Consider the following 243,793-nt stretch of genomic DNA (forward strand, 5'->3'; position numbering starts at 1 on the left):
GCCGCTTTAGCCTCAGCTGGAAAAGGACAAGGTAAGAAAAAAAGCATTTATTAGCAAATGTAGATCTGTAGCATCCTCATCTAAACCCTCGCTAGATGGTAATAAACACATACTATATGGATATGACTTCACTTTGTGGTTAAGTGTCATGTTTTTTTAAAAAGTCAATGTGTATTTTCGGGACGGAGAGACTCACCTGCAGCTGAAGAAGGGAGCCCAGGGTCCTGTGGGGGCTGCTGGCCCAGGGCAGATGAATATGGAGGTGGAGGCATGAAGGCTGCAGAGCCGTTGAAAGTTGAGTTGGGATAGAAGTCATCTGGATGGTGCACACAACGCAAGGTTAGAGGATACTCGGCTGGGGGAGGCGGGGTTTTGGGGGGCTGCTACCTGGAGGAGGCTGATTGGGGTAGACGTAGTCAGGCGGGGGTCCGACAGGGTATGCCCCGTGGGATGGGGGAGGGGGGTAAGCATACGCCCCGTTCACCATGAAAGGACAACCACCAAACCCAGCAGTTACTGGCTGACCTCTGGAAGCTGCATCATGAAAATTATTTTTTATTTTTTGTCATAAAAAAATACAATCATGTGTGCTTACGGACTGTATCCCTGCAGACTGTATTGATCTATATTGATATATAATGTAGGAACCAGAAATATTAATAACAGAAAGAAACAACCCTTTTGTACAAATGAGTGTAAACGGGGGAGGGAGGTATTTTGGGTTGGTGCACTAATTGTAAGTGTATCTTGTGTTTTTTATGTTGATTTAATTTTTTTTTTTTAAATATATATATATATTTTTTTTTTAAATTTTTTATTCTTGTGCGGCCCGGTACCAATCGATCCACGGACAGGTACCCGGCCGCGGCCCGGTGGTTGGGGACCACTGCCTTGAGGGACGCCTCAGCTCTGTAAATCATAAATTTGGACCGCAGTGTTCTATGTTTGCTAGCAATCTAGTGTTTTTAGAAATTTGCTGCAAAAATATTTGTCTACCAAGATTTAAACTGAACTCCATTTGGCCCTCAGGTCACCAGTTAGAAAGAGTGTTAAGGGGACTAAAGGGTGTTATTTCATGTCATGAGGGCTTTCATGGTGTTAAAATACATTTAGAAAGTTATAAACACAATTTTTTCTGTTTTAGCTATAAAAACATTTGATTTAAAATTAATGCTTCCTACTTAACGGCCTTAACAGCGATAAACGAGGGACGACTGTATTTAAGTGTTGCTTTTGTGACCTTACCTTGCGCAGCAACTTGCAGCATGTATTGCCCGAACTCTATGGCTCCTCCAGCAGCAAAGACAAGCTTAAAGATAGCGCTGCCCTCCCAGCCGCCTAGCAGAAATAACACCAACACACAACAGAATGCTTAACAACAATAACAATAGGTTGATATTTGTCTAATACAGGAGACCATACACTGACCTCCATGTTCCGCGTTGATGTTTCCCTTGATGTAGTTTGCGCCGAGTACCGGTTGTTTGACCTCACAGCCCTTCATCAAGTAGAAAGGCATCATAAAGGACCTGAGGGCATCTCGGCCTTTAGCAACAAAAATTACCTGTGGCCAGAAGAAAGCACACACATTGGACTCACACATCACGGTTTCTAACTTGAGCTTATAGTGGTCATTTTGAGCCGTACCCTATATGGAGTCAGAAAGATACTGCCCTTCTTGCTCTTCCTGAAGGCCTCAGGTAAACTGTCAGCATCATTGAAAACCAGCTCCACGTTGTCATGGTTCATTAAAACGCTGAGACAATACCACACATGAACACAAAATAGTCATCTTATTATTTTGATGAAGACAAATATCAAACTAACAAAGCTTTAGGTTGCTAACGTAGGCTGTAGTTATGCCAGACTAAAATTTCAGTAGATTACGTCATCTAATTTGCATAGATGGCCATGATGTTCCTGTCTTTTACAGCATCCTGTGGAATTACATGCGCATGTGTCGTTGCGGGGGGGACAAAACAGCAAGTGAAAAACATGAATATGTAGGGCTGCAACAATTAATCAATTAATTTGATTAGAAAAAGATTGATTTATATTCTGTTGCTTCGATTAATTGTTTAACGAGTGTAATTAATGAAAATTTATGAAATCCAGATCGCAATGAGTGCCTATACAACTTTAAATATGCTGACATAGTTTCCACACGACCGTTGCAATAGAGCGCACATAAAGCGGTGTTTTGTGAGAGCAGTGATCTATGAGGCGGAGAACAGCAGATTTGTTTATTTTTTTAAATGTAATTTTTACGAATGCACACATGTGAAATTGCAATTTCAATGTTGATGATGTGCATTTATTAGAAAAAAAAGAATGAAGGTTACTCTAAGCAGAACATTTTAAAGTTTATGTCAACTATTTTCCCTAAAACACATATTGAGGCTATAAAGTGTATTTTATCTGATCACTCGATTGATCGAACAAACTAATCAATAAATTACTCTGACTAAAATGATCAATAGCTGCAGCCATAGCTCTGGTTATGTCAGACTTTTTGAATCAGGGGCCACACTGGGTTTAAAAAATTGGAAGGTTTCAGTAGATTATGTCATCGCCTCATTTTCATAACTGGCCACGACACATGTGCATGAAATTCTAGGTAGAGAAGAATAAGCGAGAGAGACAAAAAAAAAAAAGAGTAAAAACATGAAAAGTAAAACAATTGTTTTTTCCTGCCGCTTTCTTTAGTTGTTTACTTTATATGTCACAAACAAGACGGAGGTTTTAGGTGGGGCAGCTTTGCATGACGATGCTGTCATGTCAGAATCTCTATGTTGCTAGATTTGTTGCTAGTAGCCTTTTTTGTAAAAAAAAATAAAAATAAAATTATATACAGTATATATAAACACTTCTTTACTTCCCAGACAACTTCCTTGAAATGTACTGCAAACAAGCAAAAACATGGCAAAAATGCAACAAACAACATGGCGAAATACAAAAACAAATTGTTAAAAGTCAAAAACAAATATAATTTCTTCATGACTTCTGTGTCCCTGTACATCACATTGGTTTGGGCTGTTCTGTAAACAAACACCCACTCTGCTTTGTAACAAAACCTTGTCGACATGGAGCTACCATAATAACCCTTATATTACTGGAAAAGGGAAGTATTTTAATAGTTCAAGACTTACGAAAATTTAAAAACAGCTTTTAAAATCCTATTGCCTGGTACAGCTTCTTTGTTAAATGCTTCAAAATGTAATTTGACAATGTTCCATGGGCTTAATTAAAAAACTTAACAGGGTCGCAAATTCCCGGTCGACTGTAGTTTACACATGTCTGGTTTAGACAATGAAAATGAAACGATTAGATAAGGTTTGTTGTGCAATTATTACGTGACACATTGCCCATCACTTACTGTACTTTAAATCAGTGGTACCCAACCACCGGTCTGTGACGCATTTGCTACCGGGCCGCACAGAGACATTAAATAATTTATAACCGACCGCATTTTCTCCTACTTAACTTTCGCCAGTCCCACCAGACACACCAATAAGCTTGTTCATAGATGTCTTATAAATCTCCTGATAGGAAGTCACCATTTGCTATACTTGTTACATCTTTGTTACATGGGACAATGCACATTAATAAACACATAAAATGTAAAGGTGCCAAATCATAGCCAAAAGCTAGATTCCATACGCAGTCCGCGGCAGGTTGATGACCTAAGATCAGGGCAGATCAGGAACAAAGTGTCTAAAATAGTTCAAGTGCATTAGGCAGATTAGAGAAGTGTTAAATTGTTGCATATAATAATTGTGCTGAAGGAAGAAAATACACATATCCTTTGGCCTAGTATAAGTGCAGGTATTATTGCACATAGTCCTATTACACAAGTAGTTAGCAATAACAGACGTATTTACGCATGGAATATCGGACCAAAAAAAGCTAACACTAGTGTATCTGCGTATGAAATATTGAACAAAATATGAACACATCACTTTTAGAATGGAAATAGGAATCCACATAAATCTATTGGAACTAATGGCAAGTATTTCTAGCTTTCTTATATATCCATGCTCTTGTCCTTGAATGGGATGTATCACCTATAAGCCAGCAGATACCAAAGCCAAAACAAAGCCTACTACTAGCAAAAATGAGTAAAGAACAAAAGTCTGTGGAGAGCTATTTTGCAAAGGGAAAAGAACAGGGGCTCCCACTAATTCAACGTTATGGTGAGTTTTTTCATGCACTGATTTGCTATATTTATCCGCCACACGTTGAAGGCCAGTCCGTGAAAATAATGCCGACATTAAACCGGTCCCTGGTGCAAAAAAGGTTGGGGACTCCTGCTTTAAATAGCTAGGATTAGGTTTACATTCCATATAGTGACAGTTTACTAATCTGGAATCTCGGTCAGACGCAAAGGAGTCATTCTGGCAGTTTCCAGCACAATCTGCTGTGGTTTAATTTACTTTGACAGAAAAACCCAAGCCTGCTGTAATACAGTCAACATTTCAATAGTAATTTTGTCGTTATAAGCTTCAATGTAGTCCTGCCTGTCTTTTCTTATTATTAATAGGTTATGTGTGTAGCTATTTACTTAATTTGACAGCACTCTTTAATTCGGCTTTATTTGTGCATGGGTCAGATAGTGTATAATTGCCATTGTAGTTGTTAAACATGATGCATTAGCTTGCTAGCAGGTTAGGTTCTACGCGGTGACGTTACCTCTCACTGTTGTTGATAATGACTCCGCCGGACTCCGAATGGTTCTGGTTTAGAGTCATGTCGACGGATTTCCACACTTCCCGACAGCAAAATGACAAATATGAGGGCTCCTCTATCAAAATTGTAATTTACAGGCCTGTCTAAATCCTGGGAACGTTTAAAACACTAATAGTTGGAAAGATGTTTTACGCTGCTAGCTTCAGCGATGCACCTGCACTTCCGGTAGTCAAGGGTAACGCCCACCAGTGACGTCAGCGCCATAACGCAATATAAATATTTGTACTTTTTGAGCGGTTAAAATTGTTTTATTTTTTTATTATATTAATTCAATTAAATTATTAGTGCAATTAATTCCAAATACAAGCAAAATTATGTTTGGATTCTAAAAATGTACGTATGGATGGAATGAATGGATGGATGGGTTCCAAGGTTTCTCATTGTATCCCTTTGGGTTGAGTTTTTCCTTGCCCTGATGTGGGATCTGAGCCGAGGATGTCGTTGTGGCTTGTGCAGCCCTTTGAGATACTTGTGATTTAGGGCTATGTAAGTGATTGATTGATTGATTGATTGATGGAACGTTATTGAAGGAAATGACATGTGTAACTTGTATACTAGTGAAACTGCTGTACAGTAGTCATTTTCATTGTGGTGTTACAGCATTTCACTCTGAAATAGCAACATGCTGTATCCCTAAATACCATATGCACATTTATATGTTGAGGATTAACCAATTGTTGCTGTAAATATGTTACACTTTTCTATTTTCAATGATAATGTATTTTTTCCTTATGAAGGCAGTATGCAGTATACAGTGCATCTGGAGAGCATTTACAACGCTGCACTTTTTCCACATTTTGTTATCTTACACTCTTAATCCAAATTTGAATACATTCATTTTTGTCCATAAAATTCTACACACTATACACCATAATGACAATGTGAATTTTTTTTATAAATATTACAAATGTATCTAAAAAATCACAGCCTTGGCTCAATACTTTGTTGATGTATCTTTGGCAGCACCTACAGCCTCTAGTCTTTTTGAATACTATGCCACAAGCTTGGAACACCTATCTTTGGACAATTTAGTCCATTCCTCTCTGCAGCACCTGTCAAGGTTGGATGGGAAGCGTTGGTTTTCATCCAGGATGTCTCTGTACATTAATTAATTCATATTTCCCTCCATTTTGACTAGGCTCCCCGTTCCTGCTGCTGAAAACCTTCCCAACAGCATGATACAGCCACCACCATGCTTCACTGTAGGGATGGTATTGGCCGGGTGATGAGCCTGGTTTCCTTCAAACATAACGCCTGGCATTCACACCAAAGACTTAAATCTTTGTCTCATCAGACCAGAAAATGTTATTTATCCTGATCTGAGAGGCTTTCAGGTGCATTTTGGCAAACTTTTTACCAAGAAATATCTTCCGTCTGGCCACGATACCATACAGGCCTGATTGGTGGATTGCTGCAGAGATGGTTGTCCTTCTGGAATGTTCTCCTCTCTCCACAGAGGAGTGCTGTATCTCTGACAAAGTGACCATCGGGTTCTTGGTCACCTCCCTGACTAGACTAAGATGAATGCAGTAATGTACAGAGACATCCTGGATGAAAACCAACACTTTTTTTTTTTTTTTTTTGGGGAGATGGCGGCGCATGGTGATGCTGCGGCTATGCTAACGCTCTTGGGAGTGTAGAGCGATTTGGCAAAAAACACCCGTCATTTCTGTCAATTTCATGGCTGGCACAAAGCGTGAACACTCTGTGATCACATACGACCGACAGACAATTCTGGATGTGGAGGGATCGGGTCGTTATAGACTGAAAGATGCATGTACGGTGGACCTCCTCGCTAGCATGGGAATACTTCGCGGGCTACATCGAGCGGCCTTTGTAGCAGCGGCGTCAAGTGCTAGCGGTGACCGCCAATGGAGACGACGTAAGCGGTGCGAGCGGAAGCAGAAGCGGGGTTGCCGAGCGGGGCTAACAACAAAGAGAAAAGCTAACCAAAGAAGCGTGGAGTCTCCGGGTAAGAAGCCATTTAAACTACAACTAGCCGGCGTCAGGCTGGATAATCCCTGCACACATAGCAATTCTCTTAGAATAAAACACAACTCACATAATGTTTTTTCTTTTGTGACCGTGTCAGAGGCAGACATACATTGTACTGAGGTAGCTAACTATGATGCGTTCAGTTTATCGCAACATCAAGCAAACAATCTGAATATCCCCGTCGTATCAATTCCTAGATATGGTCGAAACTATTTAAAGTGCAATACGCATAATAAACGCAACATTATTAATATTGCTACGTCGGATAATTTCAACAAACAATCCTCAAAACAGCCCACTACCTATAATATGGGCTTTTTAAACATAAGATCATTATCTTCCAAAACGTTATTAGTTAATGAAGTCATTAGAGACAACAAACTTGACGTCGTTGGTCTCGCCGAGACCTGGCTCAAACCAGACGATTTTTTTGCGCTAAATGAGGCATCTCCTCCTAACTAAACCAATACACATGTTGCCCGACCTCTTAAAAGGGGAGGGGGTGTCGCACTAATATACAATGAAAACTATAATCTTACACCTAACCTAAATAATAAATATAACTCGTTTGAGGTGCTCACTTTGAGGTTTGTCACACCGCTGCCTCTCCACCTGACTGTTATCTACCGCCCCCCTGGGCCCTATTCGGACTTCATCAGTAAATTCTCAGAGTTTGTTGCTGATCTAGTGACGCACGCCGACAATATAATCATAATGGGGGACTTTAATATCCATATGAATACCCCATCGGACCCTCCATGCGTGGCGCTCCAGACTATAATTGATAGCTGTGGTCTTACACAAATAATAAATGAACCCACGCATCGCAACGGTAATACGATAGATCTGGTGCTTGTCAGGGGTGTCACCACCTCTAAAGTTACGATACTCCCATACACTAAAGTAATGTCCGATCGTTACCTTATAAAATTCGAAGTTCTGACTCATTGTCAACAAACTAATAATAATAATAATAACTACTATAGCAGCCGCAACATTAATGCTGCCACAACGACGACTCTTACTGACCTACTGCCTTCGGTAATGGCACCATTCCCAAATTATGTGGGCTCTATTGATAACCTCACTAACAACTTTAATGACGCCCTGCGCGACACCATTGATAGTGTAACACCGCTAAAGCTAAAAAGGGCCCCTAAAAGGCGTACCCCATGGTTTACAGAAGAAACTAAAGCCCAGAAATTATCATGTAGAAAGCTGGAACGCAAATGGCGTGCGACTAAACTTGAGGTTTTCCATCAAGCATGGTGTGATAGTTTAATAACTTATTAATGCATGCTTACCTCAGCTAAAGCTAAATATTACTCAAATCTCATCCACCTCAACAAAAATGATCCTAAATTTTTGTTTAGTACAGTAGCATCGCTAACCCAACAAGGGACTCCTCCCAGTAGCTCCACCCACACAGCAGATGACTTTATGAATTTCTTTAATAAGAAAATTGAAGTCATTAGAAAAGAGATTAAAGACAATGCATTTCAGCTACAACTGGGTTCTATTAACACAGATACGACTGTATATACGACGGATACCACCCTCCAAAATAGTTTCTCTCTCTTTGATGAAATAACATTGGAGGAATTGTCAAAATGTGTAAATGGGACAAAACAAACAACAAGTTTACTTGACCCAATTCCTGGGAAACTTATCAAGGAGCTTTTTGTATTATTAGGTCCATCAGTGTTAAATATTATAAACTTATCACTTTCCTCTGGCACTGTTCCCCTAGCATTCAAAAAAGCGGTTATTCATCCTCTACTCAAAAGACCTAACCTCGATCCTGATCTCCTGGTAAACTACCGGCCGGTGTCCCACCTTCCGTTTATCTCGAAAATCCTCGAAAAAATTGTAGCACACCAGCTAAATGAACACTTAGCGTCTAACAATCTCTGTAAAACCTTTTCAGTCCGGTTTCAGGGCAAATCACTCTACGGAGACAGCCCTCGCAAAAATGACTAATGATCTATTGCTAACGATGGATTCTGATGCTTCATCTATGTTGCTGCTTCTTGATCTTAGCGCTGCTTTCGATACTGTTGATCATAATATTTTATTAGAGCGTATCAAAACGCGTATTGGGATGACAGACTTAGCCTTGTCTTGGTTTAACTCTTATCTTACTGACAGGATGCAGTGTGTCTCCCATAACAATGTGACCTCGGACTATGTTAAGGTAACGTGCGGAGTTCCCTAGGGTTCGGTTCTTGGCCCTGCACTCTTTAGTATTTACATGCTGCCGCTAGGTGACATCATACGCAAATACGGTGTTAGCTTTCACTGTTATGCTGATGACACCCAACTCTACATGCCCCTAAAGCTGACCAACACGCCGTATTGTAGTCAGCTGGAGGCGTGTCTTAATGAAATTAAACAATGGATGTCCGCTAACTTTTTGCAACTCAACGCTAAGAAAACGGAAATGCTGATTATCGGTCCTGCTCAGCACCGACATCTATTTAATAATACCACCTTAACATTTGACAACCAAACAATTAAACAAGGCGACTCGGTAAAGAATCTGGGTATTATCTTCGACCCAACTCTCTCGTTTGAGTCACACATTAAGAGTGTTACTAAAACGGCCTTCTTTCATCTCCGTAATATCGCTAAAATTCGTTCCATTTTGTCCACAAGCGATGCTGAGATCATTATCCATGCGTTCGTTACATCTCGTCTCGATTACTGTAACGTTTTGTTTTCGGGCCTCCCTATGTCTAGCATTAAAAGATTACAGATGGTACAAAATGCGGCTGCTAGACTTTTGACAAAAACAAGAAAGTTTGATCATATTACGCCTATACTGGCTCACTTGCACTGGCTTCCTGTGCACCTAAGATGCGACTTTAAGGTTTTACTACTTACGTATAAAATACTACACGGTCAAGCTCCTGCCTATCTTGATGATTGTATTGTACCATATGTCCCGGCAAGAAATCTGCGTTCAAAGAACTCCGGCTTATTAGTGATTCCCAGAGCCCAAAAAAAGTCTGCGGGCTATAGAGCGTTTTCTATTCGGGCTCCAATACTATGGAATGCCCTCCTGGTAAAAGTTAGAGATGCTACCTCAGTAGAAGCATTTAAGTCTCATCTTAAAACTCATTTGTATACTCTAGCCTTGAAATAGACTCCCTTTTTAGACTAGTTGATCTGCCGTTTCTTTTCTTTTCTTTTCTTTTCTACTCTGCTCCCAACCCGGGGTGGACCGCTAGCCTGTCCATCAGATGGGGACATCTCTACGCTGCTGACCCGTCTCCATCGGGATGGTTCCTGCTGGCCCCACCATGGACTGGACTTTCGCTGATGTGTTGGACTTTCACAATATTATGTCAGACCCACTCGACATCCATTGCTTTCGGTCTCCCCTAGAGGGGGGGTTACCCACATATGCGGTCCTCTCCAAGGTTTCTCATAGTCATTCACATTGACGTCCCACTGGGGTGAGTTTTCCTTGCCCGTATGTGGGCTCTGTACCGAGGATGTCGTTGTGGCTTGTACAGCCCTTTGAGACACTTGTGATTGAGGGCTATATAAATAAACATTGATTGATTGATTGATTGATTGATTGATTGATTGATTGATTGATTGACTTACCATCCAACCTGATGGAGCTTGAAAGGTGCTGCAAAGAGGAATGGGCAAAATTGTCCAAAGATACAGTAGGTGTGCCAAGCTTGTGACATCGTATTCAAACATTTTTGAGGCTGTCAAAGTTGCATCAACAAAGTATTGAGACTTCTGTATATGTGATTTTTAAATTTTTTATCTTTAATAAATTTGCAATATTTTATTTTTTAAAACCTATGATGCTGTCATAATGGAGTATTGTGTGTAGAATTTTGAGGACAAAAATGTATTTACTCCATTTTGGAATAAGGCTGTAACATAACAAAATGTGGAAAAAGTGAAGACTTTCTGGATGCACTGTATGTACTACAACTTCTAATTTGCAATGAGACAGATGTAGGTACAAAGTGTGGCTTTACTTTTAGAAAAGTCCTCGTCATTGAGGCTACCTCCTTTTTGGAGGAAGTGATGACTTCCTGTGTGGTAGTTATACCAAATATGACAGTTTATGCTCCTTGCTTCATACATGCAGTGCACGGCAGCTAATTAGACGACATTATGTCAGCTCAGAGGGAGGCCACCAGTTCAGAGGACCGTTTACTCAAAACACCTGAACAGGTAAGGACTGCGCTACACTCACATGGGTGTGATAATCATTACTATTTTAATTTGAATAGTTTTGTTTTTGGATAGATGCTGGATTTCAAAAGCTTTATTGTCATGTATCTATTGTACATCAATATCAACAAGACATACATACAATTAAAACCTTTATTTGTTCTGCCCATAAAAAGAACAGCTAATGTGAGTCATGATAGTTTCATAGGACTCTATTGAATGAAACTGATATTTCGAGCTACCGTCCATGACTGAGACTCATCATTATTTTAGGGTGTGAGCTTGTGACCAGATGATGCAGAGTAAAAAAAAAAATTCCAAGCAAAAATATAATTTCCCATTGGAACATTTCTAAAAGGAGCAAGCACGCCCCTCATGCTTTGAACCAGGATATTTACAGTACAAGTACATTTGCTTTACACTGAAAATACCATGATGAGCACAAAACACCAAATCAGCATTTCTCCAACAATGTCAGTCAAAACTCATCTTTGTTATGGTATTTGCGATCATTTACATGAGTTCCTTTGAACTGTAAGACACGGCAGAGATCACATCAACGTTGAATCCAAGCCGTTGCTGACTGAGCTCCTCTTGAATGGTCTCTAAGGTGTTTTAGGTACACCTTTCTTATTGCGTCCCACTGGGCACTATTCTTGATCCGCTACCCTTCTGCAGGTTTATGTGCTTCTTTAACACGCCGTCTTTCAAAAACACATATAGGCATATCGTAAAATGACTTCTCGACCTGGATGTGTTCAGTAAACATCTCAACTTTGGAGCGATTTTTGACTGATTTTGGCCAGATTTGTTTCAAAGGTCAAACAACCACTGTCATTTTCTGACTTCAAACGACTAGATAGCATTTAATTCTGGGCTTAACTCCTTTACCCTAGCCAGTTTAACCTTCTAAACTCTTGGTTTAAGAGGGTATTTTTTCTTTTAAAAAAAGACATCTGAAATGGATTGTGTCAATGCATTTGCAAGATCTACATCAGGGGTGTCAAACTCATTTTAGCTCAGGAGCCGCATGAAGGAAAATCTATTCCCAAGTGGGCCTTAATTGTAAAATCATGGCGTGATAACTTAAAAATAAAGACAACTCCAGGTTGTTTTCTTTGTTTTACTTTGGCCAAAAATAGAACAAGCACATAATGAAAACATACAAATCCCAAATAATCCTCTGGACAAAACACTTCAAGTTTGTTGACAATTCTGAGGAAATTGGTGCAGCTTCAAAAACACAATGAGCTTAGACTTTGTCTGTGTATCTACAAAAACCAGGATTAAACTTTAAGTCACAGTCTTTCTGGGATTGAACAAAATACACAACATGTAAACTCTTCTAGGTATCAAATACCTCCTTGGTCATGTCCACATATCAATCCAGTGCTAACTCAACAAACCGTAAGAAACGGATGTAAAAACTATTCAAAAGGGTTAAGTTCACTTTTCTTATGTCTGACAGAGACATTTTGGGGCAACGAGGGTGCTAAGTGACGATGTGTTCGAAGCAGAAGACATAAAACGGCAGGTTTTAAGTTTCATGTGGGTCGAGGAGGAGGAGCCACAGTCACCCTTTGCTGTGTACCTCTTGCTTGGTATAAACCGTTTGCTTGCCTAACAGAATTGCTATTGTGACATCCAAGGGACACATTTAGAACTGCAGTTTCTTTCGTTAAAAAAAACAAAACGCTCATTTTTATACTTGGCAAACTCATCACGCGGGCCGGAAAAAACCCGGGCCGTACGTTTGACACCCCTGTTCTACGTGGATGATCTTAGCATCAAAGTAAAGATGAGGCTTTGATTCCTTCTCAGTGGCCTAGTGGTTAGAGTGTCCGCCCTGAGGTCGGTAGGTTGTGAGTTCAAACCCCGGCCGAGTCATACCAAAGACTATAAAAATGGGAGCCATTACCTCCCTGCTTGGTACTCAGCATCAAGGGTTGGAATTGGAGGTTAAATCACCAAAAATGATTCCCGGGCGCGGCCACCGCGGCTGCCCACTGCTCCCCTCACCTCCCAGGGGGTGATCAAGGGTGATGGGTCAAATGCAGAGAATAATTTCGCCACACCTAGCGTGTGTGTGACAATCATTGGTACTTTAACTTCAGTACATGTACAAATGTACAACTAGTTAAGTGTAAGCACTGCTTGTTCCGTGAGCTTTAGCGGTAAATTAATCATACTACTGTTGCATGAAATTATGAAATTATTCATGACACGTGAAAACATATGAGCTTTTGCCTTCTAGAGACGTAGATGCACGGGGTGTGTACAGTCGTCCCTCATCACATCGCGCTTCAAATGTTGCAGTTCCCCCACATCGTAGATTTAGTTTTTTTGTTTTTTGTAAGCATATTCTACAACATTTTTGCCCTAAATTAAGCATTTTCAAGCATAAAAATGGCCACACGTACTTAAAATATCCATACTATGGTAGTATTGGCCACTAGAGGAGACCAAAACCAATCAGAACCACGCTGTTCAGTGTCATTACTATATTGGATTACAAGAGAGTAAATGTGACTAAAGGCTGTCATTTCATGTCTAGAGAGCTCTCACAATGTTGAGAAATATATTTAGAAGGTACCAAACTTGCTTTTATGCTCTAGCTATGGAAATACTTGATTTATTCATAATGATTTATACTTTGCAGATATTTTTGGTGTCATGTCTGGAACTAATTAACAGCGATTACTGTATGTTACAAAATTCATGTCGCAATTACTGCAGCAACACAGATGCAACCCAGCAGTACCGGGGGGATGCAGCAGATTTAAAGATTAAAGTACCAATGATTGTCACACACACACGAGATGTGGTGAAATTTGTCCTCTGCATTTGACCCATCCCCTTGTGGAGCAGTGGGCAGCAGCGGCGCCGCGCCCGGGAATCATTTTGGTGATTTAACCCCCAACTCCAACCCTTGATGCTGAGTGCCAAGCAGGGAGGGAAACGGGTCCCATTTTTATAGTCTTTGGTATGACTCGGCTGGGATTTGAACTCCAACCTACCGATCTCAGGGCGGACACTCTAACCACTAGCTTTATTCAATTTGTATTATTTGCTTTTAAATGGTTTGGCTACGGGGTGTCCAACTCATTTTAGCTCAGGTGACCATGGAGGAAATTCTATTCCCAAGTGGGCTGGTAAAAATATTGTGACGATGTTTCTGTTTGTGCTTCCTTGTTTTGTGTTTATTTCCTATCAGTGCCCTTATTTTGATTTCCATTTTCTGCATGTCTACGCTGAGTGCTGTTTTCCCCTCACCTGCTGTTGACAGGCAGTCGGGCCACACCTGGTGCTAATCAGCAAGCTTCTATTTTATGCCTGCCTCGCGTGCTCCTCAGGGCTCGAGGATTGATTTATGTTTGTGAACCGTTACATGCAAGACTGCTTCCCCTTCTGTTAATCATATTAAAATCATCTTATCTTCTTGCTGTCCTCCTGGTTCCTGCATCTTGGGGTCACAAATACCGCAGCCATGCGAGTTCCTGACAAATATGGCATGATAACTTAAAAATAAAGACAGCTTGAGATTGTTTTCTTTGTTTAAAAATAAAACAAGCACATTCTGAAAATGTGCAAGTCATAATGTTGTTGTTTTTTACATTTATATGTTTTGTAGATGTTTCCGACATCTACAAAACAATTAGCTATCGGCTGCCACCTACTGATATGGAAGAGTATTACACGGTTACTCTGCCGAGCTCTAGAGAGCACAGACACTCAACAACAACACATTAAAGTTCAAGTACCAATAATTGTCCCACACACACTAGGTGTGGCGAAATTATTCACTGCATTTGACCCATCACCCTTGATCACCCCCTGGGAGGTGAGGGGAGCAGTGAGCAGCAGCAATGGCCGCGCCCGGGAATAATTTTTGGTGATAATTTGCAGACTATTATTACTGTTTTGCAAAAAATGTTTTTAACCAAATTAGGGGAAATTAGATAATCTCCCACGGCACACCAGACTGTGTCTCACGGCATACTAGTGTGCCACGGCACAGTGGTTGAAAAACACTGATCTAGTGGACACATTTAGAACAGCAGATTCATTCAAAAATGTTTGCTCATTTTTATACAAACTCATCTCGCGGGCCGGAAAAAACCTGTTCGTGGGCCTGATTTGGTCCGCGGGACGTACGTTTGACACCCCTGAGCACGTTTGTATCGCACTGCTCTTTTAACCACCCTTATCAATAAACGCTTATAAATATTGTAGGTTTATCTTGAGTGTCTTGTAATTCTGCCATATACTGTTGCCTCAGTTTCACAACCACAATTTGAGGAAGTTTGCAACAAAAGTCAAAAGTTTCCTATGAGCCTTTATAGTTGTGGTTGTCTTTGGAAATGGGTTTGATTTCATTGCTATTACCATGTCAATTAATTGAGCAATCTTTGTCATTTAAGTACCAGGACCCCGGCTCAACGAGGCTCAGGCAGGTAAGTTGTTACAGGACGGCGTGGCGAAGTTGGTAGAGTGGCTGTGCCAGCAATCAGAGTGTTGCTGGTTACTGGGGTTCAATTCCCACCTTCTACCTTCCTAGTCACGTCCGTTGTGTCCTTGGGCAAGACACTTCACCCTTTGCCTCTGATGGCTGCTGGTTAGCGCCTTGCATGGCAGTGTGTGAATGTGTGTGTGAATGGGTAAATGTGGAAGTACTGTCAAAGCGCTTTGAGTACCTTGAAGGTAGAAAAGCGCTATACAAGTATAACCCATTTATTTATTTGTTGCACAAAATTTTGTGTAACTGCAACATTTGTGTCACCGTTATTTGTCTTTTCCTTGCAAGTTATCTCCGGGCCATGTACGTAAACTGGGCCAGACGAGGAAAATACGATACAGGAGGGTGGGCACATTTCTACATAAATATTTCAATATTAAATGATCTTAATTTGTCCACTGTGCTGATCAGCAACTATGATGTGCTGCTTCCGTCAGGATTTTAAAGACGAGGAAAGCCCGGAAGAGAAGGCACGTCGCCACAAAGAGGTGGAGGTAAAATATGTCACTAACTGTACATTTTGAATGTATGTTGCTTTATGTTATCATTTCCTCTGCTTCTATTAAAAGCTAAACCCTCTGTATAAGGAGTTGTTGTACACTATTACACATAAAATGGGCAAGTCGACATCAGCTGAGGTCTTCACAGATAACCAACTTCACCAGTACATTCAAGAGGTAAACATCTCACACAAGTTAACCAGCATTGGCAAATAAATGCTTAAATAAATGAAATACTGTAAACTGTGCTTCTTCCTACTCCTTTTCAGACATGTGCAAATATGTGATGTACTGCAATGTAAATAAACTTGTGCTGTCAAATGATAATTTAAAAAAAATCAATCTGATTAATTACTTGGTTACATATTTCAAATAACCTAAAAAAAAAACATGATATGCAATTTTATTTTCAGAATTTCATACACAAATATTTTTTTTTATGTTTTACTTGAGAGCACGTAATTTATTTGCTCAAAATTTGGTAATCGTTTTTTTTTAAGTTCAGTCAAAATGTATTTTGAAGTGAAATTTGCCAGTGAGCACACCAGTCAAAGTCTCCTCGTTCATCTTTGCACTGACGTATGCATTGACCTGATCACTGATCAAAATAAATGTGTTATTAATCTACATTTACGTATATATGGTTAATGCAATTTTTTTTGATTAATCGCATGAGTTAATGCACTAAGTTTGACTGCCCTAGACTAAACCAATACCATTGTCATTATCTACAGTTTATATTACAGTTGTCAAATTTAATGCATTAACTCAGGGGTCCCCAAACTTTTTGACTCGGGGGCCGCATTGGGTTAAAAAAATGTGGCCGGGGGCCTGGCGGTGTGTGTGTGTGTGTGTGTATATATATATATATATATATATATATATATATATATATATATATATATATATATATATATATATATATATATATATATATAGATAGATATAGATATATTTACAGTATATATATATATATATATATATATATATATATATATATATATATATATATATATATATATATATATATATATATATATGTTTACAGTATATATATATATATATATATATATATATATATATATATATATATATATATATATATATATATATATACAGTATGCATACATATACATACATATATATATATATATATACATATATATATATATATATATATATATATATATATATATGTATGTATACTGTATATTCCTCTAACATAGAAGTGGTCGGACAAATAAAAAAACTTGAGACTTCCGGCGGGCCGGATTTTGGAGGCTGGTGGGCCGTATTCGGCGCGCGGGCCGTAGTTTGGGGACCACTGCATTAACTCATGCAATTAATCACAGACAATGATTGCATTAATCATGTAAAAACGCATCATCCAATTTATTTTGGGCACACATGCTCCTTTACCTTAACTGTGGATAGTTACCTGAAGTGCAGAGTCAGGGATCAGGTCAATGCATACGTCAGGGCAAAGACTCCGGCTGGTGTGCTGCTTGACAAATTTCACTTTAAAATAGAAAAATTACCTACATTCAAGTAAAACATTTTTAAAAAAAGGCCCATTACATTTTGATACTAAAATTACATTTGGGGTCATTTTGAAATTAATTTAAATTATGCAAACGAGTAAAATAATGTCTGATTAATTGTGTTTAACCCCAATTCAAAAGTGTAAATAATCTGATTAAAAAATAATCGTTTAACTGCACTAGTTTATGCATGCCGCATGCTATTATTAATTATAAATAAATACAAATATCTTTAACTGACAATTTTGATCAGGCCCTCACCATGACAGAGTCAGAGCATGAAGCTCTGATGGAGAAAATGCAGAACGCAGAGGTAAGAAAAACACTAATATTTCAATATCAACATCAAGCATTTCATTTTCCACCGCAATATGTGATTTTCTAGTAGCCGTAAATAATTATTTTAGAAATTTCTAAATAGTTTGCACCTTACAGCCGCCTGTTTGCTGCCTAATGGTCACTGTAAAGGAAGCCAAAGGGATTCTGGGAAAAGATATCAGTGGTGAGTTCTTGTCAAGCCTCATATTCTTTCGTGTTGCATTGATCATTGTTGGTCAGCAATCAGCAGGGGTTGCAATATTTGGTATAGGTCTGATACCAAATACAGGGCTAGTAATGCTGATACCAATACTGATAAAAAGATTAGATTTTAGGAAAAAATATTAAAAACTATTAAAATGTTCTGTCCACGCAGTTAGTTCATTTTACTTGATTAGACATCCTAAATTAAGATTTGCACATCTACTAATTAAACAAGACTTTTGAGCTTGAAATAAGTATTTTATTCTGAAATTAAGAACTATTCAACTTGCAATTCTTAAATTAAGCATACAGGGATGGCCCAGAATCTTTAAACAAGATTTGTCATGTTGATAAAACCAAAATATCTTATTTTCTCAATTTTACACATTTTAAACTGGTCAAAATATAATTATATATGCTAACATTAAGATTATGATGTAAAGTCAATGACTAAAAATAAGTAAATAGCTCTTAAAACTAGGGAGATTTCTCAAAATAAAATGTTAAATCTTGGCAAGTGGCAAATTATTTGCAGTGCACCTGTTGTAATCTTTAGTTTGCCTGCATGGTTGTTGTTGCTGCTTAATTTGTGTGTAGCTCACACTCACACATGAGCACAAATACATCTGTTTGTAGCTGAGATAGGCTCCAGCGCCCCCCGCGACCCTGAAGGGAATAAGCGGTAGAAAATGGATGGATGGATGGACTATTGAACAGTAGAGTCAGAGCTTACAGGTCACAGGTCAAACATGGAAATTGATCTTGACTTTAAGGCCCACTTTTCTAATGATGAAGCTTACTCATAAGGTAAAACAAATGTACATTCAGTATTGAAACAGTTAGTCCTATTTAGGCAAGGCAAGGCAAGGCAACTTTATTTGTATAGCGCTTTTCATACACAAGGCAGACTCAAAGTGCTTCACAGACAACAAAGTGAAATGAAAGAAAATAAAAGCAAAATTAAAATGCAGACAATAAAAATAAAAACAGTGCAGACGTTAAAAGTTAAAAGATTAAAAGATTTAGCTGAAAGCTAAGGTGAACATAAAAGTCTTCAGTCTAGTTTTAAAAGTAGTGAGAGTTGGGGAGAGTCTGACATCTTCAGGAAGTTTATTCCAGCTATGTGTTGCATAGTGACTGAATGATGATCTCCCTTGATTTGAGTTTACTCTTGGAACCGCTAACAGATTGGTCTCAGAAGATCTTAGTGATCTAGAGGGCGTATATAGTGGGAGCATATCAGTGATATACTTGGGCCCTAGACCATGTAGTGATTTATATGTGAGCAGGAGGATTTTGAAATCTATTCTCTGATGTACAGGGAGCCAATGTAAGGATTTAAGAATTGGTGTAATGTGCTCACATTTTTTGGTCTTTGTTAGAACTCTAGCAGCAGCGTTCTGAACAAGCTGTAGCTGCCTGACAGTTTTTTTGGGAAGACCTGCAAGGAGACCATTACAATAGTCTAGCCTACTGGTAATAAAGGCATGTACAAGTTTTTCTAAGTCTTGAGCTGACATGAGCCCTCTAAGTCTTTTTACATTTTTGAGGTGATAGTAGGCCGATTTTGTTACTGATTTGATGTGACTGTCGAAATGTAAATCAGAATCTAAAATAACCCCAAGATTTCTGGCTTTATTTGAGGTTTTCAGGGACAGTGATTGAAGGTGTTGGATGACTTTAAACCTTTCTTTTTTAGCACCAAAAACAATTATCTCAGTTTTATCTTCATTTAGTTGTAGGAAATTTTGGCACATCCAGTGTTTGACTTGCTCAATGCACTGGCACAGAAGATCTATTGGGCGATAGTCATTTGGTGATAGCGCTACATAGATTTGGGTGTCATCGGCATAGCAATGATGGTCAATGTTATTATTTTGCATGATTTGTCCTAGTGGGAGCATATAGATGTTAAATAAAGTCGGCCCCAAGATTGAACCTTGGGGGACTCCACACGTTACGTTGGTTGGTTCTGATACAAAGTCACCAATGGAAACAAAATAGTTCCTATCTTGTAGATATGACTTGAACCAGCTTAAAACTGTGCCTGAGATCCCCACCCAGTTTTCCAACCTGTCCAAAAGTATTGAGTGGTCGACAGTGTCAAATGCAGCACTGAGGTCCAAAAGCATTAATACTGAAGTTTTGCCAGAGTCTGTGTTTAGACGGATGTCATTTATAACTTTAAGAAGGGCCGTCTCTGTGCTATGAAGAGGTCGAAATCCTGACTGGAAGTTGTTGTGGCAGCCAGTAGAAGCCAAGAAGTGATTTAGTTGTTGGAGGACAACTTTCTCAATTATTTTACTTATGAATGGTAGATTTGAAATTGGTCTGTAGTTGTTGATAACAGAGGCATCTAGGCTCTGCTTTTTTAGAAGACCTATTTGGAACATCCCAGCACAGTAATTGCATTCCTGCAACCTTATATTGCTTGCAAACTCTTGAAAAATAGTTTTAATGTCTAAATCTGGGGTGCCGAAAATGCTGCCCACAGCATTTTTTTTTAAAGCACCACGGCACATTCTAAAAATACAATATAAGAAAAAAGTAATGAAAAAAAATGTATGGCTTCTTTTTAACACTTTTATGAGTGGGGCTCTTTTAGATACCCAAGAAATTCAGTGGGATTTTGTTTTAAATGGTCATCTCTCAAAAATAATGAATTAAAATCAATAGTGTTATGAATTATTGACTTATTTAGGACTATACAATTACTTCACATTAAATATTCCACTTCAAAGAAATTTTGGGGGAAAATAATCCATATTTTATGATTTTGCCATAAAAAACAGGGTTCTCTTTGAAAAAAAAGGGCATACAACAAACCATTTTTTTTATATATTGATAGATCTTAAGTTGATCGAGAGATGTAATGTAAGTGTTGAAAAAATCTAACAAAATAATATATGCCATACCGTTTAAATTGTTTATTAAGATATTATGATTAATTGTGTCAAATGCTTTTGTTAAATCCATAAATACTGCTGCTGCACACTGTTTACCAGTTATTGCGTTGGTCATTTCTCCCGTTATTTCAATTAATGCCATTGATGTTGAAATGTTGGTTTTGCATCCATATTGGTTCTCCAAAACTATATTTGTTTATGAATTTGCCCAAGTTGTTGTTAAATAGTGTCATTAATTTTAGAAAATTGTAGAAGTAGGGAAACAGGTCTGTAGTTTGTAAACTGGTATTTGTCTCCAGTCTTATAAATTGGTACAACTTTTGTTATTTTCATTTTGTTTGTGAATTTGCCTGTTTGAAATGATAGGTTACTGATGTACGTCAATAGTTCTGAAATGTATTCAATAACCCTTTTTATCGTTTCCAATTCTATTACAATCAATAGAGTTCTTGGATTTGCATTTATTCACAATTTTAACTATTTCCTCTGGTGTCACGTCCGTGAAGAACATTGAGTTGGAATTTCTATCTATGGTGTCATTGAAGTCCTCAATTGACACTACGTCTAAAATCTTTTCCTCCAATTTTGGTCCAATATTTACAAAGTAGGTATTGAAGCTTTCAACTGCTTCCTTCATACGGTCATGTTTTACGTTTCTGAGAAGTATTGTGGGTAATCCCTCTTAGTGCCATTTTTAATGATGCTATTTAGGATGCTCCATGTTGTGCTAATGTTGTTTTTGTTCCTGTCTAATAATTTAATGTAATATTCTGTTTTACATGTTTGTAGTATGCTAGTTAGCTTGTTCTTATAATTTTCGTATACTTATTTTCTGCCTCTATGTATCTTTGTTTAATATATTTTCTATATAAAGTGTTATTTTTATTACAAGCATTTTTCAATCCCCTTCGCACATCCATGGTTGATTGTTCTTTTTCTGATGTCTACTGAGTTGTTTCCATGGACAATGTTTGTCACAAAGCATCATCAAAAGCTTCATCTATGTCAAATACTATCAGTATCCTACTGATACTAATCAAATCAACATCAAATCAAATCAACTTTATTTATAAAGCACATTTAAAATTTACCACAGGGGTAGCCAAAGTGCTGTACAATGGGCAGGTTAAAAGATAATACGAGAACCGAGCAAACACAACACAACACAAACAGAACACGATAAAAAATAAATAAATAAAATAAATAAAACATAAAAACAGGTTCACAGCAGGTGTATTATGGGGCGCCATTGCAATCTAATCACTAGAGTGATTAGATTTATATTTTTATTCTCTCAAAATATGTTTATCTTTTTTAGTTTTTGTTGACGTTACAAATTCAAGGAATAATTCCATGGACACACGAGGACCGAAGGATTTGAATGAGTAGTACATAGTAGTTTTTACATTTGTTTAATTATTGTGCACTCTTGACTTTGTTTTGCTCAAACAATTGTATGTAATGAAAGAAAAATAAGGAACTAGTTTAAATACTGTGTTGATATTATTAAACTGTCAATTGCACTCGACATAAATAAATTGAAATATTACAGTTTATGCAGTAATCAGCATTGGTATCAGCCAAGCTCACTCATGGATGATCAGTAATGGAATCGGCGGCATTAAATCCTGACCGGAACATCTCTTGTTCCAAGTAGTTTGTCAGTTTTAAGTAAAAGTTTGTGTGTTTTATAAGTTGCATTTGGGAACATAACATGGTTACATTTGCATAAATCATAATGTGAACTATAAAGTAGACTGTCTGACTGATTATGTTTTATTTGAAAATTACAATTTTGCAATGACATTTAGGGATTTAGTTGCTTTGTTTGATTTTGCTCTTATCCAACAATACAAAAATATACCAAAAAAAAGACAATAATAATTTCTCGTTGTTCAGGTTTTAGTGACCCATATTGCTTGCTGACAATACTGGAGGATGAAGAAGAAAAACGCACACGTCGATCTCGATCCAAAGCCTCCAAATATGTGGTGAAGGATGCCGTGTCTGATGATAAGATTTATCAGACAGACATAAAGATGCAGACTCTCAACCCCATTTGGAACGAGACGTTTATACTGTGAGCCCGAATGCTTTGAATGTGTGCTTAAAAAAACATCAGGCTTTGTGTAATCCTGCTTTGTGTTCAGGGAGTTTGACAACATCCTGGGCGCCAGCTTCCATCTTGAGATGTGGTAAAAAACAACAACAACAACAGCAGCTCAAAAACTTTCATAACTCTACTGTCTAGTGCCTTAAAATCACCTCATTGGGTCATTGTTGTTGTTCTAGGGATAAGGACGAGGAGGTCTCACTCGCTCAGAAACTGGAGGAGTTCAAAACCAACTTTACTAGTTTAAAAAGGCAACAAGCTTTACTTTGCCCTACTAGCAATTTAGACAGACAGTACATTATATATACACATATATACATTATATGTATATATGTATGTATATATATATATATATATATATATATATATATATATATATATATATATATATATATATATATATATATATATATATATATATATATATATATATATATATTATATATATATATATACAGAACAGGCCAAAAGTTTGGACACACCTTCTCATTCAATGGGTTTTCTTTATTTTCATGACTATTTACATTGTAGATTGTCACTGAAGGCATCAAAACTATGTGGAGTTATGTACTTAACAAAAAAGGTGAAATAACTGAAAACATGTGTAATATTCTAGTTTCTTCAAAATAGCCACTCTTTGCTCTGATTACTGTTTTGCACACTCTTGGCATTCTCTTGCATTCACTCTTGGCAGTCACTGACTATTTTCACTTCACAGGTGTCATAGTTGTAATGCCTTCAGTGACAATCTACAATGTAAATAGTCATGAAAATAAAGAGAACACATTGAAATGAGGAGAAGGTGTGTCCAAACTTTCGGCCTGTACTGTATGTATATATATATATATATATATATATATATATATATATATATATATATATATATATATATATATATATATATATATATATATATATATATATATATATATATATATATATATATATATATATATATATATATAATTATTTTTTATTTTATTTTTTTGCTCCTTCAGAATGATTAAGGAGGCCAAAAAGGAGAGCGGGACCGACGACTTTTTGGGGAAAATTGTCATAAAACTCCAGGTACAAAAAAATATTTTGTTGTATGACTGACTAGACTTTGGAATAATTGTCCTTCTCATTTGAGGACCTACACTGTACTGAAGACAACTGGTACCATCTAGAGCCCAGAACAGAGACGTACCCTGACCGTGGACATTGTCACCTCCAGCTCAAGTTTATCCATAAAAAGGTAAAACGCATCCCTCGAAAACTGACACGTTTGTACCCTGATTGTCCACTACAGTACTCACTTCACTTTTTTTTCCATTTAATTTGTATCTTTAGCAATCAAATGGACTGCTACTGTACCTCTTTTTTGGACTTTTTATGCATTGTGGTACTTAAAGAAAGGGAAAATGCAGTTCAGTACAGTGGAACCCGTTTGAGTCTGTGATGGATGACTAAATGAGCTAAATATATCAATAGGACCGTAGTATTGGCCACTAGATGAGACCAAACAATCAGAGTGCGCGGTTCAGTATCATGGCCACTGATTGGCTCGGCCTCAGGCAGCTTAAATATGTAGGAACAAACAAGTGTAAAGGTCCCTCTCTGGGTCTTTTTATGTCTAGAGGGTTACAACCTCTATTTTAAAAGGACGTAAACACGTTTTCAAGCTCGAGCTAAAAAATATATTGGATTTATAGTTAATTTTGACTACGCGTGAATTAATTTAACACGGTCAGGGTTGGAACCAATTAACAGCAATTAACGAGGGTTTACTGTGTGTGGACCAATTCATCATGTCCCAGTACACCATGTTACTGATATTACTTGAAAGTTTTCACTTAGACGGGTCATATTACGAATTTTATTTTCTACATTTTAACACTTCTTTGTGGTTACCATAACGTGTAACGGTTGTTCTTTGCTCAAAATGTTGCATAGATTACGTTTTACAGATCATCTTCGAGCCGCTTTCTGAGTATTTCTTCAGGATGCGCTGTCTTACTTACGTGCCTCCACTTCGACTGCGTCTTCTCCCCGTCAGCCATGTTGTAGTTATTAGCGCTTCCATATGGAGTCTACTGACAGATATAAGTTTGAACTATATGCTACTTTGTATTAGAAATGGCAACAATGGAAGATGCATGTGCAAGCACGAGAAAAATAAAACTGTGGTCAATATATCGGAGTAATTCCCACAGATAGAGTAATATTTCTCTGTACTGTTATTATAAAAAAAAGGTTACATTTTAGAACTTAGGTGTATTACAGTAAGTGCCTTTAGGCTTACATGACTATTGGTGTTACAATATTACAAGTTGAATCAAATTTGTCATGTATTTGGTGATTTTAAAGAAAAGTATGTATCATGTAACTGACAGAGAGACGGGACACTAAGCGCAGGTCGAAACGCTTACATCAACTACTGTGGGATCCTGCAGCAGTTTGTCCTATCTTACATTTCCAAACATAAGGTAAAAGGACCTTTTCAGCCTTTTGAAAAAATATTCCTCATCTTCACTTTACTCCCACATCTTGTTCCGTTGTTCAAAGAGTTGCGTTACGTGGAAAGGAGAACTGTGTGGTGAGGCTCAGACTCTACTGGAACAGTACGCTACGCAGAACGACCTCTCACCTTTTCTCCAGGATTTGGCGTGAGCAAACATCACCTGGAACAATATTTGATAAGAACCTACAAAACCTCCTGATAAAGTGTTTTTAAGCACGAAATTACAATGTTATGATAAGGCAAATACCTATTGAATAGCATATTATGTATGATGGTAATGCCTTTATATGGGCATAATGTTGTAGTGCGGGGGTGTCCAAACTTTTTCCACTGAGGGCCGCATACTGAAAAATCTAAGCATTCGGGGGCCATTTTGATATTTTCTATTTTCAAAACCAATACAATACGTACATTTTTTTATTAACCTTTAAGGCTTCCCTCAAGCTTGGTCCCGGGGACCCGCAAGGGTTCCAATCATTAAAATGTTAAAAATAAGTCACATATTATTTTTATTTTGTTGTGTTCAACTACGCTAGAATCTATAGATCAACTTGAATGGTAACTTCAGGTATATCTATTGATATAACGTGTATTTCTTTATGTCTTATGCTCTTTTTTTTACAAAACCCAGTTTTTTATTTCAAAAACACAACATTTCCTCCCAAAAATGTTCAAAGTGGAATATTTGATGCAAAGCAATTGGATTCTAAAATAGGTTAATAATTAATGACAACATTGCTTTGAAAACTTTTTAATACTTTAATACTTGTTTTAAAGTCCCACTCTAATTCCCGGGAATGCAAAAGGGCCCCACTCATAAAAGTTTGGTTTTTTTAATCTTTCAACGCTTAAGTCTATAGAGCAACTTCAGATCTATCCGTTGATTATCAGTTTTTAATCATTTTTTTCATGTTTTTTTTTGTTTGCTTGTTATATGCCCTTTTTGTCAAAAAATAACTTAGTTTTTTATACAGCAAACACAAAAAATATGTAATATTTTCGCCCAAAAAAATGTCAAAGTGGAATTTTTGATGTGAAGTAATAGGAGCCTTGAATATGTTAATAATTCATAACAACATTGATTTTGATTCACTATAATTTTTTGAGCAATGACTGCTATAAAGCATGGCAGCTTTGTGTTATTAGAGTCAACATTGCAACTTGTTCTCATTACATTGCACCTGTTTGCTTTTTATTCCACTTTTTTATGTATTTTTTTTAATAGTATTTTCATATTGTACCGCGGGCCATTGAAAAATTAGCTTCGGACCGCAAATGGCCCCTAGATTGCACTTTGGACACCCCTGAGGTAGTGTAATGTCAGCTTTAGCACGTCCATTTTTTCTTTATTGCTCCGACTTTAAGCAAACTATTATTTTCTTACTCCGGTTAAGGCATTTTATTCCTCAATATCTACACTTCTCTCACTAAATTCACTCACACTCACTTATGTTGGCTATGCTAATTAGGATTAGCTAGCATGTCATTAAGTGTGAACAGTTATTTAAGATCGTCATCGTTTAAAAAATCTTTGTGAGTGTCACTTTGATTACTTGGGAACTTTTTTCATTAACTATTTTATTTATTAAATTACTATTTTATTAAAAAAATAGAGTAAATAAGATCCAATGTTTTGGTTTTCATACATGAAGTGCTGTTATTAGCATCTAGCTTTAGCTTTAGCATCTCGCGCACTACTGGCATACCATAACATAATGAGCATACATTATAATGTTTATGCCAGTTTTTTGTAACTCCTGTATTTATTCATGCATACATATTTATTATCTTTATTATTTTCAAATTAAATCAAACTTTATTTATATTTTCCATACACAGGTCAGTGGAAAACACAAAGTGCTTTACAAACAAAAACAAAAAGAGAAGAAACACACACACACACACACACACACACACACACACACACACACACACACACACACACACACACACACACACACACACACACACACACACACACACACACACACACACCTTATTGTATTAGTTACCTTCTTGAGACCTCCAAAAAATGCATCGTGACCAAGTCTGTCACCCTTTCTAGATATATCAAGATTTGTATTTACAACATTAATAATATATACATACTATGCAAATATAAAAAAGGTAAGCTTTTAGTAATTTTTTATATTTGGTTTGTAATTGGTTTTTAATCTTCATTATTTATTCAAGTTATTACAGAATGTCTCTATATAAATATTTATTTAATTTTTTAAGGCCAAAGGGGGCTCATTTAATTATTTTTTTTACGCACACTTGTTATTACATATATTGGCCAGAGGGAGAGCACTTCAAATTTTTACACACACTTGTTATTTCATATGTTGACTAGAGGGGACCACTTTTAAAACCGACACCCGTAAGGGACAAGCGGTAGAAAATAGATGGGATGGATGGATGGTTTTTAATCTTCATTATTTACTTCAAGGTAGGACAGTATGTCTCTATATCAATATTTATTTAATGTTTGTAATTAATTTTGGCCAAAGGGGGTGCATTTAATTTAGTTTACACACACTTGTTATTACATATGATGGCCAGAGGGAGAGCACTTCAAATTTTTACACACACTTGTTATTTCATATGTTGACCAGAGAGGGAGCACTTTTAAAACCGACACCCGTACGGGTAAAACGGGAAAAAATGGATAGATGGACACAGTCAATTTGAAAAATCCCTCCTTTTTGGGACCACCCTAATTTGTATTAGATTTCACCAGCAGGGGCGCAAATGAGACATTCTCTATTAGATGCAATGGTTTTCCGTATTGGGACCAGGATTTCGGTCCTAACTTGTTCACCGATCCTCATATGGAAGGTACTTTTCCTTGTTGATGTCTCAAGAAGGGTAGAAATACAAGAACACACCCACACACACACACACACACACGCACGCACGCACACACACACACACACACACAGAATAACTCAAATTAACGGCATCTAAAAAATAGTATGAAACATAATAAAATATATGTAAATATAAATAATACATTAAAACTTTAATTAAAACATATCATTGAGAGAATAATAGAAGTAATAAAAGGAATAAATAAAATAGAAAAAAACACAATAAAAATGAAAATATGAATAAAAGCATAAGAGTTTAACATAACATTTTACATGATTTTTAAAAATTATTTTCCATCTATTTTTGAACACCTATTTTTTGTATTCTTTTTTTTCATCAGTGAGGAAGCTTGTTAGTTAGTATTACACATTATTTATTATTTTCTACACCTATTAGAATATGTTAACAGGTGAGAATTTAAACATGTAGTAAGTGAACAAACTAATTGCTGAGACATGGACAGGATTAAATCAGCTCTGCTCCTGCAGACCCCTTTTCGATGCTACTGTTCACATGTGATGTTTCTAAAGCATTTTTAAAGCATGTTCAAAACAAAACATTACCATTACTTCATACTGTATCTGCAGTGGGAGCCTACTCAAATAAGATAGATTTTGAAAATTATTCCTTCCTGTTACTTAGACTGCATTCTGCTGTTGCAGGAAGTGGGTGGCTTACAGTAAACTGTACCAAAGCTTGGAGGTGGACTCCTCTTTGCTGTTACAGCAGCTGACTAGCGTGGAGTACCACTGGCATCAACAGGAGCTACCACACCAACAGGTGGGAAAGACAAAGAATTGTCTCATAACCAATCATCACCCATGTCATGTCCTGTAACAAATATTGACAAACTGATTGATTGGCATTACAGAAAAAAGAACTTGGGGACTCTCTTCATGGCTTCCTGCAGTATGGACTGTATTTAGTGTCAAAATACAGAGATATCTTCTCCCCGACGCCAAGTACTACTCCAAAGTTGCACACACTGTTAAGGTACATTATTGTTGTCTACAACACATCCCGAAAGTAAGAAAGAACAACGCTTCACTCAATCTACATTTTGTTTAAAATTCTACCCACCGCACCCTGATGATATGATATGAATGTGTAAAAAATGATACAAATGAATGTACCCCAACTTAAGAGGGTTTTGATATAAAAGCTGTTTCTCTGCTAATTGCTATGCTTTAAGTTACAAGCAAACTTTTCAGTTACAAGCATCAGTTGGTGCAGCAAATGTCCCAGTGAACTCCATAAGATTTAACCCAGGGGTCCCCAAACGTTTTGACTCGGGGGCCGCATTGGGTTAAAACAATTTGGCCGGGGGCCGTGCTGTACATGTATATATATATATATATATATATATATATATATATATATATATATATATATATATATATATATATATATATATATATATATATATATATATACTACCGTTCAAAAGTTTGGGGTCACCCAAACAATTTTGTGGAATAGCCTTCATTTCTAGGAACAAGAATAGACTGTCGAGTTTCAGATGAAAGTTCTCTTTTTCTGGCCATTTTGAGCGTTTAATTGACCCTACAAATGTGATGCTCCAGAAACTCAATCTGCTCAAAGGAGGGTCAGTTTTGTAGCTTCTGTAACGAGCTAAACTGTTTTCAGATGTGTGAACATGATTGCACAAGGGTTTTCTAATCATCAATTAGCCTTCTGAGCCAATGAGCAAACACATTGTACCATTAGAACACTGGAGTGATAGTTGCTGGAAATGGGCCTCTATACACCTATGTAGACATTGCACCAAAAACCAGACATTTGCAGCTACAATAGTCATTTACCACATTAGCAATGTATAGAGTGTATTTCTTTAAAGTTAAGACTAGTTTAAAATTATCTTCATTGAAAAGTACAGTGCTTTTCCTTGAAAAATAAGGACATTTCAATGTGACCCCAAACTTTTGAACGGTAGTGTATATATATATATATATATATATATATATATATATATATATATATATATATATATATATATATATATATATATATATATATATATATATATATTACTCGGGCACTAATTGACTGAAAAAGCGCACACTTTCCGCGCTCTCGAGCCACAGTGTCGGGTGTCACGTTATCGATGGGAAAATGCATTTTTTTCGACAACGTGATTTGCCTGAGCGGCTAGGAGACACCGAGAGTAACAAGCGGTAGAAAATGGATTAGAAAGGACACATTTTAAAAAATAATAATAAAAAGTCCCCAAAAAAACTTGGGACTTCCCGCGTGTCGTAGTTTGAGGACACCTGATCCAACCAAAACATCTGATCTTACCCGCTAGCATTAGCTAGAGATCGACATAACTTTGTTTTTCGGACCAGGAAGAAAGAGAGTGCTGAGAAGAAGTGGATGCTATTCATTGAATTAAAAAAATATCCATCCATCCATTTTCTACCGCTTGTCCCTTTTGGGGTCGCGGGGGGTGCTGGTGCCTATCTCAGCTGCATTCGGGCGGAAGGCGGGGTGCACCCTGGACAAGTTGCCACCTCATCACAGGGCCAACAATCATCAAAGACATAAGCATGTAGTTGATTCGGTGAAGCATTTTGTATCACTGCAAGTCTGCTCCAAACTGAAGCAAAGTGAGTTTGGCGCCAGCCAAGAATATTAAAATGATATCGACATGGTGGACATTTATCCATGAAACTATGGAGAAGCTGCTGACGGTGTGTTTGACAAAGAAGCAGTTTGCAGTAGATACTGTAAAAGTCCACTCTCCAAGTTAAAATCCCCTACATTACTATTAGTTACTTCATAGACTGCTGTAGTACATTCTCTTCTATTGTTTTAGACAACATTTCTTACCTAAAAGGCATGTTCTATGTTAAAATTGTACAGTTTGGGGGGGAAAGCACCAATTAAATAGATTTTAATTCATTTCAATGGGCGGTGTTAATTTGAAATACAATGAGCTACAGCACCGAACCAAGTCCTCACAAGTTCTATTTTGGAATAAGGCATAAATGTGGAAAAAGTTAAGCATTGAGAATACTTAACGGATGTAGTGTATATATGTAAAATCATCACGTGTTGATTAATTATGAATGATTGGGTTCTTGTTATTTCACTCTGTTATTCAGAATCTTGGTTCAAATATGCAAGACACAAGCGTTCCAGAAAATGAACCCAGCTGAGTTTGAGCTCCAGGAGGAGGTCACTGATGCCATACAGGTCAGTAATAATAAGAATGATGTCATTGATACAACGGAACACTAATATTATGGTTCGTCCATTTGGAACAGACAGGTACACAGGAGTGGTTTACCAACAAAAAAGGTTTGCATCAGCCAATGACCAAGGTAAGAACTTACCACAAAGTTAAATATTTTACCTTTACGAATTGCTTTTTTGCATTTAATAGGTATGGAACTATAATGTTATTATTGTGGTTGCAATGTCCAGTGATGTAGAACTGTATTGAGCTGTTAGTAGTTGTGCTCATGTATTAGTATGATACATGACAATATCAACCACAATCATAAACATATTGTTTATAGGCACACCTTTTAACAGAGCTATTGTGTTGGATCACTTCAGACCATTGTTAGCCAACCTTTATTGAGACAAGGCACATATTTGACATGAGAACAAACGTATTCTGTTGTACAAATAAATGGCCACAGGTGGAAACACAGGTTAATTATGCATCTTTTGCCATCTCATCAAAGATAATATACATGTTCTGTCTGTCATGTATCCCCAACATAACTAGATGAATAGAGAATATATATTTTTTGTAGGAAATAATCATTTTTGGACCATCCATCCATCCATTTTCTACCGCTTATTCCCTTCGGGGTCGCGGGGGGCGCTGGAGCCTGTCATGTATCCCCAACATAACTAGATGAATAGAGAATTTTTTTTTTTTTGTAGGAAATAATCATTTTTGGACCAATTAAGTAAATTGTATAATTTTTCGTGGCACACTTATGTGCCGCGGCACAGTTGGTGGGAATCACAGATGAATAAAGTCTATCCCAGGAGTCGGCAACCCAAAATGTTGAAAGAGCCATATTGGACCAAAAATACAAAAAACTAATCGGTTTGGAGCCGCAAAAAACTAACCGCCTTATATAAGTGTTATAATGAAGACAACACATGATGTAAGTGTCTATATTAGCTATATTAGCCTACTATCAAAATGACTATTTGTCGCAGGCTGACGCAAATCTTCGTTGACAGAAATGTTGAAATGTAATATTTATTCTACACATTTTTACAAAATTGGAAAACATTAATAAAATGGAGGCTTCTCATAGGGGGAAAGAACTCCTGGAAGTTACTGGCTTAGAATGGCCAAAGTTATAGATGTTTGTTTCCAAGTTAAAGGAAACGGCAGGCTGTCTTCTTCTAATGGATTTATTACAATCTTTGCAAGCTATGTAACGTTTGCTGTGGTCTATAACTGCACACAAACAACTGTCAGAAATGCAGCCAATAGTACATACAGATAATGTGTCATGAGACATGCAAATATAAATTAAATTCACAGAGGAAATAAGTAAAATAAATTTAGAGCTCAAATATACCTACAAACAAGGCATAATGATGCTAGCCTAAATAGCATGCTAGCAATGATTAAGATTAGCACTCCAACAAGTCAATAACGTCAACAAAGCTCACTATTGTGCATTCACGCACAGCATAAAAAGTTTGGTGGACAAAATGCGTCAAAGAAGGGGTGACATAAAACACGTCTGTCTGTGGCAGCGTTGGAGAAAGTTGTACGTAAACAAACTATGGTGAGTTCAAGGACTGCCGTAATTAGTAGGACAAAACAGCGCTCGCCAAATACTCTCATCAGTGAAGCATGTTTAATATAAACAGTGGGATTTCTAACAATTAGGAAGGTTTGTGTCATGTTTGTCCTCCTCCAGGAACCATATTAAAACAAAAATATTATTTTTTCCCCATCTTTTTCCATTTTTGAAAAAGCTCCAGGGAGCCACTAGGGCGTCGCTAAAGAGCCACATGTGGGGTTGCCGACCCCTGGTCTATCCTATTGAATGTTTTTACACTTGTCTGACGTACAGGATCTATGCGAAATCTTGAGCGCTCTCTCCAGGTTGATTGAGGAAGTGCGGGATGACATAAAACTCAACAAAGACATCTGGAACCGAATATTTGTGAGGTAATAATATGGTGGGGAAAAAAGCATTATAATGATGTTAACACTGAAATAATTGTGTTGTATTTTGTAATCTTACAGCGCAGTGCAAGTGGACGTTTTCACAGAAGTCTACAAGAAGTTTGATTCTCTGGTGAGTACGCCTATCATTAACATCATTTTTATGTCACCTCATTTCTTTTATTGTCCTCCTCGCCATAGCTTGCTGCTGAAGTGAGAGAAACCTTATCACTGATGGAGGGTCGGACTGATCAGAGTCTAGCCAACAGCCTGTTTCCTGTTTATCTGAGCTTGCAAGCCATCCAGAAAGACAAGGCCTTCTTACAGAAAAGGTCAGACATCCTTCAAACACCTTGCAGCAACTTAATCATACAGTGCAGAGTTCCAGCCTAGTTTAGATAAAATGGAATCCATAAGAGAGTCCCCAAAAAGATAATGTTGGAGTTGGATTAAGTTTCGTCTGCAAGAACAGCCCATCACACGCCAAGTCTTCTCATACAAATGGCAGCCATTATAGTTGCAAAGGGTCAACAAGGTTTCTGTAGTTGGCCCAGTACTTTTTGTCTAAATCTGGGGTGTCCAAACTTTTTAGCTTATAGCAAAATTGTTTGCCTACAAAAAAGCACTTCAAGAATTAGGACATAATTTATGTGTACATAATAGTAGGGTTGCGAGGTATAGACAATATACGATATAAATGATTTAAAATTTGGCCGACGATAGAGCTTTTAAAACTAATGTTATATTTGACAGCGACAAGCCAACAAAGGTGTCCTCGATGCAATGTAGCATTCTCGCTAGCGGCTAATGTCCCTCTACAGTGCAGAGCCACTTCTAAGTCAGCAATCCTTGCCTCCATGGAGGCAAATAAGTATGTTGCTTATAAATATTGTCAGTAGTGGATGAGGACTCGCTAAACATGCTACGCTACACACTGTGGGAGGATATGCTAACTGCTAAGCTAGAGCTTTTGATCGTAAGCCAGGGGTGTCAAAGTCAAGGCCCGGGGGCATGAATTATCTATGGCCCCCGGGATGATATTTGATTAGTATTAGAACAGGCCCGCAGGCCACAGCCACCCGCTGCTGTTTTACACGCACCAATACTCCATCAGTGTTGGCGCTAGGAATTGTCAAAACGGGGTCCGAGGAACCCCATCAAGTCTTTAAAATTGGGTTCCACAGTCAATTTGTGGTTTCCCACTTTTTTGTAAGCGTTTTGAAAACAAATGATAAATGTATGCGTTATCCTGTTATATATCACATTTTATATTGTTTTTGGAAAAACGTTGTCATAAAGGTTACTTAATTCATTTTAAAAAAAATAATACAAAATAAAACACATTATATGTAAATGTATTCAGGTATAAACATTCATTCACTTTCTTCTTTCCTTCATGGATCTAAACTTTACCGCTGCGGGGTATTTTTTCTATATTTTTATTGTAATATTTTCAGAATGTGTTTGTGCTATTTTTGGCCAAAGTAAGACAAAGAAAACGATCTGAAGTTGTCTTTATTTTTTAGTTTTAATGCCATGATTTTAATAGTCCGGCCCGCGTGTGCACAGATTTTCCTCCATGTGGCCCCTCAGCTAAAATCAGTTTGACACCCCTGTCGTAAACAGAGGTGGTCGGATCGATACAAATATTGACAGTAACGATATCAGGATATGGTCAATACAACATTGGTTCGATAGATATTTTTCATTATCAATTAATCTTTTGTCTTTTTTTTTTGTTTTTGTTGTTTACAAACTCGGGGGGGGAAGTCTCTGCACAAAGCAGGGCTTTAAGGGCAAAAACCAAAAGAAGCACCAATAGTTTTTGTCTGATTTTAATTGTGATCGAACTTTAATTATTTAATATTCTTGATCATTTGAAGTATTAGCATTGGTATTACCAATATTCCCCTGTAACTACTGCACTTGGTATTGGCTCGATACCCAGATGTGTAATGTCGCCTCAAACTAATGTAAAGTATCCTAACAACAGAATAATAAGTGATGAGTGTAGATAGAACCACAGTACAACAGAAAGTAACCATTTATTAACAGTAAACTATCACATAGATTAATATTAGTTTTAACAAAATAATACAACAGGAAATGAGGCAATATGTCACTGCATACGTCGGCAGCCAATATGGGAGCCTTTGTAACTAGTTTTTAAATAATTATATCATTATTTACATATCAAATAATATATTGTGATATATATATATCGTTATCACAATAAAGATTTTATCCTCCTTCCCTACATTGTAGTTTTGTAATTGACTCACTCTTTCGTATTCAATATAAAACACATTAAGGGGAGACAGCAAAAGCACATTATTTAGTGGTATTATGGGATAAAGAAGGTGAACCCAAATCTAAAAACAAAACAAGTTCTGGTTAAGGACATTTCTAAGCACTTATTATTTTCTTCAAGAAACAAACAACACACTAAAGGCAATAAGTCACTAAAGTAGGAAAGAAAAAAAAAGCAAACATCTCAAGTGAGTGTGGAGTTTGTAAAACATCTAAACATATGCTTCTGTCCCTCTTTTATTTCAGAGGTCTACTTAAGCTAACAAATTTTCATGAGAACTTCAGAGAGGCTCAGCCTTACTGGCTCAACAAGGTCTTTCTCACCACCAAGGACAGAGTGGAGAGGGCTGTCAAGGTTGACCAGGTACTCCCCTCTTATGTTTTTCAAGGTGCGTGTATTTCTGCGGCGCCGCGTCATCTTTATAAACATGATTTGCAGCTGCAGCCCCTGCAGTGTGGGGGAGTGCCCATTAAACACAGCTCCTCAGCAGTGGACCTAGTGGCTTGTATCCAGCCAGTGTGTGACCTGTGGGAACAAATGTCCTGGCCTGACCCTGAGGAGGCTTTCATGCTCATGGTCAAAATCACTGAGGTACAGTATCTATGATGCATTGTATATATCTACAAAACAATCATTACAACCAATGCACAGTAAGCCATTACTAATTGTAAACTAATTATCATTAGTTGTGTTTATAACAATAACATTGTTATCAAATTCACATCTAAAAATAAACTACCTACCGAAATAAAGACAGTGGGGCTTGGTTGCTTTGTTGGGTCTGCTCCTGTCTCTGGCCATGCTCACCCCACCCCAGCAGACTATGGCGTGGAACATCGCAGAGGCCACCACAGTGAATGTTTTTTGGTTGTTTTTTTTTGTTTTACTTTAGTGGCTGTGTGTAGAAGTGGCTGGTTGCATCAGGTCTGCTCTTTTAATGTCCTTTGTGTTTTTTGATCTTCGCCTCTTACACACATGCTTATATGTGCTATGTTTTTTCCCCTTTGCCTCAGTCTGGACCCCCTATCTAGGGGCCCAGGCTTAGACTGAATTTTTTTTTCTCTCACCCCCTTTCTGTAATTGGCGCCGGAAGTTGTCAGACCCGTCAGCGATCCTGTTCTGTCTCCATGTAATGTTTGTGTGCTCTTGAATGGGATTGTACTGAAAATATTAATTTCCCCTCGGGGAATATTAAAGTATTTCTGATTCTGATTCTGATAACCTCAAACATCAAAACAGCATTTTTGCCCTTGATCGTTCATCATTTCCAAGAATAATGTGGAACCTAAACGGGATGTAGCCTTGCAATCTCCTTAGTTCATGTTATGAAACAGTTTTTTTCATTAGAAAATGTAATGACTGTAATCTCTTCCAGGGTCAAACCATCACCATTCTGAAAATGTGTCTTGCTATACAGCCAATGTTTTAATGAAGTAACAGCTGAACTTTTTTAAGTCATTATGGTTACTCTATTGCTCTGTGGTCTGTCAATACTGGATAAATGACTGCAATCGGGAATTACAATTTCTATTTAGATGGTATTTTCCCCCTGTGTTTGCAGGATATATGTAAGATTGTGGTGACCTACTGTCATAGTCTGAAGGACCGAGTCAGGATGCTCTCAGAGAACTCCGACCATGGGAGCGCAATCAATATGGTAGAGAAAGTCTTACTTTTGTTTTTTTAGAGTTATGTACTGTATGCAGTAGATTGCTGCTATTCAGTTTTTTGCCATTGGCCACACAAATTGACAAAAAAAAACAAAAAAAAATGTGGACACACCCATTAAAATCCCTAAAAATAAATGCATCTTGAATTTTTGTTTTACACATTAAGAAACAATTGCAGACATACAGTATACAGTATTGTACTTGACAAAACATCCCATCTTGTCTAAGCGTCTTCCTGCTGGAAAATGTTGAGGAACTTGACGTGTGACTCTTTTTCCCTGGGTATCACGCCATCAGACCACTTTTTTTTTCCGTCAGCATAAAAAAATGTTTACAATTTAAATCAGAGAAAAGAAATGATTGCAACGAGTGTTTACATCTCAAATGTTCTTCTTCTACAGCTGTGTGTAGTGGTGAACGACCTCGAATACTTGCGATCTGTCCTGGCACGGCTTCCTGTGCAGCTCAACTGGGCGGGGCTTCGAGGGCGCACCCTTCAGGTCATCGGGGAAAGTCAGTTCCAAAACACACTGCCATCACAGGTGCAGCAAACTCAGGGCATCCTCGACCGAGAGACCCGCTCAGCTTTGGACACTCTGGGTAAAAAGGTGTATCATCATGCACTTCTACGTAATAGAATCCAATAAGAGATTCTCTGGGTTTAATACTAATAATTAGGACTGGCTTCGACTAAAGAAATTCTTAGTCAAATCGGATTCGTTAGATTTTGCCCATTATCAAAGATCAGTCAAATCTCTGACGTTTATTTAATAGAAATAATCAGATGATTATATGTAGTAGTGTGTACTAATGGGTCACAAACACTTTTAGAGTGAATAGTTCAAAGTTAATTAAAGGTTCTCATGAACTGAACACATGCGTTCATTAAAGTGAAGAAAACAAAGGTCTTATTTGCTGCAACTTTTTCAAAACCACAAAAAGCGTTGTTGCAGAGAAGACATCAAACTTGACTAAATTGAGGCAGTAAAAGCCGTAACAAAATTTCAAATTTCTAATATCAACCTGCGAGGTTGATCAAATTGTGGAATATTTGTATTTTTAAGACAGCTGTACTAATGATGCTCAGTTTTAAGTGCTTCTCATTTATTTTCTGTTACGCCTCCCCCTAGGAAGAAGAAAACATATTGCGCGCCCCCCCCCCAAATTCTTATAATAGTAGTATCATTTTTCTGTAAAATTGTTACAAGTCTGCATAACATTGGATCCTTATTAATATAAAAAATAAATATGTTTATCAAAAAAGAAAGGAAAATAGATCAATTTACAACAAGGAAAAACTTTACTAACATTGTTTTTAATCTGTAAGAGAAAATATTAACTATTAATACATATAGTACATCAATTTGCCTGATATAAAAAAATATTCTTATTTAAACTATGGAAATGTTTTGACCTACTTGAACTATTTAAAAAAGCTTTAACCTACAAAATAAATATGAATGCAACAATTTGTGACGATGTACTTTTTTTTCATCAAAATGAGGAAGTCAGGATTAATGGCTACAATGAGCATGTTTTGTAGTTCACAGCGGGGCGTGAAGCGTGATACTGATAAAGCATGTTCCCCTAATTTGAGAAGGACTGACCTAGGTCAAGGTTCACTCGTAGCAAAGTCAGTTAGCATCAAGCCACACTAGGTATGATTATTACGTTTGAATACATTAGCTATTAATTCCATTAGCTAAAGGACATTTGTTAATATGATAGAGTGCAGCTCTACAACCAATAATAGCCTTATTGTTATAGGAGAGGTATTATTTTATCACATTCATCCCAATGTCTTTTCAGTTGAATACAGACATTGAAAGTCATGTCAGAGGCATGACAACCAGGTGGAGGACGGTGTCCAAATCCACAGAAGATGTAAGTGTGAATAACTAATATTTCACAACTACATCCTGTGTGTTGTCATTGTTTTATTTTCCTCCTCTAATTCAGGCCGCAGCCCCTCTCATGCGCTATCTGGAACAAGAGCTGCATTACATGAATGACAATTTGGTTGAAGAAAACTTCAACAGGTGAAGAGCCCGACGTGAATATTGTTCATAGAGTTAATGTCTAAACCAGGGGTGTCAAACTCATTTTCATTGAGGGCCACATCGCAGTAATGGCTGCTTTCAGAGGGCCGCGTTTTAAAAATTAATTTACATTATGCATGCGGGTAATAACCTGTGGATAATCATGATTAATCAAAATGCATATGCATTTGATTATTAGATTTTATTATGTATAACTTGCTTTAAAATCATAAATAAAGGTGACAAGCAGATATTTAACTATTTGTTTTTATCTCACAAAATAGTTTTACAATGCAGTATATAATAATATAATTGGCATGATCCGATATTAGAGTTTAAAATATGCATTTTTTTTTAAAGAATGAATGCAAAAAATAAATAAATAAGTATTTTATTGAAACCCATTTTTTCCAGGCTTTCGTGGGCCACATAAAATGATGTAGCGGGCCAGAACTGGCCCCCGGGCCTTGAGTTTGACACCTTTGGTCTAAACCATTGTTTCTCACGTGCAGTCTCCTCACTACACTGTGGAACAACTCAGTCAAGTTCCTCCACCAGATGGCAACAGAACATTTGCATCAAGAAAGGCTGATGGAGTTCTGTCAGAGGCTGCTGGACACACTTCAGGTTGGTGATTTTTAAGACACAACCAAGAAATTAGCTGTAGTTATTGCTTTTAAAAGCCATATCTTTCTGTTTAGCTACATAGAAATGAATGCTGTAAAAGAAAAGGTTTAAATAACTAGATCTGTAAAACGATTAAAACATAGATCGCGAATAATTGCAGTTTGTTCATATCCATCCATCCATCCATTTTCTACCGCTTGTCCCTTTTTGGGGTCGCGGGGGGTGCTGGAGCCTATCTCAGCTGCATTCGGGCGGAAGGCGGTGTACACCCTGGACAAGTAGCCACCTCATCACAGGGCCAACACAGATAGACAGACAACATTCACACTCACATTCACACACTAGGGCCCATTTAGTGTTGCCAATCAACCCATCCCCAGGTGCATGTCTTCGGAGGTGGGAGGAAGCCGGAGTACCCAGTTAACTCAAAATTCATCACGATTAATCCCAAATAAATATGACTTTTCATCATTGATAAGTGTGCCCGAGACGGATCATTTTCAGGTTGTTATTACCATGACTGGGCAATTTATTTGCTTTAATAAAAAAAAAATGTTTTAAACATGATGCTTTTTCAAACAGCTCAACACAAAAAGGAAATAAACAGGCTTTTAATGAAAATTTTTAAAAAGTGCGTTGGTGTCTTGCCAGAGTTGGTATTTTGTAGGAATACATCATTTGTATTCCTACTGTAGGAGCACTCGCATTCAGAGGAGAGGAGCTACACCATGTTTAGATACCAGTTTCACACATTAATAACACACAATGTGGATTGTTACGATCATGGTTTGATTGTCAAAGATGTTTGGTACAGTATTAATTTTGTTGACTAAAAATGTTTGTGTTAGTTATCGTCAATGACCTATTTTCTCCTGACTAAAGTAAGACAATAACGAATCACAACAAATGTACCTGGATGAAAACAATGACAAAATTAATTGACAATTTAGTTAATGAATAAAAACGAGACAAAAGTAATTGACAGAGACGAAATCCAATCATATTTAATTTTGTCAACCATTACTTTTGTACTACCCATAGGCAAGCAGGCCTGCCAATCTAGAATAAAACTAGTTTGTTTCTTTATGTGACCATTTTAGTCATGTTTTAAACATTTGAAAACAATGCTTAATTTCAGCTGAAACAATCCCACACAATAAGGTGAGTGAAAAAAGTTCTTATTAAAATATTCATGGTGTGCAGGTCTTTTTGTGAATTTGGTTTTTGAAATGCTCTGCAATAATTAATAATAAAAGTGCTTTCAAGACAACTTTAAAGATGCGTTGGCTGCTATACTTTATATTTTAGTCGACAACATTTTATGTAATTTTAGTCAACTAAAATGTTGAGGAATTTCGTCGACTAAAACTAAATTATTTTAGATGACTAAAATATGACTAAAAGTAATATATATATATATATATTCGTCAAAAGACTATGACTTAAACTAAATTAAAAATGGCTGTCAAAATTAACACTGGTTTGGTAATATAATCTGTAATATTTCTACCTGAATAAATGCTTCTGATATTCTATACATTACATGTTGTACAAGTTAATGGTAGTCGTATCTCTGCATGACAATGTTTTAACCTTCTCTATTTATTATTAAAATGTAATATTCAGCCTGCTTAACATTCTGTAATCAGAACAAGTTATAAAATAATACACACTTTATTTAAATCTGTCAGAAAACATGTATTTAAGTTGAAATATCACAGATTACATTACAAAACATCTGACAAAGCATGATCGTAATGTAAGACAATTTGTCATTTTGTTATAGTAGTTAGACCGGATGTGACGTGTAGCCCTATTTTTGTGAAGCCGCAAGTGTGTGATGTATGTTTTGATGACGTGAAAGTGACTCTAGACTTCTTGCTGATCGTCTTTCTTTTCTGTTAGGCTTTTATTCCATCTTACTAGTTGGAGTAACAATCTCCATTTTATGTTATTAATGCACTCAACTAAAATGTAAACACGCATGTGAAGCTCCTCCTTTCTGCAAGCGGCAAAGTGCTCCAGAACGCTTTCACTCCAGTGATGTCGTCTCATGGCGATCAAAGATAAAATAGTCTTGTCTTGTCTGTAGAACGACTTGGCATGGCTTTGGACCTGGGATTTCCATAATGTACTCTTTTCCTTCTTAATTTTTGCTCGCTATTTTCGAGCTTGTGGCTCAACAGTAACTGAACACTGTTACATTTCCCATGCTACAGAATGGACCGAGGGTCAAAAAGGAGTCAGGATGCACGTGCGTTACTCTTGCGGCCCTAGTATTAACATAACAAAGCTAGCATTATCTGAAAACGTTTCCACAGATTATAAATATGTCGGACTACTCTGCAAATTTTGACACCGATCTGATACCAAGTATAAACAGTAGGGGTGCTCAAAGAAATCGTTTAGAATTAAAAAAATCAATTCATTTGTATTCTGGTTGTAAATCAATCCATAATTTTCCATTTTTTTTAGAGTCAATTTTAACAAATCTTGGCGTTTACCTACTGTGCATATTCGTCGTATGTCAGCAGCCAACGGAAGTTTTTATAACCTGTAACCTGTTTTAAAAGGTTTTATTATCATTTCTATACCGAATCATTTATTGCAAACGTGTGTGTGCATGGACAATCGATTGTCTGAATTGAAACTGAATTGAATTTGTTGTTGAGGGATTCTCAATTCCCTAAAAAACAGATCATCGTTGAATAATTTTGTGCTTTTGGTTTTTAATTTGTTGATTATTATCACAATCAAAATGAAACATAGGACAAAGGAAAAACAAAACACTTTTTTTTTTAAATTAACAAACTTATTTGTGAACAATATATAAATACAACAATATATGAATTATATCAGCAAAATAATTTTAAATACTGATTTATAAACAATATAAAAAAGATACAACTATTTAAATATTATCTAAAAAGACTACTTTTGGCTCATACTTAAATATTTTGGCTTTTTGCCCCCAAAGCCTTCCTGACTTTGTGAACACAAAACAAAATGACATAATCAACAATGTCAAAACACAATGCAGAGAACTGAAAAATATCAATACAAACCTTCTAGAACAGGGGTGTCTAACGTACGGCACGCGGGCCGGATCAGTCCCGCGAACAGGTTTTATCCGGCCCGTGGGATGAGTTTGCTAAATATAAAAATGAGCCGAAATTTTTGAATAGAAGAAACCGCTGTTCTAAATGTCTCCACTGGATGTCGCAATAGCAATTCTTTGTATCTTTGTAGATGATGCTACATATGTATAAAAAAAACAAAAAACCACATGATGTTAGTACATCATTTGAGGAAAATGAGCAAACTACATAAATAACATCCTGCAATTTGATATTGTTATTATTTTTTTATCTTGATAGATTGAAAATGAACACCAGTGAGTTGACTGATGAACTTTATCACATCATTTATTTAAAGTATAAACAACGACAAATAAAGGTAGAATACTATTAACCGCAACATATAAGTGTAAAAAAAAAACACCCAACAACATTATGATTTGTACATTTTCAGAATGTGCTTGTTCTATTTTTAAACAAAGAAAACAATCTGAAGTTGTCTTTATTTTTAAGTTATCGGGCCGTGATTTTACCAGTCCGGCCCACTTGGGAGTACATTCTTCTCCATGTGGCCCCCCATCTAAAATGAGTTTGACACCCCTGTTCTACAACATGTTCCAAACTTGCTTGATGCTTGATTTCAGGGCCTCGAACAGTGCTTCCATGGCGAGGGTAACGGACTTCCATTCGAGATGCTCCATTCTGACGAGTACAAGGTGAGGCTTCTTCACATCGACAAGGTGATTGGACTGCCAAAACGACAATTTCTACGTTTCTTTGCGCTCCAGACTCTCAAAGCCTACCTGACTCATCACTCGCTGAACAGCCGCCAGCTCGAGGAAAAATTTCTCGAAAGAAAAATATGGGAGCAGGTGAGTTCTTTTATTTGGACAAGCGTCCTACTTTCTTCTCATCTTTTTTTTTTTTCCCCTTATCTGCAGAGAGTGATTGGCAGTGAGAAATATGGCGCGGTCACCCTTCTCACCTCCTACAGGAGATCTGACCAAAGACTCCGAGTGGAAGTTCTGAATGCAGTCAGCCTTCTACCAATGGACTCTAATGGTGATGTTACTTCCAAGTATGGTTGGACAAAAACTACAGAAGGATATAGAAATATTTTGTACCTTCCACAGGTTCAAGTGACCCTTATGTGCAGTTATGTCTGGAGCCTTATCACACCTTCCCTGAGGTGGAACCTTGTTGCACTCACATCAAGAGCTGCGATCTAAATCCACTTTTTGATGAGGCCTTTGAGTTGTAAGTTCTCACTTCTTCTCATCTGTAAATATTCAATAATGGCTTCTTTTGAGTCCACCTGTCTCTATTGTAGTTTGGTGGGACTGGATCAATGCCAGGCTCCAGGGGCCTGCCTGGTGGTGACGGTCCTGGACCACGACATCTGGATGACAGACGACTTTGAAGGTGAAGCCTTCCTGTCCCTCAAAGATATACCTGGAGTTGCAAGAGGAGGGGAACAGACGGACAGCCTGGGCTCTCATCCCGATGCCCCGCCTGCCCAAATACGCCTCCCTCTGACGCACCCAAAACCGAACGGTAGCATCTCTTTTGCTTTGTAATAATGCCCAAATGAGACATATCCATGCCATGAATCCATTTTATCACAAGGATTGAAATGTATAATTATACACGGCACTGCTGGATGTCTGTGCAGAATAAGAACAAAACAGTAGGGGTGTCAAATAGGAATGTAGTTAACAATAGCACTGGCACACAATGTTATTAAAAAAATAAAAAAATAAAGTACTGATTTTCTATCGAGAATCGAATTGTTACCCCCAACAATCGAATCTAATTATGTGATGCCCAAAGATTGACAGCCCTACAAGCAGAGAAACATTGTTCTTACTGATTCATTCGTCTCTTTAGGGAAGCTAAACAAAGACTTTCTCTCACACCTGAACAAACATTTTTTTCCGAGGCTTCCACGCTGTGCAAATGTGAGGGAGCAGGCCTTGAGTGTTTACATGGGCATGTCACGCAAATCCAATCAAACTTTATTAACATAGCACTTTTTATTCACAGGCAAGTGGCAAGCACAAAGTGCTGTACCAGACCAAACCAAACAAAACATTACAAAAATAGAAATAATAATAGAAGAGAAGAATACACACGCACGTGCACATACATACAGCGCTATTGACAATAGAACAAAAACAAAACATGGCATGGCACTGAGGATTTGAGGTAAAAGGTCACATTTTAGGCATCCACAATGGAGAATAACTCAAATGAACGCCAGACATGTATATATATTTTATCATTTGTTTTATATTATATGCACAAACACATATGTAGGCATATGTAGTATGTGTATATGTATATGTATATGTATATATATATGTGTATATATGTATATATATATATATATATATATGTATGTATATATATGTATATATACATATATATGTGTGTATATATATGTATATACAGTATGTGTATATATAGTATAAAACATAAGACATGACAAAACACGTAAAAATGTAAATATTAACAACACAATAAAATAGAAATAGAAAAAGCAGATGTTTAATGAAAAGCCTGATTAAAAAGGTGTTTATTTAGCCTATAAGTATAACTGACAATGCAGCTTTTTAAAAACACACATAAGAAAAAAAACTGTGCTAAACCGCTTGTAGGGCTCAATTTGACATGTATGAATCTCATTATTTGACTATCCAACACTGTAACAACATATATAGGTCAAAAAATACTGGTAATGTATTGCAGAAACATTGAGCTACCTGACTTTTTTGAGACTTCCATCCATCCATTTTCTACCGCTTATTCCCTTCGGGGTCTCGGGAGGCGCTGGAGCCTATCTCAGCTACAATCGGGCGGAAGGCGGGGTACACCCTAGACAAGTCGCCTTGATCCACAAAATATTGTTGCATTTAAATAAAACCTAATTTAATATTGAAATGATAACAAATGGATTAGAAGCCAAAAACGTACTGCTGATGAAGTATTTTCCAAAACAATGTGAATATTGCACATGAAAGTCAAAATGCGCATGATGTCCGGTTTAGTGGACATGTGAATATTGAGTCATTACAATTTCCCCATGTTGTATACCTGCAAGGGTCTCCTTTAAAAGGAATGCACTGCACTTCTGCTTGCCATCTTGTTTTTGAGGAATTGTTTTCTCCTTGGATTGCTGACCAATGGATAGCAAGACGTCCACTGGAACGAGTGTTGCACAACTTTAACATTAACACTCATGTATCTGGGAAAATCTGATTTTAATTAGCAGTTAAATACATTTAAACAAATATTTTGTTTTAACTTTTTTCTGTGTGTGATGTATTTAATTAATAAGACAGAATTTCCTTTTTTGTCTGTAAATATCACCCAAAATATTTACAAGATAATGTTGCAACAACTTCCTATTTTGGATTTGAAAGACAAAAATCCAGTGTTGTAAAGTCTGACATCAAACAGTACATAAATACTTGTTGACTTTAATTTATTATTCAATATACTGTACTAAAAATATTACCTCTAAATGTACAATAATCATTTCCCCTAAGCTATGGCTGAAAGGAAAAAGCATATTTATTTTGAAGGACACTAAACCCACAACGGGTCACATACTATAAAAATACCAAAAAAAATGGTTTTGTCAGTTAGTTAGAAACATTGCTAAAAGGTAAGGGTGGATTTTCAGGGGAATGTCCGAAATGGGATAAGGAGCATGTGATTAGATTTTGATTTTTTTTTTTTACTTTTGCAATTTATTCAAACATAAAAAAAGATGAAAACATCACATGTACAGTAAATATAAAATTTTACAGCCTTTGCTCAATACTTTGTTGATGCACCTTTGGCAGCAATTACAGCCTCAAGTCTTAAATACGATGCCACAAGCTTAATTGGCACACTTATTTTTGGGTAGTTTCGCCCATTCCTCTTTGCAGCACCTCTCAAGCTCCATCAGGTTGGATGGGAAGCATTGGTTTTCATCCAGGATGTCTCTGTACAGTGTTGCATTCATCTCTCCCTCTATCCTGACTGGTCTCCCAGTTCCTGCCGCTGGAAACCATCCCCACAGCATGATGCTGCCACCACCACGCTTCACTGTAAGGATGGTATTGGCCTGGTGATGAGCAGTGCCTGGTTTCCTCCAAACATAAAGCCTGGTATTCACGTCAAAGACTTCAATCTTTGTCTCATCAGACCAGATAATTTTGTTTCTCATGGTCTGAGAGTCTTTCAGGTGCATTTTGTCAAACTTTTACTAAGAACTATCTTCCGTCTGGCCACTATACCATACAGGCCTGATTGGTGGATTGTTGCAGAGATGGTTGTCCTTCTGGAAGGTTCTCCTCTCTCCACAGAGGAATACTGTATCTCTGACAGAGTGACCATCGGGTTCTTGGTCACCTCCCTGACTAGACTAAGATGAATGCAGCAATGTAAAGAGACATCCCAGATGAAAACCAACGCTTCCCATCCAACCTGATGGAGCTTCAGAGGTGCTGCAAAGTAGAATGGGCAAAATTGTCCAAAGATAGGTGTGCCAAGCTTGTGGCATCGTATTCAAAAAGACTTGAGGCTGTAATTCCTGCCAAAGGTGCATCAACAATGTATTGAGCAAAGGCTGTGAATACTTATGTACATGTGATTTTTTAGTTTGAATAAATTTACAAAATTAAAAAAGTTACTTTTCATACTGTCAATATAAGATATTGTTTGTAGAATTTTAATTTTGGAATAAGGCTTTAACATAAAATGTAGAAAATGTGAAGCGCTGCAAATAGTTTCCGGATTCACATGGAGTGCATATTATTAGTGGTCTACCTTCTGTCATACAATCCTGTTTATGTGTGTGCTTTTCCCATAAGACAACATCCTGAGGTTACTGGAGTCCAGGAAAGGTGAAAAAGAAACACAAGCTTTTGTGAAGAAACGAAGACAAAGAGAGAAACAGTCCAAGGAGGGAAGTCAACCATAACATACACACAATCACTTTATCTTCCAAAAATATACAATTTGCTTTAATGATCTTTACCAAAAAAAAACAACACAACTAAATCCATTGATAAGGAAAGACTGGTGTAGAATAAAATAACCTCTGTCCAGTTCACTTTTTGATGTTTTGTCTTACCAGTGCAATAGATTATGATGTAAATAATAAACTACAATGAAATGTCTGAAAGCATCACATGGTTCTCAACAAAGGCAGGTATAAAGAAACAAATGTGTACACAAGTCAACTGAGTATATTTACATTGATTGTGTTCATATGCATCCCTCTTCATGTTTCTACCTGAGTGCTTTACAGAGGATGCATGTTGTAGAGTTCAATCTAAATCTAAATAGTCACATTTTTATTTTGCTAAAAAACAAATTGAATAATCCTAGATGAGCACTACCTAATATGTTGGCCCCCTTTGGCTGTAGCAATTTACAATTTGTAACAGGATGGGACTATATATGAATTTTAAGGTGTGTTACATTATACCTGAAGACTACCTTTGATTATGTCAATAAATATGTACTAGTTTCTTCAGTCATTCATCCATTTACACATTTTGCCAAAAATGATGACACAGAAATGTATAAAAGTAGAAAAAGCAAATTAAATGAACATTTCTTACTCTTTGCGGAAATGTGGACAACTCTGAGACTATCCTTACAGACTACCACTTGATTAGGTACACTTGACCAATACAACGCACGTTATGAATTGTCATTTTACATAACGTGGGGCATTTTAGTGCACAAGTGTACCAGATAAAGTACACTTTCTTTCAGATATGGTCCACAGTTTGTGTGAAAGGAGCAACAAGTGCTGTTTGAGACGACAGTAAGTGGAGAAGATCAGTGTTGCTGGTCAATAATTAAATATATATATTGGTGTTCCCATTGTCAATACTGGAATGATTTGTCTTTCTTCCCACACAAAGAGCTTATTAATCACTCAAATTGCCAGGAATCAAGTGTGCTCATGTTACAAAGAGCAGGAAGGTTTGGGATGGTGGCAGAGATCCATGGCTGGTAGTTGTGGAATCAGGACGGGCTGACAGGTGTGCGGACTCTACGGTGGTCCCAGAGGTCAGGAGAGTTGTTGCTGCTTCTGCTGCTCCAGCGCTTGTTCGGGGCAGAGAGGACACTCCGTCGAGCTGGAGCACTTCTGGCACTGCAGTCCATGGCCGCATGACAAAGAGACCGAGCCCTGCTCGCCACAAGATATGCAACACTGCCTCTTTTTTTTGTACGCCACCTGGGGACAATGCAGAGGAACTGTCACTTTAACAAGGGAACGTTACACGTATAGCTCATTGACGCCTATTTTCAACTAATTTTTGGAAAAATATAAGACAATAGATATACATACTTATAAAATTGTGTTTTGAATATTAGTGAATTACCTCAAAATGACTCCTCTGCTGTTTGCTAACTTGCCCAAATTTAAAGCACCTTCAGCCACTTGTCAGTTTGCATGCATACTATAAAGCTCCCGATCCTGAATATACACATGAATTTGTCTAGGGATTGATAATGTACTCATATTGGGGTTACCTGCTCCACAGCGTGTAGGCAGCTGCACAGCTGTGCCTGCAGACTGAGCACAGACTCCAGGGGCAGTCTGTGTAACAGCTGGAGCTGGTGTAGTGCTCGATGGGGGTTTTCTCCGTTCCTTAGGGTCTCAAGCGCCTCCTCCAGGAGAGCAGCTTGTCTCTGTGCCTCCTCCTCCCCCTGCCTGCTTCTCTCCGCCTCCATGGCCAACCGCACTGCATGGGCGCGCGACTCCTCTGCGTCTGCTTTCAGTGTAGCCCAGGACTGCGTGACAAAAGGCAGGATATTATCCGTAACAGCCTAACATTCCACACAAAGCAACCAGCACAAACAAATTGTACAGTACATATGGTTGTACAAAATAAAATACACAAAGAGAGACGGAGAGAGATGCAACTGCAGTGGGACCCGTTAATGTTGGCGCCCCTCAGACTACGTGTCACGGTGACATGACCCAAACAACCATTGTTTGCACATTTACTTGTGACTTTGGTGAGAGACATAAAGAGAATGGGATTTTGAACCTTTTGAAAGCAATTCATAATTGTGCACTTTTTTTTTTATTCTTCTGTTGTCATATAAAAAATAAAATACAAATACAAATAAAAGATTTAGTACAAGGGCAAATGTTTCTGCCTGTGGCTAAAAACAAACAAACAAATAATCTAGCTTGCTTTGTAATGACCAGGAAGTTACGGTGTGCACATTGTACTTTGTAACTGGACACTAGTTATATTGTTTCATGATGTTTAGCGATCATAATCAAAGAGAGTTAAGACCAAAACCAAACCAAAAAATGTTGATATACAGATATAACCTATTTTGTTCTCCAATTTTTGATCTTGATGAAAGCAGTTAACCATGTATGTCAATGTCGACTTTTTTAAAATATTAAATTTTGCCCATCATTCACAATCATAAGAGACAAGAAAATACTTTTTTTTTTTTTGGATTCTAAAGATAAAAAAAAAACGCTTGTAAGGGATGATTCTCTGCATTTGACCCATCACCCTTAATCACCCCCTGGGAGGTGAGGGGAGCAGTACTTGATGCTGAGTGTCAAGCAGATATATATATACCGTATATATATATATATATGTATATATACTGTATAATGTAGTAACAGACACGTTTATAACAATATGTAATATCTTTAATACTTACCGTATATTTATTTCACTTTGTGCATTACCGGAACTTATTTCCTGGGCACATTGATTTCATTGCTCATAGCCACGCACTTCAACTTTACATGTGTGTTCTAATCATGGCAGATTTAGTAATAGACAACGAAGACGACTATTTTTGGACAAATGAGGATTCACAACCTTATCTTTTTGAAGCTGAATACACGCAGGATGAGCTACTGCCTCTAGAACCAAGCACAAAGAGAGGATGAAAGGTTGGAGCAGACGGAAGCTGAGAGTTAAGATCGACATGACTTGATGGTGTTACGTGGAGCTTGGAGCCAAACAATGCCAACAATGGAGTGCTCCTGCTGCACTGAGTGGCAGACAACGTTATTATGGATGAAAAAGTTTCTTGTATGTGGAGAGGAGGACACTGCTCGAAGAAACTGCATCACAACGAAAGACAAACTGTTCGTTCTAACAAACCCTGCAGTGGTAGAAACTTTTTTCCACCTACCAAAATCAACTGGAAACGTCCCACCGCTAGACCAAACGGATAACTGTCCATCGAGTGAGTCAATATAATATTGATCAGACCTGGGCAAAATACAGCCAGCGGGCAGTGTTTGCCTAGTAAGCTTTTCCACCAGGCCTGCCGTATATCTCCATATTATATTTTTAAACTTTTACCAGCTGCAAATATGATGTGCAGTGCAGTTTTTAAATTGCAGAAAGTCAAACTATACAGAGTATTCCAATGTTTGGAATCGGCGCTTTTGAGTGATAAACGGGTTATGTTTTACGGGTTACTTTTAATTTCAATCCGCCAGAAAACTTTTATTTAGGTAGAAATATTACATGACACAGAATAGCATGATCGTATTGTATAAACGATTTTTCATTGTCTTGTTGGTTAGACCAGATTTGAAGCTTAGCACTATTATTGTCAAGCCGCGAAACGGACGTGTGTGATTGGTATGAAAAAAGAGTTGACATGTTTTGACGAAAATCTCAGATAAAAGTGACTTTAGATTTCCTCTCTACCGTATTTGTTTCTGCTGATCTTGTATTCCTTCCTACTAAAGCAGTTTGAGAAACAATCTAATGCACTTAACTGTAATCCAAACACGGACGTGAAGGTTCTCCTCACTCTAAGCAGCAATGCTCGCTCAGCGTTCGCTCTAATAATGTCGTCTCACAGCGATTGAAGGTAAAATTGTCTTGTCCGGAGAACGACTTGGCTTTGGATCTGAGATTTCCATAAGGTCCCTCTTTCTTTGTGCAGTTCTGCAAGCTATTTTGAGCCTGCGGCTCAACAGTAACTGGATGCCATTACACATTTCCCCAACCTGCAGAACAGGCCGAGGGTCAAAAACGTTAGTCGCGTGTTAAAAAAAATTATCGCCGTTAAAGGAAATTACAGTTAACGCGTTATTATCGCGTTAACTTTGACAGTTCTAACAACTACATATACAGTCGAGCTACTTGTGTACAAACAAAACATGAAATGTGAGCTTATACTTAACACATACTGTAATATGATTGTTCATGTTTTTCAGTCAGTACAGATTGGTGTCCTATCGTATTGTCTTGTGGTAGACAAACTCAAAAGCCATTCAGATGCTGACGTAGAAAATAGCTTACCTTTTGCTTATGCCATAGCAGTGCGAGTGTCTCTGTGAGCAAGGCGATGTGTTACTACACTAGAAAAAATGTACTTCAGTGTTTGCTCTTACAATAACTATGTTGCTACAGCTTTGTTATTATACAGGTCACAGAACGAAAATCAAGTATTGTTGGTGGTTTTTGCAGTTGTCCCCAACCTTTTTGCAACTGCGGACTGGTCAACGCTTGAAAATTTGTCCCACAGCCCGGGGGGGATTTTTATTTATTTTTTTGTCATAAAAAAATACAATCATGTGTGCTTACGGATTGTATCCCTGCAGACTGTATTGATCTATATTGATATTTAATGTAGGAACCAGAAATATTAATAACGGAAAAAAACAACCCTTTTGTGCGAATGAGTGTGAATGAGTGTAAATGGGGGAGGGAGTTTTTTGGGGTTGCTGCACTAATTGTAAGTGTATCTTGTGTTTTTTATGATGATTTAATTTAAAAAAAATATATATATATATATATTTTTTTCTTTTGCGTCCCGGTACCAATCGATCCACGGACTGGTACCGAGCCGCGGCCCATTGGTTGGGGACCACTGGTTTTTGGATGCATTTTAGAGTGATTTAGAGGCAGAATGGATTGCGCCCATTAGCTGCATTGCTAGCCACTGTATTAGCGCACAGCCACATGGCTAATTACCGTATTTTTCGGACTATAAGTCGCAGTTTTTTTCATAGACTTATACTCAGGAGCAACTTATGTGTGAAATTATTAACACATTACCGTAAAATATCAAATAATATTATTTAGCTCATTCACGTAAGAGACTAGACGTATAAGATTTCATGGGATTTAGCGATTAGGAGTGACAGATTGTTTGGTAAACGTATAGCATATTCTATATGTTATAGTTATTTGAATGACTCTTACCATAATATGTTACGTTAACATACCAGGCACGTTCTCAGTTGGTTATTTATGCGTCATATAACGTACACTTATTCAGCCTGTTGTTCACTATTCTTTATTTATTTTAAATTGCCTTTCAAATGTCTATTCTTGATGTTGGGTTTTATCAAATACATTTCCCCAAAAAATGCGACTTATACTCCAGCGCAACTTATATATGTTTTTTTCCTTCTTTATTATGCATTTTCGGCCGGTGCGACTTATACTCCGGAGCGACTTATACTCCGAAAAATACGGTGTGTGTATATATATATATATATATATATACACACACAGTGTATATGCATGCTTTGGAGTCCCTGCCACGTAAGAAAATAACGTTTGCTTTGGTGCCCTTCTAACTTGCCTTGGTGCCCTAAAATATGAGCCCTCCTTTAAGGGAACACTTGCCTTGACCTTAAAAAGCTAAGATTCGAGCCCTGTCGCATTGAAGACGCCTTTGTTCGCTTGTCACTAGCAAATGACAACATGTGTTATCGCGATATAACCATAATATCAAAATCTCTATCGTCAACCAAATTTATATAATTGATAATGTTTATATTGCGCAACCCTGATACTATATATAGTATTGCAATATTTATAACCAATGTTGCTAAGCAATGCTCTCACTTCTATTTAATTTGACCTGATGGTTGCTGCTATTCATTGACATCCATTAATAGCTTGTTGTCTTCAAGTGGCACTACTACAAAATATCAGCTTGTTAATACCATTGATACTGTATAATTCCACTTAACAATAAATAAATGTTTCTACCTGAGCTGTGTGTCTCCAGCTGTGATCCCACTGCTTCAGCCCTCTGTGAGCCTCCTCCAGCTCCTGTTTGAGCCTGGTGGTCTCTGCACAGGGACCGGAGGGTAGCAAGGTAGGAGGGGTGCTGGGGGAGTCTTGGCCTGACGGAAAGTGCTCCCAGATGTTACTGCTCATGCCGTTAAGACCTATAATACAAATATCAGGTTCGATCCAATATTAAATCACATTGTCATTCACCTACAAACCTAAAGAGCTATGAGATGGTCCCAGGAAGGCGGTCTCCTGTTGACCAGGTTGTGACAGCTGAGTAGAGAAAAATGGAGAGGTGTGGGGTCTGATTGGCGGGGACGGTGAAGGTGAGCTAAAAGGAGCAGACGTGCTAAAGGATCCTGGGATGTTGACTGGGGCTGAGCTCCGAAGCTGGCTTCTTCCTGCGAAGGAAAACCATACCTTTCTGTAGTAATAAAACACGCTGCTAGGCGCAGTATTTGTGCTGTTAAGGTTTTCACACAATTACCTAGCATAACTCCCACACTCGGCAGAGAAGAGTTACTATCCAAACCTCTCTCCAATGCAGACACACCAAAATCATTCAGGTCAAGATCATCCAGTGCTGACTCTGAAACATGAAAAACCTTGGATTTTAATTTCTTATGCTATTTTGACACACAGATATGTACATCTTGACATACCAACAACTGACTCCACTGTCTCACTGGTGGGATAGAATGGCAATGCGTTGGCATTCATCCCTGATGCGATGCTGCTTCCCGGGGGTCCGGGAGGTGCAGGGCTGGGCGGAGTGGCAGCCAAACTGGAGGGGATGCTAGAGGATATACTTAAAGGGCTGCCCACTGGCAAACATACCAACAGATCCTGAAGGAGACACCATGCACAAATATATCACTTTATTCTTATCTTCACAAAATGTTTAAACTCACTTTTACACAACACTTACATTCACACCTATGGACAATTTAGGACTTCCAATTAACCTAACATGCAAGTTTTGGACACTGGGAGAAAGACGGTGCATCCTGCGTAAAAACATACAGGGAGATTGTGCAAACTCCACACAGAGAGGAGTTTAACACTATCTTTTGTCTGCGAGACTTACATGCTAACCACTGGGCCAATGTGCGACCCCCAAAAACGATTAATCCTAAGATTTTAACACGCCTAATGCGGCACAATTTTTAAAAACATGCCTCAAACTTGAAAAGCCCAACTGTCACTGGGGATGGGTATCGTTTACAATTTAACCGACACTAGGACAAAATTGGTACTAGAAAAACGGTGCCGGTGCTTAAACAGTGCCTGAACCGGTACTTTCAAAAAATGGAGAAAAAAACACAAAAAACTTTTTATTCCCATTGGATTTGGTGTAATTCAAGTTGAACAGACTAGTAATTGAAAAATAACTAAACAAAGAGAGCACGGTCTCCCAAGACAAAATTATTTGTGTTTTAGACATACTTGGCCAATAAAACTGATTCTGATTAAATGACATAATTATTGCAACAATACAGAGCGTAGGAAAGCAACTTGTGTGTTGTACTATTTATGCTCATAATTCCCGGGGTTTATGAATGCAACTTCGCTCACTGTAACTGTGATTGGTGCATAATAAGGAAGTGCTGTGCTGTTGTTGCTTACTGGCTAGCTTAGGTTGGCTGTGGTGCCAGCGGTGTTATGAGGGCTGCTGTTTCAGCGAGGTAAAGTTGGCATTAAAGTTTTAAAAAAGCGTCAGACTGTGTGCTCCTGTCAGGACGTTACATTACTTACTAGACGCTACTTGCACAATATAATCACCAGATTGCTGAGACTGCATTCACTTAGTACCAAAATGAAGCACCGGTAACCGGATATTTGGTAAATAAAAGAAATGCATAGTATATAATAACAATAATGAGAATGTATCAATCTGTACTGTTATTTGGCACCCTGTTTATACTTTTAGTTACACTTTCAGTTCCAACATACACTGCAGCTACTCTGAGTCGACCTTTGCGCCTGCCTTAGACACACCATTAGGATCATTTGAATGAATTAGACAAATAAACTTTATTGATCCACAAGGGAAATTGTTCAATTAGTATGCTCACAAACATGATAACTATGTTCTAACGTGATATTCTGCGTTTAACAGCGGATTCTGTTTTGTTGGCCAATTAAGTGACTCTGCCATAGTCGAAATTGAAATCACAATTTGATTAATTGTCCAACCCTACTGTCTAGATTATCAATACTTTTCATAGTTGTGTACTGACATACATGGATCAATCTGCACTTGGGTTGAAGAAGTGATTGGGATGTTATGGTTCAGTGTTTTCTCTACTCAGAGTCAGTGGCCTTCTCGAGCTTGCTTTACAAAACAAGACGACAAAAATAAGATAATCTGACTACTTTCTACAATATAAAAGAAAATGATGCACACTCATCAGGTCTCATCCTGGCAGAGATACACCTTGTCAGTTTTAGCAATTTTTAAGACCAATGCTCCCAAAACTGACCAAAACTCCCGACGGTTAGTATTACCGTTTTAAATTAAAATGATGGAAAAACTGTGATTGATAATTGCATTTTGATAAACTCCCAGACTGACTGGCGCCAGCTTGCTATCTTATATGCTAACATGAACACAAGAGACACATTTCTTGCCCCATTAAGAAACTTAAATAAACACATTGCTGTCTGAGGAACATAGATATTCAGTTGTGCACACCGAACATTAAAGCTGTGCTCTCTTAGTACAGTGTGATCATTCTATACTCAGAGGAATACGAGACAGAGGTGTTTTTACACTGCGTTCTAGGACAGCTGAACAGTCGGACGCCACAACGCCCGCCAGAAATTATAAATAATAATAGATTTTATTTGTGACACTCTTTTCTTTTAAATAAAGTGGTACAGTACAAACCAATATTTAAAAAAAGAAGACAAAGTCAATCAGTAAAGTAAAAGACATACAAAACATGCAAAATATTGGGTTTTCTAACAGTGTGTCTATTTATTTTAGTTAATCAAAAAATTGCTTGGTCAAAAGATTTCAGTCTGTTTACAAGTATTTTTGAGCACATTCAACAATACCGCTATAATAATGATAAGTGTGATAATTTCCGTCACGGCAACCATGATAAGACATTTTTACACAAGCAATACCAGCATTTATTAAAAAACACTATAACTGGAGTGCTGTCCCGTACCTTTCTACACCATTGTTTACCATTAATTAATTCACATTTGACTTGTTTGCTACATTATGTGCATGAGCTTAGTGTTCAGTGGGCGAGTAAAACATTGTTTTTGAATTGATTAATTATTTTCTTTCTTTTTATATTTTTTTCTTAACCAAGTCCTCCATCAACTGTACTTTCAGGACCTTCCATAAGGAACGGCAGATTTGAGGTTTTAAAACAAGACACTGAGAAGTCTAATAATAATGATTAAAATATTTGATAAAATGGTGTGATATTTTAAATTTTGAACTTAAGCACTTGGCCCTGCATGTGTGCAAAAATGGTTGCAGAGAATCACAAGTTCTATTTTAAGCAAGGAAATCATGATTCACATTTTTTGAAGACTCACACAAACCTAATTTTTATGTGCAAATTAAGAAGGTGGATGCGGCAAATGATTTAATTCTACCTGTTTGCTTTGTACTAGTGTCATCTCTCTGCTACGCTGTTCAAGAGCAAAACTCCTTTGCTTGGCCTGAAAATACAGCAAACAAACAAACCAGCATCAGATATAACAATTCCCAAGATGCGTTTTTTTTTTTTTTAAATTCACATCTCACCTGATCCTCCCTTTCAAATCCAGGTGCCCTGCCATAGCCTCCCTCTCTTGCCCAGGGCGACAAAGGCTCGCCGCCATCTCTTATGGCCTCACACAGAGTAAGCACGTTACCTAGCAGTCCTTGCTCAGCTCCACGTGACCCAGCCAAGGGTGAGAAGGGGTCAGCGACATGACCAAGCCCTAAATTGTGTGCACTTGTGTCCACCTCTTCTTCGAAACCAGGATCTGGAGGTCGTGGAGGTGGGGGGGAGCTGGGAGAGTTGAATGATGGTTTCTCGAGGACCATGGGCTCTAGAGTGTGTTTAAAAAAATAAAATAAACAGAAAGTTGTGTTTTGTGGTACCACTAGAGGATGTGTTACTTACTCTCAACATGTGCGAAAGCACAGAAAGGGCCTCTGGGACAGCTGCCGCACTGTTGCATGTCATTACACTTAGTGGACTGATAAATCTGTGAGAACAAATCAACACCACCGTTAAAGAGTGATGTGTCCATGTTTATACACCGTGTGTTTGAGATGTACCTCCGGGTGGAACTGTTGTTCCGTCCTCGTGTGGCAATACTGGCATCCCTCGGCACCCTCACATTTGCTAGGATCTCCCCACTCCTCACTCTGCTTCACAGCTGGACACGGCAACGCTCTGAGGGTGCAATGGCAAGCGACAACATTATAGAGCACAGTGGTAATCGACTAAGGATAGCTTCCTGCATTACTTTGGTTTTTTCACACCTGTATTTGTACTTGTGTGGGCTACGCCGCCTGTCTTTGCTGTTATGGTAATATGGACAGGCGTAACCTTGACGACACAGGCGGGGTGGCTTCTTACAGAGCTCCGTCTTGTAGTGGGACAGCACGTAGTTGTTATCTAAAGAGACACAAAGCAACAGAAAAAAGGAGAAGGCAAATAGTAAAATTAATATAACTCATATCAAAATAACACATGAAAAACAAATAATATATGTATTTTGTAATTTTTTTTTGTATTTGTTTGTTTGAAGGACAATGTGCAGTTACATTAAAAAGATGGCTGCACAAGATTTAGCACCATGTTAATTTCCATCTGTAGTCCTTTTATGGTGCATCTAACATCCACAATTAAATTACACAGGATTGAAAATACACAATATTAAAATTACATAATGATAAACACTTTAAAATATAAGTACAATACATACAGGGTATGTGAATTACAAATCAGTGGGCGGTCAAGTTACAGTATTTTAGCAGCTTCACTTAAAGTGCAGAAGTATATAAAGTGCAGCACTTTTTATCAAAGTGCACATACAGTGCAGTAGCCATCAGATGATACCCATACGGGTATCAAATACCCCATTGATATTGCATACATAAATATTGTGTGTGTAATATATATATATATACACAAACACACACACATACATATATATACACACACACACACACTTATATACAGTCATGGCCAAAAATATTGGCACCCCTGCATTTCTGTCAGATAATGCACCACTTCTCCCAGAAAATTGTTGAAATTACAAATGCTTTGGTATTCACATGTTTATTTCTCCAGCATGGCATTATAAAATCTGAGGACTACCAAATAATTTTGGGGCATAATGTAGGGCCCAGTGTCAGAAATCTGGGTCTCTGTCAGAGGTCATGGGTCTTCCAACAGGACAACGACCCAAAGCATACTTCAAAAAGCACACAAAAATGGCTTAAGACAAAGCGCAGGAGAGTTCTGAAGTGGCCATCAATGAAACTGGCTCTAAATCCTATAGAACATCTGTGGAGATATCTAAAAACAGCAGTTGGGAGAAAGCACCCTTCAAATCTGAGAGACCTGAAGCAGTTTGCAAAAGAAGAGTGGTCCAAAATTCCAGTAGCAAAGTGTAAGAAACTCATTGATGGTTACAGGAAGCGATTTATTTCAGTTATTTTTTTAAGGGTGTGCTACCAAATATTAAGTTGAGGGTGCCGATAATTTTGTTTAGGGATGTCCGATAATATCGGACTGACGATATTATCGGCCGATAAATGCTTTAAAAAGGTAATATCGGAAATTATCGGTATCGGTTTCAAAATTATCGGTATCGGTTTCAAAAAGTCAAATGTATGACTTTTTAAAACGCCGCTGTGTACACGGACATAGGAAGAGGTACAGAGCGCCAATAAACCTTAAAGGCACTTCCTTTGCGTGCCGGCCCAGTCACATTTTATCTACGGCTTTTCACACACACAAGTGAATGCAAGTATACTTGGTCAATAGCCATACAGGTCACACTGAGGGTGCCCGTATAAACAACTTTAACACTGTTATAAATATGCGCCACACTGTTAACCCACACCAAACAAGAATGACAAACACATTTCGGGAGAACATCCGCACCGTAACACAACAGAACAAATACCCAGAACCCCTTGCAGCACTAACTCTTCCGGGACGCTACAATATACACCCCGGCTACCCCCTACCCACCCCCACACAACTCAACCCCGCCCCACCCCATCCCCGCCCACCTCAACCTCCTCATACTCTCTTAGGGAGAGCATGTCCTAAATTCCAAGCTGCTGTTTTGAGGCATGTTAAAACAAATAATGCACTTTGTGAAAACCTTGTTACATTGTTTAATGCATCCAGCGGGGCATCACAACAAAATTAGGCATAATAATGTGTTAATTCCACGACTGTATATATCGGTATCTGTAATTAAGAGCTGGACAATATCGGAATATCGGCAAAAAAGCTATTATCGGACATCTGTAATTTTGTCCAGTCCATTTTTGGAGTTCTGTGTAAAATAATATCAGATTTGGCTTTTTTGTGTTGTTCCAATGCAAGCAAAAGAAATAAACATGTGAATACCAAAGCATTTGTAATTTCAACAATTTTCTGGGAGAAGTGGTGCATTATCTGAGAGAAATGCAGGGGTGTCAAAATAGTAACGACACATTTAACCTGAAACAAAAAAATAATTATTTATATATATATATATATATATATATATATATATATATATATATATATATATATATATATATATATATATATATATATATATATACACACTACCGTTCAAAAGTTTGGGGTGACCCAAACAATTTTGTGGAATAGTCTTCATTTCTAAGAACAAGAATAGACTGTCGAGTTTCAGATGAAAGTTTTCTTTTTCTGGGCATTTTGAGCGTTTAATTGACCCCACAAATGTGATGCTCCAGAAACTCAATCTGCTCAAAGGAAGGTCAGTTTTGTAGCTTCTGTAACGAGCTAAACTGTTTTCAGATGTGTGAACAGGATTGCACAAGGGTTTTCTAATCATCAATTAGCCTTCTGAGCCAATGAGCAAACATATTGTACCATTAGAACACTGGAGTGATAGTTGCTGGAAATGGGCCTCTATACACCTATGTAGATATTGCACCAAAAACCAGACATTTGCAGCTAGAATAGTCATTTACCACATTAGCAATGTATAGAGTGTATTTCTTTAAAGTTAAGACTAGTTTAAAGTTATCTTCATTGAAAAGTACAGTGCTTTTCCTTCAAAAATAAGGACATTTCAATGTGACCCCAAACTTTTGAACGGTAGTATATATATATATATATATATAGAGAGGGAGAGAGCGAAGGAGATCGAGAGATAGAGAGAGAGAGAAGTTCACTTTGCATGCAATGTTTTGTTGAAGCAAAATGGTAATTGTTTAATCAGCATGGCATATCTTGACTTAACAATATTTCCACACTCTTCTACACAACATTTGTTTGATTACACGACAGACATATTTTGTTAAATTAGAGGTTTTGCCAGTGTCATGCTGAAAATTCTCTTCAGCAGAGGTTTTGGGCTGAAATATACTGCTATTTACAAAATGTCATGCTGACTAATAGTGCAGATGAAGAAATGTTTGACATTGTTGTGAGATATACCTTGCCAGTTTGGTTCTTCACTTAGTATCTTCTCTATAAGGGCCGTACTTGCTGCCTGGCCTGACTGTGCATCTCCACCGGCTCCTTCTGTCGGTCCAGAGCCACCTTGAGACTCCATCATTTGAACTTCCCTGTAAAACAAGACACAATGTTAATACCTTCCTATCACCACATACATATTTATTTTGTAATATTGCTTATTTTGTACACCTGATATCATACACAGGGCTGCGCAAGTCGTGTGATCCATGTGCAAAGGCACAATGGGGGCCATTCTTGCTGCAGTGGCCTTTTGTATCTGTTTCATGGATACATGAGCCTGTCTTATAGTAGCGCAGGTGGTATCTTCGCTCTGTGTCCCCTGCTGTCCGATGTAGAAATGCACACCTGGGGGGATGCAGATGTAACAACAAAACAGTAATTTCATCTTCCGCCATACAAATTGTGAATTTTTCCTGTCGCTAATAGCAAAAGGTACAGTTGGGATTATTAGCACACTAAAACTTAATTAGCATGTTCAATGCATTGTTCTTTGAACCAGGATCCTTCACATTTGTATTTTCCCCTTTAATTGGGCTCCTTTTTGAAGACAACATAGTGCAAGACAGGCAACGTTCAGATGGTAATGTTATTCCAATGACACATCAGCCACTACTCTTCTTACAATTGCAAGGGGGGCCTTTCTTCAATCACTACTTTATCTACTGAATAGATCACTTATCTCAGCAATTGTGTGACACAATAGGTACATTTTTAGGATTAAATGTATCGTTTGCAGCGTCTAAAAACTGTGTCAGCTTTTACTCTCACACCAACACCACAAAAGAGTTACATTATCCCCATACACAATTTTAAATCCTTTTGAAACTACAAATGCGTGGTCGTCGACAACCACAATATCGAGGTGTGTTTTCAGGAGAAATCAAAATGTAATGCAGATTAAACTGAGTTGGCATTAATCTTCGAGTCTACTATGGGTGCTATGAGTCGCAAAGACTCTCAAACTACGTTAAGGTGGCAGTTTCCCCCTTACTCGTCTCCATCAGGACAGGTCCCCGATCCTTCGTCAAATTTGGTACAGTAAACATCTGGACTGTAGTTGAAGGTTCCGTCCCGTCTGCGCATGGGCCTGCGGCGCCGCTGGTTCAGGAAGTGCCAGTGAAAACAGGAAAAGGGTCTGTGTTGTGTACATTTGTGCTGTACAAACAGCGGGCACTGCTCTGTTCGGAACTCCTTCAAGTACCTGAGGGGGAAGAACCAACAAAACAAACATTACATAACCATATTACTTAATGAATGGATAAGACAGGGTGTGTAGCATTTAAACAAATATTACATACTTCCTACCTGTCTTGTACACTTTTTACGTTGCATTCCATCCTAATGTAAATTGTTTATTTTTGTTATATTGCTAATCTAGCAGTGTGTAACGTTAGACCCTATTTTAAGATGATCACTTAATAGTTTGTAGTCAAAACAGAGCCATTCGTAAGGACGCACATTCCATTACTGTCTACGCTATACTGTAAACTACGACACGTGTGTGCGCGTATGTATCAGGCTAGTTTATTTGGCTAAACTGGCTGTCTTCACGTACGTGTAGTGTTGAGGTTTCTCGGGCTGAATGTTCAACACAGTTGCGGGAGATGTCGAGCCCCCCACGGACGAAGACGAAGAGGACGACGAGTGTGCCCCGGAGGTCGTCGCTGCTGAAGATAATGGGAGCTGGGGCTGCGCTTTAGACATTTTAACCGTCGGAAGAGTCACAACAACTAGCTTGTTTTTAGCAAAAGAGGCTAGCTAGCCGAGTTAGCTTCGAAATCCGCATTCTGCAACGCTTTGAGTCTGCGCGAGGCAGCAGGAAGTAGTACGGGTGCTGCGTTCAGGTCATTTGGGGATTGTTGTAATTTTGAGGCCCAGTTAGATTACATCGTTTGTTAATGATACTTTACAACAGTGGTTCTTAACCTGGGTTCGATCGAACCCTAGGGCAGTGGTTCTCAACCTTTTTTCAGTGACGTACCCCTGTGAACATTTTTTAAATTCAAGTACCCCCTAATCAGAGCAAAGCATTTTTGGTTGAAAAAAAGAGATAAAGAAGTAAAATACAGCACTATGTCATCAGTTTCTGATTCATTAAATTGTATAACAGTGCAAAATATTGCTCATTTGTAGTGGTCTTTCTTGAACTATTTGGAAAAAAAGATATAAAAATAACTAAAAACTTGTTGAAAAATAAACAAGTGATTCAATTATAAATAAAGATTTCTAATCATAGAAGTAATCATCAACTTAAAGTGCCCTCTTTGGGGATTGTAATAGAGATCCATCTGGATTCATGAACTTAATTCTAAACATTTCTTCACAAAAAAAGAAATCTTTAACATCAATATTTATGGAAGATGTCCACAGAAAATCTAGCTGTCAACACTTGCATTGTTGCATTTCTTTTCACAGTTCTTTTTGACAGACATTTTAGTGAGGGCCAAACCATCATGGCATGGGGGAAACTCTGGGTTTATGGTAATAAACGGCGTGGCGAAGTTGGTAGCGTGGCCGTGTCAGCAATCGGAGGGTTGCTGGTTACTGGGGTTCAATCCCCCCCCCTTCTACCATCCTAGTCACGTCCGTTATGTCCTTGGGCAAGACACTTCACCCTTGCTCCTGATGGCTGCTGGTTAGCGCCTTGCATGGCAGCTCCCGCCATCAGTGTGTGAATGGGTGAATGTGGAAATACTGTCAAAGCGCTTTGAGTACCTTGAAGGTAGAAAAGCGCTATACAAGTATAACCCATTTATCATTTATTATTGAATGAATGGAATAGCCTACTTGATTTGATGTTCAGTTTATGAACTTACATTCATATTTTGTTGAAGTATTATTCAATAAATATATTTATAAAGGATTTTTGAATTGTTGCTATTTTTAGAATATTAAAAAAAAATCTCACATACCCCTTGGCATACCTTCAAGTACCCCCAGGGGTACGCATACCCCCATTTGAGAACCACTGCCCTAGGGGTTCGGTGAGTCGGCCTCAGGGGTTTGGCGGAGGTCAAAACACACCCAACTCATCGTGTAAATACAAACTTCTCCTTATCGGCATATTACGTATATACGGCAACAGCTGACAGGTTTGCAGGTGTGTAATTTGTTGTGAGTTTATGCACTGTGTTGGTTTTGTTGTTTGAACAAGGTGATGTTCATGCACGGTTCATTTTATGCACCAGTAAAAAAAACATGGTAACACTTTAGTATGGGGAACATCCATCCATCCATTTTCTACCGCTTGTCCCGTTTGGGGTCGCGGGGGTGCATGGAGCCTATCTCAGCTGCATTCGGGCGGAAGGCGGGGTACACCCTGGACAAGTCGCCACCTCATCACAGGGCCAACACAGATAGACAGAACATATTCACCATTAATTAGTTGCTTATTAACATGTAAATTAGTAACATATTGGCTCTTAACTAGTCATTATTAAGTACTTATTAATGCCTTATTCGGCATGGCCTTATTATAACCCTAACCAAATAACTCTAAATTAAGTCTTTATTACATAGAATATGTTCCCCTAGTGTCCAAATAACTGTAAATTAAATCTTTGTTACTTAGAATATGTTCCCCATACTAAAGTGTTACCAAAAAATATAACTTTGTCTTGAATTTGAATAAAAAAAAAAAAGTTTATTTTTCACTAAAGAAGGGTTCGGTGAATGCGCATATGAAACTGGTGGGGTTCGGTACCTCCAACAAGGTTAAGAACCATTGCTTTACAAGGTATATTCGTAGGTGAAATGATAATTTACATCAATTACACGTATGTGCGTTTTGTCTGAAATAATTTAAACGCCCACATCTTTGTGATACTATTCGGACATTGGATCGGGCCTTTATAATAAAATGTATGACCTTTTTTTTTTTTTTAATATTATAAACCTTTATTTATAATACGCCACATTAACATACAATCAAGAAATAATAATAAACAAACAAAGTACAGAAACAGTACAAAAACAGTACAAAACAGCACCAAGGGTGTTGTAAACTCAATAAAGTAACTAAAATAGAATGCAAAATATATATATGTAACAAAATGAAGCCATATAGGCTCACACAAGTTCCGTAAATAATCCAAATTTAGAACACAGCATCATAGTTTTCTCAGCTTTGTGGTTGTCAAATGTATGACTATAATGAAACATGAACATTTTATAAAAAAGACGAAACAATGCATTAAATTGTAAATCATTAAACATTCAAGGCCTATGTTGTGGACAGCTCATTTGGCATTACTGTAATATTAATTTTCAAATCTTAGTGTCAACTTTCAAGATACATTTTCAGGTAAAATGAAATAGAGCCATGATACATTTCGTATTTAATGGCAATTTGCAAGACGGATATATAATAACTATATCCGTCTTGGAAATTGCCATTAAATACGATATGTATCATGGCTCTATTTCATTATTTCCCCCGAAAATTTTGTTTTAATTTGATACTCTGTTATTATAACAGAGTAACACATACATTAAAGGTGATCATATTCGTCTTGTCGCAGTCATACGTACACAAACATCCATCCATCCATTTCCTACCGCTTGTCCCTTTAACATGACTACTATTAAATAAACACACACAAAAATAACAAAATAATAAGACATTTATTTTGAAAACGTGTACTGTAACCAGCGCACTTTGCGTTCATTTTGTCTGGGCGTATTTTATTGGTTGTACCACGTGATCACTCTGGTCAACGTACCAATGGGCGTGAAGTGGTTTTACCCTATGACGTCATGGAATACTATTAATACTTGGCCTCAATCTTCCATGCAGCATTGATCTTGTGTCGAGGTGACCAATACCTGCCAACCCAACAGAGCGCACTCCACAACGTCATAAAGGTAACTAATACTTTCTCTGCTCGTGTCGTCTTTCGAGTATGATTTCATCGCTTTTACTGCGCTGCATCGGTAGTTCGTGTTGCTGTGTTGTTAGACTGACGAATATTAGCGCCATGCTAGCCCCTACAAGAACAATGGGCTAGTTTTACTCTGCGTTTCTAGCTCAAAACCGCAACGACCATTCACCCGTTACTATTGGTGAGTTTAAATGCTGGTACCTATTACAGAGGTAGACGTTGAAATGTGTGACGCTAAATACCAGGAAAATCAAACCATTTGAGCTTATCTTTGGTGTCGAATATGGCGGGGGTGGGAAGTAGGTACGACGAGGCTTATTGCGGCCTGTTTAGCATCTCACAAAAAAAAGCCGGACATGCTGAAATAAGGTTTGAAATATAGGCTGTTTATTAACGGCATGGTGTAAAAGCAATTTTTTATCACGTTTCGCAGTACCGGATATTGTAAAAAGTTATAAAATAAGTCGTACTGTGCCTAAGATGAACTCGACACCTAGTTCGGCGGGAGGGGGAGGGGGGATGGGCAGACCGTTGTTGGCTAGGCTACCATGTTGACACTGTGGCGTTGAAACATGCGTCGCATGGTGTTTGCAGGATGAGTAGTTGGTGTTACCATTCATGATATCGGTCTTGTTGTAGGTGTTAATACGAGATGGCCCGTACCAAGCAGACTGCTCGTAAATCCACTGGAGGTAAGGCGCCAAGGAAGCAGCTTGCGACCAAGGCAGCCAGGAAGAGTGCGCCCTCTACTGGAGGAGTGAAGAAGCCCCATCGCTACAGGTGGGTTTATTTTTTTGCATGTGATATAAAAAGACGTCCCAAGTTCACTTAAGGATGCGTAGTCAACCTTTTTTCCCTCCCTTAGACCTGGAACTGTGGCTTTGAGGGAGATCCGTCGCTACCAGAAGTCAACAGAGTTGCTCATCCGCAAGTTGCCCTTCCAGCGTTTGGTGAGGGAAATTGCCCAGGACTTCAAGACTGATCTGCGTTTCCAGAGTGCTGCCATTGGCGCTCTTCAGGTAATTTATTGAAGTTGTTGCCATGTCACCTAGACTCTGCCTAACCATAGTATCTCATGCAACTGTGCATACTTGGTGCTAAAATGTCATTTACTTTAAACAGGAGGCCAGTGAGGCTTACCTAGTGGGTTTGTTTGAGGACACCAACTTGTGCGCCATCCATGCCAAGCGTGTCACCATCATGCCCAAAGACATCCAGCTGGCTCGCAGGATAAGGGGAGAACGGGCCTAATGACCTTGACAGCGTTGTCGAGATACTATCCTATTTATCGTACTTAACAATTTCTGTGGACTTTATTTCTTGGGTATTTTTTTTTTCTTTTTTGCATTGTATTTTAGACAACCATTCCACAAGCTAATGGGTAATTGTGTAGGATTATTTGTTTATGACTAGTTACAATTGAAGACATCACTGCCCCTTCCCAATCAAAACTTTTCTCCATCAAGATAGGCCCCCCACATACCACTTTTAGCACAAAATGCAGCTCCCCAAATACTTCATTCACTAGTACAATTGGTGCAGGCTGCATTTTTCTGGACTGCTTTTTACATATTTTCCAACATTGAACAAAAAACCTGGCAGCTACATTTTACTATTTATGAAATTGTCATGTCTTTCTATTAAAGGTCTATGAATAGATTCTTGTTTTATATTTTTATTGACAATACAGCCACATTTAAATGTCATACAAACCACTCTGTATGTTTGAAGCCAGTAGCTGGGGGTGGGAGGAAAGCATAGTTTAAATCTTGCCTTTCAATGCTGTAATTGAGCAACAAAAAAAAATGAGCTCACCTATTCGGCAGACTATTTCCTTGCACATTTCAAAGCTAGCTGCTTTGAGTACCACACAGCTGAAGTTGGGTTGGCTGCTTGGGGTGTTTCTGAGGATGTGGACATTACAGTTACAAATGTTTTCTAGCACCTCACCTGTCCTATTAAGTATTCCTGAACAACCTAATGAGTTGCGGTTTACTGTAAACATTTTGCATACTTGTAGATTCAAATGTTCACAAATGAAGTAAATTGCGGTGTTTAAATCAACACTGAAGTAATCCTTAACTACTGTTCAGCACAGCATGAAATGCATAGCAGTAAACTCAAAGATGTCTGGGGATGCGCCTCAAAATTCAGTTAAAAGCCAAAAACACATGCACGAGGGAAGTGTTGCAGCTAAAACGGTATGCTAGACGGAGGTGCCAAAACTGAGGATATCGGTCTTCAAAGACCTGAGATGTAATAATTTACAGTATTCCAGAGAAACCTAAACAACTTCCACCCACTTTTAGGAATCACGTCGATCCGGCTGTCCATTTGTCATTCTTTTTTTGGTTGCATTGTTGTTGATCCTGCAGTGTTTCATTCAGCTCATGTTTCACTCATTTCTGTATATGAAGCGTTTGGACATTGCTGTGTGTTTAGCCCTGTCTTTCACGAGATTAAAACTAGGGGCGATCCGATATTGCTATCGAATATCAGTCCGACATGAGCAAAAAACAAGTATTGTATTGGCTTGCATTTACAATTTCTGATATAAGCTCAAATAGAAGCAATTCTGCAGCCTGTTTACTTATGCAAAGTCTGACAACCAGTTATGATAAATGGGTTATATTTGTATAGCGCTTTTCTACCTTTAAAAAGTACTCGAAGCGCTTTGACACTATTTCCACATTAACACACTGATGGCGGGAGCTGCCATGCACGGTGCTAACCACGACAGATCAGGAGCAAGGGTGAAGTGTCTTGCTCAAGGACACAACAGATGTGGGTAGGATGGTAGAAGCTGGGGATTGAACCAGGAACCCTCAGGTTGCTGGCATGGCCACTCTGAGCCACGCCACGCCGTCCCCTAATACCAAAATGTTCTATAAACACAGGGTTGGTCTTGTATTTTAGTAATTAGCTTCCAACTACACAACAGGCAAGTACAGCATAACATACAAACTACCGTAATTTCCGGACTATAAGCCGCTACTTTTTCCCCTCGTTCTGGTCCCTGCGGCTTATACAAGGGTGCGGCTTATTTACGGCCTGTTCTTCTCCGACACCGACGAAGAGGATTTCGGTGGTTTTAGTACGCAGGAGGAAGACGATGACACAATGATTAAAGACTGACTTTTCATATACCGGTAGGCTGGTTATTTTGATAACGTACAGGTGAGCACTTTGTATTACTTTGCACCGTTGTATTATTTGTACTCTGCACGAATGCTGTTCGCCATGTCAAAGATGTGAAAGTTTGATTGAATGATTGAAAGATTTATTGTTAATAAATGGGACGCTTTGCGTTCCCAAACAGTCATCTCTGTCCCGACAATCCCCTCCATGGTAGCAGGAACCCCTATATACTACGGTAATTACACATCAAAACCCTGCGGCTTATAGTCGGGTGCGGCTTATATATGGAGCAATCTGTATTTTCCCCTAAATTTAGCTGGTGCGGCTTATAGTCAGGTGCGGCTTATAGTCCGGAAAATATGTAAGGTGTCCCTATTTGAACAACATTGCAGCCTAAAAAAATAGGTGTCACCAAAAAGGATACTGGGAAATTAGCTGTATCATCGTAATAAAAGGATGAACTACACCTCTTGTTTTTCTTCACTTTCGTAACTGCACAACATACAGTGTCCAATAATGTCACTTCTCAAAACTTTTATTTCTTCGATCTCCTGTCCAGTCATCTAAATTAGTGACACCTGTGAGTCTAAATATGTCACATCATAAAACTCCATGCAATAAATACAATGAATAAATCAACATAACAGTTATATTAACTGCAATTTAAATGAACTAAAGATATACAAAAATAAAGGTAACAACCACTCCAATTTAAATAGAGCATAAGTTCGCCAAAGTAGTGTTTTTCATACCTTCCACTGTTGAGTATCTTCACGTAATCAAACCTTTTTTAACATTACACACTACTGAATGTTACAAGCAAGTACTGGGGTTTGGGCTGATATCATATACTCAAGGCTCCACGATGCTATCAAATTGCAAGTAAAAAAAATGTATCGTAGGACCCCTTATTAAAACATTTTGTTCTGTTCCAGCTTTGAATTGAGAATTAATGTCATACTTACACCACACAAAAGGCCAACACGTTGTAATCCGGCTGACAGTACCTCCCAACGCATGATATGTCTGGATAGTGATGCTCACACAGTTTCTAGAAAAACAATTCCTTCAGTGATTATTGGCACAATGGATGCAGATACACACATATGCATACCCACCAGTTTACTGCTACTCTCCGTGCATGTTAAGTGCGTTTCCTGTAAATCTAAAAGCACTTCCTGTTGGACAAACGAGCGAGTGAATATTTTTGTTAACACTTAGGTGAGTAGTCCATGGCCGCAAGCAGGGGAGAGGTGTGATCACCTTGCTCGGCAGGTTTTTCTGCAAAACTTGCGGAATCACGTGCTGTAGCACATCCTTGCTTCCACACTAAAAAGAACAGATCATCAAAACCTGATAATACATAATCAGTAATAGGAACATTTTACCCCTCCGATGTTTGCTTTGCCCAAGAACTGAACAATGTAGACAATCCTGTCAAAGAGAGGCATGAACAGTTCTACTTATTCGGTTGGATCATTTTGAGAGTTTTTGCACTGACTTGCCTTCCATCTATGAGACACTGTGATGGTTGAGAAGCTCTCTGATCATTTGCAGCCGTCTGCTGGCAGGGAACAGGACCCAGCTGAAGCCAGGGGTTCTCCATCCTCAGAGTTCGCAGGAGTTTGACAAGAGGACGATACACTGCGCCGTCCCGGGCCTTCCATCGCACAATGCGGATAGACAGTGGGCAGCCCTTCAAGCGAGATAGGACCACACCTGCCTGGCAAAGATTTAGACACAATATATATAGCTTTTCTGAGTGTTCAATGACTATGAGACTCAGTTTGTCCAGACTGTCTGAAACCAAGTGGCATCAATTAAGAAGTGACTATTAATAACAGTAAATGGTACTCTGCGTAACATAGCAATTAGACATGGTCTACTGTTTGTTAAAAGCAATAATGTTATAATACTACTTCCAGCTCTTAATTATATTATCAGCAAACATCTGCTCAGAATTATACTTTGGCAAAATCACATCTTTAAAGAGCAAACTACATGCACATAGATGTTATTGGTGTCATGGGCATTTTGTCAATAAACTACCCCAATTAGGTGAGTGAGTTCATGGCTTAAAGTAAACATTGGAATTGGTTGTTTTATTATATTTTATTCTTTTCTACTAATTTATTGGAGGAATTTAGGTGAGCTTTTGATGCAACGACCTCTTTAATACATACAATCAATATTATTATACAATGCATTGGTCACAAAGTACACTTCCACAATACTGCAGAGTTTTCAATTTGTTTAGGATGAGTGCTATTGACCGTGCAACAATATAAACACAATATTTAAACCAGTTCCTTATTCTATTTTATTACCGTAATTTCCGGACTATAAGCCGCACCTGACTATAAGCCGCACCAGCTAAATTTAGGGGAAAATACAGATTGCTCCATATATAAGCCGCACCCGACTATAAGCCGCAGGGTTTTGATGTGTAATTAGCGTAGTATATAGGGGTTCCTGCTACCACGGAGGGGATTGTCGGGACAGAGATGACTGTTTGGGAACGCAAAGCGTCCCATTTATTAACAATAAATCTTTCAATCATTCAATCAAACTTTCACATCTTTGATATGGCGAACAGCATTCGTGCAGAGTACAAATAATACAACGCTGCAAAGTAATACAAAGTGCTCGCCTGTACGTTATCAAAATAACCAGCCTACCGCTATATGAAAAGTCAGTCTTTAATCATTGTGTCATCGTCTTCCTCCTGCGTACTAAAACCACCCAAATCCTCTTCGTCGGTGTCGGAGAAGAACAGGCCGTAAATAAGCCGCACCCTTGTATAAGCCGCAGGGACCAGAACGAGGGGGAAAAGTAGCGGCTTATAGTCCGGAAATTACGGTACATACAATTGTTTGAGCAAAACAGCGGTTAGCTTAGCTATTAGCATGCCTGCTCCTGGGTAGTTCTCGGTGTGTAACATGTTTAGCCTCACCCTCCAGTGAGAATGATGGCCAAGTAGGGCTGTTTGCAACCAGATCCAGTAAATAACAGGAACCGTATGGCATGGCACGCCATGTTTTTTCAGATATACAGGTATAGGATGTTATCCAACTGAGGGCTCTATTTATTGTGATGTTATTTTTTGTCAGTTATCATTATTTATGTATTTCTCCAATCATGTAGCTAAATACGGTCACAAAAATAGGAGTTAAAATTACATAAAAACTACAAGAGTAATTAACACCAAACTTTTTAGAGGGGTGACACGGGCCAAAGAACCTAATAGATTTTGATAAAATGCAATATAGTTTGCCTGCATTGGGGATAATTGCTGTACAGTGGTGACATACATGTGGCACTTTGTAATATGCATTACTGGACACCTACAGGATTGAAGTGGAACTGTACCGCACTCATGGCCGTAACTACCATTGAGGTCATGTCCTCTGTATTTTTTTAATGACAATAAGAAGATGATATGACTGACAGCAAATATACTTTGTGTAGGACATTATGTGCGCTGTACATCACCATGTGGTAGATCATCTTCTCTTAATATATGATCTTTGGTCATGCACAGCCCGCTACATATCTAGACAATGTTGGTTTCACTTGAATGAAATTGATGTGAAATGCTGTCGGTACTGATGCCGCCCTGCCCTAAACGCAGAACACGCGCTGTGCGTATAGGGCTTCGTTGTCCGTGGGGAGCCCCGTTTTGTGCAAAGAAGCACATGTCAAATGTAAATTATTAAATGATAAGGTGCATATAAAATGTTACCACAAACGTATTCCTGGTCACGTCGTGCTCGGTTACTGATTAGAATATGAAGAGAGATTTCCCTCTTTATCTTCTAGTTGCTCTCGTGGGGCGTGTCAATAGTACTGAAATTTTAAGCAGAAGGTCTTCGGTTCAAACCCATGACAGAGATAACATGTTGTAAAGTTTTAAAAGTTATAATTTAATGATATTAAAATAGTTTATTACGCAAAACTTCAGCATAGTAATTAAAAAATGGATTGTTCATTGTGTAGCTCAATGTATTATTAATTTAGTGTTGGGATTTCAGCCTATCAAAGCTCCTCTTGGACCACCAATTTTTGACCGTGGTATTTTTCAAATCCTGGATACGGCCCTGACTGCACTGTACCATTATTTCAAGATACAATTAGCATCTGCATTTTATTTCATTTATACGTCCTACGGTAGATGTCTGCATTTCATTGCGTGCCAGTGTCTACTGGGTGTCCCTTAAATCTGGACGCGAAGGCAAAAATGCACATATTATTCAATTATAAAAAAATATGTATATTTCAAAATATTTTGATTTACTGAAAATGATATGTGTGTACAGTATTCTATGCATGTTGAATTGGATGCTGGGATACCTAAAGTTGTGGCCAGTGATTGTTGCTCAGCAAAGTTAAGAAGAAACAACGCAAAAAAGCCACTTGCGTGTAGTCGTCCCTCGCGCTTCAAATCTCGCGACTTCACCACATCTCAGATTGAATTTTTTCAAAATATATTTTACAGGTTTTTGGCCTTAATTAAGCTACAGATGTGAAGTTCACCAACTTTGTGCAAAAAAATTTAAGCAATCGAACCCAATTCTAAATTTGAGGAATTATCTAGGATGTGGTAAAGTATTTCCACGTCATGGCCATGTGTTACTGACTGGGCGACAGCCATAGCAATGACGCTTGGAAGATCCTCCAGGCTACAGTAATCTCCAATAGAACACACTCAATGTTACTATTTTGGGTGAAACGAGTGTAAAAGTGACAAGTATATAGGTGTTATTTCATGTTTAGAGGGCTGTAATAATGTTTCATGCAATGACTATGAAAATCCATCCATCCATTTTTTACCGCTTGGCCCTAGGTTTAATAATAATAATTAAACTTAGCAAAATGCCTGGTGCCAATTAACTGCAACAAACAAGGGACAATGCCCAGAAATGTTGCTATTTAATAGGGCTGCAAATCTTTGGGCACCACACGATTCGATTCTAGGGGGTAACGATTAAATTCTCGATTCTAAATCTATACTTTTTTTAATAACATAGGGTACCAGTTTTATGATTAACTACATTCCTTCATAAAATATATAAACAGCTCTGATCAATGTCTTAATTACCTAAAAGAAAACTGGTTTTGTTTAATAAAATGCTTCCCAAATACTAATGAGGCAACAAGAGAAGTATCCAACACTTCTCTTTTCTAAATTAATCTGTACAGCACATTTGGGCATCTACATCAACCATATGATTTGCCTGAGTGGATAGACAGGACAAATTGAAAAATATATATATATATTTTTTTTACCGATTAATAATCGTAACAAATAAGAATTGTAATTAATCTGAAAATCTTTTTTTTTTTTTTTACACCGATACTACTTAATGATATTTATCACTGGTATTTTCTTACCTGTCCATGATTGGAGTTTCTCAGCGATGTGCCGTTGATCTCATCAATGATGTCACCCCGACAGATAAAGTTGTCAACATGGGCTTGTCTGCCAGGTATCATGTCGACAAGGAAGACACGCCCACCGAGGTAGCTACCAAAACCGATAGGGAGGCAATCAAACAATATTTTTTGTTGTGCTTTTAAATAGCGTGACGCAGATCGTTGCAGCTGAAAAAATATATACCAACCTCAAGACCATTCCCACCTCTCGACAGGGCACCACTTCGTACGTTTCACATACCTGGCAAACAAATACAAAAAAAGTGAGAGACTGATAAAAATCTAAAAAGGTATAAAGTGGTAGGAGTAGTATAGTTAGTACTATTACCGGTAGAAGCCAGCTTTCATCCAAAAAACTGCAATTCTATAGAGAGAAACATACCGGTAGTTTTGTTAAGCAAAGGGGACAAACGTGTCAATGTGTTTGAAAGCTTTCGCCTGACCTCCATATCCAAGTTAAACTCCATGTGAGAGAGGACCAGCAGCAGGGAAATGAAAGGTTCTAATAGTGGGGGAAAAAAGACAAAATTGAATCTTCTTGTTTTATTGTTTTCAACTGCATTATTTAAAAATTAAAAATAAATGATTCACCTAAAAATTCCTCGTTCCTTAGGATTGAGAAGGCTGGGCTGTACCACTGAAGGCGGAGACAAAGAGTATGATTGCATTGCAGTAATCTCAATAAACAGTCATCATTAGTCATAGACTACAACAATGTACAACAATCGGACATCTTTGTATTGGTGGAGAAGTCATGTGTGGTTTATTCAACTCAATTGGAATGTAGGAAGTTTCCCAAAAACAGTGTTTCAGTAAAATTATAATAAATTCAACTCAGTAAATTGGTATTTTTTACCTAAAACCAAAAACATAACATTTTAACACCTTGCCATGAAATCGACCTAATTAAAAACAAATATTAAAACAATTAATATATCTAACCTTCAGGATTTTCGGAGTGTGCAGGAGGTGTTTGATGAACTGCGGTAGCGTCTTGCGGCTAAGAGCCAACCTGAGCAGGTAGCGACCTCGACCCTGAGCTGAGAGCAGCTTCTTACAAGCTTTAGTTTGTTCCACAGCCAACGACAATGCACACAACCTACAATTACAAGACCAAAAGTGTTGGCAAGGTTTTTAAATTCCTGATTTTTATCTGGATGCTGTTACCTGCCACAGGTGTCTTGTTGGGGAAGCCGTTCAAAACACTGCCAGTAGTCTCTGTGGACCAGATTGAGAAGCGGCTCTAGGAAGAAAGTACACATACATCTAATGTTGTAATAGAGCTTAGTTATTACACAAAAGTGGTGTCCAAAATATGGCCCAGGGATCACTTTTGGCATGCAGACCCTTTTTTGGTTGTCTAAAAATAATTTTAAAAAATAAATAAATAATTGTTTAAGGGACTGTTTGCAACCTTTACGCAAAGCCTGAGAAATTCAATAAATATCTACTTTTTCTTATCAGCACTGTCCTTCACACTCACTTTCTTCCTTTATATGATTGGAAAACAAAGTTATGTTCATCTCTAGCTACAAGCTAATGCTAGCGAATAAGACCAGACATTTTGTGCGGATCTTAGGGGGTTCACTGTGACATTTGCTACACCCACTAATGGCGGGGATGCTTGTAACTCAAATTATTGCTTGCAACTTAAAACATAACATTTAGCTGAGAGACAGCTCTTATCTTAAAACACTCTTAAGTTGAGGTACCACTGTACTTCTTTGAAATGCAATAAACTTTAATTTTCATCTACATATATATATGTATATATAGTTAGTTATAATTGTTATTCCGTGTTGATTGACTCATCTTGCTCACTCATTTGAAGCCACAATATTCCCACACCGGACAATTGGCTTTGCAATCATCTTTTTTCTCCAAATGTTTGTTACATCGCAGTGCCTCTCACTAGCTAGTCGCGACTGGACTAGCGAGCGTGTTCTTGCATTCTTAGCGTGTAAGCTAGCGGTCTCGCCTTTACCCAACGAGACAAATATTGAGGATGACTGACAAGAGTATTCACTCCGTTCATTTAATTCTGTTATTGAATAAATGCGCTCAGGTGCTGATAGTGATTGACAAAGTGAACCCTCTTGTACCCTATTTGAAAGTGAGGGACAAAAAAAACAAACATCAACCTGGCAATTTATCAATGACGGCAAAGTTATCTAATTAATTTTCATTTATCCTTCCAAGAATTAGCTTTGTGTGTGGTCAGCAAATGATAGCGATTTAACAAAGTTGAACTATTAAGGTTAGCTATCATTAATTATATATACTATTACAAAAACAAAACAGAAAAATTGTTAGTTGATTCTCTGGGACTGCTTTTGTGCGTGTGTATGTGTGAATGAGACAATTAGTAATTGTGAACAAAATAGACACTTAAAAATATAGATGTTCTGTTAAACTAATAATAGAAACGTTTTTTTGGTTCAACCCTTTGGGACATTCCATTTTAGTTATCTTTAAAGCAGACCAGGACATAAAAGTCCTGACGTTTTTGAAAGGCATCTTGGAGATTTAATTTTGTTTTTTTACATTTTTTGCTCAAAAATTAAAGGGGGGGGCAACTTTTTGTGTGCCCTGTTTGGCTTTGGGGTATTGTTGAATAACTGCCAGTGTGTCATCCACCTGGGAAAGACTTGGGCATTGACATTTTAACATTTGTGAATTACATTTATATAGTGAAGTGAATTACATTTATATAGCGCTTTTTCTCAAGTGACTCAAAGCGCTTTACATAGTGAAACCCAATATCTAAGTTACATTCAAACCAGTGTGGGTGGCACTGGGAGCAGGTGGGTAAAGTGTCTTGCCCAAGGACACAACGGCAGTGACTAGGATGGCGGAAGCGGGGATCGAACCTGCAACCCTCAAGTTGCTGGCACGGCCGCTCTACCAACCGAGCTATACCGCCCCAAGATGAAAAAAAAAACATTCGAATGCATAATGAAAATCCATTCATCCATTTTCTACCGCTTGTCTCTTTTGGGGTCGCGGGGGGTGCTGGAGCCTATCTCAGCTGATATATGAAATAGCAACACACAATTATGACCAATACATAGCAACAACAACAAAAAGTCAACCTGTGCGCCCTGAGGGTTAAAATGTAACTTTGAGCAGGTTGCAAACAGCCTATTTTTAATGAGATATTACACAACATTACACTAGTTTGCATTACTAAGTAAGTACCAATGATTGTCACACACACACTAGGTGTGGTGAAATTAACCTCTGCATTTGACCCATCCCCTTGTTCACCCCCTGGGAGGTGAGAGGAGCAGTGAGCAGCAGCGGCGGCCACGCCTGGGAATCATTTTGGTGATTTAACCCCCAATGTGCCAATCAGGGAGGTAATGCTGACAAACAATACCCATTTTTCCCTCAAATAGAGCATTATTAAACAGCGGATTAAATATTTTTGTTTGTCTGCATGGATATTAGGATTGATGCCATGACTGCGAAATGGAATCTGACTAATTACAGGTACGTGTATTCTTATGTAGTGACTGTTTTCACTAATTTATTGATTTACAGCTACAAATCCACAGATACTTTGCAGTATTGCTAATAAATAATAAATACTAACGCTGGAGTCCTTTCCTGAGGAGCAGCTCAAGAAGCTCACAGCATGAGACCAGGTGAGGGCTGCTGTCCGTCACCGACTCCCCGTCAGACTGCAGGTTCAACACACACACTGAGGGGAAAAACGTGTGTATAAATAATCATGTTTAAGTCGTAGGACTGTGAGTCGTTGTTACCTTTGAGGGCGCTGAGCAGTGGATCTCTAGGTGCCATGTTGACGGCTTAGATGACTTTAAAGGCACACTTCCGCATAGCGACCTGTCCTGAAGGTATAATTACCGTCATGGCTGGCTATATAGAAAACGCAACCAAACAATTCAGTCCTATCTTCTCTACATTTGATTCCGTATTCAAACAACTTCAATTGAAAATATTGTATAGGTTGTGGTGGCGTGTCGTGTGCACCAAACATGACAGCTAGCTTGCGTTACGTTTACTGTTGACTGCAGTTTGGCTCACTTTTTTTTTCTTTCTTCTGCCATTTCCGGCGAATTATGCCCGTGGTGGTGCGTTGCTGCCCCCCAGAGGCAGTAAGGTGTCATAGGTCAGCGTATGTTTGGGGCGTTTAATTTTTGTTTCATGAATGGAAATTGAAAAACAAAGTGTTCTTTTTTTTGGTGTTGAAAAGCAAGCTAAATACTAAAGACGGTTTGGTTTTTATTTCATACCTTCCGTCCGAGTGCAGCTGGGATAGGCTCCAGCACCCCCTGCGACCCCGACATGGACAAGCAGTAGAAAATGGATGGATGGATTTCACAAAGGAAATATGAAAATTCAGTTTCAGTTTATTTCGAACATGCATACAATGTAATGCATCACATATTTCCAGTTGTTTCATTACAGCATGCCCGAAAAGGAGTAGGAATTAAGAAGATGAGTTTATTTAATCCTACCCCTTTTTCATACCATAGCAATTTTATCCCATAGAATATGCTTTAAAATAAATATGCAAATTCTAAGCGTGATGTGACAAGGGATGACTGTGTACACGTTTTATATTTATTTAATAAACTACAAAGATAAGGAAAACCTAAACAATCATTTTAAATAAATCACCACTAAAATGAAACGGAAAAACAACGGATGTTTTTTTCATATTCGGACATTGGAACACGTATTTTCAGAGTTAAAGCAGGGACCCGTGTGCCTGGCTAAAATGTATTTGCATGGAGCCCTACACGCATTGGCGAATTCTCATTTCTATTCAGACTTCCATATACTATATATTTAATTTCCTTAACGGCTTGCCATAATATATATATAAATATATTATATACAAGCCAAATTATCCCGATCCAGATATTACTTTAATTCAAGTAATTAAGTAATATTTCCAGGGCTTGAATTTACAACCATTTTAGTCACATATGTGCCCAAAATGTAATCTGTGCAACTTCAAAATATTTGGGAACAAACAATTATTGTATTGTGAGCGAAAGTCGTGGCATTAGCCTCTATGTTGTGAATGAATAACATGAGGCTAATGCCATGACTTTCATTGTGTTTCAGTGTATCTTGAAGGATCATGCAAGTAATTGTTTCTTGTTGATGCTGTAAACAAAATGTCACGGTGCAAACCCATGTTTGTTGTTGTACTGAACACAGATTGAAAATAAACCCACTGAAATAATAATAATAATAACAATGATTAATTTCGGCAGCACGGTGGCAGAGGGGTTAGTGCGTCTCCCTCACAATACGAAGGTCCTGAGTAGTCGTGAGTTCAATCCCGGCCTCGGGATCTTTCTGTGTGGAGTTTGCATGTTCTCCCCGTGACTGCGTGGGTTCCCTCCGGGTACTCCGGCTTCCTCCCACCTCCAAAGACATGCACCTGGGGATAGGTTGATTGGCAACACTAAATGGTCCCTAGTGTGTGAATGTGAGTGTGAATGTTGTCTGTCTATCTGTGTTGGCCCTGCGATGAGGTGGCGACTTGTCCAGGGTGTACCCCGCCTTCCGCCCGATTGTAGCTGAGATAGGCTGCCCCGCGACACCGAAGGGAATAAGCGGTAGAAAATGGATGGATGGATGGATGATTAATTTCTAAGTCTTTGTTAGCCGTTTGTGAAGTTTTGTGCTCGTGCGCTACGTTCGCTCGCATCCTGTGCATCTCCTGGGGGATAAGCCCGGCCCTGTCCTTAAAAGCTAGTGACGCCACTGCCTACACGTAAATGATTTTTAGACATGGCACAACGAGAATTTACATCTACATATATCTCTTAGCACATATCACACATAGGTGAAGGTAAAAGGGGATTTGATCACGCACCATACCAGCAGGGGCGCTGCTAGGAATTTTGGGCCCCATGAAAAGAATCTTTACAGGGCCCCCTGTATTATAATTTCATCATCATTAGGCGCCTCTCTGGGCCCCCCTCCATCATGGGCCCCTAGAATCCGTCTCCTTTACCCCCCCTTTTCGGTGCCCCTGCATACCAGGCCTGGCCCTAACCAATCTGGCGCCCTAGGCAAGATTTTAGGTGGCTCGTTTCGCCTCCTCTTCTTTTCTCTTTTTTCTTCCCTGGGCACCTGACAGTTTTGGCCGTTTTGACATCTTGTGTTGATTTTTTGATGTGGTAAGAGTCATGATACGGGAAGGGAGGGGGCGCACCGTGCGGGAGGGTGGGGGGTGTGGGGGGGGGGGGGGGTGTATGTTGTAACAAATAATATTTCTATTAAATAGGCTTTACTTTGCATTTTAATTAAAGTGGGATTATTTTTTGTATTTAGAAATAATAGTACCAACTTTTTTTTTTTCTTCTTCCTCCAACATTTGTGGCACTGGCGTGGCGCCCCCTGATGGACGGCGCCCTTAGCATTTGCCTATACGGCCTATGCCACGGGCCGGCCCTGCACCATACAACACTATAGTAAATACTTTCTTACACGCCTTTAAAATCGCTACTTCCGGTTTGTGTATCGGAAATTGGATTATGAAAATTAATCCGTTTTTGGTCAGCTTTCCAGTTTCGGCTAATATATGATTTATGTCAGTTCTCGTTGTGTCAAGTCTAACATAATTTATGTGCAGGGCTGGAAATACATTTTAGCCAGAACCACGAGCACACCGGTACCGTAGTAATATTAATTTGAAAAAACACCAAAAAAAAACCTTCAGTTCTCTGCAAATTAAAAAAACATCCATTCGGTCTGTTTTTCCGTTTCTTTTTACTGTGTAATTTTCAGAGGTGTGGACTCGAGTCACATGACTTGGACTCGAGTCAGACTCGAGTCATGAATTCGATGACTTTAGACTCGACTTGACAAAATGTAAAGAGACTTGCAACTCGACTTAGACTTTAACATCAATGACTTGTGACTTCACTTGGACTTGAGCCTTTTGACTTGACATGACTTGCCACTTTCCCCAAAACCCAAAGCTTAAGAAGTTATTTGGGAGCGCTCCGTATTTTTCATTTTCTACGTCTGTGTCTATAAGCGTGTGTGCTGCTTGTCAGCTGGTGTGCTCAGTGCTGTCAGTACAACAGCCAATCAAATTAGATCTACGTTGTTTTCATCCCACAGCATTCATCCAATCAAATTGCAAATTGTCAAACAACGCGGAAACAATTATGCCAAAGTTGGTTTCGTTCGGGTATAACAACTACGACTTGGTCAACAAAAAACGAATTGCCGTATGCAAATCACGCAGTTCGAATATTACAGGCGGAGACGCAACAACTTCCAACTTCGTTCGACATTTGAAGTTGCACAAAGAAGGGTAAGTTTTGAATGTAAGATAACGTTTATTGGCTAAGTAACATGACTTTTATTTGCTCTGTAGTTAAATCAGTGAGGCTGTAAACTCACTGCTAACGTCATAACCATATACATCTTATAAGGGTACGCAGCATTGAGCGCTACTGCCTACTGGCGCAGACGAGACGCGGGGCCGCCATCTTGGAGTGGTGATCCGCTCCACTCAGTGCAATTCATTTGGCAGGAGCATGGAACTGTCAGCGAATTTAAACCGCGTGAAAATCAGTGGTATTCAGTGAGGTAAAATATTTTACCTCACTGAATACCACTGATTTTCACACGTTTTTTTTGTCATACGTGTAGCTATGATAACGGACACATGTTTTGGCGTTTTTATTATTCATAGTTTGCTTAACAGTGATATAATATTCTTATACGCGATAAGTGACCAGACGTCCGAGATCAAAACTGGGAATATAATCCCAGAGAAAGGGGGAAAAAACGGTCAGCTATTTTTAAATTGAAGAAACCATATGATTAGGTTATATATACATGCGTATATCCTACATAAACAATGTATGAATACATTAGATATCTATATATCTTAGGGACCTATAGACCAGTGTTTTTCAACCTTTTTTGAGCCAAGGCACATTTTTTTCATTGAAAAAATCTGGAGGCACACCACCAGCAGAAATCATTAAAAAATGAAACTCAGCAGCCGATATTGACAGTAAAAAGTCGTTGTCGCAATTGTTGGGTATGACTTTAAACCATAACCAACCATGCATCAATATAGCTCTTGACTTAAAGTGCTGTCACCACTTTTTTGGCGTTTTTCTGTGTGTAGTGTTTTAGTTCTTGTCTTGCGCTCCAATTTTGGTGACTTTTCCTGTTTTGTTGGTATTTTCCTGTAGCAGTTTCACGTCTTCCTTGAGCGCTATTCCTCGCATCTGCTTTGGTTTAGCAATCAAGAATATTTAAGTTGTTGCTATCCTTCTTTTGTGGGGACATTGTTGATTGTCATGTCATGTTCGGATGTACTTTGTGGACAACATCTTTGCTCAACACGCTGTAAGTCTTTGCTGTCGTCCAGCATTCTGTTTTTGTTTACTTTGTAGCCAGTTCAGTTTTAGTTTTGTTCCCGAAGCTTCAATGCCTTTTTTAGGGGCACTCACCTTTTTGTTTATTTTTGGTTTTAGCATTAGATACCTTTTCACCTGCATGCTGCCTCGCACTGTCATCTGCATATTGTGATCACGACAAACCATGTTCCGACATCTACAAAGCAATTATCTACCTGCTGCCACCTACTGATATTGAAGAGTATAACATTGTTATGGTGCCGAGCCCTAGACAGCACCGACACTCAACAACGGCACATTATTTGCAGACTATAATTACTTATAATTAAAAAATATTTTTACCCCAAATAGGTGAAATTACATAATCTCCCACGGCACACCAGACTGTATCTCTAGTGTGCCGCGGCACAGTGGTTGAAAAACACTGCTATAGACGGTAACTCTGTTGCTGCAGCAGCAGAGAGTTTATTCTGTCTTGACACTTTGTATTGATATTTTCTATTACATTCTTCCCTTAAATGATAATGTTTACAGTCATTGTTATATATGTATTTTTTATGTATGTCGCTTTCGATAAAAGCGTCTGCCAAATACTTAAAAATATATATAAACACCTGAAAGTCTTTATATCAGCTAAAACCACCAATCTGTTTCACTGGTTTCAGAATAAAACCAAATTCTGTCTTACTCAACAATGTTAGTATTTGAATATTGTTACTTGAAGACGTATTCCTGGTTACAATTATACTGTTAAGAAATTATTGTCTTATACTTTGCCTAAAATGAGAATGCATCATAATCAGTGGTGGCTGGTGAATTTTGTTTTAGGTGGGGCTGAAAGTTTGTAAACCAAACCCCTGTAGGGGCGTCATCCTCCCCCGGAAGATTTCTTTGTGATTTTCACATACAAATATTGAAGATCTTTGCTCCTTCTCAACTCTGTGGTTATATTATTTTCATAAAATACAACCAATAGTATGTTAATGTTTGTTTTTGCAAATGTGTTTATTCTGTAAAGGAATGAATTAAATGTTTAAAAAATTTTAAACTATTAAAATTACTGGTTAATAGTGCTATTATGAATTGCAATGTCAGCACTATTTTTTTTCCTGCAATTTCAAATGCACTTGTTTTAATAAATAAATACAGCATTTTAAAAGCATACACAATCTGTGTAAAAATATTAGTATGTGGTTAAAAGGACTTGAAAGGACTCGAAACTCAAAATGCAGGACTTGGGACTTGACTTGAGACTTTCTAGTCTTGACTTTGGACTTGACTCGGGACTTGCCTGTCTTGACTCGGGACTTGACTCGAGACTTGAGACTTACTTGTGACTTGCAAAGCAATGACTTGGTCCCACCTCTGGTAATTTTCATTTTCTTATACCAAAAATAAAATCAAAGTAAAAACATGTTTTTAGATTGAGTTATTGTTTTTGTTAAGGTGTTTGAGCTTAATGGAGTTCATTTATGCGTGCACATGAACGACACTTTATTCAAGTTCGATCGTCAACGTCCTCTCTCCGAGGATACTTTATTTTCTTCTTCTTCTTCTGTTGAACACACAACTGCTGCGGTGTTAAACACTACACATCACCAGAGCGCCCCAAGTGGAGAACATGCGCTACAACATCCAACCTCTACAATAAACACACAGCGTAAGAGCGCAGATATATACAATCTTAACAGTTTTTCAACACCAAAACAACAAAGCAGTCGTTTTTTGTTTTCAATTCAGTGACCCAAACACACACTGACCCAAACGTTCTTACTTTTGTGGTGTCAAAGAGCAATAACATCTAAAAATCGGTTGGATTTTCATTTCATATTTCATTTCACAAACATTGAAACCTCCAGATAGACATTGCGACTTGTCCAGGGTGTACCCCGCCTTCCGCCCGAATGCAGGTGAGATAGGTTGCAGCACCCCCGCGACCCCAAAAGGGACAAGCGGTAGCAAATGGATGGATGGATGAAATCTCCAGAAAACAGAAACAGAAAAACAACAAAAAACATGTGTTTTTATATGTTCTGACAACCTGTATTTTCAAAGTAAAAGCGGGGATTGTGGACTGACTACGGTACCCGTGTACCTGCCTAAAAGGTCTTTGGAGCCCTACACAAAATGATTTAGACATGGCACAATGAAGACTGACACCAACAGAAATCTCTACGCACCTATCACATGAAAGTGGAGTACAGTCTAGTCCGTGGTACTGTCTTTAAATCGTTACTTCCGGTTCCATCCATCCATCCATCCATCTTCTTCCGCTTATCCGAAGTTGGGTCGTGGGGACAGGAGCCCAAGCAGAGAAGCCCAGACTGTCCTTTACCCAGCCACTTATTCTAGCTTCTCTCGAAGGATTCCGAGGCATTCCCAGGCCAGCTGGGAGTTATAGTCCCCTCAACATGTCCATGGTCTTCCCCGTCGCCTCCCACCAGTCGGATGTGCCCTAAACACCTCCCCAGGGAGGTGGTTGGGGGGCACCCTGACTAGATGCCTGAACCACTTCTCGATGTGGAGGAGCAGCGGCTTTACTTTGAGCTCCTCCCGGATGACAGAGCTTCTCACCCTATCTCTAAGGGAAAGCCCCTACGCCCGACGGAGGAAAATCAATACGGCCGCTTGTACCCGTGATCTTGTCCTTTTGGTCATAACCCAAAGCTCATGACCACAGGTGAAGGTAGGCACGTAGATCAACCGGTACCTCGAAAGCTTTGCCTTCCGACTCAGCTCTTTTTTCACCACAAAAGACCGATACAGTTTCCGCATCACTGCAGATGCCGCACCAATCCGCCTGTTGATCCCGCGATCCACTCTTCCCTCACTCGTGAACAAGACTCCAAGGTACTTGAACTCCTCCACTTGGGGAAAGATATCTCCTCCCCCCTCCACCTCAGACTTGTTGGTGCTCATTCTCATCCCAGTTGTTTCATACTCGGCTACAAACTGATCCAGTGAGAGCTGAAGATCCTGGTCAGATTAAGCCATCAGGACCACGTTATCTTCAAAAAGCCGAGACCTAATACTGCAGCCACCAAACCGGATCCCCTTAACACCCTGACTGCGCCCAGAAATTCTGTCCATAAAAGTCTTCAACAGAACTGATGACAAGGGACTGCCTTGGCGGAGTCCAACCCTCACTGGAAACGGGTCCTACTTACTGCCGGCAATGCGGACCAAGCTCTGACACTGATCATACAGGGAACAGACCGCCACAATCAGGCAGTCAGATACCCCGTACTCTCTGACCTACCGAGGCACACGGTCGAATGCCTTCTCCAAGTCAACAAAGCACATGTAGACTGGTTGGGCAAAATTCCCATGCACCCTCAAGAATCCTGCTGAGAGTATAGAGCTGCTCCACTGTTCCACAACCAGGACGAAAACCACACTGCTGCTCCTGAATCCGAGTTTCGACTATCCGGCGTAGCCTCTTCTCCAGTACACCTGAATAAACCTGCCGAGAAGGCTGAGAAGTGTAATCCCACTATAGTTGGAACACACCCTCCGGTTCCCCTTCTTGAAAAGAGGAACCACCACCCCAGTCTGCCAAACCAGAGGCACCACCCCCGATGTCCACGCAATGTTGCAGAATCTTGTTAACCGAGACAGCCCCACAGCATCCAGAGCCTTAAGGAACTCCGGGCGGGTCTCATGCACAAATAAACTTTTTAACTATCTCGGCAACTTCAGCTCCAGAAATAGGAGGCAACGCCAGATTGAAGGAGAGTCTAGCCCCTCTCGAGAGAACTGGTTCCAGAGCCTTTGCTGTGCGTCAAAGTGAGTCAGACTATATCTAGACGGAACTTCTCCACCTTGCACACCAGCTCAGGCTCCTTCCCACCCGGCGAGGTGACGTTCCACATCCGAAGAGCTAGCTTTGTAGCCAAGGATCGGACCGCCAAGGGCCTCGTCTTTGGCAGCCGCCCAGCTCACATTGAACCGCCCTCAGTGCTCCCTCCTATGGGGACAGGCCCGGCCACCAGGCGCTCGCCATCGAGCCCCACCTCCAGGCCTGGCTCCAGTGGGGTGCCCCTGTCTGGGCGAGGGAAATCTGGGTCCTTGATTTTGTTTTTTCACAGGGGTCTTTGAGCTTGATTGATTGATTGATTGAAACTTTTATTCGTAGATTGCACAGTACAGTACATATTCCGTACAATTGACCACTAAATGGTAACACCCGAATAAGTTTTTCAACTTGTTTAAGTCGGGGTACACGTTAATCAATTCATGGTAAAGCTGCTCTTTGTCTGGGCCTTCACCTAGGACCTGTTTGTCTTGGGAGAACCCTGCCAGGGGACATAGAAGTCCCCAAACAACATAACTCTTAGGATCATTGGAACACTCAAAATCCTCTAACACGATAAAGTGGCAGCTCAAGAGGGGAGTACTTCCGGTTACGGTATATGAAAAAACATACGTTTTGGTCTGTGATTCCGTTTCTGTTGATATGTGCGTAGAGATTTCTGTAGATGTCAGTCCTCGTGCCATGTCTAAAATAATTTTGATGCAGGGCTCCAAATATATTGTAGTCACAGTCACAATTATCCCCGCTTTACTCTGAAAATAAAATCTTTGGTGTCATCTTATAAAAACACATTTGTTTTATTCTGTTTAGCGGGAATTTAAATCAAAACTTTTATATAAAGTTATTGATTTTCAAGTTCAACACACAAAATAAACGCCTTATTTTTAAAAATGTTTTATGTATTTAAAAAAAAAAAAAAAAAAGTTTTTTAATTTCCATACATTAAAAATAAAGTCCAATGGCCAAAACATAAACTGGCACCCTCGCGATTGTCTTTGGATACAATGCAGTCATTTTTAAATAAATGTAAGATTTCCTTGGCTGTCTCGTTGAAGAGCTCCATCATACAACATCACTGAAAGATTGTGTTTCAGTTGTGTTTTATGGCGAGGAAGAAAAAGCAACCTAAGGAGATCCCATAACAATGGCACTATGGCGCCCTCTGTTGGCAATAGTATCAAACTGCTGAGGCAAGCAGATAAAGCGCTTTGGTTCAGTCGCGGGTGTCGCAGTCCACGTGAGAAGGAATTGCGGGAACCTGCACGCAGTAAATTACTACACGCTTGAAGAAAACACCAACAAAGGGGCGCTGTGATTTTTTTTTCTTGCCAAACAGAAAATTAATCCTCTCTCTCAAAGGTCAGTATTGAGCTTAAAATTGACCCTCGTCTAAATGAATGTTGTGCAGAAAATTCCCATAGTTGTTATCAATTATAGTACATTTTTCAAAAACCATGTCATCTGTGTATGTCAGTGTCTCGTGACAAAACTATTGGGTTTTGCATCATGCATATTTAAATGCAACTCCAACTATTGTGCATGTTGTTGTTGGGGTTTTTTGCAAAACAGAGGTGGGTTTTTTTTTACAGTATGAAGTACAGTTACTACTGTACCTGGACTTGCATGGCAATAACAGCAGTGGTAATCCTGGATTCCTTCTAATCTTCCACATCTCTGCTAACACACTCCTCGGACACCTATAAACCCTGCACAAATGTCTATAGATATAACAAATCATATCATGTATGTAGTATTTGAAATGGTGCACTATGATTGGTTTATTCCCATATACATACATATTACTTTAAAAATAATTACACGGTGTAATACTAATTTGAGTTGGAAAAAACAAGATCTATTAGAGTACACATGCAGTTTAAATAGATAATATACTTCCGAGGGCCGCTTAGAAAAATGTGAGAAGGTCTTCAATAGTCACCTTTTAAGTTAAATCAAAAAGTCACGATAAAATACACCTTCATCTCAGCTTTGTGTATTTCCAGCATTACTTTCAGGGGAGGTTGGGACTGCTGAATCAGCATTTATTGCACCAGCAATGCTGCTGTTTATATTTTATGCTGTGCCCACATTTTTCCTGCACATTTTTACTTCTCAACCATCATCTCCTCTTCTAATATGAACTCAGAGGCACGATATACAGTTGTGGTCAAAAGTTTACATACACTTATAAAGAACATAATATCATGGCTGTCTTGAGTTTCCAATAATTTCTACAACTCTTATGTTTTTTGTGATAGAGTGATTGGAGCACATTCATGAAGTTTGGTTCTTTTATGAATTGATTATGGGTCTACTGAAAATGTGACCAAATCTGCTGGGTCAAAAGTATACATACAGCAATGTTAATATTTGGTTACATGTCCCTTGGCAAGTTTCACTGCAATAAGGCGCTTTTGGTAGCCATCCACAAGCTTCTGGCAAGCTTGTGGTTGAATTTTTGACCACTCCTCTTGACAAAATTGGTGCAGTTCAGCTAAATGTGTTGGTTTTCTGACATGGACTTGTTTCTTCAGCAAAGTCAGGACTTTGGGAAGGCCATTCTAAAACCTTAATTCTAGCCTGATTTAGCCATTCCTTTACCACATTTGATGTGTGTTTGGGGTCATTGTCCTGTTGGAACACCCAAATGTGCCCAAGACCCAACCTCCGGTTGTCCTGAAGAATTTGGAGGTAATCCTCCTTTTTCATTGCCCCATTTACTCTCTGTAAAGCACCAGTTCCATTGGCAGCGAAACAGGCCCAGATCATAATACTACCACCACCATGCTTGACGGTAGGAATGGTGTTCCTGGGATTAAAGGCCTTATCTTTTCTCCTCCAAACATATTGCTGGGTATCGTGGCCAAACAGCTAAATTTTTGTTTCATCTGACATCACATGGACAAAGATGTTCCTGGGATTAAAGGCCTCATCTTTTCTCCTCCAAACATATTGCTGGGTATCGTGGCCAAACAGCTAAATTTTTGTTTCATCTGACATCACATGGACAAAGATGAGACTTTTTTGGAGGAAAGTTATGTGGTCAGATGAAACAAAATTGAGCTGTTTGGCCACAATACCCAGCAATATGTCAAGAGGAGTGGTCAAAAATTAAACCAGAAGCTTGCCAGAAGCTTGTGGATGGCTACCAAAAGCACCTTATTGCAGTGAAACTTGCCAAGGGACATGTAACCAAATATTAACATTGCTGTATGTATACTTTTGACCCAGCAGGTTTGGTCACTATTTCAGTAGACCCATAATAAATTAAAAAATAACCAAACTTCATGAATGTTTTTTGTGACCAATAAGTATGTGCTCCAATCACTCTATCACAAAAAAATAAGAGTTGTAGAAATTATTGGAAACTCAAGACAGCCATGACATTATGTTATTTACAAGTGTATGTAAACTTTTGACCACGACTGTAAGTCCTGCACTCTCACTCGCTTTCCTCTTCTAAGTTGCATTGATTTGCGTACGTGTATCTTCTCTCCACAGGGCACATCCCTTCTAAGGCTGTCCAGCATGATGAAAGAATGCCTGCAGTTTCTCATTGAACCGGCCAAAAAGCTCAAGAGCCGACTCAGAGTATGCTGTTCCATTTGTGCTGAATCAGAATTAGGCTTGTCTCCAAGATTCATTTCTACTGCGCTCTGTCTTGGCCCCAGGAGTCCCGTAAGCGAGTGAGGCTTGACAAGAAGGAGCCGCTGGTGGAAAGTCAGTTATTTATTATGGAGCTGGCCCGAGAACTCAACAAAATTTGCCAGGTAATCGCACTTTTTCCTCACTTTGCACCATCGGTAAATGATATTTGTGATACTGATTCCCTGTTCATGTATGGGCTGTTCTTGCAGAGGTCAGACGTTCTGCAGCACATATGGACCTGTGAGGACACCTGGCCTGCAGGCTTGTGTCGGGACTTTATTGTGGAGTGGGCTGCTGTGTTGGAGAAGAAAGTGCAGGTATAACTAAATCTAACTATTTTCAAGTTTACTGTTGTAGTACTAGTTGGCACATCTTAAATAAAGGACAGTTGGAATTAGGGTTGTCCCGATACCAATATTTTTTTACCGGTACCAACATTTATTTCGATACTTTTCTAAATAAAGGGACCACAAAAAATGGCGTTTTTGGATTTATTTGAACAAAAAATCTTACGGTACATTAAACATATGTTTCTTATTGCAATTGTGTCCTGAAATAAAATAGTGAACATACAAGACAACTTTTCTTTTATTAGTAAGAAAGCAAATAAAGGCTCCTAATTTAGCTGCTGACATATGCAGTAACATATTGTGTCTTTTTCCTTTATATTATGTTGAAAATTATGAGGGACAAGTGGTAGAAAATGAATTACTAATCTACTTGTTCATTTACTGTTAATATCTGCTTACTTTCTCTTTGAACATTTTCTCTCTACACTTCTGTTAAAATGTAATAATCACTTATTCTTCTGTTTTTTGGAGGTTTTACATCAGTTTTGGATGATACCACAAATTTGGGTATTGATCCGATACCAAGTAGTTACAGAATCATACAATGGTCATAATTTAAGTCTTAATGTGTCCAGGGACATATTTCCTGCATTTTCTAAACAAAATATAAATTAAAAAAAACCTAAAAAAGATTTTGTGATGCAAAAAATATATCGATGTAATCATAGTAGTATCGACTAGATACGCTCCTGTACTTGGTATCATTACAGTGGATGTCAGGTGTAGATCCACCCATGGCCTTTGTTTACATTTTGACGCCGGTGAGCTACGGTGTGTAGTGAAGCATGTTTAGCTATTCCTCGTCTTGCAGGGATGATACTTGTAAGAAACTTACTTTATTTGTCGCCATGGAGACAAGGATTAGTGATTTAGAAGTAGCTAAAACACTGCAGACTGCGGCTGGACGTTAGCCGCTAGCTGGCTAGTCATGTCTTAAAGCACCTCTTCCTGAGGGCGTTTCAGTGTTATAACTTCAACTTTATCGCTTTAAGCCAAAATGTGTCCATTCTACCTTTTCTGTCTACACACTGTGTCTGCTTGTAAGTACTCTGTGATTGTGCGTTGCCGAACATGCTCCTCTGCTCGCAAAACCAGCAATGTCACCATAGGTGGATTAATGACCGGGCCTACCGGGCCCAGGCCCAGGGGGCCAGAGGCCCCAAGGGGCCAGGCCAACTTGGCCCCGCGGCCGCGACCCAAGCAAAACTACTTTTGCAAAAATAATAATCTTAAGCCCCAAGGGGCCAGGCCAACTTGGCCCCGCGGCCATGATCCATAGAGGGTAAGAGGCCCCAAGGGGCCAGGTCAACTTGGCCCCGCGGCCGCGACCCACAGAGGGCCAGAGGCCCCAAGGGGCCAGGCCAACATGGCCCCGCGGCCATGATCCATAGACGGTCAGAGGCCCCAAGGGGCCAGGCCAACTTGGCCCCGCGGCCACAATCCATAGAGGGTCAGAGGCCCCAGGGGGCCAGGTCAACTTGGCCCCGCGGCCACGATCCATAGACGGTCAGAGGCCCCAAGGGGCCAGGCCAACTTGGCCCCGCGGCCACGACCCACAGAAGGCCAGAGGCCCCAAAGGGCCAGGCCAACTTGGCCCCGCGGCCGCGAGCCACAGAAGGCCAGAGGCCCCAAGGGGCCAGGTCAACTTGGCCCTGCGGCCACGATCCATAGAGGGTAAGAGGCCCCAAGGGGCCAGGTCAACTTGGCCCCGCGGCCGCGACCCACAGAGGGCCTGAGGTCCTAAGGGGTCAGGCCAACTTGGCCCCGCGGCCATGATCCATAGAGGGCCAGAGGCCCCGAGGGGTCAGGCCAACTTGGCCCCGATCCATAGAGGGTCAGAGGCCCCAAGGGGCCAGGCCAACTTGGCCCCGCGGCCACGACCCACAGAGGCCCCAAGGGGCCAGGCAAAATTGGCCCCGCGGCCATGATCCACAGAGGGCCAGAGGCTCTCAATCATTATTATCAAAGCTAATTCTCAAATTGGATGGATCACACAACCTCACTCACATATTCTTTATCAATTATTAAAGGTTGTTTCTGAATTTTGATCACAGAACTTAATGCAAATATTCTTGATTGATTGACAAAGCTCATTCTCAAATTTTGATTACACAACCTTACTCTGACAAATTATCATTATCAAAAAGCTCTATCTCGAATTTGGATCACAGAATCTCACTCAAGTATTCTTAGCTGTGCCCCTCCCCCATCAAGTCTTTCATAAACCGGTCTGTTCTTTTAGAATCTCCTCATTTGGTATTTTGAACTCGTGAGAGACTGCTCAAAATTTGGTTTCCTTTCCCTCAGTTCAGACTCAGAGATAATTTGAAATCATTCAGCAAGAAGTTTAACGCGCGCACACACACACACACACACACACTTGAGTTGAGCATTACTTGGAAATTCTTATATTTTCCATTTTGCTGTTATTATCAGCATCTTCCCATTTTGTCCTTTTCTTTCGAGAAAGTTTACAGTCTGACATTTGTCACTGCTGTCAGTTAATAACTTTTTGGTCTTTGACCCATTTTGTCATTTTCTCGATTCGATCGTCACTGACCACTCTCTCCTGTCTGGCAGACATCGTTGCTGCCATCATAGCTAGCAAGCTGCCTGCAGCGGGTCATCCCTATGTTCCCCGTCCCTATGTTACCCGGGTCCTATGTTCCCCTCTACCGGGGAACTAAGGACCCTTTTTAAAAAAAAGGGTTCTATGTTCCCCGCTGCGGGGAACGTACAACACTTTTTCCAGAAAAGGGTTCTATGTTCCCCGCTGCTTCCAATGCGCGACTAAGTAAGACGCACGCAGACACGCATGACAGAGACGCGTTTAAGTTGTCGAAGGAAGGAAGTTCGCGTTTGAGTTGCTCTATCTGCTGCCGCACGCCCTGTGACAGGTTAGGTTTAGGGATGGTTTTGGTCAGGGCACAATTTCGCCAAAAAAGTGCTCCACAACGCCCTGTGACAGGTTAGGTTTAGGGATAGTTTTGGTCAGGGCACAATTTCGCCAAAAAAAAGTGCTCCACAACGCCCTGTGACAGGTTAGGTTTAGGGATGGTTTTGGTCAGGGCACAATTTCGCAATTTCGCCAGATACAATGCAGGGAACATAGGACCCTTTTTTAGAAAAAGGGTCCTAAGTTCCCCGGTCGCATACAAAGACCCAGGAACAACCGGGGAACATAGGACCCGGGGAACATAGGACCCGGGGAACATAGGCACGCTCCCGCCTGCAGATAGCAACATTTTGGTGTCCTTTGGGAAAATATTTAGAAAGAAGACAAAAGTACACACAGTTGTACAACTATTATCTTTATGATCTTTTTTTTGTTAGTTTCTCTGTTACTGTGTGTGGCCAATTAAGCGACTTTTGGCCATACCTGGCTGGTGACATTTAGCGACTTTCTGGTTGATGTTAAGATTAATAATAGCAACAGTTCTCTTCATCTTAATGCAATTTATTGTGTCTGTCTCTCCACATTTTGCCATTAGGTACTTTGAGCTCTTGTTGGTCAGTCACTCTAAGGTACATTGTTGCTGCCATCATAGCTAGCAAGCTGCCTGCAGATAGCGACATTTTGGTGTCCTTTGAGAAATATTAAGAAAGAAGACAAAAGTACAAGACATTGTACGATTACTATCTTTTTAAAATTATTTGTTTCACTGTGTGATTGACCGACTTTGCCGCTAGATTTCGCGTCTTTTGGCCATACCTGGCTAGCGACTAAAAACATCATTTAGCGACTTTTTGGTTGTGAAGATAAGTGGTAAAAGCAGATCTTCCTGTTGGTCTTCCCACATTTTGCCATTTGGTACTTTGCACTCTTCTTGGTCACTCCAAGGCATTTGTCCCTGCCTTCAGCTAGTCACTTGGCTCTTTTGGAATATATTTCACTGTAATTGGCTCTCTCTCTCTCTTTCTCCTCAGTACAAATCAGCCTGTTCCCTTGCCATTCATCACTGACCACTCTGCTCTCCTGTCTGTCAGACATTATTGCTGCTTGCAGATAGCTTGGGGTTCTTAGAGAAAATATCAGAAGAGAAAAGTACACAATTATCTTAATTATCTTTTTTATTCAGTCAGTCCTTCAGTGAGTCCCAGTGTGTTGGCGATTAAGCAACGTTGGCATTCAATTAGCGACTTTTGGCCATACATGGCTGGCGACTCAAAAAACTAGAAAAAAAGTACAAAAAGTTGTACAATTAATATCTTTATTATCCTTAATTCCCCTGAATCCTAGAGTGTGTTGCAATTAAGCAACTTTGCTGCTAGGTTTAGCGACTCTTGTTTTGGGCATACCTGGCTAGCGACTACAAACATTATTCAGCAACTTTTTGGCTGTTAAGATTAACGTTAATAAATTAAATCCTAATACAATTTATTGTGTTGGTCTCGCCATCTTGCTATTAGGTACTTTGAATTCTTGTTGGTCTCTGCTAAGGTATCTGGCTGTTGTCTTTGCCTTCAGTTAGTCACTTGGCTCTGGAATATATTTAACTGTACTTGGCTCTCTCTTTCTCCTCAGTACAAATCAGTCTGTTCCCTTGCCATTTAGACATTTTCTTGATTGGATCATCACTGACCACTCTGCTCTCCTGCTGTCTATCAGACATTGTTGCTCCCATCATAGCTAGCAAGCTGCCTTGGTGTCCTTTGTGAAAATATTTAGATAGAAGACTAAAGTGCACAAAGGTGTACAATTATTATCTTTTCAAAATATTTGTTTCACTGTCAGTGTGATTGACCGACTTTGCCGCTAGATTTCGCGTCTTTTGGCCATACCTGGCTAGCGACTGAAAACATCATTTAGCAGCTTTTTGGTTGTGAAGATAAGAGGTAAAAGCAGATCTGCCTGTTGGTCTTTCCACATTTTGCCATTTGGTACTTTGCACTCTTGTTGGTCACTCCAAGGCATTTGTCCCTGCCTTCAGCTAGTCACTTGGCTCTTTTGGAATATATTTCACTGTAATTGTCTCTCTCTCTCTTTCTCCTCAGTACAAATCAGTCTGTTCCCTTGCCATTTAGACATTTTCTTGATTCGATCATCACTGACCACTCTGCTCTCCTGCTGTCTATCAGACGAATCAGTTGATTCTCTGCTCTCAATTGTCTATGCTAGTAAGCTGTTATTCTCTGCTTTGGAGTGTTGATGCTGGGTTGCTAGTTTTCTAAATCACCTCACACACTTGAAGGAAGCAGCACCGATCATAAACACACAAACAAACTCACACACACACACACACACACACACACACACACACACACACACACACACACACACACACACACACACACACACACACATAGTTGGTTTATCTGTTGTGATAGGCAAAGAGCCAATGTGCAAAGAAAGAAGGGAAATATGGATCATAAACGTTTAAGTGGAGGAGCTAGAAAAAAAAATCAGCAAGAAAAGAAAAAAAAGGAATCAGTTTTACTTGAGAGTGTTCCAAATATCTCCAGCTTCTTCAGTACAAAGACATCTGCTGAAAGCAATTCTATAAATGCTACTGCAAATTCAGCTAAGGTTAGCAATGCACCTGAGCTAGCATGTAGCTCCCAAGATCCTGAGACCACTACAAGTGTAGACACTGAACCAAATGCTTCTGATGCTTATGATTCAACCAATTCAGCAGTAGCCAGTTGCTCGGATGAATGTGAGGTCACTGCACCTCTGGACAGCATAGAAAATGAGCTGAATCTTTCTTCAACACCATCTACAGTGACAACTCTACCTAGTGATCCCGCTAAATGGGCTGAGACCCTCACTGAGTCAATGAAGGAAGTTCTTATTCAAAGAGGTGCAAAATCATTTCACAACCGTCACAGCCATTATCCAGCTTCTGTGAGGAACAGTGGGCTAGGAGGCAAAACCCGATGCCTAAACAATGAACATTTTACTTCACACTTGCCCAATGGACAACGAGTACAAAGAGAGTGGCTGATGTACTCTCCCTCTACTGGTAATGTTTACTGCTTTGCATGCAAACTGTTTTCCCCAAAAACGCATTCTTTTGTGACAGGCTATTGTGATTGGAAACACTCAGAAAGATTTGGTGAACATGAGCGAAGTGCTGAGCACATAACCTGCATGCAAGCAGTCTTGAACCGCGCCAAAGGTGCCACAGTTGATGCAGACCTGTTCAAACAGTTTCAGGCAGAGAGCAGCTATTGGAGGCAGGTGTTACAAAGAGTTGTTGCAGTCATTAAATTCCTTGCAGAAAGGGGCCTTGCATTTAGGGGTAAAAATGAATCGTTAGGGTCTCCTCTCAATGGGAACTACCTTGGTATTCTGGAGGTCCTGGCTGAATTTGATCCCTTTCTAAAGGATCACATCAGAAAGTTTGGGCAGATGGGTCGAGGTAATACCTCATATCTGTCCTCCACCATTTGTGAGGAATTCATTGAATTGATGGGTGCAAAAACCAAACAGGCTATAGCAGATGAACTGCAAGCAAGCAAATACTACTCTATCATTGTGGATTCAACCCCAGATTTATCTCATGTGGACCAATTGACATTCATATTCCGTTTTGTTAGCAAAGAGGGCAGTGTTGTTGAACGCTTTGTGGGTTTTGAGCCCATTACTAGCCATACAGGTGAAAGTTTGGCTAACTGTGTCATGTCTGTGTTGGAAAATCTAGGGTTAGAGCTGTCAAATTGCAGGGGGCAGGCTTATGATAATGCCAGCAACATGTCAGGGAGGTATAATGGGTTGCAGGCTCACTTAAAGAAAAGCAACCCATTAATACACTATATTCCATGTGCAGCTCACTCTTTGAATTTGGTGGGAGTCAACAGCATTGACAGATGTGGAAATGAAGTCTCTAAGTATTTTGACTTGATTCAGTCTATTTACAACTTCACAACTGCATCCACACACCGATGGGACAGGGTATTTGGCAATTCCAACATAGATCTCACACTTAAAGCTTTATCCAACACGCGTTGGAGTTGCCGTGCAGAATCTACCAAAGCACTGTGGCAGAACTACAGTAAAATAAAAGCAGCACTACAGGTTATTTCCACTGATGACACAGAGAAACGAGACACACGAACTGAAGCTGACAGTCTAGTGCGGAAGCTGGATTCACTTGAGATGGCCTTCATGGCAGGCTTTTGGGACACTGTTCTGTCCAGATTTCAGGCCACAAGTCTGCAACTTCAAAAAGCAGACATGGACCTTGGTACAGCAGTTAGATTGCTGGAATCTCTGCGCACCTTTGTTCTCTCCCAAAGAGATCTATTTGATCATTTTGAGCAGAAAGCCTTAAACATGTTGGGTGGCACCCCATCTTACAGGGCTGAACGGACGAGGAAACGTAAAAAGTTTGCTGATGAATCAGCATCCCCAGATGTTGTGCTTGAGGGAAGGCAACTGTTTCAAATAGAGACATTTATTGCCTCTATTGATCAACTGAGTTCAAGCCTTAATCACCGTCTGGAGGCCTACAAACATCTGAACAATTTGTTCAGTGTCCTTTTCTCTTTGGATACAGAGTCCAATGCTTCAGTCCTTCACAAGGCCAAGATTCTCACTGAATCATACCCATCTGACCTCAATGAAAGTCTTGGACAGGAGCTTATACAGTTCAAATCTTTTATACAGCTCAACAACACTGATGAGGAGAGGACCCCTTCAGGACTGCTCAAAACAATAATACATTTTGGACTACAGCCTACGTTTCCTAATACATACATTGCGCTACAGATTTTTCTCACTCTACCGGTCAGTAACTGTGAGGGAGAACGCTCATTCTCTCTTTTGTCAAGAGTAAAAAATGAGCTGCGCACAAGAATGACTCAGAAAAGATTAAATGCGTTATCTCTAATGGCAATTGAGAGTGAGCTGACAAGAGAGTTGGACTTCAATGATGTGGTGGATGATTTTGCAAAATTGAAAGCACGAAAGAAACCCCTTGCTTAAAGGTGCACTGTGTAAGATTTTTAGGTTATTTCCAGAATTCACCCATTCACTAATGTTAGGCTACCTGTTTTCATGAATACTTACCACCACCATAAAATTCTAAGTATCCATTATGACTTGGAGAATTGCACTTTTGCCATTTCTGGGAAGTGTCACCTGGATTGTGAAGATAGGATTGACTTTAGGCAGAAGCTTGGTGCTTTCTCTGGCAAACTGAACCTCAAGCTTCATTCTCTGCAGCTTTGCATTCTTGTGCAGACTTTCATCCACAAGGAACTTTTCAACTTCCCCACTATCGTGAAGGGGCCATCAAAAGATTTCAGTGTGTCCAGCATGTCTAGTCTCTTACTCTCCTTTCTTTGAGCCATCTCTTGTTTCTCATCTGCCCTACTCTCGAATTTTGCCTTCATGAATTTACTCCAGTTGAGTTCAACCTCCCTTTTTGCTTGTGCTGCTGCCTTGAAACCTCTGAAGCTCCTGGCTCTTCTGTAAAATTATTGACCTATTGACTGCGTTCAGTGTGCCCAACTTCTTCAGTTTGTAGTCCACCTTGCCACATTGTCTCTCCATCCCAATGTTGTGCACAGGGGTGCCATCAATGTTACTAGCCTGTTCACTGACAGGGTCCATTGGGAAGGTCTCCTCATCCATCCTCTGCCTGGCCAGGACAGTCTTCAGATGGGGCAGCATGAGATCTGTCAGCTGCTTCACTTCATCCAAGTATTCGGCAGCCACGTCTGACACTGAGTTCAGGACATGTCCAGTGCCTGTCCAGCCACTATAGCATTCTTGGAAATGGGCTATCTTGACCTGCATGCAGCCCTTGTACCATGAACTGGCCTACACCTTTCTTTGTGGTGCTCTCCGATGCATGTTATCATTTTACCTTTCTCCTTCTCCTCAAGCTTAACCACAAATAGATACAGACTTTGAGCCTCAATTTGCTGCACAGCTGCCGTTATGCCAATGTGTTTTCCTAAGATATTATTTTATTTTTAATGATAGAAGGGAGGAAAAGGGGGCAAAAATCATGTCCGATTTAGTTTTTTGGGTGGGTTGGGGGGTTTATTTCATGATAGCTACCAACTTCCAATACATAATATCTCTCAAATGACCCAATGCACCATCACTGAAGTGGGCGTAATCATTTTCAAAAATGTTTATTTTTAGGCCATTTATCCCCTCCCCCTGTGTCTGTGTGAAACCTGTGCTTGTCAGTGTCTGTGTGGTATACCTAATAGTGTGTGTGCAGTATGTGCACTCTTCTGTACAGTACAGTGTGCATGTCTGTTCACAGTATACAGTATTTCTTGCATAGTGCGTGCGTGTGTGTGCGCCCACACGCGCGGGGGGTTGAGGGGCCAAGACCATGTCAGGCCCAGGGGGCCAAAATTTCTTAATCCGCCCCTGAATGTCACGACGTGACGATGACGCGCCGTCATTCCCGTTTAAAAAAGAGGGGGCGGGGACAAGTACTTTTTAGAGGCGGTATGGTACCGAATATGATTCATTAGTATCGCGGTACTATACTAATAGCGGTATACCATACAACCCTAGTTGGAATATTACTCAGTAAAGTTGGACTGCTAACAAAAGTGCAAAAAAAAACCCAGAAACTAAGTGCAAAAAAGTGCCATCAATTACTTTGTCTCAATAGAAACACTGCAGTAGACTAGACAACAATGTTCTATTAAAATCCATTCTATCCTAAAATCTGGACACATAATATACACATTTAATATACATATACAGTAGAATTAAAAGTTACATTGAAATATTAATAAACACTTAAATGATTACCTAAATACTTAAAATGTGTATAAAAGTACATCACTTTTAAAATGTATACATAAACATTTATATTGTAACTAATACGTATATATTATGCACACATAACTATATAGTATAATATTGATATAATATACATATTCTGAGACTAGCTTTGTTTGTAAAATAAAGATACCATGTATTAAAATCAATAAATTACATACAAATGAAGACAGTATTATATATTTTATCATATTGCATATTATATATTATTGTAGAATATTTTCTAATTTGTATTTGTATAACAAATAAGTAGTATAAAAAATATAATAAAACATGTAATTTATAATATGTGTTAGATTAAAAATATTAAATATATATTAAAAACAAAATACAATTAAATGATTTTAATTTGTAGATAACATATTTAATGTAATAATATAGATACAAATGTATTAACATTGAAATTGTGTAATATAATTAAGAAGAAACATATCACATATCAAATATTAAAAATAAAAAAGTTTTAGGTTTTTATGCCAGTGATTCCAAAACTGTTGTATGGACTTTTTTGGTCGGGCTGCATCTAGTGGTACGCCAAAGAATCACTTAAATAAATATTCAAACACAGTGTTACTGTTCAAACTGTGGTTAATGTTACAGTGGCCAAAAATATTAAATATACTTGTTAAATAAAACCTCTGCCTTGTTTTTGACGAATACTTTGGCCTACTACGTTTCTTTATTATTATTGTTGGTCATTAGGGTGGCACTTGGACAGCTAGTGTTTTCTTGTACCTGGTGAAACATGTTTGAGAACCACTGCTATGCACTTTTGCCTGTGTGCCTATACTTTATGGACACTGTAGAGTAGAACAGCATAGAATAGAAAGGGATAGAATAGAATGGAACATCTTTATTGTCATTGGTCATTGTAAGATGCTTAGAATAACCCCCACCCCCACATTTTTGTGTATATATATATATATATATATATATATATATATATATATATATATATATATATATATATATATATATATATATATATATATATATATATATATATATATATATATATATATATATATATATATATAATGTGGTTAATGGGGTGAAGTGATATGGAGAGAGTGGCCATCCAGAAATGGTGACCACATAACTATTTAGATGAATGTTCAAACACACCTCCTGGCCCAAATGCAAGTGGATTATAACAGCGTAAAGAGAAAATAAGGCCATTCACATTTTTATTACAATGTTTTTCCCTCGCCTTGAATTGAAATAAACCTTCATTTTGGGTGTCTTTTTTCCCCATAAACCTGCATACCAATAAACAAAATAACTAATTTTGGAAGGGAATACTTTAGTATTGCAATGTGTGCTCTGCAGCAACATTTAAATATGTTAAATACTGTCTGTGTTGTGCAGTCAAAGGTCAGTGTATCAGACTGCCAGTCCCCCACCGCAGAGAAGAGGGACTGGAGGGGTCACCTTCTCTGCATCCTGGAGGCGGATGGAGAGTATGACATGGGTCCTCACAGGAGGGTCATCATGGAGTGGACACGGCAAATGAAAAGCAGACGTGAGGTGAGAGTACGGATGAAGTGTGACAGTGTTTGCTCTGTGATTAGACTGTGAGCCACTAATGCCTTGTAAAGATGATTATAATAAATCCTGTCCCTGATTGTCATCTCTGTCACATGTAGTGAATAATAAGCTGTTATTGTTTTCTTCCAGCCCACAGTATGGCCTGGCGAGCCTGTGCTGATGATGCTGGACGACTTGGAGTTCCAGTGGAAGAGAGGCAGTCTTCCCAACCTGCTGCCCGCTTTGGAACTTGTCATGCTGGCTGTGCTGAACACAGACAGTCCTGTCCAGGTCTGTAGTCAACTGTAACCCTAAACCATTTCTGGGAAATGCACAAAAGTGGAGTTACCCCTGAATATGGATCATTTACATACATATGTACATTCGTACATACATACACGCGTACCTATGCCTCGAGGTACATTCGTACATGCATGCACACATACATACAGTACATACATACATACGTTTATACGTACATACATACATACGTCTATACGTACATTCGTATATACATACATACATACGTAAATTTGTACATGCATGCATACAGACATGCACGCTTACATACAGTACATACATACATACAGTATGTTTATACGTACATTCGTATATACATAAATCTATACGTACATTCATACATGCATGCATACAGACATCTACGCATACTTACAGTACATACATACATACGTTTATACGCAGTGTTGGGACTAACGCGTTACTAAGTAACGCGTTACTGTAACGCCGTTAGTTTCGGCGGTAACTAGTAATCTAACGCGTTATTTTTTTATATACAGTAACTCAGTTACCGTTACTGCATGATGCGTTACTGCGTTATTTTACGTTATTTTTATGTAGTATCGGCTAGAAACTGAAGATCTGAGTGTGTTTTATTGGAGCGCTCCGGTGGAAAAGAAGAGGCGTGCTTTCCCCCACCCACAGAAAGCACGCCTCCCCGCAGGGGAGACGTTCCTCCAGAGCCGTACTTCGAGTCTAACAACCTTCACTTTACCCGGAAGAGGGTCTTTACAGCTGAGGGTGAATGACGAGCCCGGCGGTTTGTTGCATCTTTGTGACTTTATTGGACGCAGCCATCCAGCAAGCTAGAGCCAGGGGCGCCGAAAAGGGGGGGTAAAGGAGACGGATTCTAGGGGCCCATGATGGAGGGGGGCCCAGAGAGGCCCCTAATGATGATGAAATTATAATACAGAAAAAATAATGACACTAAGTTATTATCTAACATATAATCACACATGTTTTATTTTCCATGTCCTGGTAACAATACCTTTATTTGTTTTGGAAGCATCAACACCTGCAGGGCCCTCCCTTCCCCCCCTCTATTTACGTAAAATGGTTCAGTCCGACTGGACCAGCTGCAGGTAGAGCACCGGCTATTTGTCACAGACAGACAGCGCCACAGCGGGCAAAGCGGAGGAGACAGCAGTATGCCTCAAAAATCAGGCAGCCTAAAAAGAAAGGAAAGTAAAATAAGAGAGGAGAAGGAGATGAAGGGTCGACAATATGTCACCCAATATTTCAAAAAAAAAAAAAGGTGGGTTTGTTAGTTGTGGTGGAAAGTTATGCATATTAACTTTGTCCCTGTCTGTGGTATTAAGCTAGCTCACTTTTCTCACCATGTTAGCTCAAGAAAACTCTGGATTTTTACATTTTACTGCTATATTAGTTAAATAATCAATCCAGTCAAACATTTATCAAGCTGTTCTTATTAAATAATAGTTGATCTCCCCTCTGTCAAAATGATGCCTCATTCTGAACAGAGTCAAGTGCACCAGCAGCAGCAGCAGCTGTCTGTCAGCCCCCAACTTCCCCTGCCCCTGAATCAGCCCCAGTACCCCCACATGAGGAAAGAGGTGAGCAGCTGTGTGTGTTGAAATAACAATAATAATAATGATAATATAATACAAAATATAATACATTTAATACAGTCTCAAGAATCAGTGGTGCAGCAAATAAATGACTCAAAATGAATTCTATTGTATTCAGAGTGCTCAGTTCTTCCCCTACTGTACAAGTCAACTGTGATGCTGTTCTTCTTTCAAAAATATGGTAATGATAGTCAAAAATACAGTTAAAATGCATAATTGTATGTAAAATAGCATCAAAAAATGTTGCCACTGTGTTGGGGGCCCTGTAAAGATTCTTTTCATGGGGCCCAAAATCCCTAGCGGCGCCCCTGGCTAGAGCACCTACATGCACTCACTGTCGCCGCTCCCTCACCTCTCTCGCCCACTCACTCACTGACATCACTCACCTCTCATGCTGTCATATCTTAAAGGGCCACACACACACACACACACACACATACGCTACTCTCATAACAACTAACAAGACATCATGGCGAAGCCAGAAGTCGAGTTTTTTAACATGAAGACATTCTCAATACTTTTCTTTTGTCGAGCACAAAGAAAATAACATTTTAGTTAAATGTAAGTTGTGTCTTGGATCGAAGATCCTATCTACTTAGAGTTAAAGTTAAAGTGCCATTATGTTGCAGCTATTTAAAATAGTTTTGTCAATTTTTTCTGGCCTGAAATAAATTGGCCCTTTGAAACATATCTTTGTCTTTGTGTGTTGTATGTAGACCACATTGCTTTCTGACTTCAGTGATGCAAATGCATGTCAAGTTGATCAACAGATTGTATTATTCTCCAGTGCAATAACAGTACTGAAATGAAGGCTAAAAGGGCATTAATGGGAGCCTTAAAAAAAAGGGGAAAAAAGAAGTAACTAAATAGTTACTTTTCACAGTAACGCATTACTTTTTGGTGTAAGTAACTGAGTTAGTAACTGAGTTACTTTTAAAATAAAGTAACTAGTAATTGTAACTAGTTACTGGTTTTCAGTAACTAACCCAACACTGTTTATACGTACATTCATATATACGTAGATACGTACATACGTCTATACCACGGGTGTCCAAACTTTTTCCACTGAAGGCCGTACACGGAAAAATTTAAGCATGCCGGGGCCATTTTGATATTTTTCATTTTCAAACTTTAACCAAATATATGGATTTTTTTTTTAACCTTTAGGGCTCCCGGGGACCATAAAGGGTCTCAGTCATAAGTCAAATTATTATTATTTTTTTATTTAACGCTTACAGTAAATCTCTATATCAACTTCAGGTTGATATAAAGTAAAAAAAAAAAAAAAAGGTTTTATGCCTTTTCTGTCAAAGACAACTTTGTTTTTAATAGTAGAACTGAAATATGCAGTATTTAGTAATTAGAGCCCTAAAAGATCAATAATTCAGGACACCATTGATTTTAATTCTTTAATATTTTTGAGTAATCACAGTTTAATGTTAAATAAAATCCTACTAAATATATTTGGGATCCAAAAGGTCCCCCACTCATAAAGTGATACATTTTTATTAGGTTTTTTTTTTACTTTTACAAAATCAACTTCAGATATATCTGTTGATTTTACGTTTGAACTATTATTTTGTTTGTATTATGCTCTTTTGTCAAATAAAACTTTGATGTTTTTTTATGGCAAACACACAATATATGCAATATTTTTTCCACATAAAACATTTTAAAGTGATATTTTTTGAGTAATAATTTATTATAACATAGATTTTTAGTCTTTTTTTTTTTTAGCAATGGCAAAAAGAAAAATAAACAAAGACAAAAGAAAAAAAACAGCCTGCATGGCAGCTTTGTGTCAACATTGCAACTTTTTCTTGTTAGATTTCACCTCATTCCACTTTTTAAAAATGTTTTTTTAAATTTTTGCAATATTATCAATTTTGCAATTTTTGCAGAATGTGTGGCGGGCCGGTAAACAATTAGCTGCGGGCCGCAAATGGCCCCCGGGCCGCATTTTGGACACCCCTGGTCTATACGTACATGCATGCACACAGACATGCTCGCATACATACATACTGTACAAACAGTACATACATACATACATTTCTCGTACATACATACATACATACATACATTTTTCGTACATTCGTACATACATACAGTACATATATACAGTACATATATACATACGTAGATACATTCATACGTACATTCGTACATACATATGTCTATAGGTAAATTTTTACATGCATGCATATATGAATACGTACATACATTTATACGTACTTTTGTACATACATAAATACATAGATACCTCTAGGTACATATGTACATTCATACATGCATGCATACAGACATGCACGCATACATACATACATACATACAGGACATACATACATATTAGGTATGAAAGTCCCAACTAACTCACTCACCTTCTCTAATAAGGTAATAAAGGTATCAGGGGACTTACTAAATAGTCACCTAACTATGATGGTACAAAGAGGTAATATCTAACTAATGAAGGCAGTAAATAAGCATATAACTATATAACCAGTGTATGAAGATGCTATTTAAAGCTTGGATGTACTAACTACCTACTTAACTGACTGACTGACAAAGTTATAGATGTGCTAACCAATTAACTCACTAACTAATTAATCACAATTAAAAAGGTATTAACAAAAGCATAAATGTACTTACTAAATAATAAGCTAACTAGCGTAGTAAAGTACTAACTAACCAACCAACAAAACAACTAAAATACAGAGATACTATCCGACTAGTTCATATATTAAGTAAATACAGTAATTCATGTATAAAGGTGCTAACTAATTAATTCACAGACTCACTCAGTCATTAACTAACCCATGCAGGCACAAGGAGACCTAACGGGGGTTAATGTAGAACAATATTATCAATCAATCAATCAATGTTTATTTATATAGCCCTAAATCACAAGTGTCTCAAAGGGCTGCACAAGCCACAACGACATCCTCGGTACAGAGCCCACATAAGCAGGGGCGCCGAAAAGGGGGGGTAAAGGAGACGGATTCTAGGGGACCATGATGGAGGGGGGCTCAGAGAGGCCCCTAATTATAAGGAAATTAAAATGTTGCCACTGTGTTGGGGGCCCTGTAAAGATTCTTTTCATGGGGCCCAAAATCCCTAGCGGCGCCCCTGCACATAAGGGCAAGGAAAACTCACCCCAGTGGGACGTCGATGTGAATGACTATGAGAAACCTTGGAGAGGACCGCATATGTCGGTACCCCCCCCACATATATAATAACATTATATTGTAAGACGTATAATAACATTATACTTATTAGCATATGTCACGTATTTCATCAATATTAAGTTATTTTGAAGTAGTTTAAAATGTGTTTCCTCCTTCTTCTGTTTGCTTGGCTTCAGGAGGATGTGACCAAGCAATGGCTGGTCAGAAAGCAGAGAAACCAGAACATGGGTGAGGTGTCTTCTAAACTACTACTCATAAATCATATATCAATCATGGACATTCAATTACGTACATTATAGTCGACTTAACCCCCATGTGATTAATTACATATGTACATATGTATTTTATATACATATGTATACATACGCATATTAATCACGTAATTCATTTTGACCGCACATGCTCCTTTACCTTAACCCGTGGGTAGTTACCTAAAAGGCAGAGGGTTGTTATACAGTCAGTGATCAGGCCAATGCATACGTCAGTGCAAAGAGGACACTCCGACTGGTGTCTTTGCTGACAAATTTCACTCCAATATAAATCCGGACTGTACTTTAGTTTAAACTCTTTTGAGAAAATCAATGACGTGCATTCAATTAATACATATGAAAAATGCTCCTTGACATTCTAACTATAAAATTGCATTTGTTTCCTAACACCAGGCTCTTTTTTAAAGTTACTTTAAATTATACAAGTGAGTGATAACCTGTGATTAATCATGATTAATCCAAGTTCAAAAGTGATTCATCTGATTTATTTACATTTGTACACCCCTCACCTGACATTTCTGCAAACATTTGTTGATATATTTTCATGGGCTACACTGAAGAAATGACACTTTGACACAATGTAAAGTAGTCAGTGTACAGCTTGTATAGCACAGGAAATGTAAAAATATGTCGGCAACAAAAGTGAGTACAACCCAAAGTGAAAATGTCTAATTTATAGACGAATATTGAGACTTTGGGCACAACATAAACACGCGTAAAAAGTGTGAGCGTTTGTTGGGCATTCTGTATTATAGTCAACAAATCATACTTACATCAGGTTGTTTTTTTTCAGATGCTGTTCACTACATCCCCCACTGTGGTGAGCATGATGGTGTTTTACGCCAAACTCAAGATAAGCTATAAATAACCAGATCTCTTGACATGTTTTTGTTTCATTACAGTCTGGAATTGGATTTGTGACGCATCAGGTTTGAAAGTCTTTTTCCTTAAACACAAGGGGACCGGCATTTTTGAAAAATTTTGCCTATCATTCACAATCCTTTTGTGGGCCAATAACACATAAGACTTTAATTTTTATGCCTTCTAAATAGTAAATAAACACTAGCAAAAGTCAGCTAACAATGGAGTAATGGGATTTGCTTTATCCCGCCTATAATGCACTCTAAATAACATCCAAAAACCTCCATCAATATTTTATATACACACTGTATTTACAGGTACATTCATAAATATATGTAATATTTATGTATTTTGGTCATTTTAAACATACAACAGCATATTAATTTCACAGATGCATCACAACGTTCGCTTTTCCCTTCAACAACGCTACTAATCATGGCAGACTTTACGAGAGACAACAACCACTACTTTGGGAGCCTGAATATAAGGAGGATGAGCTACAAGTTTCAGAAACTGTGTGCTAAACAGACCCAGCTTTAGTGAACACTAAGCATTGAGTAGCAGTTTTGCTAAGTGCTAAACAAGAAATACAAACTACAAACATAATAACACAATCACTTACTGTACAATGTCTGCTCTCACTGGGATGCTGACTGATGGGATTTTGTCATATTCCCGTTTAGATGAAGAATGAATCATAATCCTCACGCAGGTTAAAAAAAAAGGGCCGCAAACAACTGTCTTTTCATGTCTTTCTCGCCATTTCTGGGTCTAAGTTGAATGTCAAAGTTGACCAACTTCTCGCTTTATGGCCACTTCCTTCTACTGTCCCGGTGAGAGGCATGCTTCATAATCCAGAATCAACTTTCACCAACTGAGAGGCAATGCAGCAGCTCAGTATGCCACTAGCTGCATAAGATAGTTCGGTGTTTTTCAACCACTGTGCCGCGGCACACTAGTGTGCCGTGAGCTACAGTCAGGTGTGCCGTGGGAGATGATCTAATTTCATCCGTAAATAATGTGCCGTTGTTGAGTGTCTGTGCTCTCTAGAGCTCGGCAGAGTGACCGTGTAATACTCTTCCATATCAGTAGGTGGCAGCAGGTAGCTAATTGCTTTGTAGATATAGGGAACATGGTTTGTGGTGATCACAATATGCAGGAGGCAGCGTGTAGGTAAAAAGGTATCTAACACTTGACTTAAACCAAAAATAAACAAAAGGCGAGTGCCGCTACGAAAAGGCATTGAAGCTTAGGCATGGCTATGCAAAACGAAACTAAAACTGAACTGGCTGCAAAGTAAACAAAAACAGAATGCTGGACGACAGCAAAGACTTACAGCGTGTGGAGCAAAGACGGCGTCCACAAAGTACATCCGTACATGACATGACAATCAACAATGTCCCCACAAAGAAGGAAAGCGTCTACACAACTTAAATAGTGTTGATTGCAAAAACAAAGCAGGTGCGGGGAGTAGCATTCAAGGAAGACATGAAACTGCAACAAGAAAATACCAACAAAAGAGGAAAAGGCACCAAAATAGGAGCGCAAGACAAGAACTAAAACACTACACACAGGAAAACAGCAAAAAACTCCAAATAAGTCACGGCGTGATGTGACAGGTGGTGGCAGTACACCTACTTTGAGAACAGGGGCCGTACTTACCAAGCTTCTTAGAATTACTCCTAAGAAGTCTGCTAAGAGTTGACTTAAGAGTAAATAAATTCTTCGCTGAAAGCTGCACTTAAAAGTTAGTTATCAAGCGTCTTACTCACACTTTCAGCGAAGTGTAGGACTGAATCTTAAGTGTCACACTCAGAGCTGAATTACGACATTACTATGTGCCGTAAACGGAATTTAAGGTGACGTCATTTCTGAGTCCATAGAAATGACCAATCACGGAAGGGAATCCGTTGTCTAAGAATAAAGAAATATCTTGGAAATATTTAAGTGGACAATGGGAGTGTATATTTTGACAATAAACTACAAAATAATACAAAACAAACTAGTCCCCGCTGGCACTCACGCTACCGCTCCCTCTCTTCTATCGCCCACACACTCACTGACGTCACTCACCTCACGGCCACACACATACGCTACTGTCATAACATTTTCTTTCCAATTCATTAATTAGGCAACTAATTTGAAACTGGTGTGGGTGGCTCTATATATACTAGCCCACTGCAGACACATGCAGAAATCAACAAGGACGAAAAGTATTAAATCTGTGACAAAAATAATATCCGCTCTGTCTAAACGATACCGTTTGATCAGCTGCTCGTCATCAAAAAAAACAACAACATTGTTCCGTTCCCTGAACGTTCGCGCACGTCTCTCTCGCCTCAGTGCCATCCCCTACTGGCAACTCCTAACCACTTAAGACACCTCTGAAGGTCTCTTAAATATCGTGGAGAGTAGGAGTGATTCTTAGACTTAAGAACGTTGATAAAAAGCTTTTATTCTTACGTTTGAGAGTAGGACTAAATTTCGCAAATTCTCAGGACTTAAGTGTAAAATGGCACTCTAAGAAGCTTGATAAGTACGGCCCCAGAGCTATAGCGATGCATGCTTGGTTATGGTTTAAATTCATATCCAACAATTGCAAGAACGACTTTTTATTGTCAACATCGGCTACTGAGTTTCATTTTTTTATGTTTTCTGCTGGTGGTGTGCCTCAGAATTTTTTCAATGAAAAAAATGTGCCTTACCATGAATTGATTTACGTGGACCCCGACTTAAACAAGTTGAAAAACTTATTGGGGTGTTACCATTTAGTGGTCAATTGTACGGAATATGTACTGTACTGTGCAATCTACTAATAAAAGTTTCCATCAATCAATCAAAAAGCTTTGGCTCAGAAAAGGTTGAAAAACACTGAGCTAGTTAGCTCTCTGTGGTCACGCCGCCGCTAAAAGTAGTTCCTTGGCATTAGCTCTTATGAAACAATATGGCTAATTGGTTATTAAGGTCGCGCGATGTAAATGGAGTATTGTTTTTTTTTTTTTCAAATGACTTGCATTGTTAGCCACCTCGCACTTGCCGTATATTACAAATTAGAATGCATCAAAAAAGAAAGGCATATGTGTTCTTGTATTACATAAAAATTGATTGATTGATTGATTGATTGAAACTTTTATTAGTAGATTGCACAGTACAGTACATATTCCGTACAATTGACCACTAAATGGTAACACCCGAATAAGTTTTTCAACTTGTTTAAGTCGGGGTCCACGTAAATCAGTTCATGGTACAAATATATACTATCATCATAATACAGTCATCACACAAGTTAATCATCAGAGTATATACATTGAATTATTTACAATTATTGTAAATGATAGGCAAAATAAAACAGAGTCTGTCGCCTCATTGTACCAGTACATCATGTACATGTATTAATATTTCCGGTCATGTGACCCCGACAGAGGACGTGATGCTGGACCCGGACTCGGCCAACCCGGACCTGCTCATCTCCGCCGATGAGAAGAGTATGCGATGCGGCCTGGAGCGCCGCGACGTTCCTTGCTGCAGCCGGCGCTTCGACGGCTGGTGGTGCGCAGCGGCCCGGACGGGCTTCCTGTCCGGGCGCCACTACTGGGAGGTGGAGGTGGGCCAACGGGACTGGCGGCTCGGTGTGGCCAAGGCGTCCGCTGTGAGGCGAGGCTTCGGCTCGCTCAACACGCACACGGGTTACCTGATGCTCCGTCTGGAGCGGGGCGCCGACCTGAAGGCCCTGACGGTTCCCGCCACCTCGCTGCCTTCGAGCTGGCGGCCCGGGAAAGTGGGCGTGTACCTGGACTACGAGCAGGGCCAGCTGTCCTTCTACGACGTGGACAGGCGCGCCCACCTTTACACCTTCAACGCCACGTTCACAGAGGAACTGTTCGCCATTTTTGGGACTGTGGAGGTGATGAAGGACCTGGTGATCAGGCCGATGGGTGTCAAACAACGGTGCCTCTGTCCCGGGCCGTGCCTCTGGAACTAAAACCACACCGCAAACGTCATTAGCGTATATCTTCAGGTGTGTAAGGAGGGTGTTTAAATCCAACCAATCAGAGGTCTGCATTGTCTACAACAGCCAATCATTGAGTGTAAACGACAAATAGCATATAAAAGGCTAGATCAGGGGTGTCAAACGTACGGCCCAAGGGCCGGATCAGGCCCGCGAACAGACTCAAACTCAAAACGGGGGTTTGAGTTTGCGGAATATAAAAATTTACCTGAAATTTTTGAATGAAAGAAACTGCTGTTCTAAATGTGTCCACCAGATGTCGCACTAGCAATTCTTTGTATCTTTGTACAAAATAAACCACATGATGTTAGTGCACCAATCGAAGAAAATGATCAAACTACATAAATAACATCCTGTAATTTGATTTTGATATATATTTTTTATCTTGATAGATTGAAAATTAATACTAATGAGTCGACTGATGAACATTATCACATAATGTATTCAGAAAGTATCAATAACTACAAATAAAGATAAAATACTATTAACCGCAACATGCAAGTGTAAAACAACAACATTATGATTTGTACATTTTCAGAATGTGCTTGTTATGATCCGCTGCCCGGATCATATTTCTGTTTACGTTTTCTAGTCACTTGTGTTTTTTCTGTTAGTCGTGATCTCTTTGTAGTTCCTGTTTAAGCACTTCTCAGTTTGGTTACCATAGTTACTGATTATTTTCACCTGCCGCGGGTGTTCCCGACGCGCACCTGTTTTTCATGATTGACATTATTATTTAAAGCTTGCCTCCCCAACCAGTCGGTCTGGCTTCGTAGTTTGTTTTCACACAACGGATGACGACGTATGTTTCCTGTGCTTTAGCTGCTAGTTTTTACGCTAGGCTAATTTTGCTTGCTAGCTCCCACGCTAGCCCTTTTGTTTTTGCCTTATGTGCCATGTGCACGTCTTTGTTTTTTCCTGCATGTTTAGTTCCTGAATAAATAATTTTCCTACCTGCAAGCTGTGTCCGAGCCCGTCTGCATTCCTGGGAGAACACCTCGCACCACGATGCGACCCCGTCGTCACAGTGCTTGTTCTATTCATAAACAAAGAAAACAATCTGAAGTCGTCTTTATTTTTAAGTTATCGTGCCGTATTTTACCAGTCCGGCCCACTTGGGAGTACATTTTCTCCATGTGGCCCCCCATCTAAAATGAGTTTGACACCCCTGGGCTAGACTCTCCACCTGCATGCTTTTGCTGTCTATTTCTACTTATTTTTTTAAGTAATTCATTATTTTTGCATACTTTATGAATACAGCTAAATGTTGTTTTTTTCAATACAGCCTTTTTTCACACTAGCAATTGTTGTGTGCAATCCCAGCTTTAAAAACAGCAATGTACAGAAGTGTAATTTTGGAAGAAAATGCGCAATAGTATGCTGAGTGTGCTTGTTTCTTACTTCAAGTCTATCAATAAACAATTGTCACACAGCGCTGCTTTGTTTCAAAATCTTTATTAAGTGCAACACATACAGAAAACATAAAATATATTGTAAGCGCGTTTGCTTTAATGTGATTACATTAATTTTCAAATATTTATCCATTTCACCACGTTTAGGTCTGAGGATGGCCCTTTTTTTCGTATATGACACAATACAGTACAGGTGCATCTCAATGAATTGTAATATATCTGCACAATTTATTTGACTTGGGCAGACTGTGAATCACCAACTGAAAGTTTTAGTTTTTGCAGTTTGTCTGCTGATTAGAGCCGTATAGTTTACAACAGTGGTTCTCAAACTTTTGTCCAAAAACCCTTGGCTCTCCAAGTACCACCATAATGACCAACATTAAAATACAGTAGCGCAGTAAGCCTAAATATTCATTAAAACAAGGCAGAGGTTGTATTTAACAAGTACATCGAATATTTTGGCCACTGTAACATAACACACACTTTGAACAGTAACACTGTGTTTAAATATTTAAGTGATTATTTGGCATACCACTAAATGGACAGTTTGAGAATCACCGGTTCATAATATTGAACTTTGTTGACAATTAAAAAAAAAAACAACATTTACATACTGATTCAGAAATACATTCTTATAAAAATATACCATTCTGTAAGAGTTTCATGTTCAAAGATATTCTAATTTATTGTGATGCACCTGGATGGGGTTCACATGCAGAGCAAATTGACTATATTTATAATACAATATTTTTTGTCATATGCAATTCCTGCAAAAATCAATTAATGCAACAGTTTTTTTTATTTATAGTAGTATGAGCATAAAGCATCTTATGAAATGTAAAACCAAGTAGTTGTTGAATTATTTCCAGCATGAGTAGCACAACAAAGCCTGATACATGAGTCAGCTATATTTGGCATGCATGTTGGTGTTACTTTTAAATCAGGGATCTCTTCATACTATCATACACATCTATGCACAAGATCCCCTTAAATTCACCATAACTCTTGTCAGTCAGTCAGTCCAAAAAAACAAAACAAAAACACGAGAGGCAAATAATGGAAGAATATAAACTAGAAATAAGTTGTTAATATGTGTGTGTTTGTGTGTGTGTGTGTGTTGTAATATCACACACAAACACAACAGATATACAAGATTAGCGTGGTAAGGGCGTTGTGTCATTTTGGATTAGGGAACAGGCGGGGGGATTACCTACCTGCTGTAAAAACACAACGCGTGTGTGCGCTCGTGTTGTTTACTCGACAGCAACATTTGTAACAGACAAACTAAAAATAGTTTTTTTTGGTACCGCAATCTCACACATGCACAATAACGAATGCACATCAGACTCTTAAAGAGCGTGAATTTGAATGAAGGTGACAACCAAGGTCAAGTAAAGGTTTTAGGAGTCATAAAACATGTTATTTGTGACGGAGGTTCCTCCCATGACGCTCCTCTGGACCACTTCCTTGGTGATTTGCTGCATCATCATGCCGCTGCTCTCTGTGTGCTGCGTGGTCATCATCATTCCATCTGGTAGAGAAGCACAGACATCATATTTGGTGACACAGTATTTATAAACATGGAAGGCAAAGTAACTCCAAAATATTATGGTGGACTTAAACACACAACATTTCTGACATGTTTTTTTTCTTTGAAAATACTGTAAATTAATGGCAAAGCTGTGTGACGTTACATAGGACACTGTCGCTCAAATTGTGGTAAGGATATTTTTGCAAATAGGATCCGAGCTCGCCTACATAGTTTTCTCTAGAGCACATATGTCAAACTCAAGGCCCGGGGCCAAATCTGGCCCGCCACATTATTTTATGTGGCCCGCGAAAGCCTAGAAATGATAAATGCTTAATCTTTTCTTACTAAATATATTTATTTCCATTTTGACGTTAAAAATCATGTACTGCATGCAATTGCATATCTTTTAAAATTCAATATTAACAAAATCTAAATATTATATATTCATGTATTGCAAAAATATCGTTTGTTAAGATAAAGATACTGTACTTAAATATCTGCTTGACTTATGATTTCAAAAACAAATTGTCAATCAAATTGTAGACTGTAAAATTGATAATAATTTTTACGGTTAAATTCCGCCGACTGAGTTTTTTTTTACTGTAGAATCAACTTTGGCACTGTTTTTTCCCATACGCAGTAAGACACTAAAACATTAAAAAACTAACAAAAAAAACATTGACACAAGATTTTAAAGGTAAAAAAAACTGGCAGGACTGTTTATTTTTAATTTTACAGCTAAAAACAGTGGTATTGTTTTTCCATTCCATTTATTAAATTTATTTTATATGCTATAAAAAAAAACCCCACTGCTTTTACTGTAAAATTCTGGTGATTAAGCTGCCAGTTTTTAAAGTAAAATGTAAAGATTTTTTTTGCAGCTTATGTAAAAAATATATATTGTTATTATATATATATATATATATATATATATATATATATATATATATATATATATATATATATATATATATATATATATATATATATATATATATATACATATATATATATATATATATATATATATATATATATATATATATATATATATATACATATATACACATCTATATTGATATATTACTCATTGTTTAACGCGGCCCTCTGAAGCCAACCATAACTGCGATGTGGCCCTCAATGAAAAGGAGTTTGACACCCCTGCTCTAGAGTAAGACACTAGAAGTGAGAGTATTTATTTTCAATTTTTTATGTCAAATAGTAAATATTCAGCTTCTCAATATTTGTCTTCTATAGCAGTGGTATTGTTTTTCCATTCCATTTATTAAATTTATTTTATATGCTATAAAAAAAAACCCCACTGCTTTTACTGTAAAATTCTGGTGATTAAGCTGCCAGTTTTTAAAGTAAAATGTAAAGATTTTTTTTGCAGCTTATGTAAAAAATATATATTGTTAATATTATATATATATATATATATATATATATATATATATATATATATATATATATATGTATATATATATATATATATATATATATATATATATATATATATATATATATATATATATATATATATATATATATATATATATATATATATATATATATATATACACATCTATATTGATATATTACTCATTGTTTAACGCGGCCCTCTGAAGCCAACCATAACTGCGATGTGGCCCTCAATGAAAAGGAGTTTGACACCCCTGCTCTAGAGTAAGACACTAGAAGTGAGAGTATTTATTTTAAATTTTTTATGTCAAATAGTAAATATTCAGCTTCTCAATATTTGTCTTCTATAGCAGTGGTGGTCAATTTTTTTTCCACCAAGTACCACCCCAGAAAACACTTGGCTCTTCAAGTACCACCATAATGACCAACATTAAACTACAGTAGCGTAGTAGGCCTAAGTATTCATTAAAAACAAAGCAAAGGTTTTATTTAATGATAATATTTAATATTTTTGGCCACCGTAACATTACACACAGTTTGAACAGTAACACTGTTTAAATATTTAATGAAGTGATTCTTTGGTGTACCACTAGTGGCAGAGTCGTGCACAGAGAGAGTAGGGCCAACTCGGTTCCTTTCTGATTGGTCAAAAGCCCCGCACGTTACTACAGGGCGCCATGTAAGGCACCAACTCTGAAAGTAAGGTGGCCTTACTTGACTGGCAGAGAATCACTGGTTTAGATGATTAGCTAGCTAACTAATTATTACATGGTTATTAGCGTTGATGCTAGCAAACAATTCCATCTGGGGTTGGTCATTTGGGCCAATGACGCCTCAGTGAGTGTATGGCACGCTCACTAGCTGTATCAACACCGCACTGACACCGTGTCAGTGTTTCATAGTCGCGCTATCGGCTGGATTAAAAAAGTCACTATATTTGACCTGCACATAAAATTAGTATTTATAACATTTAATTATTGTTTTGTTTTCAATGAATAGCTACGCTGAGAGGAATATGAAATGTACAATTCTGGTCACTGAGCCAAGTAGTAAAAAATAGGAAAGAATATTTACTTAATTTGGTGCTATAAGATAGAAATGACTACACACATATTATTATTATTTTCTTTGTTATTTATTTTTTCCTTAGTTATATTTAGATCAACGATGAAGTCGCCACTCCTTTGACTTCATGTAGTACGAGCTGCCACTTCCTGATACACGCAGCTTGGTGCTTCATAGTGAAATGGTACAGCCGCACTTTGGACACCCCTGACTTATAAATGGTTATGTTTCAGAGGTTTCAGTGTAATTCACTTTCAAGCCACTTGGAGTTAAAACAACACTTTGAAGGTGTTACTCTGAGGTCAGAAATTGCATAAGGTTTTTTTAAAACGTACCTGAAAAGTAGGGGTCATTCACCATGGTGCGGGAGATGTTGCTGACTGTGTTGACTTCTGTGGGCATGTTGAACACGTCTCTTCTCGTCATGGATTGATTGCTGTACTGAGACAAAGCTCCTACAGGAGGACGAGGCAAGAATCAATGTAGAAACTTTTTTTTTTTTTTAATGCTGTTGTAACAGTGTCCATACAGGCTGGTCCAAGAGGTGTGTTCTATATCGATACAGTGCCATAAAAAGGTGTACCTCCATCTTGAGACTCAATGGTGATGATGCCCTCCCTCTCGGGACCGAAGCCCTGAGTCGTCCGAGCCTGAACTTTGAACTTGTAGGGAATGTTCTCAGTCAGGTTTGGGACGGTCAGCTTGGTCTCAGCGGTGTCACCGCCCACCTGGAAGGAACGCATGTCACCTGGAAGACAGAAGAGATCATAAAAAACGTTTAAAAAAAAAAAAATATATATATATATATATATATATATATATATATATATAAATATATATTTACACACACACAGTATGTATAATATATACATACATTTCTATATAAAAAAATATAATATATACATGCAGCACAATATACACACAACACAGTATTATATATATATATATACATATACTTAAAAAAAATCTATACCACAGTAGTATTGGCCACTGGAGGTGACCAAAGCATTATCCAGTATCGCGGCCTCTAGTTGGCTGAACCACAGACAACATTTACTATATTGGGTTTAAAGAGTGTGAAGAAGACTAAAGGGTGTTATTTCATGTCTGGTAGGCTCTCATAATGTTGCAAAACGTATTAAGAGGGCCGTGAACAGGTTTTTTATGCTCTATCTACAAAAAGATTGGATTAATGATTTACAATTCCTACTGCGCGCAAATTCATTTTCTGCCGCTTGTCCCTTTTTGGGGTGGCGGGGGGTGCTGGAGCCTATCTCAGCTGCATTCGGGCGGTAGGCGGGGTACACCCTGGACAAGTCACCACCTCATCGCAGGGCCAACACAGATAGACAGACAACATTCACACTCACATTCACACACTAGGGCCAATTTAATGTTGCCAATCAACCTATCTCCAGGTGCATGTCTTCGGAGGTGGGAACATGCAAACTCCACTCAGAAAGACCCCGAGCCAAGGGATCGAACCCAGGACCTTCTTATTGTGAGGCACAAGCACTAAATTACTTTTAATTGTTTTTAAATCCCTAAATGGTCTGGCCCCACAATACTTGACCGAGCTGCTGCATCACCATACCTCGTCTAGAGCCTTGAGGTCAGCTGACCAAATGCTTTTGGCGGTCCCCAGATCCAGGCTAAAGACCAGAGGGGACAGTGCCTTTTCCGTTGCCGCCCCTAAGCTCTGGAACAGCCTTCCCCTCCACATTAGGTCAGCCCGGAGCCTGGGGGTCTTCAAAACCCTCCTTAAGACCTACCTCTTCTCGCTGGCCTTTGACCCGAGCTGAGTCCGCCCACTAGGCCACCATTTCTAGTCCCCCCCCTCCCACCCCTTCGCTTTAGTTGTATTTTTCAATTTGTAGCACTTTTATTATTATTATTTTTTTTTATTCTGCAAATTTTTTAAAACTTTTTATTCGACCCCTTTTACCGTATTGCATTTGCATTATCTTGTTTAGCACACTCATTGTTTATGTTCTTTGTTTGTTTTTTTTGTTTTGCTTAGTTGTTTGTTTTTTGTTGTTGTTGGTTTTTTTGTTGTTGTTTTTTGTTTGCTCCATGCTTTTTTAACCTGTAAAGCACTTTGGTGCAATCTAAAAAGTTGTTGAAAATGTGCTATATAAATAAAGTTGACTTGACTTGACTTGACTTGACTAAGCACTAACCACTGTTTCACCGTGCTGCCCCCATTGCGATAATGTCTGGAAGCAATTAACAACGATAAATGTGGGACGACTCTATTGTCATAATTATCACAGCAAAATCAAAGTAGTTACAGAACACAGTGACTGTGCAACATACAGTATATGTTCATGTGAGGTATTTTACTCAGACCCTCATTTTGTCAGGCAGAATTTAGCGTGCAGCGCTTTTATTGTGACGGCCTGAAGTGTACTGTTGGTCATTGTCCAAAAAACAGTTACAATTGTACCAGCCAGCTCACTTGTATTTATCTTCTGCACTCTGTGCCGTTAAAATTAAAGGGGTACGCCAATGAAAAGGATGTAGTCCTAAATAAAAAAACATTACTGCAACATCCATCCATCCATTTTCTACCGCTTGTCCCTTTCGGGGTCGTTTGTTTGGAGAAAATGATAAAACTATCTCACCTCCTCCATGCAGCTGCTCGCAGGTTACTACGTAACCGAGAATTTCTCCGTTTGGTTTCCGGGGCTTCTCCCAGCTGAGCTGCAGGGAGTCCGGGCTTAGGGCTGTGAAAACGAGGGGACCGGGAGCGCTGGGGGTGCTCAAGGTGAACGGTGAGCCTGTGAGGACAGGAAATGGAATATTAACTTGACTGTACATGGAGACGACAAAACAACAGCTTGTCCAAACGGACGGGCACCTGGCATGGGACTTAGGGGACTCCTGGGGTCTACGGCCGACTCAATGGTGATGACGCCCTCTCGTTCCGGACCCCAGCCCTCTTGGCTTTGAGCCTTCACCTTAAATAGGTATGAATGGTTTGGCAACAGGTCCTGGATGATCACAGAGTTCTCTGCTGGGTTGGTCACGTTGATGCGCTTAACTTCGCCTATGAGAGACAACACATGTTACACAACCGCATAAATACTCCATTATTAATAATGTCATATTTTAACCCTATTTTCTTAATATGCTAATACCTTACCTCCGTTGAGCTCCTGGTACAGCACACAGTAACCAAGGATGTCCTTCTCACAGTGGGGTTCCTGCCAGCTGACTTTTAGGGCAGTGGGACCCAGCGCAGAAAACACCAGTCTGCTGGGGGTGTCGGGGACTCCTGGGGAGAGTCTTGCATCTGATACGAGACCAGGCAGGAATATGAGGTGAGATGCATTTGTGAAAAAGTATGCTCGACACACATTTCATAAGGAACACCAGCAAAATCAAATGAGATCCAAAAACCATTCAATTCAATGTGGCAATCGTGTTTTTTAAAATATAATTGTAATGCTGAACTGCAGTGCATTGCAATTGTGTATTGGGACAAGTGGTGTCCACCAGATGGCACAGCTATTATTTCCTCTAATACAATAAAGGCCTGATCTACTAAGATTTAAAAAAACAAGTGCTAAATCAGTGGTTCTTAACCTGGTTTCGATCGAACCCTAGGGGTTCGGTGGAGGTCAAAACACACCCGACTCATCGTGTAAATACAAACTTCTCCCTATCGGCGTATTACGGATACGGCAACAGCTGACTGATTTGCAGGTGTGTAATTTGTTGTGAGTTTATGCACTGTGTTGGTTTTGTTGTTTGAACAAGGTGATGTTCATGCACGGTTCATTTTGTGCAAAAGTAAAAAAAACATGGTAATAATTTAGTATGGGGAACATATTCACCATTAATTAGTTGCTTATTAACATGCAAATTAGTAACACATTGGCTCTTAACTAGTCATTATTAAGTACTTATTAATGCCTTATTCTGCATGGCCTTATTATAACCCTAACCAAATAACTCTAAATTAAGTCTTTATTACTTAGAATATGTTCCCCTAGTGTCCAAATAACTCTAAATTAAGTCTTTGTTACTAAGAATATGTTCCCCATACTAAAGTGTTACCAAAAACATATAACTTTGTCTTGAATTTGAAAAAAAAATATATATATATATTTTTCACTAAAGAAGGGTTCGGTGAATGCGCATATGAAACTGCTGGGGTTCGGTACCTCCAACAAGGTTAAGAACCACTGTGCTAAATATAGCGTGTGCGAACTATACAATTGTATGTACTTTTAGTGGACGTGTTGCAGGTGATCTACTAAGACTGAAATTAATAAATAATAATAAGCTCCAGCAACCCCCGCGATTCCATAAGGGACAAACGGTAGAAAATGGATGGATGGATGGATAATAAATAATCAATAACAAGTACAAAAGTGGTGAAGACCACTCTATTTAAATTAGGATTTTGCGTGTAGTACGCGGCTACACCATAGAGACACTAATCTAGAGGAAAGTTCTGTGGTCAGATGAAACAAAAATTTAGCTGTTTGGCCACAATACCCAGCAATATGTTTGGAGGAGAAAAGGTGAGGCCCTTAATCCCAGCAACACCATCCCTACCGTCAAGCATGGTGGTGGTAGTATTATGCTCTGGGCCTGTTTTGCTGCTAATGGAACTGGTGCTTTAATTGGGACAATGAAAAAGGAGGATTACCTCCAAATTCTTCAGGACAACCTAAAATATCAGCCTGGAGGTTGGGGCTTAGGCGCAGTTGGGTGTTCCAACAGGACAATGACCCCAAACACACATCAAAAGTGGTAAAGGAATGGCTAAATCAGGCTAGAATTAAGGTTTTAGAATGACCTTGCCAAAGTCCTGACTTAAATGTGTGGACAATGCTAAAGAAACAAGTCCATGTCAGAAAACCAACAAATTTAGCTGAACTGCACCAATTTTGTCAAGGAGTAGTCAAAAATTCAACCAGAAGCTTGCCAGAAGCTTGTGGATGGCTACCAAAAGTGTCATATTGTAGTGAAACTTGCCAAGGGACATGTAACCAAATATAACATTGCTGTATGTATACTTTTGACACAGCAGATTTGGTTACATTTTCAGTAGACCCATAATAAATTTATAAAAGAACCAAACTTCATGAATGTTTTTTTGTGACCAACAAGTATGTGCTCCAATAACTCTATCACAAAAAAATAAAAGTTGTAGAAATTATTGGAAACTCAAGACAGCCATGACATTATGTTCTTTACAAGTTTATGTAAACTTTTGACCACGACTGTATGTATATATATATATGTCTATAAATATCTGACCGAAATATGTAGGTTGTCGACACAAGCACAGAAGATTCTCTCTGCATCGTCTGTTATATGGCGCTGATCACCTAATTCTAACCACGGTGCAGCTATTTGTGGACCCGATGGCACATTTTAAAAGTGCTAATTATCGATGCAAAACAGCGTTCGCAAAACAATTTAATGCTTGATAACTCACTTGGCGAGCACAAAATGATTATATTTGCAACTCCTCCTCCTGTTATTATGGGTGTTCTAATAATCAGCATATATTTGGCATATACATTAAGACTGACACGCTAAAATGGATTGCGCTCTCTATTTTGCTCATTTAAGAGACGTAATCTTCCGCGCACAAGATTCGTTGATCAGTTTGGCGGATGCTATCAAGTATTGCAAATGTTTTAATATACACAAACCTTTAGTAGATCAGGCCCTATATACTGTATAGTATTTCAAATTCACAGCATAGTGGTAATTCAATTGCAAAACGAATATACATATATAAACCTGTCCTATGAGTAACCCGTCTGTGTCTACCAACTCATCAAGCCCCGGTCGAGCGCTTTTTTTTTATACAGTAACAAGAACAAGAACAACAATGTTAACTTCTACATTATCGCTAAATAGCATTAATGACAACAGCAACTTAACTATTGTCTAGTCGCACACCATTACAAGACGCACAGAGCAGCTTCCTGTTAAATGCAAAATAAGCTTTAAAATAAAAGCGTGAACATTTGGCTTCTACCACAGCAACAAACAAAATTCTATCCATGTAATTATATATTTACATTGTTCAAGAAGAAGAAATGTCTGCGCTTGCACGAAAGCGTTATAGTCATTGTAGTCAAGACAGTCAAGGACCGCAGCAGCTCCGTTAGATAAGAAGAGTAAGATGGTACCTCAACTTAAGAGTGTTTTGAGATAAGAGCTGTCTTGGGTAACTGTTATGCGTTATGTTGCAAGGAAAAAATTGGAGTAATAAGCAATCCCGCCATTAGTTGGCATAGCAAATGTCACAGACAACCAACCAAAACATCTGATCTTACTCGCTAGCATTAGCTTATAGTGATATATGATATTCATTGAATTCAAGAAATAAATCATCAAAAACATGACCGAATGTGTCATCGACAAGGAGAAGCAGTATGAGCGTATCGCTGCCAGTCTGCACCATACTGAAGCAAAATGAGTCAATAACGCTAGCCAAGAATGTTAAAATAATATCTAAACGGCGGACATTAATCAAGCTGCTGATGGTGTGTTTGACGGAGAAGCAGCTGGAAAGGGATATTGTAGAAGTTCACTCGCGAAGGTAAATGCTGTACTTTTTTACTACATTATTACATAAAACTACTATAGTTGTTATTAGTACGCTCTGTTGCATTGTTTTTATGGAATATCTGTTATCTAAAAGTCTGTTGTAAAAATGCATGTTACATTGTGCTGTTTTTTGGTGGGGCCAAACACCAATTACATTGATTTCAGTTCCTTTCAATGGGAGATTTTGATTTGAGATACAACTGTTGTGAGTTAAGAGCTCCGCCACAGAACCAACTAAGCTCTTAAGTTGAGGTACTACTGTACATTAAATATCAAATGAAAACATCCATCCATCCATTTTCTACCGCTTGTCCCTTTTGGGGTCGCGGGGGGTGCTGGAAAACTAAAATATACACAAATAGAGGAAAACGATGGCGACAATCTTTCGCAAGTCCAAAAAGCCTTTAATATCGACCATCCCTTATGTCTCTGGCCAAATGCAATGGCTATTTTCAGTTATTTCGTCAACTGCTTATGTCAGCTGGTCCGAGGAGCCTCAACAGAAAAAAGTGGTTCCACTGCCATCAACTTAAAATAGCAAGGACTTGTGAGAGGTGAAATGTTAGAAACATATCTCAGTATAACAAAGTGCAATTCCTAATAATAATAAACACATATTTAATTCCACAAATAGCTTCAATCAAAACCAGCTAGTATTAACGTCTCAAGGCAGAATATTTATCATCAATTTCTACATGTCTTTGGATTCTTTAGGTGTACCTGATGATGTGGCCAGCACAGAAAACAACTGTGTTGAACATACAAGAGGAGGGCAGAAAGTAAACACCAGCCTTCATGCTCACATGCTTCAATGCTTACCCAAGAGCACCCTGTCCAGATCATACAGGGCTTCGCGGACCTCCGAAGACTCGGTCCTGGCCCTCGGACCCTGAGACCGGCTGTAGCTGAACTGGCTCTGAAAGGTGCTCTGCGACCCAGGGAAGCCGTAAACACCTGATGGCACATCTGGCCGAAAGAGGAGGATGCAAGGATTGTAGAGAACATGAAAGTAGATAGCGTAGTGTTGAAGCCAGGGGACAGTAAAAAAAAGAAAAAAGAGAGAGAAAGAGCGATAGTCAGCTCAGCTTTTGCAAAGTTTGTGCTTTTAAGCCTGCAGCCAACTATACCGAGCCTGTTAACGTACATCCAAGCCATTGGCCTCATGCACTTGCACAGCTTTCCCAAACGTTCTTAAGATCTGCTTAGAATTCAACCAGTGCTGCCGGCTTAATGTTACCTAGTCCTGGAAACTTGCTGGATAAATCTCCCATGACAATCGAGTCTCGGATGTTTTCATCTGTGTAACCCCTGTTCTCTGAGCGCTTCCTCATGATGACGTCTGACGAGTACACGCCACCCATTCCACCCATTCCACCCATTCCACCCATCATATCGGGTCTGCGAGGACTTCCTGAGGAGCAAACCTAGCGGTTACAGACAAGCATAGACCTTGTACAGGGCATCACCGGTGTTCATTTTACCTGCTCCAGACATGTAGGTGGTGGTTCCTGTGGTATAGGCGTCGCCTCGGTAGTTGGAGCTCACCGTGGACATTGGGGAGGATGATGTCGACAGGTTGCGTACACCAGAGCCGCCTGGGAAAAGGAAGTTTGTGTCCCACTTTCCGTTCATCATATAATCTGCGAAACAGCAAGACAAGAGCCACAGTTGTCAGCAGACAGATCAATGGATGTTAAACGCTTAGCATCCAAGCATGTAAATGAAAATGAGTCAGTCTTAGTAATATTCCTGAGCGGAAACCAGCAACATCAAAGTTTTGGTCTTGCTTGCTTACTTGCTAGCATCATTTATTGAACAACAGTTGTCAACCTGCAGCCCACACGTATCTCTTATATTTGACAGCCATCTACTTATCATTACACCATGTACCAAATAAAATTGGTTCGAGGTCAGTAAGCACAACCAGAATTAATATGTAAATAGAGTGCACTATGTTATAAGGCGCACTGTCAATTTTTAGAAAATGAAATAATTTTAAGTGCACCTTATAGTCCGAATAATACGGTACATCCAATTATGCTGACACTTTAAGTGACTAAAAATGTGTGAGCAAAATGCCTGGTTTAATTTGTCAAAATACAGTTTTTTAAAATTAAATTTTTTTAAATTCAGTGCAAAAATATTTGTGACCCGTGTCAGGTGAAAGCAAACTGGACACCTTATCGGCTGGTTCTGAGAAAGGATTGATAACTTCAGTCTGAATTTGAGGGTCTTGAGTTTTGAAGCAACACATATTTTTCAATTATAACTGGCAAGCGGTGTGGATTATGTAGATGCTGCTTGGAGAAACACCTTCTCTAACATCAAGCCGGGAAGACCCAGTGGCCTGAAGACCAGGCCAAAGGCTAGACCCTGGCTCCATACCCTTGACCATTTTTCATTAGTGGTGATACCTACTGTATACTTTTGATCATTTCACCTGGATTGTGCTTTTAGCTGGTTGACTTCCTTCGTCACTAGTGAATAATGGCAACTAAAGAGAGACGAGGAGGGTTTTGGAGCTGAATCTAATCTAATAATTACAACACTGACTATTATTGCAAATGTTGATCTGAAATTTTAGGGGAATGTCAACTTAAAGCAATAAGGAGGATTTGAAGGGTGAGGAGCGAGCCTTGTGTCAAAAATGGAAGTTTTCATGGTTTTCTCCATTATTTCCCCATTTGCGAGGGTCTTGGAACGTGACTCTCAGGGATAGCGGGAATTTATTGTATTCCAGAATACCTCTCTGACAATCTCAATTCAATATGCAGATTTTTTTTAAAATTAATACACTATTTTGATAAAGCTTGTGCATTTTATTTCATTAGACTTCAATGTTTTACAGGCCAAAGACCCCTAAACTTACTTGTATACCGTGTATACAATTGTGTTTTAAATTCAAATACTCCTAAAGGTACCTTGTTAAACTGGGGTTTCTAAGGTGGAGGGTTGGCTTATCTCTTTTATGCTTGCGTTTATTTTTGTCATGTTACATTCTCTGATCCTAATAAAGTAGTTGCTATGAGAATAAACTCTCAGCCAATCACAGGGAACCTGACAGAGCCTCGTGATTGGCATAGCAGCGATAGGGGCTGGTCCTACTTGCTGGGGGCGGGGACATATGAATAAACTGGGGCCATACTTAAAAGAGCTCCTCTGTGTTGCTAAAAGTCTGCACTTATGTGTTCTGTACCGTGTGTTGGATCAATGCTCATTTGTATTTTAAATACATTCACAATTGTGGAAACATTGCAGAGGGAATATTGGAAAAATATTTTTTTAAAGTCTAATCAACAAAAAATGTAAAGACTGTCGTCAATGAAAATTTAAAGACCCCCTGTTGAATACCACTGCATTTTTGGAATGAACATTTGAAATAATTCAGATCTATTCAGAGGTTAACAGTATTATATGCATATAATAACAGCTGGTAGTCCTATCATTTCAAGAAAAATACTCATAAAAATTGGTATGAGATGGTAACTCTACTAAAACTGTCGCATAATGTTCTTGTTTAACATCCATGATGGTTAGTTTGTTATAAAACACTGTTTTTTCTGGTGAAAATACACTTTAAAACTACGACATGGCTGTATGGGGTTTCATAGAACTGAAATTGCTAATTCACAAAAAATAAAATGTAAAAAGTCAAGAAAGAGTGACAGTAAAATGCGTAGTGGACAAAAATGCTCCGGTAAGTAAACCAGTTCTATGAGGTGTTTTGTGCATTTGATCGTCGCAAAAAAAGGGGTGTCGTTGTTGAAAATGATCTGCATACACTCCTATGTGTTATCAGGTCTCCATTACAGCACACGCACTTACTTTTACAGTATGTACACTTAGAAGCTGCCGCAAGACCACTACCTTCCCATTGGGACGTGAGAGGACAGCAGGGGCAGGTTATAGGGGTTCCACCTCTGATCATCAACTAACAGAGTTGCAGTCGATGCCAATGCTCCTCTCTCAGCACTAGCCAGCTTGGTAGCCATGGAACAAAAAGTGACGCTCAAACGAAGGGATTACGCAAAATCTCAGCTCGGATCAGTATGGCTAGATGGACATTTTGGCTTGTTGGCTGCCTGTTGCTGCTCGAATGGAGTGCTCTTCACCTGGCACGGCTGTTTGAGCGAAGCTTGGGAGAGGGGCCTCATCTGTGCTCGCCTCTGTGTCTGTGCTCTGCCGACTGTAGGGGAAGACGTCCACTCGCTTTTTCCATGACACCTTTCGGAGATCCAGGTTGGACCCCACCATCTTGATATAATTCCAGCCTTGCAAATTAGGGGTGGGGAGAAGCAAGCCAGTGGAGGATGGTAGGCACAGATGTTCAGTGGTTTGTGTCACTAATTCGTGTAAAAACACTTACAATTAGATTGTGGCTACGAGTGTTGGGCTTTTACAAATAAGTGGTGACGCGTTACAATGTGATAACACATTATTATGCATAGTCCATCATGGACCACGGCGATGACACCAGAGGACATACTAAATACTTATTTAGTCGATCACACATCTACTGGCCATATTCCTCTGTACAGAGCCACACAAGGACACCAAATACTTTGGTTTTATGGTTTGAGCTTGAATACCCACCTTCACCAGAGACGCTGGGTGTCTTGGAGCTTGCGGGAGACTTCGGTACCTCGTTGCTGTACATCAGATAGCTGTCATATTCATCTCCTGCCTCTGCATCAACGATGGGCACGTCGGGAATAATGGGGACTAGAAAAAAGGCATAAATTAGTCAAATTTTGGAACATAACCAAAAAAAAAAAAGGCTAAATTGTGTCAGATTGTGACTCACTGGACAGAGGTCTCACAGGTTGCGATGCTAAGTTAATGGTAGCGTCTCTGAAGGGGCCCCAACCAACACTGTTCTTGGCACGGACCTTGTACTGATAGGTCTGGGCACTCACAAGATTCTCAATCAAGAGCATTCGCTTCTTTGGGTTGTCAATCTTCACCTTCTTAGCTGCACCCACTTGTTCTACGAAGAGAGGATTGAGATAGGACATTAAGACAAAACAACTAAAGACACTACAGTATGCGGACAAAAGCATTGGGACACCTAACGGAACTATAAATGATGTTTTTTTGCAATCAGCTTCTACTCTTTTTGGAGTGGCTTTCTACACAGTTTGAAATAAGGCCTTTTTCCACCGCAGGAACCTTTACGGGAATTGTCATTTACCAAGGTAAATAAAGTGTTCCCACCAAAAACTACCCAGGTAGATTGAATTCTTCATAAACTATTTTTAATTCCTACTAGCAAGGTGGGACTTTTGGAAGTTCTCTGGGAACCTTAGCAGGGAGGGCTGTGCTGTCGACCACTGATTGGTTGAACACAACTGGGGATCTACATCAACCTCTGTGGCTGGACAAGAGAGATTAAAAAAAAAAGATTTTGATTAAGAATCGTTACATGTAAGAATCTCGATTCATTCGAAAATAAAAACATTTTGACACCCCTACGATATATTATGTTGTTGCGCTCAGTCAAGCACAAGAAGAGGGCGAGAAAACTCACAGGCATACAGAGAAAATAGCGTTAGAGATTAAAAATGAGATTAACACGATCAAAAAACATAACGTGCTAAAAGTTACTGTAATTAAAGAGGAACTGCACTTTTTGGGGGGAATTTTGCCTATCGTTCACAATCATTATGAAAGACATGACCGATGCATTTTTTTAATGCATTATAAATATTAAATAAACGTAAATAAAAGTCCACTTACAGCGGAGCCGATGAAAGCTCCACTATTCTGCCCACAAAATCCAATTAATAGATAGAACCATTCAAAAAGCGCCAACAATACTCTATTTACATTTCGTGACTTAAATATTAACCAAGTATTAGTGATATTGTTATTATAAGCGCTAACACAGACAAACTATTTATAGCGGCGCCGTGATCACTTCCATTTGATCCTATGTTTACATCATGGAGTGGTCTGCTGTTTCCTCGCTTCCCTGCTCCCTCTAAATTTATTCTAGATCATAAATTATGCCTCTCACATTAAAAGAATATGCTTGAGAATATAATCCAACAAGTTGGGACACTTTGATAGCCATTTCATGACCTGGAACGACACGAAAAGCAAACATTGTGATGCGTTTTTGAAATGAATGCGCCGCGTATGCTTAAAATGATCAAAATACATAAATATTAAATGTTATCAGAAATATGTCTGTTGCTGCAATACATATATACTTACATCATGTACTTTTGTATATTAAACCTTAGTGGAGGTGTTTCGATGTTTTTTTAGGGGGTTTATAGGCGCAATTGAACGGCCCCCATAGGCTCTATTGTAATTAAATGTATTTAATATTTAGAATGCATTAAAAACAAAATCCATCTGTTCCCCTTTAAATAATCGCTATGAACACAATATTTTGACACCCCTAACTGTAATACTATTTCTCCTCTACAGGTAGATTTGGGGCATGATTTACTCAGATCCAAATACCACGTGCTAGACAGCATGTGCAAAAAATAAAATATTGCGTGTGATCTACTAAGACTGCGTGTGCAATTGAAAAACAGTGCAGACCGCCTTATTTAAATGAGGATTTTGCATGAATGCGTGGCTTTTACCACAGCGACGATCAATTTCTGAACATTCATGTTATCGTGCTCCTACCTGTGTGCGATGTGTTGAACCTGTAGCACTCAACTGTCAACTGTAACACATTTTCTAACTCGCAATCTAGACAAAATAAATATACAGTATGTACACTGACACTTAATTCTGTGTGCGAGTCTGTAGATCGCATCACGAGCACATTCATGCTCCTGGAATGATTCAAACCCAAGGAAATGCGCGACGTATTTTAATGTTGGACATATATTATAGTAATATATTTCCTACATTAAAAAAAAACAACAACATTAAAACATAAAAAAACTTCCGCATACACCGAAACACTTTAATTAAATTCATTTTAATCAGCATTCACACAATTACTTGTGATCTGACAAGAAAATAGAAGTAAACTAAAACTAACCTAACCATGTTGGGTCTGCTATTATGGTAAAGGAAAAACCTTGTTTTTGAACCAATGAACCACAGATGTCTAACTCAAGGCCCAGGGGCCAAACCTGGCCTGCCACATCATTTCATGTGGCCTGCCACATCATTTCATGTGGCCTGCCACATCATTTCATGTGGCCTGCGAATGCGTGGTAATAATATGTGTCAATATAGTAACTTATATTTTCTTAATACAAGTTTTATTTTTTCCATTTTGACATAAAATATATGTGCTGCATGAAATTGCATACCTTTTAAACTTTAATTGTATCCAATATTGCAACAAATATTATATTATCATACTTACCAAACATTTTTTTGTCAAAATAAAAATAAATACTTAAATATTTGCTTTACTTATGATTTCAGATAAAAATTTATTCTGTAAAACTGTATTTTATCGTAACTTTTGAGGTGGCTTTTGCACTATATTACTGTAAATGGAAAATACTACCACTGCTTTTTACAATAAAACTGAGCTTCCAGTTTTTTACCGTAAAATCTACACTTGTTGTTTTTACGGAGTATCACTGTAAATGGAAAAACAGTACATTTTTTTTTGTGGTAAAAAAATATACTGGCAGTTCAGTTGCCAGTATTAAAAAACAGTGGTACTGTTTGTCCATGTTGTAAAAACCACTGTACAGTAAAAATCTGGCGAATAAGCTGATTTTTTTCCCGTGAAAAAACAGTCGTACTGGTTTTCAATTTATTGCAATGTGTTGTAAAAAGGAAACACTGCATATTTTACAGTAAAATCTTGGTGACAAAGTCGCCAGTTGTTTTTTTTACTGTAAAATCTACAGATTTTTTTTTACACAATACATAAAAAAATATATAATAACCATATGCATAGGCAAATTCATATATTATTCACTGTTACAAGCGTCCCTCTGATGGCAGCCATAACTGGGATGTGGCTCTCAATGAAAACAAGTTTGTCACGCCTGCAATAAACTGTAGAATTTGGCCCCAAAAAATATCTTGGCCCGAAGGCTTTAATCCATAAAATGTACTCGCAGTGCATGTTTCCTAAGGTGGTTCTCTTACTCAGCTCGTCATCGATGGGGGTGTAGATGACCTCGTAAGCCGTGATGTTACCATTTGTCTCTGCAGGCTCAGCCCAACTGAGCTGCGTGACGGTCGGGCTGATTACATTGAAGGCCAGACGACCTGGTTCCCCCGGCACTGCAGGACGACACGAATTAGCCCAAAGACGCTACAATAATACCCCTAAATCCAGAAGAGTTGAGTGAACATTTGTTACCATCTTCCAGAGTCTGACAGGTAACAATGTCTGTGTCATTGCCATCCCCCGTTGCATTGTAGGCGGACACTCGCATCTCATAGTCACAGTAGGGATACAGGTTGGTCAGTTCCGCTTGAGGAGTCTTCACATCAATAACCTGGGCATTTTTCTCTGGGTCACCGTAGATCCAATATTTCACCTAAAATATGAAAACCAACACATTTCAGACAAAAACATTCAAATTAAGGGTTAAAGCTTGACTTGTGTTAATTTTGTCGCACCTTGTACCCCATGGGGTTACCAGGTGGTGGGTCCCAGTTGAGACGGATGCTTCTTGGTCCAATTGCTTTGGCCCTAGGGTTTGGTGGAGCATGAAGGCGGCCACCGGGCAAGGTATTGGTTGGACTTGAAAAGCCTGATTGTTGCGTCTTGGACATCTCAGGAGACTTTGGACCTGCAGGAAGTAAAGAACCGTTCATACACATTTGAACTGTAAAACAAGACCAATTCCAGCTGGACCGTACCTCCTTCTATGACATTGACAATTGTGGTCTTCCTCTCTCCAATACTGCCATTGCTACTTGGGTCAAACAGCTCTAACTGGAAGGTCTCTGGTTGAACCAGACCAGGGTGAGCTCTTGGGTCGATTATTATGTTCTTCTCTGTTTCTCCGGGACTGAACTTCAGTGGGCCGGATAGCTCAAAGCGTTGGGCTTTTTTGGTGCGCCATTTAACTGTGGCAAGGCTGTCTGGGTTGCGAGTGCGGACCACAGGGATAGTGTAGGTTGGGTCGGACGTAGTGAAGTTCTGGGTGCCTCTCTTGAACATCATCACACTGGGCTCTGATTAATAGCAAGAAGACAAGGGAAAATAAGGAATAAGTGTCACGGCCAGGGCGCATTCCAATGCGTCCTCATCTGTGCCTCATGACGAGTGCACCGCGGGCCACGCCCAAATGCGCTCTCTCTCCGCTGACAGTGCGCTCGGACACGCCCCTGCTCGCGCTGAGAGCAGCACGCCCACGCAGCTACAAGCCTGCAGACGATTGCCAATCTACACACCTGGAATTGATGAGGGCGAGCTGCTTAAAGGACCAGTGGACCCAGGGATCCTTGTGGGAACTTAGTTCTCAAATGGTGTACCGTAAGAGACAAGCTTTATGCTCTATTCTTGTTTCCTCTCCGTGGCTTGATTTGTCCCTTGTCTTCTCCCGTGTCCCCGCAGTACCCTCCGTCGCCTGGAAAGTGAACTGTGCGTCTCACTTTTCCCTGGATCTCCCTCTGGACTCTGACTGCCTCCTTCGTTCCTCGACTCCTCGCGCGCCCCTGGATTCTGATGCCTCTCTCTCGCCCCGGATCATCTGCCTGTCCCATGGACTTCCGTGTTCTTTCGCTCTCACCAACATTTTGCGGTAAAACCCTCCAGTTAAATACTACACATAGTCTTACACCATACACACTCTTGGATCTAGTTCACACTCCATTTCCTTAGTTGATATTATTATTGTTTTATTATTATATGTATGGTATATACCTGTATATATATATATAATAAATTGTTGATCATTACTGCCCTCTGGTGTCAGTTGCCGTCATCTTCCCCTCAGTAACCATAACAGTAAGTTTCCGCCAAATTATATATAAGGACCTGACGGCAGTTTTCCTTAGCCTCGCCCCCAGTGACTTTAGCTCCGCCCCAGTAACATTTTTTTTTGTTTTTTTCCTCCTCTTTTTTTGCCCCTCTCAGAATGTCTTTTTCTTTTACCTCCACCCTGGACAATTTTTCTAGCCCTCCTCAACACTCCTTCAAGAGACTGTTTAACTCCAATATGGGGATGGAGGAATTTACCCGTCGCCTGGACACCCTCCTCCCACCCTTAGTGACTGTTCCTCAGCCAGCAAGAAGCGTCTGGCATCCGCTTTCGCAGGGGGGGATAGTACTGGTGGCTGTGCTGGTGTGGTGGTCTTCCGCTTTTCCCAGCCGCAGCCACCAGTCACCTGGCTAGCCTCCGAGCTAGCACCAGCCCCCTGGCTAGCCTTCGAGCTAGCACCAGTTTCCAAGATAGCCTCCGAGCAAGCACCACTTCCCAAGCTAGCCTCCGAGCTAGCACCATCCCCCAGGCTAGCCTCCGAGCTAGCACCAGTTCCCAAGCTAGCCTCTGAGCTAGCATCAGTTCCCAAGCTAGCCTCCGAGATAGCACCAGTCCCCAGACTAGCCTCCGAGCTAGCACTAGTCCCCGGGATAGCCCCCACATCTCCACCAGCTCCCAGGCTGGCCCCCGCGTCTCCATCAGCTCCCAGGCTGGCCCCGACCTCTACCCCTCGGCCAGCAGCGCCGACCTTTACCCCTCCGCCAGCAGCGCCGACCTTTGCCCCTCAGCCAGCAGCGCCGACCTTTGCCCCTCGGCCAGCAGCGCCGACGTTTGCCCCTCGGGCAGCAGCGCCAACCTCTGCCCCTCGGCCAGCAGCACTGGCTTCAGCACCTCGGCCAGCTCCTCAGCTGCCTTCCTTGTCTCCGGCTCCAATGATGTCTGCCGCTTCAACGCCGATGACGTCCGCTGCTTCCACGCCAATGACGTCCGCTGCTTCCACGCCGATGACGTCCGTTGTTTCTACGCCGCGGATGGCCGCTGCTTCCAAGCCGCGGATGTCCGCTGCTTCCACGCCGCCGATGTCCGCTGCTTCAACAACGGCGTCTTCCTGTTCCTCTTCGCCTCAGACGAAAATGTGCCCTCTTCTTCGTGTCCGGTGGGCCGTACCACGGCACCGCGCTCCTCTTCGTTTCCAGCGGGACGCACGACGGCGCCACTCGCGTCCGCCTTCCCGACGGTCAAGAAGTCGACCGTTTCTTGGTCGTCCACCTTGGTCTACTCGCCGCAGCCACCAGACTCGTCCCCGGTGGATTCGGGGACACTTGGGCCGGCGACCCACCACCAGTTCACCCCTCCGCCCTCCCTTGACTTTTGTTCTTGTTTTTTTGGGGGGTTCGACTTCTTGGACATCAGGAAGCTGTCCATAGGGGGGGATACTGTCACGGCCAGGGCGCATTCCAAAGCGTCCTCATCTGTGCCTCATGACGAGCGCACTGCGGGCCAAGCCCAAATGCGCTCTCTCTCCGCTGACAGTGCGCTTGGACACCCCCCTGCTCGCGCTGAGAGCAGCACACCCACGCAGCTACAAGCCTGCAGACGATTGCCAATCTACACACCGGGAATTGATGAGGGCAAGCTGCTTAAAGGACCAGTGGACCCAGGGATCCTTGCGGGAACTTAGTTCTCAAATGGTGTACCGTAAGCGACAAACTTCATGCTCTATTCTTGTTAACTCTTCGTGGCTTGATTTGTCCCTTATTTTCTCCCGTGTCCCCGCAGTACCCTCCGTTGCCTGGAAAGTGAGCTGTGCGTCTCACTTTTCCCTGGATCTCCCTCTGGACTCTGACTGCCTCCTTCGTCCCTCGACTCCTCGCTCGCCCATGGATTCTGACGCCTCTCTCCCACCCCGGATCATCTGCCTGCCCCATGGACTTCCGTGTTCTTTCGCTCTCACCAACATTTTGCGGTAAAACCCTCCAGTTAAATACTACACATAGTCTTACACCATACACACTCTTGGATCTAGTTCACACTCCATTTCCTTAGTTGATATTATTATTGTTTTATAAATATATATATATATATATATATATATATATATATATATATATATATATATATATATATATATATATATATATATATATATATATATATATATATATATATATATATATATATATATATATGTATATATATATATATATAATAAATTGTTGATCATTACCGCCCTCTGGTGTCAGTTGCCGTCATCTTCCCCTCAGTAACCATAACAATAAGGATAGGAAAGTGAGTAAAGTAAAAACAATATATGCATAAGAAAAAAAATTACAAAAATTAAAACAATACCATTTAAATGTAAATCAAAATTATATAAATAATAATAAATATAAGTAATTAGATGAAATGATAAAATATGTGTATATGAAAATGTAAAACAAATACATTTAGATAAGAATATTTAAATACAATTGTGAAATTAAAATATAGATAATTAGATAAAGCAATAAATTATATGTATAAAAAAAAATACAAATACAAATTTGAACACAAATAGCATTTAAAGGCCTACTGAAACCCACTACTACAGACTACGCAGTCTGATAGTTTATATATCAATGATGAAATCTTAACATTGCAACACATGCCAATACGGCCGGGTTAACTAATAAAGTGCAATTTGAAATTTCCTGGGGAACTTCCGGTTGAAAAAGTCTATGTATGATGACGTTTGCTCGTGACGTCAATTGTTGAAACGGGAGTATTCGGACACATTGTATCACAATACAAACAGCTCTGTTTTCATTGCAAAATTCCACAGTATTCTGGACATCTGTGTTGGTGAATCTTTTGCAATTTGTTTAATGAACAATGGAGACTGCGAAGAAGAAAGCTGTAGGTGGGAACGGTGTATTAGCGGCTGGCTGCAGCTACACAACCAGGAGGACTTTGAGGATGGCAGACGCACTATCCGACGCTAGCCGCCGACCGCATCGATGATCGGGTGAAGTCCTTCGTCGCGCCATCGATCGCTGGAACGCAGGTGAGCACGGGTGTTGATGAGCAGATGAGGGCTGGCGTAGGTGGAGCGCTAATGTTTTTATCATAGCTCTGACGAGGTCCCATAGCTAAGTTAGCTTCAATGGAGTCGTTAGCAACAGCATTGCTAGGCTTCGACAGGCGGCACAGCATTAACCGTGTAGTTACAGGTCCACTGTTTGGTTCGGCGTCTCCTGATAGTAGTATTGTTGATCTGCTGTCTATCCTTCCAGTCAGGGGCTTATTTCTTTTGTTTCTATCTGCATTTAAGCACGATGCTATCACGTTAGCTCCGTAGCTAAAGTGCTTCACCGATGTATTGTCGTGGAGATAAAAGTCACTGTGAATGCCCATTTCGCGTTCTCGACTCTCATTTTCAAGAGGATATAGTATCCGAGGTGGTTTAAAATACAAATCCGTGATCCACAATAGAAAAAGGAGAAGTGTGGAATCCAATGAGCCCTTTTACCTAAGTTACGGTCAGAGCGAAAAAAGATACGTCCTGCACTGCACTCTAGTCCTTCACTCTCACGTACCTCATCCACAAATCTTTCATCCTCGCTCAAATTAATAGGGTAATTGTCGCTTTCTCGGTCCGAATCGCTCTTGCTGCTGGTGTAAACAATGGGGAAATGTGAGAAGCCCTTCAACCTGCGACGTCACGCTACTTCCGGTACAGGCAAGGCTTTTTTTATCAGCGAGCAAAAGTTGCGAACTTTATCGTCGATGTTCTCTACTAAATCCTTTCAGCAAAAATATGGCAATATCGCGAAATGATCAAGTATGACACATAGAATGGATCTGCTATCCCCGTTTAAATAAAAAAAATTCATTTCAGAAGGCCTTTAAATTAAGAAGTACAATAAAAAAAATACAAGGCTCCTTTTTCTTACTTGGTAGGTCGGCGATTGTGACAGTAGTTCTGGGATAGCGTCCAAGCTTGGCTCCCTGACGTGGGTTACTGAGGTCCATGATGAACTGTTTAGTCTGTTTGTCATCCAAAAGGGCATCTTTCTCGCCCAGCTCCAGCAGACGAACAGGAACTATCTTCTGGGTCTCACCAGGACCATAGGTGAGGTCTCCATCCACAGACACATAGTCCTGAAATACATACAGGAGTTTTATGTTTTTGTCAAGTGGTATCTGCGTGCATTGTTCGAATATTTGAAACCAAAATAAGTGTTAGGAGGAGGGACAAAGCCGAAATTAGCAAAGAGGAGTCACCTTTTTATCCTTAGCTGTGTTATCTCGACTACGGTAGGAGACTTGCGTGCGTCCGTCCTCTATGATCTCCCTACTAATAGGGATGTTGGCCATACCATCTTGTCTGCTGTAGGTATATGCCGGCTGGAGGAAGGAGAACACACTGGTGGCTTTGGAGAGGACATAAAATAAATCAGTTAGTGCAATCAATTACGGCTGCAACAATCAATTCATTTGATTAGAAAATACATTTTGATTTATATTCTGATGCTTCAATTAATCGTTAATGAGCGAAACTAATAAAAATAGATAAAATCCAGACCTCACAGAGTGCCTGGAACTTTAAGTCAAAGACATAGTCTGTTTTGTGTGTATGTGTGTGTGTGTGTGTGTGTGTGTGTGTGTGTGTGTGTGTGTGTGTGTGTGTGTGTGTGTGTGTGTGTGTGTGTGTGTGTGTGTGTGTGTGTGTGTGTGTGTGTGTGTGTGTGTGTGTGGACCGTGATGTGTGGCTGCGAATAGCGGATATTTGTATTATTCTTTACAAGTTTTTAAGAATGCAGTGCACACATGTTAAACATGCAATTTCAACGATGCTGGTGTACGTTTGTTAGAAACAATAATGAAGGTTTTGCCAAGCAGAAAAGTCTTTGTTTATTTCCAACGACGCATTGAGGCTATAAAAGGTATTTTATCTGATTACTCGATCAATAGGAAAAACTAATCAATAGATTACTTGATTACTAAAAAAAATCAATAGCTGCTGCCCTACAATTGATTATTCTTTAAATTGTTTTGATTAATGCACTCATTAAAAATGAAATTTCATGTTAATGAAGGGGAAAAAAATAAAGGGTTGGGCAATAAAAATTGTTTATTTCAAAATACGTATTGAGGTTATAAAAAGGTGTTTTATCCGATTACTCGATTGATCAGACAGACTAATCAAAAAATTACTTAATTACTAAAATATTCAATAGCTGCAGCCTTACAATCAATACACTGTATAATTTAACGACACGCTTTCTATTATTTTTATTAGTGATGTACGATACCACTGATTTTCTTTCCAAAGTATCGATATCTTGATATGAGGATCAATATTGAAGCATAAAGATTTAGCGGTATCGATATTTCAGTATCGATCCGCACATCACTATTTTTTAATGTGTCACTTGTCTGGTTTCAGCTGCTTTCTCACCACGCTCTTTGATGATGGTGATGTTCACCAAGCGTTTCCCAATTTTGGCAATGCCCAGTGGTACGTCCGTCGCCTCAACCAGCAGCTGCTTCTTGTCATCGTCCTCCTCCTTCACAAAGAGTGGCACATAAACATCCACTGACTCCACACCTTCTTGGAACTCGATAGCTCCTGCAGCCTCTGTGAAGACAAAGTAACCACAAACACAAATCATTGACAACGTAAAACTACTATTGGCCCTAATCCTTTCTGTCCACTTATTCCCTGACTGTGTAAACAATATTACAATTTATAAATGTTACAATATCAACACCACACACCAATATGGACAACAAAACAAAAAACACCCTGTCTGCATTATAATGTTTTGTAATTGATCCAAAGCACGCAGGCTGTTTTACCAAATTACACAATTATTATTAAAGTAGGTGCTGTTACTGTAGGCTACAATCATAATGTGGCTATAAATAAAGTATGTTAAAGAAATCTAAATACAAACCTCTGTCTGTGGCTACTGTGTAGTAGCCAGGCAACACTTTGAGGTCCTGGAAGCGTCCAGACTGGACATTTTTTTCAGTGAGCCTGACAATATCAGGGTAGCTGCTGCGAGGAGCAGACAGGATGGTGTCCATGATGGTGTAGTCTTGCCTGTTGGACACCGGCGGGTCATGAGTTTGAGTTAGTGGTCCAGACCACAAAAATGTCATATATACAAAGCATCACATGTACAGTTTCTCATGCCACTTCATAAGGATCTGTATTAAAACGAACATTACCTTTTCCCAGCATTTCTCAGTGTTCTGTAATGAAAGTATATACAGGTGGTTTGTTATAGACACATGGCTTCATGAATGTGCATGTGCTTAGCAGTAATGCCTCTTACCTAAATGAGGTCTTCTGGATTTTCTGGGCCCCAGGAATTTGCTTGTAGACCTCATTAAGCTGAATTAAAACCAAACGTAGACCTCAGTGAGACTGTCATATGACAGAATGGGGAAAAAAATATGCGATCTCACGTTGTCTACTACTTCTTTACGAAGTTGTTCAGCATCTCTGGAGTCAGGACGAGACAAGTTTTCCGAAAACCTCCTGTTAAGCCGCAGGGAGACTGGATGCTGAACTGTGACGGAGAAAAGCATGATTAGAATCTCTTGATTTGACTTTTAAATGGTAAATGGGTTATACTTGCATAGCGCTTTTATACCTTTAAGGTACTGATTATCGGTCCTGCTAGACACCAACATCTATTTAATAATACCACCTTAACATTTGACAACCAAACAATTAAACAAGGAGACTCGGTAAAGAATCTGGGTATTATCTTCGACCCAACTCTCTCGTTTGAGTCACACATTAAGAGTGTTACTAAAACGGCCTTCTTTCATCTCCGTAATATCGCTAAAATTCGTTCCATCTTGTCCACTAGCGACGCTGAGATCATTATTCATGCGTTCGTTACGTCTCGTCTCGATTACTGTAACGTTTTATTTTCGGGCCTCCCTATGTCTAGCATTAAAAGATTACAGTTGGTACAAAATGCGGCTGCTAGACTTTTGACAAAAACAAGAAAGTTTGATCATATTACGCCTATACTGGCTCACTTGCACTGGCTTCCTGTGCACTTAAGATGCGACTTTAAGGTTTTACTACTTACGTATAAAATATTACCCGGTTTAGCTCCAGCCTATCTCGCCGATTGTATTGTACCATATGTCCCGACAAGAAATCTGCGTTCAAAGAACTCCGGCTTATTAGTGATTCCCAGAGCCAAAAAAAAGTCTGCGGGCTATAGAGCGTTTTCTATTCGGGCTCCAGTACTCTGGAATGCCCTCCCGGTAACAGTTAGAGATGCTACCTCAGTAGAAGCATTTAAGTCCCATCTTAAAACTCATTTGTATAATCTAGCCTTTAAATAGACCCCCCCTTTTTTTAGACCAGTTGATCTGCCGTTTCTTTTCTTCTCTCCTCTTCTCCCCTGTCCCTTGCGAGGGGGAGTTGCATAGGTCCGGTGGCCATGGATGAAGTGCTGGCTGTCCAGAGCCGGGACCCCGGGTGGACCACTAGCCTGTGCATCGGTTGGGGACATCTCTGCGCTGCTGACCCGTCTCCGCTCGGGATGGTTTCCTGTTGGCCCCGCTGTGGACTGGACTCCCGCTGATGTGTTGGATCCACTGTGGACTGGACTTTCACAATGTTATGTCAGACCCACTCGACATCCGTTGCTTTCGGTCTCCCCTAGAGGGGGGGAGTTACCCACATATGCGGTCCTCTCCAAGGTTTCTCATAGTCACTCACCGACGTCCCACTGGGGTGAGTTTTTCCTTGCCCGTATGTGGGCTCTGTACCGAGGATGTCGTTGTGGCTTGTACAGCCCTTTGAGACACTTGTGATTTAGGGCTATATAAATAAACATTGATTGATTGACATTGATTGATACTCAAAGCGCTTTGACACTATTTCCACATTCACCCATTCACACACACATTCACACACTGATGGCGGGAGCTGCTATGCAAGGCGCTAATTACGACCCATCAGGAGCAAGGGTGAAGTGTCTTGCTCAAGGACACAGCGGACGTGACTAGGTTGGTAGAAGCCAGGTAATCGAACCAGGAACCCTCAGGTTGCTGGCATGGCCACTCTCCCAACTGCGCCATGCCGTCCTCAAACCGTCCTTGAAGGGGATTGCACTATTTTTTGGGATGTTGCCATTCAATCACAATCCTTATGTGATACAAGAACACAAATGTCTTTCTTCTTTCTGTGTGTTCTAAATAGTACAAAAAACTGCTCGCACGAGGCGGCTAACAATGCAGGTAACAGGAAGTAATCTATTCCGCCTATAAAACCCTCTTTAAAAATATCCGAAAACCGCCACCAACGCTCAATGTACAAACGTACATGCCGTGACCTGCATATTAACTAAGCTATCGTGACATTGTTACTGTAAGAGCTAACAGCGAGGAACTACTTTTCTGGCATAGTAGCACTGCGGCACTACCGGCCACTGGTGAGAGTTAAGCTAGTTTGGAAAAGTTCATGCAAAATTATAAATTTTGCCTTGCACCTGTATAGAACAAAGTTGTGGCTATAGCCACAACTTTACACAGGCATACACATGCAGATAATTTGGGTAACATTACAAATGCACACTTTTACAACTACAATTTCGAACCTACTAAATCCGTGGACACCAGCTTTAACTTAGACCCAAAGACATCACCCCAAACACAAAGCAAAATGATAATTCATTCCCTGAGTGGACGTTGTCGATTAAACCTACAGCAAGGGATGGGTACTGAACTTAGTACTTTTATAGGCACCGACTGAATTCCGTCGGTACTCCCTGGTATCATTTAACGTAAAATCAAATGGTGCCATATTTCGATGCCTTTGTTGCACGTCACGATACGTCCGGTTGCAGACTTGTCATCTCCGGTTGCAGACTAAACACCGGCTCAAGGAAACAATCCCTCAAGCAGCACTCAGGGCGGAGTCAGCCAAACTCCCTCTCAGTAATGTTGCAATTTTCAACACCAACAAAGCAAGTATGATGGTAGAAACACTCAACGTACAGTAAGGCTCCACTCCTCCAAAAATGTGCTAGCTTGATGCAAATTTACATTGGATTTGCCATTAACAGGCTACTATTAGCATTAGCAATTTTACATGGGGATTTCAACACCTCCAAATTTGGCAATGAAAACTACAACCAAGGTGAATGTTACAATCAAATAGCTGGTGTGTAACAAGCACAATACTTACAGTATAAACACTTTGTAGGACGCAACATAACACATTAAGCTTAATGGAAAAAGCCACTTCCTATTTAGACAACATACCATAGATCGCCTACTGCCATCTAATGTTTTGGAAGTGTAACTGCACTGCAAATGAGACTCAAATGTAATATGAAAAAAATATAAAACTACTGGAACGGACAATTATCATTATTAGCTAATTTTTACATTTTACAATTAAAAAGCACAAGTATCGATTCCTAGGTACCCAATTGTTACCAAATCGGTTAAAATGTGAATGCTACTGCTAAATGCTAACGCTACGTCAATGACTTAGTGTTTCACTATAGCTGGATATTGAGGCCTCAAAAAGAGAAGGTTTTGCATCGTCATTTGTTCCAAAGTAGTTGTTGTTGCCGCTCATCAAAGTTTGGCAGCAAACACAGAAAGTGCTCAATATGTTGTTGTTGACAGAAGTAGTGTTTGTTGCTATACACTCTGTGAAATCAAATAAGTTACGGTAAGGTTTAAAATGACTAAAATACTGTAAATATTACATGTTATCATATATTTCTGATGTGCCTGTTACCACATTATATACATACTTACAGCATACTGTATATAACACGTTGCAGGTTTTTCAGAGGAGTTTATAGGCAGACTTGGTCAATCACCCTTACCTGCACTATTAGTAGTTTTAGTTTTTCCACAATTTAGAACGCACAGACAAGAGAAATACATAGTGTTGTTGTCTCACATAAGGATAGTGGATGATGGGTAAAATTCCCCAAAAGGTGCAGATTATCTATTATTCCATTAAAAGAGCCCTATTATGCAAAAATACACTATTGTTACCTATTAGTACCTGCTTATGTGCATTAGGGATGTGCATAAGTCCCGAAAATTTGAAATCCAACCGTGGAGGCATTGCAGAGATATTTCTAAAACAATCTTGCCTTCCTACTAACTTCCTCTAAACAGTCCATTTAGAATTTTTTTATGACTTGTGACGTTTTCTGACCTGTGACATCAGCAGATTACCCACAGATGGTAGAAATTTACCCAAACATCCATGTTTGAGTCAGCCCTTTTTCATTTATGCAACCACAACATCATGTCCAAGATGAAACCAAATGAAGGAAAACGCTCTGTTGTTTACCAGCACAAGTCAATAAACAAACTTTCAGCCTTATCTGAAGTAAAAAGTGCCTTACCTTTAATCTAATGATTTGTGGCAATGTGCCTACAACTGTAAAAAAAAGTCACTTCGAGTGTGTGCAAAGAAGAAACCTGCTTCATCCACAAACCTTTACAAAAAGATGGATTTTCCAAAAAAAACCTACTTTTTTGGGCTCAGTGACTACTATTCATGGCAATGGAGGAGACAATGAAACAGTACGTTAAAAATGTGTGAATGATACTCAAATGATTTGTTGTGTAGGTATATTATCCTTTTACTGTAAGACAATAGCGTCACCTTCCTCCGGAAAAATAAAGAATGATTTTCTTAAAAACTACTTTTAATTGGATTAGTACCTTGCCCGTATGTGGGCTCTGTACCGAGGATGTCGTTGTGGCTTGTACAGCCCTTTGAGACACTTGTGATTTAGGGCTATATAAATAAACATTGATTGATTGATTGATATTATGTTTGGCAAAGGACCAGTTAGTAATATACTCCGTTATTACGCTACCAATGTAGCTCGTAGCATAGCTAACTGCATAGTTTGAGGCTTGAGCCTCTATCTAAATAAACTTGCTCCCCTTCCCTTGATAGATTTTATTAATTAAAAAAATAGCAGTCAAGTAAACACCAGAGCAGTTACCAGAGGGGACTGCAACGTACAAAGGCGCAGGACTAAATATGGCCAAATGGTGGAGTCTATCAGAGGCATACATTCATGGAACAGGCTGCCAGCCCATGTCAGAAACTGTGACACCTATTTAACATTTAAAACTGCACTGAAACAGTGGTTGAAAACTAATCAGACATGCATGCACAATTAGATTATTCACTTGTTTTTTTTTTGTCCATGGTCTATGCTTATGGTATGCTTGTAATATGTAATGTCTTGTGATTTATGTATTCTTTTGTATCATGACTTGTTGAATGTTTACTGTATTAACCTGCCTTAGGACAACGGATGAAAATTAGCTATTGTGCTAACTCCGGCATATTTACATTTTTGCTCTATGTTGATGAATATGCATTGTCCTAATTCAAATAAATAGATAAATACATAATTAGTTTATAAGTGGTTAATGCAGTAGTGCAGTAAAAGTATTAACATGATATTGTCACATCGCGGTGAGGGATTTCTTGTCTGGGTTTTTTTTGTCTAGTGAATTTCATGTTTTAGTTAGAAAAGTAACTCTCCTCTCGTTTCAGGCCACTTGCCCTTCCTCTTGTCATCAGTCTGACGTCATCCCTGATCCCTGATTGTTTCCACCTGTTCCCCATAACCCCCATGGGTCTTATAAGCCCACACCTCCCTTTGTTCTGTGCCAGAATTTCTCATTGTCTCGTGCATCTCCAGCTTCATGCCAAAGCATTGTTTTGTTTTGTTCTGAGTTATCCAGATCCTGAATTTCCAAGTTGGTATTTTGAGTTTTCCTTTTCTCCTCTTAAGCAGAGTGAATTTTTGTTTGCAAAGTTTTCAAGTCGAAGTGGTGAGTTCAGTTTACTTTTACAGTCTCTTCTTTTCCTCATTTTTGAGTGACCTTCTGTTAATTATTTCTCTAGACCAGAAACAGAGTAGAAGCTTTATAGCCCATTCTTTTTCCCTCCTTTTGGAGCATCTTTTGTTGTTTGAATTTCATAGTTATATTCCTCGCTAGTAAAGTTAGAGATTTATATTTTTGTTTCTTCCTTTCGGAGTGAGTTGCGGTTTGTTCACTTTTTGTGAAACCTTTTCACCCAGTTGTTAAAGTTTATAGCCGTTGTTGTATTGCCCTGACTCAGGAGGTGAAAAGGAAACATTTCAAAATAAAAGCCTGTCGGATTGTTCTCCTCTCTGCATCTGAGTCCTATTTTTGACCAAGTCCTGACAGATATAGAATAGAAAAGCCTTTTTATTGTCAATATACACATGTATACGTCCAAGATTTAGCATTGTAAAGATTAAGATTCGGTAGAGGTTAACTTTAACCAAGGTATCGTACCAGTATGGCAGCCAGGCTTTCCTCCTCCTGCGCTCGCATCGTCTCCTCCTTGAGCCGACAACAAAAGCAGTGAGCTGCTGGTCTCGCTATATCATCTGGGATTTTGTGTTGTGGTGAAAGTCAAGTAAAAACTAGATGGCTGGTGGCGATCACCGGTGTTTATATCTCATATGGTCTTTGCAAAACAAAAAAAGCAGCCTGAGGGGGCGTGGTAAAGTGCGCTTCATTTGTATCTAACAACTTCGCCTCTCAAAACGAACCGTTTTTGAAGGCAGCCAAAAAGGGGCTGAAAGATAGGTTTTCACCACAAAATCAATGCAAATGTTGGACCAAAGAACCATCATTACATGTTATGTAGACTAAATTCAAGTGTTTAAAAATAGGAAAAAAAATCCCAATACGACACCTTTAAGATTTGCTTTTAAAACATATAGGCACTTACTAATTTCTTTGGGGTTGGGCTTGACGAGAACCTGAGGGTGGTTGGGACTTCGGTGGACATTATCGGTAACCTTCCAGCGAACCACATCAGTGCCTTTGAGAGGGCCCGTCCTCACCATGGGCGTTTCCAGTTCGTCAGAAGTGAGTAGCGATTGGCGGCGAAGATACTCATCCTCCTTGAATCCGACCATACGACCTGGGGAGGAGACCGAGATGTATCATTGATAACCTCACTGAGCCAAATGGGGAAATGTTTGAAGTCATTCCTTTGCAACATACCTTTATTACAGCATGGTAGCAGGGCAAGACAGTTCTTTGGAGAGACAATATGAAATAATTGTTAGTACAACTTACAAACACAATCATTGTCGTAGAATTCAGCTACTCAGTGATCCCCACTTGCATCATATTTTTTTTAAATATATGAAAAAAAACCTGTCTCAAGTGATTTTAGTATGACATTTATTCATCGGCTACCATATAAGGCAAACTTGTTTGAACACTGAGGGTGCGCTTTAAAGATTTAGGAGTAACGAAGGGGTCTAAAATAACCCGTGATCGATTCATCTATCACAGCCTTTAAGCTTTTCCATACCTGGCAGCAGCTTTTACAGCAGGCGCAATATTTCCAGCAGCAGAGCAGCAAAAGTGCCAGCAGTAACAAAAGGAACAGGAGGAGAGGGAGCAGCCAAAGGAGGCTGGCAGCGGGACAATCTAAAGACAAAGTAGAAAGGTCAGTAACACAACAATTACACACATACTGAGGCTTAAAAAAAATTGGCATCTATAATTAGATTTTATTATCAGTGCATAATGCTAAAAAAGCTGTTTTTTATGAAGTAAAGCTCACTTTATATCAGCTGAATCTATTAATAATTACACTGTAGTTTTTTGGTGTCTCGAGTGTCTTGAGTAGGTAATAAAAATACCCATTTCTTTCGGGAAGCTCTTGTTTGTTAATTTAAAGCAGGAATTCGTAACTTTTTTTTTTACCTCAGGGCCCACTCAAATATTAACACTGAATTTGATTTTTCACGTATTCAATAATTATATCTAACACTTACATTAACAGGATAAACCTTATCAAGTGATACGAAAGCATGCTTTCATCACAAAGATTATTATTAAGGCTTAGGTCAGGCTGATTACAAAATAAATAGTAATGAAATAAAATGCAAAACAAGGAACTCATGAAAACTGATGGCCTTTTTTCCAGACATAATTATGCAGCGCTAAAATGAATACATTCTAACTAAATTAATGATAAATAATAATAATTTACATGTTTCCTAACTAAACTGTCAATAAAATGTAAGTGCAAATAAAAATACAGCTTCACCACTTTCGATATAATTTTTGCGCGTAAGAAACTTCACTATGACTTTAGCTCCAGACTTCTGTTTGTTTGATATTGTCATTACTGCCACAAGTGGTGTAAAAGTGTATTACAACTGACTACCTCCACGGCCCATATGGACCACAGCTGAGAAACAGCTATTTTTTAGCAGCCCTCTAGGTGGTGTAAGGGGCGCTCGTGGCCCAACAATGGGTTCAGAAACACCTAGAACTAAAGCGCTTCAAAAGGTTGACTAATATTATCAGTGCAAAAATCCATCCATCTATTCATGTTCTACCGCTTATTCCCTTATATTTTTTAATATTGTTATTTTTATATTGTTAGTGAGGAAGGTAATGCAAAATGTACATTGACTCCTACATACAATTACTATAATGTCCTGTGCAACATTTTTTTCCGTTTGGATTTATTTAATTTTCAAAGCCAATACAATATAGATTTTGTGTTGTAGGTGGGTTAGAGTGAACAAAACAAGCGCTCCTTTTATACTACTCCTGTTGTAAACTTCCCCTTAAGCTCACTGTAAACAAAAATGCTATTGATCGTTTGGGACTTCTTCACTGTTTCAGAGGAAAATATTTTGCGCCCTATTTGCACTAAATGTTCTGCAAACATGCCGGGAATGTTATACGCCACCTGAAATTCCAGCATTGCTACAACAGTGTTTTCAAAGCCTACAGAGAGGCCTGCTGCTAAATAAGGGACCCCAAGCTAGCTGCAAAAATATATGCACATTTTAAATCTACTTTTAAAAACAATAGATATAGATTAATAATAATAAAGTATTTTTAGAATGTGCAGCGGACTAAACTTTGAACACCCCTGGATTAGTTTGTTTGATTAATCGAGTAACTTGATAAAACACAAAAGAGATATCATAACGTCAATGCGTAAATTTAGGGAGATTATTCGAAATAAACAACAATTTTTCAGCTTGCCATCACCATCATTCTTTTTTTTCCAATAAATGCACATCAACATTGAAATGACACTTTTAACAAGTGTGCATTAAAAACGCACACATAAATAAATACGTCTAAACTGAGAGCAGCCTCAGTTATCTGTAACTGTTTTACTTGATGCCCATCCTGTCATTTTTATGTGTAATGTGAATGTCATTTTATGTGTAACTTTGCTGCGTCTTGGCCAGGACTTCCTTGAAAAAGAGGTTTTTAATCTCAATGGGATGTTTTCCTGGTTAAACAAAGGTTAAAAAATGTTTTATTAAAAAAACGCACAGTTTAAGGGACCACCACTCTCATGTGTGTTCTATTGCAGCGGCCATGCGGAAACTACGTATTTAAGTTCCTAAGCGGTCTGAGTTTGATCACTTTTTATTAGTTACACTCTAGTGATTAATCAAAACATCAGAATATCAAATTAAACTTTTTTCCAAACAAATTAACCGATCACTTGTTGCAGACCTAGGGAGTGTCCATTTTTGTACAAACATTTTTCACTTTTAAAAATGCAGTAACACAATAAAGCCTACTGATTTGTCATATGCAGGAATTCAGTGATTTTTTCCCCACCACTGGAAATGGCTTTTAAAAAAAGCAACAAGCATCGTACATTTCACAATTAACAAAAAAAGCTTCAATAAATAAATAAAAATAACAACTGAAGTCGCTGTTGTGAGAGCACAAAGAATATTGAGATCACCTTTCTTCTTGAGAACCTGGACCTCCAAGTCTTTATCTGTCGGAATTTTGGGGTTTTCAACAGTGTAGTGGTACGTGCAGTCGTCATCCTCGTCGCGGAAACTACACTTTTCGAGCACCCGTTCCCCTGAAAAAACACACATATCGCTGGGTTTATGATGGCATTGCATACTTTAAAAAAAAAAAAGAACTATAAATGTATTTAAATTTCTAGCACCTTCTTTCAGTTCATCTACCATGACGACTCTGAAAGGACACTTGTCACACTCCTCTTTGTCCTTCTTCTCTCCTGTCTTCCAAGCTTGACACTGGACACAAGTTCGTGTGGCCTCACACACTCCTAGCTGGGCCTGCAGGGTACAACACACACACAAACACATGATTAGTCACTTGTTATTTTATTATCTTTAGGATGATTATGCTGTCACAAATGTTATTAATAATATACATTGAACATCCTGAGAGATTTTTCTGTTAATTTATGTTCAATGACGATAAGTGAACAAAAAAGGCACAATAGTCTGTCTTACTAGATACACACAGTTACACTGAAAAGAATAAAGCCATATTGACTTCTTTCACATGCAGTTATGATAGGCTCCAGCACCCCCCGCGACCCCGAAAGGGACAAGCGGTAGAAAATGGATGGATGGATGGATTTACACACCTGGAAATTTGGCTCACACGTGGAAGTCATTTCAAGACCAGAAGTTATACATTGGCAGCGGCCACATAAACATTTACCGCGTCCATTGCACACGCCCTGAAATAAGTAACAACAGTAAGATGTAATGGAAGGTGAAACAATGCATGAAATCAAATAGACCAGGGGTGTCCACACTTTTTCCACTGAGGACCGCACCCTGAAAAATTAAAGCATGCGGGGGTCATTTTGATATTTTTCATGATCAAAACCAAAACAATGTATTGATTGTTTTTAACCTTTATGGTGCCCCTCAAGTTTGGTCTTGGGGACACAAAAGTGTTTCAGTTATAACAAATTTTAAAAATCATATATTAATATCGTTACATATTTTTTTATTCAACGCTTACAGTAAATGTATTGATCAACTTCAGGTCTATTTCTGTCGATATAAAGTAAAAAAAATAAAAATGTTTGCTCTTTTGTCAAAAAAATTTTTTTTTCATGGCAAAAACACAAAATACGCAATATTTTCCCCCCATAAATATTTCAAAGTGGAATATTTGATTCATAACGACATTGATTTTAGTACATTATTTTTTCGTCAGCAATGACAGTTTTTAAGCAAATTTATTACATTCTTAGGGACCCAAAAGGTCCCCACTCATAAAAGTGTTAAGTCACTTAAGTCAGTAGAGAAACTTCAACTCTATCCGTCGATTACGAGTTTTTATTATTTTTCATAGGTTTTGTTGTTGGTTAGTTTTTATACGGCAAATATACAAGATATGCAATATTTTCCTCTAAATATATTTCAAAGTGGAATATTTGATGTGAATCATTTGGAGCCTTGAATAGGTCAATAATTCATAACAACATTGATTTATCATTTTTTGAGCAATCCCAAAAGAAAAAGAAAGAAAGAAAAAAAACTTTGTGGTATTAGAGTGAACATTGAGTTGAGTTGAGTTTGAGTTTATTTCGAAGATGCATGCATACAACATGATACATCACAATTTCCAGATTCTCTAATCAACATGTCCGAAAAAGGAGTAGGAAGAAGCAGAGCTTATTTAACCCTACCCCTTTTCCTTTACATAGCAGTTGCTAAAACTTTTGTTCAATTCCTGTTCATTAACATAACATTAAAAATAAATAAATAATAATTAGTGAAGTAAGTTATATTTCATATGGTGAGATAAGCAAGATTATCTAGAATTGTAACATTGTAACTTTTTCCCGTTACATTTAACCTATTTGCTCTTTTATTCCACTTTTTTAGTTTTTTTAAGTACTATTTTTAGAATGTGCCGCGGGCCATTAAAAAATTAGCTGCAGGCCGCACTTTGGACACCCCTGAAATAGACATTAAAAAAAAGAAGAAAAAAAAGAAATACTTTTTCTATACTGACCCCCTTACTGTCCAGGCAAGTCTGGTTGCTCCTGGGACATTCACAGGCGTTTCCCTCCCAGCCATCAGAACATACACAGCGCCCCATAATGCAGGAACCCCGGTCTGATTGAATTGGAGAAGGAATCATTAAAACTGTGATGTGTGGTCCAGAAAATGTTCTTGCAAAGTTTAAGGTCATCTCAGACTGGCTGACGTCGACATAGTCTGTTGTCGACAAAAACAAAACTCAAAACTAACCGTTGCTTGCACATTTACTTGTAACTGTGGACATAAACATAAGAATGGGTGAAAATTAATCTTTTTTTCTTTTGTTTTCATAGGATATTGTAGCGATGGGAGTATTGCTTGTGGTTTCTGAGCAGCAATTCAGGTGATGTTTGCTTGCTATCTGAGTGGTGTAGAAAGAGAATATAGCCAACAAAACAAGACGCGCCATTATTGCTACCAATGACGTGTGCGGCTGTACAACCATACAATTGCAGTCGTTCTGACTTTAGCTTTGCTGATGAAATCAACCAAAATAATATGTCTATATATAGTTCTAAACATACTCCAGCTCATAAACTTACAATAAAACATGCTTTTATTTCGTCAAAGTATAATTTTGCGTCCGTATTTGATGTACTGTGCTGCTACATTCATGCAGCGACCAACAGCACCCGACGGAGCAAAAACTTAAACAATATACACAGAATGACCATAATAATAACTTACTACCCTCTTTTTGCCAAAATCTTGATGAGCTTTGGTCCAACAATCACAGAGAAATGTTGACTTTTATGCATACTTGCCAACTCTCCGGTTTTACCGGGAGACTCCCGGAATTCAGTGCCTCTCCTGATAACCTCCCGGAATAAATTTTCTCCCGATAAACTCCCGGAATTCAGCCGGAGCTGGAGGCCATGCCCCCCTCCAGCTCCCCTGAGTGGGGACAGCGGCGACAGTCTGTTTTCACGTCCGCTTTCCCACGATATAAACAGCGTGCCTGCCCAATCACGTTATAACTGTAGAATGATCGAGGGCGAGTTCTTGGTTTCTTATGTGGGTTTATTGTTAGGCAGTTTCATTAACGTCCTCCCATCGCGGTAACAACACACAACAACAGCAGTCACGTTTTCGTCTACCGTAAAGCAGTTCGTCTGCCGTAAACAGCAATGTTGTGACACTCTTAAACAGGACAATACTGCCATCTACTGGATAGCCTCCGGGACACTGAAATTCAAGTATTTATTTTATTTATATGTATAATAAAATAAATATATATATATATATATATATATATATATATATAGCTAGAATTCACTGAAAGTCAAGTATTTCATACATACATACATACATACATACATATATATATATATATATATATATATATATATATATATATATATATATATATATATATATATATATATATATATATATATATATATATATATATATATATATATATATATGTATATGAAATACTCGAGTTGGTGAATTCTAGCTGTAAATATACTCCTCCCCTCTTAACCACGCCCCCAACCACGCCCCCCGCCCCCAACCACACCACCACCCCGCCCCCGCCATGCCCCACCCCACCCCCCGGAATCGGAGGTCTCAAGGTTGGCAAGTATGCTTTTATGTAAAGTATGTCAACTGTGGTGGCTTAATTCCAATGTAATGTTTGTAATCACTGTGCTTTGCCTGGGCTCTTAGACTTAGACACACTTTATTGATCCACTATCATCTATTATTTCACGCAAAATGTGGTTTCTTTTATTCTTTCAATGTCTCCTCCCGTGTATTCGTATTTGTGTTTGACTTTTTCTTCTGCTGTTACCGAATAGCATCATTTTAGTTTTACTGAGATTCAAGGATAGTCTGTTTTTGTCAAACCATCTTTTTAATTTGTTAATTTCTTCTGTTATTATTTGTATTTGCTTCTGTGTGTTCTGTAATGAACAATACACAGACGTGTGCTGTGTTTACCTGGCCCATGTGGGCCCATGTGGCTATCATGGTTGTTGGGAAGGCGATGTAAAAGCTTGCCACAATTCTCGCATTTTTACATGTTGAAAAACTATCGAGGAAGCGCCGCAGACACATAGTATCAGCTTAAAGTTGTAGCAGTCATGGTGCCCTGTGGTCACGTGAGCACCTTTTGACCGATCATTGAGGAGATCGCCTGAAACCAAGCTGGCTATACTCTCTTTATGCACCACTCTGCTTGCTATAATGTCAGAGTGGAAGAGTTTGAAGTGTGGAGTGTGTCTTGCTGTAAAATATACAGCGCTGTTTTGTAGAGTGGACGCCAATAAAAAGATGATTTGTGCTGCCACATTGTCATTCTGCAGACATTGCACCATTTTATATCGTATCAAACAGAGCTGCTGCAGTATTTTTATTGTATGTCTTTACTAAAATGACAATAAGGCTATTATAAATGCGCTAATCAGGTTAAATTTGGGCATTGAGCAGAATTTTATTTGAAGCACCCCGATCTCCATTACAAAACCTTTTCACACTGTCTTATTTACGTGAAACAATTGTTAAAGTTTTCAATCAAACTTGAATTTAATTTGATGCATGTTTTGTACTAAAACAAATTCAAGTCTTCAATAATAAAAACTTCCAGTGCAAAATAAAAATTTTGACATCATCAAAACCAAAATAAATTAGGGCAGTTACAAATACAGTGTTAATTAATGTGATTAATCATAAAAATGATCAGAATTAATCATGTATATTATATTATATACATGCGCTTACTCATGCAAAACCCCCACGGATCGTGAAACCCTACACACAGCTGGTGTTCGGCGTACAGGGCAGGTCGGCCCTGGCGCAAATCTTTCCACAGGTCACTAACAATCTAAAGAACATTGATTGGGTATAGAATCCACATTGATACTCCCATGCTTTTATTTTGAAGTCTCAAATTTTATGTCGAAAAAAGCATGTATTTTAATTTCAGCGTGGCTTTTTTAGTAATGCCAATAACACGGTGCACCTGTTGGCTGGTTCTGCTGTTATTAGGCAAAAAACTAGCAACTATGGGCCTGATGTAATAAGACCCAAATACCTCATGCTAAACAGCGTGTGCAATCTATAAACTAGCGTGTACTATTAGTGGGTGTGTTGCGTATGATCGACCAAGACTGTGTGTGCGCAATTGTAAAGGTAAAACCGCCTTATTGAAATTAAGCTTTTTCATGTACAATACGAGGCATCACCACGGAGACACTCTTATTTACTGCAAATTCATGTTATTATGCTCCTACCTGTGGCGTTTTGCTATGTTTTCAAACAAACAAGAGACATTTACCACTTTTTATGGGCATTTTAGAAGCAATCCTGCAGTGCATCTACATTGACTTCGTTTTTTTTAACCACTGAAGGTGCATGGGAGGGAGACTACAATACTGTGCTAAAAAAGCATATTTCAGGAAACTTTTATCATATAGGATATATGTCAGTAATATACATTCTATGTGAAAAAATAAATGTCATTAAAAAACATTAAATACCAAAACACATCAATTATGATTGTTTTAGTCAGCCCCTTAAGTCATTTAGCAGTTATGAAATTATGAAAGCATGTTGCTAAATAGACCATGTGTCTAACATTTTTTATTCATGACGTCCAAATATGATGAATCGTACACGTAGGACGGAGGATTCTCTGTTCGTGTGTCATTTCAGCACGAGAGCTCCTCTCTCACAGCCGTGTGTGGAACTGTCAGTTTGCGCGTCCTTTTCAAACGTTTCAAAATAGTGCTCCCAAAACGGTGATGAGATTTGATAAATCCCATTGCGTGTGCTGTATAATATATTTGCATTTTCTCCTCCCAGTATTGTGGCCGTTTTGAATGTCAGCATATATTCTGCATTAAGACAGAGACGCAAAATTGTACGCCTTATTCTACTCACAGAACAATCCCTTTTGCACACGTTTGTAGATCAACTTTGCGTGTGCTATCAAGTTTGCACATGTTTAATACATCCATCCATCCATCCATTTACTACCGCTTGTCCCTTTTGGGGTCGCGGCGGTGCTGGAGCCTATCTCAGCTGCATTTGGGCGGAAGGCGGGGTACACCCTGGACAAGTCGCCACCTCATCACAGGGCCAACACAGATAGACAGACAACATTCACACTCACATTCACACATTAGGGCCAATTTAGTGTTGCCAATCAAACTATCCCCAAGTGCATGTCTTTGGAGGTGGGAGGAAGCCGGAGTACCCGGAGGGAACCCACGCAGTCACGGGGAGAACATGCAAACTCCACACAGAAAGATCCCGAGCCCGGGATTGAACTCAGGACTACTCAGGACCTTCATATTGTGAGGCACATGTACTAATCCTGTGTTTAATACACTCAAGCCTTTAGTAAATCAGGCCCTATGTCTTAAAAACATCTAGAAGATCATAACAATTATGATTTCAATTAAGTCTAGGCAAAGAAAGACGTACCATTGCAGAGAAAGCCACCAAATCTCTGACACTGGGTTCTGTCATACTGGCAGTAGGGCCCTTCAAACTGGTCAGGGTTGTAACACACGCAGGTTCCACACTCCAGGCAATCCCCACGGCCGGAACAAGGTTCCGTCGAATCTGGACCGATACACTGATTGGTGTCAAGAGCTGAAGCACTTGCTGAGCAGTTACAGAATGTACTCAGCCTGTCGTAAAGAACAAAACAAAAATAATTTAGAAATTATTGCAGTTCCCGTAAAAATCTTTACCATTCGTAAGCACTTAAAAGTGAATCTCACCAGCCGTCAAAGCACTGACACTTCCCACACACAAGGTTACCGTTGCCATGGCATCTGGGTGCCTTGGGGATGGCAGACTAGAGGACAAAGAAACCAGATACATTGGGATGAAGTTTCACTTTCTGAACCATAGAAATATCTATTATTTTCTTTTACCTTCTCACAGTCACATGTTGGACACAGCACACTAGCTTTAACATTCACGGCAGAGTTGAAGGTTGTAGGTTTGACTCTCATGATGCCCTCTTTTTCGTCGCGATCCATGTTGCAGACTGGAGAGTCGTCGATCAGTCGCTGGGCTTTGAGGAGCATTTTGAATTTGCCCTAGAAAACATAAATCAACAAAATATAGTGTGGAGATTTAAATAAACTAATGATAAAAATACAATAGACATGTATTAAATACAGTGAGACCTCAAATTAAGAGTGTTTTGAGATAAGAGCTGTCACTCGGCTAATTGTTATGCTTTAAGTTGCAGGCAAACATTTTAGTTCATTATTTTTTATTTGCATCCCACTATTTGCATTGTACTTGCATTCCTTCACACCATGAACACTACATGTACTTCTATATGATGATATTTTTGTCATTTATTATTATAATTGATTTACTTTTCGTCTTATTTTGTGTTAAAAAAAAGAAGATTGGAATTTATTTAACAAAGCTTTTCTTGTGGAATGCCTGATGCACCCTAGCCTCTCCAGCAGCCTCCAGGTAAATTGAGTTTGAGACCCCTGATCTAAACAGTGGAAAAAATATGCTGATAGTGTGTTTGACTGAGAAGCCGTTGGAAGGAGATACTGTAAAAGTCCACTGTCCAAGGTAAATGCTGCACATTATTATTACATTACTTCATAAAACTACTGTAGTTGTTTATAATACATTGTGTTATATTGTTTTTATACAATATTTCTTATCTAAAAATATTCATTTTTCTTCTAAAAGGCATATAACATGTTGAAATGGTACTGTTTTGGAGCAAGTTGGGGCAGAAAGCACCATTTAAATGGATTTTAATTCATTTCAATAGGACACGTTGATTTCAGATACAAGCATTTTGAGTTAAGAGCTCCATCACAAAGTTTTGGTAGTACTGTACAACAAGACATTTATCAAAATTGCTTTTACGGTATTTGCCTTCCACCTTGATGATCACAATAATAGGTTACAGACTTTTATTTTGACATTCAAAGTAACTCAACAAAAAATGATACAATCCATTCTGGGTCTTCGTTTTGATAACCTTGCTCTTATTGTGTGTGTGTATATATATATATATATATATATATATATATACTATATATATATATATATATATATATATATATATATATATATATATATATATATATATATATATATATATATATAGTATATATATATATATATATATATATATATATAGTATATATATATATATATACATATAAGTGCATATATACAGTATATATATATATATATATATATATATATATATATATATATATATATATATATATATATATATACAAATATACAGTATATATATATATATATATATATATATATACAGTATATATATATATATATATATACAGTATATATATATATATATACATATATATATATATATATAAAATATGATAATTCTTGTTACACATTTATGTTATTCCAGTGTATTATATTTTAAAATAATATTAAAAAGTAGTCGTATATTATCCATATTATAAAGCATTATATTTTACATAATATACAGTAGTCCATAAATGAGAACACAGTGCAAAAGTTATTTGATTTCATAAGTTATATTCAGACTAAAAGATCAATTAAAAGCTTAGGAAGTTTTTGTAGTTCATTTGCTTATTAAAGCGCCAATAAGTCGTTCACCTAATTTAACTTTTTGACACTTTATCAAACTTGATGAGATACTGAATGTGGGTTATATCAGCTGTAGGTAGAGCTGCAACTATTAATTATTTTAATAGTCCACTAGTCAGCGATAATTTCTACAATTAGTCGACAAGTTAAACGATTATTGCTAATAATGTGCTGTACACAATTGAGATGAGTTTGACGTTGAGTCTGCAACTTGATTTTAACTATTTTTTTAAAAACATATTATAGTAGATTATGTTGTAACAGAATAAACATAAATGACTGAGAAAAAAAAAGTGTAACTGCCAAAAAAGCAGAGAACTTAAAGGGGCGCGTTGAGGAACGCCTCAGTTATGTAAATCACAAGTTTGGACCCCAGTGTTCTGTTTGTTAGCAAGGTTAAAATGTCAATGCAAGATTCTGTCAACATGTTTTCAGTGGTCTGAGTTTCTCCATACAACAGGAGCACTCTAGTGTTTTCAGGAATTTGCTCCAAAATGTTTGTCTCCCAAGTTTTAAACTGAACTGGTATGGTATCATTCTCGGGCCAAATTTGGCCCCTGGCCCGCCAGTTGAATAGCACTGCTATATTGTATGTGTATGGTATTAATAATGGCTGTTAGGTTGCTCGCTCAGTCACTTACTACTGCACCAGGCTTGAAATCGAAGTCTCCTTTTTCCGCAACCTTTCCACTGGTGGACAAGAACTGAGCCTCAAAGGCTTTGGGCCTGTCTTCTGCACGAATGCTCATCCTGGAACGGATATTCTAAAATAATACACAAGCAGTGACTTGTTAAGTTCACAGCAGATTGACTTGAGACATTCCAAAAAATGTTTTGTTTACATTAAAGGCAATCTCCATGACTTGAAGGATGTTGGATGAGTCCTCCTGCAGCAGGCCCACCTCAGCAATGGGGAAGTACTCTTGAAGTTTCTTAACAAAGAAGTGCACACAATAGATTATTTCCTACAAAACACTATGCTTTGTTACATACCGCATTGGTCGCCAAAATAACCACCAACCTTGTAGTACGTAAAGGAGTAGTTGGTGACGGCGAATACGGGAATGATGTTATTTTTGCCGAGCAGACGGACCAAGGTGGGTATGGAGGGGTAATCTTGCGTGATATCCTCTGTGTATCTGCCTTCGCCATCCAGGTGGCATAACTCATCGTTGCGTGGCAGGATGCCCGAAAGCACGTTGGCGCCGTCGGCCTCGTAGTGGAAAGCGGACTCAGTGGAGAAAACCAGCAGATGTGTACTTTGTTTTCGCCAACCGATCTTATCCTGAGGACAGGCAGACCAAAGCATACCATCATTACCTCATGTATACATTTTTAATATCAATATTTTTGTCACGTTGTTGCTTTTTTTTATTTGATTTTGTTTATCGAGACTTTTTCTCAAACAATTGTGTGTAGTAGTAGCCTACGTAATAAGGGAATTATTTTTTAAGTTATATACTATTACAATGTTTTAGATTATTGTATTATTTTTGCATAAAATAGGGTTATTGTGTTCTCATAATCATAAGACTGCGTGGGTTCCCTCCGGGTACTCCGGCTTCCTCCCACCTCCAAAGACCTGCACCTGGGGATAGGTTGATTGGCAACACTAAATTGGCCCTAGTGTGTGAATGTGAGTGTGAATGTTGTCTGTCTATCTGTGTTGGCCCTGCGATGAGGTGGCGACTTGTCCAGGGTGTACCCCGCCTTCCGCCCGATTGTAGCTGAGATAGGCTCCAGCGCCCCCCGCGACCCCGAAGGGAATAAGCGGTAGAAAATGGATGGATGGATAATCAGTTAACCAAAGACAATTCCACAAAATTATTAAATGATCAAAACATTTCAAGTCAAAAATATCGGTATCAGTAGCCCTGTATTTTGTTGTTATATTGTCGCCCATTCAACTAAAATTAAATGTATTTATTTCCCTGACAAAATCATTACTGCATCTTTCGAACTATAAGCAGCTACTTTTTTCCTTTGCTTTGAACCCTGCGGCTTATAAAACGGTGCGGCTAATTTATGGATTTTTCTTCGCTAACGGCCATATCGTTTTGTATTTAACAAATAGTTTTCAACACAGACAGAGACACTGAAAAGGTGTGTTATTGTTTGTGCTATGGTGCCATCTTTTGGACAAGTTCGCTCACTGCAGTTGTTGCGGGTTCAACATGTGCTTTCTGTTTCTTTGAACCGGAAGTATATGCCATTTTTGTCTACTATTAGTCAATAGCGGTTCTGCTCAAAAGGATTATTCATTCTTCACTCCTAGCAACGTTTGTAAGTTTTACAATACAACTAAAACAATTCATACTTACGAAACCGTCCCATATCTGATGTCTGTAGGAGTGCTTTCATGCATATTTGTATGAGCTATCGTAATGTAATCAAGCCAGTGTCGTTAGCATTAGCGAATATGCTCACATGTTTACAAGTGTCTGTGTTAGTTTTATTAACTTACAATGTCTTATTGTATTTTTTCAGTTTCATAAATTCACCAAAACGTCACCGTGGACTTATTGAGTCTGTTTAGCCGATTGGAGAGCTCGCTTCCGCAGCTAGTGGGTCCATGACGATGACTTCTGTTTTGCTTTGATGAACCGTTTTACTGCCATGTGACAGGCACAGTTTGGAAACAATTAAGGTATGTAAATTAACATTTATGAAATATTTTGTCCCAGTATATATCTGCAGCTTTTAGCCCGGTGTGGCTAATATATGTAAAAATAGTTTTTTCTCCTCAAATTTAAACACCGGTGCGCTCTATAGCCCGGAAAATAGGGTATATAATGGGAGTTGAATAATTTGGAATGCAACTGTATAATTGGTATTAATAGTAATAGCCAATATGATTACACAGTAGTCATTATATTATGTAGGAATATTTAAGGATGGATTTCCAGCTTCTGCTGTTTGTGTTGCCATGTCAACGTATTCTGCTGAGGTCAGAGGTGACCAAACTGTTTCCATTGAGGGCCGCACACTGAAAAATTAAATCATGCGGGGACCCTTCTGACATTTTTCATTTTCAAAACCAATACAATATGTATATATTTTTTTATCTTTAGGGCTCCCCTCAAGTTTGGTCTCAGGGACATGAAAGGGTCTCAGTCATTAAAATGTTAAATCAGTCATAAGTTGATTTTTTTCAATGCTTACATCTCCAAATCAACTTTAGGTATATCTGTCGTTATAAAGTTATTTATTTTTTCAAATTGTATATTTTTTTGTTAAATCCAAAAATACACAAAATAGCCAATCTTTTAATATTATATAATCAATATAACAACATTGATTTTGATTAATTTTTTTTTGGAGCAATGACAATTTTAAAAAAAAGGAAAAAAAGTCCCACAAAAATTCTTGGTGATCCATGAAAGTATTAAAAATTAGTCATACATTTTGTTTCCAATGCTTGAGTCTCTAGATCAACTTCAGACCTATCTGTTGATTATAAGTTTTCATTATTTTAGAAATTTGTTGGTTTGTTTGTTTGTTTTGTTTATTTTGTTTTTTATATGGAAAACACATAAAATAAGCAATATTTTCCCCAAAAAATGTTACATTTTTGATGTTAAGTAATTGGAGCTTTAAATAGGTCAATAATTCAAAACATTAAATTTGATTTATTATTATTTTTTGAGCAATGCCATTTTTAAATGAAATAAACACCTGCATGGCAGCTTTGTGTTATTAAAGACAAAATTGCAACTTTTTCTCGTCACATTCCACCTGTTTGCTGTTTTATTCCACATTTTTATTTTTCATTTTCATTCAGTAGTATTTTTAAAGGGTGCCGGTAAAAAAAATAGCTGAGGGCCACAATTGGTCCCAGGGCCGCACTTTGGACACCCCTGGCCGAGGGCTTTCAAAATCAGGAATGCAGTTTCCCATCTCACATCAACTATACCAGCCATGGGGCTGTTTCTTTTACTAATTTGATTTCAGCTGGTAAAATATTTTTTCATCAGGTTGTGCTGATGTCAGGTCTTATAATTCCAAAATCCCTTCGATTCATAAGTAGAATATTCTGGATGTGGTGAGGTGACTGCATGTTCTTACTCCACAGACTGCGGCCTGCAGTATGGCATCAAAGCCTCCTTCGGGAGCGTCCAGGTTGCCAGAGATCCTTTCCTTTTGCAGCTCACCATTAAAGAAGTCTAAGTCTTTTGTCAGCTTGATGACATTTTCGAAAGAGAACGGGGGGTCACTGTTGGGCCATGGTTCAGCAAGTCTGAAGAAAATACGAGAGAGAGGGTCGTCAGAAAGGGTGGATTTTCCTTAAAATGTTCATACCACAATTATCGTATTCTTACTTATCGGGTCTCATGTCAGTTTGGGGCTCAATCACTTTGTCCACAAACTTTCCAAATCCGATGGTGTAGTCATCCGACAGTCTCTCCACCAGCGTAGCTATAAAGACAGCATGTTTCAGCAGGACAGTGACAGCCGTCATCACAAAGCGATCACTTACCGAGCTCCTTGCCCATCTTCTTCAAGTTGTCCAAATCGTCTTCCATGGAGTTGGAGAAGTCCATAAGAATGTACAGATCTAGAGGGCCTTTGGTTGGAGCAAACACCTCCACGTCCACCATCTTTTCTTCCCCGGGCAGAAAAGACATGGTCATCTGCTGCGGGGACACCTGCGCTTGCTGCACTTGGACTTTGATCTGTTCTTTCTGTGCAAGGACGAAGCGAGAAAAGACGGAGAATGTTTTGCGAGTGAGAGAGTAATACATGATGGACAAAATAGACGATAGATGAGAGGACCTACTCTTTCAATGGACATTCTGCTCTGGGCGGTGATCACAGCACCAGCACTGCAGCCATGAGCCAGAATGTTTTCATACATGTCACAGCGAGGGCCATTGAAGGTCTAAACAAGAAGGATGTTTGATTAGTGAACAGTAAGGAACAAGCAACAATTCTGACAGCTGTCATTTATTGTAAAGCCACTATTACACATGTGTCAAACTCAAGGCCTCGGGGGGCCTTGGTTTTTTTTATTTTTTTTTATTTTTTTTAAATTTATTTGTCATACAAAAATACAATCATGTGTGCTTACGGACTGTATCCCTGCATACTGTATTGATCTATATTGATATATAATGTAGGAACCAGAAATATTAATAACAGAAAAAAACAACACTTTTGTGCGAATGAGTGTGAATGGGGCTGGGAAGTTTTTTGGGTTGGTGCACTAATTGTAAGTGTATCTTGTGTTTTTTATGTTGATTTAATTTTTTAAAAAAAATAAATAAATAAAAAAAAATTATATAAAAATGGCCCCGAAATACTTTGACTTTTTGGTATATGGTGAAAAATGTGGACACCCCAGTATTAACATATATTCAAAACAAATTTTGTTTGGATAAAATGCTAGTTCCCCTGCCTTATGATTTCAAAGGCAAGTAAATTATCCATCAATTTGTTCATTAAAAAAAAATCCAATGCACAGGGAACTGTAATAATGCAATAATAAATAATGTACATTAAAATTCATATATTGTATATTCAATCAGAGTCAGAGAGCGGCCCTAACTATGATGTGGCCCTCAATTAAAACCACTTTGCCACCGTTGCACTATTTGAAAATGGTCAATATTCATTTGGTAATTATAGTGCATGGGGAAGTTTGTACTGCACACAACTCTTAACATTAATGCTCACTGGACCAAATAAGTGACAACCACTCTATCGTCCCTTTTATGATCCAGTGTAACATTGTTTCAGGGTTGAATTATTACTTTTTGTTGCTTTAATATGTAGTTTATTAGGTTGAATTGGCAGTAGATGTAATATGCAACATCACCCACACCAGTGAAAATTATCATCTCCAAATTTTGTGATTTCTTTTTATCTGACGAACAAAAAATTATAATTTTTTTCGATAAGATTGAACATTTAAACATTATGTAGATGAATGGTTTTCATTGGGCAATGATAATATGTAAACATTTGTAAACTTGTAACTTGTAACATTTATATGTTACAAGCTTCACTCTAGACTCTGTCTTGCTATGCAAAGTACAGAGGTACCTCAACTTTTTTATTTATTTATTTAACCTTTATTTAACCAGGAAAAAAATCCCATTGAAATTAAAAACCTCTTTTTCAAGGGAGTCCTGGCCAAGAGGCAGCAAAGTTACACATACAATTACATTCACATTACACATTAAAATGACAGGATGGACATCAAGTAAAACAGTTACAGATAACTGAGGCTGCTTCAAATGCTCTCAGTTTAGATTTAAAAGCATTTAAGGATAAAAGTTCAGTCAGCTTTCCAGTCTCTTTGTAACATGTTTCAAACACAAGGAGCTGCATAGATTAAATCTTTTTTCTCCAGCTCAGTGCGAGCAAAAGAGACAGAGAGCAACAGCTGATTGTTGGATCTCAGTGCATAAGAGTCCGTACTTCTCTGTGTAATCAATGTACAAATGTAAGCGGGCAATATTCCCAGAAGAGCCTTGTAAATAAAAGTGTACCAATGACACTGTCTCCTAGTGGACAAAGAAGGCCATCCCACCCGAGAGTACAAGTTCACAGTGGTGTGTCATAGCTCTACAGTTTGTGACGAACCTCAAAGAAGCATGGTAAACAGAGTTGACCATCTGAAGACAGGAACGAGGAGCATTCTTATAAAAAAGATCCACATAATCTAGCACAGATAAAAATGTGGCATTGACAAGGCATTTTCTACACCATTTATTACGGAAGAAAAAACCCAGCTTAAGTTTGAGTTTATTCACCAGTTCATCAATAAAAGATTTAGAAGTGAGGGAGTCATACATTAAAACACCAAGGTATTTATATTCATGCACCACTTCTATGCTATTCCCTTCAAGAGTGGAGACTACCGGGGGAGTTTGAGGCACCTTCCTTTGATTGGAGAACAGCATAAGTTTTGTCTTGTCAGCATTTTAAGTAAATAAGTAAATTCTGCACAGCAACAAAAGCTTTCTGCAGGCAATCAACAGCCTTAACTTAAAGGGGAACTGCACTTTTTGAGGGAATTTTGCCTATCATTATCCTTATCAATCCTTATGTAAGACAAGAACACATATGTTTTTCTTTTTTCAATGCATTCCAGTTCGTAGATAAATGCGATCAAAAGCCCACTTACGATGGAGCCTATAAAGCCCTTAAAAAAACATCCAAACACCTCCATCAATGTTTTATATAGAGTACACACTGTAAGTATATATGTAATGTAGTAACAGGCACATTTATAATAATATTTAGTATTTATGTATTTTGCTAATTTTAAGCATATGACGGCACATTCATTTGAAAAATGCCTCACTATTTTCCAGTTTTCCTTCGACAACATCACTGATTACTATTCACTGCAGACTTCATGATCTAACATAATAAAACATCACTTACTGTACAATGTCTGCTGTCATTAGGATGCAGACTACTGGGATGTTCATAAGTTCTCAATTAGATGAAGAATGATTCATAATCCTCGTGAAGAAAAGCGGGTGGAACCAAGCTTCTTTTCATGTATTTCTCGGCATTGCCGGGTTTAAATTGGCTGTCAAATTGTTCCAACTTGTCGGATTATGTCCTCATCCTTCTATCAAGGTGAGAGGCCTGATTTATGATCTAGAATAAACTTACACGAGCTCCGAGGTGAGAAAACAGCTCACCAGCCGATGATGTCAACATAGCCACACGAGCTTGTTAGCTCTTTGTGACAATGCGCCGCTAAAAATACCATAGTTTGTCTGTGTTAACGCTTATAATAACAATATCACTAATATTTGGTAAAATGCAGATCACAAAATGTAAATGTAGTTTTGTTGGCGCAATTTTAGATGTTATTTTAGAGAGCTTTACAAGCGGAAAAGAGGACATACCATTGGCTCCATTATAAGCTGACTTTTATTTACGAGTTCGAATGCATGAGAAAAAATACATCTGTCTTCTTGTCGCTCACAATGATTGTGAACGAGGCAAAAAAAAAAAAAAAGTGCAGTTCCCCTTTAAGAGTGCCGCAACTTAAGACATGAGATAAGAGCTGTCTCTCAGCTAATTGTTATGCTTTAGGTTACAAGCAAAAATTTTACTTACAAGCATGCTCGCCATTAGATGCCATAGCAAATGTCAGAGTGAACCCCGTAAGATTTAAGAATATCTGGTCTTACTCTCTAGCATTAGCTTAAAGCTAGATATCAACATCATTTTGGTTTTTCAAGCACGGAAAGGAAGAAAGTGAGTGGGAAGGAACGTGCTGGGGGAAAAAAAGTAAATGATATTCATAGAATTAAAGAAGAAAAAAATCAAAAACATAACGTGGCGAAGCAATTAAAGCGAATCACTGCTAGTGTGCACCATAATGAAGCAGAATGAGCAAACCAATATGGTTGAAATAATATCTAAACTGCTGACATCAATCCATGAAAATATGGTAAAGCTGCTGATGGTGTGTTTGACCGAGAAGCAGCTGGAAAGAGATACAGAAGAAGTTCACTCTTAAGGTAAATGTTGCACATTAGTGTTATATTACTTCATAAAACTACTGTAGTACCTTTTATTGTATTGTTTTTCAAACATGTGTTATCTCTTCTTTTTAAAAATGCAGTTACATTGCAACATTTTGCTGTTTTGGGGGACCAAGCACCAATTAAATTGAGTTCAATTCATTTCAATGAAAGACGTTACTTTGAAATACAAGTGTTTTGAGTTAAGAGCTCTGTCACAGAATCAATAAGTTGATGTACAGCATTTTGTTCCTAATATTTTATTTAAAATTTCTTTAGCTTTTATTTTATAAAAACAAATTGTCGTCCACGTCCAATATTAAATATTGTCAGTCGTATCGGAAAAAGGGTTGCATTTGCTCACCATGACTCAGAATAGTGATCAACAGCATGTGAAAAAAAATGGAACATTTCAAGGAAGGGCAGAGATTTGGCTCAATACAAAGTTATTTGATGTTTTATGTGCTGACCTCATCAGGACAGTATGCACAGCCTTTCCCCGCCTGCAGACATTCTGAGCAGGTTTTAGACCTGGACGCAAAGCAGTAGTTCGCTGTGGGGGGAAAGAGATGGAAGTGAGAAAGAAATCCATGAAACATACACTTGACTTTATTTTGAACACATATTTTCTCAAAGTATACACATAAAGTGTACTTTCATCATGGAAATGTTAATGGAGGTTCATCGCTTATGAGGCAGAGACTTTTTTTTAAACATTAAATTATTGTGCGCTAATCAATGTTAACAGGATGGTCATTAAGAGGATGACATTAAAAAAAAAAAAATTCACTTTGAAAAAATATTTGACTTTCATTTTTTTTCCATGAAACTTAAAAACATTTGTGGTTAAATCTTTTATTTGTTTACCAAATCCATGTGCCGACCCTTTTGCAGGAAAAACGCCTTATCTCCTTTTATTTTGTCTTATAGTCTAGTTTATTTAAATGTTTGAACCTGGATTGAAAGTCGAATCCGATAATCTTATATAATAAACAATCCTCCGTCTTCTTTTGAGGTCCAGCATGGCATAAAAATACTGAAACCACTGTATTGCACTTGACTTGTTGCTGCCTCGAGCTTACGCATTTGTGCCAATTGACGTTGGCATATTATTAAATTCTTACTATTATTTATTTATTTATTTATTTTTATTGTGATTACTTATGGAGTTTATTGTGAAAAAATTGTGAACAGGAAGTGAACAAAAAGTTTTGCAACTGTTATGTAAAGAAAAGGGGTAGGATTAAATAAGCTCTGCTTCTTCCTACTCCTTTTCGAACATGTTGAAAAGAGAAACTGGAAATTGTGATGTATCATGTTGTAAGCTTGCATGTTCGAAATAAACTCAAACTCAAACTCAAACTCATATACCAGGGCTGTCAAACTCATTTGCATCAAGGGCCACACGGCAGTTTTGACTGCCATCCAAGGGCCGCTTGTAAAGGAATAGTATATTAATTTGCTTATTATATATAAAGTAGAAAAAAATCTGCAAATTTTATAGTAAAAAACTGGAAACACAGTCACCAGAATTTAACTGGAAAACATATAGTGTTTTTTTTTACAACATATTACGGTGAATGGAAAAACAGCACTACTGGTTTTTATGGGGAAAAAATGCAAGCTTAGTCGCCAGAATTTTACTGTAAAATTTACAGTGGTTTTTAGAGCAGATTATTTTAAATACAAAAACCGCACCACTGTTTTTCTTTTTTAATTCTGGCAACTAAACTGCCAGTTTTTATACCGTTAAAAAAATGTGGTACCGTTTTTCTATTTACAGTAATACACCATAAAAACAACAAAGATGTTACGGGAAAAAAACCTGGCAGCTAAGTTACCAGAATTTTACTGTAGAACATATTACTGTAAATGGTAAAACTGTACCACTGTTTTTTTAAATTCTAGTAACAGAACTGATCATTTTTTACAGTCAAAAAAAGTGATAGTTTTTTTCAACTTACAGCAATATGCTATACAAACCAACGTAAATTTGACTGTAAAATCTATTTTTAAAGTGTACAGTTTGATGGATAACTTGCTTTGAAATCATAGGTCAAGCAGATGTTTAAGTATTTACTTTTATTTTGACAACAAATTGTTTGGACAATATGATAATATATGTTGCAATATTGAATAATATTAAAATGTAAGCAATTTCATGCAGTACATACGTATTTTTCTGTCAAAATGGAAACAAACTAATATTTATTGACACATATTATTTCCATGTTATTGATGTGGCGAGCCAGATCTGGTCCCCGGGCCTTGAGTTTGACACATGTGGCATATACCATCAAGCCAAAATGTTCCTCCTACTATCTAGTGAAATAGTATTTACTTACTAGTTAGGCCTGTCACTACAGATGGATACATTATTTGTAGTAAATAAATACAAATTAAGAACAATTAAGTGAAAATGAACAATTTAGTGTGCCACGGCAGAGTGGTTGGGAATCACTGCATTGAATCCATTCACATGTACCGTCAGTGTATGAGAAGGTCATCAGCATGAGTAGAAGCCAAAGGCTCACTGAGAGATGTAAAGTCCATCTCCCCATCTCCTTCCTGCAACTGAAACACACACGCAGAAATACATGCAGAATGAGATGTTTACATATGCTATCAAACATGTAATACAAATATTCCTTCAACAAATGAGTTACGACTTGTAAATAAGACTTTATGCTTGATGATGCCCATGTTTTTCAACCAAGCTTGCTCAAGTTGTACAGACATGTGCTCGTCAGCCACAAAGGAGTGTATTCCATTTAGTGATTATTCTTGAACTTTCAAGTCAGTCCGACCTACACAGTAAGGGTGAGCATATTGCTAAATGTTCACTCTTTTGTGTGCAGTGGTTCAGGACACCATTCATGAGACTCTAAATAAACAACAAGGCTCAAAAATCCTGTAAAAATGAGTGAGATAAACTGAGAACGGTCCAATTTGAACCACCTGCACTTTGTCTGTTTCAAGGTCAGGCATAAGTCAATAGGAGATATGCAGACTGGCACTTCTACAGGACCTCATTATTATTGAACTATCCAAACTTGTTTTCTCACTGCCAAATAGACAATATGGAGGTTAGTGTTTGAGATTTCCAATTACGCACCAACACAACACAGGAAAACAACAAAAGCACCGTCAACAATTTAAGAATGGAACTGAATTTTAAATGGGAGTACTTGACGGCACTCCAGGGAATACTTGAGTGTTAAAATAATTTAAATAGACACACTTGATTGATTTAGGAAAGGGTAATTGCTTGTATTGGTGTTGCCTGTAATTTTTAATAAGATTAATCACACTTTTTAATTTGGATGAATCAAGATTAATCACGTTATTATTCGCTTGCGGTATTTAAATTCACTTCAAAAATAGAAACAAATGCAATTTTTTTGAGAGAATGTCATACTGGAACAATTTCACTTCAAGATACATCTTGACATGACTTTAGACAAAACTGCTACCAAGTTTTGAGCAAATAAATGGCGTGCATTCAAGCTAAATACTAAAAAATGTTCCTGAAAGACTACCTGAATATAAAACTGCATTTGGGTTCAAATATTTGGGACTTTTTTAAGCTGATTTTAATTACGCAGGCGAGTAATTAAAAACCTGTGATTAATCATGATAAATCCATATTCAAAAGTGTGATCGTTCCGATTAAAAAAGTATTCATTTGACAGCCCTAATATGTATACATGCTGTTTTACATTACTACAACATTCCACTGAATCTGAACCATATGCGTCCCAAGGAATTAAAATGTATAAATGCACCATGAAGTTGCTTAATATACATATAAATACATACATATATACATACAGTATATACATATATATATATATATACATCTACACATACATACATATACACATACATACATATATGTATATATATATATATATATATATATATATATATATACACATGTATATATATATATATATATATATATATATATATATATATATATATATATATATATATATATATATATATATATATATATACACATGTATATATATATATATATATATATATATATATATATATATATATATATATATATATATATATATATATATATATACACATGTATATATATATATATATATATATATATATATATATATATATATATATATATATATATATATATATATATATACATATACACATATATATACACAAATACATATATATATATATATATATATATACGTATATCTATATACTGTATATATAAATATATATATTACAGTTGTTGGATGTTTAATAAATACAATTTAAAATAGTATGTCAAGTACCTTGAACATTGCATTTGTTGCCTGTCCCCTCGTCCTAAAAGTAGACTTTACAAAGAAATAGATTGATATACATCCTTCAGAAATGTTATAATTGTACATATTTGTGTTATCCCTCATCTTAATTATAATTTAAGTTTATTTGCGTCAAAAACAAATTTCAAATTCACTCTTTAGTTGTGTCCTGTTACAACACAATACCCCATCTGACCTTGGAATAATCCACAAGTCACATGGTCCACAGGAAGTTGCATCATTCATTCCTCTGCATGCCATGGGAAAGTCAAAAGTATGTTCAACCACTTAATTGTCTATATATTTGATGATAGTTCAACTATGACTGCAGGCCCGGTCCTGTCTTTAAATACTTCTTAAAAAACATTGTTTTGTTGAACTACTGCAAGTGCTTAGTCAGCCTGCCAATTAGCATGAATGTCATGTGGTTATGATTAATGTATTTGCTAATTCACTCCGGATACTTTCAGTTCTTCTACTCAAATGAAGAGTCATCTTGACCCACGGAACCTTGTATTTTTTGTTTTGCCTTAGGTGGGCCAATACACATTTTAATATGCGTATGATTAACTTTGACTAGATGGCGAGAAAGATACGAAAAGACGCTGGTTTTGCACCCACCTTTATTTTATTAATTTATCGCAAAGATTATGAGTACTGTTAATTTATCTAAACGGGAAGATATGAACATCCCATCAGTATTGGGGCGGTTAGCTCGGTTGGTAGAGTGGCCGTGCCTGCAACTTGAGGGTTCCGGGTTCAATCCCCGCTTCCGCCATCCTAGTCACTGCTGTTGTGTCCTTGGGCAAGACACTTTACTCACATGCTCCCAGTGCCACCCACACTGGTTTAAATGTAACTTAGATATTGGGTTTCACTATGTAAAACGCTTTGAGTCACTAGAGAAAAGCGCTATATAAATATAATTCACTTCACTTCACTAATTCACTTCATCAGTCGGCATCCCAGTGAGAGCAGACATTGAACATTAAGTGATTGGTTTATTATGTTTGTTGTCTCTCATGAATTCTACTGAGAGTTGTAGTCAGTGTGATTGATGAAGGAAAAAGCGAACGTTATCATGCGTCCATTAAATTAATGTGCCGCGGTATGCTTAAAATAAGCAAAATGTGTGAATATTACATGTTATTATGAATGTTCCCATTAGTACATTACATATATACTTGCCATGTTAATATATAAAATCTTGACGGAGGTGTTTGGATGTTTTTTAGAGCACCTTTTAGGCGGAATAGAGTAAATCCTATTTACTCAATTGTTAGCTGACTTTTGCTCGCATTTATTTACTCATTAGAATGCATAAAAAATAGTGTGTGCTTGTCTTACACAAGGATTGTGAATGATAGGTAAAACTCCAAAAAAAAGTGCAGTTCTCCTTTAAAATACAAGCTGCGGGCCACAAAATTCCCCTAAGGCTGCAATTTGGGGACCCTTGTTTAGGGTAGGGGTGTTTAAAGTGCTGCACGGGGGCCTTTTTGCAGCCTGCAATTAATTTTTTAACAACCCGAGGTACTGTACATTTTAAAAATACTCTTCCGAAAAAAAAATAAACACAAAACATAAGTGAAACAAAAGAGCACATCGTTGTAATGTACAGAGAAAACGTTGAAATGTTTACGCTAATAACACAATTCTACATGCAGCCTTTTTTTTTTCTTTAAAAAAAAGATATCGACTTTGTATTGGTTTTGAAAGTAAAAAAAATATCAAAATGGCCCCAGCATTCTCTGATTTTTCAGAGTGCGGCCCTCAGGGGAAAAAAGTTGGACACCCTTGCTCTAGGGTATTCCCTCAGTAATGAAATGTTTCATGCACTTTTCTCTTAGTGTGATAGAAGCAAAAGGGCACAGGAAGACAAACACAGGGTGGATGCGTGGAACTATCCCATCATGATTTGCCAGGTAAACACTGACTGCAATCATAATTGAAGAAGTGAGCGCGAACAAAGGTTGCAATGTGGCCTGATATGTCACCACAGTCTTCTACAGCATCTGGGCAGATTACACACTGTGAGATAAACTCCAAAATACAATTTTTTTTAAAAATGTGTCCGCTGATGATTTACAACATAAAGAATTTCTCCTGGATGTGAGAGAACGGCTTGTTAAAAGTAAAAAACACATGGGAAAGACTATTCAACACGGCCTTGTGAATATGAACTCCCTACCACTACAGGTGTGTGTGTGTGTGTGTTCCATAAATCACTGTGCAAGACAGGTCTGGTCAGACAGACCTACAAAACATTACCATCCATCACAAAAATGTGCTGAGAAAGCATAAATGGTGCAAGAGTGATGTTTTAAAAAAAAAAAGTGGTTTAAATAATTTAATGAATTATGTCATAGGTAAAGAAGTTTAGGGTAAGACAGGTAAGACTCTGACCCCAACTTCACTGGCCTTTAATAACAAGTTCTTCTGCCTTTGACAGCAAGCTAAATTATGTGACAACACCTGAAACAAAAATGACTAGCCTGAAGCCATTGCTGCATGCCAGCTGGTAAAATGCAGGTCTTTGGGATTTACAATATAAACATTATTTCACCCTTTGTTTTGTATGATCCACAGTCTATGTTTAACAAAATATAACAACCACTGTATCCTTAGTAATCTCTCGTTTATAGCTGTAAATGGCTTCGGACATGACCGCGATAAATGAAGTGCCACTAAATACGAAGCATTAATTATAAATCAAATTTATAGCTAGAGCAAAAACAAAAACTGTTTACTACCTTCAATATTTATGTTTCAACATTATGAGGTCGCTCTAGACGGGAAATAACAAACTTTAGTCGCCTTTACACTCTTTGAATAACAATATAATAATGTTGCCTGAGGCTGAGCCAATCGGTGGCCACAATGCTGAACAGCGTGATCTGAATGTTTTGGCCAATACTACTGTAGTATTGATGTTTTTAGTTCATTCACTCCTTTTCATAATTAAAAATAATTAATTTAGTGCAAAAATGTTGTAGAATATGCTTAAAAAAAGCAAAAAATCTACAGTCAAATCCATGATGTAGTGAAGCGCAATGTTTGAAGCACGATGTGGTGAGGGACGACTGTACTCTCAAAAAGTGCTCCTTTTAAGATTATGCTGTTTTGGCTATGAGGTATTTTAGAATCCAATGATTGATGGTAAATTATAAATTGTACAGCTTGTACTTTGAGGGAAATTAACACTAATGGAAACTAAACTCTCTCGTGCATGCGTTCTGAAATTTAAGTCGTTAGACAACAGAAAAAAAAAATCTAAAAAGTTCAAGGGTCCTATTTTCCTAGCACGTCAGTGCTCATTACCGCATAAAGTTACACAAGAAACACTTTGCCGCCAGTCACCTTCCTCAGTGTTCACATACATTTATACTAACAAAAGGAGTGCAAAAATGGGACAATTTATGACAGAATATAAAAAAGGTCTCAAAGCAAACAAACCTGTTCCTGCTCCCACACCAGTCCAAGGTCAAAAGTCCAACAATAATTAAGAAAAAAACCTAAATCCTTTTAGGCTTGTGTGGCCCAGTTTTTTGTTTTTTTATCCAAATATCTTGTGTTTTGTTTTTGCGTCTTTCCTCTTGTACAATCCGTGCTGGCCAAATATTAATGACCCTAAAACCGAAGAGACAAGTGTGATACAGAGAAATAACAGCCAGAGGGTCCGAGAGCCGCTGACTGAATGTGACTTGTGTGCAGGGACTTGAGCCCTCCTTTAACCTCCGCTCACACACACCCCCTCCCAAACAACACACACTCCAACCAGGTGAGTAGCAATGACATAGAGGGGTTAACTCCCTTCCTGGACTGCTATCTCTTCCACACCCTGCTAGAAGGTAAAAGCGCCACACCTCTGCCACATTCCACCACAACAGCCGTTACCTGTGTGGACTTGAGTGTGGGGGAGCCCCTCCTTCTGTGGCCTGCTCCCAAACGCTTGGGCGTGGCACACAGAACCCAACACTGCCTGCGGGCCATGGGAAACACTGTGATTGCTGTCTTCACATATTCTGATAGCCTCATTTTCCTTTGGTCAAATACTTGATAAGGACCATAACGTTGTTCAAGAAACGTTGCCTTCGCACGTGCTCAACCGCCGTGGCAGCATGCCACTGAACGTGACATTCAATCCTCAAGTGCACAACATTTCCAAAGAAGCTTACAAAGCGCTGTGTACATGTACCTGAAGTCTAAGTTCACAGGTTTCTTTTAAACCAGTTGTTCATATCTTTTTGATGTCGGGGCCCAACTTTTCCACTACAGAGAGGCCTGGGATCCACTCAAATATTAACACTGAATTAGTAGTCTTACTCTTGATTTTAATCATAGTCAATATATATATCTAAACTACTTACAGTTTAAACTTGTCAAATGATATGAAACCTTGTGTTAATCACAAATATTTTTAACAAGGCCTAGGTCAGGCTGATTGTAAAAATGAATACTGATCAAATAAACTGCAAAAGAAGGGGCTCTAAAAACTGATGAAGAATAAATTTACATACAATTACGCAGTGCTAAAATAAATTAATTCTAACTCAATAAATACATATTAATAATGAATGTTTCTTAACTAAATTGCATATAAAATAAATGAACACACTCATATATACATATATATACAGTATATACATATACATACATATATATATACATACACATATATATATATATATATATATATATATATATATATATATATATATATATATATATATATATATATATATATATATATATATATATATATATATATATATATACAGTACAGACCAAAAGTTTGGACACACCTTTTCAAAATAAAAAATAAAGTTTACCAGTTCGAACGTTAAGTATCTTGTCTTTGCCGTCTATTCAATTGAATATAAGTTGAATAGGATTTGCAAATCATTGTATTCTGTTTTTATTTATGATTTACACAACGTGCCAACTTCTCCGGTTTTGGGTTTTGGATATCTAACCAACTTACAATTCAACAGGTTTACAATGTTGTCAAATGATATGAAAGCATGTGTTCATCACAAATATTATTATCAAGGCTTGGGTTAGGCTGATTTCCAAAAATAAATACTATCAAATATTCTGCAAAATGATGGGACTCATAGATACAATTGTGCAGGGCAAAGACAAAAACATCTTAAATAAACTGTCAATAAAATATATGTAAAGTTAAAAAAAATACAGCTTCAACCCATTTAGTCATAATTTTTGCACTGAAGAAACTTCTCTATGACTTTAGCTTAAGACTTCTTCTGTTTGTTTGATATTGTTATTACTGCCACAAGTGGTGTAAAAGTGTATTACAACTGAGTACCGCTGAGGCTCATACGGACCACAGCTGACAAACAGCTATTTTTTTGCGGCCCTCTAGGTGGTGCTCGTGGCCCAACTATGATTAAGAAAAACTGGCATAGAAGATTAAGAAAGAAAAGGCAGCGGGACATTTGCTGCGTCGTTTGCTCCGAGAGCATGTTGGCGAGCAGTCGGAGACATGAGTGGTGGAACATGAAACATTATTTTCGCCTGTTTTGTGCTCATTTGTCAACACATGCTGCTTAGTTACACACTTAAAAGTTATATAGGATGCAGTCCTGGCAGAAAAATATGTTCAGGTTTATTGAGTTCGGTTCATGTAAAGATGGAGTTTTCTAATGTCTGTGTTGTGAGACAAATGTTTTGTACTTTTCCTTTGGTCAGCCAGGTTTTTGTCATTTTGCCACTGTGGGTTGTGCTGAAACAGTCATTTATCCTCTGCTGAAAATTTTCCTTTTCAATTGAGAGTATATATTTTGGTGTTTATTTAAATTTTTTATCATTGTTTCACTCCCTTTTACTTAATTAGTCTCTAGTGTGTTTACCCTCATTTTGTACATGGTACCGTAACTTTGCAAGTTAAAATACATGTTAAAATGTTAAAAAGTCAGACAGAGGGCATGTTTAGTTTGTGTTTATTAGAGGAATATAATGGTATTGTAGATACCATGGTATTTCAATTTCAAAGTCTTCACAATATTCGTGAGTTTATTTTTTTCTGGCCGGAAAATAAACTACATCTCCCAGAATCCTCTGCACAGCGCGGGACCGCCAAGGTCAGGGCGTAGAATGCTGTAGAAGTGAAGTGTGTTCGTACTCGTTGTAGATAACATGAATAGGTTTTTTTTACATTTCCTGAAAACGTCATCAAGATCTGTCCATAACTGTTTGAGTTATGTTACTAATAAACAGACAAACAAAACCTGGTGAAAACATAACTTTTTTGACAGAGGTAAGAAAGTCTGCATTCTGGGAAATCACCCAAAAATTCTGTTCAACGCAGGAAATAAAAGTAAACTGAAAAACTGTTATTAAAAGTTATATCGTTAGTTAACTTTTCTGAGAAACATAGTTTTTAAGAGTGATATAAACATGTTCACTGTAGAGGACACAGCTTCTCATAAAGTAAAAGTTGAAAGACGCTAAAGTGAACATTACTGTTTTACTCTTGTTACACTGTTTACATTGTCACTTTAAGACACTCAAATGTAAGTTTTGTTCAATTTTTTCTTGAAACAGTGGATGTTCCTGCACAATCTTTGCACTTACAATACATCTTTGTAGTAATAAATATGATTAGATCATTTGAGCATTATATTTGTGTTCACTTACAGTAGGTGTGTAATCCTAAATATTCCTGCCACTTCATTTTACACACTATGGCATTTTGTTTTGGACATATATCTTAATAATATCGTACTGTGGCTTTATTCCTGTGATAATATTGTACTGTGAGATTTTATACCGTTAAATCCTTAAATTATTATAATAAAAAAGCAAGCTGAGCATTTTTTCTTGGCCTATTTTGGTGGAAAGTTGTATGTTAAGTTGAGATATATATTTATATATATGTAGTGTTGACGTGAGTGAAGTGAATTATATTTATATAGCGCTTTTCTCTAGCGACTCAAAGCGCTTTACATAGTGAAACCCAATATCTAAGTTACATTTAAACCAGTGTGGGTGGCACTGGGAGCAGGTGGGTAAAGTGTCTTGCCCAAGGACACAACAGCAGTGACTAGGATGGCGGAAGCGGTTATCGAACCTGCATCCCTCAAGTTGCTGGCACAGCCGCTCTACCAACCGAGCTATACCGCCCCAATATACCGACGTGGCAAGCTACTTTTGCCCGGTAGTTTGCTACAATTCCCTGGGGGTAGCTTCACCTGTAACTTAGCTATATTTAATCGACAGTAGCTTGGAGCTCAGCTTACTACATTTTTCAAGTACATAGCCTTTCTGTTAGTCATTACAGACACAGTATCCTTTAGTGTCATTGTATTTAGTAGAAGGGTACTCATGACGTCTAGTCTATATAATCTGTTTTTGGCACATACTCTTATTCTGAAAGAGTTGTAAAAAGAATTCCACAAAACAGACAAAAATAAGATGCTATACGTATGTAGTGAACATATATCAATTTAGTTGGTGTGACACATCAGCTTATTATGTCTATGAACAAATACCGACAATGACACAGCATTGAGTAATCCCAATTGGAGCAATATGTCCTTTTCATCAAATACTGTATGCACATATTCACAGACTGAGTCAAGAGTTATCCGGAGTTTTAAGTGATAGTTAAAAATGTTAATCATTTGCAGTCTCAATGCTATTGCGAAACCAGTTTTAAATACTTCTTGAATGAAAGACAAATTATTTAACTAAAATCTGTTAATTAAATCACATAAAAGTGTAGTAATTTTCAGTAATACACGCAAAAAGGAATCACAAAATGTGTTATGCTATCAGCCAGGGATATCCAAAAATTGCTGGCAAAAAGAGAACATTGTAACAGTTTTAATCAGGCCTTCACTTCATTGGTTAGTTTGCAAGCACCTGAGGGCACATTTTGGCCTTAATCATTGTTCCCAATAAAACCAAACTACATATAACTTTTGGCAGGTTCTCAAAGCTTTGCCGGTGTGGCTTTTACAACCTCTGTTGAAGTGGATGGACCTACATTTTTGTCCATTATTTACAAACCCCGTTTCCATATGAGTTGGGAAATTGTGTTAGATGTAAATATAAACGGAATACAATGATTTGCAAATCAAATTCAACCCATATTCAGTTGAATATGCAACAAAGACAACATATTTGATGTTCAAACTGATAAACTTTTTTTTTTTTTTTTACAAATAATCATTAACTTTAGAATTTGATGCCAGCAACACGTGACAAAGAAGTTGGGAAAGGTGGCAATAAATACTGATAAAGTTGAGGAATGATCATCAAACACTTATTTGGAACATCCCACAGGTGAACAGGCAAATTGGGAACAGGTGGGTGCCATGATTGGGTATAAAAGTAGATTCCATGAAGTGCTCAGTCATTCACAAACAAGGATGGGGCGAGGGTCACCACTTTGTCAACAAATGCGTGAGCAAATTGTTGAACAGTTTAAGAAAAACCTTTCTCAACCAGCTATTGCAAGGAATTTAGGGATTTCACCATCTACGGTCCGTAATATCATCAAAGGGTTCAGAGAATCTGGAGAAATCACTGCACGTAAGCAGCTAAGCCTGTGACCTTCGATCCCTCAGGCTGTACTGCATCAACAAGTGACATCAGTGTGTAAAGGATATCACCACATGGGCTCAGGAACACTTCAGAAACCCACTGTCAGTAACTACAGTTGGTCGCTACATCTGTAAGTGCAAGTTCAAACTCTCCTATGCTAGGCAAAAACCGTTTATCAACAACACCCAGAAACGCCGTCGGCTTCGCTGGGCCTGAGCTCATTTAAGATGGACTGATACAAAGTGGAAAAGTGTTCTGTAGTCCACATTTCCAATTGTTTTTGGAAACTGTGGACGTCGTGTCCTCCGGACCAAAGAGGAAAAGAACCATCCGGATTGTTATAGGCGCAAAGTTGAAAAGCCAGCATCTGTGATGGTATGGGGGTGTATTAGTGCCCAAGACATGGGTAACTTACACATCTGTGAAGGTGCCATTAATGCTGAAAGGTACATACAGGTTTTGGAGCAACATATGTTGCCATCCAAGCAACGTTACCATGGACGCCCCTGCTTATTTAAGCAAGACAATACCAAGCCACGTGTTACATCAACGTGGCTTCATAGTAAAAGAGTGCGGGTACTAGACTGGCCTGCCTGTAGTCCAGACTTGTCTCCCATTGACAATGTGTGGCGCATTATGAACCCTAAAATACCACAACGGAGACCCCCGGACTGTTGAACAACTTAAGCTGTACATCAAGCAAGAATGGGAAAGAATTCCACCTGAGAAGCTTAAAAAATGTGTCTCCTCAGTTCCCAAACGTTTACTGAATGTTGTTAAAAGGAAAGGCCATGTAACACAGTGGTGAACATGCCCTTTCCCAACTACTTTGGCACGTGTTGCAGCCATGAAATTCTAAGTTAATTATTATTTGCAAAAAAAAAATAAAGTTTATGAGTTTGAACATCAAATATCTTGTCTTTGTAGTGCATTCAATTGAATATGGGTTGTAAAGGATTTGCAAATCATTGTGTTCCGTTTATATTTACATCTAACACAATTTCCCAACTCATATGGAAACGGGGTTTGTAGATCAGCAGTAAAAAATTGTGTTTCCCAACAAAGTGAAGAGTTAGAATATTTTTGGCTTCATGGTTACTATTCATAGTTATGCACTTTTTACCAATTCGCCACAATTTCAAAACATTATTGCAAACTTTTGTGCTGACCCCAACGTAAGGCTCTCAGCCCCCAAGAGGTCCCTGGACCCCAGTTTAAGAACTGCTGATTTAGCAAACCCAAGGTAAACAGTAATCTAATTGCACTTAGCACTAGTATATGTTTTGAGAGTCTACTTGTGTTAAGATCTCACATCCCCTCATCTATACTGTATGTAAACAAAGCATCTTCCTAGACAGCAGACATCACAATTTAAATTGGTATTACTGTATTAGTATATTGTATATCTTTGTATGCTGTGAAAAGAGAGACCAACGTGAGAGTCTGGGACTTGGTGAAAGTCACAGAGGGAATAGTACAAATCAATATCGAGTGAACAAGCCTGCAATTGTGTAACTACTTTTTAATATTTTAAAATTACAAATTTTCTCTTAGCAGCAGGTGATAATTTGCGTTTTCTTCCTGATCGTGGCAGTGACAAAACTGTGCCATGTACTTTATACTTATGAACAATTGTGTGCACAGTGGCTCTTGGGACCTTAAGCTGCTTTGAAATGGCTCCAAGTAGACTTTCCTGACTTGTTCAAGTCAATGATTTGTTTTTTCAGATCTGTGCTGAGTTCCTTTGACTTTCCCATTATCGCTTTTGTAACCAGGTCTAATGACTGCATCACATGAGCCCTATTTAAATGGGCTCATGTAATGAAATAATGAACAATTATGGAATAAGAATAACTGCGTATAAATGCATTAATACTGTATATACAGAAATATTTAGTAGGCCTATAATTATGTTTACATATATTTATTTTATTTACTTTATTTTAGTGGTAGACAGGTGACCAGCATTAGAGCAAAGTGCATTTAAAAAATAGTAATATTACAAAATAATGAAAATATACATTTAGGCAGGGATTATAAGTCTTTGCATAAATTTAAGACGAATGAGAATCAAAAAAGCAAAAGTAATTATATTCATAACAATATTATGATGAACAATATACTGCCCTTTTACAAATTACTAGAAAATGCATGTATCCGACCTGGTTTTGCCCAAATTGTTCACATTTGTATATGTATTATATACTTCAATGATGCCCTATTGTCAATATACATGCATACATAAATGCATACACATCTGTATTCATATGTAAACAACATTTTAATTCAGTACCATCATAACCATCCATTTTCTACCCCTTATCCCTCTCGGGATCGCAGGGGGTGCATGAGCCTATCCCAGCTGCTATCATACATCTTTATTATTAATGTCACGTTAAAAATGTTCCTCTTGACAGTAGTTAACTTATTTTTACGCTTGTATGACGCTTAAGAATGTTAGCTATGTTAGGGCAGGGGTGTCCAAATTTTTCCAATCAGGTCCGAAAATGTCGGGGCCTTTTCAGAAAAAAAACATGTAAACAGTATAACTGCCTGGGTTTGAAATTCTGAATTAGGGGGTGGGAATTGTACATTTACTGTATTACAATGTAAAAAACAAGCATCTTCATTTACAGTTTAGTTTTGAATACAACTACTTTTTACATACGATACTTTGACTAAACCAATGACTACTGTCATACTAAACCCCCTAATGTTAAGTTATTTACATTTAAAATCACTGAGGTCACATGACAACATGTCATTATATTAAATTTCCGGTAAATGCCTGATTTAGGATAAAGTGGTGCCGTGACAGATAGCAAGAAAGACATTTTGGCATTCTGACACATCTGGGAAGCAATGAGTTAATCCAGTTGAGAGGTGAGAGCAGTCCTTTTTTCCACACAGTGTACATACCACAATAGACAACTGTGGCATACAAAGTTCAGGCCCTAGCAACCAGATCGGCTTTACTACAATAGCTAACTTCTTTCTCAGGGGGGAGTACAACTTCTGCAGATTAGAACTCCTCCCCTGCTTTTTCCTGCTGGAAACGTTGGTAGCGATGCTGGTCTCTAAACAGCCATTTTAATTATATTAAAAAGGTATGAGACGTGGGAGTTAATTTTACTTGTAAATTGATTTACTTTATCTAACATCAATCCTGTCAATCACATGCCCCACCCACTCATTAAGTATCTTCATATGAATTTACTTGGTGTAAAAAACTAAATAAAATGCATTTTAAGAAATAACATGTGAATGCTGCAGAGCTGAAATGCTGCAGACAATAATTAAAGAATCACAACACTGAGAAATGTGGAAGTAAGGAAAATTCTGGGAATTAATTAATTAAGCAGGGAAGTCCTGAATGAGGTGACCTTTGAGAATGGTTATGCATCAGTTGAAGTAATAAACATGTGGGAAAATGTACTCTATTTGGTATTTAACACAAATAGCTAAAACCTTACAAGATAGTAGTTTGTACTTGGAATTCAGAATTTCCTGGATCCTAGTCATAAGTTTCACCTGGAACTTCCCCCCAAGGTTGGATTTCCTACTCGAAAGGTCGGACAATCCCCACCACCTTGGTTCTCAAAGATGGCTGCTCAAAGTGTAAATAATAATAGAAGCTCCCGTAATATCCGTCATTAGCACTTATGACTAGTTTGTGTCGGACTAAATCAGCAGTATGCATACAACATCACTAGCAAAGGCATCTTTGAATTTCCTCTCCATGTTTGAAGGTTGCAACATGACAGCATATTTGCCAAAAGTTATTTATATTCAGACAGAGGGAAGCACAACAAGAGCTTTTTTGGATGAAGAAATGTATTAGTAAGATTAGCATGTTAATGTCAAATATTAATAGAAAATGTAGTTATGTCTATATATAGTGAGTGCATGTGGATAAATACATATATAGATACGTGTGCGTATATGTATACAAACATACTGTATGTAATGATGATAGGTGTAAGTTGTATTGTGCATGTACAGTCGTGGTCAAAAGTTTACATACACTTGTAAAGAACATAATGTCATGACTGTCTTAAGTTTCCAATAATTTCTACAACTCTTATTTTTTTATGATAGAGTGATTGGAGCACATACTTGTTGGTCACAAAAAATATTCATGAAGTTTAGTTCTTTTATGAATTTATTATGGGTCTACTGAAAATGTGACCAAATCAGCTGGGTCAAAAGTATACATACAGCAATGTTAATATTTGGTTGCATGTCACTTGGCAAGTTTCACTGCAATAAGGCGCTTTTGGTAGCCATCCACAAGCTTCTGGTAGAATTTTTGACCACTCCTCTTGACAAAATTGGTGCAGTTCAGCTAAATGTGTTGGTTTTCTGACATGGACTTGTTTCTTCAGCATTGTCTACACGTTTAAGTCAGGACTTTGGGAAGGCCATTCTAAAACCTTAATTCTAGCCTGATTTAGCCATTCCTTTACCACTTTTGACGTGTGTTTGGGGTCATTGTCCTGTTGGAACACCCAAATGCGCCCAAGACCCAACCTCCGGGCTGATGATTTTAGGTTGTTCTGAAGAATTTGGAGGTAATTCTCCTTTTTTTGTTGGAATTATTGGAAACTCAAGACAGCCATGACATTATGTTCTTTACAAGTGTATGTAAACTTTTGACTACGACTGTATGTCGTGTTATTAGATTTTGTGATGATATAGGAATAATATCCATTTCTAAGTGTTTCTTCTTAAAGCCCTCTTAATGCTTCAGTTTATTTTGCAAAGAACCTGTGTTTCTTTGTGTCAGATTAAATCTTTTCAAATGTAATTAGCCTGACGGTAACCTTTGGGTCACAGTCATAAACATGTGGTTATCAGGAAGTTTGAGCCAATGCTATCTACTTGAGCATCAAACGGTCAAGGGATACTGGAGATAACATGATCGTGAGAAAGTTCTACAAGACCGAGCCAAATGGTGTGGAGATAAGAATGGACTGATGTTGGGCGATCACAAAGGACCTCTGCTGACCAAGGCTTGCTGAGAGAGAATAAGAGTGACCAGACTTCTTCTTGCTGACAGACTGCTTGGTTCGTTTGATGAGACGGTCTCTCTCCTGGGATGTACTATCTTCTTATTCAGTCAATCACATTGTAAAATAAATCTTAGACTTTGTGAGCTTTATTATACAAACCCTGTTTCCATATGAGTTGGGAAATTGTGTTAGATGTAAATATAGATAGTACTTTATTGACTCCTGCAGGAGAGTTCCCTCAGGAAAATGTTCAGCGGAATAGAATGATTTGCAAATCATTTTCAACCCATATTCAGTTGAATATGCTACAAAGACAACATATTTGATGTTCAAACTGATACACTTTTTTTTTGTGCAAATAATCATTAACTTTAGAATTTGATACCAGCAACACGTGACAAAGAAGTTGGGAAAGGTGGCAATAAATACTGATAAAGTTGAGGAATGCTCATCAAACACTTATTTGGAACATCCCACAGGTGAACAGGCAAATTGGGAACAGGTGGGTGCCATGATTGGGTATAAAAGTAGATTCCATGAAATGCTCAGTCATTGACAAACAAGGATGGGGCGAGGGTCACCACTTTGTCAACAAATGCGTGAGCAAATTGTCTAACAGTTTAAGAAAAACCTTTCTTAACCAGCTATTGCAAGGAATTTACGGTTCGTAATATCATCAAAGGGTTCAGAGAATCTGGAGAAATCACTGCATGTAAGCAGCTAAGCCCGTGACCTTCGATCCCTCAGGCTGTACTGCATCAACAAGTGACGTCAGTGTGTAAAGGATATCACCACATGGGCTCAGGAACACTTCAGAAACCCACTGTCAGTAACTATAGTTGGTCGCTACATCTGTAAGTGCAAGTTAAAACTCTCCTATGCAAGGCGAAAACCGTTTATCAACAACACCCAGAAACGCTGTCGGCTTCGCTGGGCCTGAGCTCATCTAAGATGGACTGATACAAAGTGGAAAAGTGTTCTGTGGTCTGACGATTCCACATTTCAAATTGTTTTTGGAAACTGTGGACGTTGTGTCCTCCGGACCAAAGAGGAAAGGAACCATCCGGATTGTTATAGGCGCAAAGTTGAAAAGCCAGCATCAGTGATGGTATGGGGGTGTATTAGTGCCCAAGACATGGGTAACTTACACATCTGTGAAGGCGCCATTAATGCTGAAAGGTACATACAGGTTTTGGATCAACATATGTTGCCATCCAAGCAACGTTATCATGCACACCCCTGCTTATTTCAGCAAGACAATGCCAATCCACGTGTTACATCAACGTGGCTTCATAGTAAAAGAGTGCGGGTACTAGACTGGCCTGCCTGTAGTCCAGACCTGAAGTGAAGTGAAGTGAATTACATTTATATAGCGCTTTTTCTCAAGTGACTCAAAGCGCTTTACATTGTGAAACCCAATATCTAAGTTACATTTAAACCAGTGTGGGTGGCACTGGGAGCAGGTGGGTAAAGTGTCTTGCCCAAGGACACAACGGCAGTGACTAGGATGGCGGAAGCGGGGATCGAACCTGCAACCCTCAAGTTGCTGGCACGGCCGCTCTACCAACCGAGCTATACCGTCCCCTATTGAAAATGTGTGGCGCATTATGAAGCCTAAAATACCACAATGGAGACCCCCGGACTGTTGAACAACTTAAGCTGCACATCAAGCAAGAATGGGAAAGAATTCCACCTGAGAAGCTTAAAAAATGTGTCTCCTCAGTTCCCAAACGTTTACTGAATGTTGTTAAAAGGAAAGGCCATGTAACACAGTGGTGAACATGCCCTTTCCCAACTACTTTGGCACGTGTTGCAGCCATGAAATTCTAAGTTAATTATTATTTGCAAAAAAAAAATAAAGTTTATGAGTTTGAACATCAAATATCTTGTCTTTGTAGTGCATTCAATTGAATATGGGTTGAAAAGGATTTGCAAATCATTGTATTCCGTTTATATTTACATCTAACACAATTTCCCAACTCATATGGAAACGGGGTTTGTAGATTAAACGAACACGCGAAGGAGAAAAAGTTCCCCTCCCTTCACCGTCTTGATTTCCGACTTTGTAGCTGAAATGTTCAGAACTCGTTCGTGACACCATTCTCAGCTCCAGCTTCTGAGGTGAATGGAACGCAGCATTTGTACCAAAAGTAAGTTCTATATAAATGTTATAGTATGCAAATTCAAATGAGTAAAATAGCTAAAGGGTGAACATGCCAACAATTAGCAAAGAATTGGGACCAAACAAGACAACGTTAACTCCTAAAAGTGCAACTACTTTTCTCTAGTGATTTTACATCATGCAATGATGGTATGGAGTATATACTGTGCTAATTAACAGGAGAATGGTTAAAATGCTAACCATTATCATACCACCTAGCAAAAAGTGCTAAAGTTTTTGTTCAAATATAAATAAAAACTGAGATTCTCGCAAGTTGAATTGCACTGATTTAAGTAATTAATCTGAAGTGCATATCTACAGAATTATGAAGGAAGCCTGCATTACCGGATAAAAATCCCATGCATGCACATGGGAAACCTGCAAACCCCACACACAGATACCCAAACCCTGTCCTGAGGCAAGCATATTAACAACATTCCACCCTATTAATAATTGTGTTGCACAATAACAATTGTGTGAATACTATTCAGTTTTTACAACATTAACTTTCCATAGTGTACTGTAAGCAGGAGCAGCATAGTAACTGCAAATATTTGTCTCATGCTGAAAACAACAAAACACTTAATTACTGATTTAAAGCATCATAATCAGTTCAATACATGTATCAATGACCCCTAATGGGATTGAGTCTTAATTGATCTCTTTATAACCCCTTCAAAACTTACAGTATGATAAAGAGAAAACTCTCAACTCAAATACTCAATTGCAATAACCTTGACAGTGTCCTCTGAAAACAATGCAACTATGACTTGAAATGTTACTTACTAGGAACTAGATGTTGTCCTGGTGAAGTGGCAGCATGAAGGTCCACGCAAGAGCTAACTGCAGACTTGAGACAGTTATCGCTCCACTTGCACAGTAAAGTCTGATCCCACTCTGGTTAACTCCTCACTAATTTACATAAAAAAAACTGTGCCTGCTTTCTACTGACGGAGTTCATTCATGGATGAATGCCCCCCCCCCCCCCCCCCCCCCCCCACACCCATCCCCTTTGACCGCCCCAAAATGATAAATTAGCTCCAGCGGACCTTGGTGACATTTCAGTGAAATTTACAACCAACAACTACAAAACCTTTGTTAAACGTGTATGTAATATAACTTACTGACACACAAACAAGAGTGGCCATAGGGGTGAATTCATGTGATGACACACAACAAAATACAACTGTGCATGTGAAAATGTAATGTTTCACATTAATAAATGCATTTGAAATATAATCTGTTAACATACATTTGTATGTACTCTGATATATTTACAGTACAGTGTTCCTATGATTATCGCAGGGGTTACGTTACGGACGCTATTTAAGGAATTATATGAATATTATATGCATTTAACATATTTATATGCCCTACACACACCTTTTTAAACACTTCCTATGCTTCATACACTTTAAAAAAATCATGTCAAATTTAAGGCCCGGGGGACAGATGCGGCCCGCCACATCGTTTTATTTGGTTCGCGACAACTTAAAAACCATTTCATCATTCTTGCTAAATGTATACATTTTTTCAAATTTGACAGAAATATTGCATGTAGTTGTATTTAACTTTACTATTATCTGATCGTGCAACAAACATTAACATATATTCCAATATTTTTTTGTTAAAATAAAAATACTTGTTAGTCTGACTGTGCATATTATTACATACCGATGAATGTATGTATTTTTTTGGGCTAAAACTAAGATATAACACATAAATATTTACAGTATATCGGATGTTATATATGTTCAGGCATAAAAATCTTGTTTTCATTGAGTGCCACGTGTACCAGTGAATAATGTATGGATGTAAATGTAAAAGGATTAGTCTCATGATATTACATAATTGCCACATACCCTGTAAAAAAAACTTTAAATTTGACTAAAAAAACTAGCAGCTTAGTCACCAGAATTTTACTGTAAAATTTGTCGGTGGTTTTTACAGCATATTACTGTAAATGGACTGGAAAAACAATACTACTGATTTTTTACGGTAATATCCATGCAACTGACCTGCCAATTCTTTACCATAAAATATATGTTTATTACGGTAAAAACTGGCAGCTCCATCACCAGAATTTTACTGTAAAATCTATTATTTTTTTACAGTTTACAATTTGATAACTTGATTTGAACTCATAGGTCAAGCAGATATTCAAGTATTTATTTATTTTAACAAAAAATGTCTGACTGTATAATATTTATGTTGCATTATTAGATAATATTAAAGTTTAAAAGATATGCAATTGCACGCAGTAAATGTACTTTTTAAAATGTTAAAATGGAAAGAACAAATACATTTTGTAAGAAAAGATAAAGTACTTTGAAGGATATTATTTCCAGGCTTTTGCGGGCCACATAAAATGAGGTGGCGGGCCTTGAGTTTGACATGTTATAAGATGTAAATATTGAGTATGGATATGTACATATGTATATTTACATACCGTAATTGTATTTGTACAGTTTATGTGTGTATATGAATGGATATTTGTATATGTAAAAGACGAGAGACTTGTGTTGTATACTAAAATAATATGCTTTAAGTTCACAATGCGATTTTATTTTGAAATGCTTTATACTAGGATTTCCTGGTATTGTGTTTTTGATGGATAAGATGTTTTTGTTTTATCCCTTTGTCTGTATAATTTTGTTGGGCCCCAGAATGAATGGGATCTTAATAAACTAAAGACGTATGATTTTAAAGCGAGTTATTCAACAATTTGTAATACAATTTGTACAAAAACAAAATAGTTCAAAGTGGTGGGGGAACACTGTAGTTCCTAATGTGTGCTGCACCTTGTTTTCCCATGTGACTAAGCCTCTGTTGCACATAGTGGTGTGCTTTGGTGTAAACAGTGACAGAGTTTTACAATTCAACAGTTATATAATATTCAGGTAGAAGATTAAAAGGAATACCTGGTGCAAATATAGTACAGTCCATGATCAGTCTGGGGTACCATAAAGTTTCAGGATTTGTTATTTTAGAATAGTAACAGTATCCTTCCCAAATAGGTGATGAAGATAGATGTTAGAGCTGCTGATGGATTTTTGCTGCGAAAAAAGAAATTGCAGCATAAATTATAATCAAGAGGGAATTCAATAATATATTAGGAAATAGTGGTTTAAACTTAAATGTACATTCCAGTGGGTCATAAAAAATAATTTATAGTGTTTCTATACGCTCTATTCTGTAAACATCAACAATATATTTTCAGAACACAGCTTTAGCATTGTATTGATTTAAAATTTAAATTAAAATTACTGTTTTGTTGACAGTTCACGCTCACATTTCATATCTTACTGTGCAAAAGGTTACGTTATTAGACTATTTGCTGCTCACAAAAGAATCTGTGACACTCGTGCGGCCAGTCAACTGAACTCTTGAAGCATTAAGATGGAAGTCAGAAGCGGAGGAGAGGGAAAATAATCTACAAAACGACTACATATGGACACCTTTTGATCATCGTCAGCAAAAGCAGCAAAATGGTCAATGTGTTTATATTACCAAAATACAACAGGGATTTGACTGAAAAGGCAACATCAGATCCATTTATTCACTTTATCAACAATATAATATTTACATGTGTAAAAAATGTTTTTACCTCAAAATGAGTCAATAACAATGACGAGAATAGAAATTCCCCTCTGCACCAGCATTGTGGATGGCAGACATGCATTCCTCATTTACATTTCCGCCTTTCTGCATCTATTTCCATTTAACTGATGCCAGCCTGCTTGAACCAAATGATGACAACGCAGAAGAATGAAATAATAGCAGTGTAGAGTTCTTTAGTCCATTCCAATGATGAATTAAAGTTTATAATCCCAGAGATAGAAGGTAGTGAGGGAATGTTTGCTGTCTTATGCAATGCTATCACATGTTTGACAAACATAGGAGCCCCGGTTTGGATTGCATCTCATCACCTGCGCAACTGCTGGTTCACTGTTTGGCTTTCTTTACAATGGTGCCCACTGCAGAAATGACAGTGGTCTTGGTGCCGCTGGCAGTGGTTGTCACGGAGACGACGGCCGGCAGGGTGGCTGACGTGGTGGTGATGAGTGTAGGCTGGGACAGGGTGGCAGGGATGGCAGAGTCCCACTTGCTCTTCCTCTTCTGAGTGTCTTCCAATGAAAGCAAACAGAAAAGGCAGATTTCAGTTGGAGTGTCCTGTCCCCCCCTCATACCTCCACTATAAAACCTACCGGAGTTAAACCAGTTATAGCTCAATAAAGAATGTGGCAGATTCAATTGACACCGAAAATTGGATTATTTAAAAAAAATATTGTTTTAACCTTTTTTTTTTAGACATCTAGGATACAATTTGGCAGAATACCTTGTTCTGTTTTTAAATAATGTTTGTAAGTACTATTTTAAAGATGTTACCTTGTTTTGTTTTTAAACAATTGTAAGTATTATTTCAAAGATGATCACATTATACTTTGATAAAAATGTGCAAACATTTAAAAAAAAAAAAAAAAAAAAAGTGAAAATGTATATTTGTCCAAACCGTTCTTATTTTTGGAGATGCCGTTTGACTTGGATCGTTTATAAGAAAAATTAACATAATAAAATAAGTAACTCAATTAAATCAATTACAGTGGATGCCCGAATATTACAATTCAGCATTCGCAGCTCTGCTTTTCAAATATTTTGTCCATCAGTGACTTTTTTCACCGAAAATAGACCGTTTCATTCCCTCAAAACCCATCTCATTCACCTTGGTCATTAAAAATACATAGTAATAAACAGTGTTGGGACTAACGCGTTACAAAGTAACGCGTTACTTTAACGCCGTTAGTTTCGGTGGTAACTAGTAATCTAACGCATTATTTTTTATATTCAGTAACTCAGTTACCGTTACTACATGATGCGTTACTGCGTTATTTTACGTTATTTTTTATGTAGTATCGGCTAGAAACTGAAGATCTGAGTGTGTTTTGTGGCAGCGCTGCGATGGAAAAGAAAGGGCGTATGTGCTTTCTGTGGGTGGGGGAGGGGGGGACTCTCATACCGTAGTTGAGGAGCGCAGGGGAGACGTTCCTTCGGGGCTAACAACCTTCACTTTGAGTTGAGTTGAGTTGAGTTTGAGTTTATTTCGAACATGCAAGCATACAACATGATACATCACAATTTCCAGTTTCTCTTTTACCCGGAAGAGGGTCTTTACAGCTAAGGGTGAATGACAAGCCCGGCGGTTTGTTGCAACTTTGTGACTTTATTGGACGCAGCCATCAACCAAGCTAGAGAGAACACCTGCAAGCACTCACTGTCGCCGGTCCCTCACTTCTCTCGCCCACTCACTCACTGACGTCCCTCACCCACGTGCTGTCATATCTTAAAGGGCCACACACACACGCACACACATAAACGCTACTCTCATAACAACTAACAAGACATCAAGGCGAAGCCAAGAGTCGATTTTTTTAACAAGGAGAAATTCTCAATACTTTTCTTTTGTCGAGCACAAAGAAAATAACATTTTAGTTAAATGTAAGTTGTGTCTTGGATCAAATATCCTATCTACTTCAAGTTCAAGTTAAAGTGCCATTATGTTGCAGCTATTTAAAATAGTTTTGTCAATATGTTCTGGCCTGAAATAAATTGGCCTTTGAAACATATCTTTGTCTTTGTGTGTTGTATGTAGACCACATTGTTTGTGTGTTGTATGTAGACCACATTGTTTGTGTGTTGTATGTAGACCACATTGTTTGTGTGTTGTATGTAGACCACATTATTTGTGTGTTGTATGTAGACCACATTGCTTAGCAGAGTTCAGTGATGCAAATGCATGTCAAGTTGATCAACACATTGTATTATTCTCCAGTGCAATAACAGTACTGAAATGAAGGCTAAAGGGCATTAATGGGAGCTTTTAAAAAAGAAAAGAAAAAAAGAAGTAACTAAATAGTTACTTTTCAAAGTAACGCATTACTTTTTGGTGTAAGTAACTGAGTTAGTAACTGAGTTACTTTTGAAATGGAGTAACTAGTAATTGTAACTCATTACTGGTTTTCAGTAACTAACCCAACACTGGTAATAAAGCATTAAGTTTATATTACAACTTGACATAGGTGTAAGATGATAGTGCCCTGTGTTGCAGCAGCACTATTTTCAGACAGTTAATATTGTTATAGTGTGGTCTTAAAACGTGCAGCGAGGTGAACATTAGCATGTGATTGTAAATCAGTACTGAAATTAGGCCTGGGCTGATAATAAGTCAAGTGATCACACTATAAACGAAAATTAACACGATCATTTTCGATAAATTGCCATGTTCAATGTGTGTGTTTGCTTTCTTGGTCTTTTGTTTCTGAACAGGTTGCAAGATGTTTTACTTTGTGCATCACTCTCAGAACCTTGGCGCGTTCGTTCAACAGCAGAATTAAATAAAGAGAGTGAGCCCTCATGTCAGTCGTCCACAATTTGTGTCTGTGAGTGGAGGCAGGACTGCTGGCTTCAAACAGTGACAGAATTTTGCTTGTCGCTGATGAAAAGCACCGCACAGTAACAACAAGTTGGAAGAACAAAATATGATTGCAAAGCCCAATGTTGCGGTTGTGGGAGCATTTTTAATTTAATTTATGGTGGCTGACAAGTGTAAACAAAAAAAAAATCACCCGACTCAGTTTTTTCAACTGGGGAAAAAACTGCACAGCAAGATCTTCAATATTTATTTAAGTGCATAAAGAAAAGTTATTGAACTTCCAGTTAAATGGTAAAAAAAATTCTAATGAGGAATAAATGTACTGTGTGAAAGGGTTACTTGCATTATTATTATTACTATATATCATAACTACATTATTGCTTCAATTGGTCTTAGAATAATAATGACAATATTAGCGTTTATCGGGAATAATTTCTGGGACAATATATCGTCCAGCAACATTTCTTATCTGTCCAGGCCTAACAGAAATGACAGGCAAGCAGTGTGGATTATATAGATGCAGCATTGGAAAAACGCCTGTAACAACCACATAAGACTGTGAGCTGCTTTTGAGGGATATGGAGGTGGCCCCGCAAAAGATGGTAGAGCAGTTGTTGCAGTAGCCTGACCACCACGCCAATGACTACACCATGACTCTGAATCCATCTTCTAGCAATCATCTTTCATTATCATTCATTAGTGGCGAGTATCTAAACATTTTATAATTTAAATGTGTGGGACCATAATTAGAAGATTTTTGCTCATCGTGGGGCAAACCTCTTTTCGGTGTGCACGTTTACCTGTAGCTGCTGTCGTGCTGCTGTTGGTGGTGGAAGCTGCTGTGCTGGAAGCGTTGGTGCCCTTCTTAGTACCTGTGACAAACTCAATCTGTACAAAAACAACATCAGTATTAATACTTTTGAAATACATCGACTTTGTCATCATTCAGGAGACATTGGGTCCTGTTGGTAACACTATTTATTGAAGTTACTCATTTCATTCCTTCAGTGCACCCGGAAAGTATTCCCTTTTTCCACATTTTGTTCTGTTACAACTTTTTTCCAAAATGGAATACTTTTTTTTGTCCTTAAAAGGGGAACTGCACTTTTTTTGGAATTTTGCCTATCGTTCACAACTATCATGAAATACATTTTTTTTGGTATTGTAAATATTAAACGCAAATAAAAGTCTGCTTACAGCGGAGCCAATGGGAGCTCCACTATTTCGCCCATAAAATTCAATAAATAACCATTCAAAACCCGACAACAATACTCCATTTACATTTTGTGACTTGAATATTAAGCAAGTATTAGTAATATTGTTATTATAAACGCTAACACAGACAAACTATTTATAGCGGCGCCGTGATCACTTCCGTGTGTCCGTATGTTTACATCATCGAGTGGTCTGCTGCTTCCTCGCTCCTTGTAAGTTTATTATAGCTCATAAATCATGCATCTCACCTGGACAGAAGTGTGAGTAGGTATTTCGACACGTTGGTACACTTTGACAGCCATTTAGCACCCAGAACTGGCGAGTACGACACGAAAAGACGCTTGTTCCCCCCCGTCCCCCCACTCCGTTTTTTCGTGAGGATTATGAGACATTCTTCATCGAAATGGGAATATATGAACATCCTAGCAGCCGGCATCCTAATGACAGCAGACCATGTACAGTAAGTGATGTTTTATTACGTTTGTTGGGTCTCGTAAAGTCTGCATTGAGTAATAATCAGTGAAGAAAAAAAAAAGCAAACGTGATACGTTTTTGAAGCTAACGCTTAAAATGATCAAAATACATAATTATTAAATATTATACATGTGACCGTTACTACATTCCATATATACTTACATCATGTATATAAAACCTTAATGGAGGTGTTTGCATGTTTTTTAAGGCCTTTGTAGGCGCAATGGCACAGCACCTGTAGGCTTCATTCTAAGTGAACTTTTGATTGCATTTATTTAATATTTAGAATGCTAAAAAATTACATTCATCGTCATGTGTTTCATAATGATTGTGAACGATAGACAAAATTCCAAAAAAGTGCAGTTCCCCTTCAAAGCCACACTATGGAACTGCATTTTTGGGGGAATTTTGCCTATTCTTTACAATCATTTTGAGAGACAAGAAGACAAGTTTTTCGCTTTCTAACATTTAAAATCCTAAAAAAAAAAAATATGTGTGTTCTTGTCTCTCATAATGATTATTAACTTTAGGCAAAATTCCAAAAAAAGTGCAGTTCCCTTTTAAGAATATACAGTTTTGGTTGATTTTGGTGGTGCCAGTGGACCAAAGCGGTAGTGTTTTGCCTGAAGGAAGACCCCTTTTCCCATGAAGAGCCGCGCATAACGCTGTAAATCTTCAGAAACTACTGTCAAGCATTTTTTATCATCTTTAAAATCCTAAAAAAACAAAACATTTGTGTTCTTGTCTCTCATAATGATTATGAACGATAGGCAAAACATTTTTTAAAGTGCAGTTCCTCTTTAAGAATTTACAGTTTTGGTTGATTTTGGCGGTGCCACTGGATCAAAGCGGTAGTGTTTTGCCTGAAGAAAGACCACTATTCCCATGAGGACCCGCGCATAGCACCGTAAATCTTCAGTAAAACTACAGTAAAACTACAGTCAAGCGTTTTTTATCAGCTTTAAAATCCTAAAAAAAAGACGTGTGTTCTTGTCTCTCATAATGATTCGGAACAATAGGCAAAATTTTAAAAAAAGTGCAGTTCCCCTTTAAGAATTTACAGTTTTGGTTGATTTTTGCGGTGCCACTGGACCAAAGCGGTAGTGTTTTGCCTAAAGGAAGACCGCATTTCCCATGAGGACCCGCGCATAGGCCGTAAATCTACTGTCACATACATATAATCTGACACGATAATACCACTATGATTCAGTATGACTGATCTTTCTACAGTAGGAACCTATGTATTTTACCCAAACTTTATATTTGCGGTTTGCAGTCATCGCATTGTTTTTTCTTTATACAGTACTTTTGAGTTTGTTGCATGGCTGGTCGTGTCAGTGTGGAACTGCAAACTATAAAGCTGGTGGCTATTTATTGCTACCACGCAAATTTATTATAGCCAACATTAGCATTGTCATTTTTATTTCAACATAGAAAGGTACTTACTACAGGGTTTCCCCGAGACTGTCAAGATACCTGTGGCAATGAGGGGGTGGCCATGGGTGTTATCACCATGACGTCAACGAATAATTTGCTGTGATGATTCTTTTTTTTAAAGGCTCAAAATTGTATACATTAAAAACAAATCTGTAATTAATTGGTATCAACATATTTGTTATCATTTTGCCATATTTGATTGTTGCTGCTCATTGTACAATGTACTGTGTTGAGGTTTTTCCAGTGTCTAGAGAGTTAATGACTTTTTTATTCAAAACAACTAGCAACAAATCGAGCGTCTTCTTCTGGTGTTATTATAAGATATACTCATGTTTAGAGACTACTTCTGTCCCTCGATTTCCCTTACAAAAGAGGCGAGCTGCAGTTAGCTTGACATCAAACTTGCTTTGCGTTGCTGCTTTATTTGGACTTTCTATTTTAAAAAGCCGCCACTGTCCACTTAATATTTGCACATTTTATAAATGGCTGTCCCGGGGTACATCTGCGATGTAATAAAATTACGTCAACATTGCAGACATGCTGACAACGCTTTAGAAAATGCGTGTGTTTTGTTTACATCCAGTTTCAGCAATGCGGTTTTCAGAAATCCAAGTCTTTTTCCGGTGGTCAAGTTTTTTATACATTACTTGTCAATAGTGCGCAAATAATAGGCTATATATACCAATTCATATTGTAACGACCAGCTGGTGTTAATGTTTTATGTTTGTGTGGTTTGGATTTGATATCAGTTTTTCGCATGTTTGCAAACACACCGTACGTGCCTGAAAGGTGATTGGCGGAAAATGAGCAAGTGTTGTGTGTCCAGGAAAGCATGGACACGAAAGTGTTGTTATCATGGATTGGTACTAGAAGTTAAAAATAGCGTCAGACTTTGTGTCATTTCTTCTGGAGGCTAAAATATATTACTTTAATTTGTTTTCAAGTAAAAAAAACAATTTTTTTTAAGGTGTGGCGTCAATGAAAATGCTGTGGTGGCGCGCCACATTCAATTACATTAAGGGGAAACCCTGTACTAGTCCAGCAGGAACAGAGCCAAAGCAGCATCGGTCTGAAATCCCTCCTCGTCTTTGAGCTCACGCCAGCAAATGTTGCTCCTTGACTGTCCTTTTATCTGGGTAGCCTCCCTTTTTTTGTCCTCACACAAAACCTTTAATTTTTGGGTTGTTTTGCAGCTACTGCCATGACACAACTTTTATTTTTGCAATGAATGGGGAAAGGGGTAGTGACGTATGCCGCAAAGCAAGTCTGCACATTTGCAGTTTTTTGTGTGGCAGGGTTTCTGCCACCCTCCTTAAGATAGCTTAGTGCCAGTGAAAGCAATACAGACCCGCCTCAGGCCATGACAGAGGTGTCATTTATCTAGTTTAAGTCAATGTAGCATCCCAAAAGTAATGCAAATATTTTGTATAGGTTGAAAAGTTACTTAGTGCTGCTTTAAAATTTTACACAGAATACCCCATAAAGACAGTGTAAAAAAGGTTTTAGGGCTTTTTTAAATGTATTAAAAATAAAAAACTAAGAAATCTCATGCACATAATATTCACAGTCATTGCCATGAAGCTCAAACGTGAGTGGAGGTGTATCCTGTTTAAACTGATTCCAACCTTTCCAACAGCTCAATTGGAGTCAATTCAGTTGGTTGGACACGATTTGGAAAGGTATAGGAATGGCTTCAGGACAACTCTGTAAATGTCTGTGAGTAGCCCAGCCAGAGCCCAGACTTAAATCTGACACAACATCTCAGAGATCTGAAAATGGCTGTGTACAACTTGAAGGAGCTTGAGAGCTGCTGCAAAGAGGAATGGGCGAAACTGCCCAAAGATAGGTGTGACAAGCCTGTGGCATCATATTCAAAAAGACTTGAGGCTATAATTTCTGCCAAAAGTGCATCAACAAAGTATTGATCAAAGGCTGTGAAGAGTTAGTAAATTGGATTTCTTAGTTTTTATTTAATACATTTGGAAATATTACAACAACAAAAAAAACATTTTTCACATTCTCATTATTGGGTATTGTGTACAATTTTGAGGACAAAACTAAATGTATTAAATTTTGGAATACGGCTCTAATATAACAAACTGTGAAAAATGTAAATGTGTCAATACTTTCCGGATGCACTGGACTGTATGTTAACCTGCATACCTACCACTGAGTACATTTCGAACAAGAATATCAGAGCGGCTCATTCAGGAAGGTACATGTTCTTTCTAGTCCTCCTACTGACTAATATGCAGCTCCTGGAATGATGTGCTGCTCCTGATGACAGCAGTATGTGTCAAGGATTGCTCTCCTTACACATTTTTTCTAAAAGAACAATAATGAATTCTTAAGAAACTATAGCAAAAAAAATATACCTACACATGAATGACAGTTTGGCAAGCATAGTGATTTCTTAGCATGTTGGTTGTACATAAAATAATGATAAAAACTAATATTTTTACAAATTTAAAGGGGAACTGTGCTTTTTTGGGGGGGATTTTACCTTTTGCCTTTACAATCCCTATGTCTCTATTTTTATGAATTGTAATTTGTAATAAACGGCAAGTACGAGGTGGATAGATGAAGCTAATAGGAGCCATTGCGTCATGGAATGCAACTTCATTGTCACTGCACATAAAAAGTACAACAAAATTATATTTTCAGTTCAGTTTTCATTTTACTTGCATCTATTGCCCCCATAAAGCCCTCTAAAATCTGCCAACAATACTCCCTTTACATGTTGTGACACGCATATTAACCAATTATTAGCGATACCGTTATTATAAGCACTAACACAGAAGAGCTTCTTTTAGTGGCACCGTGATCACATAAAGGTAACTAGCTTATGCAGCTATTAACATACTGAGCATTTTAGCTGCTAAATAACCTCTGAGTTGGCGAAAGTTAATTCTAGATTATAAATCTTGCATTACACTTTTATAGTAGAAGGTTGTTGCCATAAACCAGTCCTTCTGAAATAGTGGGGCGGTGCGATGCCAGGGGAACATGCCTTTTTTGTCGTACCAGAATATGATGAAGCGTATGTAGCTGGGGGGCGCGTAAGAAAACATTTTTGGGAAGCACTGCCATTGTTGGTCAACTTTGACGTTCAACTTAGACCTGGAGATGGCAAGAACGACAAGAAAAGACGGTCGTTTGCACCCACCTATTTTTAAATTGTTACCTGTGTGAGGATTTATATTAATTTTTCATCTAAACGGGAAAGTATTAACATCCCATCAATCGGCATCCCAGTGAGAGCAGACATTGTACTGTAAGTGAGTATTTTATTATGTACGTAGTTTGTATTTCTTGTTTAGCACTTAGCAATAGTGCTACAAAACGTGTAGTTTATCTTCCGTATATTCAGGCTAAAAAATACAGGGTTCTGGTTCATCATTTGGCGTATGCTAAAAATTGCCAAAATACTTAAGTATTACATGCTATTATTAATGTGCCTGTTACCACATTACAGATATACTTAAAGCATATATAAAACCATACCTGATGGAAGTTGTTTAGAGTGTTTATATGCCGAATAGATCAAATACCATTATCTCCATTTAGCTGACTTTTACTAGCGTTTATTTACAAGTTGGAATGCATGAAAAAAAAGAAAAATATGTGTGTGCTTGTCTTACATAAGTATTGTGAATGATAGGCAAAATTCCAAAAAAGTGCAGTTCCCATTTAAGCCTTACCTTAGTCCGCTCCTTCTTGGCTTTTTCAAGCTTGTCCATCTCCACTTTTTGGGCCTTGGCTGCAAAATTCAGAAGTATGCATTATTGTTTTAGTAATCATAACCGGTCTTGGAAAATGTACTTTAAAAAAAGTAATTACATTACAAGTTACTTTAGTAGGTAAAGTATGTGTTATGTGTCGTTGATAGATAGTACTTTATTGATTCCTTCAGGAAGGGATGTTTAATAAGATTACAGTGCATAATGAAATATCTGTGACTTTGAGTGTGCAGCTTTAAAAAGCAGTAACTTGAAAACAGTAAGGGGTAAAAACCCAAGGCAGTGTAAGAACAAACTTACCGAGGGCTTCATAGTAGGAGTCCTCTGACCAGCCATGTGGATCAAACATATCGTTTGGATAGTTGGTTCCCAGTTCATCTATACTGCAGAACTGAATGAGCTTCTCGTAAATACTTGTGGGGAAAAAAGAAAAGAAGTTGGCTGAGAAAAGCAGAGTAAATATTCTTGAATGTCTTATGCCTTAATCAGAGGTGGGGAGAGTACCCAAACATCCATCCATCCATTTTCTACCGATTGTCCCTTTTGGGGTCGCGGGGGGTGCTGGAGCCTATCTCAGCTGTATTCGGGCGGAAGGCGGGGTACACCCTGGACAAGTCGCCACCTCATCGCAGGGCCAACACAGATAGACAGACAACATTCACACTCACATTCACACACTAAGGCCAATTTAGTGTTGCCAATCAACCTATCCCCAGGTGCATGTTTTTTTGGAGGTGGGAGGAAGCCGGAGTACCAGGAGGGAACCCACGCAGTCACGGGGAGAACATGCAAACTCCACACAGAAAGGGCCCGAGCCCGGGATTGAACTCAGGACTACTCAGGACCTTCGTATTGTGAGGCACATGCACTAACCCCTGTACCCAAACATAAAAGTAAAAAGTAAAAGTAGTCATCAAAATAATTACTTGAGCAAGAGTAAGTAATGCGTGAAAAAACTACAACAATTTAGTAACTTCTGATTTATTTAGTAGCTATTTTGTAATGGTTGTTGGACTATTACCGTAGTCAATGTGTGTGTGAAACATAAAAATCATATACAATTTACTGGAACATGATTTCTCTAGTTCAAAGTGGAATTTTTGTAGGGTGAAATGTGAAATTTTTTACTGACACAGATGACAGCACATGATATACTGTAAATGTTCTCTTTACTAGTTTGAAAGTAATCATTGAATATTTTTGCTGCCTTGTCTGTCACTGTTTAGTCATAATGGTTCTATGTACAATTTTTTTCTGATTTGTCAGACAATACAATTTCTTCTATTTTCACAGCTACAGGTGAATTAGTAGTTTGCGTCCTCTTATCTCTCCATAAGCAGTGTGCCTCTTGTACACTACAGGACGATTGTGGTCATTTCAGCTTATTAGCTATGTGGTAATGTAAATACAGTAGAAGATAATGCTACATGCTAATAAGCTAGCACTAGTAACTTTCAAGCTCCGGATCTAACAGATAAATACAAATCTCCACTGCTATTTGGTGTTGTTGTTAATGTTTTAATGTGTTTAAATGACACTTGTGGTTATTCAGATTATCAGAGAAATATACAAATATCGCTTTTTCAGTGAAGTGTTTTAGGAGGTGTCTGCTTACCAGTTGTCTTCAACAGCCTTGATGTGCTGGTATCATGTCACATAATTAAAGTGTCTTATTTGGGAACATTCTGACACTTACCGTATTTTTCGGACTATAAGTCGCAGTTTTTTTCATAGTTTGGCCGGGGATGCGATTTATACTCAGGAGCGACTTATGTGTGAAATTATCAACACATTACCGTAAAATATCAAATAATATTATTTAGCTTATTCACGTAAGAGACTAGATGTATAAGATTTCATCGGATTTAGCGATTAGGAGTGACAGATTGTTTGGTAAACGTATAGCATGTTCTATATGTTATAGTTATTTGAATGACTCTTACCATAATGTGTTACGATAACATACCAGGCACATTCTCAGTTGGTTATTTATGCGTCATATAACATACACTTATTGAGCCTGTTGTTCACTATTCTTTATTTATTTTAAATTGCCTTTCAAATGTCTATTCTTGGTGTTGGGTTTTATCAAATAAATGTCCCCAAAAAATGCGACTTATACTCCAGTGCGACTTATATATGTTTTTTTTCCTTCTTTATTATGCATTTTCCGCAGGTGCGACTTATACTCCGAAGCGACTTATACTCAGAAAAATACGGTAGGTTTCTATTTTACCATATATTTTAAAATATTGAGCTATTTCAGCTTCTATATCTGTACTTTGTTCTTGTTTGGCGTACGTAAACATTCTCCCTCACCACCGGTTTGATATTCGCCCGGTAGAATGTCAGGCTGCAATTGATTGGCGGGATTGAGCGAGAATCACTTGTGTTTAAGTTGGATTGGTCAAATAGAGTCGTGTGACTGCCAGGCTCCGTTTGATTGGTGAAATGGAATCAAACGTCCTTAATGCTTACAATAAATTGGTGAAACAGAGTCATGTGACAGTGCCTGCCAGGAGAAGACGCGCTGACAAATAGCTACGTCTTTGCAAGCCTTAATAGATTATAAATAATTGAATGAAACTCAATGTAAAGGAGTAAAAGTAGCATTTGTTTGTCACAAAAATACCCAAGTAAAAGTAAAAAGTATGTTGCAATAAAACTACTCTGACAAGTAAAAGTGAATGTGGCGCGTTACTACCTCTGGCGCCTATACACATGCAAAACAGAAATGATCTCTGCCCAAAATTGTTTATTTGTGTTTCCAAGTGGCATACCTTGGGTTTCTAAATTCTTTCTTTTTCTGAATGTGGTTGTTGGTGTCAAAATCTCCATGGAGCTTCCTTTCGTACAACTTATGGATCTTCTCCTGTTGGCACAGGACATCAAGAAAAACAACGTTAATTCAAAATAACCAAACATTTAGTTAGTGAGACTTTGAGTTAACTGACAAACAGGTTTAAGTGAACAACAGTAAGGTAGGATATGAAAGAAGACCATCTTTAATGATAATTGAAATGAGCAGAATAATTAGTCTAACTAATGCCCTCAATGAAACACTGAGCAAAAGTTAACTACCGTCCGCAATGCTGAGCCAAATGCAATGAGCGAGCAATTGGACTCCCCACAGCGGGGAGTGACAGGCCTCCCCCCAATGACAGCACCTCCTCCTCACAATGGCAATGCGGCTCACCTCCAAAATCTGATGACTTGGCAATATTAAGTGGAGAAGTTAATGACGGATGATAAATGTTAACAAACAACAACAATGGTGGTTAGCCAGAGAGAGTAAACCCACAGCAACAAAGTGAAAACTGAGTATAACCCTGCTGGAACATCTACAGTGTACGCTAGCTAATTAGCATGTGTGTTTATTTTTGTCATGTCTAATAAGTATCCTGTTACAATGGTAAAAATGATAAATGGGTTATACTTGTATAGCGCTTTTCTACCTTCAAGGTACTCAAAGCGCTTTGACAGTATTTCCACATTTACCCATTCACACACACATTCACACACTGATGGCGGGAGCTGCCATGCAAGGCGCTAACCAGCAGCCATCAGAGGCAAAGGGTGAAGTGTCTTGCCCAAGGACACAATGGACGTGACTAGGAAGGTAGAAGGTGGGAATTGAACCCCAGTAACCAGCAACACTCCGATTGCTGGCACAGTCACTCTACCAACTTTAAATACTTTATTATCAGATTATTATTATTATTATTATTATTGTGAGACTAATCACATTTTAGAATTTGGATTAATCATGATTATACACAGGTGTTTACTTGCTTGCATAATTACAATTTGCTTTAAAAAAAGACCCTAATATTTGTACACAAATGCAATTGTATTGTCAAAATGTCATCCAGAAACGTTTTCAAACATTTTACTTGAATGTATGCAATTTATTTGCAGAACAGTTTTATTTAGAGTTCTTTCAGGCTGCATTTTGGGGTGAAATATGCCAGCAAGCACACCAGTCTGAGTCTCCTAACTCACTTTTATACTGACGTATTCATTGATCTTATCACTGACCGTATGGCGGTTAAGGTATAGTTAAACATTTCCGACTACCCAGTATAAATGGAACGCACCATTAGTTAACAACCCTCGCTTCCATGCCAGTAAATAAACTAAGTTTCTTACAAGTAGGGATGTGCAGATTGCTCGGCCGCCATTAGCCATTGCCGATTTATGTCTTTGAATGCCGATCACAAACACCGATCTTGTCTGAGTGACACTATTTATTTTTGGTCCCCGGCTGACAAGTGGCCAGCAGCTAATTATGTGCCTCCATTTACAGTGTGGATCCACTCCTCTGAGCTAATAATAGTCCCTTCCACTAAGGCAAATAAACTGCATTTTCTAGTTTTTTAAGTATGATTATCAAGTATCATCACTGGAGAACGAGGCTAAACATACAAAGCAACCTCAGAGCAGGCATGCGTATAGCTAGGCTAACCTTGCTTAAAACAAAACCAAGAAATAAGTGCTTAGTAAAGTTCAGTAAAGTCCAGTGAAGCATGTTACAGCAGAAAGTAAGCAGTTATTAACAAGTAGATTAATAAGAGTTAGAGAGAGGATAATATAACAATAACTGTTGATGTGTCAACATTGTCGCAGAGGAGGTTGGACAGATCCGTTAATTGGTGGTGTCAATACCAGAGGTAGGATGAGTATATAATCGATACGAGAGTAATTCAATTTTTTTTTCCCAATAATTTTGTTGTTTTTGTTTATGTTTTAAAAACTAAGGGAATGTTTCCTTAAACACAGGAGGACTTTGAGGGCAAAAACCAAAAGATTTAAATGAGTTAAAAACGAGTGATTTTTTGCTTTTGTTTAGTTTTGTGTACCATTTACTTTTTGTTTTGCTCAAACTATGTAATAAATAAACTATGTAATAAAATAGAATAATGAACTACCGTAGTTTAATTAGTGTGTTTACATTGTTACACTGTCAACAGAATAAACATTTGTACAGTTAATACATGTGATCGGTATCAGACAATCTTACTCATGGACAAACCGTATCGAAATTGGCAGCATAAAACCCTGATCGGAACATCACTACTTGCAAGTATCATCCCTGGAGGACGATATTTACAAACTCAGCAAATAAGTCACTGGACACAGGAGGATTTTAAGGGCTAGAACAATGATTTAAATCAGAGCCAACCGTTGGAAATAATTTTAATATTTAATTGATATTGTTACACTGCCATCCTGTGTTTTGTCTGATTATAATTGTTTAAACTTTTAAGTTTCAATATCAGCATTAGTAGTATGGCAAATACAGCCCACATACCCACATTTGTAGTATCGGCCAAAACTAATGTAAAGTATTAAACAACAGAAGAAGAAGAGTTTATTAAATTTTTACAGAAGTGTAGATAAAATCATGTTACACAGAAAGTAACCAACTATTAACAGTAAAGTAACAAGTATATTAGTAAAAATTTTGATAAACTAATACGACTGTAAATTCCGCAATATGTTACCGCATACTAGCTTTTGTGACACGTTTTAAAATGGCTCTATGATCATTTATATACCAAATAATATATTGTGATATAGGGCTGATGGGTATGGCAAAAAAAGAGATCATGATTATTTTTTTCACATCATCCGATCTCGATTAATATCACGATTTTATTTTTATTTTTACTAAAGCGGATTGTCCCATGCAGGATTGTACCAAGTACCGCATCCTTACTGTTTACTACTGCAGTATCTTGTAATAGACATTTCCACCATGTTTGATTGAGGGAAATATATGCTAACAGTTAACAACAGTCATTTTGTTCTTATACATAATTGTGTTTACTAGAGGTGCAACAGTACAGGTAACCCATTCTCTCAAAGTTATTTTGTTTATTTTGCTTTTCATCAAACATTCTGCAGTAAACAAAGTATCAGTGGTGTAGTGAATACTATCAGACATTTATTTCAAGTTAACATTTACTAAACATTTTCAAATGGTAAATTATTTATATTATTTAATTACTTGTATACATCAGAGCTTCTCACTAGTGTAGTGGTGACCCAGATTGTAGAGTTTTTAAAACTCAAAATTCTGTATCTTATATTGAATGAAAATACATTATAGTGCAGTTTGAATTTGAGGTACTGTAAATTAATGTGTACCAACACAAAAAAACAAGTTTAATGATTATTTCAGGTACAACATGTTTTTCTATCCACAAACACACACAAAAAAAGAACAGAGTGTCTGTCTGCAGAGCTTTTTTAGTTCATGTTACTACAGAGGAGTGGAATATTAGCAAATACAAACAAAAAGTCTGATTAAAAATATTTAAATATAAAAATGCCTTTTCTGATTAAATTACTGGGTTTTTGATTGTCCCAGTCGGTACCAATAAAGTCACATAGACGCTTTGTGAGTGCCTGCAAGTCCGCATTTAGGGCAGGATAACTGGCGAGCTGCAACAGATAATGAAACTACAGTCACTGCTCCTTTTTAAATGTTGTGTTTCAACTTCTATGTTTGTGTTAGTCATATTTAATTATTTTTTTCTTCTGGGCTGCACTTCCAGCTGTGTAAGGGGCTGAGACACAACCCTGATTGAACATTAATTATATCGTGACGAGACTGACTTTCGCGACGGTGGAACAGGATGGTCGCTCACATACATGGACACAAAAACACACAAACAAATACATAAAGGATCACGGTCAATAAAGGTGGGTTGTTCCATCCAGGATTTTACCAAGCATCGTTGCTTCCCTACTGTTTACTACTGCTGTAAGTTCTAACAGACATTCCTGCCATGTTTGATCGAGGAAATATGCCAACAGCTGATTACCGTGATCAATCTCAAATTAATCGCCCAGACCTTATATATACCATTATCGCAGGTGGCTGCAATATATATTCTGATATAGATTTTAGGCCACATCGCTCATTCCAATAAGTAACCAATGAACGGTTACAAAATCTACCTGGGAAGCGTTCATAGCAAAGATACATTCCTGAAGTTGCAAAATGGCAAGAAAAAAAACAATCCCACTAAGAGAACGTCTTAGTAACACTGAAGCATTTTTTTTCTCATGCGTGTCCCAAGGCCATGGATACCCAGGCAAAACTGGTGAAAGTGAATCATTTGTTCACTGGATAGGTGTGGGAGTGGAAGCCCTGCGGGAATACTGTTGAGTTGTTCACTTACTAAATCCACCTTGTGTTCCGACCTGCCTCAGCGCCTTACAGAACAACTCTTATTGCAGTCTCAGAATGTATGTAGACACCAGAATTTCACCCTGGAGGCAAGTGAAGCTGCATAACAACTGACTTGACTTGGGTGATGACTAGCTTGAATCCTGACACATGCTTAAACCAAACCTCCAGGCTAAGGCACAATATCAGGACATTTTTATTTGCATTTCAGTGAAAAATACATAGCATATTTGTGTTCTACTGCAACACTCTAATCTAGGGGTCCCCAAATTACGGTCCGTGGTAATAAGTGATAAGAATTATTTAGCTGCTACACATACATGTATGTGTATGTACAGTCCCAGCCATATTCTTTTAAACCAATGTGGTCTCACAAGTCAAAAAGTTTGGTGACCCTTGCTCTAGTTAATGCTGTATTTATGATTAATGACACAGAGATGCTAAGCTATAAATAAAAGGCTGAAGAATGCGCTTTCAAGTCCATGCACATATTTTCAAGAGATTGGCAATATTCTCTAGTGTCTGTCTTTTACTTTTAAAGAGCATTCTATTTTGGAATCAGTTGTCTAGATTGCTGGTGTACTTAGCATAATTGCACGGCTACCTTTTACCTCTTTGTTTACTTGTGCACCTTATGACATTTTAATGTACATGGGAGCCCAAGTACCAAGTACAGCAGAGAACAACAACAATCCACCAGATCTTTCCATTCGGCCACCAGTGGAAAATGAGTGAAGTCAGGATAAAGCACTGGGCTATGAAAAGTACTTAAAATTTCAAATCTACTGGCACGGGCGGCACTAAATCCATTGCAGGTTGGTCATTTTTTTGGTAACAATTTAAGAATGAGCCCCACATAAGTTCCAATTACTTTTAGCTTTCCTTTAGCTTAACCCCTGTCTTTACAAGGTCTAACGTAAGCACATACGACATTTACTGTGAGATCATGACATCAATGAGTCTTAGGTAGCGAGAAATATTAGTAACAATATTATTTGTAGGGAATTAGCTACAGTGAATCCTGAAAGTATTCACAGCGCTTCACTTTTTCCAAATTTTTTTGTTATGTTACAGCCTTATTCCAAAATGGAATACATAATTTTTTGTCCTCAACATTCTATACACAATAACCTACATTGACAATGTCAAAACCTTTTTTTAGAGCTTATTGCAAATGTAATAGAAATTTTAAAAAATCAGATGTAAGTATTAACAGCCAGTGCCATGAAGCTCAATAGTGAGCTTAGGTGCATTCTGTTTCAACTTATCATCCTTGAGATGTTCCTACAGATCAATTGGAGTCCACCTGTGGTATTTTCAGTTGATTGGACATGATTCTGCATGACACACATCTGTCTATATATATACTGTATATATATATATATATATATATATATATATATATATATATATATATATATATATATATATATGTATGTAGACTAGGCCTATTCAACTGGCGGACCACGGGCCACATCCAGCTTACCAAAGCTTAAAGCTTTTCATTTGGCCTGCCGAACATCATCCAAATAGGCTGGAAGAAACCATTTAAATTAGGGTTGCACAAGTATGCAAAAACGTGAGCAAAGGGAACAAAAACAAGGAATGTGTCATGATGAAGCAACAGTGGGTTGAGTAGAAGCAGACTACTCATTCAACCCTGGAATAAAGAAATCAAAATAAATTGCGAAAATTTCAGACTTTAAACAACGACTGGACAATAAAGTATGAATGTTTTGCCCCGAGCAAGTGCTCAAGTCATTGCTTCCTGTCAGACCTATTAAGCGACGGACACAGTGTTCTAGACAATAAGCAACAACTGTAGAAATGCACACATGTCAAGTAGATATTGTGCATAAAGATATTTAGTTTGTTTTGTATTGAAATTGCTGACATTGTGATGTCTTTTGTATTAGATTTTTTTGTCTTGGAGTAACTGTGGGCCATCAGAGTTTGTTTAAAACATGTACACTAAATTTGACTAGTAGAGGGCAATAACGCTACACCTTAGGTTTAATTGTGATGAGTCACATACCAGTACATTGTGTGCAATGTTTGATATACTGTAAATGTTGTTAAACTTCTTAAGGCGTAGTTGTGTGAATGGATTAACAGTAAACCTTCTATTTTATTTGTGTGAAATACACAATAGATGCTATACTTTTGTTATGTTTATATTTTCAGTCTTACAATCCTAAATTCAAAAGAAAATAAATAAATAAAAGTGAAGAAGGAAAATAATTAAAAGAAGGAACATCAATCCCCAACAAAACTTCTGGAGATGCTGTTTCTTTATACTGTTAACTAGCTGCACACGCTGGAATCAAGTAGCGAGGGCAGAATAATGAATTTATTGGCAGTGCAGTGTGAAAGTCATTGTGTTTACTTTGTAATTAAGTAAACTAAGTCTCAAAGGAATATAACCTACAGAGGCACTTTCTGACGAAACATCCTCATTTTGATGTCCGGCCCCCGAGCCCTTGGACTCTTGAAACTGCGGCCTTCTTCATATGTATTTGAATAGCCCTGCTGTAGACCTGCAAAACAGGATTGTCTCGAGGCACATATCTGGGGAAGGGTATAAAAGAACATCTGCTGCCTTAAAGGTACTCTGCTAGTTGCCTCCATCATCCGTAAATGAAAGAAGTTTGGAAGCACCAGGTGTGAATGAATGATGGGTTCCCACTTCTCTGTGAGCGCTTTGAGTATCTAACAATAGAAAAGTGCAATATAAAATCTAATCCATTATTATTTGACTCTTCCTAGAGCTGGCTGGCCGTCTAAATTGAGCGATGGGGGGGAGAAAGGCCCTAGTCAGGGAAGTGACCAAGAACCCAATGGTCACTCTGTCAGAGCTATAACATTCTTCTGTGGAGAGAGGAGAACATTCCAAAAGGGAGATACAGTATGTATTGGAGACAATACCGCCATACCGATATATGTAATCCTTAATGTCTTGATACGGAAGTCTCTCAGCTTATTCTGTCCGCGCTGGTGCTGTGCCTCTCCTCCTCCACGCACAGAGTGAGGCGAGGTAGGAGCCACGCATACTTGACACAAACTGCAGTAAGAGGAGAGTGGGTGGCATACCTGTCAACATTCCTGTTTTGCCGGGAAATAACATTTGTCCTTCTTTCCCGGCGTCTTCTTGGTCCCATTTTTTCCACAAACTTTTCTCTCAATGAAAAAAGAATCCTCAACATTATTGCCTGCGATTGGGTCTGTTTCACTCACGCGTCGGCAACACTCGGCATTAATCGGGCAACATGCGTTCATGACAGCGGTGTGGCGAGTTGCAATTTACGAGATTCTATTAAATCAACAAAGTGAGAGATGGATGCACTTGAAAACGATGTGTAAATAGATATGTTCCCAGTTGCGACGGTATGAAAAAAACTAATTTAAAAAGCTGTCAGAAATAATTACCGTAATTTCCGGACTATAAGCCGCACCTGACTATAAGCCGCACCAGCTAAATTTAGGGGAAAATACAGATTGCTCCATATATAAGCCGCACCCGAGTATAAGCCGCAGGGTTTTGATGTGTAATTAGCGTAGTATATAGGGGTTCCTGCTACCACGGAGGGGATTGTCGGGACAGAGATGACTGTTTGGGAACTCAAAGCGTCCCATTTATTAACAATAAATCTTTCAATCATTCAATCAAACTTTCACATCTTTGACATGGCGAACAGCATTCGTGCAGAGTACAAATAATACAACGGTGCAAAGTAATACAAAGTGCTCGCCTGTACGTTATCAAAATAACCAGCCTACCGGTATATGAAAAGTCAGTCTTTAATCATTGTGTCATCGTCTTCCTCCTGCGTACTAAAACCACCGAAATCCTCTTCGTCGGTGTCGGAGAAGAACAGGCCGTAAATAAGCCGCACCCTTGTATAAGCCGCAGGGACCAAAACGAGGGGGAAAAGTAGCGGCTTATAGTCCGGAAATTACGGTAACTTTGTATATGAGTTTTCCAGTCACAACTACTTTGCTCAAGAAGCACTGACACAACAAATGCACAATCTGAAAGGAAATACAATATCTGAAAGGGTGTTTAGCTGCAGTGGAATTATTGTCACTTGCCACACATCATCCTGCAGTTGACAGCTTGGTGTTCCTGGCTTAAATTTTTGAGGAAACCAGAGTTTTCTAAAAATGTTAAGCTAAAAAAACACTGGTGTTGAAGGTCAATTATTTTCAAGTTGCTGCTGAAGTTTGAAATTTCCTCTTAAACCAGGGACTCTATTTTATATTTAGTTATTTTGTGTTTTTGTTATTAGCTAAGGATTTGAGAATAGCTAAAAGTTTGTTTGCAAGATTGAATATTATACTTTCTTATCCTTATATTATTTTCAAGGCTTTTTAATATGTTAATGTGAATTACCTTTGCATGAAACTTTAAACATTCTAGATAATTACCCATGTTAAGTATTAGTTTCAATAAAACAACTTGACCTATATGTTTGGGTTTGACTTTGTCTTTATTCACTTTTCAGAAAAAATATCGCAATATATATCGTTTGGTATTCAGCCAAAATATATCAGAATATGTGTTTTGGTCCATACCACCCAGCCCGAGCTGCAGCAATCCACTAATCAGACCTGTATAGTAGAGAGTCCAGGCAAAAGCCATTTCTTAGTAAAAAAGCACATGGCAGCCCGCTTGGAGTTTGCCAAAATGCACCAAAAAGACTCTCAGACCATGAGAAACGAAATTCTGTAGTCTGATGAGACAAAGATTGAACCCTTTAGTGTGAGTGCCAGGTGTCATGTTTGGAAGAAACCAGGCACCGCTCAGCACCAGGCCAATACAGTGAAGCCTAGTGGTGGCAGCATCATGTTGTGGGAATGTTTATCAGCGGCAGGAACTGGGAGACTCGTCAGGATAGAAGGAAAAATTAATGCAGCAATGTACAGAGACATCCTGGATGAAAACCTGCTCCAGAGACTGGGGCAACAGTTCATCTTTTTGCAGGACAACAACCCTAATCACACAGTCAAGACACCAAAGGAATGGCTTTAGGACAACTCTGTATATGTCTGTGAGTGGCTCGGCCAGAGCCCAGACTTGAATCCAATTGAACATCTCTGGAGAGATCTGAAAATGGCTGTGCACCGACGCTTCCCATCCAACCTGATGGAGCTTTAAAGGTACGGCAAAGAGGGATGGGCGAAACTGCCCAAAGATAGGTGTGCCAAGCTTGTGGCATATTTAAAAAGACTTGAGGCTATAATTGCTGACAAAAGTGCATCAACAAAGTATTGAGCAAAGGCTGTGAATGTGATGTCTTATTATTTTATTTTTACTACATTTGCAAAAAGCTCTAAAAAACATTTTCACATTGTCATTATGGGGTATTGTGTGTAGAATTTTGAGGACAAAAATGAATTACATTTTAGAATAATGCTGAAACATAATGTGGAAAAAGTGAAGCGCTGTGAATACTTTCTGGATGCACTATATCATTGCATAGGTTTTAATGTTAATGCCATTTGGTGGTACGCTGTTTTTCCATGATCGATCATTATTACCTAATTGACTGATCTATTTACAAGTTAAATTGTACACGGAAGTGAACTACATTAGTCAAGGATACAATTTGAATTTCATTTTACAATTGCATCTGGGCCTCAGAGTATCTGCGGAAAAACATTATGCCCTTAGGCTGTCTGATGTACAGCCACAAAAAGAAAAAAATATTCAGTCAAAACTCTAATTCTTAATCTTGTTTCCTACCAGATTATTTTTCAAAATGATTTTACACTGCAAATGATACATTGCTAGAGAGGCATGTATAGACCATTACTTAGGCAGCGAGAGGCAAGTATGCAACATGTCAAATGTTATTACCTGCAACTTGTGGGTGCAAACAAAACTATTCCAGAGGGAGGATGATCTCAGAATTACACAAGCCCAACAACATCAACAAGAGCCTCTCATTTGGTCTGGCTAGAGATATAACTGTGGTCCCTTTGGGTTATAAAATCACTTAAAAAATGTTTTATGTTTGAACAAAGATGTCTGTAATGGGCATTTATGTGGATCTGTGATAATTAAACTATGGAGTAGCTACCTGTAGCTGGCTCGAGCAGCGTCCTGGGGGCTCTGGTGGAATTCTGATCTCATCAGGTGACATGTTTCTCACCTTCTCTGAGAAGAGAGCTGTCCAAGAGAAAGACAAAGACAAGCTGTTTAAATCCTATTCTGCCCTGTGTTGTTGCAAGTCTTTACATGCTAAGGTTAGATGAACCAAATACAGAGTGTTATAAAAGTGCAGGGAAAACAAGAGGTAAGTCACGGCTTAAAAGTGTGATTTACAAAACAAGAATTAATTAAATGATACAAAAATAAACTGAGGGTCAGACAGGGTTTGATATTTCCAAGCAGTGTTTTTTTTGTTGTCCTTTATTGGAAGATGGCGGTAAAAAGGCATGCCCCTGTCAGGGAGTGGCAACTGTTTGGAGCTGGTACAGAAAAGGGAGGATCCTTTTCCCCTCCATCATTCACACTGGAACACTCGCTTGTTTTGTACCTTTTCTGACTGGAGGCTAGACATTCCTCATTGTCACACTATCTATACCCAAACCAGACACACCGCTTTCATACTCATTCAGGTGTCTGTGATACTCAGCGTGTCGCATATGTGCGTGAATATTTTAGACAAGTAAAAACTTGACTGGACATTTACTAAAGCAGCAGAGCGCATGACTTAAAGCTTAGCAAGCTGAACATGTTTTTAAGGCACACTTCGAGGAATGTCCACCATCAATATTTCTACATTGGTTATTATAATGTGATTTGTTTTGCCAACATTTGATTAGTCTTCCCTACTACAATGATATTTCTCCCAGGGGAGGCTTGAATGAAATTATAACTAATTATTTTCCTTCTGACACATAAAACTACATTTTCATACAAAAACTTGTTAGAGAAATTTAGCGTTGGGGAATGAAATAACCTAAAATATTGTGCATATTCACACAAATCACATGAATTAACATGTTCCAACTTGGTGCACTATTATTTAAAAGCATTATGCAATCATAAGTAAGCATTTGATTTTTGCATAGTATTAAAAAATGTATCGTAAACAAGATGAGGGATTGGCGGATTTATTCACTATAATAACATCAGTCTCAAAAGGGAAATTTGTTATTCTGTTGAATGCATACAGCACACAAATATAATTTTAACATGTAAAGCGACTTTGGGTACTTAGAAAAGCGCTATATAAATCTCAGGTATTATTATTAAATAACCTAAATGTTTGTGGTTTTATTGAGTAGGCAGCATTCCTGTTTTATTTATGTCTAGTTGTAAATATCAATGGTCAGGACTCAGAAGTGAGTTTTGTGTTGGCTTGTGTCAAAGTATAACTTTATGGTTCTGTGTACATACAGGAGGGATGCTTCTGCATACTGATGAATGCTTTTAAACAGCCCCTATGCAGTTTACCTTGGTCTGCTGCTCATGCGTGACTATGGGCTCACAAGTATCTGTACAGACTTGCCACCAACGTCTCCCCTGCTTGTCTGGAAAGTTCAGGAGGAGCAGCATCTCCCCCTGATGGTGCACCATTGAAGCTGTGCTGATGTTTTAACAGAGTTTGAGGGGGTGTCATTTGGTGGATAGCTATCTGAAGATGTGAAGCGCTTCTCTTATAGCTGAGGTGCCGATGATAGTTATGTATTTTAGCAGGGCAATGCTGCAATATCTTCTCAAAGTCATCCTATAATTGATGCCGTCCAATTATTTTCTGACTCCAGTCAGCATCACTAAAGGCTTATTAATCTGAGTAGCGGATCAGCCAGTGTTTTCACTGACAGCCCTTTGGATCTTCTGGCTTTGTTCACATTGAGCTGGGTGATATAGGAAAAAAATCCTATCACAATACCCTTCCCCCCATACATATCGATATGTACTGCGATGTCAATGTTTTAGACAAACTTTGAAATTTTAAGGCTAAAATTCGTTTTTTAGTAAACGCAGATACTTTTTTCCTCTCTTGTTTTAGTTTCTTTTTGTTGCATTTTAATGCAATCTGGTTACAATCCACCAGAGAATAATCGTAATTAGGGATGTGCCACCAATTTTCCTGAAAAAGTATGTGATAGCCATTACCAATTAATGCCTTTTAATGCCGATCTCATTTATGGGTAATGTAATAATGGCTATTGTATTCATTTTAGTCCCCTGACTTACAAGCTTACAGCTAATTGTGTATCTCCACATTTAGTATAAAGCTGCTTCCTTAAGTTAATACTAATCACATCCACTACAGAAAATAAACTGCATGTTTTAATATCTTAACCATCATGATCAAGTATTAGGACTAAACATGTTACACACCGAAAACAAACAAAGACAGGCATGCTAATAGCTAAGCTCGCCGCTAAGCTAGCTAGAAACAACACAAGAACTAAATGCTTGATCAAATTATAAGAAGTCTGGTTACAGCAGAAAGTAAGCAGTGATGCAACAATATCAAACTCTCACGGTACGATATTCCATCCATCCATTTTCTACCGCTTGTATCACAGTATGATATTGTAGTATACGTCCCAAAAAAAAAAAAGACTTAAAAATGTAATAGTATGTAAAATGACGTGACAGGAATGTTTAGGATGAACACACTTACTGTAATTGAAAACAAACATAATGCTAAATGTAATCATACTACAAACATGTATTTTTAAGTGCAATCCACTGTTTCAAGTGAATAAAAATAAAAACTTAGTCGAGTGCCAACAACAATGTTCACTTAAGTGTCTTTCAACTTTTACTTTCTCACAAGCAGTGTTTATATCAGTTTGGAATAGGGTTGGGCGATATATCGATATACCCGATATATCGCGGGTTTATATAGAAAATGACTATATCGTGATATTCAAGTATATGTTCTCACGCAGTTGCTTTTAGCTGTGGGCATTACACTACAGGCTTTTTTCACTCTTTCTTGTCTCTCTTTCTCACAGACAGCAAGCGCACTTTCTTACATACGCACATACGTATACGCCCTCTCGGAGCAGAGTTAGCAGCATGGGTAACGTTAGCTGTGGTGCGAGTGGTAATACGAGAGAAAGAAGGTGCGAATCTGGTAACAAATGAAGGAAGCATTAATTCCCAAGAAAAACATTTTGTTTCTGCCGGTGGTTTGGCTTCAAGTGGGAATATGTCGAACAGACAATCGTAATTTGTCAAGTGTGGGGCAAAAGCGTTGCTACAAAAAGTTGCATTACTGCTAATTTGTAGCATCATTTGAAATGTCACCCGCTAGAGAATGAAGAGTGCTTACTCCGCATGTCAACATCTCCGTTCGGTGCCACACCAACAAAATGCAGAGGAAACCATTTCCACATCAACACCGTATGAAAAAAATAGTGAACAACAGAAGGAGATTACGTCCACAGTAACCTACCAAATAGCGATCTGATTTCCTATTATGCAGCTCATTTTTATTTGACAGTCATTGAAATATCTTGTGTGACATCATGCACAAAAGTGCACTTTATTTGTTTTAAACTATTGTAGTGGCGTTCTGTACAAAAAGTGCACTTTAATTTAGTGTTGTTTTGATATGTCATCTTAGAGACATCATGCACAAAAGTGCACTCATAGCTTGTTTAAAAATGTCTCTGACAATCTTGCACTTTCTGTTTTGAAATTACATGAATGTTTGTGCAACTGCTTAATAACTGTTTAATAAATACAGTTTTGCTAAATTGACTTAGTTGTGATTTCCCTCTGTGCATGACAGTTTAAAATTAGCATATATTAATGCAGTATGAACAATAATGTTTTAATGTAGACACATAGAATCGTCATACTGGTGTGATTATATGCATCAAGTGTTAATTCAAGGCTAAGGCAAAATATCGAGATATATATTGTGTATCGTGACATGGCCTAAAAATATTCAGATATTAAAAAAAAGCCATACCGCCCAGCCCTAGTCTGGAATATGCTGTTTCTAAGAAAAGTTAACTAACAATTTAACTTTTAATAATGTAAATACCTCACAAACTGATGTTTGAGTTCGATGGCTTAAAATATGTTTTCTGGGTGACGGTTTATGAGGTGGTGATATGTCCAAGGTGTCCCAGCCTCCCGCCCGAGTGCAGCTGGATAGGCTTCAGCCCCCCCGCGACATCAAGAGAGACAAGCGTTGGAAAATAGATGAATGGATTGAATATTCATCAAGACGTTTTCCAGTTTACTTATTCTGCCATGTACAGTTTTTTGGTGAGTTCCGTCCGTGCGCTGCGACGTGACGGGCTGGCTCTGTGTCACCTTAGAAACGCTCGAGACGAAAGTGCTGCGCTTTGCTTTGCAGAACGCAGACTTTCTTACCTCCGCCAAAAAGGTAATGTTTTTGCTATGGGTTTGTCAGTCTGGTTGTTACAAACATAACTCAAAAAGTTCTGGACAGATTTGATCTCACATCCCTATGTCGCATCCTGTTTACATTCTCTACACACCGGCGTGGCCATTTTGAAGAGCTTCGAGGCTAGCAGCACTTCTGACGAGTTAATTTCCACAATTGTCGTATACCTTGCGCCGATCAGAACTGTGTGAGCTGTGTCTAAGAGATCACTGTGATCAAAAACGCTAAATATGAGTCCAAACTCTCAGTCTTGCAGTTTAAGCTTGCTGTAATGTTTGGATAAAAAAAGAGAGATTCTTGAACAATTACCCCGTTGTTATGTTGGTTTGAGAGAGAGAGGGAGAGACACGCACGCATGCACGAGTGCAATTTTTTACTAGAAGTAGGGCCTTTTGTCGAGGCCAGAACCAATTATTCATGTTTACATTGATTCTAATGAGGAACTCTGCTCCACTATACCAATGATGCAACTTTTCGGTTGGAGAACGACATTGACGACTCCATTAAGTTCGTAGATCATCATAGATCATTAAGATCGCATGATCATCATAGCGCCGATCACGGCTGCCTTGGTTTTATTGTGCGCTCTGTTTTGTTTGTTTTTGTGCGTAAATTGTGTGTCCGCGTGCTCTTACACCCGCGAAGAGCTACTTAACATCAGATCACTCACCCCTACAGACTTATTACCGGTCATTTTAGCGTCAGCTGCGGATTTGGTCCATTCTTTGATCAAAAGAGGGAAACCGCACCGAAGAGGAAAGAGAGCGGGAGCCCTCGTCTGTCTACGAAGACGAGGATTACACACGCCCTTATCTGGCATCTTTCTCTCTAACGTCCGCTCACTTCCCAACAAGATAGACAAGCTTGCGTTGCTGATGAGAAGAAACAAGGACTTTTCCTCATCTAGTGTTTTGTGCTTCACGGAAACGTGGCTGAGCTCGAGTGTACCGCACAGCGCGGTTCAACTGGAGGGCTTTCATCTTCTCCGCGCGGACCAAGACCCGGGGCTCTCCGGCAAAACAAGAGGCGGTGGAGTCTGCTTCTTCATCAACAGCAACTGGTGTACAGACGTGACGGTGATAACCCAACACTGCTCTCCTCCTCTGGAATATATTTTCATTCACTGTAAGCCCTTTTACTCACCGCTTGAGATCGTTTCATTCATACTGGTGGTTGCCTACATACCGCCCAGTGCGGATGTGCATGATGCTCAGCGCACGCTTGCAGGCCAGATCTTACATGTGGAACGGTCTTTTCCGGATTCTCTTGTTATCGTGCTTGGTGACTTTAACAAGGGAAATTTGAGCCAGGAATTACCCAAGTATAGGCAGTTTATTAAATGCCCGACCAGAGAGGAGAACACTTTGGATCACTGTTACACTACAATAAGTAAGGCATACCATGCAGTCCCGCGCGCTGCTATCGGACTCACTTGATGGTGCACTTAATCCCTTCATACAGACAGAGACTGAAACTGGCTAAACCTGTTATGAAGACCATTAAGAAGTACACCGCTGAGGCTGTGGGGGAGCTGCGCGCATGTTTGGAGACGACAGACTGGGAGGCAATTGGAGTGGCCACGGACAATCTGGACGAGTATACGGACACTGTGATCTCATACATACAGTTCAATGAGGCGCGAATCATTCCAACGGCTTGTTATAACAACGATAAGCCCTGGTTCACACTCAAGCTCCGACAGCTGCGCAAGAAGAAGGAGGCTGCGTGGAGGAGCGGGGACCGGAGTACCTACAGAGAAGCGAAGTACCACTTCAACAGGGAAGTGGAGAAAGCTAAATCTGTGTACTCTAACAGTCTACAGGAACAGTTCAGCTCCAATGACTCTGCAGCCGTGTGGAGAGGGCTAAGGGCCCTTACGAACTATAAGCCCAAACCCCCCCAGGCTGAATGACCGGACTCTCGCTCAGGGCCTCAACACTGTCGTCACGAACGGCCTTCAGCTCATCAAAGCTCTGCTCCCCCCACCATCCCCCTACCCACCAACGCCAGCACTTCATTAAAGGATATAAAGGACTCCTAGAACATCACAGGACTTCATCAAAGGCCCTCTCCATCCGAGATGAGGATGTACGCCGGCAGTTCTTGAAGCTGAACACGCGGAAGGCCCCCGGGGCCGGGTGGTGTCTCCCCCTCCACCCTGAGACACTGCGCGGATCAGCTGGTTCCTGTCTTCACTGACATTTTTAACACCTCTCTGGAGCTATGCCGCGTGCCGTCCTGCTTCAAGAGCTCCACCATCGTCCCTGTCCCCAAGAAACCATGGATCACAGGACTTAATGACTACAGGCCGGTGGCGTTGACGTCTGTGGTCATGAAGTCCTTTGAGCGCTTGGTCCTGCCACACCTCAAGGACATCACCACTCCCCTCCAGGACCCACTGCAGTTCGCCTACAGAGCCAACAGGTCTGTGGATGATGCAGTGAACCTGGCCCTCCACTTCATCCTGGAGCATCTGGACTCCCCAGGAACCTACGCCAGGATCCTGTTTGTGGACTTCAGCTATGCCTTCAACACCATCCTCCCTTGACTGCTACGAGACAAGCTCTACCAGCTCAGCGTGCCGGACACCCTCTGCAGTTGTAACAATGTCTTCCTGACGGACCGAAGACAGCACGTGCGGCTGGGGAAGATTGTCTCAGACAGTCGTACCATGAACACTGGTACTCCTCAGGGCTGTTTACTTTCCCCCTGGCTCTTCTCCCTGTATACAAACTGCTGCACCTCCAATCACCAGTCCGTAAAGCTGCTCAAGTTTGAGGACGACACTACCCTCATCTGGCTCATCTCGGATGGCGACGAGTCCGCCTACAGAAGAGAGGTGGACCGGCTGGCGTCCTGGTGCAGCCTCAACAACCTGGAGTTGAACGCCCAGAAAACAGTGGAGATGATCATGGACTTCAGGAAAGTCACAGCCCCACCATCCCCCCTCACCCTGATTGACTCTCCCACCCCCGTCTCCATTGTGGACTCCTTCCGTTTCTTGGGCACCATCATCACCCAGGACCTCAAATGGGAGCCGACCATCAGCTTCCTCATCAAGAAGGCCCAGCAGAGGATGTACTTCCTGCGGCAGCTGAGGAAACTTAAGGTGCCGACCGAGATGATGGTGCAGTTTTACTCAGCCATCATCGAGTCCATCCTCACCTCCTCCATCACCGTGTGGTTCCCCGGCGCCACAGTCCGGGATAAGCATTGACTGCAGCGCATCGTACGTGCTACTGAGAAGGTTATTGGCTGCAAGCTTCCATCCCTCCAGGACCTGTTCTTCTCCAGGACCAGGAGGCATGTGGGTCGGATCACAGCTGACTCTTCTCACCCTGGACACAAACTATTCCCCCCTTTCCCCTCAGGCAGGAGACTACGGTCCATCCAGACCCACACCTCTCTCCACCTGAACAGTTTTTTCCCCTCGGCCATCAGGCACATGAACAATAACAAGATCTGATAGCTCAGTTACAGCTCATTTTATTACTTGTTCTGTGTTATGTGTTTTATGTTGCACGATTGCACCAAGAAAAATTCCTAGTTTGTGAACCCATTCTCAAACAATGGCAATAAAAACTATTCTGATTCTGAGATCGAGCTTCCACTGTATGTGATCGATACTACTATGATAGGATTGCTATTTTTATTTTCTCAAAATAATTACCGTATTTTTCTGACTTTAAGTCGCAGTTTGGCCGGGGGTGCGACTTATACTCAGGAGCGACTTATGTGTGAAATTATTAACACATTACCGTAAAATATGAAATAATATTATTTAGCTCATTCACGTAAGAGACTAGACGTATAAGATTTCATCATATTTAGCGATTAGGAGTGACAGTTTGTTTGTTAAACGTATAGCATGTTCTATATGTTATAGTTATTTGAATGACTCTTACTATAATATGTTACGTTAACATACCAGGCACGTTCTCAGTTGGCTATTTATACATCATATAACGTACACTTATTCAGCCTGTTGTTCACTATTCTTTATTTATTTTAAATTGCCTTTCAAATGTCTATTCTTGGTGTTGGGTTTTATCAAAAAAATTTCCCCAAAAAATGTGACTTATCCTCCAGTGCGACTTATATATGTTTTTTTTCCTTCTTTATTATGCATTTTCGGCCGGTGCGACTTATACTCCGGAGCGACTTATCTCCGAAAAATACGGTAGTTGTATTTTTTTTGTTAAAGACATGCACTTGGGGATAGGTTGATAAGCAACACTAAAATTGGCCCTGGTGTGTGAATGTGAGTGTGAATGTTGTCTGTCTATATGTGTTGGCCCTGCGATGAGGTGGCGACTTGTCCAGGGTGTACCCCGCCTTCCGCCCAAATGCAGCTGAGATAGGCTCCAGCACCCCCCGCGACCCCAAAAGGGACAAGCGGTAGCAAATGGATGGATGTTTAGAAATTCAAAGAAAAAGCCCCATGGTTTTGAGATCTTGTTTGGGTGAGCATGTGTGAAGCTCTGCTGAACCTTGTACATCGTCTTTTTAAGAGGTATACAGTGTTGCCCTTGACAATAAAACATTTAATACAATGTGTAAAAATAAAAAACTGCATATACGGTCAAAGGCAATTTCACATTGTAGCAGCAACAGATAAAGCTTTGTGAAAGGTGGCTAGATAAAAGCAAGACTACCTCTGTTCGACAGAATAACAAATAAAACTCCTGGAAGTGAAAATCAACTGATGCAAGAAAAATGTGTGTGTGTGTGAAAAGTTTTAATATGGAAGCTGCACAATCAGGAAGTACACAGAGCGTTATTAACAAGCCTACAAAAAAGCAGATAATTTGTTTCACAACTACCATCTGTTCTGCTGGATACAGACAAAGTCACAATCTGTGCTGTGCGGGTCTCTTTGGACAGCGGCACAATGCGTGTCCCTTTAAAGAGCAGACAAAGAGCTGTCTTCAGCTCGCTGACAGGAGGCGCACTGTGGCATTTACTGTCAGACACCACAGAGGAGCCAAGCGCTGCTGCCGGAATGTCAAGTGTCCAGTTATGAGTCACGCTCAATCCCCCACATAACACCGGTGGGTGATGGGGGATGTCGAGAACTAAAAATTAAAGCATTTCCTCTCCTCAAGGATTCTACTGAAACTGTGATAAGCTAGTCAAGAGGAGGGGCCATTGGCTTTTATGCCATTATGCATTTTAATGATTACTACATTAGTCAGCTCTTGAGTCTTTTGGCTGGCAGTGAGGTGAAAGGCAAATGCTGCAATTAATGACAGCCTGCAGCTACAGGCCAGAGTAAACAAATTGCTGAGTCGGCACGCTGTGTGCTCATTGTGCGGTGTACAAAACACCACTCCTTGTATCACTCATTTCCTGCTTGATATCTCACACACCTGCATGGTGTGTGTGTGCACAATGATTAACTCACCAAGAACTGCCAGCTCCTGAGTTAGAGCATCAAGGCCCATCTTTCAGTCAAAGGGCGAACAAAGCACCATTTATAACTCATGTGAGTCGAGTTAGTCTTTTACAAATCGACTGCTGCCAAATGTCACTGAAACAATGAGAATTGTTAGATTTTTTTTATTCTGTTACTAAAAACACGACCATTTAATCTTTTTATAGGGGCAAATGTGGATGTTCCCCCCTATATTTCTTACTTAAGCCACATTTGAAATGCATTTCCTATCAGACATCGGTTACAGGGACAAACTGTTGCTGCCAAAATGGTAAATGACATTTTTACATTCATAGCTGTCTTCATTGAAAAAAAAAGATTTAACCCTGTATAATACAAACAATTACTTACCCTAAATTTATGTGTGAGGAATGTGTAAAATTAAATCTACTATACTATATACCGTGAAATTTAAAACCTGCTCACTTTCTGGTTAACATGTCATTTTTCTTGTATTAGTGTTGGCTTATTCTCATTTTGCGATATTGTATTGAGTAACCAGAACAGACATTTGCACCGCTTTCGCCACTTGCAGTTCTATGGTTATAGTCACAAAACAGTTACAATTAATTTGTTTGTTTCTTACTGAGCTTAAGTTTTAAAATATTTGTTCAAGACTCAGATAACGACATTAAATGTCTGAAATGTTGTGCTCTAAGGGACAATTATTTGCAGATAAGGATTATAATAGTAAATGTGTAGAAAAGGTTACATGGTAATGTAAAATTTAATATTCAGTATATATAAAAAATATGCTTGAGTTTTCCGAACTACGTTTTGGATACATCTACAGATGCATTATTATGAGTGATTGAAGTGTGATAGAAATGTGTGTGTTTACACTTACCAACAAGCTCATTTGGGTCCTTTGTTTCTACTTCTGCAACCTAAAATACAGAGAGACAAAAAGTAGACAAACGTTTAATTTCATTAAGTCTCCACTGGACAGGATAATGTAAAATTGTAGAAGGAAGGCTGAAAGTTAAACAAGCAAGTCTTTCCTGCTAATTAAAAACAGGATACACACAGGATAGATGCTTAAAAATACTAGTAAACCAGAGGGAAAAAGATAAGCACTTTTGAGTGAAAACTTTGGTTTTGCAAAAGGTGCGACCTTGGACAGCCTCTAAAGTATGCAGCATGCTGTGCCAGCATTGACTGCATAACATAGGTTGGGCACAAAGAAACAGTGTGGTTATTCATGGGCATCACGGTATCACCTAGCAACTGCACTGGTACATCAAAGTATTGTCCACACAGTGGCCGAATCACACAGCAACAGCCCTGCAGGAGTGTAACAAATAGAAACATGTAGACACAACAGACCTGCAGGCAGAGATTAAACCAATAAACTAAACGGCACCTGACGTACAGAAAAATATATAACTTTTATGTCACTGATGCTTATCTTTTTTTTCCTGTTTGGTCTACCGTCACAGGTTGCAGCAAGCTAGAGCACTGCAGGTCTGGAGCAGCACTTTGTGGTCAATAAATAGACATGGTACAAATGGTAGAATTTTTCAAAGTACCGAAAGAACCAACAACACTAAGAGAACTATATAGTACATTATATAGAAATAATACCTTTTCTTGAATGTGCTAATCACAATTAAACAAAACACTATAATGATAGACGGATTTTCACCTTAAAACGTCAAAATATTTTTGCTATCTTTGAAGAAAAGGATAATGCATAAATATATGTTCTTAAATGGTCAGCCAAGACTTTCATTGATCCCTAAATTAAGACTTTAACCAAAGCACAACCAAGTCATTGGATGATTCATTGTATTATTGAAACTCAGTTTATCTTATTCTATAATATATTTTATTTTAAACTATACACACCTTATTTTAGATTATCTAAAATGGCAACACTAAATTGGCCCTACTGTGTGAATGTGAGTATGAATGTTTGTCTATTTGTGTTGGCCCTGCGATGAGGTGGCGACTTGTCCAGGGTGTACTCCGCCTTCCGCCCGAGTGCAGCTGAGAAAGGCTACAGCACCTCCCGCGACCCCGAAAAGGGACAAGTGGTAGAAAATAGATGGAGGGATGATTACCCTGTGCAAGACATCACATTGTGAAACGTGTCAACTGTCCTTACTATAGCAGTAAGATGCACTGCAAAATGAACTGGATTTCAGTGGAAATACATTTTTGTTAAAGTAAACCTTTTTATAAACATTTAAACAACACAATTCTAAATGTAGTTTGTTTATAGCGAAGTCAGAAATTAATTTCTCAAAGTGTCAAATGAATGGAATAAATTGTCTTCTATTATACACACATGTACTTTAAACTTTTAGGAATTACCCTAAAACTAACTAGACCAGGGGTGTCAAACGTACAGCCTGCGGGCCGGATCAGGCCGGCAAACAGTTTTTATCTGGCCTGCAATTGAATTTGCTAAGTATAAAAACGAACTGTAATTTTGAATGAAAGAAACTGCTGTTCTAAATGTGTCCACTAGATGTCGAAATAGCAAATATTTTGTATTTCCTTTGCAGAGTGTGGCGTTGAGGGGATCCTGTTTGGTGGTTGCAGGATTAGGTCTCTGCTTTTTGCAGATGATGTGGTCCTGATGGCTTCATCTGGCCAGGATCTTCAGCTCTCACTGGATCGGTTCGCAGCCGAGTGTGAAGCGACTGGGATGAGAATCAGCACCTCTAAGTCTGAGTCCATGGTTCTCGCCCGGAAAAGGGTGGAGTGCCATCTCCGGGTTGGGGAGGAGACCCTGCCCCAAGTGGAGGAGTTCAAGTACCTCGGAGTCTTGTTCACAAGTGAGGGAAGAGTGGATCGTGAGATCGACAGGCGGATCGGTGCGGCGTCTTCAGTAATGCGGACGCTGTATCGATCCGTTGTGGTGAAGAAGGAGCTGAGCCGGAAGGCAAAGCTCTCAATTTACCGGGCGATCTCCGTTCCCATCCTCACCTATGGTCATGAGCTTTGGGTTATGACCGAAAGGACAAGATCACGGTTACAAGCGGCCGAAATGAGTTTCCTCCGCCGGGTGGCGGGGCTCTCCCTTAGAGATAGGGTGAGAAGCTCTGCCATCCGGGAGGAGCTCAAAGTAAAGCCGCTGCTCCTCCACATCGAGAGGAGCCAGATGAGTTGGTTCGGGCATCTGGTCAGGATGCCACCCGAACGCCTCCCTAGGGAGGTGTTTAGGGCACGTCCGACCGGTAGTAGGCCACAGGGAAGACCCAGGACACTTTGGGAAGACTATGTCTCCCGGCTGGCCTGGGAACGCCTCGGGATCCCCCGGGAAGAGCTGGACGAAGTGGCTGGGGAGAGGAAAGTCTGGGCTTCCCTGCTTAGGCTGCTGCCCCCGCGACCCGACCTCAGATAAGCGGAAGAAGATGGATGGATTGATGGATAGCTGCTACATGCTAACTAGTTAGCATGTTGCAGCTGGGCTGACCACATTAGGTCAGCCCAGAGCCTGGGGGTCTTCAAAACCCTCCTTAAGACCTACCTCTTCTCGCTGGCCTTTGACCCGAGCTGAGTCCGCCCACTAGGCCACCATTTCTAGTCCCCCACCCCCACCCCTTCGCTTTAGTTGTATTTTTCAATTTGTCGCACTTTTATTATTTTTTTTTTTTATTCTGCAAATTTTTAAACTTTTTATTCGACCCCTTTTACCGTATTGCATTATCTTGTTTAGCACATTCATTGTTTATGTTCTTTGTTTGTATTTTGTTTTGCTTAGTTTTTTGTTTTTTGTTTGCTCCATGCTTTTTTTAACCTGTAAAGCACTTTGGTTCAATCTAAAAAGTTGTTGAAAACGTGCTATATAAATAAAGTTGACTTGACTTGACTTGACTAGTTGCGATGTTAGCTGGCCAGCGGCCCGCCTCACTGCACAAACAGTCAAAGACACTTAATGAGGACAAGATAATTCGCCTCCTTCTGTTCATTCCACTATGGTACAAACACACGTAGCCGCTGAAAGCAACGAAAAGCGTGAATGTTCTTAAAGCATGCATATGGCGATTTATCGACGCTGGAAAACTTGCCAACTTTAATTTTCATTTATCATCAGTAAATTGACTTATCAAATATCAGCCCAGGCCTATATGGAAGCGCTAAAACCTACTAGGTAAATGACACCGCCCACAAAACTGTGCATCCTGAAGAGACAGTCAGAAAGCAGCTAAACGATGGACTGTAAAACATTATCTATGCAACATTTTAACCAAATAACTACCATTATATGTTATGTAGACCTGACCATACAAAAGTGTATAAAATGTTAAAAAAATTCATAATATGACCCCTTCAATGCTCCTTATAATCCTACGTGCCCTATTGTCCGAAAATTATGGTACTTTGTATATAATTTCCACAGGCTTTTATTTTTATTCACAATGTTATGATAGTGCAAATTTTATGTAATTTGCCATTTTTAATTTGGATCCCAGGAAGACTAGAAACTGCTAGAGCGCAGGTTAATGGGGAATGGATGCAAACAAATGTAAAAATGCCTGATCGAAAATCACCACATTGTAGAAATGCATTTGCTGTTTTAAGTCAATTTTGTTCCGTCAAAATTGTATTTGTTAAACATTTGTACAAGTTTAAAATGAAAGTGATGCTAATTTTTGTTAGCCTATCATTGGGGTCGTCAGCTGTACTGTATGTTAGCATTAAACTAGCGGCATACCAGCCAACCATTATCATGTATGGTATAAGTGCTTTTTTCCAGTTTATGCTGTCAATTTAACATGATTCCTGCGTGTAAGTAAACTTCATATGTATAGTAATGTACTTTCATTTGTGCTTAGTTTTACAGTAACTTCATTGTGGCGACTATCAAACAACTTCAGGAAAACAAGTAGGGCGTTTTTTTCATCTCTAAATTAAAGGACTGTTTACATGTCCGCCAAACTAAAATGCAACACTCAGAGATTCCAAAATAATACTGGTAATTAAACCAGGGGTGTAGAAAGTGCACCCTGTGTTACATCAGGGCTCGTACTTAACCGCGGCACCAGCATCTGCGGCAAGAACATGCCATGACCGCTCTTGACTTTTTACTTGTTAATGGACTAGGGATGTGACAATAAACAGTATAATGATAATTTGCGATAAAATTCCAGACGGTTAGTAATACCGTCTAATTTTTTAATTACGGAAAAACTGTCATTTATTCATGCATTTTAGGCAACACGAAGTCAGGCGCATGCGCACTAGGGTTGTTTGGCTTGATAATCATGGCAGACTAACTTTACGGACTTTGCTCCGGAGATTTCCCCTCGGAGTAAACGGAGCCAAGCGCTTGGCTTAACGTCATTTTCCCTCGCTTCCCGACGTGCGCTTAACAGCGCACTGCTGTATTTAGATGGAAACAGGTGTAGACAATACTGAAGACAGACGCACTTGTCCCCGCACTAAAAGTGTACAGCGAAGGAGAAAAACTATTTGATGTTGCTTTTATTTTGTCAATACAGCGTCCTTCCGCTGCTGTGACTGAGAGTTAATGAGGTGAGGAAACATGCAGCAGGCGATATGTTGTGAACATTGTCACAACTTGTTTATAAAGTCTTTAGTTCGTTTACTGGGATGTCCTTTATTGAACTGCCTATCTCAGCTACATTCGGGCGGAAGGCGGGTACACCCTGGACAAGTCGCCAGCTCATCGCAGGGCCAACACAGATAGACAGACAACATTTACACTCACATTCATACACTAGGGCCAATTTAGTGTTGCCAATCAACCTATTCTCAGGTGCATGTCTTTGGAGGTGGGAGGAAGCCAGAGTACCCGGAGCAAACCCACGCAGGCACGGGGAGAACATGCAAACTCCACACAGAAAGATCCTGAGCCCAGGATTGAACCCAGGACCTTCGTATTGTGAGGCACACGCACTAACCCCTGTGCCACCCAAAAACTAATATGTGTATTTAGATCTATGGATAACGTTTATCTATAGCCTCTTTATTAGACATTATAAATTACATGATGGTATTACGTTCACACCCCTACACTGCTTTACCTAACAATCACTAATCATGATTTCAATATTGATAACAATAATCTTAATTATTACTTTTGCCATAATATAATTGGCAGCTCTCAGATATCAAAAATGAACACTATTTTTATCTATATGGACAAAAAAAGCAGTTACATCTTATGGCCATCAGGTGCCATTTTTCAAAATTGTGTATATATATATACATACACATACTGTATATAGGCACAGCACACACACACGCAAACTTGCCTTGGTGCCCTAAAATATGAACCCTCCTTTAAAGCAAAACTTGCCTTGACATTAAAAAGTCAAACTTCGAGGCCTGTTACATTGTAGTAATACAATAAGCAGCCACAATTGAAAAACAAAGGAAAGAAAATATATGTTGATTAGGGCTGCAACAACTAATCGATTAAATCGATTAAAATCGATTATAAAATTAGTTGGCAATTAATTTAGTCATCGATTCGTTGGATCTATGCTATGCGCATGCGCTGAGGCTAGGGTTTTTTTTTAAAAAAAATTTAAATAAACCTTTATTTATAAACTGCAACGTTTACAAACAGCTGAAAAACAATAATCAAAATAAGTACAAAAACAGTACAAAACAGCGCCAGTGGGGCGCTGAGGCTACGTCTCATGAGGTGGCAGTAAGCCAGCCAATGATGTGTCATGTGCAGCTCACGTGACGACAAGGAGATTTTTTTTAAGGAAGCGAAGCAGCAACTGTTGTGTATTAACTTTCAGAGTGTTAGGAACTTCTTGGAGAGTGCATTTTCTGTGTTGTTTTGAGTGGCAACAGGCATTCATGAGTTCAGTTTTTTTGTGAGTAACGTTAACGTTATCCCTTTGTTGCAACGCGGGGCTGATAATGTGTCTCCGGCACATTTGACTCCGTTTTGAGAGAGAAAACGCACAGTTACCAATTTCGAAATAAACGTAACGGACAGAAATATCTCAGGTTCGTTTCATAACGGATCAATGTAGCCGGGCCCGATAAAGCTATATACAGTAAATATATTTAGATTTGAGTGACGCTTTAGTATAACTAAACATTATGAAGGTGCTGGAATATTTCATGCTATTATTCAGAGGCAGCCTAAAATGAATCCTTTATTATTCACAACAGAAACGTGTAAAATATCTGACCTGATGAGTTACATTTCTGTGTTATTATTGGTGTATGCTGCATCCCCAATGTCCATTTATTTCATTTCATTCAGCATCCAACATTGCAGAATGGTTGGAATAGGTAGTAGCCAGGTTTGAAATTCCCCCAAGCAAAATTATTGCTATTGTGCATGACAATGGTGCACTTTATAAAAAAAAAGAAATTTTTGCAACATTTTCCTTGTTTTATTTGGCAAGTTGAAAGAACATGGTGCCAGTATGCTGTTTTTTTCCAATAAAATACTGGAAAGGATAGAAATGTAGTTTGTCTTTTTTATCCGATTATTAAACGATTAATCGAAGTAATAATCGACAGATTAATCGATTATCAAATTAGTTGTTAGTTGCAGCCCTAATTTTGATACTACCACAGACTTGTCTTTTGGGAAACACTTTGACCCAAAGTGCCATTAATGAATGTAGGTTTAAGTTAACATGTAACACAAAATCCAAAGCTCCAATCAAGCATTAGCAGATTTAGGGCTTTAGCAACATTTACACAATGCTCTACTTCTGACAATCAATCTTGACTATTGTTTGTGACCTAATCACTTAAAGTAAGCCGAAACTAACACACCAAAACACCACAACTAATGAATTAAAACTAATCTACAAATTTAAACTTGAAGTAAATACTTACACTACTTACAATAAGTTTGGGATATTTGGCTTTCTGGTGGAAAGTCGGGATAAAGATAAAATACATTATAGCCTTTTCAGGTGAACATAATTTTGTCCTTCTCCAAACAATTGAATATTCCCTTACTTTTCGCACAACTTGCTGTTCTCAAACAAGGATCTCAATGGTAAAATCCTCAACAGTTGACTTGTTTTAAAAAAACTTTTAACAGTAAGGCATACAACGTCTTGGTCTTATTATGTCAACAGCATGATGAAGAGAACTGGTTAACATACAAATTCTAATTGAACCAGGGAACACATTGGTTCAAGAATCACACAATGGTAGGGGTGTAACGGTACACAAACATTTCGGTTCGGTATGTACCTCGGTTTAGAGGTCACGGTTCGGTTCATTTTGGCATACTTGCCAACCTTGAGACCTCCAATATCGGGAGGTGGGTGGGGGGCGGGGGGGTGGGGGTTGGGGCGTGGTTAAGAGGAGAGTATATTTACAGCTAGAATTCACCAAATCAAGTATTTCATATATATATATATATAATATATATATATATATATATATATATATATATATATATATATATATGTATGAAATACTTCACTTTCAGTGAATTCTAGCTATATATTTTTATTTTTTATTTTTTTTATTTTATTATACATATAAATAAAACACATACTTGAATTTCAGTGTTCTGCAGGCTATCCAGTAGGTGGCAGTATTGTCCTGTTTAAGAGTGTCACAACATTTCTGTTTACGGCAGACAAACTGCTTTACGGTAGACTAAACGTGACTGCTGTTGTTGTGTGTTGTTACCGCGCTGGGAGGACGTTAATGAAACTGCCTAACAATAAACACACATAAGAAACCAAGAACTCTCTCTCCTTGTTGTGCACTCTACTCTCTAAAAGCCGTAGATGTTATGACGTCATTGGGCAGGCAAGCTGCTGGGAAAGCGGACGTGAGAACGGCTGTCCCCACTCAGGTACGCATTGAGCTGGAGGGGGCGTGGCCTCCAGCTCCGGCTGAATACCGGGAGTTTGTCGGGAGAAAATCTCTGCCGGGAGGTTGTCGGGAGAGGCGCTGAATACCGGGATTCTCCCGCTAAAAACGGGAGGGTTGGCAAGTATGCATTTTGGGTACAGTAAGAAAACAACAAAATATAAATTTTTGGGTTATTTATTTACCAAATTTGCAAAATCTTCCACCAAAAATATTTTTCTTAGTGGAATATTTGATGTGAAGTATTCGGAACCTTGGATAGGTCAATAATTCATAATAACATTGATTTTGATTCAATATTATGTTTTGAGCAATGACAGTTTGAAAGGAAAAAAAACAGCTTTGTTTTATTAGTCAACATTGCAACTTTCTCTAAATTACATTTAACCTTTAAGCTTTTTTAGTTCACTTTTGTTGTTTTTGTTTATTTTAATAGTATTTTTAGAATGTGCTGTGGGCCTTTAAAACATTAGCTGTGGGCCGCAAATGGCCTCCGGGGCACACTTTTGACACCCCTGCTATAGATAATAAAAAATTAAATCTGATAAATCTATGGATAAAAAGCAGATCCTGGCGGCGCATGCGCGTTTATCATAATTTTCTCTGTCTCTGCCCCTCCCTCACGAATGCTGCTGCGCGCACAATTTGTTTTGTTTTTAACCCCTTCTTAACCCTGAACGTACATTGACAATACATGCAACCCTAACTCAAAATGCCGGCCATTTGAGGCATTTAAGAAACTCCGCCCTGACAGCTCCGCAAAAGAGGACATGTCCGGTGAAAAGAGGACGTATGGTCAGTCTATCGTAGCCAGTTAGCTGCTAGCATGCCGTGTGTTGTGCCTCGGTGTGCATTGTTTACACAACGTGCGTTACGCTACTTAATATGTCCGTGTGGAAACTCGTTCGGTACACCTCCGAACCAAACCGGAACCCTCGTACCGAAACGGTTCAATACAAATACACGTACCGTTACACCCCTACACAATGGTTGTTCAAAAAAATACTTCAACATTGAACAGTTGGCCATGTGTCTTCGAAAGTTTAGAAATCTTCTAAATAAATTCACTTGTATAGGTTATAGTGCACTTTGGCTTCATCTTGAAATTTTTCCCATCCATCCATCCATCCATCTTCTTCCGCTTATCCGAGGTCGGGTCGCGGGGGCAGCAGCTTAAGCAGGGAAGCCCAGACTTCCCTCTCCCCAGCCACTTCGTCCAGCTCCTCCCGGGGGATCCCGAGGCGTTCCCAGGCCAGCCGGGAGACATAGTCTTCCCAACGTGTCCTGGGTCTTCCCCGTGGCCTCATGAAATTTTTCCCAAGATGCATAATTGAGATTATTTGGAAGTAGACAATATGTTGTACTTGCCACATGCATTATTGGGAAATTATGAGACACAGTACAACTGCAGTGTGATCATAAGATGGTAACAATCTTTCCTCATATTGTGGTCGAAAGTAATTGCAGGGAATAAATGATAAATGGGTTATACTTGTATAGCGCTTTTCTACCTTCAAGGTACTCAAAGCGCTTTGACAGTATTTCCACATTTTACCCATTCACACACACATTCACACACTGATGGCGGGAGCTGCCATGCAAGGCGCTAACCAGCAGCCATCAGAGGCAAAGGGTGAAGTGTCTTGCCCAAGGACACAACGGACGTGACTAGGAAGGTAGAAGGTGGGAATTGAACCCCAGTAACCAGCAACACTCCGATTGCTGGCACAGCCACTCTACCAACTTCGCCACGCCGTCCCTACTTGTATAGCGCTTTTCTACCTTCAATGTACTCAAAGCGCTTTGACACTATTTCCACATTCACCCATTTATACACACATATACACACTGATGGCGGGAGCTACCATGTTAGGCCCTAACCACGACCCATCAGGAGCAAGGGTGAAGTGTCTTGCTCAAGGACACAACGGACGTGACTAGGATGGCGGAAGCCGAGGATCAAACCAGAAACCCTGAAGTTGCTGGCACGGCCGCTCTACCAACCAAGCCACGCCGTCCTGCCCAGTGTCCATTCGCGGAACGTCTTTTATATGTTCAAATGAATATTTTTAAGAACAATATCAACACATACTTATTTTTTAGGCCGATGTTAAAAGGCTCGCTTCACTTTTCTTTAAACTCCACAACAAACGTCAGGTTTACAGATGCTATGTGAGCTTTGCAGGTGGTGTGTGTTGTGGTAAAAAGCTACAGCGACACACAGTAGTATCAGTTAGGGCTAAACAATTACTCAAATTTTAATGTTGATTTGTCACGATTATTAAAATAAATCAATTGGAAGAAAAAACGATTAATGGGCCATGCAACATGCATGCAAATTACTTGCTTGTGACTTTGAAACAGACGAGGAGCGAATGAATTAAAAAAGGCAATGTTTATGAGAAGTTTGTGATCTCATCATGTTTGCTACTTTTTATTTGACACAGCACTAGTACGCCTAATCAATAATCACTTAACTCAACAAAAAAGTAAGGCATATGATTTTCGCATTCACATAACCGTGGACGCAGTCACATAATTGGCCAATAAAACAGAATCCTCTGATAAACGCAAAAAATATCGGGGAAATTGATACAAATGTAAGTGAAATTATGTCATTGTGAGGAGCATAAACATGGGAAATTAATGTGTCTGGTAGCGCAGATTTATCCCCGACACACACAACTCTCCCGTCAATGTTGAGACGCCCAATTGTAACTACGAAGCTAACGCTAACAAGAACAATCCATACACCCACAACACAGCTTATCTGCTTCTGTTGTTGTGGATCATCGATGTAACATTAATGTACAAACAGGACAGTGGTCGCAACTTGAGAGGTGCTCTATTATTTTTTAGACAGCCTCAAGTGAGTCGCCTCATTACTCGTCAAGCTCAAAACAGCAGCACAGCCCACTTCCCCCCTTCACAATAGTAACACGATGCACCACATCTGGTCTGATGGCACAACCAAAATAAAGGCTTCAAAAAAGTACTTTGCACAAGCATAATGTATTTAAAGCATTTATTGATTCATTACCAATTTCTGCTATAACCAAAAATACTGGTCAAAAATGTCCAAAGATTTATTGCACCAATAAATGTGAGAATTCTTGCATTTAATTTACAAACATTTTATAAAAAATATTTTACACCAAGAACACACACTCTATGGTGGTAAAATAAGTGTAAAAGGTAAAAAAAAAAGAATTAAAAAAGATTAAAACGGAAAAACATAACTTTATTGTTTTTTATATTGCTTTTATCTACATGTATTGTTATTGCTATTATTATTATTTCACTTATTGTGGTTTATTCGTTACTAATTTATATCCAGTTTTTTAACTACAGGTATATGTAAAGTTGAGTTTTGGTAGTACAATAAATATTCATGTTTTCAAATTAATTAATAATTGTGTAATTAATCGTGATTACAATATCAATTAAAATAATCGTCATTATTATTTTTGCCAAAATCGTCCAGCCCTAGTATCAGACATTCTAAAACAGCATTACTGTCACATGTTGGCATGACCTCGAATCCCGTTTTGGGCACACACTGGTCTCTGTTAGATAAGAGGTCATGGTTTGAGGAAATGCTCTGCTTCATGACAAACTACAGTGAACAGACAGTGTTTGCTTTCTGATTGACTCATACTCCACTTACTTGGAACACACACACACGCACACACACACACACACACACACACACACACACACACACACACACACACACACACACACACACACACACACACACACACACACACACACACACACACACACACACACACACACACACACACACACACACACACACACACACACACACACACACACACACACACACACACACACACACACACACACACTTTGCGCCCTCTGAGGCTCAACATCATAAGTCCACCTTGTGGCACATGGAGAGACACGTGAAGATACTAAGTATCTAACAGGGAGTGCCAGTTACAAGACAATCTTATTTACAAAAGTGGTCTCAGGCATAAGCAGGACCACAGCACCATCTAGTGAGCATGCATCTTCATCGCCTAAGCGTGCCACCCTCCTCATTTATGTTTTTTAGTCAATAAAGCTTTTGTTTAATTAAACCCAGCCCACAGCAAGTGCATGCTCAAATACCTCAATATCATCTGTGTCCCTCCCCTCGTCAGATTCGTCATTCGTCACTTCCTATGAAAACAAAAATGCATGTTAAACCTTCAAACCGCAGGAAAAGGGCTGGGAGAAGAACATAACAGCTGTACAAACAAGAGGGCCTCTTAATTTTGTTTGTAATAACAGACATATTACTTGCACAAATAATATATATATATATATATATATATATATATATATATATATATATATATATATATATATATATATACATATATATATATATATACACACACAAATATAAATATCTATAAATTATATAGATATATTATCATGTCTGATTTTCCACCACTGTAAATACAAATCACAGGGTATTTCATGGACAAACAGTCTGACACAAGGTTTTACATGCTAAGTGAATGAAGAGTTAGTAAATGGGCAGAAGAAAGTGGCATTGTTGCGATGCTATACAAAACAGATTTACAGTGTCCTAACAAAATATTTCGATTTTTGCCATGTATTTGGGGACTGTCATGCAAAGTCTTGATAAGGAGGTACTATATAACAAAATAATAAACTATAAATGATCTATCTGTGGATTTTTTCTACCGTGTAAGAATTATTTCAAATACCTGATGGTTACAATGTTACGGAGAAGCATTAATGTCACACTGATAATAAAAAAAACAACCTTGAACGCTATGACAATTAATTGATATTTATGGCATTCAAGTTTGATCATAGTACACTAAGGATGTCATTTTAGAATCACTTGTTGGAATTTTTACATTCCCTTTTTAACTTTTTTGTATTATTAAAAAAAAAAATTCAAAACCCAAAAAAAACATTTTATATAATTTAATGTACTATTACGTTTTTTTCTTTTGACTTGGAACACACTTGCAGTGCTTCTACTCTATTTATATAAACTTCCCTGAATTTTGAAGTGTGGTGGATACGCTAACATAAACAAAAAACTTAGAGAACAGGTTTGCATTTAAACACAAATGAAAACTGTAGAATGGGTTTGCCGATGGTTGAAATGAATGGTCATGACAAAAGGTAAACAAGACAATAGTGGCCTCTAAGTTTATAGCATTTAAACACAAATGAAAACTGTAGAATGGGTTTGCCGATGGTTGAAATTGATGGTCATGACCAAAGGTAAACAAAACAATAGTGGCCTCTAAGTTTACAGTCGGTATAAATGAGTATAACAACTAAAAGGAATATGTAGTTCATGTCAAAAGTGGTTTGAGTCAATAGCAAAAAGGATCTCCCTTCCACTGCAGAACTTAATCAGGGATTTTGAAAAAACGTTTTTAATTTTAAGATGCACCAAACTAGGGCTGCAGCAATCAGTTATTTTAGTAATCGAGTAACCTATCGATTGGTTTGTTCGATTGAGTAATTGGATAAAACACAATTCATAGTCTTAATGCATATTTTAAGGTTTCTGCTTGCCAAATCCTTAATTCCTTTTTTTCTAAAAAAAAAAAAAAAAAAAAAAAAAAAAGCACATCATCAACATGAAATTGCACTTTTAACATGTGTGCATTGATAAAAATTAACAAAACAATTCTCTGCTGTTCGTCTCCCCATAGATCATGGCACCCACACTCTCATATGTGCTCTATTGCAGCAGTCTTGTGGAAACTATGTCTGTGTATTTAAAGGGGTGACGGTCATATCATGATTTTATTTCTACATTTAAAACACTTCTTTGTGGTCTACAAATGATGCAATGGTGGTTCTTTGGTAAAAATGTTGCATAGATTATGTTTTACAGACCGTTGCAGCCGCCTCTTCATGCGCTGTTTTGTTGGCGGTCTTATTTACTGCCTCCACTTCGACAATGTCTTCTCCCCGCCCATTTTGTTGTAGTTTTTAGCGCTTCCAAAGCTAGATTAATGACTAGGGATGGGAATTAATACGATTTTTTTGGTTCCGATTCTACTTTCGATTCTTCTTAACGAATCGGTTTCTTAACGTTTCTCTTATCGATTCTTATTTGAAAAAAAAGAAGGCTAAAAAGGGTGGATTAGCATCAATTTTGACATGACCTCACAAAGTCTACAGTGAGGCACAAATGTAGCATAGAAGACAAAAAAGTTTTTGTAAATAAATATAAGAAATTCATATTCTTCTGCAGAATTTAATCATGTGCAAATTACAGAATTATGTAACATTTGGTAACATCTGATATTAACTAATTACATGCAAAGTGAGATATGTCAAGCCTTTATTGGTTATAATTTTGATTATGGCCTACAGTTTATGAAAACTTTGAATTGAAAATCTCAGAAAATGAATGACAGTATTACCACCCGGAAGGATCGATAAGACAACCGTTTAACTAAATGGCATGCGATTTCAAGAAATTGATACACTGGGAACCGGTTCTGAACAAGAAACATTTTGATTTCCATCCCTATTAATGACAGATATAAGTAAGAATTATACGCTACTTTGTATTAGAAGTGGAAGTGGAAACAGCGGAGAATGCATGTCCATGTACGAAACAGTCTGCCCCACAACAATTTTACACATTTATACTAGTTACACTCATTTAACGATAAATCGAAGCAACAGAATGTAAAGCAAAGCATTTTTTCTAATCAAATTAATTGACTTAATCAATTAATCTTTTCCTAGATCAAACACATTCTCCCTACCCTCTGAAAAAGCTTTTGTAGAGAGGTGGGCCTTTTCAGAAACCCAGCCCATTATGATAGGGTAGGCTGTGTATGGAAGTACGCTGATAAACGGAACACACTTGGTGCATTTGTTTTAACCCACCATGTTTGCCACTTAATTTTTACGAGATTAATTTTTAAAAAATGGAAAAGGAAATTCCCTCCTCCCAAAAAGATGGGTGTCAAATATTAACAGTTTTCCGACACACACAGGATACAACTGACAGGCCAGACTGTGAATACATGTGTAAAATACACACCGAATTACTCTCTCCACTGTCTTCATTTTCAGATGCCTTGTCAATGACATCGACAGTTCGATTCTGGTCATCCTCACCATAGCCAAAAACCAATCCTCCTCCTGCTCCTTCTCCAGGAACATCCGCTGCTGATGTTGAAGAGGAAGAGACATCAAAAACAAATCAACAGATCAGTTCAAAAGAAAGGTATACAAGGCAATACAGTCAATGCTTAGTTCATACAGTAAACTATGCAACTGGCTGCTTGACTTTCTCACAGACAGACCGCAGTCTGTGAGAGTGGGCGACAACACCTCCAGTGCCATCTCCCTGAGCACCTGCTCCCCCCAGGGCTGCGTCCTGAGTCCACTGCTGTTCACATTGATGACCCATGACTGCTGCGCCAGGTCCACTACTAACCACATTGCGAAGTATGCGGACGACACAACAGTAGTGGGCTTATCCGTGACAACAACGACATGGACTTCAAGGAGGAGGTGAAACATCTGGTTGACTGGTGCAGAACCAACAACCTGGTCCTGAACGTCGACAAGACCAAGGAGGTCATCACCGACTTCAGGAGGCACCAGTCCAGCCACACTCCACTCTTCATCAACAGCACAGCAGTGGAGATGGTAAGGAGCACCAAGTTCCTGGGGGTGCAGATAACGGACAATATAACCTGGTCCCTACACACCGGAGCTCTTGTAAAAAGAGCTCAGCAGCGCATGCACTTTTTCGTCGGATGAAAAGAGCACAGCTCCCTCCCCTCATTCTACAGAGGCACTATAGAGAGCCTACGGACCAATAGCATCTCTGTCTGGACTGGAGCCTGCAGGGCCTCAGACTGCAAGACTCTGCAGAGAGTGGTGAGGATGGCGGAAAAGATCATCAGGACTCCTCTTCCCCCTATCCGGGAAATCGCAAAAAGCTGCTGCCTGACCAAGGCTCAGAAAATCTGCAGAGACTCCTCCCACCCCCACCAAGGACTGTTTTCACTGCTGGACTCTAGAAAGAGGTTCTGCAGCCTCCGCAGCAGAACCTCCAAGCATACTTGCCAACCTTGAGACCTCCGAATTCGGGAGTATGGGGGGGGCATGGTTGTGGGGGCGGGGTTGAGGTGCAGGTAGCATACTCCTTCCCCTTCGAGCTTTTCTGGATGAAATGAAATTCTTTTTTCCAATCATTTTGGAACTTGCAAGTGTATTTCTTCTTCCTACTCGTCGTCGCCATGTCTCTTCTTCCTTCTTCTGCTTCGTCTCCTTCTTATTGTGTGTGCAGTTGTGCACTGAGCTCTAAAAGCCGTAGATGTTATTGTAGCGTCCCGAAAGAGTTAGTGCTGCAAGGGATTCTGGGTATTTGTTTTGTTGTGTTTATGTTGTGTTACGGTGCGGATGTTCTACCGAAATGTGTTTGTCATTCTTGTTTGGTGTGGGTTGACAGTGTGGCGCATATAAGTAACAGTGTTAAAGATGTTCATACGGCCACCGTCAGTGTGACCTGTATGGCTGTTGAGCAAGTATGCCTTGTGTTATCATTAAACCAATTGAAAGATCATACAACGTGTCAGCATTTCTTGACATCTTCGAGTAAAGAACATTGTTAAACCCATCCAAATCTACATTATTATGTGACTGGGCCGGTACGCTGTTTATATGGAGGAAAAGCGGACGCCTGGACAGCATGCGGTTGTTAAGTGGTGAAGGTTTCAGGTGAGAGGATGTTAAAGGCAGTGTCTTTAAGACACGCCCCCAATATTGTTGTCCGGGTGGAAATCGGGAGAATGGTTGCCCCGGGAGATTTTCGGGAGGGGCCCTGAAATTCGGGAATCTCCCGGTAAAATCGCGAGGGTTTGCAAGTATGCCTCCAGGTTCTGTAACAGCTTCTTCCCTCAGGCCATAAAACTCTTGAACGCATCAAAATAATCCCCTCAATATCCCCCCAAAAAACGGATTAACTCGCTGGAATGTAAATACAATATAACATACATCCATAAACGTGGATGCATACGGTATGCAAAAGTGCAATATATTTATTATGTACAGTAATCTATTTAATTATATATGCACAGTATTGCTCTTTTATCCTGCACTACAACGAGCTAATGCAACGAAATTTCGTTCTTATCTGTACTGTAAAGTTCAAATTTGAATGGCAATAAAAGGAAGTCTTAGCCTAAGTCTAAACACAATGGCCGTAACAATCCACCAGATTTAAATTGCAATGGTACGTGAGACCAGGGAACACATAAACAAACATGACTGAATTTACCAATATTAAGGAAAGTGGCAAATTCGTCTTAAATGGATGGATAAAAAAACACAAACCGGCAGCAATTAAATAAAATAAACCGCCTCATCTTTCGAATTGTATTGGCAGCTAAACTAGGAGCTAATTTCAGCTCCCACACGAAGTGCTAGCGTTGCAGGAAACAATGTCGTAACTCTTTATCTTAAATAAATTATTACTTTCTACATACATGTTTCTTCTGATTCGGGATCCGAGTAAGCATCTGAATCGTCTCCATAGTCTGCCAAAGAAGAAAGTAAAGCACTCTTCTTGCCACTCGCCATTGCTTCGTGAAGGTACTGAGTCTGACCCGCCGGGCGCAGGCAAATGACATCACCGGCACATGATAATGACGTCCAAAGAGGTCAGGTCTCGGCGTAGACACCAGTGGGACGCTGGGAGATGTAGTGCGCTCCAGCAGAGCTGAAACCTACTTTGGGAACACCATTTGTAACTTTTTTTAATTAGAAATCAGCTGTTTATGAATGTATACATGTTTGCACCATCAATACTCAATAAAAATATTATACTTTTTTTTTAAATTTGTGTACGGTATTTAATACCTGAAAATAAAATTTAAAAAAAAAGTAAACCTGATTGAAAGGAGCTTTACCAAAGGCTTTTACAAATCACAAACCATCTTTTTTTATTATCACGTAATTATAATTGCTGAACTATTGAGCTGAATGTTCTACAGTAGTATGTCAATTAACAATCCTAATTGGGTCTGTGTGGCGTAGCTCTTAACTTAAAGCACTTGTATCTCAAATCAACGTCTTTTATTGAAATCAATTTAATTAGTGGTCTGCCCCCACCCAAACAGCACATGTAACGTGCCTTTTAAAATTAAAAACATTTGGATAAGAAATAATGTATAAACACAGTATAGCAGTGTGTACTACTAACCACTACAGCAATTTTATGTTGCAATAATATTGTACAGTATTTGGACTTTCTAAGTGATCTTCTAGCTGCTTCCCTGTCAAACACATTACCAGCAGCTTTACCATATTTTCATGGATAAATATCCGCCGTTTAGATATTATTTTAACACTGGCGAGATCCACTTCCCTGGATCTTACGGGCTTCACTGTGGCATTTGCTACACCCACTAATGCCGGGGATGCTTGTAACTCAAATTATTGGTCCTGATTTAAGGCATAACTATTAGCTGGGACACAGCTCTTATTTTAAAACACTCTTTAAACTGGGACATGCAGTACC

General features: G+C 38.7%; 8 protein-coding genes across 25 annotated transcripts in view; 3 read left to right on the top strand and 5 right to left on the bottom strand.

The window, feature by feature from the left end:
* Positions 1 to 4,922, bottom strand: part of wbp2 (WW domain binding protein 2) — a 7,832-nt gene extending 2,910 nt beyond the window's left edge. Inside the window, exons 1-7 of the mRNA XM_062056292.1 lie at positions 4,690 to 4,922; positions 1,648 to 1,756; positions 1,429 to 1,564; positions 1,246 to 1,338; positions 388 to 534; positions 197 to 316; positions 1 to 16 (exon numbers count right to left, since the gene is read on the bottom strand). The exon at positions 1 to 16 is cut by the window's left edge and continues 61 nt beyond it. Coding sequence (XP_061912276.1) covers positions 1 to 16; positions 197 to 316; positions 388 to 534; positions 1,246 to 1,338; positions 1,429 to 1,564; positions 1,648 to 1,756; positions 4,690 to 4,748 — 680 coding nt within the window. The 5' untranslated portion in view covers positions 4,749 to 4,922. The remainder of the gene's footprint in view (positions 17 to 196; positions 317 to 387; positions 535 to 1,245; positions 1,339 to 1,428; positions 1,565 to 1,647; positions 1,757 to 4,689) is intronic.
* Positions 286 to 49,000, top strand: unc13d (unc-13 homolog D (C. elegans)). Of its 4 annotated transcripts, none has more exons than XM_062056278.1 (34): positions 286 to 339; positions 15,366 to 15,398; positions 15,749 to 15,805; positions 15,898 to 15,954; positions 16,030 to 16,137; positions 17,755 to 17,814; positions 17,937 to 18,003; positions 22,829 to 23,009; positions 23,080 to 23,124; positions 23,222 to 23,293; positions 24,041 to 24,110; positions 24,175 to 24,279; positions 25,418 to 25,510; positions 25,590 to 25,690; positions 29,079 to 29,196; positions 29,288 to 29,409; positions 31,542 to 31,632; positions 31,704 to 31,760; positions 33,495 to 33,592; positions 33,671 to 33,722; positions 33,791 to 33,921; positions 36,146 to 36,263; positions 36,339 to 36,491; positions 37,462 to 37,557; positions 37,972 to 38,178; positions 39,380 to 39,454; positions 39,530 to 39,609; positions 40,122 to 40,236; positions 43,958 to 44,029; positions 44,102 to 44,185; positions 44,255 to 44,375; positions 44,447 to 44,570; positions 44,644 to 44,867; positions 48,176 to 48,998. In XM_062056278.1, exons 5-34 carry the CDS (start codon positions 16,075 to 16,077, stop codon positions 48,283 to 48,285), a joined length of 3,105 nt encoding a protein of 1,034 aa, XP_061912262.1. In that variant the 5' UTR covers positions 286 to 339; positions 15,366 to 15,398; positions 15,749 to 15,805; positions 15,898 to 15,954; positions 16,030 to 16,074; the 3' UTR covers positions 48,286 to 48,998. The 4 variants fall into 4 exon arrangements, with proteins under 4 accessions (XP_061912262.1, XP_061912259.1, XP_061912261.1 ...); XM_062056275.1 differs by lacking the exon at positions 286 to 339 and adding an exon at positions 10,863 to 10,944 and having other exon boundaries at positions 48,176 to 48,999; XM_062056276.1 differs by lacking the exon at positions 286 to 339 and adding an exon at positions 10,866 to 10,944 and having other exon boundaries at positions 15,372 to 15,398; positions 48,176 to 48,999.
* On the bottom strand, positions 48,285 to 63,906 carry unk (unk zinc finger). Of its 2 annotated transcripts, none has more exons than XM_062056279.1 (15): positions 63,626 to 63,906; positions 63,062 to 63,271; positions 62,239 to 62,415; positions 62,029 to 62,159; positions 58,857 to 58,992; positions 58,650 to 58,767; positions 58,492 to 58,576; positions 58,128 to 58,417; positions 57,977 to 58,042; positions 55,021 to 55,204; positions 54,846 to 54,947; positions 54,574 to 54,759; positions 54,332 to 54,513; positions 49,857 to 50,117; positions 48,285 to 49,557 (listed from the first exon to the last, which is right to left on the bottom strand). In XM_062056279.1, exons 1-15 carry the CDS (start codon positions 63,772 to 63,774, stop codon positions 49,390 to 49,392), a joined length of 2,445 nt encoding a protein of 814 aa, XP_061912263.1. In that variant the 5' UTR covers positions 63,775 to 63,906; the 3' UTR covers positions 48,285 to 49,389. The 2 variants fall into 2 exon arrangements, with proteins under 2 accessions (XP_061912263.1, XP_061912264.1); XM_062056280.1 differs by lacking the exon at positions 63,626 to 63,906 and adding an exon at positions 63,376 to 63,617.
* A 2,873-nt stretch (positions 63,907 to 66,779) lies between these two features.
* On the top strand, positions 66,780 to 68,609 carry LOC133655797 (histone H3.3A). The gene is made up of 4 exons (XM_062056293.1): positions 66,780 to 66,933; positions 67,590 to 67,730; positions 67,816 to 67,969; positions 68,073 to 68,609. Exons 2-4 carry the CDS (start codon positions 67,603 to 67,605, stop codon positions 68,199 to 68,201), a joined length of 411 nt encoding a protein of 136 aa, XP_061912277.1. The 5' UTR covers positions 66,780 to 66,933; positions 67,590 to 67,602; the 3' UTR covers positions 68,202 to 68,609.
* si:ch211-250n8.1 (uncharacterized) lies at positions 68,262 to 79,572 on the bottom strand. 2 transcript variants are annotated; one of them, XM_062056290.1, is made up of 16 exons: positions 79,289 to 79,572; positions 79,117 to 79,224; positions 76,689 to 76,764; positions 76,464 to 76,620; positions 76,113 to 76,158; positions 75,965 to 76,023; positions 75,850 to 75,885; positions 75,710 to 75,762; positions 75,480 to 75,612; positions 71,594 to 71,811; positions 71,477 to 71,522; positions 71,352 to 71,417; positions 71,207 to 71,266; positions 71,054 to 71,139; positions 68,766 to 68,854; positions 68,262 to 68,688 (listed from the first exon to the last, which is right to left on the bottom strand). In XM_062056290.1, exons 1-16 carry the CDS (start codon positions 79,323 to 79,325, stop codon positions 68,654 to 68,656), a joined length of 1,305 nt encoding a protein of 434 aa, XP_061912274.1. In that variant the 5' UTR covers positions 79,326 to 79,572; the 3' UTR covers positions 68,262 to 68,653. The 2 variants fall into 2 exon arrangements, with proteins under 2 accessions (XP_061912274.1, XP_061912273.1); XM_062056289.1 differs by having other exon boundaries at positions 68,262 to 68,854.
* Positions 79,573 to 88,937: 9,365 nt separating this feature from the next.
* On the top strand, positions 88,938 to 114,624 carry zgc:194990 (uncharacterized protein LOC568410 homolog). Of its 4 annotated transcripts, XM_062056285.1 has the most exons (11): positions 88,938 to 89,069; positions 91,212 to 91,301; positions 91,382 to 91,480; positions 91,568 to 91,675; positions 102,834 to 102,992; positions 103,143 to 103,283; positions 104,771 to 104,863; positions 108,237 to 108,288; positions 109,123 to 109,149; positions 109,232 to 109,258; positions 112,613 to 114,624. In XM_062056285.1, exons 2-11 carry the CDS (start codon positions 91,239 to 91,241, stop codon positions 113,170 to 113,172), a joined length of 1,329 nt encoding a protein of 442 aa, XP_061912269.1. In that variant the 5' UTR covers positions 88,938 to 89,069; positions 91,212 to 91,238; the 3' UTR covers positions 113,173 to 114,624. The 4 variants fall into 4 exon arrangements, with proteins under 4 accessions (XP_061912269.1, XP_061912270.1, XP_061912271.1 ...); XM_062056286.1 differs by lacking the exon at positions 109,123 to 109,149; XM_062056287.1 differs by lacking the exon at positions 104,771 to 104,863.
* A 20-nt stretch (positions 114,625 to 114,644) lies between these two features.
* On the bottom strand, positions 114,645 to 191,053 carry itgb4 (integrin, beta 4). 7 transcript variants are annotated; one of them, XM_062056297.1, is made up of 42 exons: positions 191,045 to 191,053; positions 170,540 to 170,628; positions 168,525 to 168,607; positions 164,340 to 164,441; positions 164,040 to 164,244; positions 163,882 to 163,978; positions 163,628 to 163,799; positions 160,584 to 160,847; positions 160,405 to 160,494; positions 160,204 to 160,326; positions 157,861 to 158,028; positions 157,705 to 157,781; positions 157,403 to 157,611; positions 152,943 to 153,046; positions 151,555 to 151,650; positions 151,105 to 151,237; positions 150,889 to 151,014; positions 148,465 to 148,583; positions 148,149 to 148,182; positions 147,871 to 148,065; positions 141,543 to 141,646; positions 141,410 to 141,468; positions 141,303 to 141,326; positions 141,026 to 141,174; positions 140,527 to 140,706; positions 139,350 to 139,498; positions 139,019 to 139,226; positions 134,020 to 134,337; positions 133,777 to 133,949; positions 133,514 to 133,694; positions 133,297 to 133,434; positions 130,016 to 130,198; positions 129,805 to 129,933; positions 126,693 to 126,851; positions 126,449 to 126,622; positions 126,031 to 126,177; positions 121,775 to 121,924; positions 121,490 to 121,678; positions 121,254 to 121,409; positions 119,213 to 119,377; positions 118,965 to 119,084; positions 114,645 to 116,142 (listed from the first exon to the last, which is right to left on the bottom strand). In XM_062056297.1, exons 2-42 carry the CDS (start codon positions 170,613 to 170,615, stop codon positions 116,012 to 116,014), a joined length of 5,859 nt encoding a protein of 1,952 aa, XP_061912281.1. In that variant the 5' UTR covers positions 170,616 to 170,628; positions 191,045 to 191,053; the 3' UTR covers positions 114,645 to 116,011. The 7 variants fall into 7 exon arrangements, with proteins under 7 accessions (XP_061912281.1, XP_061912280.1, XP_061912282.1 ...); XM_062056296.1 differs by lacking the exon at positions 191,045 to 191,053 and adding an exon at positions 188,910 to 189,044; XM_062056298.1 differs by lacking the exon at positions 191,045 to 191,053 and adding an exon at positions 175,836 to 176,220 and having other exon boundaries at positions 126,031 to 126,165.
* A 604-nt stretch (positions 191,054 to 191,657) lies between these two features.
* Positions 191,658 to 242,918, bottom strand: sap30bp (SAP30 binding protein). 4 transcript variants are annotated; one of them, XM_062056302.1, is made up of 10 exons: positions 242,760 to 242,918; positions 240,302 to 240,429; positions 237,370 to 237,420; positions 225,290 to 225,329; positions 214,698 to 214,786; positions 204,200 to 204,291; positions 201,720 to 201,832; positions 201,381 to 201,439; positions 195,354 to 195,441; positions 191,658 to 192,250 (listed from the first exon to the last, which is right to left on the bottom strand). In XM_062056302.1, exons 1-10 carry the CDS (start codon positions 242,851 to 242,853, stop codon positions 192,069 to 192,071), a joined length of 936 nt encoding a protein of 311 aa, XP_061912286.1. In that variant the 5' UTR covers positions 242,854 to 242,918; the 3' UTR covers positions 191,658 to 192,068. The 4 variants fall into 4 exon arrangements, with proteins under 4 accessions (XP_061912286.1, XP_061912287.1, XP_061912288.1 ...); XM_062056303.1 differs by having other exon boundaries at positions 240,302 to 240,426; positions 242,760 to 242,916; XM_062056304.1 differs by lacking the exon at positions 237,370 to 237,420.
* Between the last annotated feature and the right edge of the window lie 875 nt (positions 242,919 to 243,793).

Source organism: Entelurus aequoreus, linkage group LG08 (assembly GCF_033978785.1).
Source record: "Entelurus aequoreus isolate RoL-2023_Sb linkage group LG08, RoL_Eaeq_v1.1, whole genome shotgun sequence".
NCBI lineage: Eukaryota > Metazoa > Chordata > Actinopteri > Syngnathiformes > Syngnathidae > Entelurus > Entelurus aequoreus.

Bases quoted from the DNA above. Each gene is read 5' to 3' on its own strand.
- unc13d (XM_062056275.1), top strand. From the start codon at position 10,885: ATGTCAGCTCAGAGGGAGGCCACCAGTTCAGAGGACCGTTTACTCAAA. The intron at 24,111-24,174 runs GTACAAAAAAAT...TTCTCATTTGAG, and splicing joins AAATTGTCATAAAACTCCAG to GACCTACACTGTACTGAAGA. The intron at 40,237-43,957 runs GTTGGTGATTTT...GCTTGATTTCAG, and splicing joins GGCTGCTGGACACACTTCAG to GGCCTCGAACAGTGCTTCCA.
- unk (XM_062056279.1), bottom strand. From the start codon at position 63,774: ATGTCTAAAGCGCAGCCCCAGCTCCCATTATCTTCAGCAGCGACGACC. The intron at 58,768-58,856 runs GTGTGAAAAAAC...TTGCACCCTCAG, and splicing joins CCACACAAGTACAAATACAG to AGCGTTGCCGTGTCCAGCTG. The intron at 58,043-58,127 runs GTGAGATGTGAA...CTGTATTTTCAG, and splicing joins GATTTGAAAGGGAGGATCAG to GCCAAGCAAAGGAGTTTTGC.
- LOC133655797 (XM_062056293.1), top strand. From the start codon at position 67,603: ATGGCCCGTACCAAGCAGACTGCTCGTAAATCCACTGGAGGTAAGGCG. The intron at 67,731-67,815 runs GTGGGTTTATTT...TCCCTCCCTTAG, and splicing joins AAGAAGCCCCATCGCTACAG to ACCTGGAACTGTGGCTTTGA. The intron at 67,970-68,072 runs GTAATTTATTGA...TACTTTAAACAG, and splicing joins CTGCCATTGGCGCTCTTCAG to GAGGCCAGTGAGGCTTACCT.
- si:ch211-250n8.1 (XM_062056289.1), bottom strand. From the start codon at position 79,325: ATGGCACCTAGAGATCCACTGCTCAGCGCCCTCAAAG. The intron at 75,763-75,849 runs GTAATAGTACTA...TTTGTTTGCCAG, and splicing joins ATGAAAGCTGGCTTCTACCG to GTATGTGAAACGTACGAAGT. The intron at 75,613-75,709 runs GTTGGTATATAT...CGGTTTTGGTAG, and splicing joins GAGGTGGGAATGGTCTTGAG to CTACCTCGGTGGGCGTGTCT.
- zgc:194990 (XM_062056285.1), top strand. From the start codon at position 91,239: ATGATGAAAGAATGCCTGCAGTTTCTCATTGAACCGGCCAAAAAGCTC. The intron at 91,302-91,381 runs GTATGCTGTTCC...TCTTGGCCCCAG, and splicing joins AGCTCAAGAGCCGACTCAGA to GAGTCCCGTAAGCGAGTGAG. The intron at 103,284-104,770 runs GTCTGTAGTCAA...CATTCTGAACAG, and splicing joins ACACAGACAGTCCTGTCCAG to AGTCAAGTGCACCAGCAGCA.
- itgb4 (XM_062056297.1), bottom strand. From the start codon at position 170,615: ATGGGGAGATGGACTTTACATCTCTCAGTGAGCCTTTGGCTTCTACTC. The intron at 151,651-152,942 runs GTCAGTATAGAA...TACTTATTTCAG, and splicing joins CTTGCCTGGACAGTAAGGGG to GGCGTGTGCAATGGACGCGG. The intron at 126,178-126,448 runs GTAACATTAAGC...TCTTTCGGCCAG, and splicing joins CAGCAAGTTTCCAGGACTAG to ATGTGCCATCAGGTGTTTAC.
- sap30bp (XM_062056302.1), bottom strand. From the start codon at position 242,853: ATGGCGAGTGGCAAGAAGAGTGCTTTACTTTCTTCTTTGGCAGACTAT. The intron at 240,430-242,759 runs GTATGTAGAAAG...CTTCAACATCAG, and splicing joins TCCCGAATCAGAAGAAACAT to CAGCGGATGTTCCTGGAGAA. The intron at 201,440-201,719 runs GTAAGTTTGTTC...TGAATTTTGCAG, and splicing joins CTCCTACTATGAAGCCCTCG to CCAAGGCCCAAAAAGTGGAG.